Below are 268,272 nucleotides of genomic sequence, written 5' to 3' on the forward strand. Positions count from 1 at the left end.
AACCCATTTTGCATCATGCATTGATTTATATTGATGATATCTTGCTTTTTTCAGGCTCACATGATGAACATCGCCAACTGTTAACTCAATTCTATGATATTCTCCAAAGTCATGGAATCATGTTATCCCCCAAGAAAAGCATCATTGCTACAGATAATGTTGAATTCCTTGGTATGCTCATAAAAGATGGACACTACCAGCCAGGAAAGCACATTGCCCACGAATTGCTTCACTTTCCAGATCAGCAACTTTCCAAAAGGCAAATTCAACAGTGTCTCGGCATCATCAACTACATCCGTGATTTCATCCCCCACGTGGATCATTACACTCACCATCTCTCGGCTTTATTGAAAAAGAAGCCCTATGGGTGGCAAAAAAGCCCGGGCCGGCCCAGGCCCGCGGGCCTAAAGCCCGGCCCGCAGGGGGTGGGCATGGATATGGGCCTAAAAATTATAAAGCCCGCATATGTTGGGCCTGGACAAGGGCCTAACAAAAAAGCCCGGACTTGGCCCGGGCTTTCTAAATTTATGAATAAAAAATAAATTTAATTTAAATAAAAAAGAAAAAAATCAAAATATTAAATTAGTTTAATTTTTTATATTAGTATTTGTTATTTTATTAGGTTGTATTGCTAATATTTAATGTATTTGACTATTATTCTATTTATATATTATATTATTATCTTTAATTTAAATATTTTTCTTAATTTAAAAAATATTTTATAATTAATTTAAAAAACCCGAGCCCGGCCCAGGCCCGCCTAGGCCCGGCCCGAGTTTAATTTGGACGGGCTTTTGAAGGGCCTGGACATCGTTTAACTAATGTGGGCTTGGGCCTGGGCTTTGAAAAGCCCGTCCCAAGCCCGCAATTTGCCATCCCTAAGAAGCCCCCAGAATGAAATGCTGACCACACGTTTGCTGTCACTACCCTAAAGCAGATTGCGCAAAATCCGCCTCCTTTAAAGTTGATTACAGATGGCAAGCGCATCTTACAGACAGACGCAAGTGATGAATCATGGGGTGCCATACTCTTTGAAGAAATCAACGGAAAAGAAAACTTTATCGCTTACGCTAGTGGACATTTTTCTGACACACAGAAGCACTACCATAGCGTGTTCAAAGAAATCTTAGAGGTGAAGAATGGCATCAAAAAGTTTGAGTATCATTTGATTGGACACCATTTTCTCATCCGAATGGATAGCTCAGCCTTCCCCAATATCTTTCATTTCAAAGGTAAAACTGTTCCCGAAAAAAATGTTACTCAGATTAAAAGATTGGTTTTCCAAATACGACTTTTCGGTCAAGCATATAAAGGGATCCCAGAACCTCATCCCTGATATGCTATCCAGACTCTCAAAACCAGAAAACCCTCTCACCCTGTTTTCCACTACATACCACTTTCCGATCATCTCCATGGCAACATCACTGCCCCCAGAAGCTCTCACCAAGAAAACTTTTCCCTTTAATAAAACCTTTTCTTCTGTCTTCGCCATTCAAGAATTTGCTAGAAAAGCTCTCTTTCGCTTTTTCATGAAAGCCTACCTTGTCACAGACCCTTTTCCTTTTTCCACTTTCCACCCAGAAAATCTGTTCCTTACAGGTTTAACCCTTGATCCAACCAGAGAAACCACTGAAGATGTGTTATGGTACATCTGGTGCTTAACAGTCCTCTATGCCACTAAGCTAATCCTTCCCATTTCTCCTACTTTGGAGCATCTCCTTAATCCAGACAATGCCACCTCTCTTACCTGGACATTACTTGAATGGTTCTCCCCCATACCATGGTGGAGAAAGAAGCTGCAACAACTGTCAGAAATTTACAACCTTGATCGTATGCCTGCCCCTGAAGCACCACTGTTCACATCAGTCTTTATTATTCACAGGCCATACTTCCAACACCCAGACACCAAACTCTTTTGGACTCAAGACCATGTATATGAATGGTTCACTGCCCCACATATAGCTGTAATTGAAAATGACATACAAGATGTCCTGCACAACTACCTTTGCCAACTGAACCACCAACCTCCGCCACTTAAAGATATCTCCCACACCTCCTTAGGTCCACAACATGACCTCCTCATGATCCCCACTCCATCCGCCATATCCAAACCAAAGTCTACAGGTATCATCATCAAAGAAGAAAAACCAGATTACACTGATTTCTTGTTCCAGGATTCCCAAGACCCATGGGATGCATTTCTCCCTCTGAGCCAACACTTTCACCAGTTTCCCCAACCAACAATGGATGAGCCTGGCCCCTTTGAACCAGGACCCTCAACCCAATCTTCCAAACGACCAGCTCAACCATCCAAAGTTGATAAAGCCACCCAAACTTCCCCTAAGTATACTCCAAAGTGTACTCCCAGAGACTATAATTGCCCTTATCCACCTTGCCGTGGTCCCCACTGTAAGCATCCAAAGCTCTCCAAGACCTTTTTCCCAAAAAGCAACCCTGACAACCCATATGAGACAGAAAGCTCATCCGAAGACGAGTACATGAACCTCCGCTCTCCATAAAGTAGTTTGTCTTGTTGTCATAATGATGTTTCGCTTTATGATTATTAAAGTTTGCTTTTACTTTAAGCTTTTGCTTTTGCTTTTGCTTTTGTCAAAGTCATGCTTTAATTATTAAAGCACTTTTGTCTTTTGTAATAATTAAAGTTGTGCCATTATGTAAAAGATAGGGGTCTTGTCCTATCTTATCTTTTGCTTTTGCTTTTGTAAAAGATAGGGGTCCTGTCCTATCTTCTCAAGAGTCCTCCTCTATATAAAGAATTCTCCCCTTGCTTGTAAGATATAAGAAGAAGAAAAAAAAAAAATTTTCCAAGAAAAAAAAAACTCGTGTGTTTTCTTTCATGAATCCCTAAACCCCTTCTCTCTCTCTGCAAATGAAGTTCTAAGAAAGAAAAAGAATAAAGAATTAAATTTGTTCATTTTGAAAACCTAAGGAAGTATGCTCTGCACTTGCCTTCTAGTAAGGATCCCGTGCATCAGAAAACTTTTGATCATTTCTTATCTGGTTTGGTACCCTGTTTTAGACTAAAGAGAAGTCTGTTTTGGGTTGTATAACTTGAGAAAAATGTTTTAAAGATTTTTTATTACAGAGGTATATCGGCTGGAAACCCGAGCTTGCGGACTACTGGTCCAAAGTACAGTTTTAACTGTTGTAGTTCTGGTATTTTAACTGGTATCATAATAATTTAAAATTTTAATATTATTTTAAATGTCAAAAATAATTTAATATTATTAGTATAATAGATAGATTATATTTTTTTATATTAAATTTGTGTTAATTAAAGACATTTAAAGTCAATTTTTGAATTACTATAGCTAAAAGGTATTATGGGTAAAAATGAATCTTGATGCCCATTTTTTAAAACTCGAGGATCTTTGTGATCATTTCCATAGAAGTGTAGGTGTCCTTCTCCCTATTAGTAATAAAGTGAGGGGTAATGCGCAATGCAAAAGAAGATGGTGTGGAATCACTTGATTATTTTCAACAAAAAGCTAATTCTTTTTTAAATTTGAGTAATGGAAGACTTTCATTAACAAAGACAATTATAGTACATCAAATAAATTTTACAAACATATCTTTACAATGAAAGTTAAAAAGGATGGAAGCTCGTATAGTCCTTATACTTTTAAAATTAGTTCTTTCTTAGTTTTTATATTTTGAAAAATACCTTAAAATATTCCTATCATTGAATTAGTGACACTCTTACTGTTGGCTTTTCTATTTATTTTTACAATAATGTTTTTGGATATTAATAAAATTAAATTACTAAATTAACTCCAAAAAAAATAAATATATATGCAACAATATTTTATTTTCTATTTCATCTTTTAGGGTTAATTTGGTAATTTTAATTTTCTTAATTTCTAATAATGTCCCAAGAAAAAGAAACATTATTGTATAAGAATATTTGTGTAAAAGCAAACAAAAAGAAACAAAAGTAATAGTAGAGATGACACTAATTTAAAGTCAAGAGGTGTTTTAAAGTATTTTTTTTAAAGATTAATTATCCTTGAATGACACATATTTTAATAAATTTAAAAAAAATGACACATATTTTTAAAATACTAGAGCAGGTGGCATTATATTAATTTTTGCCATTAACTTTAACCGACTAAGGGTAAAAATTTCATTTCATAACTAATTGTAGGGTAGGAACATTATTTTGTAATTAATTATAAGAGTAAAAATATTATTTTATGACTAATTTACCCTTGGCCAGTTAAAAGTAATGGCAAAAATTAACGTGTCATCTACTTAAGTATTTTTAAAAAATATATCATTTTTTTAAATTTATTAAAATATTTACCTTTTAAAATATAAATAGTAAATGAACACTAATCTTAGAGACCAAATGAGATCATATTTCCTTCAAAAAACTAGTGAGAACTAGAAACCGGTAAAACGGGGCGTCGCCGTTTTACCCAAAACGCAGCACTTCAGCTGGTTTGTGTGTTTTGTTGTGTACTGAGGTGGAAAAGGAAAATCGAAGAGGAATGGAGGCGTATTAGAGACATAGAAGAGCAGAGAAGAATGAGTTTGAGTTGGAGTTGGAAGGGCATTCCAATTCCGAGTGTAGGTGTATACATTCTCCTAAGTCTCTTCATAATTGGCCTTTCAGTGTCGGTTTTCATCCTGATTGTGGTCCACAACGCCGCGTTTTTGCTCTTCTTTCTTCTGCTCTCAACTTTTGTAATATGTTTTATCGCTTGGAACATGCTCAACCGCAACCATAAGGCTGCTCTTTCATTGTTTGTCCGTTCTTTCCCCGACTCTGACCTTCGCCTCGCACCTCATGGCCAGCTTGTTAAGATTACTGGGGTGGGCTCTCCTTTCTTTTCTTTACCTTTTAATTCAAATTAGCAAGATATTTCTTTTTTACTTTCCCAGCACTGGTATCATTTCTTTAATTTTTTAAACCAATCAACTCAGCTGCCACTTGTCTGGGTAAAATATTTCTTTAATTTAATTTTAGGACTATGGATTTAGCGATATATGCTTACTATGCCCTTGTGCAACAAGGTTTTGCTGGGGATTCACTCTATTTCTCTTAATTGCTGTTATGTTACTGAAATATATGTATATATCATGTGAGTTTGGATTTCGAAGCCATCTGTTCTGTTGCACCATAATAGTCTATTATCATCTACACCATTCACAAGCCCCAGATACCAAAGTAAATTCTGTCAATATTATTGATAATTTGATTGAGAAATCATACTGCAGCAGCGAAACTCGGAATGAGCTTATACTTGGCTTATTACATTTTGAAGAAATTCATTAGGCCGCTTTGTCTCTGTCTATAACTATGAATGGTGCATCTTGCTGACTTGTCTTTGTTTAACCTTTGCTCTCATTAGTGAATGCATGATATGCTACTCTTATTAAGTCAATGATATAAATGGAATGCCAACCACATTTCTTGCTCTGGTAATTTCAGTTAGCATCATGTGGGAGTGTCTCCCTGGAATCTTCATATGAAAAGGCTACCCGATGTATCTATACGTCAACTCTTTTGTATGAATACGGAAGATTGGGTCTCAAGCCTGTGAATGTTAACAAATCTTGCTGTCAGTGGAGTCTAGCATATTGCGAGGTTTGTAAGTTCTTCGACTACAACTTTGAACTCTACTCCACACATAGTATCAACAATCCCTCATGTTTTCTTCAAATTTTTTTTTTCCATGTCTGTTGCAAACACGAGTCATCCAATTTCTTGGCCTAGGTTAGTGCTTTTGTTACTACTCATGGAAAAAAGGTTATTCATTGCTAGTTGCATATTTCAATTAGTGTGGTACCTTGAGATTCTCTCAGATAAATCATTTTTCATTATGCCTTTCCAAATATTTACTCCAATTATGCCACCAACTGAACTCATTTAATATATAAGTTGCTTTTCACTGCTAAGCATTATTTGTCATGAAGTACTACTAATTTTTGAAGGCACTATAGGATTTGCTCAGTATCAATCTGTGTTAAATTTTTTTATTGTCTCTTAGCATCACCTAGTTTGAATATTAAACATAAAATGAACCTGATAATCAGTGAGGATCAATATTTATGACTAATAGCTCCTTACTCCCTCCGTAATGAAGAGAACTATATGAAGGGATACATAGGTTGATTGGAAGTTTAATTTTATTCTGTTTGGGGTTTCCACCGGACAGAGGTTCTCCACAGACTTTTACATAACCGATCGGAAGTCTGGTATAAGAGTGTTGGTGAAAGCAGGTTCTGGTTGTAAGGTTCTACCCTTGATCTGTGAGAGCAACATTGTAACAACTTCTGGATGTAGCAGAATACTGTCTACTCATCTCAGGAAATGGTTGAGAGACAGAAACCTCCCAGCTGAAGCTCGTCTATTACGTCTGGAAGAAGGGTAATGACTTACACAGAAGCTTTGCTTCTTGATGCTATCATGGTGCATTCAGAAAGCTTCTAAGCTGTAAATTGCATTTTGTTCTTTTTTTGCCCCCAGCTATGTGCAGGAAGGCAGCTCTGTCACAGTTGTTGGCATGTTGTGCAAAGATAATGATTTATTGATGATCGTCCAGCCACCACAGCCCATCTCCACTGGATGTCTATTTCAAAGGCTTCTTTTTCCTGTGGATGTTGATGGACTTGTCCTGGGGATTTCTGATTCCAGTGGTCCTGTGACCAACCCAGGTCCCGTACAACACCCACAACAATGATATCTGACTTGTGTGGAATTAGGAATATGTAGGACTTAGATATCTTTCTTATGTTACAAAACTAATATTCTCTAGAAATTTACAGGTATTGCTCTAAATTTTTGTTTAATATCTAAATTTCTTAAATGCATCCAATTGTATATTTGTATGGTATCCCTGTCTTGAAAAAGCTCCTTTTTAAAAATGTTAGCATCTAAAGTCTCCTGATTTAAATGCTTGATACCATTTGGGCTCTTCCTTACATTGGTACCTATGGCGGCAGAAATTAGTAAAATTTCAAGCATGCACCACCGTTCACAATATGATATAAGACAAGTCCGCACCCATACTAGTTGCTTTTGTCCTGAGTTAAGAAGCACATTACATCAACGTCTACGATAGTTCAAATTCTGGGGTGCCTATAGCCCTCAGGATTTATCGGCTAGGACCAGAAATTCAAACAGAAAAAAGGAATGGAATACCAATATCAGTACTAGTTAAGTAGACGGGATGAATTTCCTCTTACAAAAGATTCAGGGCGTTAGAGCGGGCCACAAGGCACTCAATTCAAACAAAACTTCAAGCTCTTTTCTGTCTTACTGGTCCAGAATTAAAAAAACATACAGCTATTATCATTTCACATCACAACTATAAAATACCTGAAATTAGCATCACAGGGACAGGATGCATTTACATTAAGATGAAACAAAGAGACACTGAGTAGAATAGTTGAATACAATTTATATCCACAGAGCATCGTGATTACAAGAAAAAGTCGGATGTTCAATACAAATCACTAAGAGTTCATAATCAAAAGACGCACTATTGAACTAATTGTTTCAAAATCTATTCCTAACTGACAGTCAGACTGCAAACAATAACCTGCAATACTTACACTACTACAAGAAACTTTTAGGGATCATTTCTACTTGGTCTTCTTCTTTGGCCTCAGCTGCAATTAAACGACCAAAAGGTGAAGATTGTCAGCCATATTTTTGAAGAAAGAAAGGCATAAAAGCCAGACAGATTAATGATTCTAAAAGAAAAATTGGGAATTAAAAACCACCCGGTTGCTGTGTCCACACTTGTTCATCCTGCAGTTGACAGCACTAGGATGAAGCCGAGCGTATCACCTAAATCACATCAAGGAGTAGTTAAATTAACTTTTATGAAAATATAATAGTAGCCTTTCATCTACAGTTATACAGTAGTTAAATAAAGCAAACTGGCTTGAGCTTTCTTGGTTCATCAAATGATAAAGGACACACCATGCCGAAACACATAAATTTTGCCCTACAGAATCCATTTCCAGTCAGAGTAATACATTGTATGGTGCGTGCAATTATTGTTCTGTGTTTCCAAGTCCAATTGAACATAAGCCTTAAAGCTTACTTGCGGCAAATCATTTTGTCTGGTTATACTTCTGGCAAGTGTCACCAGAGACGGTTCAATAACCCACCTCGCAGCCTCAAGGCAAGATGCAGTGTCGACTCTACACAAATAAAAGGGCCGCCCTGTTATTACCAAATATCAACCTAAACTCTTATTGACAGATTCAAATGTAAACCCATGAATAAAACTCAAAACTGTTAATGGCGAGTGCCATTGAGATTCTGGTCTTATACAAGCCCAATAGTCCAAAATTAAGAGTTAAACTACTGCCACTCGTCCAAAATCTTTTTGCAACTCATGTTTTAATTATACTCCATTTAATTAATGCCAAACACTATCTTAGGGATGGCAAAAATCCCCACGGGGATGGGTACCCTCGGGGATTTTCCCCATTCGGGGAGGGTACGGGGATAATTTTATACCCAATTTTTTTTTCGGGGAGGGGACGGGGAAAATTTTTTACCCAACTTTTTATTCGGGGAGGGGACGGGGATGAGGTGGAATCCCCATCCCCTACCCATTTCCCCATTTTAATTTTTAATTTTATTTTTATTTTTAAAATTACTAATAAATAAATAACAAAATTATAAATATTGTTAAAAATAATAAATATCAAAATAGTTGTATGTTGGGAAAGTGGTCACCCTTTGCCGGGAATTAGTTGAAGAGTATTAATTGAAGTTTTCACCAACTGTTTATTGCTTTGATTATACTGGTAGTAGTTCTTCTACTAGATCTACAGGGGATTCTTATAAGAAAGCAACCAAATGGATGACAGGTTTTAATGATTATGTAAACAATGGAGATTGTGCAGTTGTTGCTGATGAATTAGATTCATATTTGGATGAGAAAGTTATATCTCGGATGGAAGATTTTAATATTTTGAGTTGGTGGAAGACAAATGCTAATAGGTATCCTACATTAGCTCGAATTGCTAGAGATATTTTGGCAATTCCAATTACAACAGTTGCTTCTGAATCAGCTTTTAACACTAGTGGTAGAGTTGTGAGCTCATACCATAACAAACTTCATCCAAGTACATTGGAGGCCTTAATGTGCTGTCAAAGTTGGTTACGAGCTTACAATAGCGGTATGAGTTTATTTTAATATGATTAATTTAAAATCGAAAATAAAAAATGTATTAGACTATTAATTATTCGGGGACCGGGGACCCTCGGGGATCCCCTGTTATTATTCGGGGAGGGGATGGGGATTCTCTCAAGCAATTTTGACGGGGACGGGGAGGGGACGGGGACATATGCAAAACATCGGGGATGGGTATGGGGAGATTGGTCCCCTCCCCTCCCCTCCCCATTGCCATCCCTACACTATCTTCGTTGCTTAAAACACTTTCAATGTTCAATAATTTTCTTACCCTTAAAATTCTTTTACAAGCTTGAGATCTCTGTTTTTCTCCTTCAATTTTCTCTCTCTACAAAACTCAAAACACTAACTTCTCAAAAATAACATATACATATGAAAAAAGAAAAAGAAAAAAAAATGTAAGTAGAGTTAATTCTATTTGTATTTGTCTTATAGAATATGGTTTTGTATGAAATTAACAATGGGATGTGAATAGCCCGACTCCAAAATTAATGCTTTAGAATTGGCCCCAACAAAACAGAACGCTGGCCCAAAAAATTGGCACCTTCATTGGGTTCCAATTCAAATTCGAGTTTAACAAATTATAATCGATGGGTTAAAATCTACCAATTTTATTGACTATTTCAACACATACTCGTACTCCCTCAGGAAAAAAAAAATTGAAATTACGGTTTATACACAGGATATTCTCTATTTATGCACCCTTTGAAGCATTAGAAAGGTCAATTTACCTGGAATAGTTTTGAAAACTGTTGATCAAGGGAAGTTGTTATTGGACTACTTATACTTGCAACAATAAGAATTAGGTAAATATTTGACGAGTTGGACATAATGACGTTTAGTCATACCCACTTGCTTGTTTTGAATTTTAGTGAAAGGGAGGGACACCTGTAGGTTATGCTGGACAACATATTTCAAATTATATATAATTATAAATGCACACACACAGTGGCACGCGCACACACAAAAATAAAAATAATGACAGAGGAATAGATGCGACTGCTGCCGATTACCTACCCCTAAGACTCAAAACATCCGAACAAACTTGCATTAAAATTAATCAAATGTTATTTTCCAAGTTGACTCCCCCTTTGTTTTTTAATTGACTCCTCCGTCAACACAACTCTCGGTCCAGCTAATTAATTTCATACTTTTAACAAAAAGTTACATATTCTTTAACTAACTATTTCCATAGCCAGTTTCACTACCAAATTTTGTAACTAATCATCACAAATAGTATCATGATACACTAGTTATATTAAAAATCATTACACACACATACATATGTATGTTGAAAATTATTCTCAAGTATGTGTGCCCGTATTTTTCTTAATGCAAACACATTTTTAAACCGTACGGTTTAAGAGAGTTAGTTATTGAATGAATTATAAAATCATGCGGTTTAAAAGAGTTAGTTATTGAATGAATTATAAAATCATACGGTTTAAAAGAGTTAAAAACTAACTCTCTTAAATCCTGCGGTTTTAAAGTGTGGTCGCATGAAAAAAAAAAAAAAAAACGAGGGCGTCCGCATTAGAAAAGAATTTTGTATATTGATATTTAGTTTGTTTTATTTTTATCTGCATATCTGATAAATGTGATATATGTTGTTAGGCGAAGCATGTGTTCTGGTAGGTCTAGATTAACTTAGTTGCTAAGCAACAACCAATTTTGAAATATTAATAAAAAAAATAAAATAAAATATGATTGTTGAATATTTTATTTTTTCCCAAGTGAATAATTATAAAAGAATAGGAGACTAGGTTTTGTGCGTCAGTGGTGAAATCAGGCAAGTTATTATGTAAATTAATGAAAACAATTCCATCTCGAATAAAATCTTCAGAGGAAAAAGAGAATATAAAGGTCAAAGATTACGCTATTATTCTTTATCCACTTGGTTACCTTATATTTCCTCTATCATAGAGGTGGTTGCTCTTTAAAAAATTAATTATTATTATTATTTTATTTAAATCATCCACTGTTTGAGTATTACTATTCTAATTTTAAATTTTAAATGGGAAAATTATAAATTTCTCCCACTAATATAAGTAAGAAATATTTACACCTAAATTCAAATGTGTCGTAACACTTATCTCCCTCAAATTTGAAAAAATAACACTTAACTATCTTAAACTAACATATATCCATTAGAGAGAAAAGGGTAATCTACTAAACATACAATTACATCAAATGATCAAAATAGTGACAAACCCCTAATATAAATTTAAACGATAGTGTTTTACTATATAAATCCTCTTAAAATCCAAAATAACCCTACACTATTTAAACTACAAGTAAGTCAGTAGCTAGTATTCTTCTTGCCTTTGTTTTCTTTTCTTTTCTTTCCTCTCTCTTATATAATGCTGAACGGTTTAAGTTAGGGAGAGACTGGAATGGTATTGACCGACTTTGATCGTGCCTTTTGCTTGATAAATCAATCAAAGGAAGTGTTTTGAGATTAATTTCTTGAAATAGTGCGATTCGAGTAAAATTATTTTGGGGGGAAAAAAACTACATTCTACAACCAGTAAACTCAAGGACTGGTTTTGGTTTATAATTTAATTGACACTTATCCTCATCATCTGCTAGCCTTTGTGGAAAAATTTTATTAAGCTCGTTAATACAGTTACAACTTTGGTGCAGTAGTATTATTCATATCACTCTCCTTTCACTAAAAGCCCTAAATAATAGAATAAAATTTTTTATTCTAAATTGATTTTGTCCTTGATTGTTTTACATATTTTTAGGAAGATTTAGAAAACTATAATTTACGATCTGCAAAATAATTTATGTTGATTTGGGTTAGTATGGACATTTTATTATAATTTTATGGAGTATGTTAATTTTTGTTAGTGTAACGGGATTAAGTATGATGTTCTTAAATTTGAGAGGGTAAGAGTCACGCACATTTGAATTTAAATATAAGTATTTCTTACCTATATTTTCATTTTAAATTCATTAATCACTCATTTTACTCTGAAGCAATGAGGGAATCCGGAATCCATCAAAGTAAATTGAATGGAATTTAATGCTAAAATAGTTTCATAATTTAACAAGTTGGAGAAATACTATGTAGAGTGTGGAGATATGAGGAGTATTTTAATGGGATATTTCAGAACCAACAAATCTACAAGTAGGACCCAAATTTACTTTACATGCCAAAGCCTCCTCATGTTCATCTCTTTTCAGTCAAAAGCAGAATTGGCATTGGTGTTGTCATCCAATATATGTCTACCACAAATTTGAACATGTCCATAGAACCCAAAAGATGTGAATTAGCGAAAGGACCACGGATTCAAAGCTGAATTATATTCTTGATAATCAATCAAAGATTCAAATTTTGAAAAAGAGAGGAAAAAAAATCTGGAATTTAAAGTCAAGAATCTTTATAGTTTAGACCTTCCCCACCCCATCAAACCGAAGTTATGAGTTAGAAAGGAATTTTTCACTTAGATTATGGCATCGAATCCAATCATCGCCCGAGTCTTTTTTAGGCCTAGTGGGTTAGGCCTTAACTATCCCACTTAAATATTTGATAGATAGATTTGGCTAGGAGACGATCAAATATTTGATTTTTTTTTCTTCTCCAATAGATTGTTGCAAGGTGTAGGGTTTCTTATTATTTTAAAATCTTCAACAGCAAAAGAGGTTGATCTTAGGATAATACCTAAGATTAAGTACACTGCATAAATTTTGGAGTATAGACCCAATAATTGAACTTCTTTCTGACTTAATTACTTGAAGAGAACTCATTAAGTTGAAATAAAAATTATGTCAAAGGCAGTTTAGGGTGCGTTTGAGATTGAGGTGCTGTAAATTTTAAGTTACAACTGCTGTGGAAAAAAACTGTAAGTATTAAATAAAAGTTAGTAATATATAGTAAATATAAATTTTAAATAATAATTTTGATGAAATTATTAAAGACATAATAGATTTTCTATTATACAAGTGAAAAATCATATCAACATATCTTAAAAGCTACAGCAGCTAGTGTTTACCAAATACTTTAGTGCTGTATTTTTTAAGTTACAGCTGTCCAACCTCAATTCCAAACGCACCCTTAATTACATGCACGTGTGTATTTGTCATTTTTCCGGAGGAATTAAGTACATTTATTGTATCATCATATCGTAATAAGCTAGAAACATTTGCTGTAGATCATCATCTAAATCAACTTTCGCCTTCCTCGTTTTACGCCAAAGCCGCCAACGTCTTATTCCACATTACATATAATTTTACGATTTTGATATTTATTCGATTCATTGGTCACTTGGTGCCACACCCGCAATCGAACAGTTCTATATTCTATATAATACGTAAAGAAATTAATTTCCACATAGTAATTAAAGGTTTGAGAGTGATCTCTCTCTCTCTCTTTTATTATTTCTCCGATAACTTTCTTCTGATATATAATAATAATTAAGGAAGATTCTTGCAGCGCTACATTTTGTCTATTTGAGTTTACTAAATAGATATCTATCTTAGGGCCCTCTTTAACTACTACTAATACGAGCAAAATGTATATCATTAATTATAACAATAACGTGTTCAATGCGCTGTTTATTTCTCGTCCAATCCCGTCATAATTAAGTCTCTCGTCACTCATCAGCATCAGAATGAGCTAATGCCCACTAAAACAGCGATCTTTGAAATATTCGAATTGGCCAGATGTCATAGCATTTGGTGTTTTCCTGTGAACTTTTATGGGAGTTTTATATAAAACAAGTGGCGCGATATATAGGGAAGCATCAACAAGAACAGCTATGTTTTGTTTATTGTATTTAATTTTTCAATATTTAAAAGCCCTTGCTGGAGATATGAAATTTACTTTATTGGATTTATGTATCTATGCTCCGACTTAATCTTGCTTAAATCAAAGGTTAGTTTTAATATACAAGATATTCCATACTGTTTAAGGTTCCTTCTTTCAAAATGCTGATGATGAATTAATTTAGTAGAGCTTAACTCCTGAGAAGCTACCTAAACATATGACGTTTAGATTATAATGTAGAATAATTAGTGCAATAACATAGTCGATTACGCAATAGATCTCCCTTTTTTTTTTGGTTAAAGCATAAAATAAGTTGAAACAGGGTGAATTTAGTGGCCTCCGATGCTTTCATTACTTGCCAAAAGGATATAAACTTGTAAACCAAATATCTTTTCAAAAAAAACATAAAATATAACATGTTGAAAATAACAACAACAATAATAATAATAATAATAATAATAATAATAATAATAAAAAAATAAGTAAATCAATAATACACTGCATGCGGACCTTTAAGTTTGTTCTCGGTCTCGTTCTTGGCCTCGTTGATGATAGTTGGATTCCTGGCATTGGCCATTTTGAGTAGGGACTCATTCTAAATTCCGAAAAATTGAAACCCTTTTGACCACTTTCGGAGCAACAGCATCAACGGTCAGGGATTGCTCAAGGTACAACTTCGCAGCACAAGCGGTTGAATCAGTTCCCGGTCCAGCAATGCACTAGGTCGTCAGAAATGGGTCCCAATAAATAGCTTTGTAATCACGCAACAAGAGAAGAGCCACAGCGTACTGCACCACGTGCGTTGTCTGAATATAACATGACCCTTTTGCCCTTGCAACAGATCACAGTGAAAGGCCGAAAATTGAAAAACATTTAACAGTCTGCGACTGTAAGTCAAGGCCACGTTTTCCGAACCACAGACAAAGAACCTTGGTGCGCGGGTATCATGATTGAATTGTCACCATCATGTATATAGCCCCATCGAGTGAAACTGACACGTGTCAGTACATTTTGCAAAGGTTCATAAATCATACAAGATTTGGTTAGCTGTTAGCACCATCACCATGCCCTCTACATTCACGGCTAAGAGCGGTGTATTTTAGAGAGCACGGGTGCATGGGTCTCATGTGCACCCGCCTACTTGTGACCCGACAATAACGCGCCACACTACCACCACGTGTCCTACACCGCAACCTCAAACGTAATTGCACCCCCAAGTTATTTATCTAAAGAAACTACGAATCTCACGCGCGACCCCAACGAAGTGGGTCTAACTCCGGACTCTGAGAGTTTTAACATTTATTGAATGGTGTATTTACCGACTGAAATTAAAATGACCATGAATAGGAATGAATTAAAATAAAAATAAAAATTAGAATAAATTATTTACTCAAACTATATAAATTAGATTTAAAATGAGTTGAATTGTCATTAATATGTTAATGTCTTGGAATCGGAATGAGAATGAGTTAAATATTAACAAATTACTAAAATATACTTAATAAACTATTATCATAATAATAATTTTATATTTTAATTATTGTGATTATTTATTAAAAAATTATTGTTGTTAATAATATATTAATTAATTGTAAAAAAATTTATCATTAACAACAACAACAACTAACATTAATATATTAACTAATTAGAATAATTATATTAATTAATTATAATAATATACTTATCATCATCATCACCATTATTGATGATGATAATTCAAAATATATAAATTAATTAGAATAATTATATTAATTGATTAATTATAATAATTTTTTAATTGTGGACAAAATGAGTATTTTTATTTTATGGAGGGACAAAATGATCAATATGAGAATAGAAGATTGATTCATGTCATTTCCCTTGGAAACCAATCTCCTATTTTCTATTCCCAAATTTAAATGGGCTTCACAATTCCAATTCTTATTCAAGTCGGTATTTTACGAAATAAATGTCATTAATGATTTCGATTTCCTAACTCAAGAGGTAAATGCACTATAAAAATTTTGAATCATAATATGGATCGTTTTTTTTCTCTCTCTCTCTTTTTGATGGGAAAAACTAAACCCATATGACATGCTTTGTTCACTTATTTATTTGAACAACCTTAATTAAGTTGAAATGACGTCTAGAGAGAATGATGTTTTGTATGAGAAGATTATCCATATGCAACGAATCATCCAATAGGCACCAGGATTGAAAGGGACAATATGAAAATTAAAGTTTTTTTTGGAGAAAATAATTACATCGTTTGGAATGACATTGTTTTCAAATATATTAATAGTTAAAAGAATATTTTTAAACTAAAGTTGGTTGGTGTGAATAATTCGATACTTTCACTCCTTAAGAAAGGTCAGTAGTTCAAACCCCACTCAAGATCACTTCGTGATTCAGACAAAAAAAAAAAAAAAATCTTAAGCAGTTTTCTTTTTTATTCTTCATTTAATAGCCACATATAATAAATGGATTTGATATAAAATCTTATGTTCACACAATGTCAACTCATATTTCATGAACATACGATGTGAACATGATTAATCGATTATGATTATACATACATACATATACAGCTCTACCAGCATCCATGATTAGCCCATGGGATTTAAGTTGGTCAGCTAACGAAATTATAAAATGTAAGAGAGAATTAGTAGTAAACTGGGAAATATACGGCGGCGTGCACTTCTGGCAGAACAAAGCGTCAGCACGTAAGCAAACGATCCGAGGCGACTGGAGCGTGACAAGCACGCTCCTCAAAGTCAAATAGTAAATTTAACCTTTCTACGTATCATCAAGCCTTGGTTGCGGCGCTCCTCAAAGATTTTCCTACTAAATTCATACATATTATTATATACAATTATAAATTTTCGGTTATACGGTCCTACAGCTACTGCCTCAGTATGGCGGTTATTTTCCCCGCTATATATACCACCCAGCCTCCATCATTTTAGCCCACAAAAAATAGAAAAGAAGAGCAGGCCATTTTCTCTCCTTCTAAAAGTTGTGTGTGTGTACCATTACTACTAGTAGTACTCTCTTCATATATATAATATATTCCAATTTCTTTCAGCAAACTAAATTCTCTCATCCAACCATGAGAAGTGACATGGAAAGCCTCTGGGTGTTTGCTCTTGCTTCCAAATGCAGAGCCTTCACACAAGAAAACGTTGCATGGTCACTCTTGATCATGATCTTAGCTTGGCTAGCCATGTCTCTTGTCTACTGGGCTCACCCCGGGGGTCCAGCTTGGGGCAAGTATAAGTTCAAAAGAGGCTCATCTTCTTTTGTTAAAGCCAAACCAATTCCTGGTCCTAGAGGGTTGCCAGTAATTGGTAACATGAACCTCATGATGTCACTGTCGCACCGCAAGATTGCAGCCGCTGCTGAATCATGCAAGGCTAAGCGGCTCATGGCCTTTAGCCTGGGTGATACCCGCGTTATAGTGACGTCCAATCCAGATGTCGCTAAAGAAATACTTAACAGCTCGGTCTTTGCCGATCGTCCTGTTAAGGAGTCTGCTTACAGTTTGATGTTTAACAGAGCAATTGGGTTTGCTCCTTATGGCGTCTACTGGCGAACCCTAAGGAGAATCGCGGCCACTCACCTTTTTTGCCCGAAGCAAATCAAAGGAGCAGAGGCACAAAGACTAGCCATCGCATCCCAGATGGTGGCCACGTTTGCCGGCTATAAACAAGGTTTTTGCGTACGTGAAGCACTTAAACGAGCTTCACTGAACAATATGATGTGCTCTGTTTTCGGAAGAGAATATAAATTAGATTCGTTGAATGACGAAGTAAAAGAACTGAGAGCACTAGTTGATGAAGGTTACGAGATATTAGGGATTCTAAATTGGACCGACCACCTTCCGTGGCTGGCTGATTTCGACCCTCAAAAAATCCGGTTTAGGTGCTCTAAACTCGCACCAAAAGTGAACCGGTTTGTTGGTCGAATTGTTGCCCAACACAAAGTTCAAAGTAATAACCAAAAGAATCTAGATTTTGTCGACGTACTGCTCTCTCTTCAAGGTTCAGATAAGCTATCAGACTCCGATATGATCGCCGTTCTTTGGGTAAGCAAGCAAACAAAATGCTATCCAACACGTTTGTCTTGTATATTTATTATAAACTAAAAAAACAAGTAAAATACATATTCTAATCATATTTTATTTTATAGTATATTAGTGTATGTATATTTTTAATTTATTTCCTACTTTAATACCTTATGAGATAAAAGTTCATTGCTTTTTTAAGTAGTATATTGTCCTGAAAAAATAGGCCTTCGCCTTTGGTGCAGGAAATGATATTTAGGGGAACTGATACAGTGGCGGTTTTGATCGAGTGGATACTAGCGAGGCTGGTGCTGCACTGTGATGTCCAGTCAAGGGTGCATGATGAACTTGACAAGGTCGTAGGCAGATCACGTGCGGTTGCTGAGTCTGACCTTGGGGAATTGATCTATCTGGCGGCTGTGATTAAAGAAGTGCTGAGGTTACATCCACCTGGCCCACTCCTTTCGTGGGCCCGTCTAGCCATCACTGATACAACTATCGATGGGTATCACGTGCCTCGAGGGACAACTGCAATGGTGAACATGTGGGCCATATCCCGGGACCCAGACGTGTGGAAGAACCCCCTTGAATTTATACCCGAGAGATTTTTACCCAAAGAGGGTGGGGTGGAATTCTCGGTTCTCGGATCGGATCTCACACTGGCGCCATTCGGGTCAGGCAGACGGGTCTGTCCCGGAAAGAACTTGGGCTTGACCACGGTCAGCTTCTGGGTGGCATCGCTGCTGCACGAGTATGCATGGCTACCGTCGGCTCAGAATACCGTTGACCTATCAGAAGTATTAAGGCTGTCTTGTGAAATGGCCAGTCCATTAACAGTTACGGTTCGCCCCAGGCGTAGGTTAAGATTGAGCACTAATGTAGTTTGACGTGCTACTGTTGGCAAATCTAAAATATGAAATCTATATATATATATTCTAGCTGTGATTGGCATGTCTCGCAGTTGGGGATCAAGTCTTTAATTTGACGGTTAATTAAGAATGAAGGGTATTTCTTTGAATTTTGTAAATACCAATCAAAGAAATACAATTTTCTTTCAAATGTTTTTTTTTTAAAAAAAAAAATTAAATTAAATGTCTGCATTTGTTTTCGATTAATAAACATATTGAATAATGAAACTTTCTAATATAGACATGGAGCCAAACTTTGTTCACTTTAAACAACATCTATACAATTTTGTTTGATTCCAACTTCTCCTCAGTAATATAACTTTTAATACTATTCAATCTAGACTAGACAATAATAACATATTATCTTGTACTTAGTTATATCTTATACGCATTCACGACTGATCTCTAATCTGTATAATCTAAAAATAATAATAATTGCTAATATTTTAGTTATGTGAAAATGGGACGTTCTTCTTCCAATTCTCTCTCTCTCTTTTTCCCTTTTAGATAATAAAAATGGAATACTTATTTAAATTAAAGAAAACGTATGCAATCTGTTTCAACCCAATTTTTCAGTCAGTCCAAACAAGAGAGTACCCAAGACATTAAGGATTTATTTGAGTGGTACAGGTCAAACAAGCCACTGATCAGTCTAGGACAATGGTGATTACACGCTTTGGAGAATCGAAGGGACTTTGCGAGGTTTAAAAAGCCCTATGGAGCTCTGAGAACGCTCAAGACAGTTTTAGCTAATTGCGTACAATGGTCTGTGTGATAATCCGAACGATCCTCAGGGAGCTCGGAAGAGCTCAAGAGAAGCTTATGCCGGGAGTCTCAAATGTGATCGTGGGGGAGCTCATAGGAAGCTTATCTAGAGATCTTGTGAATGCTCTTGGGAAATGGGAATCCAAGAATCCTAATAGAACTCTATCCCCGTTACAGATAAAGATAAATGAACACAAAATCTGACAACGTACACAAGATCGACTTGGTTCAGTCTTTGGCCTACAACCACGGAGCAACTCATCAAACTATCATTATGTAAAATAAGGTGTTACGAGAGGTTGTTTTACGAAATCAATAATAACTAATGTAAAAACAATTTCTTTACTCTTCATTCTTTTATTCCTTAGAGGAAGCTTTGCATTTGTTCCTGGAGACATCTTCAAGGACGGTCCTGATTACTGGAAGATAGTAGGAAGGCTTATGGAGACGATAGCTCACTGTTGAGGTAATAAAACAGCAGTTTTCTCTTACAGAGATGAGGACCTTAGCAGGGAGTAGAGAAGATGGACCCTTGAAAGAAGATATATGGTGGGGACTAAAGAGGAAGACATGGATGGACAAGGTCTTAAGAGCTCTCAAAAATCGAGAAGACGAAGAGTTTGGATAGATTTCAGCTGATGGAAGATAAAATGGAAGGCTTGAAGAAGAAGGCAGATAGAGAAGAAGGGAACGTTTGATCTAGGGTTCATCGTATAATAGAAACTTGATAAATTAATAGTCTTATCACCATGAAAATTTTATTGTCTTAGGGAATACTAGTATAATAAACTAATAATTTATAATCATTAAATTATAAAGATAATATCACACTCATAAATTGAAATTTTTATGAAGTCCAGAGGTGGTATAAATAGAGTAATAATTCTCTCAAGCCATGCGATACATTCTAAATTTGAGTGATGATCAAATTATTAAAAGTGTAGTGGGAAATGATGATAAAGAGGAAGAAGTTGAAAATACATTTCTACTATAGAAGTGATTGTAATATTGAATAATTTCTTGTTTCAAAGCAATAATTGTGCCGGAACTTCTTTCAACATTACAAAAAGTTAAAGATGAGATTCAAGTTAAAATTAACTTTAAGAAGAAGCAACTAACATTGGAAACTTATTTTATAAAAGATTTAGAGACGTATCATATGTATTTAGTTTCAAATTGATAAATTATTAGTTTTTGTATTAATTCGGTCCCATAGAAAAATGAGATTTTTTTCTTATAAATTTAACACATTAGCCTGAGTTGGCACCGATATAAACTATTATTTAATAAAAAATTATAAATTTATCAAGTATTAGTTAAACGAGATTCTACCGTATAAATATTACATAGAGAGACCCTAGAGGGCATACTAGTCAATTTTGCCATATGACTTGCATTGATTGGACACTTCACTGTTAGGTAAAGTGGGTTTTTGATTCACTGTCCTCTATTGCATTTTCATTGACTTACCTAAATTTAAGAATGTGAATATCATTAAGATCCCTTGTAACCGGGTGAGTAATGGATTAAATCACCGCGTTAGGAATCAAATGTCATTGCCCTTCCTAGACAGGTACTTGAACGGGACAGAATTTGTAGGTACACAAGACCTTCATGACGGTAGCACCACTCTTGATACTTATGGTCCGCCGCGTTTACAAGTTAATCATCGACTTCTCATGGCAATTGGTTGACGTCTTTGCTGATCAGACGGACCAGTAGACCGCAGGGAGGTTGCCAACGACTTCATCAAAGATTCTTAGGCTTCCGGTGGGTCCGCTCTTTGTCGGTGTAGTTGTCCGTGTGGTAGGTAAAGATTGCTCCGAAATCTAAGAGGATGTAGGTTTCGCCTCGATTATTCCAATTGATCCTTGCCCATGGGTATCCTTGGCATTTTATTTTTTTTTTAAAAAAAGGGTACATATTCTAAATTTTTATATTAAAAAATTATTTTTAATATTTTTTAACGAAAAATGAGGTCAAAAAATTTAAAATTGTAAATCCTTTCTTTCACATACAATACGTTTCTCAATTTGTTTAATTAAATTTATCAACCAACACAATCCAATGAGTGTTTATACGTGGGCTGGAAAGCTATCGCAATCATACCTTGACTTTGCAATTATTTAACCATTTTATTAATTTATAATTTGGTTTCTTCTATTAACATTTTAGAATATGTCATCACAACCATTTATTTTTTTTATTTTCAGTTTGTCTTTTTTCTCACATCTTTATTTTGGTCGCGACAATGCCACTTCACTGCTCCTGTTTCGCATGCTCGCTGGCACACATGCACGCAGCTAGGGATGGCAAAACTCCGGGTCGGGTCTGGGTATTGCAATGACCGGATCCTACCCGAATGCAACCGGTCCGGGTCTGGGTCCGGACCGGGTTTTAATCTGGGTACCCGAATTTTATATTTTTTGGTAATTTTATAAAATTTAAATTTATTTCAATAAAATTTGACATGAAAATATAAACTTTAAGTGTTTAAAACTTTATATATATATATATATATAATAAATGAGTTAAATAAATATAAATATTTAAAATAATATATATTTTATAATATTTTTTTAATAAAATTCGGGTTCTGGATTTATCAAGTGATACCCAAGACCGACCCGGCTCATACCCAGCCCATAACGCTCGAGTACGGTCCGAACCGGACAAATATTTTTACCACCTCTGCATGCAACCATCACTCGCAAGTGCCCGCACGCACGCACCTAATATTGTTTTAAAGGTTTTTTTAAGGGGCTCTTGACGTATGATAAGACATATTAATTTAAACCCCCCCACCCATTATTTTTCTGAAATTTTCTTTCCTCTACCAAGGCATATGTACGGCAGTTGATTTTTTCCCCCCTTTTTTTGTTTCTTTCTGTATTGTGATTCTTTTGAAAATTTGCCCAAGTCTTGGAATACTTGATTGGTATTCTTGTCAAATGTCGATTGATGAAAAATATTATAAGTATGAGCTTAATTAATCTTTGTGGTCTATCTCTTGATGACGAAATCTGAAATCTCTTTAGCTGACTTATTCGGATTGGTATACTGACACAACAGCATAGACCATAGAAAAAAGGAGGGAAAATGGGGAAAAAAAAGGACAACAGTAATAAAACTATGACAACAGAAGATTGAAATTTCATCAGCTGATTATTATTATTATTTTTGGGTAAAATAACATCAATTAATCTAAATGCATTTATATTTTGATACATCAGACTATGATCCATGCATTTATAGGTTAGTCTTGAATTCGTTGGTACTTGAAAATAATTACTGAAGATTATTATTCGGGCTAAAGCTGCTCGTCATTAAAATTTTGAAGAGTGTTTTGCTGTTAATTGTCTTCTTTAATTCAAATAAATTCTTAATAAATCAGTGAATAACGTAAAGTATTAAAATTGTTGTGAATGGAAATTGACATACTGATATATCGGCATTAGACTTTATTACTTAATGTTTATATCAATCGTCATTATGATCAATTGATGATAAATTTAAGTAGAAGACTTTCGCTTCATCGTATCTTTATCATAATAAATCGTGTCATGATCATAAACTTGACTTTGGTAATATCTTTATCATAACATGTGTATATCATCGTACGCCTTGATGTGTATGTGTTGTGTGTTGTTGATATACTAATTAACCCCTTAAATTGTCAACTGTGAAGATTTACCATGAAACTGAAAACGAGAGATTTGATATGTATCGGTGTATAATGTGTTAGAATATTCTACAACTCGAACTCACCATTTAACTTATCCGTACTCACCATCAGCAAAATTTAAATTGTGATGTGCTCAGCTTTCGCATCGTGGCATGCAAGTAGGCAAATAGCAGATCGCTAGCTATAATTACGATAGGAATCAATTGAAGTTCACTAGGTGCTTTTGGCTTGAATGATCACAGCTCAATAAAGATATACGTCCTATGAACAACTTGAGAGAGCCGTCAAGATTGAAATTTTAGCTTGTTAAACGCTGCACGTTTGTTAAGTAAAGCCGCAAAGGGTCCCAGCCGTAGATTGGCTTTGATTGGAATCCAAAATATTAAATATTATGTTCCAACTTTTATGGAAACAACATCAAGATTGAAGTCGACGTATTTAATTAATCCCGATAGATGACACCCAAAAATTGTTCATGATGTTTCTTTATTTATAGTTTTGGTAATAATGTCTGATTTAATTATTATTTCACATCGTGAGGTGGGTAGCCCACGTATTTATTTAATCTTTACTAAATTGTAATTATGAAGTATACTATGAGTATAATTTTTTACCACTGTAAAATAATTGATTTCCACCTCACCCCTTCGTAAGTCAGCTCAAGACAGAAAAATCGTGTTAAATCAAATTGTAGAATATCTGCAATATTTTGGTTATATATATCAGCAAGATTTATAATGAGGTTTGAATTTGTAAAGCCTGAGGTATGTATGTATAATTCTTGCAATCAATCATATAGAGCTGAAGTTCGGCACTTCAACGCGGACAAGTGTATTAAATGACAAAATTCACATGTCAATCCGATGTAAAGAAACACATAAAAATTGTTGATAATAATAAGGCTATTACATCACTAGGTAAAAGGCATTAGGTTTTGCAATGCGTCACTGCTAAGGGGTTGATTTTACTTCTGTTAATAAAATATAACCGGTCCCTTTTCGTCTTTTTGGTTTCTTCTGAATATAGATTCAATTAATTTCTATTCTCATTAGAAAATATGTATTGCGCTCATTTTAATATGGGCATTACATCATCCTACTCATATACTGACCGAAAACTAAAGATGTCCGTAGAAAACAAAGGTGATGTAATCAAAACTATTTACTTCAGTTATATACGATCAGTTCGATAACAATGAACCATCTCCGTAATGTTCAACAGATCTGATTTTTTAGCACAATTCATCTTTTTCTGATCGTCCACAGTGTAAATTATAGGCATGACTCACATGATCGTTCGTACACGCCAGAAAGATAAGCAATTAATTTTGCATTGTATTATAAATCTAAGCCTTGGATCCCACCAATGATATTGTTTGAAAGTGTTTCAATTTGAGAATCATTTACTCGAACCCTAGAGGACACCGACAACAAAATCTTACGTGTACTACGCCCAATTAGTTGTTGTCGGCTCATGCAATCAAGACGATCGTGAGAAACATATGGAGCCAGTGACAGCGATCTATTAGTCAATGCAAGCGTTTCTCTTAAATGGAATTGATAAAGACTGCCCACCAATTCATTAAGATAAACATGCACCAATGGGGATGTGTGTGTGTGTGTGTGTGTGTGTGTGTTAGCCTTAATCACAGCCGCAAGCCCCTCGATCGATGTCTGGGGCTGGTGATCTTGATTTATAGACACAGACTGTGGCCTTGGAAAGAAATGTAAACACAACAAACAAGCAAGATGACTTTACTCATTCAAAAAATAGAAAAAGGAAAAAGATTACTTGCTATTTTCGGATAAGGAACAAATTAGTTTAGTGTATAAGATTGTATTTCAGTTTTGTCCACAGCTCTACTTTAAGAGAAAAATAAAATGAAATGAAATAAAAAAAAAAAGCTAGCATTTATATGGGTGGACGTTTTCTTACAATACATATTGTGGTATTGTTATTTAGGAAAATGGAAAAAAAAAATTGATGAAGTAAAAGGACTTAGATCAGTGCATGCATGTTTTAGGGCAAACATATACAGCATTACGTGTCAATTAAGATCAACTGAATCAGCACATTGTTGATGTGGTTGTTTGAAAAAACCTAAGCTAGCACCAAATGGTTGAGCCATAATAGAGTGATAAATATTCTAGTAAAGAATGGGAGGCTATGTGTTTGCCCAAATGAGTACACATATGATAATGAAAGTCAAAGAAAAGGGCACGTCCCATTAATTATGCCACTAAACCAAATCGTCGGTCAGGGTAATAATCAGTTAACACACAAGAATTACAATTAATTGTCGGTCAGGTAATAATCATTTAACAGAAAGGTTCGGTTATGTTATAATCGCTTTAAAGTAAAACATTTTTTTATAATCACAATTATTTATTAATTTAGGTGTGTGTGGTTGGAATTCGTATTTTACAGCGGCTCCGGTCAGTTACAATTACTATGGCATCAACATACTATTTCATATCTGCGAACGGACGGTGGTTGGTTGAATCTGTCAGCTTGAACGACATCATGATCAGAGTCATAAATGGCAACGCGCAGCACATCCCAGAAATCTCGCTGATATATGGTACTGGTACAGATACAGACTAGAGAGTACAGATAATAAAGCCAACAATACAATTCAACGGACATTCATTACCTCTAACTCTTCCCGCTGCTTCGAGAGTTTCAATCATCTTTTCAGTCTTTGGAATTGGAAGAGACGTATCAGCTAAGATTCATGAATCTATATGCTAACCGGCGGAAATATAAATCTTAATTTGTTAAAAACGTAGATTTGACCCCCCCACCCACAGAACACTGAAGCTCTACTTCTACCCCGTTCATTATGGGTACATGCACGTGCAAATTCCAACTAATTAAAACTTCTAAATTTTACGGGCGCTGATACACCAAGTTTTATGTAAGAGATTAATGACTTTTGTTTGTTTGCTTTTTTTTTTTTTTTCCAAATAAATTACAATCTACTACTAGTGATATATATTTTTAATCAAAATATTATCGGAACTTCATAAATTAACTTTGTGATTTGGCACTATCCCGACATCTTTAGGTAATAGATCACGACCGCTAAGGACTCTTTAACATCATGATTCATGATGATACTTCACCTTTGATGGCGCAGCTTATTTGGAACAAAGTCTGAAACTGGTAATAATAGTTTGCCTTAAAACTACAAGTTCTTTCGCGTCGGTGACATTCAAATGTTTCTATTTTTGGGCTAAGGGCCAGACCCAGATCACACCGCCCCGCATAAGACTACAACAAGCTGTTCACCTAGTCTTTTTTAAAAAATTAGAAAGTTGACTTTCGGTAATATCTCAAAGTTAACGGACTGCTAAACACTAAAATTTTCTACGCAAACCCATATACTGGGACTTGAAAAATGTGTTTATAATACAATCACAAATTCTCATATAAATTTATTTTTTACAAATTGATTTTACATTAACTCATTAGTTTAATAAAAATACAAAATAATAAAAACAAATTACGTGAACTAAGAGCTATTTAATATAATTAATTTAATCATACTATATCAGTTTGTACAAGTGCGAGCCAGGATTAGTCTGGGTTGTGGTATGAGCTTAAAGGTGCCTCCTACAGTTGGAGCCTATTCAGGACCACCTCGTGGTTCAGATAAAAAAAAAATGTACAAGATTTTGTGGCTATATTATTACTCAAAAGTTTTTACTACAAGCACCATGATCATTTGAAAAAAAAAAAGAAAAGAAGAAGAAGAAGTAGTAGTAGTAATAATGGGTAATTTTTAAAAACCTCCCCTGAGGTTTGGACTTGTTGCAAGTAGATGGCGAGAATTTATTTATTTATAAAAAACCCCCTACCGTCAGTTAACTTTAACATTGACCGTTAGTTGACTGTGCAAAGACAATATTACCCTTAACAACAGTTTGTAGACGGAAATAACTAAAAAAAAATTAAAATTGTTGGCGCGAAAAGCACAAACCCTATTTTTTGACAATTTTATCCTTGTCAATTCCAAAGATTTACACTATCATAGGTAAAGATTATAACTATTTCATTTTCAAGCTTTTAATTTTATCTTTTTTGTAGGAACTTTAAGAAAATATCAATAATTTAAAGAGAATTTTTTAAATTTTTAATTTTATCTTTCTTGTAGGAACTTTAAGAAAATATCAATAATTTAAAGAGGGTAAAATAGCCAACAATTTTAATTTTTTTTTTAGTTATTTCCGTCTACAAACTGTTATTAAGGGTAATATTGTCTTTGCATAGTCAACTAACGGTCAATGTTAAAGTTAACCGACGGTAGGGGATTTTTTACAAATAAATAAATTCTCGCCATCTACTTGCAACAAGCCCAAACCTCAGGGGAGGTTTTTAAAAATTACCCTAGTAATAATAATAATAATAATAATAATAATAAAATAAATCCATAACGAGTAAAGGAAAGCACTGGGTTCATTTTAAAGTATCCTTTTCGGCCCGTATTAAGACTTATCATCATTTTGATGCATATTCTATGAGCCAGAACTGGGACTGCATGAACGAAGCGAAGAGCGGAGCTTTTAACACTTATTTTGAGTAACTTAAAAGTGTAAACTCATAAGTTAAAATTAACCATCCTACCACAAAAACTTCAATTTCTAAAATTCATACAAACTTTAAAATCTTAAATTATGTTCTTTTATTACACAGTTTTTTTTTTTCTCTAAGGAAGAAAAATAAAATTTAAAATAAAAGTATGAATTATAAAATAGGTGGGTGTAAAATAATTAATTTATTTAAGCGTTTAATTAAAATTTCGTTGAAAACAAAAAATGAATTAATTCGTGTTAATTATGTAGGCAATTTCAAAATTCGGAGAGGTTTCGAAAGGATGGTCTCAAACAAACCACAAAGGCCTAATCTTCCACAACACAATCTCAAAACTCAAAAGTCCTTCTGTCCCGAAATAAGCTGAATGCAAAAGCAAGTTTAGGAGAACCAAATGTTATCACGAAAGCCAAAAACCTGAGAAATCCTGAAAGCTAGCAAATTGGCAATAAATCAATGAAGGTATGAAAGTAGGTCATGGTAGCAACCTTAATAATGCAAGTCTACGACACAATAGGCCACTGCATCAGACTTGCGCTTGCAGAACAAAATTCTGGATGATTCCGAGATTAAACATACAAGTGATAATTACTAAATATTTCACAATACAATGATTTTTTTTTTCTTTTTTTGCGTTCAATTTCACTGTATTATTGCTTCAGTATAACTTTTATCACATCCTTCAACGAGGATGCACGAAGCACCAATTATTATTGCTACACATAGTTTAGTATCAAAACAAATCCTGATACCAAGTGCCAATTGAAGTTCTAATACTATAGGATAGGTAGTAAACTAACGAAGAGGTATCTGGTTCGGTTTTGCAATTCATACAATGCTTCACTCTTCTTTCTTGGAAAAGTAACGGAAAGCAAATGCTATGCCCAGGATCAACATCGGTACCAGGAACTGTAGAATCTTTGCTGCAGATCCAGTGTCTTCGGGACTATTAACTGCTTGTTGGGGTGGAGTGTACTTCCTTTTTGCTGGAACACTGGAGCTATCAATCTCACCAATGTGGTATTTTTCCATCATCTCTCTGGCAGAATCGCTGTGACCCACATCTTCAAAGTCGTCTGTTGCATCCTTCTCTGCAAAATTTATGGTGGACATATTAAGTTGCAGTCTTCGCTGTACACCATTTAATTATGAAATGAAGCAGCAAGGTTGGTAGAAGAAGATCTTACCAGTAGCAGCTAGCAAGACTTCATCACCACCAGGATGATCTTCGAGAAACGGAGTCACATTATAGACCTGATACAGGGCTTCTGAAAGTTATACGCTATTTAATGGCTTGTTGAATTGAAAAGCAAAAGTATTACATGAGGTACCGGATAGATGCATGTCCTGAAATTGTCAATGATCTACCTCAAACATACATAACAAATTTAAAAAGAAAAAACACAGAGGGATTAGAACAAGCTTGGCCAAGCGATCTGGCCCCTGATTACAACTTTTTCGTATGTTTAGCTCTTCACAAGTGGCAAACTGCAAACTACAGTATTTTATTCCCTGTAAGCTATTTTTTAGTTCTTATGCAAGACATAGAAGTCTTGAATCATATACTTGAATTTTATAAATCAAACATTATAAAACACTTGATCGTACATTCAGCAGGCATTTGCAGAATTTTCCTTGAAGTTCTTCACTGAAAAGATAATAGATATTTCTTATTCCTCTACGGAATACTATAGACGGTAATGAAAATTTTGTCAACAAATATCATGAATTGTACAGACTTTCAACGGCATGTTACCATTTTCTAATTCTCTCACCAAACAATACATACCACAATAAAATATTAGTAATAATATCCAGAAGAAAAATGGAAAAAGAAAATAAAAAAACCTAAAATGAATCGTAGAGACTTTCAGTCTTTCAACAGCATGTTTCTCTCATGTTCTCACCTCAATTTGGTCCGAAAAAAATTTACTTCTAGATCTTTAATCTGAACAGTCTATCTACTGGATCAAAATGATTCTTAGATACAGCTAAATATTAGATTAAAAAGTACAACTTTTTTTGTTCTCGACATGCAGTAAAGAGAATAAGAACAGAAAAATCCATGAGATGAAGGGAAAATAATAATAATAATAACAAATTAACAAGTAAAACAAACATCCACCGAGTCAGATGAAAAACCTTTCCAGAAATTACAAGCCAACAATCATCTCTATTATTGTGCTTTGCCACCTCTTGAAAATCATGAACTTTGGCCATTCTTTTCTGGCTATTTCAGCTACTGCTCACGCAGAATCAGAATTATCTATTAAAGTCAACATTAACAGTCCGTAAGAAACACAGGATTCAGAACGGAAAAAGAGACCACTTATAAGAAATTTTAAAGTGATATATTTAAATTGAATCTATAAAATTACAGATATAGATAAAGATCAATCAATTCAAAGAGAGTGAGGCTTTTCTTACAGGAGCTTGCAGACGGACAGACAGACAGACAGACAGACAGTCAGAGCTCTTTGTGTGCTATTTCTCCCCTTTGGCAGTTGACAATTCAAACATCGATCCTCCACCATACCACACGTGACACGCCTATGGATGGCGCATTTCGGGCCTGGGCCGACAATTTAGAGGGGCCGGCCTGAGCGTGTCATCACGGGCCTGGGTCAGAGTTGGACTTCCACTGATTTTCTGAAATAAAATTTTAATAAAACTAAAAGTAGGGAAGAAAAAAAAAAAGAATCATATCACAAAGTATAAGCTTCAATTGATGATCGAACATATATGTGAAACAGATATTAAAAATAACGTGAACCGCTTATATTAATGAAGGTGTAATGGTTATCACATAAAAGGTATGGCAGTTAATGAAGTCATTAATTCGTTTTTCATACAGGGTTTAGAATAATGGTCATTAATCCTTGGTAAACCATAGAAGGAGAGCCATACCACTATCACTTATAATGAAAGAAATGCAAAGCGACGGAATTAACGTCAGAAAATGATCCACACATTGCCTGGTGGGCTATTTGATTCACTGCAACTACGTTCCCCTTTACTAAAAATCATGGTCATTATGCCCTGGGCAGCAAAAGGAATGAAAATTATTAAACATGAGGAAGCACTAGTAAATTGTTAATAAAAGTACCACAGAACCTCCATTCAATGTTGTGATCTGTGAAATTTGCATTAATTTTTTGTTTTTTATTTTTATTTTGATTTTTTTTATTTATAAAATATAAAGACTATGCTTTTCCTACAAGTCCATACCTAGGCCCATTTATTGCTGGTTTTAAAATTTTCGACCCGCGACTAGGGAATTGTAATGTGGGCCCGAGCCAGCCGGGCTTTTTTGCATCTCTACACTCGCCTATTTTGTTAGTTTTATTGTAATTCTTTTTTACCAAGTTTTTTTATTGGGGCAACGATGTTTTCCTGCAGCCATACACTCCCGAGAAATAATTATAATAGATGCATATTATTTTTTAAAAAATTAAAATTTAGAAATTTAATTAAATTAAATTAAATATCTAAACTATTGGGTACAAGTAGGATAAACTCAATACAACCAAATACAATCTAATCCAATTCACGCAAATTTTTTTTATTTTAAAAACTTTATCAATTGGCTGATTAGCTTGCTTGCCTCTTCTTTTTTTTTTTTGCTTTTACTTTTTCTTTTGTTTTATAATAATAATATAAAATAAATATACATTTTTAATATAATATAATGTTATTTTTTATTTTTACATTATAATTATTAATATAAATTAATAATATTATTATTCAATAATATTTTATTAATTTTAATTTGTAATATTATATTAAATTTTTGCCTTATAATTTATTAATAAGTTTATAATTTAATATAACATAATATATAATTTAAATTAATCAAAAAAAATTAATACAGTACAATATAACATCAAATATTGTATAACATTATTATAATACAATGCTAATTCAATACTTCATAATACAATACACCAACATCAAAATAATGCAATCAGCATAATACAATACAGTGTGTCAAATGCACCATAAGGGTTTCTTAGTAATTCATGTTAATTCATTCCAATTCTAAGATAAAGTAAACATATAAATGGCACTACAGTTCATTCTCATTTCGATTTCGATTTTTACAGCTAAAATAAACAATTTATTATAATTTTCATTCCTTATTTTGATTTTAGCTTATTACAACTCCAGCTCATTCTGTTTTCAGACTATTTTGATTACTAATTAGTAAACGCACCATTAGTGAGTTGACTTCTTTATCCATTGGACATTTCCTAATTGTTTCTCTTCTTATTTTTTAGAGTAACGGTAAAGACAATCATAGCCTTACATATATAATTCTCTTAAGACCTGAAATCATTTTGAGAAAAAATATATGCAGATGATTAGTACTTAATAATTAAGAAAAATAAAATTAAAATTAAAATTTACCTATATACTATTACTAAAAAATAAATAATATAAAATCTTTAAAAATTAATCAAAAAACAGATTAGAAGATAATCTTTATCCAACCCCCTTTTATTAGACCGACATTTTGGTAATGCGTGCTATATAATTCCAAGTTAACGTCAGCTCCTAGTCCAAAATCCAAATAGGGGAGGTGAAAGGATAGAAATCCCATAATTCAATTCCAAGGATTAAAGATTAGGAAAGATCCGGATCCAACAACAATACAAACTGAACCGAAAGTATGGGCTTTAAGCAAACATATTGATAACACATGGAATAGAAATGGAATATACTTTGCTTGACATGGAAGCGTTGGCACAAGAGCGCAACTGCAAGCTGAGAAAGTGAAACTAATTGCCCAATCCGATCCATCACCGCTTTAACTTTTACACTGGCGTCCGAAAGTGTTGAGAAGACTTATTAAAATCGAAAATCGAAATGATTGATGAGACAAAAGCACATGAAGTATCAGGGCAATTGATGTGGGTGGGTGTATTAAATTATAACATACCTCTTTCTAATAACTGTTAATAACAGGGACAAAAGTGGTTTCGTGGCTGACAATTAGGATTAAAGTAAGTTTGGATCTTCATGTTTGTCTAAATTGCACCATTATCATGCTCACAGTTGTTTCAGAGCCGAATTAAAGAGATGCATTAGAACGTTAATTATTTGAAGCATGAACCATCAACCCAGTCATGTAGCAACAACTAAATTAACGCCAATCCAATATATACTAATACTACGTACAACAACAACCGAAACAACCAAAGGGGAGGAAAAAAAAAAAAAAGGAAGCATAAATTACAAATTAAAGCAGAAAATCACATTGTTCCACCATCCATGTGCATGAACATACTTGAAAACCTGACTGACATAGAAATAATCAAGAAATTATTTAACAACGTAATAGTCCCGGAAGTAAACATTTCTAGCACGCCGGCTAGGTCAAACACTCAAAGCTAATCAAACAGCCGTAGCATCTGCAATCACGATAGAGGAGAAAGAAATATTAGTAAGTAACAACAAGAACAATATGAAAAGTATGCAATGCATGATCAAAAACACATGAAGATATCGAAATGGTGACCATTAATAATATATATGATGAGGAAAAGGATAATGGTTGGTATTGGTGCCTGAGACCATGACCCTACCTATCAATTAGAAGACATGACTAGCTGGGCATGTAGGGAGATTATCATGGCCCGTGAGCCAGAAAAGTCGTTTGATCATCACCATTTGCTTTGGTGGATTAGTAGTATATTTCGATTAAATTGGCAACTTTATAGTTGTATTTATCTTTCGAGTTATTTTCGGAAAAGGGACCCATTAGGACTAGATGAAATGACACTGAGGACAGATTCAGCTTCAGTTCTCTGACCTGTCCATACATTTTGACATTCAGATCCGACCATGCATACTATTTGGGTGAATCTGTTAGCAAAAGGCTCACATAATACAAGAAGATGAAGAAGAGGCAACTTATATCGTCGTAGTATATGTGTGTCTGTTGTGATTAGTGAGTGATGTATGTTCCGAAGAACAATCTCACTGTGAATCAGGTCATTTATCCAAAATAATAGCGGGTGGAAGGGTCAGTTTGTTCAGTCACTAAGACTAACCAGTCATTTGCTTATTTGTGGTTATTTTTCGTTATTTGCTCAAGCAATGGGCGCCAGAGAAACTTGGAAATCATGCAAGTGGAGGGTTACATAAAGTCAACAGTATGTATGTACCCTGCTTTCGCTGATGAATTTTGTTGCATATCCAATGATTAGATGCTCAAGATCGATAGACTTAGCAAGGTAATGCAACCAACTAATGTATATATGACACATGTAACCAACTAATGTATATATGACACATGTAATTGAATCTAACGTAGCCACCACTTACATGATGATTTTTGAAGATAAATACACACAAATTATAATATTATTTACTTGTTATATGATTGAAATAGTATTATTAATTGATGTATTCTAGAATTTCTTGTTGGGATGATACTCGAGAAATGAAATCTTCTCGTTAACTACAGACATGAAAGACGTGGTCACAAAGTGGAATTTAGCACGCAAAAGCTTGGTCTTTATGTATATGGTTAAAAGCTAACCATATAATGCATTATGAGAAGTTAGCTGAAGTGAAAAATAAATTTCGTATAAAATCTAAAAATTAAGAGATACCTGCAGGAATTTGAAGTAAAGAAACTGATTCACCAGCATGGTATTTGTTGCCAAGACGTTCAAGAATGCTGGCCTTGTTTTGACCATCTGGGGCCTTGCCTTCAATCTCGGGATGGATCTTCCTCTTTAACATCCTCCTCATCATCTAATCATCATAAAAAACGATAATGACTCGTATAAATTTATCCGTAAGTGTTTGTCTCTTTATGAGTAGGCCAAGGAGAAGAAAAAGGAAAAGTATACCACATCAACTTCTTTGAATAGTAGATTTAGATGCATGCATGTATGGATGTATATACACAAAGAGAGTAGGATTAATTAATACTCACTTGGTGTAATTTCTTAATGGGACGTGAATCCTCTTTAACATGAGGAATCAGTTTCTTGGCAAAGGAAAGGCCATTCTTTGTACGAACAGACTGCTTTTTACCAACATTTGGTTCAAATTCATCCGGATTTGGCTTCTTCTTAGTATCAGAATCCTCATAGAACAGGTCTGCAAGTGTTGTTCTTCTCTTTTTCCCTTGATCGATATCTGTGGCGTCAATGTCAAATCTAGGGGAAGCTACAAATGGAGTTATTTGGACACCAGCATCAAGGGTTATGATCACATGATGATCAGCTCTCTCATCATTTCCATGAAGATCAGCATTTGATGCAAATGCTGTGAAAATCAGTGGGTTCACTTCTTCATCTTCAGCATTAACGCTGTTAACTTGATCATCATCATTATTGTTGTTGACAAAATCAAGCACTTCACCTTCCTCTTCTCCACTTTCACAGATGAAAAATTCTTTTTGTTGGTCGTCTGCTTGTAGAGGATCAAAACCAAACGTGCCAATTGTTAGAATTCCATCTCGCCAGCCATCCAGCACATCCACAAGGGCTACTTGTTCCAGTAAAGCTTTTGTGTTGGTGTCAATCGCAATGGATTCAGTTTTCTTTACATTTCGAGCAAAACCATCTGAGCAATACAGAATTTAATTATCTCACCAACTTAAGCCATCCTATAAGTAGGTGTAGTCAAATTGATTTAAACATATAGGTCACATTTATGCTTTGCAAAAACCATGCAGCACCATAGAAAAGTAGCATACTAACAAATGATTTCAAAAAAGAAAAAAGAAAAAAGAGTACTTAATTAACCACAATTGTGACATTAAATAAAGAAATAAAAATTAAATCAAACCTTTGAGTATGTTATGATTGAACTTCCGGTGCACCCAGTTGAAGATCTAACAAAAACAGAATCAGCAAGAGAGATGTGTAGATTAATCGAGTACTCTAGCCCAAAAACAAGTACACTAAGAAATATAGAGCAAATTAAGCGAAAGGAAGGTTATGATAATTAGCAATATGTAGTCCAAATTCTAACCTTCATTTTCCCAGCCAGCAAGTAAATTTCTTTTGGTGAGCGGTAGAACGGTGCTTTGTCAAAGCGAGATAGTATGAGGAAAACGATTACGGGGGAAGAACTAAAAGCAAGCAGCAGGGGCCAAATGGGTGGAAGATTTTAGTGGCGACAACTGTCAAAGGAATGTGGGGTCTTAAGTCTTACCATGCTTTGTGGGTACATGGCATGTTTGAGGAGCCAGCATGTTGGGTCTGTGTGGCATGATCGATGTTCCGAAATTCTCGAAATGATGTGCATTTCCATTACACTTCCTCCTCTCACATCTTGTTTACTGGGGTTTTTGCACATCAATATATATGTAGTGTTGGGACTAGTCCTTCTAAATACCTAACTCCATTACCATTAGTTAGCTGTTCATCTCATCACCAACTTTAAGATGTATAGTAACAGAATTATATTCGTATTACTTTTTCCAAGATTTAATAGCCCGTTTAGTTCCGACAGAGCAAGATTTTCTTTTTTGGACTAATTTACAACCAAATGATTAATATGATTAAACACAATCATATAGGTATTATACATTGAACATGACTAATAAAATTGGTTGGCCGGTCACTCCTTTTATGCTTGAGACCTTGGTATATGGCAAGATATGAATGTTGTTCAACGAAAGTAATCATCTCAGCATCTCAGCATTAGCCTAACCTTGCAACTTTCAGTGACGCTAATCGTATATCACTGTGCTTTGTTGTTAATGCTTCAGCCACTGTCATAGAAGTAAGCATATACGCTACACTCTATTACATTCCCTTCAGTTTTTTGGTTGGGTACAGAGCAAATTTCTGTTCTCACTTATTAGCCTACAAAAGAACTAGTACCAAAACTATTTTGTGCTTGCCTGTGGTGACATTTGGAAGAGATATAAACTAATCAGCTCCCATAATCACACAGTCAGAGGAAGAATATTCATTGAAAACGAAAACTTAGCTGGAAAAATGAGAAACAGCCATAGAAGAAAGAAGCGCTGGTGTTTATTGATGGTGCTGTTATTTGACGCTAGCTACTTGTCCGGTTTATAGCATAGAGCCAAAAGCCTTCAAATAATTAATCAGGATGGTTGGGCAAGGACTGTGGCTTCCTGGGTCCTTGTTCTTTTTTTAAATTATGAAATCATGAGTTAGCACAATGACTAACAACGTAAAAGTTGATCACGTATACTATAATTCCTCATAATAAAGGGAAGGAGAGGGGGTGGGGGGGGAGAACTTCAGACACTAATACCTACTAGCATATAAGAAGAATTTTAGAAGTTTGATCTAATCTTCCCACCTGCCTAATCTTTTTAAGTCCTTAAAACCATGTAACACAACCTCCATCTCTGCCATAGAAAATGCTTAGGATTCTAGTTTAAGCTAGAAAATTCCGAGATGTGGGTCAGCTAAATTTTGGTCCCTCTACATTACAATCTATGCACGTAAACCTTTTTGGAGTCGCAACAACTGCAAAATTGAATAAATAAAAGGGTTAGATCTTCAAATGTTAAATTGATGTTGCACAAAAAAAATTTCTTGGCCGGAAAAGTTCAGGAGATTTGCGGTCCGTGTTTCACCTGGATTCTGAAATGTGCTTCGCTTTTAGTCTTTCTAAATTTCTATACAACACCCTTATCATCTTCTTTGCTTTTACTAGCTAGCTTAATGTCCCACCCAAGCTCACTCATAAATTAGTAAAATTTAAAGATGATTCTGTTAAACTAATCCTTTTGTCCACTGTGATATTGTTTTTAGTTAAAAAAATTAAGAGACATGTTTGTACATCTGCCAAACGCATCAAGTCAGGCAAATTTCATTATCTTCTTCTTTCCCGTCAACAACCTTTTTTGGGTAATATCGCATCAATAGAAACCAAACCTTATCCCAATAATTCATGCTAAATACTTGTAATTATATCCCCAGAGAGTTTCATGAGGAGAACCGACTTGTGCCGTCAGAAATAATTCCTGGATTAATTAACGATTCAGTACTAAGTCAAATTAATTTAATCGCGTACGCTAAAATTCTAAGTTTGTACAGCCAAAATCGTTTGCTCTATTATAGGCCTCCATATTGGTTGAGGCATGAGAGTGATTCAGAGCCATAAATTTTTAAGAGCCAGCGGCCATCAGTCCATATCATCCAATGCACATGCCTAACTTTGGACAACAACGAAGACCCACTAAAAAGCTCGGTAGTATTAAACATCATCCCACTGGCTGATTTCTGCTTGACGAATCTTATGGGATCCACTTCTTGTCTTGTACAAAATGTATCCCGAGTAAGGTGACCGTCCTCTTCAAAGAGTCAAACCTTTTCTCTTTCAATAGAATTTGATACAATTGAAGGTCCAAATTATTATTTATTCTATTTTAGACAAATATTTCTTATGATTAATTGGAAAGAAAGATCACTCAAAATACTAATATTTCTATTTTAGACAAATATTTCTTGTAATTAATTAGAAAGAAAGATTACTCAAAATACAAATAATTACATCAAGTTACCACGTAAGAATAGTAATTTACTTATAATGTTATGACACAAAATTTATATCTTAATTGTCGTGATGCTAATTAAATTTAATATTTAGATGAGAATAATAAGACATTTATTATATCACATAGCATTATGAGATAATGTCATTTCATCCATCATATCAATCGATATACAAACTTTCTAAGTTTTTTACTATTAATTTTGTAAGGACACCTCCTACGACGAAATGAAAAGAAGAAAAAGAAAAAGAAATTATGTAAAGAACGTACCAACGGTGGGCGGGCCCAAGTTACCAATTGTTTGCTTCTGTGTGTTGGCCCAAATTAACAACCAATCTCGGGGTAACCGAAGCCGATGCTTTTATCCTAAGTTTATCGTACGTTCTTGGCTCTTGTAAAAACCGTAATCAATAAAATAAAGTGATGATTGCTGCCCTTTGATGTAGTTTCAGCTATGACTAAAATAGTGAATACAAATGAGGGGTTTTATAAGGAGTTTTGAAGGGTGCCAATAGCTCTATTCTTGTGACCCAAAGTGGGCGAGAATTGGGTCGACAAGTTTCTTTTGACCCAAAAGCTGAAAGCAGAAGCAGAAGCAGAACAATGTTTCCGCTAAGAAATTTCATTTGATTTATTTATTTATTTTGCATAGGGACCTCATGCGTAAAATTAAGGCGGCGTTTGTTTTTTTGTCTGAAATCTGAATAGACCTGAATTAGTCTGAATTCTGAATAGGTCTGAATATCTGAATCTGAATAATATGTTTATTTTTTCGTCTGAATCTCGAAAAATAAGTATTAAGTTGTTTGTTTTTTTCAACTTAAAAAGCTGAAAATATGTACTTTTACATTTGTATCCTTATTAAATTTGAATGTCAAATAAATAATATATTAAATACCACAATATTTTAACACTTATAAGTAAAACTATATTCAAGTGAATACATAATTATTTTAGAATTTTAATATATAAAAGACCATAAATTTCAAATTTTATCGTATATAATATAAGAAAGAAAAAATAGAGATATTTTTATGTGGGGTAAATATCTATGGGTGAGTTTTGGGATAGACATGAAAAATAAATTATAAAACAGGGATATTTTTGACATTAGCCAGTAATTGACTTAATTCATATTTATCCATTAAGTAAAAAGCCAAAAAAATTAGCTTATTTTATTAAGTCAAAATTATCTAAAAATTCTCATTAAGTTATAAAAACAAACACCTCTAATCAACTTTGTTGTAATTAAGAGTAAGAAACCTTAATTCTTATACCCAAGAAATCACCACACACTGATCTTGATAAGGCAAGAATGAATGATCAATATAGAAGTCAGATTAAGAATAAGGGTATTTAGCAGAGATAGGATTTAAGATAGAGTAAAGCAAGAAACAAAATGCAAAGGGGATTATAGAGGTTCGGCTTTGCAGCTTACATCCTCTTGAGAAACAGAAGCCATAGCTTTTCTTTATGCTTTAACAGATTACAAGTTTTTGAGTAATTGCTACAAGGAACGATTTATCACTGAGTGTAGCCCTCAAGGCTTTATATACACCTCGGAAGGGATGCAGATATGTGAGCTGTATACCAGCTCTCGTTCTGGGTTTGTTTCAACAAACCCAGCAAACTCCCGCCAATTTTAACTGTCAGTAACAGCTCTTCAAATTGAAACGGCATCAACAGCTGCCGTTTAACTTAAGCTTGATTGTGCAAGTCACGTGCGTTACTTAAGCCTTTCGTATGATAGATGCTGATTGTCATACAGCAGTGTTATCTGTATGTTTGCTTTGTCGTTTCTTATCCAATTCTCGAAACGACAAAGTCGTCTCCTTCAGAAGGTTCTGATTCAGGTTCACATTTAACAATCTCCACCTTGAATCTGAATCACAGCACTCATATGACTTCTTCTTCTCGAGTTTCTGTATCTTCATATTCTACAGATGCCAGCTAAGTCTAAGCAGTGCTCAAACTTAGCCATTGGAACTGGTTTTGTTAACAGATCAGCAACATTGTTACTGGTATGAACCTTCACAAGCTTCACAGTGCCTTTAGAGACTTCAAGCCTTATGAAATGGAGCTTGATGTCGATGTGCTTGGTCTTTTCATGATGGACTTGATTTTTGCTCAGACTGATAGCACTTTGACTGTCACATAGAATTGCTATGGATGATTGCTCATACCCCAATTCATTTATCATGCCCCTTAATCATATTGCTTATTTGAAGGCCTCTGCAGCAGCTGTGTACTCTGCCTCTGTTGTAGATAGGGCCACTACACTTTGAAGTGATGCTTTCCAACTGATTGTGCAGTTATTAAGGGTGAAAAGAAAATCAGTGAGTGATCTTTTGTTATCTAGATCTCCTGCATAGTCAGAGTCAACAGAACCCTCAACCAGATTGTAGTTAGCTCTCTCCCCTCCATACAGCAGACCATAGCTTGTAGTCCCTCTTAGATATCTCAGTATCCATTTCACAGCCCTCCAGTGTTCCTTCCCTGGATTTGACATAAACCTGCTGACCAGGCTTACAGCATATGACAAATCAGGTCTTGTTAAGACCATTGCATACATTAGGCAGCCCACTGAGTTAGCATATGGTGTTTTCAACATTTCAGTTTGTTCTGATTCAGTGCTAGGGCACTGCTGACTTGATAACCTGAAATGAGCTGCCATTGGAGTGGACACTGGTTTACAGTTCAGCATCCCAAACTTCTCTAAAACTTTGTTGGCATATTTTTCTTGTGATAGAAACAATGTCCTGGCTGTTCTGTTCCTTATCATTTCCACACCTAAGATCCTTTTTGCTGGGCCAAGATCTTTCATGTCAAACTTATCTTTGAGTTGTTGCTTCAGCAGATCAATCAACTTCATGCTTTTACTGGCCAGAAGCATGTCATCAACATACAGGACAAGATAGATCACCTCCTCCCCATAGGTCTTTCTGAGATATACACAGCAATCATAACTGGATTTCTGAAAGTTCAGTTCTTGCATGTAGCTGTCAAATTTCAAGTACCACTGTCTGGGAGACTGCTTGAGCCCATAAAGAGATTTTTGAAGTAAGCAAACCCAATCAGGATGTTGAGTATTCACAAAACCCTCAGGTTGTGACATTACAATCTCCTCTTGTAGATCACCATGTAGGAAGGCTGTTTTAACATCTAATTGTTCAAGATGCATATCATAAACAGCTACCAATGACAGAATAATTCTTATTGATGTGTGTCTAACTACAGGTGAGAAGACTTCAGTGTAATCAACCCCTTCCCTTTGGGTAAAGCCCTTTGCTACCAACCTTGCTTTGAATCTCTTGGGTTCAACATCAGGGATTCCATCTTTTATTTTGTAGACCCATTTGCAGCCCACAACTTTCCTCCCTTCTGGTTTTTGAATCAATTTCCAGGTGCCATTTTTATTTAGAGAGTCCATCTCATCTTCCATGGCCTTGATCCATTGATCTGATTCTTTACTTGCTACAGCTTCTACATAAGTTTTTGGCTCCTCTTGATCAACCTCCTGTGCTGCTGTCAAGGCATATGCTATTAAGTCAGCATATCCCAATCTCTCTGGTGCTCTAACTTGTCTCTTCTGTCTGTCTCTGGTAAGCTGATAATCTTGTATTGAGATGTGCTCTTGTGATTGAGCACTAGTCTCATCTAAGCCTTGAGTTTCTCCAGTGTGACTTGTGTTCTTACCATCCTCAGTTTTTGACAGCTCCACCTCAAAGTGAGGTGTCTCTGCACCTAGGATTTTCTGAATTGTGCCTTGAGTAGAAGTCTGATTTTTTTGCATCTCAGACTCATTGAAAATCACATCCCTGCTTATTATGCACTTAGGTGGTTTAAGGTCTACACACCACAGCTTGTAACCCTTAGTTCCACTAGGATACCCTAGGAAAGCACATTTCAATGCCCTTGGTTCAAGCTTGCCCTGCTTAATATGTGCATAAGCAGTGCAGCCAAAGATTCTCAACTTGGTGTAGTCAGCTAATTTCCCTGACCATACTTCATAAGGTGTTTTAAGTTCTATTGCAGTTGAGGGGCATCTATTTATCAGATAACAAGCTGTACACAGAGCTTCAGCCCACAATGTCTTTGGCAGCCTTGAATGAAATAGCATGCATCTAACTCTTTCCATTAATGTTCTATTCATTCTTTCTGCCAAACCATTTTGTTGTGGTGTGTGCCTAACAGTTTTGTGTCTCTGGATTCCACTCTTTTCACACAAATCATCAAACTGTTTATTGCAAAACTCAAGTCCATTATCAGTTCTAACCCTTCTAACTTTCCTATTAGTTTGAGTTTCAATCAAGGTTTTCCAGGCTTTGAATTTATCAAAAGCTTGATCTTTGCTCCTTATTGGATACACCCATACCATCCTAGAGAAGTCATCTATCATAGACAAGAAATAACAAGCTCCACCTAGAGATTCAATCTGTGCTGGTCCCCATAAATCCGAGTGAATATAATCTAAAGTACCCTTAGTATTATGCACTGCAGTTTTAAACCTGGTTCTTGAGGACTTTCCTAGGACACACTCCTCACAGAATCCAACAGTACTTATCTTATCACTCCCTAAAGCTCCCTGTTTTTCTAGTTCTTTCAACCCACTTTCACTTACATGACCCAACCTGAAATGCCACAGTAATGTTTTGTCTTGATCATGTTTTATCACTACCCCAGCATCCCCAGTTATTGCTGTTCCTTGCAGTATGTATAAACCATGCTACATTACACCTTTCATCAGTATCAGAGACCCTTTAATAACCGTTAAGGAGCTTGATTCAAGTCTGATACAACATTCTGCCTTATCTAACATGCTTAAAGAAATTAGGTTTCTTTTAAGCTATGGAATATGCCTTACATTATCAAGTTCTCTAATTATACCATCAGACATTTTCAATCTAACAGAGCCTATACCAATGACTTTACAGGAAGCATTGTTACCCATCAAGACTTTACCTCCTTCAAAGGGTTGATAGCTACTGAATAAGTGTTTATGGGGGCACATGTGATAGGTGCAGCCAGAGTCAAGAACCCATTTACCTTCAGTTTCTATGTTTGAGGCTACCAGAACACCAGCAGAGTCATATCCCTCATCTGAATCTTCAGAAGCAACAGCATTATTTCCATTTCTGTTGTTAGCATCCTTAGGCTTAATTTTTCTCTCAGGGCAGTCCCTTTTGAAGTGACCTTCCTTGTGGCAGTGGAAGCACTTCAAGGTTCTGTTCTTAGATTTTGATCTTTCTTTCTTTTTGCCTTTCCAGCCATCTCTCTTATCTGATCTCCCTCTTACTGTCAACCCCTCACCATCTTTTGTTTCTGATTTCTTAGAGCTTTCTTTGGAACTCAAAGGTTCCTTGACATCCTGCATAGCCAGAGATTGTCTACTATACAAGAGAGTGTCAACAAAATGTTCATAAGAGGGTGGTAATGAAGATAACAAAATAATGGCTTTATCATCATCTTCAATCTTCACATTAATGTCTTCTAGATCTAAAATGATCATATTGAAGGCATCAATGTGAGTAGTTAAAGAGCTGTCTTCTTCCATCTGGAGTGTGTAGAGCCTTTTCTTTGTACTCAATCTTTTTGTCAAAGATTTCTTTGTGTACAAATCCTCTGGCTTCTTCCAAAGGCTTGCAACTGTTGTTTGGTCTCCCACTTCTCTAAGTACTCCATCTCCTAGACTTAGGATTATAGTGCTGTGAGCTTTGTCCATGGCTTCTTACATGTCTTCATCTTTGACTTTGCTGATCTTTTTCGAGGTTCTTGGATCTTCCAGCACTTCTTCAATTCCCTGGTGAACCAGCAATGCTCTCATCTTCAGCCTCCAAAGATGAAAGTCATTTTCTCCCGTGAATTTCTCCACATCAAGCCTCGGTGTTGCCATTCTTGCTCGCAAGATTCAGAGATGTGAGCTCTGATACCAATTTGTTGTAATTAAGAGTAAGAAACCTTAATTCTTATACCCAAGAAATCACCACACACTGATCTTGATAAGGCAAGAATGAAGGATCAATATAGAAGTCAGATTAAGAATAAGGGTATTTAGCAGAGATAGGATTTAAGATAGAGTAAAGCAAGAAACAAAATGCAAAGGGGATTATAGAGGTTCGGCTTTGCAGCCTACATCCTCTTGAGAAACAGAAGCCATAGCTTTTCTTTATGCTTTAACAGATTACAAGTTTTTGAGTAATTGCTACAAGGAACGATTTATCACTGAGTGTAGCCCTCAAGGCTTTATATACACCTCGGAAGGGATGCAGATATGTGAGCTGTATACCAGCTCTCGTTCTGGGTTTGTTTCAACAAACCCAGCAAACTCCCGCCAATTTTAACTGTCAGTAACAGCTCTTCAAATTGAAACGGCATCAACAGCTGCCGTTTAACTTAAGCTTGATTGTGCAAGTCACGTGCGTTACTTAAGCCTTTCGTATGATAGATGCTGATTGTCATACGGCAGTGTTATCTGTATGTTTGCTTTGTCGTTTCTTATCCAATTCCCGAAACGACAAAGTCGTCTCCTTCAGAAGGTTCTGATTCAGGTTCACATTTAACAAACTTAATTAATTAAGTTAAGTCACTTTAAGTTATTAAGTTAAAAAACAAACGTCACCTAAGTCTCCATCTTTCCGCATATTGAAGAATTACTAATATAGATACAACCGCATTCTCAAGTCTGCTGCTCAATCTTCAGCCAAGAAAATTGGATATGAGACTAGTTTGTTAAATTTTTAATCAACGGATTCTATCAGAATCAATTCCTTTTTATCAATCAAATAAAAATGTTTTTCAGGCATCCGTTACATATTTTTATGTAAATAATTACAAGATAACCTACCAGTTTATCTGAATTATGACCCCTTACTTAGAGAATATAGCGTCGAATTGTTATATTCAGTACGTGAACTGCAACATTATTATCTATCATAGTGCTTCATCTTTGATACTGCTACTTTATTTGAGATATAATAAACAAAACAAAACAAAAAATCATAAAGAACAGGGTCTTGTCATTTCATGTCAATGAAATGATTTATTTATTTTAATGCAGGGCAAAAAAAGATTAAAATATATCAATCTTTGTCAGAATAATGACATTATATTATTCGCATATGAAGACTCTTTCTGTAATGGGAAATTTATCATACAATAGGCGAATTACATTATTTAATATTTATCATCAGGACTCTTGGTGAGAAAAACTGGCATCCTAATAAACGACACCTTATTACATCACATCCCCATTCTTGCATATTTCTCACACTGGTCACAGAGCATGGCACAGTCTTCATTGCATCACACAGAAGGTGGAATATAACAATGAGGAATCAGTTCCATGCTCTCTTTCTATCATCACTCAATCACTCCCATAGAATCATTTATTTTGGCCTAAAATAACTGAAACGCAAAAGCAGAACTTTTAAATTTTCTTGCTCGCAACTTGCAATGGTTCTCTCTAGCTGTGATGGCCATTGCCTTTGTCTTTGACGTGGAATCCATTACCAGAAGGCTTTCTTGAAAGAGAAAGATGCACACCAGGATCATGATGAGAGCATGAAGAATGGAATACAATCGAGTTGTTAACACCTTGCACGTTACTATTCATGAATGCACCCATTGGAGGAGGAAGCATTGCCGCCTTTGCTTTGTAATTCTTGTCCTTCTTGGACTTCTCTTCATCACTGCTGCTGCTAAAGCTGTGCCATCCGGTGCCATCGCTCTGAGTTTTAAGGCTTCCCTTGTTGTGGAGAGTATGAGGGGTGCCATCAAAAGTATGTTTCAGGGGAGACCTGATCACTTCCATGAAAGCACCTTTGTTCTCCCCTGCAATTGTTATAACCCTCATGCCAACCTCATCGGAATCTGAAGAGAACTGCTTGCGGTGAACTTTCCCATTTTTCGCAACTTCCTTGTGCACCTCGTGATTCCCACGATGTGCATAGCTGCTAGGCTTGTGAGTCTCATCGAAATGGTTTCCAGTACCATTAAACCAAGACTTGGGCTTTTCACTCCTAGTTTGAACAAGCACGGTCTTTTGCTCTGTCTCAGCAGGGATTGTAGGCTGAGTCTCGGCTTTGGATGTAAACTGAGGAGGTGGTAGGGTCAAAGGAGATGGTGGTGGGGCGGTAGCTTTTTTATAAGGCGACTGAGGTGGGGTCCCGTCAGACAGTAGAGTTCGAGGACCAACTGGTGCTGGACTAGGCACACGAGGAGGAGAAGTAGTAGTACTTATGGCAGCTGTCACCGCAGGCTTTGGTTTGGCTGGAGAAGTTGGAACAGAAAATGTACTTGGCGCCGGTTTGGGCGGAGATGTTGGAACACGAAAGGTAGTTGGCGCCGGTTTGGGTGGAGATGTTGTTATAACAGGAAAGACAGTTGGCGCCGGTTTGGGTGGAGATCTTCTTATACCAGGAAAGGTGGTTGGCGCCGGTTTGGGTGGAGATGTTGTTATAACAGGAAAGGTTGTTGGCGCCGGTTTGGCTGGAGATGTTGGAACAGAGAATGTAGTTGCCAATGGTTTGGGTGGAGAAGTAGTGACCGCTGGTTTTGGCGGAGATGTTGGCATTGAAGAGGTGCTAGGTAGCTTTGTGGGAGAAGGAGATGATACTTGAGGTTTAGGAGGTGATGTAGTGGCTGGAGGAGATGGGGGACTCGGTGATTCTCTGGGGACCGGAGAAGACGGAACGGAAGTTCTTCTGATTGGAGATGTTGGAACTGAGGAGACCCCAACAGCTGCTGGTGCTGGGATAGATTCTAGAGGAGGCTGCCCCATTGGCCTAAAAGGGGCACGAATCATTGGCGGCCGTGGCTGGGGAGCGGGGGGCTCAGGGGTTGGTGTAACCGGTGGGGCTGGGCGACCTATGGATGGTAAACGGAACCATTGACGGGGTGCTGGTGGTTGGGTTGCCATGACCAAAGAGAGAGTTTGTGCTAATACTTGTTATAGGTAACTACAACTTTAAATCGAACAAATGCATACAAATGCGGCCCATGCTAGTTGTTATTTATAATATGGTTTATGAGCAATGAAGCTTCAACTTGGTTGAAATTGAAACTACTGATAGAGAGCCATGAAAATCACACGCTTTTACGATGAAAAGAAAAGCATCGGATTCAGCTAGCACCAACAGCTGACAAAAGTTCACAAAGCAAGATTGGTATCAAACTGTCCTCAATTAAAATAGTTTGCTGCTTTTTTCTTTTCCTTTTTTTGTCAGCCATGATGTGGTCTGCGGTCTCAGTAAGACCTACCTCAATTGAATTTCAACTAGTTGCCCTTAAAAATTGTGAGGCTACTAGATCCTCGTCATTTCGATTCTTTAATCAAGAAGCAAGTTAGCAAGAATATTTAATCTTTTTTTTTTCAGTTTCTATTCACACGTTTAACAATTGGTTAATCAAAAGTACATGGTAGTGCTATCAAGGTGTCATATTCTGCTAAATAGTGGCTGCTCTTGATCTTGTCCCAAAGGAAAAAAGAAAAAAGAAAACGAGTACAATTAACAGCCATGGATCCGCTGCATATTACTGGACGACTGCCTGGCATAATCATGCTGTCATTTCTCTTCTTTCATGCACCACAATTCATGATCATGCTTGAACTTCACATAACTGACTGTTATAAGATTCCTGCAATCGAAGAAAGATGTTGTTAGTGTCGTCCTGTTGACTTTGCTTGTTGAGATTGTGATGCTGTCTGGTGTCCACTTTCCCTTTTTCTGCCATTTTCTCTTTAGAATGACTTGAATGTACGGAAGAGTGATTTTCAGCTTTAATTAATCAGTAGTTAAGGTTTTAATTTCCAGCTATAACATTCAACTGTTGTGCTAGTGAAAAGGAAATCTAGCGAATGAGAGAGGCAGCAGCAATGTTGATTGCGACGAAAGATTCTAAAGCATACCTATTGCTAGGTAAGAGAAGAAAAGAATATAAAATGTGGGGCCTTGAGAGATTCTGTATTTCTTACTCTTGTGTCGGTACTAGAAACCGAACGCTAAATTTGAAGCTGCCAACGACCCAGTGGCAAAAAGCCAATGCGATGTTGCTTACTGCTTAGCCGAGAAATTCTAGAATATAGGGTAAGTCTAGAATCTGTGTTCACGAAGTAGCCTCCCCAAAATTTCTCTGATATCTTGTGGCTCAGCACTTTGCTGCTTCATTGAACACAACATTTTTGCAAGAAGGGAAGGGCAGACAAAAATACAATACAATTTTGTGATTGTGCATGTATCAATCCAGCTAAAACTGTCGTTGATCAACTATTTTTTTAATATTTTGTTTTGTTACACAGCAAAACATGTCCGTACTGGTCTTATGGTGTATGAGAACATTAAGAATGAAGTATCCAGATATCAAATAACATAGCCTAAAATGTGGTGGAGATAAATCAAACACAAGTGTTGGCTTAAAGAGTAATATAATCTTGATTTTGATGATAACAAAAAATATGGTAAGTGGTAATTTAGGAAAAATATTTTTGAATCTCATTAGTTCTCAAAGGTTAATAATCATTAATGTGAGATCAGTTTTAAACGATACAAGGATATGCTATTCACGTCAAAATTCAAATGTGAATAACACTATCTTATGTTACGTTTCATTTTTAGGGATGGTAAAATCCGGGTCTGGGTCCGGGTTTAGCCTTTCCGGATCCGGACCCGGATACTATTTTCTTTTCCCGGACCCGGATTTTAACCCGGATTTTTTCACCCGGGTCCGGGTCCGGGTTCAACCCGGAAAAATCCGGGTTTCCGGATTCCGGGTTTTGAACCCGGATCAATGAATCAATATTAATTTCTAAAATTCTAAAAATAAAAAATTAATACATTTCTAAACAATAACACATTTAGATTAATCAATAAAATTAATTAAAAAAATAATATTAAAATTAAATATCCGGGTCCGGGTTCCGGATGTCCGGGTTAACCTAAACTCGGACCCGGATATATCTGGGTTATTAAAATTTATTCCGGACCCGGATTTTTTTATATTCCGGTGCGGGTTCAACCCGGCCCGGATTATCCGGGTTCGTCCGGGTCTGGGCCGGGTCCAGGTTATTTTGCCATCCCTATTCATTTTCATAATTCTTATAAAGTTAGTGTGTTGGATTTTTTCATGATTAGGCATTTAAAAATCAAATTTTGCAATGATCATGACATTTAAATATATCTTTGTTTTCATAAGTTATGTTTTCTATACTTGAAGAAAGACAGAAGCTAAACCTTTTATCTAAATGAATCTCATCTAAGTGAAAGGGCTGATTTAAATAAGTCTTAAAAAGTTTTAATGAGTCAAAAATATATGAATAGTTTTGTTGGTTTTGGTGCTATTTCCAAAAATCTGGAATATGACCTATTTGATGCAGTTTCAAAACTTGTTAGGCACTTTCATAATTATATAGAAGTTTGAAAACATAGACTAAAATGCCAAACTTTTAAAGCTAAGTTGAGCCAAAGCGGCGAACCGGTTTGTTATTGAATAGGTTGTCCGATGAGCAACCGGCAAACTAGTTAACCCAAAGCAGCAGATTGATTTGTTTGAAATCCTTTAACAATAACTAGCCATATTAGCAAAGCAGTGAACTGGTTTCACAAAGACCTTTTTTAATATTTCTAAATTCTAATAGCTAGTTTTTCTTCTATATTTTCTTCTATCTATATAAACCTAACTCCAAATCATTTTCTAAGGCTGGTCTACACTAAAATTTGATAATTTTAAATACTCTTGAGCTTTCACTTGTTTATCCACATAAATCCATGCATGCTTGAGCTATCACTTACCTCGTTGTAAGGAATTTGATCTTTTAAACTTCATTTCCATCTTTCAACGGAGCAATTTTAAGTGTGAAAAACACTTAATTGAAGAGGTGTGGGATGTAAACCTTTGTTGCAAAGGTTCATTAATACCTTTGAAGTCAATGGTAATTTTTGAACTCTCAAGATATAAGGCTCGTTTTAGTAGAATTCTCAAGCTCAAATAGCTTGAAGGCATGGGCGTAGGCCAGTTGTCGAACTATGTAAAAATTCAGCGTGTTTGTTTACTTGTTGTATTCGTTGTTGTTGGATTATAGTAATTGGTGTTGTAGATTGTGGTTCTTATTATTGGAGAAATTTTTAAAACTCAAATCACCCTTGTGGGTTGTTTAGCTAGAATCTCAACAAGATTCTAGAGAATCCCCATGGGAAATTAAAACTTTATTCAAAAGATAATTAAACGCATTGCATAAATAGTGTATTTATAATAGAGCAAACCAAAGTAAATTCAACTAGAGAAAGGGAATCCCATTCCATCTAAATAACAAAGGAATACTTAAGTTCTATACAAAATTTGAATTTAATAAGAATCTAGTTTATAAAATTAGATAAGGTCTCTAAAATAATAAATCCTTCAATATCCTCCTCCTATGTCAGTCTCCTCAACTTGGAAAAAAAAGGGTCATTGGATTTTCTTTAACAAGATGGCGGATCATTGGCAGATAAAACTTGACAATCAGAATATCCATCTTCAGTTTCTTTGTAAGAATCAACCTTTGCTAGGGTTGATCTTGATCTTGATTCTTATTTCCATCAAGACTCCCATCAACCACATATCAGTTCCCAAAATTGAAGCTGTCATGAATCATATCCTTGAATAGAAGTTATTAGAATAGATCTTGTACGGCAACCGTAGTAACTGCTGCCACTAGACCTCTCACTCCTTAATCTTTGTCAGTTGTTAGGAGAGCATGTAACTTGAAGGTCAAGAATGGAAAACATGGCCAAAAAAAAAAAAAAAATGAAGTACAAGGTTTTTTTATTTATTGAAAAGATAGGTTCCCACCTAAATGACAATAAATACTCTAATCTCATACTAAATATGACTCTAATAAGAAATCTAGTTGACAAAACTAAAAAAAAAAACTCCCTAATAAGGAAAAGAAAAGCGACAAACACAAAATCGAAAAGAAAAGCGACAAATACAAAATCTTTCTCATTGGAATATGAAGTATTCAATAAGTAACAGTATCCTTCACTGATGCAACCTTGTTACTTATATTATGAAAGAAACACCGATGAAAATTCCATCATTTTTGAGGGACTCAAAATACAATGCACAATTTTGCACTTTGATTTAAGTGCACAACAGAAAAAATAGTCTGCTAGGACAGAACATTGACTATATTCTGTGTCCCAGAAAATGATACAATCTACACAATCCAAGGAAAGAATACATGAGATTACAATCTGAACCACATGTATCATATCATTGAAATTTACAACCAAAAATACTACGAAACAGAGTACATCTAGTAGGTCAATCTCTTATACAGTAGATGTAAATCAAGGCCATTTAGTAAACTCAAGCACTTTAAAAACGATATCAATTCCAGTAGGAATTTGCCATATAAATAGCAGAATATTTAATGCATTCAAGGCAATGTGAAGATTCCTCGCAGTCTCACTCCCTTTCTGCATTGCAGGTACCAGAGCTGCCGCCAGTGCCCACAGCACAGTAATGGCTGTTGCACCAAACACAAAACCAGTAAGATCAAGTATTAGTCATAATCGGACCAAATGCATTTATTTCGCCATTTTATATGCTGAGTGTTTAGCTAGGCAGGAAATGCAAACTTGAGGTTTACCTGCTCCTGCAAACAAATGGGGGCCTGGAAATAACTTTCCTGCTCTCAAGTAAGTGTTGACTCCTCCACCAACAGACTCCAACACCCCAAAGCCTAACAATATCGATCCTGCATTGTAGTGTCTATCCCTGTAAGACCCTTTCAGTAACTCCTTCCTCTCCTGAATTATTTAAAGCACCAACGTCTCAGATAGTGATAGTCTATTGAAATGCGTTAGAGCCAAATTTCATTTCATGTCACTACAATTAACTAGTAGATTCAGTTCACTAAACTCAAGGACATCGGTACGCACAGAGAGTCTGCCAATAACATGACAAAACCCTTTTGTTTCAAATAAAATTAATAACCATAAGGTGAATTCTATGTTCTGTAAGTGAAGTTACTGCATGAATTTTAAAAATACATCTAGCCAAATGTCTAAAATGCATCTTTGATGTTAAAGTAGTAGTATGCACACACGGCGCGAGAAGCCTACCTCAGTGAGTTGCTGAATTTTAATTTCAACAGGTGATGGGGCTGTTTCCGCAGGTGCTCCATCAGGAGTAACTGGAGTAGGCTTCACTTGCTTCTTGAGCTCATTAATATCGGTCTGGATAGTCCGAACCCGCCTCCATTGCCAGCCCAGATACCCGGCCCAGAGAGTGTACACGAGCAAACTACCCATAACAATGGGGTGCACAAGTGCAACACTCCTGCCCTCCAAAATTCCAAATTCCCCATTAACAGCAAGCGCATCCTGAGAGACCATCAGTCGTAATAAAAATACTACGAAAATTACCGATATAAAATGCTAAAATTTTGCTAGTAGAATTTTTTTACCTTTGTATCTAAAAGGAATGGCAATGTGATCGTTGTAACGGGAAGAACAGCTGATTTGAAGCGAACAAGGGTCTCATTGACGAGTGTTTGTTGATTATTCGAGTCTTTACGGATACAGTTTAGTTGAGTTGAGGTGGAGAGCTTTGAGCCAGATTGGGAGTGAGAGTGTTGTTGATTCTGGGCAAGAATTGGAAGTCTAAGAAGGCTAAGCGTGGCCGCCATGATACGGGATAACAGGGCTATGAGAGAAGATAAGGAAGTGGGAATCTGAAGATGGGATTGCCCCTTAAAATTGGTTGGCTTTTGCGCGGGCCCCTTTTGCAACGACTTATTAACTTTACTTGGCAACATCTACATGGGATCAAACGTTTCTCCCCCAGGTGGCACCAGAGAAAAATAGTCTCCCTAAAGTCAGGAGACGTGTCTGTAGTCTGTACATGCGAGGGAAACTGGAAATTAATGTTGTGGGCTGGGCCGGACTCTGTAACACTTTTGGTTTTGGGCACTTGGGCACAGGCCCCAGCACAGCAGTCTGCAGCACGTGAAAATGTGTAATAATGATCGAGGGTGTGCGGTTCCGTTTTTTGGTGCGTCACTGTGCGCGTGTTGAATTATAATTAGAAGAGCAATGCTGTGTGGGACTCGGGCAATCCCCCAACACCAGATATTTTGAGCAAAGCGGGCGCGTCGTTGTTGTTACATTGGAAAATACGCTGCCGACCTGCCAGCATTTAACAGAAGCAAAGCAACAATAAAACTTAATTGCAGAAAAATATGCAAACCATCATATATGACGGCGCTCTGGAGCTTTCAGTTTGAATAGAGCAATAAGCGCAAGAGATGAAGTCGATCGATTTACGTTTAATTCGAAAGATAGAGTCAACCTACCATGCAGCGCTGTATCTCATACAGCACATGCATGCAACCGGTACAACCGGTTTTTAACCGGATAATATAATGAAAATTATATTTTTATTTGTTTTTAATGTGAAAAAATTATGAAAAAATTTGGAAAAAAAAGAGTAAAATTTTAATTAAATAAGGAAAAAGATTGTAATAATTTAAAATTTAAAAATAGTACAAAAAATATAAACATATCACAAAATGGTTACATTCCTACTTATTTTGTCACATTCCAATATTTATAATGCATATTTCAAGTTTACTTTTCAAATTCCTATTTCTAGTAATGATTTATCTAAATTTTTGTAAGTTGTTTCAACTCATTTTCCCACTAGCTTTTGGTTCTATATTTCCACTCTTTTCATCAACTTCCATATTTTTTGATAGATATTTCAAGTTTATTTTCATATCTCTACAATTTGTTAAACTTTATCTAGTTTTTGGTAAATTATTTCGATTTATTTTTCCACCACTTTTTTGTTCTATATTCCTACTCGTTTTATTAAATTCCAACATTTTGTTTAGAAATTTCAAGTTCAATTTTTAGATCTCTATTTTCTGTTAAAATTTATCAAATTCTTGTTAAGTTATTTCAACTTTTGGGTTAACTTCTTCTACTCTTGTTTCCACTACTTTTTGGTTCTTTATTCCAATTCTTTTAATTGATTTCTAATATTTTGGTTAAATATTTCAAGTTCATTTTATAGATCTCAACTTATTGTTAAACTTTATCATATTCTTGTTAAGTTCTTCGAACTTTTAGGTTATGCTCCCCAACTCTTGTTTCCACCATTTTTTTTGTTTTATATTTCTACTCTTTTCATTGAATTTAAGTATTTTTCGTGAATGTTTCAAGTTTATTTTTTGATCCCTAATTATTGTTGGATTTATCATATTCTTGGTAACTCTTTCCGAATTTTAGGTTAACCTCTTCAACTCTTTTTTCCACCACTTTTTGGTTTTATATTCCTACTCTTTTTATTGAATTCCAACATTTTATTTGGAAATTTCAAGTTAAATTTCTAAATTCCCACTTTCAATTAAAATTTATCAAATTCTTAGTAAGTTGTTTCAATTTATTTTTCCACCGGTTATTCGTTCTATATTTCCACTCTTCTTATTGAATTCCAAATTTTTAGGTTGATTTTTCAAGTTTATTTTTTATATCTCTATATCCTGTTAGACTTTATCTAGTTATCGTTAAGTTGTTCCAACTTATTTTTCCAGCACTTTGTGGTTCAATATTTCTGCTCTTTTTATTGAATTTCAAATTTTGGGTAAATATGTCAAATTTACTTTTTAGATCCCTACTTTGCGTTAGAATTTATCAAATCTTTGTTAAGTTATTTCAACTTTTGGGTAACTTCTTCCACTCTTGTTCCCACTACTTTTTGTATTTGTATTCCAATTCTTTTAATTAATTTCTAATATTTTGGTTAAATATTTCAAGTTCATTTTATAGATCTCAACTTATTGTTAAACTTTATCATATTTTTCTTAAGTTCTTCGAACTTTTAAGTTATGCTCCTCAACTCTTGTTTTCACCATTTTTTTTGTTCTATATTTCTACTCTTTTCATTTAATTTAAGTATTTTTCGTGAATGTTTCAAGTTTATTTTTTGATCCCTAATTATTGTTGGATTTATCATATTCTTGGTAACTCTTTCCAAATTTTAGGTTAACCTCTTCAACTCTTTTTTCCACCACTTTTTGGTTTTATATTCCTACTCTTTTTATTGAATTCCCACTTTTTGTTTGGAAATTTCAAGTTTAATTTTTAGATCCCCACTTTCCATTAAAATTTATCAAATTCTTGGTAAGTTGTTTCAATTCATTTTTCCACCAGTTATTTGTTCTATATTTCCACTCTTCTTATTAAATTTCAAATTTTTAGGTTAACATTTCAAGTTTATTTTTTATATCTCTATATCCTGTTAGACTTTATCTAGTTATCGCTAAGTTATTCCAACTTATCTTTTCACAACTTTTTTGTTCAATATTTCTACTCTTTTCATTGAATTTCAAATTTTGGGTAAATATGTCAAATTTACTTTTCAGATCCCTATTTCGTGTTTGAATTTATCAAATTCATGATAAGTTATTTCAACTTTTAGGTTAACTTCTTCTACTCTTGTTCCCACAACTTTTTGGTTCTGTATTCCAACTCTTTTTATTGATTTCTAACATTTTACTTAGATATTTCAAGTTTATTTTCTAGTTCTCGACTTATTATTAAACTTTATCATATTTTTGTTAAGTTCTTCAAACTTTTAAGTTATGCTCCTCAACTCTTGTTAAACTCTAATAATGGTTTTATGTTCCTATTATTTTTATTATATTCCAACACTACCAGTACATGTTTCAGGTTCTTTTTTTTTACTAATAATAAATTACTTGTTGAAAATAACAATAATATCAATAAGGCAAATTATGGTTGACCCCTTACTATTTTAACAAATATCAATTTACCACATAATACTAAGAATTTTTTTATTGCAACCCTTCATCATTTTCAACATTTTGAGTCCATAATCTAAGTCCTTTTTTTTTTCATCTTCATTACTTCATGCAATCTTTTGAGTTTGATTGTATGTATACTTGAGCTTTTAACTTTTATACATATCTATTCTCATTGTAATCATTTTAATTAATAGCGTTTAATTATATTAAAAATAAATCTATGCATTTATTTTCATCTTTCTCTTTACTTTTCAAATTAATTGCTTTAGTTTTTCATAACGTCAACGGTAAATAAATAAATAACAAGTAAGAAGGATTGCAATTGCTATGCTTCTAAAGCTATGATGATATAAGTTAAGTTACAAAAATACTTTAATTTACAAGATTAAAGTTTAGTTAATCTATTTTAGTTGAGCATCTCTATTTTTTTTTCTGTGTGCTTGTTGGATATTACTACAGTTATTATTATTAATATCATATCCTGTGGGATTTATAATTAAATATAATAAGAATGTACATATGTCCTACGCTATTTTTGCACTCGATGGATATCATTAACATTTTGATTATGCAATTGATTTTTGCAAGTTACAAAAGAGTGATGATGTATGACAAAACTTCCACGGATAAATTTGTTGTGACCATTCAAAATCTAAAAATTCATTTTTGTAATTTGTAAATAATATTTTCATTGAGGCGGTAGTTTTACTTGCCAAAATTTTTCTATGTATAAATTTTACATAAAAAAGATATATTTTAAACTTTTGTGCTAATATAAAATTAATTTTCTACAAATATATTGATAATTTAATATAGATGAGATATATTACTTTGTAAGTATATTAATAATCACGTTGTGGGTACTAATTAATGCAGTTGTAAATCATTTGAATTAAAAACAAAATAGTTGATGTTTGAATCCATGGGAGTAAATTTAGTTGTTATTAAGCTAAATTAGCCACTTAGGCTTTAGCCCAGTGGTGAACCATTGACCTTATGGTGCGTTTACGTCATAGAATGAGAATGTGGTAGAATAGGAATGGGCTGGGAATGAGAATGAGTTGGAATGAGAATGCGATTTTAATGTTTACTCGGCAAAAATAAATGGGAATGAGAATGTGCTGAAATGTCATTGATGTATTTACTTGACAAAATAAATGGGAATGAGGAATGTGAATGAAAATCAATTTACCAAAATACTTATAGTATTAATAATTAATAAAAATAATTAATTTATCATTATTAACAATATTATCATTATTGTTGTTTTTATTATTACTATTATTATTAACATTTATTATTATTAAATTTTATTGACTTTATTATTTTAGTTATTATTAATTATTGTTATTATTATTTTTATTAATATTATCATTATTAACATTTATTATTATTATTATTAAATTTTATTAACTTTATTATTTTAATTATTATTAATTATTGTTAATATTATTTTTATTAATATTATTATTAACATTTATTATTATTTTTAATTAATATCATTTTTATATCTAGATAATGAAAATTAGATTATTATTACTATTAAATTTTATTAACTTTATTATTTTAGTTATTATTAATTATTTTTATTATTATTTTTATTAATAATAATAAAAATAATGATAAATTAATTATTTTTATTAATTATTATTTTTATCATTATTTTTATTGTTAATAATGATAATATTAATAATAAAAATAAAAATAATTAATAATAACTAAAATAATAAAGTTAATAAAATTTGATAATAATAATAATTATCATTAATGACATTTAAAATAATAATAAATTTTTGATAAATTAAAATAATAAAATTAATTGTGATTTGAATGAGGGTAATTTAGAAAATATGAAAAAATTAGAGGAATACAAAAGTAAACATATATTTCATTCACATTCCCAACCCCCGGGAATGAGATTCCCATTCCTTATTCCCAAATTGTGTGGGACCCACACATTTTATTCTCATTCCCAAATTACATTTTGCCAAGTAAATATATGTTTCATTTTTATTCCTTCATTCTCATTCCTCATTCCATGAAGTAAACACACCATTAAAGTAAAACATGACTATGAGGGCAATAATTCGAGTCCTCATAGACTCAAACTCCCTTAATTAAACATAATTATATGGAGATTATTTGTAAAATTTTTCTCCCTTACGAAATACAAGTGGAGTGGAGACACTCCTCCTCCGTGAGGGTTATTTGTCTGGGCACTTACTTCATAGAATTTAAAATGTAATAATATAAGTCTCAGTTTGTATATCTAATTGTAAATATCAGTGTAATAATCTGCTGTTATAACAGTTGTAAATATCTGTGTAATACAGTAACATGATGCTTAATCAGTTAAAAAAAACTAAATTGAAAAAATTATATTCAAATTCAATTTCTTTTACCACTAGAATAAAAGTATATAAATTAAATTTAGCGAGAATTACAGTGAAAACATATTTCATGTGGCAAAGATTATAACAAGCTTAAGACGTATAAATAAAAATGAATTTAAAAGACTATATTTCTCCCCAATGGCATAAAATGTTTTAAAAGTAAATTTAGTAAAACATACTGCTTACTATGAAAATGAATTTATATTTTTCATATTTTTAAATAATTTAATTTTTTTTGGTTGTGATATAAATTAACTTAATTTCAAAAAAATATAGATATAAATTTAAGATTGAACATATTTTATAATACTTGCACATCATTTAGTAGACAAATCATGTACCCATATAGTGAGTGCAATGTTACTCAAATAATTTAATTTAATTTAGAAATATAACTGTCATGCTTAAATTATATAACTATAAGTATAACATAATACAACATTATTCAATATTAGTTGCATTCAAATTGTAATTATCCATGTTATGTACCATTATGAATTTGATTAATGTTTAACAAAAAAATTATTATAGCAAAAAGGATTAAATAAAATAATTAATCTCACTTAAGATAGTATGAATTAATTTGCACAAGAGATTGATTATGAGTTTTATTTAAAAATATCAAATATTAGATGCTTTATATTTTTGTAATATATGAATATTTGTTTTAGAGGGTATACATAAAACATACTAATATTGGCCACTAATAATAACAACAACAACATTTGAGGGGTAATTACGATGTTTGGAATGATAATTATTTGATAGTTGGATAAATATTGTCCTCATTTTAGTAGGTAGGGATTTAAGTCCTTGAATGTGAATCGTGAGATCCTGGAATTGATTTCTTCTAAATATCTGGAAATAAATCGATTTCGTTATATGTTTAGATACTCGGATTCTAATGTAATTAAAAGTTGATAAAATTATTTTGATAGTTTTGTAAGCAAAATATCATTATATTTATTACATAATATTAAAAATAGTGCAATTAATAAATTAAATTTTTTAATTAATATATAATTATTTCCATTTATTATATTTAAATAGTATTCTCATTAGTACATAAGTTACATTTTTTAAGGCAAAATATCATTAAATTTATAATGTAATATTAAGAAAAATAATATAATTATTTTTATTTAAATATATTAGTCCAATTAATTTTATTTAATTATGTTTCTTTTAGGATATAAGTTAAATATATTAACTATATTTTCCATGAATCAAAAGAAAAAGGAAGTATTTTTTTGGTGTAAAGTTGAGGGGGTCTTTGATAATTTACTAGTTTTGAATTGATTATCTTAATATTTCCTAAAATGAGGGAGTTCTATGATAGTTTCTTTTAACATTTGCCGCTTTAAGCGATTAAAAGGAGCGAATCGGTGGCCGGTTACATCCGCATTATTAAAAAAATAATAAAGGCAGCTGCATGACATGCAGCACTGCATTACAGCCCGACCCCGAAAGATAAGATAAGATAAGATAGGGTAGCCCAACAATAACTACATGACATGGAATGAAAAACATGAATTATTATATTTGATCTGCCTAACCTTGCTGCACAACTGCCAACTGGATTGATATTAATCAGAGTTCCACCTCGACTCAACTACGTCGTCGTCATCGACATGTGTGCCCGAGTGCATGTCGTTTTCTAATTTCTTTCTAGCAGCACCGAAAAAATAACAAAAACGAGATGGACTCTGCAAACAATAGTTTCAAACTAACAATTTTTTTTCATGAAAAAATAATAAATAAAATAACCCTTAACTTTACAATCCCTCTTCTGATTTCACACCTCATGAAGATTTTGAAAAGTTTTCACTCAATAACATGTTTAAAATAAAAATCTAAAATTTACAACCAAAAAAATTATGTTCAATTCTTTTTTTTTTTTTAATTTCTTTCTTTAACAAAAGATCAAATTCCTAGAAGTTTCTGAAAATAGTGGAAAATAACATCAAATCTCATTTTAACGATAGAATCTACCAAAAAAAGAAAAAAGAACGAAGAATAAAGAAGAAGGAGAATCTCGCCAATAATAAACGGACACGGCATCTAACTAGAACAAGTTCTGAAGTTAATCCCATCCAAAAGTCCGCGTGTCCTGATGCATGGATTTGATAGTGGATGAATTGATCCATGGAATGAGATTTCAATTTTGTATTTCTGGGCTATTAAAATCATGTTTCTTTCTTTCTTTGTTCGCCGCTCCACGAATGCTGAAATGCTTTACACGCGCGCACGCACATTCAAACAACATCTTGGTTTAAGATAATGTCATTTTTCGATAAAGAGTTTATTTAGATAGAGGTGAAATAATTTATTTAATTTTTAAATAATTTATTAAAAAATAATTAAATAATAATAAAAAAATTCATGTGATTAAATAAATATTTATGACTAATAAATAAGTCGTACTAAATAAACACTGAATTTTGTTAAGAACACAAACATATATATAATTGTATCTGTGTATATCAGGTGTTCACTAAGACGTGCACATATGTTGTGGCTAACCAAACATCATCAAAAGAAAGAACATAATTTTGAATGATTCTTGATTCAAGTTCTATTACGTAATTGACAGATTGATGATATAAGGTGATTTGCAACCATCGCTATTGCAAATGTAACAAATATTTGGTTCCTCTCACATTTCCCTATCAGCATACAATAAAGTTACTGAATTATGATATAGTTAGGTAGATGTATAGGATAAGTGGGATATCTTCAAGAGTCATAAGTGTTCATTTTGTGCGTATAATATACTGTTTTGAAACTTACAAGAAGATGAATCAAACCCAAAATCACTATTGCCATTCTTTCTCGTGGTCGAGATAGAAAATTCATTTCTTTCCTTGTCATTTTACAGTTTTAAATCATTTTTTTCTATTACTTTTAGGATTTTAATCTTTTTTTCTTAGATATCGAATTTGGGTGTCATTTATTTTGTTTTACTTAAATTATCAGAATTTTATTATAAAAATAATATTATAGATTTATCTATTTTGATAAATTCACGATATTTAGGGTTAATATAAAATAATCCAAAACCCTAGTTTTGATTACTAAGACTATTCAATAATGTTTTCATTATTAAAAAACTTTATTTCTCTTAACTATCAAACTTTTACATTTCCGCATCGTCAAATTATATCCATAAACATACTGTAGTTAATATGGTTGATGTGCAAACTTGCGTGTTGTTGTGAACCACAATGCAAACTAACACGGATGGAACACCAAAATACTCTCAGAATAACATGCGTGTGTGTGTGTGTTACAAATGTTCCATAAGCCTAAAGAAGGTAAAACAATATACATTACCCTAAAAAGATTTATATTTGACGAACAAAAATATATCTATAAAATTCAGGTGATAAAAAGAGATTTTACATATCCAAAATTCTAATATTTCTTTCATTAATTTAAGACATAATATTCTTGTACTCATGAGTGTATGTGCGCGCGCGTGCCCTGTGCGCATAACGGCGCTGTTTGTATTAGCACCAAGCCACTGACGATAACCACAGGCGAGTCCAAAACAGCGAAATGTAGTTGAAAATCTAAGTGGGCAAAGTTGTATTGAAGTTGACATGTTGCGATTAGATGGAGAATATATTTATACGATATTTCCATATGGGAACTAGGGATGTCAATGGGCACCGCCCGCAGCGGGTTTGCCATTACCAAACCCAAACCCGCATAAAATTTAAATTACCAAACACACCCACAACCCGCAATGGGTTTTAATTTTTTTAAAAAAACCCACCCGCAGCGGGTTTTAACAATTACCAAACCCGCAATGGTATCCGGCGGATTTTTTACGGGTTTCCGTATTTAAAATCACAAATTTTTAATATAAAAATTTATAATAATAACCTCAAATTCCATATAACATATTCAATTTTATATTTAAACAATATAAATAAAAAAAGTAAAACTTCCACATCAATTCAACACAAATTCTCAAATTTAAGTATAAATTACACAAATCTATTTAAAAAGCACAAACTAATATCTAAAAATAATAATTACATTTCATATTATCATTTAAAACAAGATCCAAGAGAAGATATTCATTTTATTCACCACTATAAGCACCCATCCAACACAATGTCTATAATAATAATTAAGATTAATATTTTTAAATACTAATTCGAAGGGAAATGTCTTTAGTTTTCTTTAGGTTATGACTTTAGAATAGGAGATGAGCCATATACACACATACATAACTTTGAGCCTTTGGCTATTTAGTAATTTGATTAATTACATTATTTTCTTTATATATTTTTATATTTAAATTAAATTAAAAATATTTGAAAAAAATTATTGCGGGTTTGGTGGATATCCATGCGGGTATCCACCGGGTATAAGATTAATACCAAATTCACCCGCATCCATGTGCGAGTTTTAATTTATAATACTAAACATGCCCACAATGGATAAAATTACCCACAACGAATGGGTCTTAGCGAATGAATTTGGGTGGATTTACGAGTTTACGGTACAATTGCCATCCCTAATGGGAACACGCCGTGGGAATAAAGGGGTTTGAAATTTAAAGAGCCGCAAGAAGGTTAATATTCTGTTTTTATATTTTGTCTTCGTGGTTCAAAAGTGCTTTTTTCTCGTAAATTGACTTTCTCGTGATCTCTTTTCGTAAAAAGTACTTTATAAATTCCTATGTCCGCAAAAGACGAAATGCCAAAAAGTAGTACGAAAAAACGAGAAATCAAATATTATGATCCTTTCAATCGGCATCTGTTTCCAAGTCTTCTCATGCATGGAGCATCAATCTGCCACTTGGGATCAATTTAAGCCGCTAGTTATTTTTAATAGAAAAACAAAATAGTTTTATCTGAAAAAAAAAAGTTAAAACCAAAACGTCCTTAATGACAAATTGAGCTCGTCTGTTCAAGATTCAAAGTGTAAGTGCCTAAAAGTATATGTAAAAGATTTTATTAATTTTATTATTTAAATATTTTTTTATTTTTTTATGTGATAAAAAAGAGAATGAAAAAATATGTTATTTTTTTAAAAAAAATTTAAATAAAAATATGTTAATATTATTTTAATTAAATAATTTTTTTCAAAGGTAAAATAAATAGTAATTAAAGTACTTCTCACTCTCTTTAATAAAAATAATAAAATATAAATTAAAAAGGGAGAAAGTAACTCTATAAAATTAAAGAGAAATAATTATTTTTTTATTTAAAGAATTTTAATTAAAATATTTTTTAAAATTTTAAATATTCATGTGATTTTTTAAATAAATAATAATAATATCATATTTGAAAATTTTTTTAGAGACGCTCAAAATGGTAGCCAGCCTTCGGTTTGATGCCAGTTAGATTGCAGTTGAAATGTTCAAATATCATCATTTCAAAACTCGACATTTGTTAAAAGCTTATTGGGTAATTTACTTGGTCTCTTCAAACGAATGAAAATTACAGGAGAACAAAGCAATGAGTAGTCTTCGGTAGCCGTTGTTTGTCTGTTCCATATTTTGAGAAGTCAAGTAGAGGGAACAAACATACTATTATTCAAATTATAAAAAAACTATGATCAAAGTCATGAATTTCAACTATCATATGTTGCTATTGTGGACTTGGTTGAGTCTTTACTAGCCGTATAATTTTATTCGATAAGTGCGACTAAATGCACTCATTTTAATTAATGCAATTTAGAATTGAAAAAAAAAAAAAACCGAAATAATATGTTAAAAAATTAGAATTCAAAATTGGTATCTCAAGATTTGAACTTAGATTGCTAGTAAAACAAAACTATTTAAAAAGTATTCCGTCTAATAGCCTAAACGACATGGCACTTGATGTGCCTATTCATCAATGCTGAGAAATTATCTCAATAATGATAATTTGAAATTTAATAATATTATGGTTACATAGCTGTAATACATAATTTGCATCCCAATCTGTTTATCACCAATTATTTCTTGTTTTGTGTTAAGCATTAGTTGGCTTTATATTTCTATTAATATGATAATCTTACTCCATCTTTCAAAGAATAATACATTAGATATCATATCAATTAATTAGAATACAAACTATGTATTTTAGCTATTATTAATGTAAATAAATTTTCAAAGTTTGTACTTTGTTATCTTCCACCATGAAAGCTTCAAGCAAACTTAATTATATATGATTATCTTTGATAATGATAAAAATTTAACCATAAACTCTACTTCACATTATATTATTGAAATAAGCTTATGAGGCACATAATTTTTTGGGGAGATTGTTGGTTTTCTTCTACAGAAATTAATATATACCAATTACTCTCCTACTAATTTCATAATATTTAAAAATTCCTTTGGCACAAACACTTTAAAGGAAAAGAAGGATAAATGAGTCATTTATTATATAATTTGTATTGAGAATATGAGATACATATTTATTATAAAAGAGATGTTTAAAAAATAATAAAAAGTATGAGAAAAGTATCTTTTTATTAATTTTTTTATTTATAACAAAACATATATTTCTTATTTTTATTACTTAATCTTTATTTTTATTTTTGTTTATATGATTTATTTTTATTTATAACAAATATAAATAAAAGTGTATTTGAAAATAAGTGTAACACAATAAAATTATGCTGCGGAGTTATTAACTATTATCAAAACAGTAAAAAAATAAGTGGTATATATTAATTTTAATATGCAAAATTTTTTAACTTTATTATAATTGTATTATAATCTAATAAATTATACATACTAGAATTTCATAGAACATAAAGAGTTAGTACAACCAATAAATCTGTCGAATTTTATATTAGGAAAAGATTGTTGAGATCATAGAATTAGGAACTTTTCCCTAGCATTTGCTAAATATCATTTCCATAAAATCACAGTAAGAACTTTTATTTGCTAGAAATTCATTACGAGATGATATATTCAAATAAAAGAGTTTTTTTTTTTTTTTTAAAAAAAATTTCCTTTTTGGGGCAAAATATTATTTGTATGATCTATTCATTTATGTCGAAGAATTAAGCATGAAGGACTGCCCTACGCAATACGCATGACCAAAAACTTTGGGGGGGGGGGGGGGGGGGGGAAACAAAATTCCTTTTCTTTTGACCCAAAAAGAATGGGAGCTGTGAACAGCATTTGTATAACTCAGTTGTGATTTGTGGCTTGTGAGGGACGACTCTTCATTATATAACTATTCACAAGATACTCGACTCCGGCAATAATTATCTCAATTCTTAACTAGCTAATGGTATGACGACATTACTCATGGATAATGCATAAGACACACGAGCTACTTTCTTCATTATTAATGAAAAAATAATTATCTAAATGATTCCCTTAACCTCTGCTGCAAATTTTATTTTTTTTTAATAATGTTCAAACTGACATGTTTAATACCGTAAATACCCCCATTCATCCCATTATGAAAGAAATTCAGAGGCACCACCCTTTAGGGAAAAGATGGGCTGGGGCTGGGATCTACGGTCGAAATCTAGAAGACTTTACGCTAATCAAGATTTTGATCTGTTAAAGTTCCACTTTAACGAATCAAATATTTCGGCTATTTTATGTAAATTAACTAAAATGAGGTGCGAAAATTCCAAATTCCAACGTGGCCAAACCGTGTGTGTAAAGAAGACAAATTCTAAAGAAATTTAAACACATAAAAAATGTATATACGAGGACGACCATTTTAATGACTTCTTATTTAGGCTGGTTGGCTGGCTAGCAGCTAGCTACAATTTTGACGGAGATACAAATAGCAATTTTATCTTATTTTATTTTATTTATTATTAATCGATCATCATCATCATCATCTCCAATTCTCCATCCTCTCCCCTCATATGCCGTCTAATAAATTAACACAATAGGTTGATAAAATTAGTCGTCGTATTAATTAGTAGTTGTTGTAATTCGTCTCTCGTTCCTGCCTCTACCTCTTTTTTGACATTGCCGGCAATCCGCCGCCGCCTGTCTCCTCTTTTAGGGATCATCTCTCATTTGATTGATTTGAACCGGGTTCCGTCGTTCGGTCTTCTTTTGAGAATTAATTCAATCTCAACATGAGTTAGGCTTTTGTGATTGTATAGCCAGCTGCTTGCCTCGTCAGTCGTGAGTCATGATGAGGGCGATAATCGTATTGTTGGTAATTGGTTGTTTATTGTTTATGATTCGCGTGTTATTGTTCAAGACCGGTTTGATATTTGTGGCGAAAAAATGGTGGAGATTCATCGAAGATTGTTTGCACGTGCACCAGTTCTTCAAGGTACCAGAATTCAACGAAGGCATGCAGGAGAATCAACTCTACCGCAAAGTGTATGCTTATTTAAATTCTTTAACTTCAATCGAAGACTCAGATTTCACCAACCTCTTCACCGGCAAGAAATCAAACGACATCGTCCTCGGCCTCGATCCAAACCAGCTCATCCAAGACAATTTCCTCGGAGCTCCACTTTCTTGGGCCAACCAGGACGACTCCGCCACCGCCAGAACCCTCGTTTTGAAGCTCAGGAAAGCCGACAGACGAAGAATCCTCCGCCCTTATCTCCAACACATACACGCGGTTTCCGACGAGCTCGAGCAGAAGAAAAAGAGAGATTTGAGGCTCTTCGTCAATCTCAGAAACGATCGTGATGGCTGCTGCGGGCGGTGGAGATCTGTTCCATTCACGCATCCCTCCACTTTTGACACGATTTCCATGGAGACCGATCTCAAAAATCGGGTCAAATCCGATCTTGAGTCTTTCCTCAAGGCCAAGCACTATTACCATCGGTTGGGCCGTGTCTGGAAACGGAGTTATCTACTGTACGGCCCCTCCGGAACCGGGAAATCAAGCTTCGCGGCTGCCATGGCTAGTTTCATGTCCTACGACGTGTACGATGTCGATCTTTCCAGAGTCGCTGATGACGCGGATCTCAAATCCCTGTTACTGCAAACCACGAGCAAGTCGGTGATATTGATCGAGGATCTTGATCGGTTTCTGGTTGAGAAACCAGCGGCTGTGAGCTTATCGGGTGTATTGAACTTCATGGACGGGGTTTTGAATTCCTGCTGCTTCGAGGAGCGAGTGATGGTCTTCACGATGAACAGCAAAGATCACGTTGACCAGGCCCTTTTAAGACCCGGACGCATTGACGTTCACATTCATTTTCCTCTGTGCGATTTTTCTTCGTTTAAAACACTAGCGAGCAGTTATTTAGGGCTGAAAGATCACAAGTTGTTTCCTCAAGTGGAAGAGATCTTTCAAAACGGTTCGAGTTTGAGCCCGGCGGAGATCGGCGAGCTGATGATTGCGAACCGGAACTCGCCTAGTCGGGCGTTGAAATCGGTGATCACGGCTTTGCAAACCGACGGCGAGGGGAGGGGGGCAGCGAATGCCGGACGGCGCTTGGATAAAAGCGGGTCAAAGAAGTCAACGGATGCCGATTCGGGTGAACACGGTGGGGTATTTAGCAGAGAAAATACTGTCAAGGAGTTTAGAAAGTTGTACGGTTTATTGACGTTGAAGAATAGTAGAAAATCTCAGTCGTTCGATTTGGCTGCAGCCGAAAACCATAGTTGATCGTGTGGTTCATATTTTGTAATCGACGATGTAAAAAATTGGCACCATGGTAAGCTTTAATTTGAGGGTGGTGATTATACATAGGAACAACATAAATTAATAGATACGATATTCTATTTTTCATCTTTAATTTGTTGCCTTGATGTTTTTGTTGAAATCGATTAATTTCTCTCTTCAAAATATGTATCTTAATAATATGTACTCAAAAACCCAGATATATAGTGCGCCCCATTGAGTGAGGGGGCTGAAATTAGAGATCGGTGCTGATCTTTTTTGCAAGTGGTCCGAACCACTGACTACTAGAACTGAGTCACTGAACCTCTATGATTTAGTAGGGAAATTCGTCCATTACTCTATTCTCGTTGCGATGCTGCTCCTTTTCTGCTACGGATTGCCAAGGAGTTTTCATCATTTTCTAACTATTCTTGTGGTAGTCATCTTTTCTTTAGACACATACTGTTGGACCAAAGCATAGCCAAGAATCATGAATGTGGCTGTACGTGGAACATAGTTCATTATTCGTTACCCAAAATTAAAAAAATGAATGTGAGGAGGGTTTGTCTCATTGGCTGTCAACTTCTTCTTCTTTTTTTTTTTTTTAATTTTTATAGTCTTGCGGAATGGATATTACAAATTTACAATCTCATGTCTACTGGAAATATGAAATCGATAAGCTTTATAGTTTATAGTACGATTAAGATGTCTATTAAGTATAATTCGAAAATTCTACATAAATATACGCTTCCTTTAACATTTGACTGTGATTTATTTAATACAGTAAATTCGAGATCAACGTTTAACAAAATTCTGGTTTCTTCTGGTTGTTAACTTGTTTTCAGCCGTCGTCCGGGATAAGCCAAAATGAAAGTCCCGTCTCTCCAATTGGTCCACAATCGAAAAGATTAGTTGGACAAAATTTCAATTCAAACAGTTTTGAAAAACAATATATATATATATATGACAATTGCTAAAGAACAAACGATGCATGATAAAATTGATATCAGAAAATTAAGGAGGGTGGTCAAAGCCAGCTGGTCCAGCTGATATCGGAGAATGTCATATCACGTCTTATCCTCGATTTTAATTGCTGTATCGGAACCGAATTTCACAGCCAGTAGCTACTACTACCAGAAACAAAATGAATATTTAAGCCACCCCCAGAGCTGCCCCGCGACCGCGCGAGTTACGGCTTGCGGGTTTCGAAGTCTGCCGCCTTTAAAATGATTTAACATTGTTTACTGATAAAATCAGACAATATTTTTTATAAATGGATACTTCTAAGAAGCAGTGATGAATTAAACCCCAATTATTTCCGAATTTAAGGAATAATTAACATGAAATCTTGTTTCAATGCTCGTGTGACAGTTCGTGTAAGCTTCTATATAGATCTATGATTGCGTATTTGTAATAATTGTGGAGCATGATTCAATAATTGTAAGTATGGGAGAAAAGTTGCTTTGCAATTTTTATTATATGAATATGACATATACGCCAGGCATGAATGAATGCGATAACATGATTTCATAAGATCGCACGAATGGCCCAAATCCTAGTGTGTGATTGCATTGTTTCGTCCGGAAATATGCCCGCACACGCAAACATGTGAACTCTTTCAAAGGTAATGAATCGTTATTGTTAACTATTAAGCCACGCGCTTGAAAGAATTATGGAATATGATACTCTTCTTATTTGAACTCAACTAAATTTTTAAAGATATTTTATCATGTATTTTTTAGTGATAATGTATGGGTAAAATTTAACTTCTTTTACTTTTTTATTTATTAACTACCAATCAGTAATGAAATTATTTGCTCAATAAATGATCAGATCATGAAAGAATTCTGATCCAAAAATTTTAGCCAAAAAGTCAAGTTCTACTACTGCATTTGTAAGAAACAATTTATTCGATTTATTCCTTAGAATTATATATACCTGTGTTCTTGCGGGAATATTCTGGAAAACGAATAAACCATGCGGTTTAAACACTTTAAGTTTTAAGCCTTTAAAATTCCGCGGTTTTAAAATTTTTCCTGTACTTTAAGATTCTGGACAAAAAAACTATTGATATATATATATATATATATGAGTTAAAAAGTCATCGCCGATAATACCTAACCGAAGTAGTGTTGGTTTGATTTCGAAGGATTAAAAATGGACAAGAGTACAAGTCCAGCTAACACGCAATGCTATCACTTCACGTCCTCACTTGATAGATCGAAATGGGTGAATAATGAAGGAAAATATTATATTTGACAATTCTTGCAGTTGCAGATTTTTTCCTCTACCAAGCTGTACATGTTAGATTGTCCGATGGTATTGCTTCTTTCAGTATTTAATAACAAACTCGCGGGTTTGATTTAATTTTTTTTATGGTGCCCACTGTTCAATAAAGAATATTTCAACTGATCAATAAAGAATTCTTCTTTCCTTTTGAAAAGGCATAAAAGATTCTTCAAGAAGCCAAAAGAGTATAGGTTTTTCATCCACCTAACAAATCATTCAGAGTTACATTATAAGTCACTCAATAAGGTTAAGTTTCGGGTATAATCAGCCGGAGTTCTGTCAAATATTTAAGGTGACAAGGTCAATCAAAAAAGTGACATATAATGTGCGAAGCAACGTGCAAACTTCCCAAAGCGAGTTCATAAATCTTTGGACTCTTCAAACTCCAATTTAATTTTTTGAAATAATGAAATTATTATATTTCATTCACTCTTTATCATGCATGTGTTTCAATTAATAATGCTTAAGGTACCCATGCTCTTAAACCACCAAAATCTCTCTTTAAATAGATATATATTAAATCCAATTTGGTCATTTTTACATTTTTTTTTAAAATGACTTAATCAATTCCGTGTTTCCGTTAAACACATCGGGCCACCTTGAAAAACAGAACTGATAATTCAATCCAATTAAAATTCAAATTTGATTGGATTCGAATTAATTTGAAGCCAAGCTAGACCACATCCTGGATTCAAACTTCTGCAATCGGATAAATTTGCAGTAGATACAATTTCAAATATAAAGCTCGTTGGTTTTTGCACCAGTGAAAGTAGTTTGCTTGGGTCCAACGGCCTGTAAACATAGGCTTTAGCCCGAAGAATAGTTGGACCGACTATATTTGCCTAATTCAAATGCTGGTGTAATAAATAGTGGAATGTTATCGAATTCTACCTAAATATTTTCATTTTATCTTTCAAAATTAAAAAAAAAATAAGGAAACAAAAATTTGGATTATCAAATGTTTTTCAATGTTGAAATTTTTGAAATTAAATGATTATATTAAGAAGGGATATTATCAAATGCCCAGATAATATTTTCTAACATATCACTTTACCACCAAAGTTTTCAAAAAATATTAAGTGGTATTTGATGATCCCTAACAAGAAACTGATGCTAATTTTATATTAATTTTAATAATACAAATAAATTGCAGTAATATATTTAATAAAAATAAATAATTATTTTAAGAAAATTATTTTAACTTTGTTGCTTGCTCTTTTAACATTTGTAATTGGCTATTTAAATCAATTTAATGAGTACACATCAATTATAATATTTAATTTAATAATAGTAAATAATTGTATTGTCTTATTGAGAAATTACCACATTCTTTTTTTCTTTTTGGTATTAAATCATCACTGCTGATTAAATTTATTAAATTGAAGTACTTTACATACCCCTGCAACGTCATCATTTTTTAAAAAATAAAAGTTAGGTTTTTTAAAATAAAGCTAGGTATTTAATAATAAAATGATAAGAATTAAAGTATTAAATGGTAAAATGTAATTATAAAATAGAATAATAACGATAAAGAAATATATCAGAAGATAGTTGAGTCCTATTTAATGATATACCATAAATAATTAAACGAGATAAATACTTGTCATAATTATTTATCTCATCGATTCAAACATAAAAGGACATCACAGAGCACCAAATCGAACGTAATAAACACGCCACGAAATAAAGAAAATAAATATACAAGGAATCTCACTCAATAATAATGTACGACGTTACATTTTTTTTTTTAAATAATAATAATAATAAAAAGAAAAATCAACAAGAGCAAGTAGATAATTTCTTCATCTCACTAATTTCCAAATCAGCCCCAGAGATAACATCAATCTTGGAACCCGCAAGCATCGGCGGCCCATCAACTTTGCCGTTGCCGCATTCCAATTCCTTCTTAGAAACGGCGCCGTAAATTTCCTGGAGCAGCCTGAAAAAGGCAGTATCCACATTGTCACCATTAAGTGCGGATGCCTCAGAGAAAAACAAGCCTTGATCCTCTGCAAACTCAACAGCATCCTCCGCCGAAACTGCCCGCATATCCACAAGATCAGATTTGTTTCCAATCAGTATGATCCTGATGGAGCTGTCAGCATGAGCGCGCAGTTCCTCCACCCACCTAGCCACATGATCAAACGACTGTCGTTTCGTGATGTCGTACACTACTACGGCCCCTAAGGCACCTCTATAGTACGCACTTGTCACCGCCCGGTACCTAAACGCAAACGCAACAAGACTTAATGGTTAAATAACTTTCATTCAGCTTTGGACCCTATTTCGCGATACGGAAAGACAAACCTTTCTTGGCCAGCAGTGTCCCAGATCTGGGCTTTGATGATCTTGCCGTTGATGGTGACAGTTCTGGTTTGGAACTCGACGCCAATGGTTGATTTCGAGTCAAAGAAAAACTCATTCTTGGTGAATCTCGAAAGAATCTGAGACTTGCCCACGGCCGAGTCACCGATCACCACTACCTTGAACACATAGTCTATTTTGTCAGGAATCATATTCTCTTGTTGTTGATGACGATGATCGGTGGCATCGCCACTCATTTCTTCGTTCATTTTTTTCTTTTTTTCACTTTCACCAGAAAAAATTCTCACTCTGGAGGGGGATGTATTCTTTTTAAATATTCCTCTTGTATGTATGAATGAAATATTTGATATATTGATTTTGCTTTGGTCTTGGCTTTTGGTGTTGGTGGGTGTAAGTGGGGGCAAGTGAAGAGGGAAAAAAAAATTAACGTCTAAAAAGATGAGGAGACAAACTAAAGCCGGGTTCAAGGTTTTTCGGTCACAGCCTCGCCAGTGAAAAAAAAGAGTAAAAAATAAAAAATAAAAATGAAAACGATGTCTACGCCCACTGTGCAGTCCTTGTCCTCTTTGTAATGCATTCTCGACGACAAGCCGTGCATTATTGTTTTATCAATTAATTTTGGTACTTCATGTTTTAAAGAAACTTCGCGCCGGTTTGACCCCCTGTCTGTCTGTCAAAAAGCTATATCTAATTGCTGCCAAGTGGGATTTTTAATGGGATTTGCGAACGAATTGCAATTATGCACTCGGCTGTCTTAATTCCCGGCATAATCCATGGCTCCTCGATAAAAAAACATGATTGAAGTGGTTCAAAAAGGTAATAAAGTAACAGTTGTTGGTCTAGGTCTTGGTCCTTAATCGCGGATCGATTAGGAGCTTTCTCTTTATGTCTTGTCGGCTTGTCGCATTGAGGTGTTTATAATCTACGTGAAACAAATAAATTAATTAAGCTTTGCACATAGATTTCACTGGTGTTCCAATGAATTAGGGGTAGGGCCAACGATTTTATTTTGGGTGCAGTTAAATTGGAGCATTTTTAAAGTAGATCATCTGTTATAATCATTAGATACAATGTAACAATTGTAAAAATAAAATAACATGGTGACAAGCGTGGTTGCTCCAATCAGTATCCCTGACTTTAATAAAGTCTGGGATTAATTAAAAGATAAAAAAAACTAAATTTTAACACATTACATGATAAAATATAGTGCATTGGAGTTTGTATTTATTTTGTCTTTTAATTAATTTCTAATTTTATTAAAGTTATGGATCACTGGTTGAAAAATTATTATTATTATTATTATTACTATTATTATTTATATTTTAATATATATATATATATATATATATATATATATATATATATATATATAACGCGTATGCATTTTTTTCATGCAGACACATTTTAAAAATACGGAGTTTAAAATAGTTAATTTTTAACACTTTAAAACCGCATGATTTTATAATTTATTCAATAACTAACTCTTTTAAATAACATGATTTAAAAGTGTATTCTCATTTTAAAAAAATATGCGTGTTCGCATATGAAAATGATTATATATATATATAAACTGATAAAAGAAGAGTTACCGAAGTATCCTAAAATTGCTCTAAATTTATGCTAGTTAGATTGTGACAAAAAGTATAAAATGCAACATAACATGATCTTAGCAAGTGATGCTCAATTTTTTTTTATATTATCATAGCACCAATGAATAAATGACTCACAATAGTTTTAATACAAACTTTGTATTTGATATTTGAAAATCCAGTTTTCCTTTTCTTGCAGTTCTCTTTTACATTAAAAAAATAAATAAATAAAGAAGACTTAATGTTTACTCTAATTGTTAATCATCCGTTTTGTTATAGATGGTACGTCTCAGCTTTTTTCGCAACATGGCGGGGCTGGCTGCGAGTTGTCTATTCTAGGGGTTCAAGGTAAGTGAGTGGGATCAAACTCAAACATACGATATTCTGAATTCATGGACGTTCAATTTTATTTGTTTATTTATTTATTGAAGAAAAAAAAATTAATGGACATTCTAATGCTTGCACCGACAAAATACTAATGCAGTTATGACATGGGGCCTCCTACTCTGGAAGAAAATTGCCGGATTACTTTTCCTTTCCAGCGGTTCCACATCATCGCTGATTTTGTTGTTGAAAAATTACTACTTAATTTTTATAAAAATAGTTTTATAAAACTGCAAATTTTCATTCCTTATGAGAGAGCTGAGCTGCTTTTGTTGTTGAAAAATTACTACTTAATTTTTCCGATAATTTTCGTTGAACGAAAATATTCACCATAATGAAGTAGTGAAAACAGTAAACTCATCATCAATGTCTCGAACATTATCTAACTTTTTATTCACTGATTTACGAAGTAACTTGATGCAGGATTGGCTTATTAAAGTGACGAAGGGAAGGATACACACAACCAACACGGAAAACAAATGCTCCTCAGGATTGGCTTATTAAAGTGATGAAGGATACTCTTTTCAAAAAAAAAAAGTGATGAAGGATACACACAACCAACACAGAAAACAAATAAACATCACATGTCATTTTCAGGCTTTGAAGGCCGCTTTAATCACAGGTCAGGATGTGATTTGCAGGCTCCAACGTCGAAGTCCCAATGCGACCCAATCCAAAACATTCTGAGCCTTGGGCCACATCTCGCAGAAAGTAAAACATTTGTGGCTGAAACTCGTCCACATCTAATTTTGCTTACAAGAAGAAGAAGAACAACAACAACAACAAAATTATATTAGATTTCTTTCCTCTCCACCCAACCCAAGGCCAACGGACAAAAGTTTGGTTTCTTCCATCCGCAATTTTGTATCCATGGATACTCTTTCAAGCTCTGTTTCCACCTTCAAATTTGCAGCTCTTCACTCAACACCTCGAGAATTACATAACTTCAAAGCTCCTCCAAACACATCCCAATCTCATCATCAGTTTCATCCACACCAGTCCCACCTCAGCTCAACCAGACCCAACAAAACTGCCGCTTCTTTCACTCGCAGGAGCTTCTCTAATAGTTATCCATCGTTAACTTCCTCCTCCGGAACCTCAACTCCCAAGTCAGCTTCCCCAAATAGCCATCAGAAACCTGCCAGCGGCTACGCTGCAGCCCTTCTAGACAAAGCTCTATGCCACAGTTCACTTGAAGCTGTCCAAAGGGACGTCCTAAAGTTATCAAGGTTGCTCAAGAATGAGCAAATTCAAGCTGTCTGTGCTGACCCTTTTGTGGGTGATAAAGACAAGGGGCAAATAGTGAAGGAACTGTTGAGTAGTTGGAAAGTTAATAGCTATTTGGCGGCTCTGCTGAGGATGCTGATTGAGAGAAATAAGGTGGCCATGGTGAGTGATGTTTTGGAGGAATTTCAGAGGATCTATGACGACTTGATTGGGACTCGAGTTGTGTTTGTTTCGTCTGCAAAGAAGATGGAGGAAGATCAACTCTTTTATATTGCTAAGAGAGTTCAAAACCTTTGTGGGGCTGCACAAGTCAAGATTAGAAATTTGATTCAGGAGGGAGTGCCATCCTATCCTTAATCATGTTCATTGCAATTTATAGAGCTGACGCAACGGTTATGTTGCTGTATAACTAAAGATTGTTGTATTCTCAACAAGGTTACCTTAACAGTCCTTCACAATTAGTGTTGTAATTTATTTATTTTTTTATTTTTTATTTTTTGGTGATATCAAATTAGTGCAAAAACCCTCGGGTGCACTGATTAATACGAGAAAATACATCTAAATATATATAAAATGGGAGATAAAAATTGATTGTCTAAAAATTTAATTCGATGAAAAAACGATTTTTGGGCATAAAATAATCAATTGGGCTTTTCAAACAGATGATTTGCTCGTTACCAAAAAGTTGGGAAACAAAAAAAGGCAAACGCTTTAATACAACTCTCCAAGTCCAAAAGGACCAAGACCCAGTAACTGCTTCTCTTGAGTTCGAGCTCTGTTCAGTTGGGGTTGCGATGCTGCGTCATCTCCACCAGAAGATCACAGCCCCAAGTTGCCTTCTCCAATCAATCGGAGGCGCACGATGTTCTCTCTCGACCATCACAGTCACACCCCCCATCAAACCCTGGCCCCAACGCCTCTACCCAAAACGCCTTGTCTCCATGATCTTCCGTCAGCAAAATCTCGATCTTGCCCTCCAAATATTCCACTACGCCGGAAAATTCCACCCCAACTTTTCCCACAATTACGACACCTACCACTCCATCATCCACAAACTCGCTCGCGCTCGCGCTTTCGACGCTGTCGAATCTCTCCTCACTGAGCTAAAACAAAACCCGGAAATCAAATGCGGCGAAAATTTATTCATTACCGTCATTCGTAACTACGGTCTCGCCGGTCGCCCTGAATTAGCCGTCAAGACATTTTTGCGCATTGAAAAATTTAACGTGCAACGTTCTGTACGGTCGTTGAATACTCTGTTAAACGCTTTAGTGCAAAACAAGAGGTATGATTTGGTTCATTTGATGTTCAAGAATTCCCGACACAAGTTTAAGGTCGTCCCGAATGTGTTCACTTGTAACATTCTGATTAAAGCACTTTGTAAGAAAGATGACGTTGAGGGTGCGATTAGGGTTTTAGATGAAATGCCATCAATGGGAATGGTGCCTAATTTGGTGACGCATACGACAATTTTAGGTGGGTATGTTTGGAGAGGAGATATTGAGAATGCTAAGAGAGTTTTTGGCGATATTTTGGATCGTGGGTGGGTTCCTGATGCGACAACGTATACGGTTTTAATGGATGGGTATATTAAGCTAGGGAGATTAACTGATGCTGTCAAGGTAATGGATGAGATGGAGGATAATGGCGTTGAGCCTAATGAAGTTACTTATGGGGTTATGATTGAAGCCTTTTGTAAGGGGAAAAAATCAGGTGAAGCACGTAACTTGCTTGATGATATGCTTCAGAGAAAGTACGTACCCAGTTCGGCTCTTTGTTGTAAGGTTATTGATTTGTTGTGTGAGGAAGGCAAGGTTGAGGATGCTTGCGAGTTGTGGAAAAGACTTTTGAGGAAGAATTGTATGCCAGATAACGCCATTTCTAGCACAATTATTCATTGGCTTTGTAAAGAAGGGAAGATTTGGGAAGCCAAGAAGTTGTTTGATGAGTTTGAGAGAGGTTCCATTCCTAGTTTGTTAACTTATAATACGCTGATTGCAGGAATGTGTGAGAGTGCGGAGTTAACCGAGGCGGGGAGGTTGTGGGATGATATGGTGGAGAAAGGGGTTGAACCAAATGTGTTTACTTATAACATGTTGATTCAGGGTTTTTGTAAGATTGGTAATGCAAAGGAGGGGATTAGGATTTTAGAGGAAATGCTGGATAAAGGCTGTTTTCCAAATAAGACAAGTTTTTCTTTGTTGATCGAGGGCCTGTACGAGTCAGGAAATGAAGGAGAGGTTGGTAAGGTTGTTTCAATGGCAACGGCTAGTGGAAGTGTTGAAAGTGATTCCTGGAATTTTCTCTTGACCAGGATTGTTAGTGATCTGGATAGTGGGGCTGGTGCACTTGATGAATTATTAGTAAAAAATTGCTAATTGAAGATCCACGCCTTTTTCATGGCATGTTGCACATTGCTCATGGTACTTAGGAGACATGGATCAACCAGCTGTTTCTACCTTGGTCGAGGTTGGAATTCACTGGCAAGTAGCTGTTACATGGATCACATGGAACTGAAGCTGCCTTTGTCGCGCGAGCATTTGGCAAACAGCAGAGTCAAAAACTGAGTCCAGTTTGATTTAGATCAATGACTTAGCTGTTAAGGTCCAAATTATTTGAGCAGACTAGGAAGTGATTTAATTATTAATGGCCTGTTTGGGGAAGGACTAGGTCAAACAACAAGGACGGGAACATTTTGCTGTTTCTGTTATTTGATTGTGAAATATGTACAAGGTCACGCTCCAAATTGTTTTCAAAGTGTAAAGAGACTCAGTCAGGTATGTCTGTTTTATGCTGATCGTGGAAGTGGATTGGGGGCATAATATGTTGATATATTTCCCCTCTAGCCATATATTGGCAAGTCTCTTTTATTAATATTTTTAGTTAGTTTATTTATTTTTACTGAACAGGGAATTGAATTGGGCATTGGAGAATAAATGAGTTTAAAGGAATGTAATTGGAAGAGAAATAGAAGATTATAGCACGAGCAGGCTTCGGAAATTAAGGACTAAGAATTAAGAGGACAAGGAATTAAAAGAATTAATTTACTAACGTTTTAATCCAAATTGACATGTGATCCATCAAACTCACGTGAGAAGCAATATTACCATTATAGTTACCACGTGCATGGCATTAAAAAGAAATGAAAATCCCAATTTGATTCAAGTAAATGGAGCAACAACCACCAATGGGCTTTTGGTCCAATGGGAGAAGTCGCACTTACAATATTGAGTACAAGGGTTCGAGCTTCCATAAGAGCATTATGGAGGTTAGTTTCAATTCTTCCTCAATTATCAATTAATTGAGTGAAGACAGTTTCTCTCTTATGAAATGTGAGTAGAGCAGGCATCCCTCGAATATTAGAGAGAGTTTAAAAATATCTGGGCATATACTTCAGTGTGTCAATGTATGATGGTGGTCCCAGTTATATAGTATGATTGTAAATATTAATTATAATGTCTGATGTAATGTCAGTAATATCTGTGTATAACAGACTTCAAAAAAAAAAAAAAATGGAGCAACAACCACGGGTTTGAGAAGAGCCAGCCGTTTGAATTTATTTCTCATATTGGTTTTATATTTTTTTTTATTTCTAATTTAATTATATGTAATTAAATTTTTATATTAGGGTTAAGGATGATGCGTTGTTCAATAATATAAATTACTTTTTATTTAATTAAATTTTTATATATGTATTTCAATATTTATTGTTTTTGTTTCACATAATTAGTTGAATGTTTTTAAATCTTTTCATTATTACTGTCGTGTATTATTAATTGTTAAGATAAATATTTCACTAAATCTCTACTTGGATTTATAAAGTTTATATATGATTATTTTTTATTATGTGTTTTTCATTAAGTTATTTACACTGAGTGCTTATGAAAATTTTGACTCTTTGTTATTCAATATGTTTATAATGGATGCTTAAATATCATACTATTAAAAGAAGAAAAAAAAACTATATATAATTAATTTTAATTGAGCTTAATTTTTATATTCATGAGTAGATATTATATTGATTTGGAGTTGTCACTCCAAAATTTAAAATTGATTGATAATTAGGTAATTATAAAAGTTTTAATCTCTTGAATTCTTCCGTTAATTTCCTCGTTCTAATTTTAATTGCATCTTTAGTTTAAATCTCTTCAAACAAAATATTCTATTTTTAACTAGGTTAAGAGTTATAATTAGCTTAAGTTAAATTTGTCTTTCATAAAACTAGCAATCCATGTGAGTTCGTTCTCATTATTCCTGACTTCTATTCTAATAGACTCGTGCACTTGTGAGTTCATTATAATTTGTACAACATGGATTCAATGCATCAGAGGGCAAGATGTGTGTTGGATCATCTTAATATTTCCGCACCTAAAAAAGCAAAATTTTTTGTTCTTGATTTTCCTGTTAACGTTGTTTTGTTGTTGTTAGAGTCAGAATAGGTCCGATGGGTTTATAGCTAGGTGGTAGTTTGATCAATCATCATCAATTTGCAGGTAAACGGTTATTTTTGATCCCATGACAAATCGTGGAAACCTCAAAGTGAACATTTGACAGACAATATGCATTTGTCTAGAATTAGATCATTCGCAGCTAAACACCAATTCTTCGAACGTCTGTGTTATTTTCTTGTTGATAAAATGAGTTTGAAGTTTGAGCTGCCAAACCACTCTCTGTTCATTTCGTAGGGAGAAGCTGAATTTGAATCTAGTGGTCGAAATCAACCCATCATCCATCCCGTTGCCGACCCTAGTGAGTAGTAGAGAGGTGGTCCTGACCTGAGGGCTGTAAATTTCCAAATTGTTCAATATGTATGTGTTAACTGTGTACATGAAAATTCTTCATCCGTTGCCATTGGCATTACTTACTCTTCTTCTTTTCCTTTTCTGCTATCACCGGGAAACTTTCCACCAGCTATCTAAGACTTGCCTGGAGGATTCTTAAAAGTTGAAAGCTATAAAACTAATTGGGTTAGGGACCCTTCGTGGGTCTGGGTCAGCTGTGATCCGAAGATAAAATTTAAAAAAAACTCTCAGGTGGTTGTGGCTTATTTTCCATGTTGAACAAGTCAACCAATCCGCGGAGATTATTAATTTTTGAAAGAAAAGTCGTAGCTTAGGCGTAGTCATCTTGGACAAATGCTAGTCTGCTGGTACTTTTTATATTTGAATGGTGGTTAGATTAGTAGTACTGCCGTCCATTTCACGTGTTAGCCGTGTACGGGTCTTTGATTTTTTTTTTTTAACCATAAAATAATGTCACTGAATTTGATTTTCAACTTACAAAAGTGACACGAGCCTAAAATGCAATTGTTTCCTTCAATTGTTGAATCTTCATTCATTATTTCTCGTCACAATTTGGTCGGACATGAAACGCCTCTTCGGCACTACTGCATCATGAAATGTGAAATTTGAATGATGTCGTAATTAATTCATACAAAGAAGATTACATACATATTATTAAATACCTCATCACTAAAGATAATAATTGCAGATTTACAGTATCACATTAGTAGTTAACAGTGCTTAGCTTTGCATAAATAAATTACCGGCATTAGGCTTTGGGTTGTAATTAAAATTAAACGTAAAAAGAATAAAAAAATAAATCAATCAAAATAAAGAAATTATTAAATTAGTTATCAATGAAGAGCCCAACGATATAAAAAGAGAAAGAGAGAGAAAGTAAATAAGAGACATATTATTTACAGAAAAATTTCATTTAATTTTCAGTATTTGCAAATAAGGAATGAATCATCTTTTTATAATTTTATAATTATATAAATGAACTAAATAATTAATTAATAAATACATCATTAGTCATAAGTTCTTATGAGATAAAAAAAAAATATTTTGATAAATATTTACATAACTATAATTATTTCATGACATAAACTAAACGGACAATTTTGTTCCGTCGTTTCATCTTGCCGCGTAAGTTGGTTTTTAGAAGAGGGTCGTTGGTTACTATTATTATTACATTTTTATCCTTTCTACGTGGGATGGGATGGGATGGGCGTCGGGTGGGGCAGGGGCCGGGGCGACAGCTACTCTCTTTCTTATACAGAAGAAAACCAACAGATAAAATAAAATAGAAAACATAAATAAACACTTCTATTTATTTTTTAAAAAAAAGTCTTTTTTTTTTTTTTTAATTATATTTTCATATTATTAAGTTGAGCTAAGCTTGTTTGTTTGTTTGTTTGTCTGGGTCTCTTCTATTTGGTCCGGCTGCTGGCGAAAGGCGTGTCCTTTCCAGTTTCCAAGGCTGAAATCGGGAATTTTCAGGGGCATTAACTCTTTTCATCTGTTGACTTTGTTGACTCTGCTGCTCGCTCTTACCTCTTAGCTGGAGTTTGGTTCTTCAAGTTGAATGTTGATGAAATAAACTCCTTGTTTCTTGATCTCATTTGTTCAACTTTGACCAAATTGACATCTGTCTACAACATGCATACCAGCTCTATGATGGCAATTGTAAGTGAATTTTAAATTTATTATTATTATTTCGTAAACTGACTCCAAGCAATAATCTGGCTTGGCTGAGTTGATTTGTTTTTCTTTCGGGGATTGGATTCATCAGATGCACAGTCTTTTGCTTATTAGGAACAACTCGATAATGTATTATCAATGTAATGATTTTGTTGTTTTGTCTTCCAAAAAATTCGCAAGCTCACTAGGCACATCTATTGAAGTTATTTATACTTCTCAAGGAATATGACTTACTTTTGATTCGGCAATTTTATTTTTCTTGGTCCTCCATATTCTCAGAAACTAATTTGTGGCTTATAGGACGAATTCATTTTTAGACTCTCGAGTCGTGATTATTCCAATCAAATTGCTGGCTGACTTATTTCAAATTGGAACTGAATGTAGGCATATCAAGTGAAAGTTTAGCAGGGTGATTTAGGCATCAGACAGTCGACAATTGCCATACAATTTGACTCCTGCCATTTGTAGTTGCTATTGGCATGGAAAGAGAAGGTTTTGCTGCCTAGCTTTTGCTGGGTTGTTTTGATATGATGGCACTGGATGTGGTTACTAGTGCTTCAACTGTTCCAGCTTCGGAAGCGCTTTCTCAGATTGTAGAGGCCATTCTAGAGGTGATGATTGCTTCTAATAATGTTCTCATTAAGAAGGAGAGTTTTAAGGAACTTGCAGCTTATTTGGAAAGGATTGTCCCAGTCCTAAAAGAGCTGAATAAAAGAGATCTCAGTCATTCTGAGGGCTTAAATAGTGCTATAGAGATTCTCAATCGAGAAATAAAAGGTGCAAAGGAACTTACGACAGAGTGCAGCAAGAGAAACAAAGTGTATCTCTTAATGAATTGCCGGGCAATAGTTAAGCGCTTAAAGGACACTGCTAGAGAGATCAGCCAGGCACTAGGTATCCTTCCTTTGGCCTCCCTAGATCTTTCAACAGATATAATTGAAGAGATTGAGAAGGTCTGTGACAATATGCAGAGAGCTGAATTTAGGGCAGCTATAGCTGAAGAAGAAATTTTGGAGAAAGTTGAGTCTGGAATACAGGAAAGGAATGTTGATCGTTCTTATGCCAATCATTTACTATCTCTGATAGCAGATGCTGTTGGTATCTCAACTGAGAGGTCAGCGTTGAAAAAGGAATTTGATGAATTCAAGAGTGAGATTGAAAATTCCCGGATGAGAAAGGATCAAGCAGAGGCTGTACAAATGGATCAGATTATTGCTTTACTAGAAAGGGCCGATGCAGCTTCATCTCCAAGGGAGAAGGAGATGAAGTATTTCTCCAAGCGGAAGTCTTTGGGTAGCCAGCCTTTGGAACCTCTCCAATCATTTTATTGCCCAATCACGCGGGATGTCATGGTGGACCCTGTGGAGACTTCTTCGGGACAGACATTTGAGAGAAGTGCTATAGAAAAATGGTTTTCAGATGGGAACAACTTGTGTCCCCTAACCATGACTGTTCTAGACACATCAATTCTAAGGCCAAATAAAACCCTGAGGCAATCGATTGAAGAATGGAAGGATAGAAACACCATGATTACAATTGCTTCCATGAAACCAAAACTCGTGTCCACGGAGGTTGAAGAAGTGCTTCATTGCCTGGAACAGCTACAAGATCTCTGTCAACAAAGAGACCAGCACCGGGAATGGGTAATATTGGAGAACTACATACCAAAACTTATTTATTTACTTGGTTCCAAAAATCGTGATGTAAGGAATCGTGCTCTTATCATTCTTCACATTTTGGTAAAAGATAGCAATGATACTAAGGTACTCTTAACTTAAACCACCATTTATTCAAATTTTGTTTGGCTGTTATGTTTCTTAATAAGATAGGACAAGGAAGCTTTCAACTCATTGTAAAACTTTGTCCAACATGAGTTGTTGCTTTATCATTATGCATGTTTATGAGTTTGATTCTAAACTGATCTATAAGCTCCAGACATATTTGTTCAGAGTTTTTTTTTCCTTGCATGTGGGCGGTTGATTTACCCCTTACGCAGATTTAGATTCTATTTTTCAATTTTACTATGGGAAGTGGGTATGCTAATTGTTAAAAAATTTGCAGGTTGCTTTATGAAATTTTGTTTACCCTGATAACTGAAGACATTTTGCAGGAAAGACTCGCAAATGGTGATGATGCAGTTGAATCTATTGTTCGATCTCTTGGGCGTCGTATTGAGGAAAGGAAGTTGGCAGTTGCATTACTTTTGGAATTATCCACTTGTAATACATTACGAGACCAGATTGGGGACGTTCAGGGCTGCATTCTCCTCTTGGTGACTATGGCAAGCAGTGATGACAATCAAGCTTCCAGAGATGCACAAGAACTATTGGAGAACCTCTCATTCTCTGACGATAATGTGGTTCAGATGGCAAAAGCAAATTATTTTAAACATTTGCTTCAACGGCTTTCTGCAGGTTCTAAAACTTCACGTGTTACAATATAGTTTCTCTGACTTTGAGTCAAGTTAGTTTGTTATTTTAGACTTTGAATTTATTTGCTAGAAGATGCAGAATAGGTTTATATCGTTTCTTTTCTAGCCAATGGATTTTATTCATGTTCTAATAGTGCTGTTTCATTTATTTGTGCAGGACCTGAAAGTGTAAAAATGCGCATGGCAACAACCTTGGCTGAAATGGAGTTGACTGACCACCACAAAGCATCTTTGCTTGAAGGAAATGTACTGGGTCCACTTCTTCACTTGGTTTCTCGTGGTGACATTCAAATGAAAAAAGTGGCCGTTAAAGCTCTTCGGAATCTTTCAAGTGTGCCCCAAAATGGATTGCAGATGATAAAAGAAGGTGCTGTTGGACCGTTAGTAGATCTTCTCCTTCATCACAGCTCATCATCCTCTAGCTTACGTGAAGAGACAGCAACTGCAATTATGCATCTTGCAGTATCAACCATGTACCAAGAGTCCAGCCAGACACCAGTTACGCTGCTGGAATCTGATAAAGAAATTTTTATGCTCTTCTCTTTAATTAATTTGACCGGGCCAAATGTGCAACAAAGAATTTTACAAACCTTCAATGCTTTGTGTCGATCTCCTTCTGCAGGAAATATCAAGACCACATTAACACAGGTACATCCTAATGGAAGAAGAGGTGTTTGTGTGTGCTTGGGTACATGCATGCTCTGTCTTTGTTTATGTTTCCTCATCCTGAAAGAAAGCTAGTGCCTATTCTTTGGAAATATAAGTAGAAATTTTAATTCTGCGTTGCATTAGATATTGACATATAGTGAAAACAGTTTGTATTGCATTGTTTAGGTTAATTTTTGAGTTCTTTCATGTTATTTAAGTCTCTGTTTTTTTCAACCCACACCTAATTCAAATACCTCCATAGTGTGACTTCCTCTATAATCAGTTTCTGTGGGATTTCATTTAAATCCATATTAACTGGTTTAATAATTGGCAGTGTTCGGCTATTCCAGTTCTAGTTCAGCTATGTGAGCATGATAACGAAAATGTCAGAGCAAATGCAGTGAAGTTGTTCTGTTGCTTGGTAGATGATGGAGATGAAGCAATCATCCGGGAGCATGTGGGTCAGAAATGCCTTGAGACCTTAGTCACCATCATCCAATCTTCTCACAATGAGGAAGAGATTGCCTCCGCAATGGGAATTCTCTCTAAACTTCCGGAAGTACCTCAATTCACTCAGTGGCTTCTGGATGCCGGTGCACTTCCGATTGTTTTAAATTTTCTGAAAAATGGAAGGCAGAATGATCCAAATAGATTTCAAGTCGTTGAAAATGCTGTTGGAGCCTTACGGCGTTTCACTGCTCCGACAAACTTGGAATGGCAAAAGAGAGCAGCTGAAGCTGGTGTTATTCCCAAGTTGGTTCAGTTACTAGAGTATGGAACCACCCTGACAAAAGAACATGCAGCCACGTCTCTTGCTCGTTTTTCAAAAAATTCCCTTGGGCTAAGTCGACCAATACCGAAGCGTAAGGGGTTCTGGTGTTTCTCACCTCCACCAGAAATTGGCTGCCAGGTTCATGGAGGATTATGTGGCATTGAATCATCTTTTTGCCTTTTGGAGGCTAATGCAGTTAGACCACTTGTTAGGGTTCTTGAAGATCCAGATCATGGGGCCTGTGAGGCTTCTTTAGATGCATTAGTAACATTAATTGAAGGTGAAAGACTACAGAATGGCAGCAAGGTGCTTGAAGATGCAAATGCCATAGACCGTATGGTAAGATTTCTTAGTTCACCCTCTCCAAAATTGCAGGAGAAGGCTCTGGATTCTGTAGAAAGGATTTTCCGACTGCCAGAGTTTAAACAAAAGTACGGGAAATCTGCTCAGATGCCGTTGGTCGACTTAACACAACGAGGCAACAGTAGTATGAAGTCTCTTTCAGCCAGAGTACTGGCTCATTTGAATGTGCTCCAAGATCAGTCTTCTTATTTCTAAAGAACTTTTAGTAGGTTGAACCAATTTGAATTTTATAGAAATTTTTGCGCTGATGAGATAATGATGGCGTACCTCTCCTTGATGCTTTCACAAAGGCAGCACCCAGAATCATCGAACAATTGGAGGATGACTTGCGCGTGCAAAAGCATGAGAGTTTGCATGTCTAAATCTGAACAGAGCATGCCTTTCATCTTAGGACAGGACATGATGGTGGTTCATTTCAAAGCCAATACCAATGTAGTTTTCTGAAACGACTTCTTATTTAAGAAGAACATTTGCAGTGTGTCCTTCTGGTGGTAATGAAAACCATTATTGGAGGGGTGAGATTCCATTATTTTAGCGCCGTAAGGTTTGATCTTGTCTGTACAGTTGAATTGAAGCCCAATTGGTAATTGATTTCATTGGAGGAGGAGAAAAGTCGGCGTTAATGTCCCCAATATTAGACTATTATTCATAGTGAATTTTATTTTTTCAGAGCTGGATTCTTTTCCTACCTCCTTTTCTTTCTTTGTGTTATAGCCTCTGCAATAATCCGCGTGTATGCTATCACAAGTCTTCTAATGAAATACTTTGTGATTTTGTGAAAGTACCCCAACGTTGGCCTTCAATAATAGCAGGCTATGCGAAATGCTGGGACTTTGAAGACTTCGGGGAGAAGCATTTTTATTCGTTGCCGTAACAGAATATGACGGTAATTCTGAAAATATTCTGAAATTAGACATTAATACATGCCAAGGCTTTGTTACCCGCGGCCGTGGCCCGTGGGGTAACAAGCCTGTCCGGTTGTCATGTAGTTAGCCCATCGTTGGATGACAAACAAAAAAAATCCTATGGACTAAAGTACGGACAGATGTTACAAGAAGTAGACGGCTATTCTGGCAAAGAATAGGTAAAAGATTGGGAAACAGATATGCCTCAAGGTCCAGGGAGGAGCAAGAAACAGCCTACAAGGCTAATGGACTGTTAACTTCAGTGAGCTCCGCGGGAGCAATAACTTGGTTGGTTGAACAAAATATAAAAAGAGCAGAGGAGAGAAAAGGACAAGAAATAAGAGGAAATAAGATGAATTCTATATCTAATTAAAAAATAACAATGAAAATAAGATTGATTCTTTTTCTTCTCTTATTTTCTTTTTTTTTTTTCCATTCATTTCCTCTCTTAGTACTTCTTCCAACCAAACATAGGTGAGAAACAATTTTTGTGCAACATAGTAGACAATGAGAAGGTTAAAAGCGGAGAACAAATAATTGGTAGCACCAAACAACATTACATCTGAAAACCCGGGGGTAAGGCAGCTGGATCCATAAACACAATCTATTATATTGTTCATATTCTTCAGAAATTCTACAAAAATAAAACACAAGTATTTCTCTATAAAAAAAAAAAAAAAAGAATATCGAACAGTAACAGTAATCTGCTAAATTGAGCAGTAAACTAAAACGTCTAACTTATAGTTGTTCCCCATTGGAAAAAAGAAACAAATTTATCAAAGAATTTAAAAATTAACAAACATTTAGAATCTCATTTTTAATCTGTCACCATCAGTGTCGAATCTAAAAATTCTTCCAACCCATTATCTTATGCAGTCTTTTCCTTCTTCCCACTTAATCTTCTATTCCTCCCCACAAATTTAAGAACTTCATCAATAAGAATCACAGGAGCCGAAACCAGAATGACCAAAAACCATTCATTCAGATTCAAAGGAACAACGCCAAACACGTCTGCCAAGAATGGAACATAAAGTATGAGGCAATGGAGTCCTAATGAGACTGACATGGCAACTAAAAGCCAAGGGTTCCTCCAAGGTGGCATTGTAACCAAACTGTTGTCTTCAGAGAGTGCATTCAAGGAATTGAACATCTCAATTGCCACCAATACAGAAAGTGACAGAGTCATTGCCTTAACTTTACCGATGGTAAAATAGTCACAAGGGTTGGAGAAAGTTATCATCTGACCCCCACCAACTGCGTATGGAGCTACGGTGAAATTAGACCATGTTGAGCACTCTCCCCAATTGCGGAGCTGAGGAAGAGTCACAAGTGTATGTCCATCGCCTACAAGGTTGATACCCATAAATGAACCTTTCGTATACCATAAGACGAATATGCCTACAGTTGCAATTCCCACATAAGAACCAATTACCTGTCATTAAAAACAGAAAGATAGTAAGAACCATCCTGCTTGCCTAATAATCACACAAATCTTTTGAAGTTTTATTTAAATATTTTGCAGGAGGATAGCTTCTGCTTTTTCATTTGTTATATTCAGGAACATGTCATTAACTATCTTGCACTTCATTTTGCTTCATGATCTTGAAAAGTTGACAATATCTTTAACATTGTTATACTAACAAGTAATGCAGAAGAACCAAATGCCACTAAAGTTCTGATTAAGAATAAGAATGTTGATCAATGCTAACCAAGTAACGCAGAAGAACCCATGAATTTATCAGAGCATCATCAATTTTCCGGGGTGGTTTCTGCATTATATCAACATCAGCAGGGTTGAAACCAAGGGCAGTGGCTGGAGGACCATCAGTAACCAAATTTACCCACAGAAGCTGCACAGGTATCAGACATTCTGGTATGCCCAGAGCCGCTGTCAAGAATATCGATATCACCTCTCCAACATTGGATGATATCATATACCTGAAGGTTTTGAACACTTGAATAAGACATCTATAAACTAATCGAAGGAAGAAGATGATATAATAGAGATGTACCTGATAAAAGCTTTCATGTTATTATAGATTGAGCGACCCTCGGCTACAGCTGAAACAATGCTGCCAAAATTATCATCTGCCAAAACCATATCCGAAGCTTCTTTTGCAACCTGGAACAGTAAACATAGAGGGTTTCCATAGTTGGAAGAAAATCAGGCCCTTAGTTTTACTTAAAAAGTTATACTATGGTTGCAAGATATTAGTTCTATTGGCAACTCTATATTCACTGCCCACTGCCTTTGGGCTAGCACATAAATGCGACAAAGCTTAAAAATTCATATTACTTCAGTTCCAGTGATGCCCATAGCAACTCCAATGTCAGCCAATTTCAGTGCAGGAGCATCATTTACACCGTCTCCTGTCATTGCAACAACTTCCCCCATCTCCTTTAGCATCCTCACAATTTCTTGCTTATGCCTAGGCTCAGCACGGGAAAACACCTTTCCTCCATGTTTTGATAAAGCTTCGATTTGTTGTGTAGAAGAAAGAGCCATGAACTCCTTACCCGTAAAACTTCTCCCTGTAAGATCCTCATTTCCAGAAAATAATTTAATTTGCCTACAAATTGCCTCAGCTGTGGACTTATTGTCTCCAGTTATCACCATAACTTCAATCCCAGCTCCACGACAATCATCAATTGCTTTATCAACTCCACCACGAGGAGGGTCCTGTTGAATGTGTTTAGTAAGAATCTAATATAGACATTAATTGATGTGAAGCACAAGTACTATGGCATTTACTTACTCTCAGACCAACAACCCCGACAAAGACCAAGTCACTTTCAATGGTGGAGTAGCACGATGGATCGAGCAACTTCTTGTGTGCTGGATGACTCTCAGAATAGTAGTCTGAAAACTCTCCCAACTCATCCTTGTATGCCATTCCTAAGCATCGCAGCCCCTTTGAACTCATCTCCAAATGTCTTGAAAGCATTAGTTGCCAACATGGTTCATCTAATGGAACAACAGATCCATCAGCAAGCTGCACATGTGAACTGCGCTCCAGTAAACTCTCAACAGAACCCTGCAAATCAGACCATTAAATAAAGCATATAAGAGCCATCCGGTTTCCAAGATTTCATGCTAATTGTAAAAGTCAGCCAGCCGTCTCTGCAGAAAATAACAAAAAATTGGAGCCTAAAACTTCCATTTGCTTATTTACTGCCCTAGCAAATGCAAAAATATAATGCATCATGCCTCTTTTGATTCAGTTTTGTACCAACTTTCTGTTTGAATGGATTATACTCACAAGTTTTAAAATCAAAAGAATAAGATATCCACACATATTAGTGTTTTCATTAATTGTCACTTAATCAACAGAAAACAAAATCAAAGTGAAAACAATACTATCATACTAATTTCTACATAGTTACTTCTCTTACAATGAAGTTGGAATTTAATAAAATATGGCAGTCACCTTGACGAGTAATTGATTATGCCCAGTAGGCTCGCGGACAATAACACTCATCGATTTTCTAATGCGATCAAACTCCAATGTGGCAACCCTCTTTGATCTTTTTGTCCACCACTCACAACAGCCTATATTTGAATATATTATTGGATGAGATCAAGAAATTCATGTTGTAATTGAAGAGCTTAAATAAATTTTCCACTCACCTAATCTAACCGTGCTGCTGTCGATCAAATAGTTTGCAGCAAGTTGTGTATCACTGATCTTGTTCCTTCCTTTAACATCCGGAAAACCCATCTTTTCAACCAAAACCTTTAAAGCTGCTTCAGTGGGCAAACCTGTAGCTCGAAAGAGAGGGCCATCACAGTAAACCCCAGCATCATTACAAACAGCACATATCTTTGCCATTGCTTGCAAGTTAGCATCCATATTGTAGCATGGCCAATCAACAATTCCACCATCTTTAGGATCATAAGTTGTGCCTTCAACATGGAAAATTCTGGAAATAGTAGTTTTCCTGCCCAAAGTGAAAAATTCAGTCACAGACATCTGATTTGTAGTCAGTGTCCCAGTTTTATCTGAACAAATCACAGTTGTGCATCCCAAAGTTTCTACACTAGGAAGTTTCCGAACAATAGCATTCTTTTGTGCCATTTTCCTGGTACCAAGAGCTAAGCAAGTTGTAATTACAGCAGGAAGGCCTTCAGGGATTGCAGCTACGGCCAATGCAACAGCTATTTTGAAATAATAGGTACACTTCTCAAAAGAAAATTGGACATTTGCTGGCCATCCATCGACAACATCCCATGAAAGAAAATTTCTGTAATTCATAATCCAGACAACAAGGCAAACCAGCCCAATTGCGGTAGTAAGCCTGTTGCCAAATTCGTCCAGCTTCTTTCTCAATGGGGTGTCGCTCTCTTCCAAAGATGCATCATGTATTTGCTTCTGTATCTTCCCAATCTCAGTGTTCATTCCGGTGTTTATAACAATACAAACACAACTCCCATTCACAACTGTCGTGCCTGCAAAAACCATATTTTCTTTGGCTTGCAACTCGCAGTCATCCAAAAACACAGGACTAGTACCTTTTAAAATAGGCATTGCCTCTCCAGTCAATGAACTCTGTTCAACTCTCAAACTAGAAGTTTTCAATGCTGCAACTCTCATGTCAGCAGGGACTTTGTCCCCAACCCCCAGTTCCACAATATCCCCAGGAACAAGACCTATTGCTGGCAAGTCAGGTACAAGATACCCATCTCTCAAAACCTTTCCAGATTCACATTGGATCTTTTTGAGGGCTTCAAGAGCCTTTTCAGCATTGCTCTCTTGCCACACCCCAACAATTGCATTAAGAACCAAAATCAGCACTATCACCAATGGTTCTACGTAGTCCTCAAAACCAGAATCCCCAGAATCACTACTATGAAAATAAGCTAAAATGAAAGATATAAAAGCTGCAACAAGAAGTATCTTCACAAGTGTATCATCAAATTGTTCTAACACGAGCTGCCATAGAGGTTTCCCTTTCTCCTTGTCAAGCTCGTTCCATCCGTACCTCTCCCGCCGCTTTTCCACCTCACGAGAACTCAGACCCTTATCTAGTTTCACATTGTACTCTTTCAAACACTGCTCTACAGTCCATGACCAAGCAGGAAATGGTTTTTCCTCCATGGTATTCTAAATTTGGGGTTCAATCTATCTCTCCAAACCGAAAAAAAAAATAAATAAATAAAAACATCAACTTCCTGCAAAACTGTTCAAACACATGAAGCAAAATTCAGCAAAACCATATAAATAAAGCTATGATTCCATACCAGAAAAAAGAAAAGAAAGGAACACACAGCACATAAGAAAAATTGAAGTTTTAGAAATGAAAACAGACAACAACCATGAATTACAAACACAATTACAATCCTTTTTCTTTAACACCAAAACTAACCACCACCCACAAAATAAATGAATAAATAACACAGTAAGGGTGGTTCAACAAACCCAAAGGATAAATAAACCGGATACGACTACAAAATAACAGTAAACATAAGTAACAACCACTGATTTCAACTACAAATTTTTCTCAAAACAGAACGAAAGACCCTCAGTTTGCAGTTTGCAGTTAATTATAAAAGACAAACAACAAAGAGAGTAGAAAAGTACCCAGAGGGGGGGGGGGGGTGTGAAGAACCTTTAAAGATGGAAGAGCAACTTACAAGAAAGGCGGTGGCTAATGGCTTGGTAACGAAGCAGAAGACTAAAAAAATTCTCTTCGACGACCACAAAATCTAATCTTGGGCCAAGCAAGTAAGCGGAATATATACACATCTCATAAAATAATAAAAATGAAGAATTGTGGTTACATTATGACCGGTCAGTGGTCACTTTTTTTGAACTTCTACGGTTCCCTCTCTGCTTTCTAGGTGTAGAATATTTGAATCTTCCTTCTCCTAATCTTCCCTTTCAGTCAGCAGTTATTATTATTATTATTATTTTTTTCAAAATAATTGCCCTCGCTCGTTGGTGTGCTTACAGATTCGACCTTTGGAGTTGACTTTTAACCGTAGACAAGAAAATTGGTAAGATTTCGACCAATTTACTCTGATTTTTGGGCCCGCCTAAAACCGAAAAAGATCTTTTAACAAGACTTTTTTTTTATAATTTGTCACATTAGTTGTTGCTGGAGTTCTTAGATGCGTCTTTCAGTTGGATTTTTTTTTTTTCCAGAGGGAGAGATATTAGAGGACATCTTTTATATTATTTCCATTTAATATATATTATATATATAAAATATGTGTACAAAATTAAAACTTTGACTATTAATTATATAATATTTTTTTAAATAAATGTACGCTGCATTAACTATAGTACGTAGAGGTACTTTAAAATCACTCTTTCAAAAGATAAAAAAGTAATTTTGAATTGTCAAAAAGAAAATAGTTGTATGAGAAAGTAACCAGATACCTTACTAATTTTTAAATGCATCTATTAAAAACTCTTGAATTATTTTTAACTAACCTAATACTTAATTCTATAATGGTGTGTTTACTTGTGACGCTAGGAACTTAAAATTTAGAATGTGAATAATTAATGATGCTTATTTAATGGAATTCGGATCTACATAATAAATTTAAATATAATTTTAAATTCAATAATTTATGTAATATTATTAAATAAAAATTATTTATTATTCAACAATTAAAAATTCAACATAAATAATATACAATAACACCATAAATGCATAATTTAAAATTTCACAACATAAATCAATCAAAATTATAGAGTTAGTTATACTAATACATATTAAATAAATAATTTAAATATAAAATAATACGGATTCGATTTAGAATTTTTTCAGATTCAGATTTGTCGGATATTTGTGGGTGTGGACCGGATCCAAATTTTCTTGCCATCTCTTCCTTATAAATCATAATGGGCTAAGTGGGCGGTGAAGGAAAATGATTAAGGAGAAAGAGACCAAAGATTCTAACAAAACGGCAAATCTGACTCCCGTTTTTAGCTCAACAAGTGGAAAACCATTAAAATTTACCCGTGAAAAAACTACAAACGTCAATTTTACCAACACAGAAGAGCTTCTCTTACAACTTTACCAACCAAATCCAAAACAATCAAATTGAAAATAATGGCTGTTGTGCAAATTTTAATGTACTCGCAAGCGCACGAATCTGTTGTAGTATAGATTAATGGTGACGAGTGTCGATCCCACGAGGAGGTGGATTTTAATTGTATAGAATTAATTTTGTGAATGGGTGATTGGATTTGTGGTGGAAATGATTGGAATATGCTAAAACTTAAATTAAAATGGAGAGAATAAATTCTAAAATTGGTATTGAAATGGTGAGAATAAATTGAAGAGAATTCTATTGAAATGACGTACTTGGGTATCTGGATCCGTATCAACATGCATCATGGGCTAAATATTCCTTATTAATGCCAATTAAATCATGAGGGGGGAATCCACACCTCATGAACCACGCTCTAATCAATATGGTGCTAAGGGCTTATCGTGCCAAATAATAATAACCTTATACTAGAGGGCCGGTGAAACCAAGGCGGTACTAGACAAGATTAGTATTATTTGTCGACGAGAAGTCAAAACATCCACAAAAACTAGAGGGGAAGAGAAAATAAATTTACCAAATTAAGCCCATGACACATGTTGAGACTTTACCTTCAACCCAAGCTTGAAAGAAAATTAGCCACTCATAATTGAACTAGGGGCAAAATAGGAATTTATTAAAATACAAAGAAAATACAAGATGGAGAGGGAATTACAGAAAACAGAGTCCAAAAATGGATTCAGAGATATCAAATTAGGGGGGGGATGCCCCCTTTTTATAGATACATGGAGTAAATCATGGCCATCGGATTAAAAACAGTTTGGACGCTCAGGATTGCGCCACGTCATCAGTCAACAGTCCACGGTTTGACCACGCAGATGAACAGTAACACGGTTTGACCCGACTTTGAACAGTAACGCGGTTTGACCCGGATGAACAGTAACGCGGTTTGGTTGAAAATAATCATGTGTGATGCATGCACCGTACGCGAGATTTTTCGTCCACTGATATGCTGCCACGTCACCATCAACAGTACATAAGAATTTTAGTCCAACAGGATCGTGACACCTCATCAATCAATGCCACATCATCGGCCAATGCCACGTCATCATCCGTCTATGTAAACAGTGTCGTGAACAGTAACGTATACAGTACCGTACACGTGAATAGTACCGTACATGTGAATAGTGCCATTTTTCCTTTTATGCTCCTCCTAAGGTTTTCGACCGTCCTGAGTTCAAAAGTGATGTCCGTTTTGCCGTCTGATCTCTCCTTTATTGTGAAATGACTATAATGCCCCTAAAATACATAAAATACTTAATTAAAATAAAACACATGTAATTAAATCACAAGAAGGTTAAATATATAAAAGTAAGGGTTGTTAGCAAGACTTAAAATGTAAAATGACGGTTTTCTCCTTTATAAATATGCATTTTCTAACACTCAACACACCCCCCAACCAGCTTATTGCTAGTCCCTAGCAAATAAAGCGAAAATAAAATTCAAATTCAAAATATTTTTATTTTTATTTTTATTTTTTTTAATAGAAACACTCGTATTTATTCCATCAGATTAATGATAGCAATCAAATAAAAGTATAAGCATTATCTCCAGTCTAAAGCAACATCACACCCACATCAACCATCCACATGAATTAGCCCAGTAGACTTTGTTTTAGCTACTCTCAAGAATGACATGTCAAACCCCAAAATCTCACTGGAAGTAGTGACACTCTCACAAATAAATTAATCCCAATAAAAATAGTCACTCCAATGAATGGTAATTGAGAGAGAAAATAATAAAGAAGTGATATCACATGCTCTCACCAAGATGAAATAAATATGCCCTCAGCTTAGAAATAATACGATCTCAAGTCAAATAAAATGTTAGTCAACCCACTTTATTTATCTTTTTTTTTTTTTTAATTATGCATCACTACATCTTTTTAGCCCATATAACTAGCTTCTACTTCGGACTATAGTTCCCTAAAATCAAGAAGGACTTTTATTAGGACGTAACGTAGGCTAGGGACATGGTTAACAAAGAAGGGAAATAAGGAAAACAAAGTGTATGTTTGAGAAAAATGCAGAGAACTTTTTTTTTTTTTTTGGAAGTTGCAAGGTGGATTTCACCTATTTTTATTCTTTTGAAACAACAACTTTTGTTTTTGTTTTTGTTTTTGTTTTTTTTTTGTTTTTTTTTTTTTGGCATAACTTCACTGAACAACATAATTATTTACATTTTCTCAAACATAAATAGGTGATGGAACTTATAAGACATCGGGTAATACTCCAAATCGGAGTGGGTCAAGATGATAAGTTGACAAAGAAAATGTTTTTTTTTTTAAAGGCTCAAAAGGGTTAACTATGGATATTTAATAAAAGGGATGGCTAGAAAGGCTCAAACGGATCAAAGATGGCCTTTCCATCGTCTTTTAGGGCTCTGAATAACCTTCCATATCTACTAGTTAGATGGGCCTCCAAATGTAGCAACACACTTTTTTTTTTTTTTATTAAGGGTTAACTCAAAAGAAATCTAGAGATCGTGTATACAATAATAAACTGTTAAGCTGTATAAAGAATGGGCAAAAGGGTTACTCTCCAAGAAAAATGATAGGCTCAAAAACTCACTCGGTACTTATTATGACATGTTCATTCCTTCAAGCAACTCATATATGTCTCCAACATCAACATGTAGAGTAGCAAACATAATGTAACATCACTTAAGACCAAAGATAATACAAATACTAAAATTTAAATTAATCATGTCACCCAATGTTAAAACAAATCAAAATTTTTTTTTTTTTAAAAAAACATTCTACCCCCCAACCTATTCTAAACATAAAAATATATATATATATATATATATGCATGCAGAAATGTGAAAATGATGTAGAAAAATTAATTTAGAAAAGTTACATTTAAAATGATAGAAAAGAAAATGATTTTTTTATTATTTTTTTTAAAGAAGATGTGTTTCTAGAGGAACTACACTCCATATTCAGCCATCTTCGACTCAAAAGTTGGAAAATGCATTTTTATAGAGGATAAATTAAAAAGAAGAAAAATAAACATAAACACATAATAAAGAAAAAAGAAAATGTCTTAATTTTTTTTTTAAGTTTTTTTTTTAATTTTTTTTTAAACGATGAAGATGCGTTTCTAGAGTCACTACACTCCATATTCAGCCATCTTTAACACAAAAAGTTAGCAACAGTTAGTTTTTACAACAAAAAATTAGTAAAAACTTAACCAAAATTTCATAATTGTCGACTATTCCCTCCCCCCAACCAGAACGAAACATTGTCCTCAATGTTTGAAATGAAAGAAGTAGAGTTTAGAAGACATCACCTGGGTGGTGCAACACAGAAGAAAATATTTACAGGCGGAGAGTTAAATCTAATTTGTACTTCTTACTGCTGCTACTGTTACCATCATTATTTGGGCGCTCCAACACAAAGGTCCAGGGGTCTGGCTCCGGTTTATACGCTTGTAACAGATCAAGTAGCTCATTAGCAGTGTGAGCACAAATAAAGAGTTTTTTCACATTAGCGGGAATGAAATAGTTTTTTATTGCATGGTTAAGAAATGCGATAAAGCCATCATAAAAGTTATTGACATTTAACAAACCGATGGGTTTTTGGTGGATGTGCAGATGAGCCCAAGATGCTAGCGTGATAAGTGCCTCTAGTGTTGCAAGATCTCCTGGAAGGAAAATAAAAGCATCAGCATGATTAAGCATTTCAGTTATTCTTTCTTGCATACCTGAGATGACTAACTCTTCTCCAGTTGATGAGTCAGACGAACTGCCCAATGATTTTAAGACTCTTGGGATGATGCCTAACACTTGACTTCCTCTGATAAAAGCTGCTTCGGAGACCATTTTTGATAACCCTCGGTTACCTCCTCCATACACCAAATGTAAATTTCTCGCTGCTATGCTTCGACCAAGATCTATGGCTGCCTCAACGAACTCTTTATGTTTGCCATATGTAAATCCAGAAAGCACACAAATGTTCTTGAATTGTCTATTGGGAGTAGCTGACATTGTGATACTTCTCAAAAACAATTTGTGAGTGCTTGACAAAAAAGAAATCACATTTAAGAGTCTTGGTGATAGTGGGTCATGGTTGTGTATGAGGTAATATGTCAGTGTCAAATAACGCGTAAAGCACGTGGCTCGCAAGTCAAAAAGAAAACAGTAAAAAGGAAAAAGCAAACAGTAATAAAATTATTAAAGACAATAATGCAAACAATAAGACAATAGTGAAATAAAATAACAATAAAGTAAAAGGATATTTACAGGTAGTTGCGACTGTGGCTCACATCTTCCTCTGGTTTTACGTCCAGAAACAGCTTGAACGCCCTCTATGGGTCGAGGATAGGCTTCCTATCCAGTTTTCTTATAAACTGGCAAACAGGGTCGTTTATAGTCAGATTCCCGAGACTATATCGTGCATGCTCTTTCTGGAATAATGGCCATAACTGGAGAATCGCTCCTTGCACATATCCACTGGGATGCGTTTCAAGAGACAAAATGATATCATCCAATGACTCCTTATTCAAGCCATCCCTAATGAATTGAATCTTATCTTCCCTGTTATCAGACACCATTCCTAAAGAACATGGGTTTTTATTGCAACTCATTCTGGCACACTTATGACAAGCAACAGAAATTCTTCGAGCTCGTCGTTTTCTTGCATAATTTCCTTTACCACAACCAGGCATGTATGCAATAAATTTTGGAGGTAACTCACCTGCCGATCGTACTTTAGCCTCGATTAACCAACGGATGTCAGCAGGTATGTTATTCCTCATGAGTAATCGCATGCGTTCGGACCGAGCTTTATAGATCGTAAGGAGGGCATTCTGAGGAAGTGAAGGGAATCGCTTGTGAAGCTTCGCTAGAATCTCGTTTCTGTCCATACCTTCGCCTCAGAATATCAGTTATTATGGGAAACTGAAGTAACCGACTTGATTGTCACGGAGTACCGTTATCCGCCACTTCACCGGGGTAACAAACTAAAGCACACAAATATAAAAACAAATTAAAACACACAAAGAAAATTAAAATCGTCCTCTTATTGAATTTACCTCAAGCTCCAACTGGATGTCGTAAACACTTCTCTCAATGTCTCTGAGTTGGTGTTCTAAACCCTCAACATAGGCTACTAACTCTGGTGGTTGTAGAGTCCAAATGCGATGTGTTTTACAAAATTGAATCTGTCTTTTGAGATGAGTTTTGACACGTTGAAGTGGTTTAAGAATGTTCAGGAGGAACGGTCTAAGTATGAGACTCATGATTAACAATGATAAGAGAAAACTTAATGGTAAAATAAACACACTTATGCAAAAACAATTTCAATTAGCAAAAGAATAATAATAAAAAGAAAGAAAGAAAAATCAAATCAACGAGAAGAAAAAAAAAATTCAATTCAAATTTGGTGGGTCACTCAAATTTATTTCGGTGTCTTCTTCATGTGGTTGGTACTCTAGATATGGCTTTAATCTTTGACCATTAACTTTAAACGTGACACCATTCTTTGGGTCTTTAATTTCAATTGCCCCATGTGGAAAAACAGTATGAACAATAAATGGGCCAAACCATCGAGAGCGTAACTTACCTGGGAATAGGTGCAAGCGAGAATTGAATAAAAGCACTTTCTGACCTGGGGTGAAAGATTTTCTCATAATTTGCTTGTCATGGAAGACTTTCATTCGTTGCTTGTAAATCTTGGCATTTTCGTATGCATCATTGCGAATTTCTTCAAGTTCTGCCAGTTGTAATCTTCTTTCTGAGTTGGCTTGCTGCATGTCAAAATTGAATTTCTTGATGGCCCAATACGCACGATGCTCGAGTTCCACAGGTAGGTGGCAAGCTTTTCCATACACTAGCCTGTAGGGTGACATCCCAATCGGGGTCTTGAAAGCCGTTCTATATGCCCATAAGGCATCATCAAGTCTTAATGACCAATCTTTTCTGTCCGGCCTCACCGTTTTTTCTAATATGTGCTTTATTTCTCGATTGGAGATCTCAACTTGGCCACTGGTTTGCGGATGATACGGGGTCGCCACTTTGTGTGTGATTGAATACTTTGTCAAAAGAGCTTTGAATGCTTTGTTACAAAAGTGGGCACCACCATCACTGATTATTGCTCGAGGGAATCCAAAGCGCGAGACAATGTTGCTTTTCAAAAATCCTATCACCACCTTATGATCATTGGTCCTACATGGAATTGCTTCTACCCATTTTGAGACGTAGTCAACACCAACCAATATGTATTGATGGCCAAAAGAATGGGGAAAGGGTCCCATGAAGTCGATACCCCATACGTCAAAAATCTCAACCACTAAAATTGGATTTAGTGGCATCATGTTTCTTCGTGTAATGCTCCCCATTCGTTGACACCTATCACATGAAGAACAAAAAGTGTAAGCGTCTCGAAATAGTGTTGGCCAATAGAAACCACATTGTAAAACTTTAGTCGCTGTTTTCTTAGCACTGAAATGGCCTCCACAAGCTTGTTCATGGCAGAATGAAAGGATATTCTGAATTTCATTTTCTGGGACACATCGTCTAACAATTTGGTCTGCACAATACTTGAACAAATACGGGTCATCCCAAAAGAAATTCTTTATTTCCGCAAAGAATTTGATCTTGTCTTGCTTGGTCCAATGCTCTGGAAGTTTACCTGTAACAAGATAATTAACTATATCAGCATACCAAGGTAATACTTCCACACTCATTAATTGTTCATCTGGAAATGACTCATTTAATATTAATGGCTCTGTAATTGTGTCAAAGTGAAGACGAGAGAGATGGTCCGCCACAACATTTTCTGACCCTTTCTTATCTTTGAATTCCAAGTCAAATTCCTGCAAAAGTAACACCCAACGAATTAGTCTAGCTTTTGCATCTTTCTTTGTGAGAAGATATTTAAGAGCAGCATGATCTGTGAATATAATTATTTTACAACCAATGAGATATGATCGAAATTTTTCCAATGCAAACACTACTGCTAGCATTTCTTTTTCAGTAGTTGAATAGTTCAACTGTGCATCATTCAATGTCATACTAGCATAGTAAATAACGTGGGGAATTCGATCAACTCTTTGTCCTAATACTGCTCCTACTGCATAATCAGATGCATCACACATGAGCTCAAATGGTAATTTCCAGTTCGGGGCCTGAATGATGGGTGATGATGTCAACAACTGTTTTAATTTTTCAAACGCCATAAGACATGAATCATTAAAGATAAAAGGTACATCCTTAGCAAGTAAATTGCATAAGGGTCTAGAAACTTTGCTAAAATCTTTAATGAAACGTCTATAGAAACCAGCATGCCCAAGGAAAGATCTTACTTCTCTGACTGTTTTGGGTGGAGGAAGATTAGAAATGAGATCCACCTTGGCTTTGTCAACCTCAATACCTTTACTCGAAATGATGTGACCGAGAACAATACCTTGTTTTACCATAAAATGACATTTCTCCCAATTTAAGACCAAGTTCTTCTCGATACATCTCTGCAGAACTAGTGTTAGATGATGTAAACATTGATCAAATGAATCACCAAAGACAGAAAAGTCATCCATAAAGACTTCAAGAAATCGTTCAACCATATCAGAAAAAATGCTTAGCATGCATCGTTGAAATGTAGCAGGTGCATTACATAATCCAAATGGCATTCTCCTATATGTAAATGTGCCAAAAGGGCAAGTGAAAGTAGTTTTCTCTTGATCTTTTGGTGCTATGGGAATCTGATTATATCCTGAGTAGCCATCTAGAAAGCAATAAAATTCATGGCCTGCTAATCTATCAAGCATTTGATCAATAAATGGTAAAGGAAAATGGTCTTTACGTGTGACAGAATTCAACTTTCTATAATCAATGCATACACGCCATCCTGTAGTTACTCTAGTGGGTATCAATTCATTATCAGCATTCGTAACTACTGTGACTCCTGACTTTTTGGGGACAACTTGTACAGGACTGACCCATGAACTATCAGAAATTGGATAAATGATACCTGCATCTAATAGCTTAAGGACTTCAGTTCTAACAACTTCTTTCATGTTAGGATTTAACCGACGTTGCATCTCCCTAGTAGTTTTAGCATTTTCATCAAGGTGAATGTAATGCATGCAGTCTACTGGGTTTATACCTTTAATGTCTGCTATGGTCCATCCTAATGCCCCTTTGTGCTCTTTCAAAACATCCAACAACTTACCTTTTTGTTCGTCATTGAGGGATGCTGAGATGATTACCGGTAGAGTACTTTCTTCTCCCAAAAACGCATATTCCAAAGTGTTGGGCAATGGTTTGAGCTCGAGTTTCGGTGGTGATTCTGATGATGGAATGAGTTGCTTCTCTGATGGTGCTAGTTGCTCAACTCTTGACTTCCATTTATTAGTGTCCATAGATGGTGCTGAGTCAAGCAGGGCATTGACCTCATCAACCGATCTGTCAATATCAAAATCAAAACCAAAGTGAGTTAAACATGTTTGTAAAGGATCATCACTAAGGTTTGAAAGAAAAGTGTCATCAACTAATGCTTCGATTAAATCCACATCAACAATTCCATCATCTGCACTGTGAGGTTGTTTGGCAATGTTGAAGATGTTCAGCTCCATAGTCATGTTGCCGAAGGACAACTGCATATTTCCAGTTCTACATTGAATGTGAGCATCCGCAGTTGCCAAGAAAGGTCGGCCTAGAATAATGGGGATGTGCTTCCTTGAATCCTGTATTGGTTGAGTGTCAATTACAATGAAGTCAACAGGAAAATAAAATTTGTCTACCTGGATAAGCACGTCCTCCACAATACCACGAGGTATTTTTGTGGACCGATCTGCAAGTTGTAACACCACTGGAGTTGGGTGTAATTCTCCCAGTCCAAGTTTCACAAACACTGAATAAGGTAACAGATTTACACTAGCTCCTAAATCCAACAAAGCATTCTCAATTGTGTGGTTCCCTATACTACATGAGATAGTGGGGGAGCCTGGGTCTTTGCATTTTAAAGGAATTTTATGTTGGAGTATAGAACTAACGTTTTCTGTTAAAAATGCCTTCTTTTGAACATGCATGTTTCTCTTTTTAGTACAAAGGTCTTTAAGAAACTTGGCATAAGATGGAACTTGTTTAATAGCATCAAGCAAAGGGATGTTAACACTTACCTGTTTGAAGATTTCAAGAATCTCACCTGTGGATTTTCCCTTTTTTCCTTTCGCTAACCTCTGAGGAAATGGAGCTTTGGGAACATATTCTTGTGGGTTGGTTTCTTCTTTCTCCTCCGGTGATGAGTCATCAACATTCACAGGTACAATTTGATTTTCTTTTGTCACTGGCATCTCCACCTTGTTGTCGACTTCTTTTCCTTTTCGCAAGGTCATTACTGCTTTGACCTCTCCATGCTGTTGTGGTGAACTGGTACTTGCTTCATGTACTCCTTTAGGATTAGGCACTGGTTGACTTGGAAACTTACCTTTCTCAACGGTCATTGCCAAGGTCTGAACTGAAGAAGCAAGTTGTCCCACCATCTTCTCGAGGCTTGAAACTGATTGGGCTTGTGAATTGAAGCCTGCTCTCAACTCATTTCGTAGTCCATCAATGGTGCGATTCTGTTGCTCAATCGTGGAGTGAGTAACATTCTTGAAATTTTGGAATGCATCCTCCCATGGTCTGGGTTGAGAGTAGTTCTGGTTCTGATTGTATGGTCTGAATGGGGGCTGAGAGGCTTGAGGAACTTGAGGAATTTGTTGCATTGGTGGAGCTGGAGCTGCTGGTCCATTCTGTTGGAATCCTTGAGACCATGAAAAATTGGGGTGGTCTCTCCATCCAGGGTTATATGTGTTGGAGTATGGGTTGTAATTTGATGGCTTTCTCATTACACCTATGGCATTGGCTTGATCTGAGTATGAGTCCTGGTCATGTGGTTCTGTTGATTTAGCAGTCGATAACGATGCTATTTGTCGAGCAAGACCTTCAACCATCTCCTTAACTTCTTTGATTCCCGAAGTTGACTCGCCAATTTGAACCTCATTTACTCCCTTAATTCGTCTAGTATTCCTGAGTGATCGACTCCGTTGTTGGGAATTATCCGCTTGTCGCTGGAAGAATTCCCAAATCTCTAATGCACTTTTTGACATTAGCTCTCCTCCACTTGTCGCCATTAGCCATTCTTGCACATTTGGCAATAATCCCTCCAAAAAGTATTGGCATTGGTGCCATTTCTCGTACCCATGATGTGGACACTTCAAGAGTAGCCCATTGAATCGCTCCCATGTTTCGAAAAATTGCTCGTCCTCTCTCTGGGTAAACTCCGAGATTTCCCTGCGAATAGCATTGGTTTTATGCATTGGGAAATATTTATTTAAAAATTTTGTAACCATTTGTTCCCATGATGAAATGCTATTGGCAGGTAAAGTATTTAACCATGAACGAGCTCTATCCTTTAAAGAAAATGGGAATAGTCTAAGTTTGACATCATCGTCTGAAAAATTTTCATATTTAAAAGTTTGACAAATGGCATGAAAATCATTCAGATGATTATATGGATCCTCATTTTCTAGGCCATAAAATGTGGGGAGACAATTTAGCACACTAGGTTTTAATTCGAAACTCCTAGCAGCTACATTTGGGTATCTTATGCATGATGTACTCAAATTAGCTAAGGGACTGAAGTAGTCCTTAAATGGCCTCTCCTGTGGTGCTTGTAAATCCATTTTATTTTTAACGTGTTTGTGTGTGCGAAGTGTTTTTTCTAATTCAAGGTCTATAGGTTCAAGATTAGGTAATAATGACCTACGACCATGCATGCAAAATAAATAAAATAAAAATAAAGATGCAAACAAAACAAAAAATAAAGATGGGAACAAAACAAATAAAAATAAAGAAGAGAGAGAAATTACGATACTAACCTTATTGCGCTATTACAACCTTTCTATAAAAATACACAAAAATAAATACGTGAAAGAAATTAACTAAAAATTAAATTAATAAGATAAACAAAAAAATTACAAAGAAAAATAAATGGAAAATTAAATTACAAAATTTTAAAGAAGAGAAAAAGAAAAGAAATACTAACCTTTAAATGTAGATTCACTTTTTTTTTCTTTTTTTTTTTAATAATAAAAAAAAATACAAGAAAACAAATAAAAGAAATTATTCACAAAAATTAATTCTATGAATTAAAATTACTTACCTCCCCGGCAACGGCGCCAAAAACTTGTTGTGCAAATTTTAATGTACTCGCAAGCGCACGAATCTGTTGTAGTATAGATTAATGGTGACGAGTGTCGATCCCACGAGGAGGTGGATTTTAATTGTGTAGAATTAATTTTGTGAATGGGTGATTGGATTTGTGGTGGAAATGATTGGAATATGCTAAAACTTAAATTAAAATGGAGAGAATAAATTCTAAAATTGGTATTGAAATGGTGAGAATAAATTGAAGAGAATTCTATTGAAATGACGTACTTGGGTATCTGGATCCGTATCAACATGCATCATGGGCTAAATATTCCTTATTAATGCCAATTAAATCATGAGGGGGGAATCCACACCTCATGAACCACGCTCTAATCAATATGGTGCTAAGGGCTTATCGTGCCAAATAATAATAACCTTATACTAGAGGGCCGGTGAAACCAAGGCGGTACTAGACAAGATTAGTATTATTTGTCGACGAGAAGTCAAAACATCCACAAAAACTAGAGGGAAAGAGAAAATAAATTTACCAAATTAAGCCCATGACACATGTTGAGACTTCACCTTCAACCCAAGCTTGAAAGAAAATTAGCCACTCATAATTGAACTAGGGGCAAAATAGGAATTTATTAAAATACAAAGAAAATACAAGATGGAGAGGGAATTACAGAAAACAGAGTCCAAAAATGGATTCAGAGATATCAAATTAGGGGGGGGATGCCCCCTTTTTATAGATACATGGAGTAAATCATGGCCATCGGATTAAAAACAGTTTGGACGCTCAGGATTGCGCCACGTCATCAGTCAACAGTCCACGGTTTGACCACGCGGATGAACAGTAACACGGTTTGACCCGACTTTGAACAGTAACGCGGTTTGACCCGGATGAACAGTAACGCGGTTTGGTTGAAAATAATCCTGTGTGATGCATGCACCGTACGCGAGATTTTTCGTCCACTGATATGCTGCCACGTCACCATCAACAGTACATAAGAATTTTAGTCCAACAGGATCGTGACACCTCATCAATCAATGCCACATCATCGGCCAATGCCACGTCATCATCCGTCTATGTAAACAGTGTCGTGAACAGTAACGTATACAGTACCGTACACGTGAATAGTACCGTACATGTGAATAGTGCCATTTTTCCTTTTATGCTCCTCCTAAGGTTTTCGACCGTCCTGAGTTCAAAAGTGATGTCCGTTTTGCCGTCTGATCTCTCCTTTATTGTGAAATGACTATAATGCCCCTAAAATACATAAAATACTTAATTAAAATAAAACACATGTAATTAAATCACAAGAAGGTTAAATATATAAAAGTAAGGGTTGTTAGCAAGACTTAAAATGTAAAATGACGGTTTTCTCCTTTATAAATATGCATTTTCTAACACTCAACAATGGCAAGCTCCTGCAAAATCAAAGCTAGTACCACCGCTCAAAATCAAAGAAGATGAAAAAGAAAAAAACGATAGTGTTTTTATAAGATGAGTGTTGTTCCGGTTCGCTGCTGGTGTAAGCGTTGCATTTGGTAAGGTTGGAGATAACAAAATAATCGTGGTGGTGTGCGGATGCCCAGTGCGTGCACGCGGGTAGCTTTGCTTGCTTCTGTTTTTGGTATGTACCAGTTTGCTTTTGCTTAAGACGAAAATGAATGAACAAATGAGCGAAAGCCCAAAACGAGAGCCAAATTGTCGTTTTGTCAGCGAGTCGGTCTCAATATCAGCACTCGTGTCAAAGACTCAAAATGAGCGAGTATGATTTCATGATCAAGCTTCAAGCCTGCTTCCAGCCTCTGGGAGACTTCTCTGCATCACCACCAGCCCAGGCTGCAACTTAAATATTCCAAATACCCGGATTATGACATTGTTTTATTTAAATTCTTAATGAAACTCAATTCCTTTAATTTTTAAAAGCAAGTGGCGTGAGGCAAGGAAATTAAGATAATATAATGGCTGCCCACCTTGACTGGTTGGTGGGACTCGGTGGTACCTTTCACTTTCACATAACTAATAACAAGGTTATCTTTTCACTCACTTAAATTATTGGGAAATAACAAATAAGTCCAATGAATATATTCTCATAATATTTTGTTATTAAAGAATTATAAAATCTTATATTTTACAATTTTGTATTAAAACTATTAATTTATCGGTAGTTGATCATTGAAATATTAATTTTGCCCTTTACTTTGAAAAAATATAAAAAATTATTAATAAATTTATATAATATTAAATACAAAGTATTTTAATTTTTTTTTTGTCAATACCAATTGCATTACGTTTTCAATGATAATTTTGCCCTTTATATTTAATGAAATTATAACTTTGGTTTTATTTTATGTATAAAAATATTTTTACCCATGTTACATTAATATGATGTCAGTGATCAATTAATAGTCATGACAGAAAAGTAGTAAATATAAGATTTTTGTAATTCTTTAATAATAAAGACTTAAAAGTATAATCATTCTGCCAAGCCACTCCCTCACAAGTGTGAGAGAAGCAATTTGAATTCCCACAGATGTATTGTGAATATTTAATTTAAATTTCTTTCCTTAAATTTTAAGTGAAGATAGTCTTCTCTTATGGGCGGAGTTGACATCCCTCGAATATTAAAGAATGTTAAAATTTGGGCAAAATTTGAACAGTGTTATATAAGATTTGATATAAACTTGTTTCAATAATTATATGATTGTAAATATCATAAGAAATAGTCTTATAAAAAAATGTCTTAAAAATATAATATTTATCATACCTTAATGTTATTTCTCAATAGTTTAAAGGGTCCGCCTAAGTTACGTTAAACGTAACTTACGGCTTGGCTGTGAAATTTCATCCAGCCCCCCATATTCGCTGTTATTTATATTATATTCATAAATATTATAAAATTTTTTGATTTAAAAAATTTCATTTAACCCCTTACACTCAATTTTATTTTATTAAAATCTTAGAGTATGAATTCGCCCCCTATAATTTTAAATTCTCAAAATAACCTCATTTAATTAAAAATTTTAATTATTATTAATTGAATTATAATTATAATTATTATTTTATTATAATCATAAATATATTTATATTTTTTAAATAGATTATTATTATTATTAATCACAAGAATAAAAAGTATTACAATTAATTAATCTATTAACAATAATTAATAATAATTTTTATTAAATTAATAATAATTAACGATAATTATTATTAATAATTAATTTTTGAAAATTAATGATAATTGTTCAGAGTCCTAGGAATGCCAATGCCCACCTAGGCTTAGCTAGCAAAGTAGCAACATACCCTCATCACTGATATTAATTGCAGTACTACTTAGTGCCATAATTGTCCAAGTCCTTGTTAGTTTTGAGAAACGTGTGTTTCTGATTTTGTTAAATCTCTTGTTTGGTTAACAAGAAAGCTATTGCTTTAATTTCTTTTGCAGCCAGAAGTGAATGCATACAGTATGATATAAATATCGGGCAACTTGTTCAGAGTCAGTCACAATCTATTAACGATAATTGTTAATTATTATTATTATTCAAAAATTAATTATTAATAATAATTATCGTTAATTATTATTATTATTATTAACAATTTAATAAAAAATATTATTAATTATTGTTAATAGATTAATTAATTGTAATACTTTTTATTCTTGTTATTAATAATAACAATAATCTATTTAAAAAATATAAATATATTTATAATTATAATAAAATAATAGTTATAATTATAATTCAATTAATAATAATTAAATAAGGTTATTTTGAGAATTTAAAATTATAGGGGGCGAATTCGTACTCTAGGACTTCAATAAAATAAAATTGAGTGTAAGGGGTTAAATGAAATTTTCTAAATAAAAAATTATTATAATATTCATGAATATAATATAAATAACAGTGAATATGGGGGGCTGGATGAAATTTCACAGCCAGGCCGTAAGTTACGTTTAACGTAACTTAGGCGGACCCTAGTTTAAATAGTTAAACCACTCGGATTAACAAATCAAATGTTTGGCCGCTTCAAAAAGTAATTATCAAGTTGTTGAAGTCTTTTCTTTATTTCATCTCTGTTAACTCATGATGCGCATGGTAACGTGATAACGCGTTTTAAAAGTCACAATGTCAAATAATAATAATAATAATAAGTTATAGTTATAAAATAAAAGTTGATTGTATTTAGTGAACATTCGGTTTAAATTATATTTTTAACAAAATTAATTAATACATTATAAATTTATCATCAAACAACAGTGGGATAAACTTTCATTTACTTAAAGCTACAATTATAATTGTTTACCAAACACTTAATAATTGTGGCTTTAAGGTTTTTAAACCACAACTCCCAACAATAGCATCAAACATACCCTTCCTGGATGAAACTTATTTTAGAACTATATTTTCACTCTTTTAATTATTATTATTATATATAATAATTTTTTATTTATTTATGATAGTTAAAGGAAATCATTTGAGCGAAAGAGTAGGTAGATGTGCACATAAGATATTAGTTAGTCCTTATATCCATAATTTACTAAGCTATGAGTTCAAGTTTCCATACAAAAATCAAATCTTTTATTTTAGTTGAGATGTGTCTAATATTGGCACACATGTAGTTAAAAACAGTTGTGATATTTAAACCTCCTACAATTTATTTCACCAATCTTAACAAAAATTGAGGTAGTTTACAATTAGAGGAGTCAACTGTAATTTTTTTGGTGGTCAAACTAAACTAATTTGAAGGACTTTCAAACATAAGAATGAACAATCCTTAACATGTAATTTATCAAAAAGAGTTCGGATATACCAAATTAACTTATGAAAAATTTGAATTTGGAACGTAGATAATAATTTTTTAAAAAAAGTAATGAGAAAGGGAAATTTTGAAAATAATACTAAATATAGTTAATTGAGAAGTGGGGACTGATGAACTGTATTAAGGTGTTAGGGTACTTCAAAATAAGCTCTAACGTTGGAGTTAAGTGCAAATTTTTAGCCAACCCATTAAAAAATTCTCACAAAAATATATTGAGTGGAGCTTTAACACTCCCGTAAAATCCTTATAAGTTATAGCAACTGTTTGAATTTTCTTTCCTAAAATACCCATAGTTTAATTTACAAAATATAAACTTATATATTAAAATTAATCATCTTGCCACATAAGACTTTAATTTTTTATTTATAAAATATTTATAAATCTAGATTCTTATACTTTTTATCAAAATGTTTATAATTATAAATATAAATTATGAAATTGAAATGGGGTGTGTAATATATATATATATATATATATATATAAGAATAATTTATTTATGTATTTAATTGAATTTTCATTCAAATTAACAAACGAATTAATTTAACTTTAATTACTTGAATAATTTCAATTAAAAATAAATTTTATGATAAATTTTTAGGAGCGTCAAAGGACTACTCAAATAGATTAGTAGGTGTCTTTAACAAAAACAAAAAAGTTGTAAAATGATAAGTCTGTAGTTCAAGCCCATTAAAAAGGCCCAAATAAAACAACGGACATATTCTTTTTGGTCGAAGAATGCAGCGGATAATGTCGCGCCACGAGGGATGCGAAACCGACTCTATCGATCGTACGGCGACGGAAAACATGCCAGCGTAATTAGGTTTTTATTTAGGTATATAAAATATTAAGGCCAGCTGCTCATATCAAGTTTCGTCTTACCCTAATTTCACGCTCTCTCTCTCTCTCTCTCTCTCTAGGGTTTTGTATCATATCGAATCAAAGATTATAAGGTAATTTGTTTTCTTTCCTTATATTTCTAACGAAACTTTATAATATTTTAATCGTATACGTTCTGGTATATACATATATGTAATGTTGCTTGGTATTCATATATATATTGAATTTTAGATTCTCACATAATCGTTGGTGAAGGCACGATGTCGAGGCCCATTTTCGTCGGGAACTTCGAGTACGAGACTCGGCAGTCGGAGCTGGAACGTTTGTTCTCCAAATACGGAAGAATCGAGCGCGTCGACATGAAATCTGGTAACCGTATGCTCTTTTTTAGATGATTGACCGAACTGTTGGCTTTCGTTGCATTCTTTTATCTTTGATTCTTTGAAATTATTTTTATAAATTTGTTTCACTAACACCGTATTTATAGTTATGGCTTCAAGCAGTGCTTTATGCCTTTTAGAGCTAATTTATTTTTCCGCTTTAGATACTGTTCTAACTTAATTTGGGAGTGAAATCTCCAAGACGGCTCTTGAGGAGAAGCTGATGGATATCTTTTGGTTATTGATTGGATTAATGCCTGCTAACTGGCAGTATTACCTATTTAAGATTCTGGGCCATTGTGTTTGCCTTGACTGATTTTATTTTTTTGTTATTACCGTTGGAATTGTTCATTATAATAGGTGACTAGTTAAGTAATGAAGTGGTGTCCTCCCTTCTGTTAGAAGAGTGTCTTATGAATTACCTTTTCTTTCCATGTTGTTGGGACTCGGGAGATTGTAGTTAGTTTGCATATTAGTATTTTTTTTTGGCCTTTCTAATTCTTTGTCTTTTTCCGTCGAGTACGTGGATTCATTGGTTGATAGTTTTCCCCCCCCCCCCCCCCCCTTTTCTTTCTTCTCTTTCTTCTCTTTCTCTTTAGGTACACGCTCTTCTAATGTTTTCTGTAGTTGGTCTTATGGGTATACTTGCTTTCCTGATAATTGCCCTATTGACATAGTGGCCCACTGCATAAACCTCATAATGTTGATTGTATGGACATAAGACAGGTGTCATGAGTTCCCGGCGCAGGTTCCTGATATGTTAATTTAAAAAACATAAGAGCGTTTACATGACTTGGATATCTTTCTACAATTGCAGTAGTTATATCCAGCTATGGCATCCAGGCAGAAATTAAAATGGAAACCTCAAATTTTCAATTTCTTTGGAGAAAGCCTCCGTATTAAGTGTTTGTTTTGACGCAGGAACTTCAACTAATGGAAAGTGAGCTTTTTCTGGGCTCGCCAACTACTCTGCAAATAACTCTTATTGCAATGGAAACTTTCCTGCCTGCCTCTCTCCTTCACTTCCATTCACAGATGGCATCATCCTGCATTCTCTTCACACAATCATCTGTCACTCACCCACCTCACCGCCAAAGTCTTACATTCCACAAGAATTGTCGTGGTGGGGAGCAATCAAATTATTATTCATGCTTCTACCATTCACTATAGGAGGATCAATGAATTCTTTCATGCCATGCCTTCCATTACTGAATACGTGCTGTCTGAATTCTGAAGCATGCTTAGCAATGACGTCTCAGACCTGAATCTTTGGATTTTAGTTCTTTAATTTTGTTCATCATGCAACGCTTCTACATCTTATGTGCATCAGCCTTCATTATGCAGGTGTCGTAATTTTTTTTTTTCAAAGTTTACCTCAGGGAAAGAAACCCTGGTTTGGCTGATGTACCGAAGGTTGTGTGGATATAACAAATGTCTCGCATCATTATTTCCATATCTGATTTGCTCATGCTATTACAGGGTTTGCTTTTGTTTATTTTGAGGATGATCGCGATGCTGCTGATGCCATCCGAGGACTTGACAATATACCATTTGGTTATGACAGGCGCAGGCTCTCCGTGGAATGGGCAAGGGTATGTTTTGATTATTTCTGTTTATAGGGTGACTCTGTTTTCTTTGTTTCTGTCCTCTCTTCTTCATAGTAACTGGAACTTTGCTGTAGCCATTTTTTTTTTTTTTTGAAATGGTTGAAATTTCAACACTCTTAACTCATATTTTATTATTACATGGCAAATCCTTTTTTTTAAAAATAAAATTAGGGGGAACGTGGTAGGCATCGCGATGGGTCCAAGTCAATGGCAAATCAGAGGCCGACGAAAACTTTGTTTGTTATCAACTTTGATCCAATTCGAACGAGGGAACGGGATATTAAAAGGCATTTTGAACCTTATGGAAATGTCCTTCATGTCCGGATTCGGCGCAATTTTGCATTCGTGCAGTTTGAAACACAAGAAGAAGCAACCAAGGCCCTTGAGTCTACAGATAGAAGGTTGTAACATGGCTATTACTTAATGTTGCATATTGTGATTATTGTTTTGGCTCCTAACAAACCACTTTGCTCCCTGCAGCAAGTTGGTGGACAGAGTTATTTCTGTGGAGTATGCTCTAAAGGATGATAGTGAGAGGGATGACAGGTATGACAGTCCTAGAAGAGGTGGTTATGGTAGGCATAGTCCATATGGGAGGTCGCCAAGTCCTGCTTATCGCAGGCGTCCGAGTCCTGATTATGGTCGAGGTCGCAGTCCAGCTTATGATCGGTACAATGGTCCAGTGTATGACCAGCGAAGGAGCCCTGATCATGGGAGGCACAGAAGTCCTGTTCCCGTCTATGACAGGCGCAGGAGTCCTGATTATGGAAGGAACAGGAGTCCCAACTTTGGTAGATACCGCAGGTAGTTTGTTAGCAGCCAAGTATGTGAGCTTTGTTACTCTATGTTGATATATATGCTTTCACACATATAGTAATCACCTTTTCCCTTCAATCTCTCTTAACAGTCGATCACCGGTTAGAAGGTCAAGAACTTGAAGCATCATATACTTGCAGGGAAGAAGCTGGCTCAACCCAGACTATATGTCATTTTGTGGCTTTTTAGCAGTTTTAGATGTACTCTGTATAAATAGAAATTTAAAACTGGAGATTCAGTTCTCGGTTGTGCGGGTATGGTTGGTTATGGATTCCCAGCATTTGCAATGAAACGGTATTTAAACCTCATCATCTTTTGTTTGAACTGAATGCTTGGGGCTACATAGGGTGGGTAATTTTTAGTTATGTACAATTAGAAAATTTAAATCTGAAGGACGGTTTAGCAGTTAACTTACCGTCGTCGTAATCTGTCGGTTGATTTGAAAGTTTAATTTTGAAAATGTAATGCTAAGCAATCCTGTCTTACCTGTTGGAGCATATTGAATGAATGAATAAATTCATAATCCGAGAGGTCCATTAATTTGTATATCATAGAAACGAATGACTTCTCTTCCCCCTGCCCACCCTCATCTCTTATTTGAGGAGGCCGAAGATGCATCTTATTTGAGGCGGTGGAAGATTCCAGTTAACTGGTTAGCAGCTTGTATGTCTTTTGGTTCAGAAGAAATGACTGAACGAAGGATATGAGAAAGAAACAAGAGAAAAAAGGGTGCGAATTTCGTATGAAATTAAAAGATATAATCGAGATTTTTGTTTTCTCCTTGCTTTTTCTTCCCTTATTTATTTTCTATTCTTGTCCTTTCTTATCATATTTTCCAAGTAAACATGGATTAAAGATTATAAAATCTGATAAGTCGATGTTTGCTGCACACAACAAAAGAAAAATTGTGAATGGGTCCTATATAATAAATATCCTTTTGAAAAGAAGAAAAAGATGATCATTTTTCTGAGTCTTGCAAAAAATATCCAAGCAGCGTGGAAGATGGAAGGGGGAGTATGCTGTTAATTGAGTTCGCCAGAGCAGAGTTAAGTTTACATCGGATGGATAGATTAGTGTGGATGACAGTCAGAAGACTTGCCTTTAATTTGGGGTACCACACTTGAACAGTTTTTGATAATTCATTTCCATATTACTAATAATCTGACTTTGTCCTTACAAAGCATAGTTTTAACTAGAAGGAAAATAGATGGCAACAGTGATGACAGTAACCAAATAGTACCGATGATTAATCAGAACAAAGAAGCAGAGGCTTTATTGTTGTTGATGATCAAGAGCCTTCTGGAGCCAGGCCTCAGCATCCTGCATCATGCCAGGGCTGAGTCTGACCATTAGAATGCAGAATTCAGTCTCATTGAGGGCACCATCACCGTCAAGATCACCTTCTCTAACCATAGCCTCAGCGTCTTCTTTAGTCATCCCATCCATCCCCATCCCCAGAAGTGCCGAGTTTTGCCTTAAACTCCCCGGCGTTATCAGCCCACTGTCCCTGTCCGCTAGAAGCCGAAACCCTCCACACAATTCCGACACAAAGCTCTCCACATCAAGCTTCTCAGCCATCACTGGCAACAAATCCTCGTACTCACTTCCCGTGCTCGTTGTTCCTTTTGCGGTCCTACTACTGTTATTACTTTTTTCCATATTTCTGGTTTTTAATGTCAACTGAGTTTCCGCTTTCCAACTAATGGGATATGTATGCACGTAAAACACAAACGCACACACCCACATATATAGGAGTTACAGAAGCCTTTTACAATTAGTTAATTAATTAATTAATTATAACCTTAATTAGAGAAAAGTATCCACGCTTTTCAAGCAATATAATTAGTTCTCCCGTTGTGCCAGTTTTCAGTCCCCTGGTTTACGTTTTGTCTTGATCTCAGCCATCCAATAATTACACTGATGGGTCGTTCCAACTCCAAGACAGTTTGGACGGCTTGATCCATTAAAGCAAACACGAATGTGTGATCCATGATTCTTGAAATGATATGTGTCCGTGGATATGCCAGCTCTGCATAAAGTATTCTCGTTCGAGTAATCGAGTAGGAACGTGATTAAATTATTTTCCAATTAAAGGACTTGGAGTTTCGAGGAAGGTGCAAATGGAAGAGAGAGTCTGAAGAGTGGGACGTACACGTAATCTTCTTGATAAGAGTTGCAAGGAGTTGCTGAAATTGTCCAGAGCCGAACTTCGGTGAAGCTTCCTTTCCTTGATATCACATTTTGGATTCTTTCTTATTTTTTCGGTTGAATCATATTCATTATCCGCCGTCCATTTATTATATATTATGAATACTCATTATTAACTGTAACTTAGGCCGACCCAAACTATAATCTGACAGAGAATAGGGCCAGCAACAGCAAGCCAGCCCCTTCTTAGCTTTAGGTCCTACCCTCGGCCCCTGACCCTGAGGGTAGCTTCCTTCCTTCCTTCCTTCACTTGGATGATGATGCACGGACCCTTAATTACCAAAAACATGTGTTGTGCGTGCATGTCATTTAAAGTGACCCAATATACTGATTGATGATGTTTCATATCCAACGATATGTATTCATCTCTATCTGCATCTCAACTTGATTTTTTTGGATTTACTATAGATGTATGTATGGTGAGAAATTATAGAAACGTGAACACAACTCAACTCAGTATTAAATTTAAGTCGTTAATTTTTAAGATTAATGATGACCTCTTAATAGAAACTTTTTAACTTCTTAATTGATTGCCGCGCAAAGAAGACTTATCGTCGGTGCTACTTGCTATTAATTAGCGCATTCGGGACATGCCACTGTTACATTGATGATGGGCCTGGCGTTGGTCAATTTCCAGAGAAAATGAAAAAGACGAGCAAATAAATTACAAAATTGGATGTGGCGCATAAGGCTAAGAATAAAAAGATAAAACTGCGCCCCAGCAATCAACGTGCCCCGTAAGTATGGGCCCAATGGGTGGTGGTAGTTGTACCAATGTGGGCCTCGCATCATAGTTTGATGTAGCAAAGGTTTGTTTCCTTTTTCACATCAATCGATTGGGTGTCAGTGTGACCACTCTATCATAAAGGGATGACAAAAATTTCCCGGGTGATTACCCTACCACGGGTAGAAAAAAAATCGCTCGGGTACAGGCCGGTGGAGGTCCGTTATAATGAGATCGAGAATTGCGTCAGATTTTATTTTTATTTTATTAAAACAAGAAAACAGGTATGGGTATAATTTTTTACAGGGTCACATTAATTTGATGGATCGAATACAAGTCTAAAACATTAATTTTTTTTTTTTATATCCATTCATTTGACAGATTAAATAAATATTAAAGTGAAAATTTAAAACCTTAAAACGTAAACGTCACTATTTAGTATTTTAGTAGTAGGAACAATCAATTAATGTGATACCGTCCCACACATTTATTTATAAATGTGTGCCTGCACATTTATTTATACATGTGTGTCATTTAAAATCTTATCCTAATTGAAAACAAATGCAATGGAATGATGTTCAAATTATGATTAGTTAAAAAGGAGTAAAGGATGGATAAAGAAATACTAGAATGGTGATTTTTTGTTTTAAATCCCAATATTTAGTAATACATTAATTCAAATTGAACTTAACAATTATTAAATCATGACTAATATTAACCTAAAATTAAAAAAATGATTTTTTTAAAATATTTTTAAATAAGGTGTTGCATGTTCATCTAGAGCTAAATAGTTAAGTATTGTTTTTTTTCTTTTTTAAATGTATGCAGTTATTAAAAAAATAAAAAGGAATATAGAGGATATGCAAACGCGACGGATATCCCTAATTTTAATTTGAAAATCCCCAACCCATACTCGTTCAAGCCCACGATGGATATGAGACGATGACAGAGATATCCTCTATCAAATAGGTACGGGTACGCATATTAGTATCCCCGCACAATACCCGTCTCGTTCCATCCCAACCTTCCCCCACGTTTACATGCCCTTTGCTAACTTATTTGTTGGAAAGATTTTTCTTTTTTCTTTATGATTTGTTTAAAAAACAGAGAGGGGTCATCACTTTACTTAAAGGATATGTTTGGTACTCCTTATTATATGTTATTAGAGCCTCTTAGAGTATTAGATTATTACAATACAATATTTGGTAGTTATAATGTATTGAACTAATTAAAATTATAATGCAGTTAAACCCATATCAACTGAACCCGTTTTAGGGATAGGGGATGTGTTGCAGCACTCTACCACCACACCATCTGCCTTTACCGCACTATGCCTAGCTTTGCCAATTGCCACCATCCCACCGCACAAACACCATTGCCATGTGTGCCCTTCGCATTCTTTCTTCTCTCTTACAAACGCACGACACTCCACCACCACGCCATCTTACTTCGCTGCACGATAGCCAGCTCCATCTAGGGGTGGCAACATGGATCAAGATTCGTTTTTTTGATTTGATTCGATGCGAATTAAATGAGTTTGGGTTTGAAAAAATCGATTCATTTAATAACCGGGTGAATTTGATTCGATTCGCTAATTAAACAAATCAAATGTGGGTTTGAAGATTTTGATTCGTTTAGTATTCGTTAAATAAACGGGTCATAAATGAATCGAATACAGGTCGATTCGTTTAAAATTCGTTTATTATTTGTTTAATTAAATTACTTTTTTATCCTTAAATTTATTTAAAAGCTTTTTAAAATATGAAGGTTAATATTGTAATTTTAAGCATAACACATAAAACCAAAAGACCAACCCTAATTTTACACTTCACATGCACTTTTTTCTCATCTCCTAGCAACTCAGCCGCCACTGCTACATTTTGTCATCTCTTTCCCTTCATTTCCTTCTCCAAATCCTTTTCTTTTTCTTTTTAATTTTACATCCAGCAAGTGTTACGTTTTGCCACTGCTCCAAATCCTTGGATTTGTGTGAGTGTGATAGGTAAAGTTTTGTCTTGTTTAATTATTATTTCCTTAAAAATACTACAAATTTGCTATATATTTGATATTTTGAAATTTTACAATGATTATTATCAATATTGCAGTATGTTAAATTGTTAATAACATTTTTATTTACTTTTTGGTGTAGGATTTTTGTTTTCAAGGTGAAAAAAACAAATGAAGAGAATTAAAGAAATTACCTTACTTTATACTTTGAATTTTAATTATTGTTATTTGTATTATTAGGGATTTGGTATTTGGTATTTAGATGACTGCATAATATGGTTTGAGTTACTTGTATTTTGTTGTGGGATGTTAAAATTGTGATTTTTTATATTTAATTTTACTTAATTTTGTTTATTAATTATATTTTTCTAAACGAATTGTAAACGAATCCTGATTCGATTCGATTCGGTTCGACTCGTTAAGGATAAACGAATAATAAACGAATTCAGATTCGATTCGATTCGTTTATCAATTATATTAAATGAATTAAACGAATTGAACCGAATATTCGTTTAATAAATGAATCGAATCCGAATCCGCAGAATTTTAACCCAATTCGTTTACAATTCGATTCAAATTCGATTCGTTTATTCGTTTTGCCACCCCTAGCTCCATCACCACCCCATCGTGCAACACCACTATTGTGCATGCTCATACCATCTTGAATCATCAAACCACAAGTTTGATTTTCGAAATTCGAATTTGGGTTTGATTTTTGAATTTGTATTTGACTTCTGAATTAGGGTTGATTTTTTTTTTTGTTTTTGTAAAATCAATGTTAATAATGATTGAATCCATTGCTGAGTGATTTTTTTTTTTTTGGTTAAAATTTTTTGTAGAATCAGTACTTATAGTTTTAATTGGAAATGCAACTGCCAAGTTAATTCGTCTCATGTTTAATTTCTTTAGAATTTCCACACATCAGGATCTCAATTTTATATATCTAGTTGTTTATAATCTTGCCAATTTTTCTTTGCTCTTTCTATGTTACTTTTCATTTTAATTAAAGCTTGAAATCCCTGCAAAAGACTACTTAGTTCTATTTTCCTTATAGACTTGAGATAAATAGAGTTTAGACAAACTAGCTCATTCTGTTGATTGAGGGAAATTTTATTAACTTTTTCTTTGACGTACACGCCAACACTCACCACAATAATCATGAAAATTTTCTATTTCTTCCTAATCTTACAAATGATTGCTCCATTTTCTAGACTGGCGATGAGGAAGTATCTATTTGTTGTCGATAGCACACGAAGCCCAACTAACGTTTTTGGACATTCAACTGTTGCCTGAAATCGACTCAGATTTCTCACAATCGAATTCTCAATCAACGAAACCAGTGACCAAGATCAACTTTGGGCATTTCCCAGTGTCTTTTTCGAAGTCCTCCCATTTTGAAAGGAGCTTACAAGATACCTATTTCTCAAGCACTCATTTTCAACCTATTCATGCGGACAACTCCATACAATATTTGGGAGCGGACATCATTGTTTGGATCATAATTTTCTTTTAAAGAAGTTTTTCAACCTTATGCAACTATTAGAACTCTAATTTATCTTGTTTCCTTGATTTTGTTAGTTGTGACTAAAGTCTATTTTGTGGTTATATTGTAGTATATTTAAACTTTTATACTATCATCCTAAGATAACTTTTGAATGAATCTTGTATATTTTATCTATTTATTTGTGTTGTAATATTTTTTTAGAAGTTATTTGATTGAATTATGTGCTTCGATCTTTATTTCACTGGGTACATATTTAAGATGGTGAAAAAATGAATGTTATGTTGCCAGAAATTTTAGAATTGTTAATTTTATATACGGACCAAATATTAATTGAAACAAAAAGATTAGTTCTAGTGGAACACATGTATATGCCGCATCAACTAAATAAATTGATTACAAATACAGGAAATGTCAAAAAAAGAAAAAAGAGAGCAAAAGCAAATAAATGTACTAATATTTTACAGTGTGGATAAATTACAAAATACGATATCAAATACATTTGGAGTTTTATCCACAGTAAGAAAAGTCCAAAAATTGAAAAATAATTTCATTTGAAAAGATTTTTGATGAATAAATTAATTAATGCACAACGTGCATCAACACGAAGATCATAGAAATTGGCTACCAATTATCCTTGGCAATCTTGAACTTTTCGAGAACGATTTTGCCCTCTTTATACTTCTGGGATTCCTCGAAAGCTCGTTTGTATGTCCAGCCCAACAATTCCCCACAATCAGCGCAATAGACATCGGCAACTGTGTGCAGACCGGTGAGGAGATGCTGATCCTCTTTGGGCCCTTCGACTATGTTCGCCGCGTGACTAAACAGAAAGGCTCGCCCACTGCTTGCCTGCAGGACATTTTATTAAATTTAATTCGACAACAAAAATAAAAATAATTATCAATTTTAGAGAAAATATAATATAAAGCTTCATATTATACAATCGAATCGACCCCGTCGAAACCGGAATTTGGTGACTCACCTGAAATCCTTTTGAAACAATATCCTCATGACACGAAACAAGATTCCGGCACCTGTAGCAGCTGTACCTCCGTGGCCCGATCAAATTATCCGCCATTCAAGATCAGTTTCAATATTATAAGCTCATCAATGCTGATCAGAATTAATTCTAATTAATCCCATCTAACCGCCCTGAGTCATCTAAACATTAATGGTTGGTTTAACGATTGGTGGTTAAACATAATTAATGCTTGTATGGATGATAGAAATGGCGTAAACAAATGGGGTTGATAAAGATAGGATTGGCCATCAAGACTGCCTACTACAAAAATAATACATATTGTTTTAAAACCAAGATTATAAAATTCTATGCAAACAAACTTCTAATAAATTATATGAATATGGCTCTTGTTTGTCTTATTTATCCATCAAGAAACTATTTTTCGCAGAAGGAAAAAAACAAAAACCAACTTGGCTAGATAGTAATTTTGTCGCACGTCATGGTCTTTTGTGTTTTCTATTTCACTCAAATGAATGGAAAACCTCCGAGCATTATTTCGTTTGTTCATCCAACGCCGACCAATCTTCTATAAGTTTTTGATGAATTAAATTACCATCAAATCTCTTTGCAAAAGAACAAAAATTGAAAGTTTTCAAGTAAGAATTTTCGTGCAGGAATCTGATTCGAGAATTAATTAGTAACATCATTATTAGGCATGATGATGCACCAACGATATATTAAGAGATGGTCTAATCACAAGATTAATATTATGGTTGATGATCTAAGAGAAGTTTTATTTATTTATTTTTTTAATAATCCAATGTAACTCCACAAGGTATTAAAAATATTAAGTAAAACCACACCTTTTTATGTTTGATTTTTTTAAGAATACGTTTGCCTAGATCTTGAATGATTGAATTTGCTCTCAAGTCAGCGCAAACACAAAGAAAGGATTCACACGTAAACATGATTAAACATGCGGGCACAAGTTGGAAAACATAATTATTGGGGCCAAAACAATGAAAATGAATAAAGATGAGGGGCTTTAAGAACCAGTACCAAATAAATCTTGTACTCTTCCTGAACAGGTCTTGAAACTGAAAGGAAGGAACTCAAATTAGGGTTTTGTTAGATATACCCGGAATCCCATCTCGCTGCATTGCTAAAGCCGGGGTATGTATGAAATCTAATTCTCAATAATCATTCGGTGTTGATAACGATGGCGATTCTTATGTTAAATTGCAACAGGTATAAATCGTTGATCCATAATATCATTGCGGTTGCAGAGCTTCATAAAAGGAAATGGAATTTTGTCCGACGTGTGGTACGATGTTGCAATACGAGCTGCCACACATGGACAGTCCCTCTAGATTCTCCTGTCCTGCATGTCCCTACGTCTGTAACATGGAGAGCAGAGTGAGTAATATGGATTTACGGCTCTCTCTCTCAGTTTTTTTTTTTTTTTTTTTTTGGGCGATCCCTATTCCCAAATGCGTTCGAGATTTTTTACATTTTGGAGGTTTTTTTTTTTTTAAAAAAAAAAAATATATCCAGGTTAAAATAAAAAGAAAGCAGCCTCTTTCCAAGAAAGAAATACAACCAATTTTCACTCAAGATGCAATGATGGAAGGCCCCCAAACTGAAGGTTGTCGTTGTCCTTTTCTTTTCTTTTTCGTTTATTTATTATTGTTATTGTTATTATTTCTTTCACTCAATGCTTCCCTGTTTTCGTTGGCAGTAACATGCCCTGCTTGCAAACATGGAAAGGCCGTTTACCACGAGCTTCAGACTCGATCAGCTGATGAGCCCATGTCAATATTCTACATGTGCGCTAACAAGAATTGTAAACACCGATGGAACGAGTGAGAAAAGAAGAAGATTGATGATCTGAAGGCTGTTTCTCAATCAAATCTTTCTTCTACTTCTTTTTTTCCCATTTTCTTTCCGGTACTACAAAACATAGGTTTATTTTGATCGTGTAATTGCATTTTGTAATACATGCCTGCTGAAGAAAGATGCACAAACAAAGCTTGAATTTGTTGAGATATCAGCAAATCTAGCTATGTACTCGCACTTCCAAACAAGCTTAGTAGGAAATTAGCTCCTACCAAATTCTAAAGTATCACGAATTCCTTTGAAAAAAGAAAAAAAAAAAAAGAAAAAGAAAAAGAGTCGAATCCTATACAATGGGTCATCCTTGTTATAATAATCCATATGAATTTTCTTTTAAAAAAAAATAATAATAAACAATGGATAATGTTATGAACAATAGTGAGATCGAACTTGAAAAAGAGAATGGCCGTGTAAGATAGCTTTTGATCAATTAACGGGCAGCCTCTTCTTTGCCATCCATCTCTTTCTGGAGGCCTCCAATGCCTCTTCTTTCATCTTAGATAATTCTTGGAACCAGTGCTCATATTGAGCCTCAATTGCATCGATTTCCATCTTTAGCTCATCTACATCTTTGCCAGTCAAGGACAGAGATGAATAGCTGCTTGTCAAGCTCAATACTGTGCTCAGGTTGGGGAACGTCAGCTTTGAATTTTTCACAAATTGGTAAAGTAAGATGTCTTCTCCATCCTCGCTATAGTTTCCTTGCAATTTACACTCATCATAACACAAATCCCCTAGTTCTAACTCAGATACATAACCATTCAAGTCCTTATAGCTTCTATCAGTACTGTAGTCAGAAAATTCAGATGCTTTATCATTTTTTGTGGAAGTATCGTCAACAAAAATATCTGAAGCAACTGACGATTGTGACTCTTGATCTTCCAATTTGGCCAAACTTGGAGAAGAAATACCTCCTCCACCGGCGTTATCATGAAGGTTTTCACCTTGTGCTGGTGCAAGATCTTGGGAAGGATTTCTAGTAGGCCCAGAGACAACATCTTGCTTAACCACAAACTCAGAAGGAACACCAGCGCCCATTGCATCCCATGGGGATGGTGTTGAGGTTTTGCCGTTTCCCAGGATGGGAGACACACTATAGAAACTTAATGCTCCACTGGAGGAATAATCATATGAGGGTTTCCAACCAGGCAATAGTTTCATTATCAAGTAATCAATAAATTCAGCTATGAAGGCCACATCATGATCCGCCAAGTCTAGTTGTTCAACCATCTCTCCTGCCACTGACAGTGCAGTATCACTGTCAAGGTAAAAGAGGAAATGTATATTCCTCACCCGACCTATAAGCAAAGGGGGAAATCAGGAAAATATATATATATATATATATATATATATAAGTTATCATTAAAAACAAAAAAAGTACATGTCGAACAATTTGAAACAAGAATGAACATCAACATTTAAACATTAAGAATCACTTACCTGATGAGTCAGCAATACGCAAGGTCAATGATACAGAGGTGTCATCATTTTTTGTCCCTCTCAGCCTAAACTCATTGTTCTTATGCATCCTCTGAAATTCCAAAACTGGACAATGTGGGCTTCCATTGTTGCTTTCTGTACATGTGCTTAAAGAGAGCTGCTTATAGTCTGAGTCTATATCCATGGAAGAGGGTCCAGACATGGGTAAACGTAACATTTTCAGACTTTGAATAGGTAACTTCAGGGGATCGCAAATAGGTTCCTTTTGATTCTCCACTTGCAGGAATGGATCTTTCAAAAGATCTTTTGCAGACAATCTCTCAGAGGCCGGAACCAGACATTTCTCAATAAATCCCTTAATTTGGGGATCATTCACCTTAGCAAGAGAGGCAGGTTTGATGCCCTGCAACAAAAGACCAACTCGGCATAATAAGCTTTCACTGAAAGGAAGTTCAACAACCCTATATATGCTAGATAAGAGGTTGATGATTGGTCAACTTACAGAGGTAACCTTCTTAAAAATTTGAGCTGGATTTTTGCATTCGCTATATGGATACTCAAAAGTAACCATCTCTAATATGCACATCCCAAAAGAATAAATGTCAACAAGTTCATTATATTCCTCCTCATACAGCTCTGGAGCCATAAATTCAGGAGTTCCTAAGATAAAAGAAAGGAGAAGTTCAGCACTCCTCATTGAGTCAATTTAAACTAAAGCATAGACATTTAAAGAAATCAATTTTTTACCAATGACACTTCTGGCGGTAGGCTGTTGCATGGCAATTGCCAATCCGAGGTCTCCAATTTTAACCTCTCCGTGATTGCCATTAACAAAGATATTGTCACATTTTAAGTCCCTATGAATAATCGGTGGATTGTGACTGTGGAGATAGACTAAACCATGAAGAATCTGCCTTGCCCAGTTCTTTATGACCTTTATATCAACATTTTTGTGCTTCTTACGATATCTGGTAACAGAAAGGTACAAAATTACTTCAAATGCTCATAAGAGTAATGACAAGAACACAACTGAAACACAACTAGAAAACATACTGCCGCAGATTTCCAGAAGTGAAGAGCTCAGTAATCATGTTAACAGTTTTCTTCTTGTCATCCACCCATGACTTATAAAACTTAACAACATTATCATCTTTCAGAGATTTCAGCAAATGAACCTCTGAATACAATTTTTGCAAATCTCCTGGCAACTGCAAGACATCATCAATCTTCACTCGGCTCCAAGCAACTTCTATCCCAGCGAATTCATCAAATGCCTTGTAACTGGAAAAGGGTGTCATGTAAAGCCCAGTAAGAACCATCCTGAACTAAAAGACTGGAGAGAGTAATAGGAAAAAGGGAAAGAGAAGTTTAGAAATCATACACAGTCTTAAAAGCACCCTTGCCCAAGACCTCATCATACTGTTAAATATATATAAAAAAGGGAAAAATAAATAAATAAATAAATAAATGACCATGGGGCAGAAAAGAGAGAATTCTCAATTCCAACAAAGAAAATAATACCGACATAAGATACAAGGTTCCCCCTTACTGAAGTTAAAGCCAAATAATGAAAATAAAGACAAAAGAGAAAATCACTTTACAATGAACTACATATACCAATCATGGCAGCTTGAACCATTTCCTCGATTTGTTGATAATTAGTTAAAAGAAAACTGACCCTTGAATACAACAATATCCATCAACTGATAAGAGTTCAAGGAATGGCTTGAAAATGAAAGTATAAATCAAATAACTATCGTATTTTTTCATACTAGCTAGAAGGGAAGCAAGGGCAATTAAATCAAGGCAATAACATTGCCCATCAAGGTCAAGCAAAAGTTTAAATCTGCAAATGCCAATAAATTATAACATATAGACTACATAAACAAACTGAGGCCGCATGGAATTAGTTAAAAGCAATGATACAGTCACGCAGAGGCGCAGATAAGAGTGATATAACGAAAGACTTAGCAAAAATTGCATACCCTTACGTATCGACCGCTGGGATCCTTCTCGACGAAATCAGAATCCGCATCGGGTGGCTCTGCTGTTCCCAACATTCCTGACAAGAACCAAACAGCTACCAAAAAGAAAACGGCAATTATGGGTTTAATATTTTTCGTTTTTAGGAATTGGGGGTGAAACGGCGACGTTTGTAGTCGGAGAATGATTCGGAGGCAATCCAAAAGGAATCGAATGCCGCCGATTTCAAACGGAAGCGGCATTCGATTACGATGTCGTTTTCCAGAGGCGATGAATAATCTTGACTATTCATAACCCCACTGTCCCCTCCGCAATTCAAATCCGTCATTCTCATACCAAACCCAACTTTATCCAATTCTCCAATAACATTTTGCTCCAAAATAATTAAATCTAATTTTTATTTTTATTTTTATTTAATAAAAAATAAAAATTTATAAGGCAAATTTGGAGACGTGAGAAAAGAAGCTAAGTAGTTAGCAAAAGCGTTTGATTAAAGTTTGAAATGGAGAGGGAAGAGAGACAAAGGCCGTGATTTCGTTATGAGTGTGTCGGGTGCGGGAACGAAGGTAAGAACGAACATTTGTGCGGATTGAAGAACCCGCGGGATCTAAATTGAGTAAATGTTGATCGTAACTGATAAACGACGCCGCTTTTCTTGGATTTTTTTTTTTAATTTTATTTTTTATTGACTTGTCAAATAACGACTATGACTATGCACAGTAATTAACTTTCAAGGAGTGCATTCTGAATGAATTTATACCTCTTTTTACGTATATAATTTTAGTTGTCCATAATATTTTCATTAATAGATATGTAAAATGAAAATAAGATACTGTTGTTACTTATGAAGTTATGATACCTATTAAAAAACTTCCCTTTTTTTACTTTCAATTTAATTTTTTTCTAAACTTTAGAGACGCGTAAGATTTTTAAAATTAAATAAGGGTAGATTTTTTAATTATTATAATCAAAGTACTCCCATTTATATGTTGAAATTGTTGCATTGATAATGATTACATCAAATTAATCATAAAGTTAATATGACAGTTCTTGATACAAGTATTTCTTGCCTTACTCAACAACATCATTCCCAATCGGCCAATTTCATACATTTTATTTTTCAATTGTAAATCTGCCCATTACCTTTAAAATGCCTTGTGTCAAGTTTATGGTAAACAAGTTAACAACACACTATGGAAAACTAAGTAGCTATTGCATTCATCCTACTAACAGTTCGTAATTATCAAAACGGCTTATTCCAATTTTTTCTCGATTTACTTTTGTATTAAAAAACATCTGCAGTTAACTGCCAACTAGGTGTCGTGGTGTAGTTGGTTATCACGTCAGTCTAACACACTGAAGGTCTCCGGTTCGAGTCCGGGCGACGCCATTGTTGAAAACTTTTTTCCCTTTTAAAATTTTTTGGATTTGAGTATTTGACCTCCCTGTATATTTCATTCTTCGCTCAGTGTAGAAGTAGCATAATAATCCAAAAATTTAGCGGGATATCCCGTGCGAAATGGATCCGCAAAGAGTGGGGAAATTCTCGAGAACCAAACACAAAAGAGCTAAAGCTGACTTAGCGGCAATCCTTCGTAAATCATGGTACCATTTAAGGCTGTCGGTGAGACACCCGTCGCGGGTTCCCACGTGGGACGCTATTGTACTCACGGCGGCTAGCCCCGAGCAAGCCGAGCTTTACGAGTGGCAGCTCAAGCGCGCCAAGCGCATGGGCCGAATCGCCAGTTCCACTGTCACTCTTGCCGCGCCGGACCCCGATGGCCAACGGATCGGCTCCGGTGCAGCCACTCTCAATGCCATCTTTTCCCTCGCTATGCACTATCAAAAGCTCTGCCTGGATATTGGCCCTGAGGTAATTTCACTTAACTACAAGCTGTCAGTATAATTAGCGTCGTCATTTTCGCCAGGCTTGATTAAAACGAAAATCGAACACTTGGCAGATTTTAAGAATCTTGTATTTCAAAAAAAAAAAAAAAAGATGATCTTGATTGCTTTATGTTATGAGAATACTGGCTTTACAGCTATCTGTTGTGGTATTGGTGAAATGGAAATCCTTTCAGTTTCTGGCTTTAATGGTGTATTTTTATTATCAACAGGCAATTGCAAATGGTGGGAATTCTGGATCTTTTATGAAGAATGAAGAATCTCTTAGTGCAATGGTTAAATTCATGGCCAAAAAGCATATACTATTGGTTCATGCTGGAGGTGACTCCAAGAGAGTCCCATGGGCCAATCCTATGGGGAAAGTTTTCCTTCCGCTTCCTTATTTGGCTGCAGATGACCCGGATGGACCTGTTCCGCTGCTTTTTGACCATATACTTGCAATTTCTTCTTGTGCAAGACAAGCTTTGAAAAATGAAGGTTATATGTGTGCTTTGTGACGTTTCACTTAGAGTTGATTGGCAATAGAATACATGCATCCTTATTTAGACATTCATCACATTTGGGGATCAAGAATCTCATTATCATTCAAGTTGAGTGGAGGATGGTATGCTCTATTGGCTTTCACAGATGAGGATATGTGTGAACCATACGAAGTTATATAACATTACAAATATCAGAATGGCTGTTCAATTTCACTGCATTTTACAGCTTGATGTATTAATCTTCTATCTTTACTTGAGCTCCTCCAATGCCAATTTATCTTGCTGCTTAATTGTATATAATGTACTTGAGCATGGTTTAGGTTCTGTGCTGTCAGACCAGTGCATTAGTTTCCTGTAGCCAGAATAATCTCAGTTTTAAACCATTGACCATAACAATAATTTATTTTTATTTCTATCATCCAAATATAATAATAATAGTAATAACATCATCATTGCTACATAATATCCATGCATTGACAGTGTCACACTGGTTTACTTTCTTGTTACAACTTTTGATATTCACCTTGGGAGTTTTTTTTTTTTCCCTTTTTTTATTGCAGGCGGAATATTCACAATGACTGGGGATGTTCTTCCATGTTTTGATGCCTCCACCATGATTCTGCCAGAAGATGCATCCTGTATCATAACTGTTCCCATCACCCTTGATATTGCATCTAACCATGGTGTTATTGTGGCAGCAAAAGACGGGATTCTCAATGAAAATTATGCACTTAGTCTAGTTGATGATCTCCTTCAGAAACCAAATGTAGATGAGCTTGCTAAGAATCATGCAATTCTAGATGATGGTAGAGCGTTGCTTGACACAGGAATAATAGCTGTTAGAGGGAAAGCATGGGAAGAGCTGGTCATGCTTTCTTGTTCCTGCCCACCAATGGTTTCAGAGCTTCTAAAGAGTGGAAAAGAGGCAAGTTATCGGTTGGCAATTTTATTCTTTGGATTGAAAATGTAATATCAAAAAGAAAATGGATGTATTTCATATATTTTTGTCATCTCTTGGCCTCTGATTGTCCTTGTTTCCTTATTATGATGTCTTGCTCTATGAAAATTACTTTCATATTTTGTCTCTATCAGAAAACTGTTGATTGCCTCTGAGATGGAACTTGTACCTTTTGGCAAAGAAACTAGAAAATTTTTTCCCCTTTTTTATTAGTCGTTATATGGATTTCTTACAACAAGATTATAGAACTTTTATCCTGTGCTCACAGTTCAATTGTTGGCATTTGTTCTTTGTAGATGAGTTTGTATGAAGATCTGGTTGCGGCTTGGGTACCAGCAAAACATGACTGGCTGATGTTACGCCCGTTGGGCAAAGAACTTGTTAGCAAATTGGGAAAACAGAGGATGTTCAGCTATTGTGCCTGTATGTTAATTACTTTTTTAAATATCAAATCTCGTTTTTCTTTCTTGTTACTATCTTCATACTTCCTTTATTGATGTTATCCTTGCTTAATTATTCCACTGCAGATGAATTGCTGTTTCTACATTTTGGAACCTCAAGTGAAGTTCTGGATCACCTAAGTGGGGATGTTTCAGGACTTGTAGGTCGAAGACATTTATGTTCCATCCCAGCAACCACTGTATCTGACATTGCAGCTTCTGCTGTTGTTCTTTCTAGCAAAATCGCGCATGGCGTCTCCATTGGGGAAGATTCTCTTATATATGATTCAAACATTTCCAGTGGAATACAAATCGGCTCCTTATCCATAGTTGTTGGCACTAATTTTCCCGAAGAAGCTGGTTCAACAGCAGAAGATTCATTTAGATTCATGCTTCCAGATCGCCATTGTCTTTGGGAGGTTCCCTTAGTAGGATGCACTGAAAGAGTATTAGTCTATTGTGGCCTCCATGATAATCCAAAAAATTCACTTACCAAGGATGGGACTTTTTGTGGTAAACCTTGGCAGAAAGTTTGGCATGATCTAGGCATTCAGGAAAGCGACCTGTGGAGCTCCACAGGCAGTCAGGAAAAGTGCTTATGGAATGCAAAAATATTCCCCATTCTTTCATACTCTGAGATGCTTACCTTAGCAACATGGTTGATGGGCTTGAGTGACCATAAAACTGGATTCTTGCTTCCCTTGTGGAAAAACTCACGCCGTGTCAGTTTGGAGGAGTTGCACAGGTCGATTGACTTTTCAGAAATGTGTACTGGCTCCAGTAATCACCAAGCAGATCTTGCAGCTGGAATTGCCAAAGCATGCATTAATTATGGCATGCTTGGGCGCAACTTATCGCAATTATGCGAAGAAATTCTTCAAAAAGAACTCTCTGGGGTTGATATATGCAAAGACATTCTAGACTTGTGTCCCAGACTTCAGGATCAGAATTCCAAAATTCTTCCGAAAAGCCGGGCATATCAAGCGCAAGTTGATCTTCTCCGTGCATGCAAAGAAGAGACAACAGCTTCTGAGTTGGAGCATAAAGTTTGGGCTGCAGTTGCTGATGAAACTGCTTCAGCCATAAAATATGGCTTTAGAGGTTCTCATTGCTTTACTATTATCATACTCTTGTAAAATACTAAAAAGCTGTATAGGCACTAATAAAAGAGTGATCAATCTTAATGTTAATTTATAATCTTCATAACTTATTCAACGGCCCATAGTTTACGAGCAACTTTTTTTTTCCCCAATTAATTGTAGAATACCTTCTGGAGCCCCTCAGCAGAGGTTCTTCAGCATATCAGAATAAAAATGATGATGGCTTTGTGGATCATCCTTTCCAACCAAGAACTGTAAAGGTTGAATTACCAGTTCGGATAGATTTTGCTGGGGGTTGGAGTGATACTCCTCCTTGGAGTTTGGAGCGTGCTGGTTGTGTTCTCAATGTGGCAATAAGTTTGGAAAGTTCTCTTCCGATTGGCACCATCATAGAGACAACAAAAATGAGTGGCGTATTGATTAGTGATGATGCTGGAAACCAGTTACATATTGAAGACCTCACCCCCATTGCTACTCCCTTCGACCATAATGATCCATTTCGGCTCGTCAAATCTGCATTGCTAGTAACTGGCGTTATTCATGAAAAACTTATTGAATCCATGGGCTTGCAGATCAGGACGTGGGCAAATGTCCCCCGTGGTAGTGGCTTAGGAACTTCTAGCATCTTAGCAGCTGCTGTTGTAAAAGCTCTTCTGCAGATAACCGATGGAGATCAAAGTAATGAAAATGTTGCGCGGCTTGTTTTGTTGTTAGAGCAGCTCATGGGCACAGGTGGTGGCTGGCAAGATCAAATTGGAGGTTTGTACCCAGGCATTAAGTTCACTTCAAGTTTCCCTGGAATACCATTGCGGCTCCAGGTGATCCCCCTACTGGCTTCTCCTCAGCTGATTCTGGAGTTGCAGCAAAGATTGCTTGTGGTATTTACTGGTCAAGTAAGTATTCTAGACCCCCCCCCCCCCTTTCTTTAATTTTATGGTTCACCCCTTGTTTTCCTATTGGATATTTATTTTTGATTTTTTCCCTGATACAACATTAATTTTTAAGGGTTTTAAGATTGTATTGATGTTTAAAGCTTTTCGTGTTAGATAGGCTAATTGTGTCAGTCTCAGTTTTTTTTTTCCATCGAATATCCTAAAACTCTGTTACTTGGCCCTCAACTTAAAAAATGAATAAACCAACATTTTCAATGGTAGAAAAAAGGATGATATTGAAACAAAGACTTGATTCTCTTTTATTGTTGGGTTTTGTATACAGATATTTTTTTTGTCCTTGACGAATTTTGCAATTACTTAACAGGTTCGACTTGCACATCAAGTGCTACAAAAGGTGGTGACTCGGTATCTTCAAAGGGATAACCTTCTTATATCAAGTATCAAGCGTCTGACTGAATTGGCAAAGAATGGGAGGGACGCCTTAATGAACTGTGATGTAGATGAACTGGGAAAGATAATGCTGGAGGCTTGGAGATTGCATCAGGAACTTGACCCCCATTGCAGCAACGAATTTGTTGACAGGCTGTTTGCATTTGCTGATCCATACTGTTGCGGCTACAAGCTAGTCGGTGCTGGTGGAGGGGGCTTTGCATTATTACTCGCCAAGGATGCTGAATCTGCCACAGAATTAAGACGCATGCTGGAAAAAGATTCAAATTTTAACTCTGAAGTATACAATTGGAACATCTACTTAGAATCTTAGCCCGTATGCTGGGAAACTTCAAGAAAATAGCTTATTCTTTGTTGTGTCTTTAGATGCTCATATTGATTCTATATTGAAGTCATTGTTGTATAAGTGAACGAGTCTGTAAGCATGTATACGAGAAAACAAATTAAAATACTTATTCTCGGTAATAAAACACGACAACGAAATTCAGAAGAAGAAGGCCGATGCATGTGTATTTTGTTTTTTTCAATGAACTTGCTTAGATATTGCTTCCTCTTATTGAGTTGGGGCATGGCCTAGAAAGGGAGCATCAACTTTCTTGTTCAAATGATGATGACCTGTGACGTAGGCCCAAGCCAAGCATATCTTGCTAAAATGGCAAAGAATCCAAAGCGCTTTGGATTCCTTTTTCTTAACCGGAAAACGTCACCGCTTTTGCTTACATAGTTGAATTTTATTTTGGTCATGAATGATTTAGGCGTCTCAAATTTCACAATCTTCTTCTTTGATCACCTGTTGGTCCCCTTCCTGGCTCGGCAACACAATATGATTCCCACTATTATTATATGACCCTTCAATTTTCCGACTAGAAGCCAAAACGGAAAGAAAACATTTAGAATGTGGCCATCATTATTATCGTATTTATAGTTCTTTTCATATTCAATGATAGCGAGCCTTTTCTGAAGAAAATAAATCCGGAAAAACAATATCAAACGATATTCGGTAACGGTGGTTGAGCTGACGCTTTGGCCAGCTAGCCAATCAAGTGCTGCCACCGCGTTTTATCAAGTTTTTAACTCGAGTGGGGTCACATCTTCTTCTTCTTCTTTTTACCATTTTTTGGCTTTTGCTTTACCAAAACGAGAACTTATTTTTCACTATCTGCAGTCGCTGCAGACCGGGAAGCAGAGAGAAAGAGAGCAGATGGGTCTGCTCACAAACAGAGTAGAGCGAAATGAGATCAAGGCGGGGGATCATATTTACACTTACAGAGCTGTTTTTGCTTACTCTCACCATGGTATTTTCTATCTCTTTCTTTCTCGTCTTTTGTTTGTTTGTTTGTTTTGGCTTACAGATTACGATTTTCTTTAATCTTTCTTGAATTTTGCAATGTGGGTTCGTCGTTTAATACTCATTCTTTTGTTTTTGCGTTTAAGATTTTTTTTCCTTGTATTTGATTCAATTCCACCGCTGTTTTTGGTTCAATTTTTTCCTAAATTGCCTTTATTTCATTTTAATTCTTATTTGCACCAATTCTTCTTCTTCTTTTTACCCTTTTGGGTTGCTTTTTTTCTTTGTTTTTCCATATCTGTATATTATGAGGGCTCTTTCTTTCAGCTTCTGCAAAGCAAACTATCCAATGGAAGCTGTGAATTGGCTCCCACTGCTTCAGGGTAACCAAAAAGCAAAACAGAATTGTGAAATGAAAGCATGTTTCATTAAAATGCCTGTGCAGATTTATGACTACTATTGTCCATTGCAGTTTTTTTTTTCGCTGATTACTAAGATTTTTTAAGTTGACTGTGCAAGAAAACATCTATGCTATTGGATCATTTACTATTTACAGTTATGTTTCTTTTGGTGGCTGAGATGGTGGGAGACCTAAGAATATTTTGTGGATTTAGATTTTTCTCTTATTATTGTGCCTTACATAAGATTTGGATAATCTTTTCCCTTCTCAATCAGATATATATCCCATTCTGATGCAGAATTATTGGTTAATCATCCGTAAAATAATTTGTAACAGTATCTTATGGGGTGGAGTTTAAATGTTCTTGGTCGATTGATAATAAGATCCTTGTGTTTTCAACAGATTATTTTGTGATTGAATCTACTCTAATCATGAGTTCTGTTGAATATCAAACCATACAGGTATTTATGTCGGGGGAAGCAAGGTAGTGCATTTTAGACCTGAACGGAACTTAATTGTGGGAGCGGAGACATCTTCTGAGACACAGAATTCAATCCTCCCATCATCCTGTCTGATCTTTCCTGATTGCGGATTCAGGCAACCCAACAGTGGAGTCATCCTCTCGTGCTTGGACTGTTTCCTTGGAAATGGATCACTGTATTGCTTTGAATATGGAGTTGCCCCATCAGTTTTTCTAGCCAAAGTACGTGGTGGTACGTGCACAACTGCAACATCTGACCCACCAGAAACAGTCATCCACCGAGCTATGTATCTTCTGCAAAATGGATTTGGTAACTACAATGTGTTTCAAAACAACTGTGAGGACTTTGCCCTATACTGCAGAACAGGTCTTCTGATTGTGGATAGGCAAGGGGTTGGATCAAGTGGTCAAGCTTCTTCTGTAATTGGTGCCCCATTAGCTGCCATTCTTTCTTCTCCATTGAAGTTACTGATGCCTAGTCCTGTTGGTATGGCAACAGTTACTGCTGGGATGTACTGTATGAGCAGATATGCTACAGATATTGGTGTTCGATCTGACGTGATCAAGGTGGCAGTGGAGGACTTGGCTGTGAACCTGGGCTGGCTCAGTCGTCATGAGGAAACAAGTGAAGAAAACAAGTCTTCTAACCAACTGATAGCCATGTGACAGTTATCCCTGGTGCATGCAAAGCTGGGTAGATATACTATTGGCAATTAGCATAACAAGCATTTAGTGCCATTGATGATATGTAACTTATGGTGTTTGTGTTTCTCCTCCCATTCTCTTTTCTCAAGGTTATCCTGCAACTGTATTTTGGGTGTTAAAACTTAAAAATATGTATCAAATATTGGAAAACTTGGAATAATTGTGGTTTAAATCAAGTATTGGGTGCTCTACCATTTAATGTTATTTAAACTTCACTTTTGGACTTTATCAGCTGGTGATATTAGAACATTAGTTGGCAATATGTAAACTGGAGAAATTCTGAAGCCTGATACTTGCTTAAATTGAAGAAATGTCAGAAGAGCGTAAAAGCTGAAACTTGACATTGGTATAGGCCTTAGAAAGGCACGCAAGTAATTTGTATGAACTTGTATCAGCCTGTGACAAATGACATTGAAGAAAATTCTGTTGTGTTTTGTTTTGTTGTGTCTCGCATTTGGAAAGTTGTTCTTTACTCTTACAATTGATTAATTTATTCTCTCAAAAATCCCAAATCATCATCGTAGGTTTTGCTTAATTTCCTAATGGCGTATATCGTTGTATATTAATGACTGGATTCATTGATATATGAAGCCGCCCAACAAGAAATTTAAGCCACTTGTATAGAGTAGAAACATGAAAGTGTAGAGCCTATCAAATGAAAGTTAGGCTATGAAATATTGAAATGTACGACATAAACATAACGAATAATTAATGGCACAACGCTGATCGCACAATCTACATCGGTGTATTGCATGGTGTAATGCAATAGCCCAAAGTAATGAATTGACCTCTCTGTCTCTCTCGAAAAAAAAGCAGTAACTTTTTCTTTTTTTTGTTTACTTACTTTAACGTACATAATAAACAATATCTATCTACTGGTAGAGCAAACTTAAAATTTATTATACATAATAATGAGATGATAGAATTTCGGGGAAACAAAACAAAGCTTTATTGGACATTCAAATGCTTCTTTACTGCACAGTATGTCAAGTGTAAATTAAGTACTTTTTGCTAATTGACTCTCTGGGATCTTCGAAACATTGATAGAATTGATTTCTTCTGTCAAATCAAGATAAACTCAGACCTTTTGGGGGATCTTAACTGTTTCGGGATCTTGGTTTTCTGAAGTGAGTTTTTTAGGGGATTGATTGCTTTTAGATTTCTTGTTATCAGTTGTGGGCTTGAATTCTGCAAGGACGGCCAACTCATTGACTCCATTGACAATTACTTCGATTTTTGCTGCATTTTCTATCAACAAAGACGCTAAAGTGGCCAGGGGAAGAATCTCCATGAAAGAAGATGAGGCTCTGATACTCGTGATGGGCTCTGTATTGCAATTTCCAGAAGCTTCCACTGTTGACGGGGATGGGTTTTTAATACTGATGTTGTGATTAGGAAGTGAAATCAAGGCGTGTTTAAGTTCTTGCACTGCAAAGTTCATTTCTCCAACTGATAAATTTATTTTAGATGATTGTTTCATTGTTTTCAAGGCAAATGCCAATTCTTGCAAGACGTTAGAGGAACTGCTACTCAATCTCATGCAAATATTGTTCAAATGCCTCTTTAGATGAGGAGGTGCCTGTGGTCAAAATTATATGATAAGTTGCTTATTGGAGAACAAAAAATATCAAAGATTTATTTTTAGTGTTTGGTGAAAGAATTTGAAACTGTGTCCAGCACAAGACTTATTTGATTATAAATATGGGATTCTTTATTGAAATTAATTAAGTGGGTTACCTGAGTTTCTGAATCTACGCAACCATGGAGAGTCTCAATACAATAAGCACAGTTACGTATTGAAGCCCCAATCTTGAGATACTGTTTCCATGGGTGTCTGAAGCTGAAGCGACCATGTGCTGGTTCCCATCTCGCAAAGTTGGCCTGCAAAGAAACATAAATTAAGTTTTAATTTGGATAAATAAATTAAATTCAGTGCCATTTATGTATTATCACTTACAATAATTGAACAAATAAAAAGTAGCAAACTACCTTCAATTCTTCTGTCGCCTTTGAATTGAGCGCGCATCTATACCCTTTCATTTTCTTACTACAAGCTTCATCTTTAGCAGTCGAAGTTTTGTTGTGTCTAAAGTATTCAACCACGCACTCTGAAAAGAAATGAAATTCGACAACGGATTAAAAAACGCCACATCAACATATATATCATGGTATTGCATGTTTCATTGCGTATAGGTTTAATATGGTTTTTGACTTTTTGTGAACATACCATCCAATGAATGAGCTAATTTCTCCAAGTTTTGACAAATAAGAAGGTGAAGCTCATCACCTGCCCACATGGGACAGAAAAGCATGCTTATAATTATGCAGATGGAGGCTCCAATGGCGATTGTCGATAATCTTTGTTGGGCCAGCTCCAACAATTTGTCCACACGATAGCCTGAAACCGACACTAAGCTGAAAGTGAGGATGAAGATCATGATACCATAGTCGAATCTGGCTTTGATTGTTGGCATAAATCGAGAGAATGTTGCTGCTGAAGCTGCAGCGAAGAGAATTAATTTGTTAGTGTATGCGTGTGTGTGTATTATATATATAAGAATTAATTAAAATATAAATGGCCAAGCTAGGAATATTTTTCACTTACCTAAAAGGAAAAGTGAGATTCCAAGAACTATGGGCTCTAAATTTTTTCCAGAGTGAAAAGCAATCCAGTGAACACCAACTCCAAGTGACCCAGCAAGAAACGTTCCTATTGCTCTATTAATGCATTTTCCGAGTGTTGCACCTGAAATTAACGCGTACCATCAGTTACGTACAGTAATTACATGCATGCATATGCATATATATATATATATATCATTTCTAATTAGTAATTTCTGACCATATTAAAATTAGGGATAAATTAAAACATAAGAAAACATAAATTTTAATATATTATACTACAAAATACGTACACTGCATTGGAATTTATAGTTTTATTGTTTTTCAATTTATCCCTGATTTTAATATAGTTAGGGATTTTTAATTGAAGAACGCACAATTTATAATTAATTTTAGAATAATAATATAACAACATGCACAAAAATGAAATGATTTCGAATACTGACCTACGGAAGATTCAAAAACTACGACGACAGTCATAACTGCCCACATAGCGTTACCTCCAACGCCATCATACAAAGGCCTCATGTAATAAAAAAGAGATACAAGGGAAATTGCTAGCCCTACTTTGAGACCATGGATGACTTTCTTAGGCTCGTCAACTGCTAAATTCCAAGCCTTCTCCAAGAACTTGCAGATTTTCAGAATGAACCCTCCTAACATCAGTCTCTTGAACCACGTCCACGCTCTCAGGATTGCCCCGGTTTCAGGCTCTAATCTCTCCGACACCCCATCAGATACATTTATCCTCCATTCCAATTTTCTCGACGCTTCCTTTCCCATTATTATGTACAAGCTTTGTGTGTGTGTGTGTGTGTGTGTGTGTGTGTGTGTACAGCTTTCAAATGAGTGTATGTGTTTGTGTACGGAAGTATATTTCTGGTTGCTTGAGTTGCTTAACATATATATTGTGAACCAGAACTGTATATGTGGACGGAAGTGCGAGGAACTTTTTAGGATTTTAGGTAGGTAAGCCCACTGTCGCATCAGTGACCCATGGGGGCAGAACAGATAACATAACATGGCCTAAAAAATTGAATCAACTTTTGTGAAGCGTCATCCAACGAGTGGAACTTAATTATATATACCTATATATATAAGCATGCACACAGAGATCATATCTCAGTTCATACGTAATTTCCTTGGTCGGAGTAAGTTGGAAGCAGCACAAATCTCTGGAAAGTAAATGCGCTTAAAAGTACTTTCATTTGCTATCAAGCTCGACAGTAAAATAATTATATCACAAAGGACTCTTGTGAATAGAAATATCACCAATTCGGTTATAGCAGCGTCCTGATTGCTTAGAGTATTAAGGGAGGCCAGATTAGGTCGATACATATATCAATTAATTCATGCATAATATCAAACCTTACCAGTCCCTTTCACCACCTATATCTCACTCTCGATACTTATGATTAGTTCCATTTGATGAGTATCGCATGAAGGTACTTCTTAATTATTAAATGTCATTTTCTATTATTATTATATCATACACAAATATATGACAAGAATATATCATAATATACATGTATGTTAATTCGAAAAATAAAACTTAAATTCTATTAGTAGATATTGTTGGTACGTACACCACATTGTTAGTAGAAGAAGCTAGTGGGGGATTTATAAATGTGAAAGAAAGTAAAAAAAAAAAAAAAAAAAAAAAAAACTTAACAGATATTTACTTTTAAGGATAGTATTTTCTCTTATATAAATAGTGTGTTTTGTAACCACTTAAAATGAATCAGATCAAGAAATTTACTCTCTTCTTTTTATATTTTTCTAAAATATTATTACTAGTTTTGCTCAGGTGGTTTCGAAAACAAAAATATTGTACTTTCAGCAAGCAAGTAATTTCAAACTCATATGTTTATGCTACGTACGGCTCGTTAATCATTATCAAGATGCATGTTTAAATATTAATGACGAAGCCTCCGTGCTCATCATCTCTAAATCATCCTTAACTATATATCCTGGTATTTGTTAAATTAGTTTCTACACATGCAAGGGACCTAATTTTTAGGTCTTTCTCTGGAATGAAAGATAAGCAACCTTTTTAATTTCATTGGGTCAGCGAGTGTTTAATTTACTTAAGTGGAACGATTATCAGCTCTTAATTAATAATTCTGATTCAAAGATTCTCTTACGTGGCCTACTAGCTATCTACTTTGTGCGTTAGAATGTTGCTCGTGCCTTTAGCTAATCACTATGTTTGAGATTGTATATTTTAATCTATCTATATATTCATGTCAAAATTAGGTCATGATTTTAAACCCCTTGTTGCTTTTAGGGTTTCCGATTTTTTTTTTTTTTAATAATGGGTTTAACTAATTTAATCATCGTGTTTTGTTATTAAAGATTATGAGAAGCGTGCATACGTGCCTCACTGGTTGGGTGGGCAGGCTAAAAAAAAATCCCAAAAATTTTTGGTTGGCCAAGCTGAAAAAAATAATAATAATCCCTGAATACTAAATTAAAATGAGATTTTAACCAACAAGCGTGTAGATCAGTTGATATGTGATTGTTCTAACTGAATCAAAGTCCTCGATTCGAGACTTATTATTGAGTTGTGTTAAATACTTGTTGGAAGAGTTTTACCGCCTTAGTAGTCTTACCGGTTCAAATTAATAAAATCATATAAATTTTATGTTTTGGCCCCTTGGTTTTTATTTTATTTTTTGTAGCCTATGAAATTTTATAATTTATCCATTATAGCCCCATTATCATTGGGCTCTTCAGTTCTGTAAAATTTATGCCGAATTTATAACTTTTTGGTTTTGCCCGCCCTCGAACCAAAATCCTAATTTTGCCACTGCAGTGATTGACTCAGTTCTCTTAGAAACATGATTAGGAAAAATTAAGCTACCTCAACTATTAGTTAAATTATTTTAATATAAAATTTATGATATATCAACAATAAAAACTTTGGAATGTAACAAAAAGTTATAAGTTCTCTAAAGATAATGATTAGTGTTTTAAAAAAAAAAATTGTATCGTACTTGTACTCAATCAAATATCTTATATATAATATGATTGTGTATGATCGTTTAAATGAGAGTGTTACACCTATGATATTAATCAGAAATCAAGTGTAAGTAATAAGCAGCGCAATAGTGCTCAGTCTTCATAATACAAATCAAGCAAACCGATCATGAAAGTAATAAGAATCCATCACAAAGAAAAGAATTTATGTGATTTTAAGCAATTTTGAGACAAGAAAATAACAACGAGATTCTTTCCGATTATTGACTGATACCTTCAGATTTTTCCCAACCGTCTCTCATCGAGCGAAGTAAAGAATTTCAAGAATGGAAACCTAACAATGTTTGCAATCGATCCAATTAAATTTTTTTGGGGCGGTTATTTTTCAAACAATTAATCTCATGAAATCTTGATCGTTGATTGAGGGGTCGGCGCACTGCCCGGGCCGAATCAATAATGGGCTGGATTTTAAAGCCCAAATTAGGAGAATGGAATACTCGAGGCCCGGTTTAGTACGACGTCGTACGGCAGTGGGACGTTATCACACTTTTCCTAAAATCACACGGACTTTTTGGTTGTTAGCTAGTTGTGTGTAATTATTATGGTCCTAGTAGAAAGTAATCAATATTAGCTATAAGCTTTCATTACAAATCGCCACGCCATCACCGTCATTGAGGCCATTTGGTTTTTTGGATTGGTCTCCGGAAAAAGCAAAAAATCATCAAATCATTCAATTTCTCTTTATTAGAACCTGAATCCAAAAACCTGTCATTCAATTTCTCTTTTTCAGAACGTGAACCCAAAAACCTCCATAACAGAACCGTCTAATCGAAGAGAGCTGGTAAGCAGATTGCTTAGGGTTTACAAAAAATTATTATAATAATAATTTGAGAAAGAAAAAAGAGAAATCATATGATGGCGAATCTATACGTGAAGGCGACGCCACCGGCGGATCTGAACAGAAACACGGAGTGGTTCACGTATCCAGGAGTATGGACTACGTATATACTGATACTATTCTTCGCTTGGCTTATCGTTCTCTCTGTTTTCGGTTGCTCTCCTGGCATGGCTTGGACCATTGTCAATCTCGCCCATTTTCTCGTATGTTTCATTTTCTTTTCTCTATTACTCTGTTTTTGTTATTGATTAATTTGCTGTATTTTGCTCATTAGGGTTTATTTTGGATTTGATTAGGTGTTTCACGTGTGAATTGCTAATTCTGGCTGGGTAGGTGTTAACTAGTTGCAAGTTGAATTTGAATTAGGTTATTCTCTGTTTCATGTCGTTTTACTGTCGAATGAAAAGTTTTTAGCTTTCAAGCTCTTAGCTTGTTTCCTAGTCACGTTCTCTGGAATAAGTTGGGCACCTAGTAAGATTGAGTAGATGGGCATCTATTGGAAGTGGCAGCTGGTGGGACTGAGTAAACTGAAACTCTGTGGAGTCCATAATCCAAGTCCTATGGATGGATCTTAATCTTATCACTTGGTGCTAGCAGAGAAAATTGATCCTTTTGACCATTTTCATTTAGAACAAAGCTCGAGTTGTGTGGATTAAATAAATTTGACAGTTGGATGAATATGTGGCATCCAGATTACATTCCCCTGTGTTAGTATTCTCTATTGCTTTTTGGATATTTTACTTTCAACTGCATGCCTATGAAGTTCTCTATCATATATTTAATTTGTACACAAGGAATTAGGTTAGTGTTTGTGAAATTAAAATTAGATGTTTAGATGCTGGTCACATGTTTATTCAGCAGAAAGAAAAGATGAGTGTTGAACCAATTAAGTGATGCCCCAATGCTTGTTGGTAAAATTGCTGTGATAAATTGAATGCAATTTGGACATTTTCTTTTCTGTTATACAGATAATACAACTGCCTTATGTCATTTTCTATGTTATTGATGTACGTACTTCTTCTCGTTTTTACTACGTTTTCTGTGTGCACGGATTTTGCTTAAAATGAAAATGTTCTGGCAAGCATGAAGTAGAGCTGACTTGCCAAGTTTAGTTTTTGATATGCATTAGTTATGTGATCATTATTCTACCTCATTCTGAATTTATCTTGAAGTTGCTTCCAACATCTGTGAAATACTATTGACCAGAATGTTTCGCCTTGCAGATCACGTATCACTTCTTTCACTGGAAAAAAGGAACACCCTTTGCTGAAGACCAGGGCATTTATAACGGGTTGACTTGGTGGGAGCAGATAGACAATGGACAGCAGCTTACACGCAATAGAAAGTTCCTAACTGTTGTACCTGTGGTGCTGTAAGTTTACATATTCAATATCTTAAAACTTTTGAATTTTTTTATTTTATTTTTAGTTCATTTCAGTGATCTGAAATGTCTCGCTTTTCCCTCTGTTTTTATGCATAGACAGTGTCTTTCTGATTTTCAAATTTTGCATACTTGTAAGTTGGAAAATCATGATAGACTGTATTCTTGAAGGCTTACTTGTAGTTCCTTGAACTTTGGTCATCATTTTATGCAGTTGTTTGGCAAAAGTTATTTGTTGAGACTTAAGAGTAACCCTGTTGTTCGACTTTTTGGGGGCTTTGTTGTGTTGTTGTTTTGTGTTGGGGGGGGGGACAGTGAGAAGTACTTTTGGAGCTTGGAGACACGGTCGTACCTACTTGTTTTGTCTTTGTCTGTTTAGGCTGGATTTTGTAACCTATACATGCCAGGATTAAGGCCTTCGGTTAATATCTGTTCACACATCCGTGTACCTTATTTGATAATAATTAGTCTGAACTAATATTATTAATTTGACGAATCTTGCTGCTGTTGTTGTGGAGTCCATTAGAACTCAACACAGCGCATTGGCCGAATTGTGATGTTGGAATTATTTAAGTATCTTTGCTAGGTGTACATTATAAAATTGCCAAGTTCTGGAATATCAGTCCAATCTTTTATCTGTATTACATGGGTGTATAAATCTCTTATACGGACTTCCTCATAATTTTAAAATGCGGATGCCATTGGAAGAATAAAAAAATAAAATACAAAGTCCAATACACTAAGACAAAAAACACAATTTTAACGCATTGGAGTTCATATATTCCTAGATTAGACAAAAATTCTCTATATATATAGAATAATTCTTCAATCAGGGATTCCTAATCATATGAAAGTTATAGACAAGCTAAAAGAGAAAAAAAACACCAACGCCAATGTAGCGTATTGAAGTATTTTTTATTTTTTTAAGTCGTTTAGCTTGTCCCTGACTTTAATATGGTTGTGGGTCCCTGATTAGAAGCCCACTCTTCACTATATAGTGAAAATTCTCCCTCGTGGATGTCCGCATGAAATAAAGTACAGATTCGGCGTTTTACGGTCTAGCATGATTAACAATGGTGTAAAACACTAAATCCTCATTTATTTTGCGTGGACATTCGCGGGAGAGAACAACTTTATACATGTATTTGTGTATTAGGGCTTTTTTTTTTATTTTTTTTTGTTTCTATCAGTGTTCACTCTATTTATTATCAGGCAGAGGAAGAGTAGAAGACGTTTGTTCTTGTGAATTTAAAGCCTAATTCCTATCTTTTCTTTTTTTTCCCCCCTCTTTTCTCCCCACCTTTCTGTGTGAGTAGGGATAGAGTTTCTGAATTCGGCCTTGCTGATTCTACGTAACGTATAAAAATTCATTTCTCAACCAAAAAGTACAATCACAGGAATTATGTTATTAAGCGGTTACTTCATTTTTAAGACACTCTCTCAGATTGCACTAAGTTCTGGTGAGAATGTCTATTTAAGCATGTGCAATATTGAGATTCCTCATTGTGTGTTGATACTATCACAGTACCTAAAATATAGGTTGTGATTCGGTAGATTTGGAAACCACCATGACCATTATCTTTTTTGTTAACAGGTACTTGATAGCCTCGCACACAACTGACTACCAACATCCAATGCTCTTTTTCAACACTTTAGCAGTGTTTGTTCTTGTTGTTGCCAAGTTCCCGAATATGCACAAGGTCCGGATTTTTGGAATCAATGCAGATAAGTGAGTTGGTATTGTGATAAAGATAGATGGGATAACCATTACCTACTCAAAAGGAACTGCTCCTATTCTGTATAGAAGACTGAACTGTAATGAACAATATCGTATGTAATGTTCTTTTGCTGGCTGCTTTCACAAGTTGTCTCTTAGATAACGAAGGAATAAGTGTATCTGTGTCATATTTGTACAGTGGATAATTTATGAATGTGGATTATCTGTCAGTTTATCACATATTTCGCCCGCTTGATGCCAATTATGTTGTGTCCAATAATGAAATGAAATGCAACAGTTTCTTATAACGATGGTGCAGACAACATTTCTTGGAGTTATGAGCCTCATCCATGATGATGCATGAAGTTTATGCAAATGTGGATTTGAGCAAAGAGCATGGGTAATTGTTGGGATTTATTTTCCGTTTTCCTTCCAATTTAATTGGTAGGGGTATAAATATCTCTCCACCTAATGTAGTGGACTAGATATTCCTTCGATGACAGTAAAAATATGTATCTAAAGTTGTGATATAATAAATTCTCTCAAGTTTCTTTGTTATGGTATGCATATTAGTGTATTTTACAACATAATAAACAAGGATTCTAAAATTAGTGAAGTTTGTGAGATGTACTCACCTTCTAATAAGAGAATTCTCATTTTATTAAAAATGTAACATACATATGCAAATTTACATTTAAAGTCGTAATTGTAACTTTACCCAGAATAAATAAACAAGCAAAAGAACAATTGCGACTTTATAATCACAGTCATTAATATATACATATATAAAAATAAAGAAATTGGAGATTCTATGTATGGAGGATTGTCTCGGTGGAAGATATAATTTGTCTGCACGCTTTGCCCGACCAAAGAAAGGTGGATTTGTCATAATTTTCTCTTCTTCGAATATTAAACAAGTTAAAGCAACATGAAGTAATGATGATAAAACAACATTAGCGTTGTTCCTTGCTCGAAAGCTAGTGTATCAAACAAAATATTATGTCAGCTAGCTTTTTATAGTTGGGGCAGGTAAACTGGTTTATTTTTAAACTCAAGTACAATTTGTTCGATTATCATCAGGCTTTGTTGCTTTCAAACTAGATTTTAAGAGATTTTAGCAACTAGTTGTTGCAATGTATTTTTTTTTAATTATATGAGATTATTGATAAGATTACAACTTATATTTCATGAGATTAGTACACTGATATTTACAATCAAACAATTATTTAAATTATTCACATTAACATTTCGAAAGAAAAAAGACGACTACTGCATTCACTCAAATTGAGAAAGAAAATTAAACACTCACACTACATTACGAGAGTTCCTACATTGTGAGAGTTCAAATCCATGACCTCACAATTGGAGGTTTGAGTTCTAACCACTGATCAAAAGCCTAGTGGCTATTGCAATGCATCTAAACTTTCTGATTAAGGATATAATTAATTTATTACAATGTGTGATGCAGTTGAGATAGAAATTTGGGATACTGAAGCTAGACTGTTGCCTCCGTAATTTTCTTTTATCTCTGAATAACCCCTTTTTATATTTGACTAAGTGCTTTCATGGTTGGAAGAAGAATCTCATTAGATGCTACACATGAGTTGTCAGTGTCAGAACTGACACAAGAGACCTGCTTTTGCTGAGTGTAAATGGAAAAGCAAATTAAAGCAAGCTAATAGATAAGAAATATTGTTGATTACAAACTCTCATTCCCATATCCAATTCTCACTGCTTACATTTCAACAAAGAAAGAAAAACATAATACAGCAATGTCATCAGCTGGTGCCCTAACTAATAATCATCAACTTCGTCCGATAGAAGAACAAATGAATACTGGCTATGCAGCTGTATTCACCTCCTCTTCTATGTACATGCAGTCTACACCACACACAAAGTATCTAATTAACTAAAACCCCCTATGAAGCTAACCGAAAATGTAGAAGCTCCAAATTTCATACACTGTTCAAATTTTAACAGAAAAGAAAAGAAAAAAAAAAAATATATATATATATAAATATGGATCTTTTTGTTAGTTACTTCTAAATATCGAAACAACTTAAAACAATTAACAGTAGTGACCAGCAGAGCGCAGGCAAGTGAAAAAGAAGATAAATAAATAAACTTAATTCACCAGGATCCCCCACCAAACATTCCATTCCAGTATCCCGTTGAAGTGGATGTTCCCTTGTTGCTGTGATGATCAACTTCAGTCGTTGAGGCGCTTGAAAGTTGTTTCAGTTCTCCGAAAGGAAAGAAGAGCCGGCTCCCGTTACCAATATTGTCTTGAATTCCAAACCTATTTGCTTGATCAATTGAAAAACTTAGGGTTGCTGCTGGTTTGATATCTTGCAAAGGAAACCCAGATGAAAATAAAGTATTTGAATCCGGCATCGGTGTTGGAATAAAATGATCCAAACCCGCCCTCGAAGCAATTCCTGTCCTCAGGAGATCTAGAGCTGAAACAGGAGACATGTTGTTATTGATATTATCATTGCTGGTAGTATTAGTTTCGGCTTTGGACGCTACTGCTGGATGATCAGCATATTGAGACATGTCATTTGCGTTATTATGCATGACTTGGAATCCAAGATTAAGATCCTGGCCTCCTTTGAGGATCTTAGGGTTTTCATGAGAAGAAAAGTGTGAGAGGCTTGGTGGGTTTAGATCTGGAATAATAAGCTTGTTATAATTATTATTATTATTATTATTATTATTACTACTTGAAGCTGCTGCTGCTGATGATGATATAGATCTCTTGTTCTTTCTTGATCCTCCTCCCACAGGAACATTTCTAAGAGAGCCACCTTCAGTCCAGTACCTTCTGCAAGTCTTGCAGAAATATCTTGGCTGTGTGAGACTGTAATTGTTGTAATAACAGAACTTGGTGTTTGTTGAGTTACATCTCGGACAATTCAATTGCTCTTGTGGCCTTGCCTTTCTTTCTAACATCGGCGGCCTGCTGCTGCTGCTGCTGTTGCATGTATTTGAAACTACCTCTTCCATTGCCTTCACCCCTCCAACCTCCGGAAAGTTCTGATTGAAAAAAAGAGAGTTAACCGGCCATTATTTTCAAAAAACCAGAAAACAAAATTAGCACACAGAAATTCATAAATCCACAAATTAAAGTAGAACAGATTATATAAAAAGAGAAAATTAATAAAAGCATTGAATGCTTTTCTTTTCGACTGAATCGATCAAAATTATACAAAATGAAAAAGAACCCAAAAAAAAAAAAAGGGTTAACTTTTTCCCATTCCTTTCCTTTTATCAGTTATTGCATAACCCAGCCAAGAGGTGAAAAAAGATAAAGTGTATGTACTGCTTTCATGTTTTAATAACATATTTCAAACTTTATATGCATATGATCATCAAAAAGATTATCATTAGATAAAATCAAACTTGCAGCAGCATGAAGAAATAGATACGTATATTTAATCCATCAGTTTTATATGGAAAGAAAATTAATCGAGGAAATAAGATCAACCAACCTGTGGCCATTTAGCGGCATCCATAAATTGAGAAGAACAAAAGTTAATTGATGAAAAGCAAGTGATGACTTCAGAGAGAGAAAGAAAGAGAGAATTCACCTCTTTTGAGTTTTGTCTGCAGCAGCTGCTATTTGTTCAAAGAAAGAATGTTTTAGATAGTTTCTGTGCTGGCTTTATGTGTTTGAAAAACCTTTTCTTTCTTTCTTTTTCTTTTTCTTTTTCTTTTTTAAATGTGCATATATATATATATATATATATATATATATATATATATATATAAAAGAAACAAAGAGGGTGTTTGTTTTGACTACTCACATTTTGTTTTAAATAAAGTAAATGAAATTAAAGGATTAAGGTTTTGGTATTTTATATATATTATTAATTATTTGAAGTGGGGAATTTTTGTCGGATTGTATTATAAGAGAAATAGTGGTACTAAATTATTAGTTTAATGATCGTGGGTGGAATATGAGTGTGTATTACTGTGGTGGGTTTCGACTTTTTGACTTGATAATGGAGAGAAAGTCTTTTTATTCTTTGTATTCTCTTGTCACTATCCTTTTCAATGTTTCTTTCTCCCCTCGACGACCCTTCATGAGCGTGGGAGTTGGGATTTGTTTGGACTTTGGACTTTGGACAATCCGCTGCCTAGGAGCCTAGGATAAGATTTTATTCCTCCATAATTTTGACAACAGATCTCGATCCTTACATTATTAATTCTGCTCTAACTTTTCGTGGTTTCTTATTAAGTAAAGATCGATAAAGATAGACATACATGGCTTCTAGCTATGTAGCTGCTTTCGCGGGACAACTTTTAACGATTTTCAAAAATGGTATTAATTCATGAAAAATACATACATTCTTATTAAGTCTGATTTCTCTGTTACCTTAAAAAGGATGGGAGGAAAAAAAATCATGAACCTAGATTATCGATCTCTCAAAACATATATATATATATATATTCACTAGCTTGATGAAACTCTCATTAAACTATACAATTACCCATAAAAAAAAATTAACAAATTAATAATTATAGTGTTAAGTAGCTTATCAAAAACATTTGCAAACTGGAGTGCCCAATATGTATGTATAATAATTAATTACATAAGTGTACATCAAGGACGAGAATTAAGTAGTAATCAAGTGAACAAATCTAATGAATATATATATATATATATATATATATATATTAGTTCGCATCTAACGAACGAATAATAATTCGTTTACAAATTACTACTTGCGGAGGCGTAATCTTGAGTCATTTGTGAAACGAACAACAAAAAGAAAATTTGAGGACGTAAGAAGGAGTGGAATGATGAATGTAATGTAATGAATGAATTAATTAATTAATAAACGAATGGATTCAATTAATGAAAGTGAAAATGGAAAGTTCACGGCGGGAGAAGTGGGGGACTCTCCGACAAGAGGCGACAAAAAGCGACCGCTGTGGGGCCCATTTAATGCGGTAGGATTGATGAGAAATTTCTGCTTTTGCTTTGTAATTTCATCGTGTTGGTGGCGTTTTGCTGGCCTTTTTCTTTATCTTGATGCTGACTGTGCCTTCAATTTCAATTTCTACTTCTTCGAAGCACCCCTCGCCTTGAATCTCAAATTCGAAATGCTGAACCTTCAAAACCCTAGAGCACAATAATTCGTATATCGTATCATTTCGTTTTTTTACCCAACCAAAAAAAAATTAAAAAAATTTAAAAATTAAAAAATTCAATTTGAATATTGTCTACGTGACATGAGGTTATTACGATTGTACAATTAAATGGCCAACTTTTGTTTTGTTTTTTCTCTTTTGGGGTGTCGTCTCGAAACAAAATGATTATTTATTTCGTTCAATTACTTTTTTTCCTCAAAAAGTGATCTTTATACATTGCATGATTGCAAATGAACCCTTTTTTTTGTTGTCTCCTTGAAAAGTTAAAATTCTTCTGCACTATCTATGTACATGCACACACACACACACACACACACACACATATATTGATATATATATATATATTTACACACATCAATCAACAGAAATCTGACTTTTGTTTATTGAAAAAAAATAGAAGAGAATAATAGGGGATTGCTATTGGCTGTTGCAAAGCGGGCACACGGCAGACAGACAGATGCTTTGGTGGGCAAAATAATTATTCTCCTTATATTTCAACGTGAATAACATGGATGGATATGTACACATACACATAGTTGCGGTTCTAATGCTCTACACGTCAGTCGCCCGCCCCTTCTTCTACCGTTCAAAAATTCCTGCCGTATTGGATGCACCCACCCAGCCCATGCATGCATCAAAATATATTACACACAATATGCGATCGACGCCGCGCATATTAATTCATTCGTAAATTAATTATATATTCGTTGATCGATCGACAAATATGCATATATATATATATATATATATATATACATACATATTGCACACAATTTTAATGCGTCTTTTTTGTTGTTAATTCTGCACGAGGGCTTCCTGCAACTTCATGCGCTTCGGCTTTGTGTTATGGATATAATTCGGCGACGCCATTGATAATTGCTATTATTTTGATTCCTGAAACTATGCTTTTTCCTGATTTGGGGCCCAAATACTGCGCCTGTTTTGTTTGGTGAGAATTCCTATGTGCTCGTATCTGATTCTGTTTGAATTTCAACCATTAATTTTGTCTCGCAAACAATTGGAGTCTATTTCCATTTCATGTTCCCCCCATATATAGATCTCTACTTTTTCCTGCTAGCTTATAGTTATAGATTGTGTGTATGTGTTCGGGTTAATTTAATTAATTATATGATAAAATATCATTAATGAATGCAGAATTATCTTAAAATTCATCATTAAATAATAAATAAGTTTTTTCTGTGATTCTATATGAATAATGGGGGAGTTGTGAACTTAGATTTTTTTTTAATCTCTACTATTAGTTTAATTTAGTGAATAGATATTTAGTTAATTAATAAATAATGGCTAGCATTAATTAAAATTAAATTAATGAATTTGATCGACAGAGAGGCTGTTGTGATCCATTATAATTCTCTTTTTTTTTAATTTTAAATAATTTTTTAATTGATAACAGTATTTTTTAAGGATTTATATCTTTTTATGGTACAAATATTTTGGCACTATTAATTAAATCCAACATGTACAAAAATCATTAGTTCACTATTTTTGTTCAGAGAGATTAATAATGTACAATGGATCATTTTGGTGATCCAATTAGAACTGGTCCAAGAACACATTATGCTGACGATCCAATCCGAAGATCTCCGTACAGGGAAAAAGTAGCCCACTTTTAACATTTTTAACCTTAGTTAAAATTACTTTACAAGCCAGAGAAAAATGTCATTACAGAGATTCCCTCCCATATTAAAAAAACTAATTCACGCGTCACGCCCCTGCAGATATTTCACTGCCTTCTTCTTCTTCTTCTTCTTCTTCTTTTAATTAATAAAATGAAAAAGTCTGCAAAATAACTTGCATGCGAAACATAATTAACACAAAAATCTTATGTATCCTTGATTAAGTGGGTCTATATTTTTGGCACTTGGGATTTGATTTATTCAATGATTTTTTTTATTTTTTTTGTTGGTTGAGAATTTTCCATATCCTTCTTAAGCCATGTCTATTTCAATTTTTTTTTCTTAATTTAAGAACTAACAAATTCTATACATATTCACTGTGTTTTCAAAAGAAAGCGATACCCTACTTGATTAGTCATTTGAAATTGGAAAAGAGCAGAGGAAGAAGTTTTTTTTGTATGAACAATACACTACTACTTTATTGTATCTTCACCGATGGCCAATTTAACTTTATACGATGTATTTTGGATTGGCACTGAGTGATGAGAGACGAGCGATGCCATCTGGCCCGGATCAACACATGCATTATTTTATTAATATCGGATGTTTGTTACGGAAGAAGCCTCTATTATTGATTGGTCAAACTAAACAGGCGTTAACAGATGTATTATTTTTTAAACTGTGATCGAAAATTTTGATTATTATTATTATTATTATTATTTTAAAACACAGAAAATTTGGAAATGTTGGAAATAGAGAACAACGGTGCATGCTTTTTGCTGGTAAATTACGTGAAAATGGGCTGGATTTGAAATTCTAAAGAAGCCCAAGGTTTAATTGGGCCTAAGTCTGACATTGGTCTCCTTTGACCTTTCCCCGGCGAAAGCCATATATTAGCATCAACGTCACGACATCCACACAATTCTTTCATACTAAACCAGGGGCGTGGCCTGGGCTAATTGCTTTGCCCCAGAAAGTTAAAATCGAAAAACAAAAGGGGATCATTTCCAAATGAGTGGGGCTATTTGGAAATGATCCCACTGCCACGTAAATTTAACTTAATTGACATAGTAGGCCCGAAAATTAAACTTAATTATTGCAGAGACTTTGATAAATATGGAATTTCATCCTTGTTTTTATTTATAATGGCAGCCAGGAGAGCCACCTTTTATTAGCATGCGTGGCCCAGAGATGCCAATTCTTCGCTGTTATTATAATTATTATTATTCTTATCAAAATCATCATTATCATTTTTTATATCTGCAAAAACTAGATGCACGCGTACAAAACCTTATTATTACTTCCCCGGAACCGCAGTTCGAGCTATCTATTTTTATTCTTCTTTAAGGCAGCTAAGCTTTACAGACAATATGGAAACGAAGTAGAAACATTAATTCAAGACGGAAAGGAAAAAAAGAACAGGAAAGAAAAAAGTTAGACCATAAACTTCCATTTTCATCGTCATATTATTCAGGGTTACATGGCTTGGAGCCCTATATTATACAATTCATCCTCCTTCCTCCTTAAATGTGATTTGTTGATCATTTAAGAAATAATTTAATGCTTATTGCTAGCCTAGCAAAGCTAGCAGCTTGATGGACAAAATAAGATCATCTATCAATTTTCAGTATCGCTGAGTTTTCTTTTTCAATTACATACCCCTTTTGGGAGCAGAGGGAGTGGTGCACTTTAATTATACTTTTACATATTTACCTGATAATTCATTAGAGAACCAAAAGTTATAATTTTTTAAAGTAATAGGTCCACCTGCCACCGTCTTAAATTTCTACATCTACATTAATATTGGTCCGAAATTGTGTCAACGGAAACTGTCGTTAACGTTTTTTTGGTTGGTTAAAATTAAATTAAAATCTAAAGATGGTTCTTCGTCCACCAACTCTCTCTTGATGATGAATTGAGAGATGGGCGAATGCCCAAATAAAAAAAAAAAATCAATGTATTTAGGTCCCGTTTGGGATTGTTTTTGGGAGGGTTAAAAGTGATTTTAAAAATCTAAAAACTAATTTTGGTGTTTGGTAAAAAAAAATCAAAATCACTTTTGTCAGAATCAGCTCCTCCTACAACTAATTTTGAAAAACATGGAAGGAGTAACTTTTAGATTCTGATTTTGAGAATCAATTTTATCATTTAATATAATCCCATAAATATCCTCCTACAACTAATTTTGAAAAACATGGAAGGAGTAACTTTTAGATTCTGATTTTGAGAATCAATTTTATCATTTAATATAATCCCATAAATATCCTTACAATTATTACTTAAATCCGAAATTATCCTTATTTAAATTGGAAACAAAATCAATATTGATATGTATAAGTAAATTTCATCTTACATTATGTACATTTTAGTCATTTATTTTTTTTACAGCAGTTTAACAATAAGATTTACCAAACACCCATAATTGCTTTCAAAATTCACAGTACTTTTGAAAATAAAATTTACCAAATACTTAATTGATTCTCTTCACAACTGATTATTTGTACAGCACAGCTAACAACAATTATTTTAAAAGCTGCAGCATTACCAAACTAGCCCTTAGTAAGGCCCATTTAAGATTGTTTTTGAGAAGTTTAAAAGTAATTTTGAAAAGTTAAAAATAATTTTAGTATTTAGTAAATTTTTTTAAAATTACTTTTTTGTAAAACCACCCATTCTACAGTAGATTTTGAAAAGCCACTTATTTTAAAAAGAAGGGAATGATTAGCTTTTCAAAATATGATTTTGAGAATCATTTTTAAACTTAATACAATTCCATATATATTCTCATATATATTACAAAAATCCAAAATTCTCCTTATTAATTAGGAAATAAAATAAATAACTTTAAAGAAATTATTAATATTACCAATTATATTGAGATAACAAAATAGAAAAATAAAATTAATATTATGAAATATTTATTTTAGTTATCAATTATTATATATGTACACAGAAAATAATATTGCATATACATGTTTATAAACGTGTAAATAAATTTTATTTAGTATTATATCCAATTCAATCATTTATATTCTTACAACAATTTAATAGTAAGATTTACTAAACATACATTACTGTTTTTAAAACTCACAGTATTTTTAAAATAAATTTTACTAAATATTTAATTGATTTTATTCATAATTGATTATTTCTATAACACAACTAACACCAATTATTTTAAATGTTATAGCATTACCAAACAAGCACTAATTGTTTTGGTAGATTGTTATATGCTTTCATTTACTTAAGCACTTAGTTATGTAATCACACCATGTATATATACGTGAGGCTAGGAATCATGAAGCAGATGATATCTTCGTAAAAACTCGCCAACCAAATATAAAAATTTCTTATGATACGAGCTTTACTTTAGTAAGGATTTAAAGTGTGATATTTAGTTATTAATAGTGAGAGTAAATTTCAAAGATATGTATTAATATTTTTTTCCCAAAGATTAGATAAGCTCACATCAGGATTTAATTACTAAATATAAAAATATAGTTTATTCTAATGTATATGTACATTGAAGGTAAATGAATTTTATGAAAAGTTGGTGATATTTAACTCCCTCATTTTATCTTATTACTGTTTGTATTTTCAATTAATTCTATTTATCTTCGAAATTATCCTTACTTATCAATAAACAATTTTCGATTTTTAACAAAGCATTGGAGAAGCAAACACAGATCGTGATTCAATTTGATACAAGTAATACAGTGATTTTATTTACATTACGGTAGAACATTTTACCATCACATATCATACTCATCAGTTAGGAAGCAAGAGATTAGTTTGCTAAACTCGGAGAACAAACTTTGAGGAAATCTTTGTAGCAATAGGATAAGGAAACTGGTTGAGAAATTACTTGGCGCCAGCTTATTGTGGGGCAACATTGAGTGATGAAAAAGATCGACTGACGAAATCTTACACGTTGCTGGGTGTGACCATACTATCATTTTGGTGTCAACTGACAAATCACTGAAATCAGTTTTCGCTTTAAAGCTGCTTCTTAAAGTGATGATTGCTAATAAATATCACACTTGAATGATTAGTGGAGTTTTTTTCATTTTTATTTTCTTTTTCACTCAGGAGAAAAGGGGAGGGACGGGGTGTCATGGCAGGCACACTCAATTCTGGTCTCTCGAAACCCCACGTTCAATCTTAGAAACCGAATTACACAGTTCTGCCAATTGCCAAAGGAGAATAGTTCTTTTCATCTCTAATTCAAACACAACTCTTATTTATTTTTCTTCCTTAAATAATCTTCTTTTCCTTCTTCCCCTTTTTTTTTATCACTTTACAATTGATCTGCACCTCCTGATTCTGGGACCAAGTTTCTCCAAATTTTGGGTTGGGAAAAAATTATTAATAAGGGTAATTCTGAAAACAATTGAGAAGTGGAGTTGAAAAGAGAATTTAAGTAGGTCAAATGCCACTACTCTTTTATGAATAAAATTGAATTGATTACTCATACCAGTTAATAGATATTAATCTTCTCAAAAAAATTAATAGATATTAAAGCCTGCCAAAAAAAAAAAAAGATATTAGCGATTAATTAGGAATAGTTAACCTCTAATGTTACTTAACCCTACAGTGATTCATTTTCATTGCTTTGGCGAGTGATATAGAAGCAGCAAGACAGATAACCTAACCCAATTATGCAAAGTAATTAAAACGAGCCTCAACTCTCAAATCTAAAGAAATTAATTTGACCTCTTCCATTTATCGTCTTTTTTTCTTTTTAGGTGATCATTGTTGAATTGTTCCCGTGTCAACTTTATTTCACTGAGTACATAAGTATGATTTAAAAGATTAAAACAAAAATTGTTGAATTTCAGTGCATTGATTAGTCAATTATTTGTAAAGAGTTGAACAAATTAAATTTTGAGCAATACTAGATATCCTAACATATAAATTTTAATTTGAATCTCAACTGATGTCACATTCATCTATTGAATGGTGTTTACGTAATTTTATTAGATATAAAATACATCATCTAATTGATGAATGACATATATTATTAAAATTTAAGTCAGGACTCAAATATTAGAATCTCAAATATTATTGTTAAATTTTTTACTCTTTTAGTAAATTCACAAAATAAATAAATAAATAAGGGGAAAAGCATGTTGAGCTGGCAAGCAAGCAAGCCCCTTTTGTTTCTCGTGTCCCTGCCCCTTATGAATGAGATGACATTGACTTTTGACGTTTCCAAATGATGAGCGGTCCTGATTTGAATGCCATTTGTGGAGCTGATGATGCCGTCAGATTGGTATACGTGGGCATGCATGAGAAGGGCAGATGGCAGAAAGGTTGTTGAGATATATGTGCAATGTACGAAAGTCTACAATAGGATCATATGACGTAAGAGATTATAAATATCACCATTCTTTTTCTCTCTCAGACTGTACATGCCCACTTGCCTATATGGCATTCATTTCACAAATATAATTGGTAGCAGCCGTTCTAAGGGAAATGGGAAGGGCTCCCTGTTGTTCTAAGGTTGGGTTGCAGCGAGGTCCATGGACTCCTAGAGAAGACACATTGCTTACTGAGTACATTCAAGTTCACGGTGAAGGTCATTGGAGATCTTTGCCTAAAAAGGCTGGTAAATTAAATTAATAATCTTGTAAAATGTAGTATCAATTTTTGTGTATCATGTTCGATCTTATTTATTTATTTTGATAAGATATACATATTATTGATTACATTACAATTTAGCGATTTATATTTACAGGGCTTCTTAGATGTGGAAAGAGTTGCAGGCTAAGATGGATGAACTATCTAAGACCAGATATCAAGAGAGGCAACATAACGCCTGATGAGGATGATCTGATTATCAGATTGCATTCGCTTCTCGGGAATCGATGGTCTCTCATCGCAGGGAGGCTGCCGGGTCGAACCGATAACGAGATAAAGAATTACTGGAATACCCATCTTAGCAAAAGGCTTCGAGTTCAAGGAACCGACCCGAATACCCACAAGAAACTGTCGGAGCCATCTCTTGTTCAAGACGGAATTATCAAGAAAAGGAGAAGAATCAGTAAGACAGAGGCTGAGGCTGCGGCTGCGGCTGCATCACCTGTGGAGCCCACAGGAAAGCACAAGCTCCATCTCCCAAAGCCCATTAGGGTTACGACTACTTACCTGTTGCCAAGAAATGAAAGTTTTGCGCGTACTACTTTTTCCCAAGGAGGGGAAGGGGTCCTTGCTGCGCATGTGTTAGAAGAAGTTCCTTCTTACAGTCTCAAAGATGGTGATGATGGGGCAGCTGGGTTTCTTGTTGCGGATCATCATCTTGTTAACGGCTCTGATTTTGAGTGTCAATCTCAGATTTTTCCTGGTGAAAACTCGCTAGAGAAGCTCTATGAAGAGTATTTACAAATCCTGAAGAATGATGATGAGCAACTTCAGTTGGACTGCTTTGCTGAATCTCTTCTAAAATGATCAGAATTAAGTAAATTCGAAATCCATTTCACTTTTGTTAATTCAAAAAAAAAATTCAATTCCCAATAATTGTACTTAGAATCTTATATATTGTCTTCACATGCTTACCTTAGCTTCTAGCCCAGATTATGATGGATCCTAAAATTCTCTGTTCGTGTAATGTTATTATAATAATTAATACGTACATATTATCTTAATATACGTATCATTATTTTTTCTAGTACGTTATTCGTCTCAATTATCGAACTCATCATGTGCGTCATAAACTAATATTATAAACTATTTGAAGATTTAAAAAATATTCACCAGTTCATTTCACAAGCATCCCATATCATTTAAGGTAAATATTTTTTTTTAGCAATGACTTCATTAATATCTATGCATGTAAGTATATTAAGTCAAACTAATTTTTTGTAATTTTTAACCGTAATAAACAATATTTCGAGAATTCAATGATCATGCAAGCAAAAAAAATTAGATTCTTCCGTCATAATTTACCATCCAAGCAATAAACAATACTACATATATAAGACTAATGCTAAGTTTTATAAAGCTGGATAAATAATTTTTACTTTAAATTACGTGTCATTTACATGTTACTTATTGAACAGTACCGCTAAATTTTTCTATCACATAATAATGTTATAGAAAGTCAGCATCCACCTAATACATAGCAGGAATAATAAAATTATTTATTTATTGGGGAAGACTGAAGAGTTGTTTAAGACTAATTGAGACTGTCCTACCCAAGTATCAATTTCTCTTAGTTTTACTAACAAAGAAAAAAATCATGTAGGATATTTATAACTTTTTTTTTTCATTTCTATGATAGTATTTGTTAACTATACAGATTATTAAATAAAATTATTTTTCTTGATAAATCAAGCCAAAACAAAATAAAAATATATTATTATATTACTAGACATGCATGATAAGTCAATAAAATTGGATCTAATTTTGAGTCTTATACATACTTCTAGTAATTTTAAACTTTGCTCCTTATTTATACTTAGAGATCGTTTCGAGTTGCTGTCAAAGAGGTTTAAGTCATGTTCGATATTAAGTGCTATAGCTTTTAAACTATAATTATTGTGAAAAAAATTTAACTATTTTTTAAATATGAAATAAAAGTTAATAACATGCAATAAATGTGATTTTTAAATAATAATTTTGGAAAAAAAATATTATAGTTTTTTCATCGTACGAGTAGTGGATCAAATTCACTTAACTTCTAAGTCACAACAGATAATGTTTAGCAAATACTTTAGTGTTGTACCTTTTAAATTGCAACCATAAAAACTATTGTTGTCCAACCTTAATACCAAATAGGGGCTTCGAAAAATGTAAAGTGGACTTGTCATACAATAACTTTGAAAAACATGAAAAATAATTTTCAAAATAAGTAAATATATAAGATAATCAATATGGTAATGAGTTTCAATTTTACATTAGTGAGTTTTTATTTTTTAATAATTCTTATAATATTTTACTTATTTTACTTTCTATTCACATGTTTCAGGTGTAATCAACAAATCTTTTGTTTTATTTTACAATTAATGTTATTTACAAGTTTTATTTTACATTTGCAAGCTTTTTTTAACTTTTTAATCAATATTTAATAACACACTAATTTTGCTACTCCAAGGTTAATTTACTTGTTTCGCCTTTTATTTACATAATTTATATTTTATTTTACACTTAATATTATTTTACAAGTTTCATATTACATTTGTAAATTTTTGTTTTGTTTACTAATAATACACTAATCACTGTTACATTAATTTACTTGTTTTATCTTCCATTTACAAGTCAGATGTTCTATTTACTTAATTTATATTTTATTTTGTACTTAATTTATAGGTTTTATGTTTTATTGATAAGTTTTTGTTTTGTTTATCAACAATGCACCAACTTACTACTCTTATGTTTATTTACTTATCTTATCATTCATTTACAAGTTAGATGTTCTATTTACCTAATTTATGTTTTATTTTATACTTAATGTCGATTTACTTATTTAATGTTTCATTTGTAAGTTTTTGTTTTTTTTGCTAATAATACACCAACGTACTACACCCATGTTAATTTATTTATTTTACCTTATATTTGCAAGTTTTATACCCCATTTACATAATTTATATATTTTATTTTACATTTAATGTTATTTTACAAATTTTATATTAAGTTTACAAGTCTTATATTTTATTTACATAAATTATGATTAATTATGGTATTAATGTCGCGATTAAACCCTTCAATAATTATTTAAATTATTAGATTAATTTGGTTTAAACCATAAGGTAAATGTGCTCTTTTTAATTTTTTTCTATACAATTTGAGTATATTACTTGTGTAGTTCTTGTATTTTCAAAAATCACACAAAACACCTCTGTGATTATTTTTGTAGTTGTTGGATCTAACTTTTTAAGGGAAAAATTAATAATTTTATATGACACAACTTAAAGATAAATTCTTACATGCAAAAAGTAAAAAATGTGAATGATAACAAAATACATTTGAATGGAAACATATCTACAACTGGGATATCTTGAGCAATATTAAAAAATACAAAATCTTATTGAATAATTAACTCATATTGTATGGATTAAAATTACTTCACCACTTGTTACCTAAGTGAATGTAAAGAGATCTAGAGAAAATTCCTTTTGTTTTTTCCTGTGTTTATATATTGGTAAGATAATTTATCTATGATTTATCATTTCCTATGAAATTTTTTTACGGGTAAATTTTAAATTATTCCCCTCGTAATATGATAATCTTCATAATATCTCATAAATTATTATAAACTTTAACTTGCCAATTGCATTCAAAAGATAAGGAAAAACTGGGAGGCGGTTGATGAAAGTTTTTTTTTTTTTAATCTTCTTAATAAAAAAATGAAAGCGAATTAAGATTTGCAATAATTTATAGGTATCGTAAAAATTATCATTTCACAATATGGTAATCCAAAAATTAACCATTTTCTTAGTTACCTTCGTTCATTTGCCATGGATGTAATGTAGATGCATATACAAGTAGCTTATTACTGATTTTTTTTTAATCAGTAAATTAATAAATACAAATGTGGGTTTCATAATCAACTGGTCGATACTCCATGGTCTCTTCAACTGTTGTAAGTTTCGGTAACATTACCGCAAATGGTACCTCTAATTTCTCGAACCATGCACGAGGTATATGATCATTTGCCAAGGTCTGCATATCAAAGTCCTATATATATATATATAAACTATGTTATTGTCACACTCCTGTTCGGATTATTGACCAATCTCGATTCAACGAATACAATAAGGAATAGATACAACCATACAAAATTGTTTCGGTCAATTAATTAAGGACTTCTTTAGTTAACCATAATCGTGTTTGAATTGAACAAAACCCCATCAAACACAATGAATGCTGTGAGATTACTTACTATTCAATTTCCTTTTATATCACTTCCAAGAGTCACACCCAACATCTTAAACCATAAATTTCTCTTTTACCGGGTTGCCTATCATTTTTTTTTTTAACTTTAAAGTTATGTCATACGTGAAGATATCAATCTCATCGGTTTTAATGACATTCTCCCTTTTTTTAATTTTTAATTTTTATTTTTATTTTTTTTCAAGAAACTTGTACCATCAAAGGACCCAAATTAATTGCTACACGATTAATTCGCCGTTTAGGAATCTAATCAAATGAGTTGTATCATGATTTTGTGAACAAAAGAAAAGGGGTAAAGTGCCGAAGCATTGTCTCTCGTATTTTTAATGTCATGGGTTGAGAGTTACCAAAACAATTAATATGGTTACGTTGAATTTGACATCTGATTCCTGGTTGAGTTTGGACTTTGGAGTCAGATAAGCTCGTGACTACTTTATGTTCCATAAATGGTAGTTGGTGATGGAGATTGCATTTGACTCATTCTACTAAGGAGATTAAAAATACAGAATTTATAAATAAATGGTGAACACCTTATTTTACGTTATTTTCCATTAATAAACGCCACTTGGACTTGTTACATTTTTAGCTAAACAAAACAACAATGAAAACATGTCTTTGTCATGTATCTAGAAGTTTTATCTTCCCACTTATCAAACTTTGCCCCAACCAAAACTATGTCTTCACATGCTCCAACTGTTCTTTTTTGCCTTTTACGGATCCTAATGCAACTTCAACGTCATATGAGGCCAAGCTATAATGATATGTGCACACACAAAATTTGGCACAAACGAGATTCATGCAAATTATCATGTGACATTAAAATAATAGATAAAATAATTACCTTGTATCTTAATTTCGTAATACAAAACTTCGTAAGTGTGATAGAATTAATGATATATACATTGATAAATTTTGAATGAATTATATATGTATTCTTATAGTTAAAAGAGAACCCTCAGATATAAATGTCTAACATAAATTAACTTATTTTTAGTGGGTCAATTTATATTACCTAAACAGGATAAAAAGAAGGAAAAAATGAGAAAAAAAAATAAAAAAGAAACGAAGATGTGTAAAATTCAAAACTCAACATCAATTAACAAAGCTTTAATTAAAATTGTCTCTCACATAAACTAAATGTAGAATTGTGTCATTCTCACAAACCAAATAATTATTGAACAAGGGAAATGGATGCTCTTATTTTGAAATAAGTAACAAGTAATTACTCGGTAAAATGATCGTTATGTAAACAAATCCAATCAATCTAATAAAAATCAAAACGTACCCTAAGAATATGTGATAGACAATATAATAGCTATCTCGCCAATGATCACATAAAATTAGTAATGTAAGTGTTAAAAATGTAACCTCTTACACCGTGTCCAAAAAATATTGTTAGTTCGAATAATCGATATAACTTGTATTGATATCTAATTAAAGATCAATATGAATATGGATTATGGTGTGAATATGGATTATGGTGATTCAGATATGGTTTATATTGATTTTGGATTAGAAATCAATACAGATATGGCTTACATTGGTCTCATCATATTGGAACTCAATAACGCTGATTTATTCGAAAAGTCTGGAGTAAACTAACAATGATCCGGCCTAAAAATATTAATGACAAGCAACACTTAATTACTAACATAATTACATATTAGAAATTCAAAAATAGACAAAAACAATTATCATATTTAACGATATAAATTAAACAAAGGAGATAGATGGCAGTGATTTAGATCCAAAATGAAATCTCCAACCAACTCCACGTCTCCCAATCTATAAATTGAGGCTAAAATGATCGAGAGAAAAGATCTTTTGGCTAATTTAGAAAAAATCAACAAATATCTGCATAACTAAAAATTCTACAAAACAGAAACTAATTTGAAGTTTCGGACTACCTTTCATAGGTACACACTCGAATTCAACTCGTGGAATTCATCAAAGACGACAAATTATTTTCAGAATTCTTGAGGTAAACAAATATAATTTTGGGAAAATATTCACCGTCCACTTGTTTTTTCCAACTTTATCAAAAATACACAATTTTTTTTTTTTTGCTGGAATCCACCTAAACTTACGTTTTGTTTTGCTTCTCCACTTCCGTTTGCTGCCCGTTACGAAAACTAACGGAATCTTAGTCAAATGACTATTTTGCCCCCAAAACAAAAGGAGGATCTATCGGTTCACGGCTCTGTTTCAGCTTAAACTTATCGACATGGTTCCGGTTCGAATATGTTGAAACTGAACCACGATCGAATTGTAAATGATTCTTCATGGAACCAGAAAATTCTTCAACAAGTGTTTTCATTCATTTAGGATTTTAAACCGACAACAAGGGTCAATTTTTGGTTGCGAAGGAGAGATCTTGAGAGGGGAAAAAACAAAAAAAAGACCAATGTTGGCTCTACTGCTTTGCTTTACCCCAAAAAAAAAAAAATTAAAATTAAAATAGAATAAAATAAAGCAAAGAAGAAAGACCAGATAGATAAATAAATAAACAACTGAGAAATTTCTGGAGCAATTACATGAACAGGACCACAATACAAAGAAAATAAACAGGTTTAATTAATTAATAGACTGAAGCAAGTATGAAACAAAACAACAGAACAAAACAAGATAAAGAGAAGAAACCAATGTGAAGAAGACCGAAGAGGGTACCTCAATGAACTGAAAGTTGAACCTCCGCTTTGGCTTCAAGAGAGGGGAGAATTATTTCCAAGGAACAGTAAAGTAGACACAGGACTTACGTTAACAAAGGAATAGCATGTTGAATGGGACAAAAGCAGGAGCAGCCGCTAGGTCGTGCTTGTGGTGTGTTGAAATGAAAACATTATATTACATTTGACTTTTGAAGGTCACCACCAAGACAGGTTGTCTTAATGAACGAGGATTTGGCCACATCTGACCAAAGGGTGTGAGGTATGAACACAGCCTAGATTATAAACGACGTCGTTTTTGGCTGCTATGCTGAAATGACCGATTTATCCCTACGACATCAGTAATGTTATAACGGGCAACAAGCGGAAGTGGAGAAGTGAAATAAAACGTAAGTTTAGGTGGATTCCAGTAAAAAAAAAAAAATTGTGTATTTTTTATAAAGTTAAAAAAAACAGGTGGACGGTGGATATTTTCCCTATAATTTTCTATTTGTTTCTTCTTTAAACATTTGATTCGGACAAGTGAAAGTTTTAAAACCTTCAAGTAGATTTCCCCAAAATGGTTTGAGTGACGTATAAGACCAAGGGATGTAGATTAATCAAATTTCTTTTTTTCATACTATTAATGCAGGACCATGGAATCATCTTATTTTCACAAGCATGTAAATATGTTTATATGAACGTTGTCCCATCGTGATCACCCCATTTCCTAATCGGCAGTATTGATGTTGATAACACAATCGATTTGACACTCTCAATTTTAGGTACCAAGATCCAAGCAATATTAATGCCGCTAATTGTTACGAAACGAAACAAGGAAACTCTAATAAGAGTTACATGCAGCCCTCTGGCCTCTACATTTATGCTGCGTTTACTTTTTAGATTGGAGTGGGAATTCTGAGGAGTGGGAATCTTTGGATTAGGAGTGTGGAGTGGGAGTGGTAGTAGGGTGTTTACTTAGACTAAATGAAAGTATGGATTGTCAATCAGAATCCTAATTATTTGTTTACTTTGTCTTGGATTGGGAGTAAATTGTTTTAAATTATAATTTTATCCTTATGTACAGAATTATAATTTGTAATTAAAAAATTAATAAAAAATATTTGGAAAATAAAATAAATATTTTATTATATTTCTAAATTAATAATAATTACTAATATTCTTAATTATGTAAATTATAATTTTTTATTAATTTTAATTTAAATTATGTGAATAAAAATTATTAATAATAGCAACACAAATGAAATATTATTATTGATAATATAGTACAAAATTAATATTTTTTTAGAATAAAATATTTATTATTATTAATTAAATAATTAATTAATATTTATTAAAATTAATGTTTAATATTATTAATTTAAATATCATATTTATTTATTTTTATTTTATTAAATTTAATAAAATAAATATGATATAATTATTATTTTTAATAAATATGATATTATTTATTTTATTAAATATTATTTATTTATTTAATTATAGAGATAAAATGGGAAGAGGGGGGAGTGGATTCCCACTCCCACCTCCCCTCATGGGAGTGAGAATCTCACTCCCCACTCCAAAATTGAGTAGGACCCACGGATTCCCACTCCCACTCTCCCATTTTTTAAGGTACGTAAACACTGGAGTAGGAGGAATCTACACTCCATACTCTCACTCCAAAAAGTAAACACTACCTTAGCTAAGTTGCATTGCCGACAAATGAAACAAAATTTTAACATATTTCAAACACACCGGGAGCACTTCAGCTCTTTCCAGGAGAGGAAACACACCAAAAAAATAATTTTGATTATACTTTTCTTCACTTCTTCAGGAACTAAACTTTGCCTTAAGACTTAAGGGTCAGAATCACAGAACGGCTTCGGGAGCTTGGAGACAATGATGGGCAAATCAATGATTTCAGGTGACGAATGTTTGTTTAATTACATTTGTAAGTTAAATTGTATGGCAATGACTAAAAAAATTGAAAAGAAAGGAAATTCAGATTGTAGCCGTGGATTGCCAATTCGTAATTTATAAACACAAACTAATAATGACGTAAGAGGGAAATATTATAATAAGATAGAGTGATGCTATTAGGACCCCTTGAAAACTCTTTCGAAACCCCTCTTGTGTGTTTACAATTTTAACCTCTCATAAAATGACAAAAAAACCAATCTTTTTTCTCAACTCAAACTGCAGATTTCTCTCTCTTTTTCTCTCACTCTGCATTTATCGTTACCATTGCTTGTTGTTTGCATTTTTGCTGCAAACCTACAATGAATTCTTTATTCGAAATGCTAAATTAAGGATCGTGTATACAAATAACTTCTGATGAAATAAATTATTTAAGTTTTAGTTTTATTGAGAAGTTCAAAATAAATTTTTTCTATTTTATATACGCACTTGACTAGTGAGTTTCACAAGTGTTAACTTGCACTTTTAGGTTTAAAATATGTACAAAATCATTCAATAATCAGTTTAATGGCTATCAACGAAAGGAAAAAAAATCTTAATTATTTCTTAAGAAATATAATAATTTAAAGGGTTTAAAGCTTAATTGCAGCTGTAGTTCTGACTTCGCCATTAGTTATCTTGTTGTCTAAATCATAATAGCTTCTTTTAGAAAACTTATTTATTCGCCATGGAAGAGTCACTAGTTTCTTTATTTTGATAAAAAATCTATAATAATACACTAAATTGAGTAATTTTGCGGTCTTATGTTATCTTTCCATAAAAGTCTTTTAGGTCTTAGGAAGAAATAGGTAAGGTCATTTATGAAATTAATCCGTGGGTGATATTAGTGATTATGTTATTTTAATTTTCATTGCAGGTGCTTTAAACAAAAAGGGTTTTATTAGAGTTATTGAGGGGTGCCAATAGTCCCACTCAATAAGATAATACTACTTCCAAGCCCAGCAAAGCAACTTAGTTTCTGGATATTTGGGCCTTATGGGCTGGGTAGCTACGGACTAATGGCCTGAGTGGCTTGATTCTTATGAAGGTCCAAAAACAAGTGACCCCGAGAACCTACGAGTTTCGACAAACGAAAACAGTAAGCCAGAAGCCGAAAGTGCAAAGCTGAAACTGAAAGAAACGACCACCAAAAAAGGACAGAAATGGGAACGCCAGTAACAGCGCCATGGAAGCAGCTTCTTCTACAGGCATTGGAGTCCCAGTCTCACCTCAAGCACTCTATTTACTTTCAGCTTGTACGTTCGTAATTACTAATTATAACTATACTTTTCACTCGACTTGCATAATTTAAGAATTGCCACCTTGTTTTTAGGCAACAGTTGGAACCAACGGCAGGCCTTCGAATCGCACTGTCGTTTTCCGGTACTCTCTCCCTCTTCAAGTGAAAATTTTTATTTAAGAACTTAATTTTTTTTTCCCGAAGATGTTAATGAGATGCGAGTAATTTGTTGGGTTTTTAGAGGATTTCAAGACAACACTGACAAGATACAGATCAATTCTGATACACGAAGTCGAAAGGTTCTTTATTTTTCAAAATCAATTTTTATCAATTTTATTCAGTTTGTATAGTTGTTTAATACACACACACACATGTAAGTGCTTGATTTACCTGAATAAAATTAATAATATGCAGATTGAGGAGCTTAAATCTTGTCCATTTTCTGAGGTAATCACTTTTTGAGCTTTACATGTATATTTTTTCTGGTTTCGTTATCTCGTTCTCTTAAGCTTATTTTTAACTGTATATATGATGCATCAGATATGCTGGTACTTTACTGAATCTTGGGATCAGTTTCGGATCAATGGAAGAGTTGATGTTATTGATGGGTCCAACTCTGATCCTGAAAAACTGCAGGTGATGTTGGATCTTTTCTTCTAATGTGCACACAATAACACACCCCAATTTTTAGAACCTGACTTTCAGAGGACTTGGCTATTAAATTGCGTTCTATGGTGCTAATTCTGGTAGATATACTGTATGTTCTCCTCATTTCCTTTACATTTATTATGCAGATAAGAGAGAAATCATGGTTTGGCTGTTCCATGAAAGCGCGATTGCAGTACTTGGATCCTGAGCAAGGTTGCCCCAGTGTTAATGAACAACCCAAGGAGTTTTCTCTAGATCCTTGTGCAGGCCCAGTTGATGCATTTTGCGTGCTGATTCTTGATCCAGATCAGGTTTAAGAACCAACTACTTCAGTTTTCATTTTCCCAGGAAAGGAGGAAAAAAAATTGATTGTATTTTTTTCTTGACATTTTTGTGTTCGTCTTATAACTTTTTTATGATTTCCATCTTGATTCACAGGTTGATTACTTGAATTTGAAGAGTAACCAGAAGCTAAAATTTATGTCTAGACTAAGTGACAATGGAGAGAAATACTGGGCTTCATTGAAGACCAGCCCAGAATGTTGATTTTACATGTTTAATAATATACATACTGCAGAAAGAATTTCCACCTGGGAAGTCAAATTTTGACGAGCACTATTATTAGGTTTGAAGTAATACTTATTCATGCCACATGATGATTGGTTTGTGTGAATTCGATTCCTCTACCTTCGTAAGTAGAAGGGAGACATAGGTGTGGATGAATCTGATAAAAAGTAAACAAGATAGTAAGATTCGTGAGAAATGTTTTTCATACCTCTTTGATGTAAAGCACCCGAAACCAGGGAATGCAGTGGTTGTATCTAAGTCTCGCTTGCCCATTGGGCTAAATGAGTGTCCTCCCATGCAAAGCGTCTTGCCTAAATGAGTATCCCATTACAATGTGTGAAGGAACACTGGAGAATGGTAGAACCAATAATGGGAAACGTCAGTGAGAATTGTTCTTTCCAAGCAGAGGTTGTGGAATACTCATTTGAGCAAGAGGCTTTTCAATGAAAGGAGTAGGAAATATTATCCATTGCCTTTAGAGAAGAGGTCTACATCTTCTCTTATATTCTTTCATATGCCTTAACTTTTAATGTCTCGAGAGGTGGTTGTACCAGTCTTGCCAATTGAAATTAGTGGGTTTGTTGAAATATTCCTCTCCTAGAAAAAGAAAATTGGGGCTGTTAGCTGAGCATGTACAGTATATAAACAAAATTTCCAAGTCCTCCCTTCAGTTTTTGCTCAATTTTAATTTTATTTTTATTTTTATTCTTTTGAAAGTTATTGGTTTTTTTTTTTTTTTTATAAAAGAAATTATTGGTTGATTACTTACTCATATGCTCATTCATTTTATGTATGGCTGTTGTACTGTCTATACTGAAGTAGTACATTTGATATATTATAATTTGGGTTTTATGTGTTCCATTATGTGGCTTCTTTTTCAATCATTTCATACTTGTTTCGAAGTCTATTTGTGTCAGTGGTTGGATTGGGTGGGTGATTAGGTTAGAATCTTGGAACAATGATAATTTTTCAAAATAGCCATTAGAGGATTATGCAACCAACAGGTAATTAATTGTGTTAAAAGTTCTACTCCGCTTTTAGGCAAGTGTTTGACAATCTTCTCACCCAATATTTATTTTGTGCCACGTGAAACTCATAGGAGGGTGCTAGTGTGCCATCCACCTTTCAAAGGAGGGGCTTTGATTTTCAGTTATTTCAATTGACTTTCTGATATGGGCTCCTTGCAGATAGGGTAGTCTTGTCTGTGTACTTTTGATCATGTTATTTATACGTGAATCGTCACTTATGCTCTCTTATTATTGCATAAATTATCATTATCGTCGTTATTTTGTAACATCAACGACAGTAGGATTAGCTAGTTGATTGTCCTAGGGCTTGGTGCGCTTCTTGCAAGTATTGGTCACCACTATTAGTGCTATACTTGTAAATGCCGCTATAGGCACCAATGATTGTAGTTACCGTTGACAGCATTGGGGCCTATTTGCCTTGGTGGTTGAGTTTTGCATAAATGCGTCGGTACTGGCTATTGTAATATGTAAGAGAAAGATAAGGGTAATCCAAAGGAGCGAAAGGAAAAGACGCTTACAGTTTTATTCCTCCAATCATTTTTAATTTACACCCACAATTTCACGGTCTCAATGAAATGAAGAACCACAATTACACACTTGCGATTAAAAGAATCCTTTGATTGGATCAACGTTTGTTTATTATTCAACAACGGGGAAAGTCTGCTGGTGGATGTGGAAGTGTCTCTAGCTCTCCTTTTCCATTTTTCACTATCAGCACCGTACCTAATCCCCATGACTGGTGTATATCAAAGTGACAATGCATAAACCAAACCCCTGCATTAAAAAAATTTCAAAAAGAACAAGTCAGTACGTAGTTATTTCTTCTAATTATTTTGCTGAGCTGAGGTATAGAAAAAGAAAAACTTACCTGGATTGTCAGCAGTGAATCGAATTGCAGCCCATCCGCCCACCGGGACACCGATTGTGTTCATATAAGGAGGATCAATCAAATTGAAATTCGCCGTTTGAGGGTCATAGTTTCCGGTACCGTACCCGACAACATAGAAGTTATAGCCGTGGAGATGAATTGGGTGATTTTCAGTGGTGACGGTTGCAGTGTCTTGCAAAATAATTTGCACCCTGGTTCCAAATTCAAGGACCTTGGTCCTAGTCCCATTCATGGAATTTGTGTCATTAGGGATATTATTGGGTGCCCCATTGACAAAGTCATAGAATTTCAAGGGTGCTTCAGGAAAGTCTTCAGTGAAAATACCATCAATCTTCTTATAATAAGCTTCTAAGACTGAAACATTAGGCTTAATAAAACTAATATTGTTCATAGAAGCAGCCATAACCCCGTTATTTAGCCCTCGGCAATTTTGTTGAGGGTTCCCAGACCGGCACTTTTGGACATTTAATCCAATAGTGACGAAAAGATTAGCGTCGATTTCTTTCGGAACTGGTACGGGATTTAGGCTTCTTAATCCATCCATGACAGTTTTAACAGCAAGATTATCATTAAATCTAGGTAATGTAGCGGGTAAGGCGAGGCTGTTAGGCTGGGCACCCAAGTATTGGAAGTAAGCAATTGCTGATATGTTTTGAAATGAAACCCCTTGTGCTGACATGTAAGGTCCCATGGCCATTGAATATTTTCCAATTGGCTGATCCGCCGTGACAAGGACGTTCACGGTCTGCCCTGGTCCAAGCATCACACGGTCTGTACTGAATGGCTTTGTGTACTCGGCATCAGCTTCAACGATTGTTAATTTGTGATTTGCAATGGCAAAGAAGTTCTCCATGTTTAAGCCTGCGTTTATTAGCCTTAATAGATACGTCTTCCCCGGAACCACTTCAATCTTATACACATCTGAAATCATATTATTATTAATTATTAGAAAAATTAAATTAATAAACTAAATAGATGAACAACGCACGTACGCCCTAATAGTGTCAATATATATATATATATTTATACAAATACCGTTGGCGGAGCAGTTGTAGTTGGGCCCTGGGTGACCGTTGATCGTATAAGCGTTAGATGGAGGAGGAGCACCTCCGCTAGCTAGAACTTGTCGTTCAAGTTGCACCACGTCTTGCAGCCAATATTCCCCTAATAGTAATATTCATACATACATGTACTGTATATATTAATTAATTTCAAAGTAATTAAAACAAAAATGTGCAGAAGGTGCCAAAAAATCTACTAGGTAATTCTACAAAAAATCAGACAGAAACATTGTTGGGTATGTGACTTGACTTAATTCAAGGTGATTAAGTCTCAATTGAACAGTACACACACATGATAGTTGATGTTCTAATGAGGGATCTCATATTTTATTAATGTAACGTATCATATAAAAGATAATAAAAATATACACTTTAATATTACAACATATAAAATACACTATATTAGAATGTGTGTTTATGTTTTTTAATTTTTTTTTTGTCTAATTTACTAGTTCTTATTACATAATAACTATATACACACACATATGTTTTAGTATTTAAATTAGGCAGTTACCTAGTATAATGATATGCTCTTGATAGGGAAATTGAAAAGGGTAAGGGACTCCGGTCTTGGGATACACAACAATGGCACCGTAAACGGTGCCTCTAAGCCAAGAAACGTGAGCATGCCAGAAAAAGGTGCCCTTTTGCTGAAACATTGTGAACTCGTACGTGAAAGTTTGTCCAGATTGAATTGGACACTGGGTGATATAAGCTGGACCATCAAACCAGCACGATAGTCTCTGCCTCACGCCATGCCTGAAAATTAATTATTAATGGACTCAATAATCAAGTATATATAACGTATATAGATACATAAAAGTATATGCTTGAAACTTGGACTAATCATTACTATATATATATATAATTACCAGTGAATTGTCGCATTGTAGGGGGATTGATTGGTGACTTTGACAATGATTCTATCGTCTTCTTGGGCGTAAACGACGGGGCCTGGAAACATGTTGTTGACTGTGACGATGTCTTTGGCGTTACACAGTTTGTTAACTCTCGTGGCTTGTATCTATAATCGTTGATCAGTATTCAGCACACAAAATCAAAAGGCAAAATCTTCAGTTCATTAACATAAAGAACGTCATTTGGATTTTATATATTTTATAGAGCGAGCATGTATGTATGCATATAACTAGAAGAAACCTTGAATTCGTAAAACCTCGTTGATCTCCCTCGAGGCCACGTTGCCATAACATGAACAGTGTGAACACAGAATAACAAGCATAGCCATAGCATCAATGAAGTGGTGAAGCTAGCCATTTTCGATTCTTGTACTTCTTGAGAGAAATATATAGCTGATTAATAAGTTGAAGTGGAGAAGGGAATTGAGAGAAGGGCTCTTTTAATAGGGACTGACCGGTGACGGCTAGTAGTATTTTTTTTGTTGGGAACAAAAATAATGCTTTTAGGTTTGAGAGGGAAATTGAGAAGAAAGGCCTGGGTTTGTCTAGTTGTGTAAATGTTTGTCAGCTTTCATGATGCCTCTAACATGGTTTCGTGATAATAAGATGTTGGGGGCGTGATTATTTTTATGTGACCCAATGTGGGGAAGGTTTAATTTGGCCTTCTCTTTTCTTGTCCTCAAACAAAAAAGAAACATTTGATCTTTTTTTTTTTTTTTAATTTTTGCTTGATTTGTCAGCAATATATTTTGCTGTAAAATTAATCATATATTTTGACCGAGAAAGTTAAAGCACACCTGCTCCTAAGCACTGCATGAGAGTGTTAAAACCCCACCAGCACAGCAAGCCTACTATACAATATACATATTGTAATATAAAACAAAGCCATTCTCTTTACATTTAACTGACAGAAATTCTCTCGGCCAATGAAACGTTAGAAAAAGCACTTAAAAGACTAGCTGAAATGGAAAGAACCCAGAGAGCTAGATGATTTTAATTAAATTTGTTTGCAGTTCGCAGTACTCAAATCGAGTAAAGGGTGGGCTTGTTTGTTGTGCTTTTGTTAGACACTCTCTTTTACTCAATCATACGCAAAGTTGGTGCACGCCTTTCGAATCGTGCCTCTGCGGGGAACTATACAGCATGAACTTCCTACTTAATTAATTATATCATGAAACCACTCTCTCCATGCATTCAGCTTTTTGAAAAAAATCTTCATTAATTAGATTGCTAATCTAGCTAGCCGTTTTCGCGTGTGTTGCGTCAAAGTTTTAACCCTTTTCACTATTGAATCTTTTTTGGTCCGGATTCTACAATATGATCATTCAGAGTCGCCATGCATGTGATAATTAAGTCAATTTGTCCACTGACATAATCGCGTATGCATAGATGCACTTATTATATATGATGCAATATTCACTGTCCTGAAGGTACTTAACAGAATGACTATGATCATGTATTATGATTCACATTAATTGTGGTCCCTAAAATATATTCCATTTGATTCACAATAATATCACCTTGAGTCTATGGTGGGCTTGATTGAGATTGTATTAGGTGACTCGATCCCTAGGCAATTAAAATTAACCTCAGCAAAATGTAATCATGAGCATTAAGCACAGACAACAACTGTGCAACAACTTTAAAAATAGATTTTTAGAAACGGAATGTGTCGAGCTGTATAGCCAAAATAACAAAAAGGGCAAGCTAAAAGTCGGATTTTACTGTCGACCAAACTTGAGCCAATAGATGATTGTGTCTAATTGATATGATAATGTAACTTCAGTATCACGCTTCGGGCCTGCGGGTGAATGGTGTCAGGAATTAATTCCTGCTGGTTTTAAGAACATTATTATAATATATCTTCCTATACGCACGCATATACATAAGAACCATGAAGATTGTATATACAAATCTCTAAACCCGCTCCATGCTGAGTTGCTGACACTTTAGGGAGCAGTTGGCCGAGAAAAAGTCCACGTAAATGAATCAAAGACCAAGCTTAAGCCACCCTTTTAACTAATTTCTAATATCAAATGATTAGAAAACTTGATGATTCCACCTGTAACTTGGACCTTTTCTTTTTCCCTCAAGTATTTTTCGTAATTTTAAAAGTAATCTTAAGTTTATCTATCGACATCAATCTCTTAGATGGCATCATGTTGCATTGTTTTTGTTTGGAGCAAATGGATCCTTGCATGAACATGTGTTAGTTTAATATATAACGATCGACTTAGTATAGATGCCGACACAAAAAAGCTAATCTCCAAAGAGTTGACCTCTTTATTTCTTTATAATACGAGCATAACTAACATGAAAATGAAATAGATAGAAATCAAAGTGAAACTTGAATTAATTTAATTAACTACTCCGGATATTGCTAAATAATTCTCCTTTCAACCAATGTGATGGAGGGCGAGATTAATTCCATGCATGTGTTAATGCATTGGCTATTAGCCTCTCAACTTAAGATCAATCTAGCTTCAATTTGTTCAATAGGGGACCTCAATTATAATCTAGGTAGATTTCCAATGTTATTTGGTTCAGAGCATTATATATGTATATATATTTGCGTGTGTGTAAATGTAAAAGAAGATTCTTCTCATGATTTGAGTATCCACTTTTTAAGCGAATTTCAATTGGTATTAGTCATTGGTTGAGCAATGGTTGGATAAAAATACAAAATAGTAAAAACAAATTATGTGAGCAAAAAGATATTGTATAAAATAGGTTTATACAAAAAATTATAACTTTATCATTACTCTTATTTTAAACATATCCAAAGCGCAAAATGTTAACAAATTTGATTATTTTGAACCACCGATTAGATAAATATATCTTAGCATTTGATTATTTTAAAGGATCGTTTAGATAAATATATCTCAGCGTAACAAAGAACTAATGGATACGGTTTCATAATTATTTGAAACATTGGAGAGGTGGGATGGTGACTGGTTTAAGAGATTCTGGAGTACATTTATTGAACTACACTCACTTAATATAGTTATGGTATGTGTGCATTTATTTTAAAAAATCATCGTGTAATTAATATTTATATTTAATTCATACACACATTTCATAAAATATGTTATGCAGGTGTAGTATAATAGAGGTATTTTAGAATCTCTCTATTGGTTTACTTACAATTGTCTGATTAAAAGGAAATGGTTTACTTATAAATGTCCGATAAAAAGATTGAAGAAAAGTTTGGGCCCAAAACCCGAATGCTAAATTGTGTGTTTTTCCAGGAGTAATTAAGAATAAGTTATAATTTAATTGGTAGGTTATTATGTAAAATCAAACCTTTATCACGTGATTCATCCAACGTCCAGCTTATCTGGCGAGAACTTGGAGGTTGGAAGTGAGGCCAAGACGTTATGCCATGCAGCAAGTAATAATCTTCCATTTGTAGCCTCCGGATCCATGAGTTACAAAAGTGAGCTTCATATGAAGAGAAGAAGATTTACAGTAAAAAGTAAAAACAAACAAGCATTGATATTAGAATAAGAATGCAAAAAACATTTTATGTAAGAAAGCTAATAGAGATTCTCTCCTCCATAAAAATGCCAGTAAAACTTTGAGCAAAACGCATCATTTGAATGCAGAAATTTGGTTTCCAGGAGCTTTTGCGGAGCTCCCAATGAAGCCAAAATGGCTCCAAATTTCCAATTACAATATAAACACCCGAGAAAACTCACTGCTCACACCACACCAAGACAAAATTATGTAACAAAACCATTGTAACCTCCTCACACTATCGTCTGAAACCCATCATATAAGAAAAGGTGCCCGTTTGTAACTATCAACTAACAGAGACTACTCCGGGTCGGTAGCAGAATTTTCTTGCTTTCCATCTTTCTTCAAAACCAAGACTCATAAGCTCATGGCCACTAGATGTCTGGGTTTTCCACGGCGCAGGTCAGGCAAAGTCCAGGTTTCAAGAACTAGGATTCTAGAGGAGAAGCGAGCAAGGCTGTACATTATAAGGCGCTGTGTGTTGATGCTGCTTTGCTGGAGAGACCATGAAGATGCGTGATTAGATCTTGATGGATATACAGTTGTTGTATGTTATTTATCTGTTTACTAGAAATCCAGGGAAGATAGCGTCACTAGCAATCTAAGTTTTCCCCATCTGTGTGATGTCAATAATGGTTCATTAACCTAATGTGAATCCACCATGTATGCTCCATTTTTCATCATCATTCTTTCTCCGAGGGATGTTGCCTGTCAATAGTACTTCATTTGGCTGCACTCTCCTCAAACAAACTAATAAGCTAAGGTGATAATCTGGCACAAGTGAAAGTTTCAAGCTAATAAGGTGATAACAAGTTAAAGTTTCAAGCTAATAAATGACATGCCATGATCTATGCAAAATCAACTAATAATTTAATAAGCAAATATAGAATTTTCTTTTATAAGCTACAGCAAACAAAATGAACTTTCCAGCAGATAAAACATCGGTATCTGAAATTCCATCCAAACTTTTTTTTTGCATCAAGATGTGTCTACCAACCAAAGAAGTAGGAAACATCCTTGAACTGCCCAAGTAACTACTAGGATTATCAGTCTCATTCTATAAATTGGGATCTGTCAATATCGTAGACCTTACTCCACTGGTACTTGCATGGACATCACATCTCATTATACCAGAAAAGGAAACCACATTGCGGACTAAAATTCAATCCATGCTCTTTAGCACCAAGATTTCCCAACAACTTCCTGAATCAAGTCACTCCCCAATGGTTAAAAGGCACGATATTTAGATACCCCGTGGGAAACATTCCTTGAATCAAGTCACTCCCCAACGGTTAAAAGGCACAATGATAGACTTCGTCGTATGCAGCAGAAAATTCTCATTTTGGCGGCATTTGAACTTGTCGTATCTAATTATGTACAGAGATATAATAATGACATTTAAAGATCAATCCACACTCTCTATCACCAAGATCCCTCTACTATGGATACTTCATGAATAACTCGTTAACGACCAAAATAAATGCGAAAAGCAGTAATAAGAAAAATAATAGATGTAGTGAAAATCATGCTTTGGCAGCATTCAAATACCATGCCACACACTATCAACCCGGACAAAGATAAAAATTCAACATGTAAACCATAGACCGGAGAACCAAGATTTCCCTACAAATTCTGAAGTAAGAAACAGTCCTGAATTCATATTTGCACAATCTTCCATTATAATTAGACAGCAGAAATGAAAGAGGGAAAAAGAAAAAGAATCAAGGATACACAGATTATAAGTTATTCACTTCATCGTATACTAGCAGTATGACAATGGTTTTTTTTTTTTTTGGGTTCTTTTGTTGGGGGGGGGGGGGGGAGGCGTAAGGGGTACTATCTAACATGTAAAGCCACTGATATAAAATCCTGAATCCTACTCTCAGATCTGATTGCTATTGCAGGTGAACTAGATTTAGCCTCTTGACTCTCCTTTAACTTAAATGTCACCAAGCTGCACAATACTAAGTCAAAAGCCAGCGAACAAATTAGAAATTAAGGCCTTGAGAAGAATAGTAAACAAAATGTAATGTTCTGACCAAAGGCAAAATCTCACTTCCAATGGTGCAACATGTTTTCAATTCTAACCACAAACAGATATCTAATTACTTCTTGCTCTTAAGATCTCAGCAATTAAAATATAAAAGCAATGACTCTACCAGATAGTGGTCTTAGCTCGCCTGATATAGGAACTATGAAAAAGCTATCCAGAGAAAATCAGCAACCAATAGTCTAATAATTATGGAGAAAGGAGAAAGGAGAAAGGGTGAAGGGGATATAAAGAGTGGAGGAAATCATATAAAAAACATGAAGCATACTATATGGATTTGCTGGATTGGCCGAACTAAACAATTAAAAGACTGAAAGAAAATTTTAAAAACCTTCTAGCTCTTACTGACGCACTGATCCTGGCATCTCAACGGTTCGGAAAATTATTAACGCCGCGACATGTACAGTAAAACAACCAACAAAACCAATATGTTTAGTTAAAATCTCCAAAACTTGAGACAAAAGCAAGTCTAAATATCAGAACTAAAGAATGTAACAAATACATTTTGATTACAAAAACCGGTACAGGCACGAACCTTATGAAGCCATAAACGATTGGATCAAGAATCAGTAAGGCCCCACCGAAGTCCACAACTTGAGATGAAAACAGATCATCATTACAAAATAAGAACAAGAATATAACACATAAATTTGCAAAGTGAGAAATTAATAGGTTTCTAACACAAATAAAAAGAAAAAAGAGTAATTAAAATCGATCAACACCAAATTTCTACAAAGTCATACACGCATTAAAATACACATTCTTACAAAAGAAAGTTTGTAAACGAAGGCAAATTGTTCTAAAGAGAGAACAATTTACAAACCCTAGAAGATGGAAGGTGATGATTATACGGGAAGCTTGATTTATTGAAGCTTATTAACATTTGAAACGGTTGTGTTGGCGTGTTGGGCGTCGAGGTCGTAGCGGCCGTGAACAGTGGAGCGGAAGACCATGAGAGGTCGGTCCTTGGCCTCATCCTCGTCTTCGAATTCAGCGGTGCTGAGGTTGATGCAGGAGCAACGCTCCAGCGAGGCGAAGAATGCGGTGGCGACGTTGGCGCCCACCCAGTTGGCCACCCGATCCAACTTATCGCACGACATGAAGCTGCAGGGCTTGTCCATCGCTTCGATTGATTGATTGATACTTACGGGGCAAGAGAGATTGGTTAAATGGTTCCTTTCTTTTTGTTTGTTGCTATTTTCGTAATGGATCGTTCTTTTTGTCAATTGATGTGTTTGCCGGAACTCCAAAGAATAGCGACAACAGACCATATCATATGGAATGGAATGGATCGGTCGTAGGTTTTATTTATTTACTATCCGTTTGTTTTTAACTTTATTTCAAAAGGAAATAAGGAATAGTATGCGTCCTCCCAAAAAAAAAAAAAGTATGCAAAAGGAAACATTAGTGTTGGTGATGGCATACGATTAAATTTTTATTCAATTTTACTTTATTCTTCTATAGAGGTTAGGTTTAGGAAAATATAAATTTGATTAATGAGTACCCATGCATTAAGGTCTATATTTCTTTTCATTTCCCCCTAATTATGAGTATATTCCATGTGGAGTTAATTTTGGGAACACGATCCTGTTTAAAATTTATGACCACAGCCCAAAAGCAAATAATTTTGAGAAGTAAAGCCCAAAAAACAAAAGGGAAAATCCCATCTAAAGTGCGGAGAACAATCAGTTTCTACAAACATTTCAATGAATCATAGCAATCAATCAATCAACTCGGAGTCCCAGCATAGTTGATGGCTTTTAACAAAAAAATTTTGTGATGACTACTACTGCAGTAGCATCAGCCAATGATTGATTTGTTTGCAATCCTATTCCTGCTACTACAAATGCCTTTGTAATCTCTGCCGTTCACGTACTCTCAAAATGAGGCTGAGCGGCTGAGCCTTGGCTTAGCTATCTTCTTGTCTTCCTCAAGAGAAATCATCAGAAGATTGGAAGGATTCTCAACCATCATTTTTGCAACCAAGTAGCCAGCTATGCTCCATGTTTGATATTTTCTTGCCTGCTTCCCAACATAACGCCCAGTCTTACCATCATAGTACTCAGGCCACCCATCTTTAGAGAGGCGCTGCTCCGCCAGCTCTATAGCTCGTTTTGCAATTTGAGGCCTTCCGGTTTTGATGGATGCTGCTGTAAGCAGCCATAACAGAACTACCATAGAGAAACCAAACAGCCACATGTCAGGAAGAAAAAAAAAAGAGGAACAGCAATGCAAAAATGATCGTCCACAGAGTCTGAGATTCAATTAGGAAATTTCGAAGAGCACAACATACGATCTGAATCTCACTCACGTAAAATTCATTTCATCAATATAATCAGCAAACAACGCTGTGCTACATTGTCAGAAAAAAAGGTGTATCAAGGAGTAGCTAACTTCAGTTCTTCATTGGTAAGTAATAGTCAAAACTCAAAAAATTAAATATGAGATGTGTGCTTGTACCTGGCCAAGATCCACCGTTATGGTAACTCCATCGTGTGTTCTTAGGATCGTAACCAGTGACAATCCTCCATTCATGTCCATCCAAGGCTGGGTAAGATATCTTCAATGGCATCTCTCCAATCAAGTCCTCCCAACGCTCCTCAATCAAATCCATGATTGCCGTTGCCTGTGCAGGGGTGGCTAGAGAACTCAAAATGGCAATGCAGTTCCCAACTAAGAACCACCGGAAGTCCATTCTAGCTGGACTGACATTCCCAATCAAATATCCTCCTCTCAATGGCATGAAATCAAATACCCAATCAGGAATAGAATCTGGAATGACATTAAACTTGTTAACAGCTGTGTGGGAGTATTCCTCGGTCTTATAACGGTATATGTTATTTAGCTGCGTAAAATCAAGCCAGTAATATTTCTGGATGTGATAGCTGAGAGCTGTGATCCTCTTATCAATTCGCTCAATCAATTCCTTGCCATCGCGCTCTGGTTTTAACATCTGACGAGCACACCGCAGTGCGAAATAGAAGAGAGACTGGATCTCAATTGGATACCCATAAATTCCCTGTAAGTCAAAAGAAACTCGTCAAAGATAATTTTATGAATTACGAAGTAGATAAATAAATTCCCAAAACTTGGCTAGCTAGCCAACAAGCTAGAATCAAACATAAGACTTCATGAGGATCATATTCGCTATCCAGCATATCCGATCAACACGGTAAATGGATGCGCTTTAATTAACTAAAAATTTTGAACCTTACAGGCTAAAAAGAATTTATTATCAGCTATATAACTAGTAGGAATTTCACATCATAACTAGCAATGAAAAAACTAAGTTGACACTAGCTAGACTGCCTTCTTGTCTAGCTACCAAAAACAGGGACAAATAATTCCAAAGAAGAACAGAAAGCCCAAGTAGAACTTGGCTCACGTTTAGGACAAAAGAATATTCTCGATGAGTAATAATATTTCAACAACTAACAAAAAGACTTACCATCCTCCTGTCAATCATGCTACATCCATCTGCACACAAAAGAGTGGGAAAAGTATCAAAGCCATCTGAGAGACAAAGGTTAAGTATCAATTTCATTCCTCTCTGCACCTCAGGCAACTCTGCCAGAGCATAGTCACGAGTGCACTTGGTATATGATCTTAGCAGTATAATCCACCAAAACCCAGAATCTACAGGTGCAACTCTTCCTATAGCACTGCCACCAAAATCCGCAACCAAGGTCTCCTTTTGCTGATGCGAGTTAAAGAGTACCTTAAAACTAGCAGGCATCACACCTTCTCCCAGGGTAAAGTTATCGATCCTCTTCTCCCAACCTTGTAGGTGAAGGGTCTTCAACAGGAAGTTCTTCACAATCTCTGGTTCTGCAGGTTCAATCATCAGGCAAGCTAAGGCCGTGGGAACAAAGTCCCTCACAAAAACCTTCAGTTATACAATGAAAAATATCATCAACTCTTGGAGAAGCAAAACTAAATTAGATAAAATTGCAGAAATGACTAATAAATTATAATGCACGGCTAAAAGTTTCTCAAAACCTCCAGTGGCTTACACTTAGCAATCAGTGTTGACTGGAGGAAAAAAGCAGATAAGAAATACAATCAAAATGAGATATGCATTATTACCGAGAAGAAACGCAAAGAAAAATTACGAAAAGTCAATTTTTCTATTTAATCAAATTTATGCACAAATTAGAACGAATGCCACAGCTCAAATCCTGTACACAGATATAATAAAGAAAACACAAGAATACAATATACAAATTAAGATTAATCGATGGTGCATCTGAGAGTGTTTTCAAAAGCATTTTCAAAAGTCCTTAATAGATTATTTATGTTTACCTATGGAGAACTTACGAATGAAAAACACTTAATTGATCATAAAGGGCATTTTAAGTGCTTTTACAAGAAATCACTTCTACACAAGCGAAAGTTCAATGGACAAGTTACGTTTACCTGATTGTAGTTCAATGCCTCGGCGTTGGGATCCATCGCAGCGAATGTCCCCACAGGCTTTCCTTTAAAGTACACGTAAGACTTCTTAAGTCTTTCCAACGCCTCTTCCATCATCGCAGCACCAGTACTCTCTCCGTTCTCCTGATGATTACCAACGATAGATCTCAGCGCAAGATCAAAGGCCTCAAGATTCGTACCGACACTCGGACACGGCTTTAACGGCAATGCCTTTGGCAAAATCACGTTCTCGGTGACGTTGTTCTCGTGGCCCTGCAGTCTCACAGTCTTCTTCGCCTTCTCCGGCTTCAGTATCTCTCCGTTTTGCGAAGCTTCTGAGCTCTCTTTTGTCCAAGCAACTGAAGATTTTACATCCTCTAAAGATAGCGAATCGTCTTTCTCTTTAGATTCTTCGGTAGTACGTAAAGTTTCAATCACTATAAACTCGGTCGAAGAAGTAACATTCGGTTGAATCTCGACCAAAGGATCCGCCGCTGTGGCTTCATCGACCGATGAGCTGTTCTTTCCAGCAAGTGAAGAAGCCGCTGACATAAATTCCTTGTGCGACATATTTTCTTGCTCTACCATATCCTCGTCGACAGCCGAGTAGCCACTCGTATGTGCCGGCGCCGGTGGTGGAAAAATGTCTACTTCCTTTGCATCATGTAAGAGATCTCGCAGCTTTTTTGTCATTCTAGTGAGAGATTATTATTTATGTGAGATGATATAAAATACTTTTTTTATTTTCATGTTATAATTATTGCAGTTAGAGAGAGATTACCTTCACAGTTATTGGTTGCTTTCTTGGAGAGACGGGAAAGAGAGAGAGAGAGAGATTCAGTTACCACAGAGAGAGCAATGGAGAGGTCGCTAGGGAGAATTGAACATGCACGGAGTGTGTGCTATTTTTGTTTTGGCGGTTAGAGAGAATTCAAGAATGGAAATTGTAAAATAGGTCTTCCTTCGAGATTATTTACAAAGTTGCCATCTCAGCTGTATAGCTATTAGCTATATGAAATGTAAGGTCGTTAACAGGATCGTAATTCGAAAATTCGAAATCGATTTGCAATTTTGCATGCTTAAGATACTTTCATTAGGGGCGTTTTGGGAATGTAAAGCAGCTGGCGATCCTTTCGGTTACCGAAGCGGGAAAATAATTCGTGGGTTTATGCTATTGTGCCCCCCGTGGCACATTGATAACTGGAATGAACGATATTTGAATTCTTCCGATCCAGTAGATTCTCTACACGTGTCTCATCGCGGAGAAAATAACCGTTCTTAATTGTGAGAAGCCCAGTAGTTAGTTTATTGAAGAGAAAGCTTAGCTAGCTAATTAGTTTATTCAAGAGAAAGATAGCTAGCTAGCAAATTCGGTTATTTCAGTCTTCATCTTTGCTTCCTATTTTCTTTTAGGCCACGGGATTTGCCTGTTCAATTTGTATTGGGGGCAAGCAACTGCCATTGGACCTTGGAAGTGTTTTCGTCTGAAAAGCATCACAAGTGTTCATAACAAAATCATGCCAAGAATCCTCCCTTTGAGATGCTGAATAATAAGATGAGATCAAAATGATATGAGTCAACCGGACAAGGTAAGAAAAGGTGCAATTCCAGTGATGAAAATAAATAACCCATTTTGTAAAAATCGCCGCAACTTTGTGATCCTCGAAAAGAGAATTCTCCTCAACTGAACGTGAAATTCCACTATTGAAACTGCAAACAGCTTTTGCAAACTCATTCATGGAAAGCAATATTATCCTGGCCCAATATTACTAGGAGCAAAACTAACATAGCCCTCACCGATAGGCATTTGGTTCAATAGGTAAAGTCTTACACTTACAATATTGAGTTCAAGAATTTGAGTCTCCATAAGAGTTTTATAGAGATTAATTTCAGTACTTCATCAATTATCAATATAATTGAGTGGAGACAGTCTCTCCTTTATAAAATGTGATTGGAATAGACACCCCTCCATATATGAGTAAGTGTTTCAGTGTGTCAATGTATGACATAATTAAGTGAAGACAGTCTCTCTCTTATGAAATGTAAATGAAGTAAACACCCCTCTATATATATATATATATATATGAGTAAGTGCTTCATTGTGTCAATGTATGACATAATTGAGTAAATACAGTCTCTCCCTTACGAAATGTGAGTGGAGCGGACATTTCTCTAATATTATAAATGGTTTAAAATATATGAGTAAGTGTTTCAGTGTGCCAATGTATGACGATAATTATAGAGGATTTAAAATATATGGGTAAATATTTCAATGTGTCAATGTATGACGATGGTTCCAGTTATATAGTATGATTATAAATATTAATTATAATATTTGATGTAATATCAATAACATCTCTGTATAATAGACTTCAAAAAAAATAAAAACTAACATAGCCCTCAACACATTACTCAAGTATCAAAACAATAGCCAGAAATAAAAATATATTTTTTTATGAAGACAAGCTTAATTTCGAAGGCATGAGGTCAAGGAAGAAGCTCGCCATCCTGCAGCTACACAATTGTATAAACAAATATTACAATCTTGGCTACCCCTAAGTGCAGCAAATAAAAGGAAGATAAATAGCAAACAAATATTCATCTATCCAACATCCCATATCCTTATTTTTAATGTAAAATTCTAACAAAAATTACACACAGCTAGGAACATGAATGTCAGTTCCAAACACAGAGCATTCTACTATTTTAGGTTTCCTCCTACAGCCTCTGTATATAACTTTCCAAAAGAATGAAAATAAAAAAAGATAAGCAACTGTCTAGAAGGCGGGCAACTCTTCCTATGATCCAGAGCTCTATTTGTCAAACTCCCATATGACTCCTCCATCCTCTGAAAGACAATGACAAATACGTTAGCCATAACAAAGTACTTAAATGCAAGCGAGTCAAGCCAAAAGGCTTCCAAAATCTACAAATACGATTATTTTCAACCATGATGACAGGGAAATTCCATGATTCTTAATGGCAAAAGAGAGAGAAAACACTTCGAAGCTGGTCACCTCTGTAAGTACGTGATGGCTACATCAGCTCACAAATATCATTTGCATTAATGCATTATGATCAACAATAATGGCAAATGATCCATGTTTTTTGTAATAATCATGAATACTCACAAGAACTACTCTCCCATCAAAACAGGATGCTTAAAAGGAAAAAAAAAATCTTCTTTCTCATTTCTGTTTCTTTTTTTCTAATTAATTATTTGCTCTTTTTATTTTCTAACAAAAAAATTAAGGGACGAGCCCACAGAAAAGGGCTGATTATTGTAGATACTCTTACAATCACAATTTACATAAAAAGCTTTCTTAAAGTCATCGTAAGACCCAAAAATGACCATTAGGCACCAAATGTCCTTTTCATGTGTTTTTGAATGAATTTTAGCCTGGCACTATATTTTAGGGGTGGCATAACCGAACCTCAAATTTATTTCGGTTTTTGGTTCAGTTCAGTTTGACCCTAAAAACAAGTTGGTTGAGAATTGAAAACCGATTGGGTTTGAATTCACCTCACGTTAACACCGAACTGAACAACAAATTAAAACAGAGACTCTAAGCTAAGCCTAACTCATCTCCCTGTCACTAACTGCCATCAGTCATGCTACACCACCACCAGTCATCACACTCAACCACTGGCCACCCTTGTTATCTGTCACTCTCTTGCGGTAGCCAGTCTTTACTTTGTCGGCGTCGCAGCTCCCAACAGTACCACTGCCTGGTTGTTGCAACTTCCATCTCATCGGCTGTCAGGGTTGTAGCTCCCATCTAACTCATAAGCGCTGCAGTTCTTCACTTGATGGTAAGTTGGTTGGAACTGAATCTTAGCTTCTATACATTTACATCAAAATTTGACTTCCAATAATTTCTGTTTTCACTCTATCTCCTTCTAATTAATTTCCTTTATCTACATATTTTTTCCTCTGTGGATATATTTGCTGCAAGCTCAGATTTCGAAACTTATCAATGGTTTTTCTTATTCTTTCTTGGAATTAAATCTTTCTCTTACTCTCAGATTGATGAGAATATTGTTTAATTATTTTAATTTTTCATGTTTGCTTTACTGAACTGTGTTAAATCTTATTGTCGTTGTGTTATTAAAGAATTGATGATTAATAAAGATAATTAGGTAGTTAATTAAGAAGATAAAGTTGAAATTAAAAGCTGAAGCCAGAAGTAGCAATACGTGCAGTCTTCTAGGTTCTAATAATTGAGTTTATTACTTTACTGATGCTTGGTTCCCGTCATTGGTTTTGTAGACTCCTATCTAGACACAGCAAATTTGTCAATCTATATGACAACATTCTGATAAACACAATTGTTTATCTTTTAGCAAAATGGACTGATTACCGATGCTTCTTTGGTGGAGGTTAATTGTTGCTAATGTAACTGTTGCTTGTCGAGTTGAGCATTCATAGAGATTGAATTTTGGTGTAGAATTTGTAATTCAGTAATTTTATTATGTTGTTTCTTTTTTTTTTTAAGATTAATTATTTATTTGCTTGGATTTTGGCTTTTGGCTTTTAGAATTTTGAATTTTTTTATTTAAGCTATTTTTTTTGGCTGAATTTGTAATTAAATTTGAATTTTTAGCTGTAACCCAAAATTGCAACCCAAACCGAATTTTTAACAAAAAATTACAACCTCAATCCGAACCGATATTTGAAACCAAACCAAAATAACTTTTCAACTTGTTTGGGTTAAATTCTCCAACCCAAATGGGTTGCAACCCAAACCGAATCCCGAAACATCCACACCTAGTATGTTTGTATTAATTTATATCTTATCACTAAAATTATACAGTGACTTAACCTGTCAATAACAGCAATCAAAAAGATTATAGTCATCAAGGTCATACCTTTAACCTTCTTGTTTATCCAGATCTCCAGCAGCATCCCAGCACCAATTCCACCAGCAATGCAAGACCCATAGAAGGCTATGGCCGAGGGTAAAGATCTTCGAGGAAGGAAATAGTAGTCTGGAATTTGCCTAATCTTTTTCGGAAGCCGCTTCTTTACAACTGGTTTCACACCTGCACCAGGGTCCTTCTGCAATTCACTACCAATGGCTTTCCAATCAACCTCCTTCAGAGGATCTTTCGACTCTTCAGCTCTCATGACCCAACAGATTAGAGCTCAATTCTACAAGTACAAAGCTAGAAGTTGTTAGATGGTTATGTTCAAAATCTACTACAAGAAAAGCCACAAACAATAATGGGGACCACGGCAACTCAGATTTAAGAGACTCATATGGAAATGGGCAACTTGTGTACTCAATGCCATTATCAGATCCAGTGTTTGGAAAAAATAAAAATCTTTGAGGAAAGATAATTTCTGAATCCTTGAAGAAATTTCATCTCAACTAATATAACAAGTCTTGCATCACTATCAAGGTGCGCACAAGTCATTCCAAGAAACCTTTCTATATATATATATATAAGAGTTTAAATTTGTGCTATCTCCACCATTGAATGATTTACCATTACACTACTAGTTAGACCTATATGAATCAACCCACTTTGAGTAAAAACTGAAACATTTAATTGCCTTTTTCTTTTGAACAAATAACTCTATTTTATTCACGATAGCACTTTGCATAGTGTTTGTTTGATTTACAGGGAATTCAGAAAAAGTAAAAACTGAAAATAGGAATTAACATTTAATTGGTCCAAAATTCCCAACCAAGTCGGGTAACCAAGCAACGAAAATCTTCATTTCTGCAAATGGTTTAAGTTCACACATGAAAGTTTGTTTTCAATTATACACTTTAGAATTGAAAACCTAAACATATGAAGTGCTCTTAGTGTCATTCCATCAAACAATTATGTGCATACACACATATTCCAATTCTGAACACAATCTAACTGTAAATCCATAAGATATAAATAATCAGATTTGTGGTAATAAACCCACAACACATAAATCTCATATCAATCACACAGTTAACAGCAGCAAAGCAATTCTCACAAACATTGAAAAAATAATACAATGTTAATTGTCCGCAGAAAAGAGAAGGAAGTCAAAAGTAAATGAAAAACTTGTGCACAGGAGTTCTCAGCCTAAATTAAGTTAGTTTCCCCATAAAACTTACTGGACTGTCGGATGCAGCTTGTACAAAGTTCCAACAAGCTAAGTCCTTATGCGCATGGATTTGTTTTTAAACGGCTGCCTTGGCAGTGTGTAGAAAATATAGAAGAAGCTTTAGGCTAGGCGTGTGTCTAGAAGGAAACTAAGAAACCGACTGATTTGGGCTTGCAGGTTGTATCTAGGGGTGGGTAATTTCAGATTCAGATTGGATTCGGATGAATCAGATTGCGAAAAAATCATCCAATTCTAACCCAAACCTCAAATCTAAATAAATTGGACCAGATGAATATTCCGGATCGATTCAGATGAGTTCTGATTTGAATGATATTTCGGATTTGGGGCTTTTTGGCAATTTTCACAAATTCATGAAATCTATAATTAGTGAAAACACAAGTAAATGTAAATCATCAGAAAAGAAAAGAAAATTAATCTCATCGTAAGCTTTCCTGATCATATATTCAACAATCTCGTAATATTTACTCAAAGCATTTTACATGTTCAAATCAATTGGTCATGTTCAAAGAATCAAAATAATCACATTAAGTCAGCAACTCAGCCAGAGCAAGGAAAGTAGTAGTATACCACTGAATCAAAAGAGAGCCAAAAGAGAATTTTCTAAAGAATTTATATTAGCCAAAAGAGAACCAACCAGGCAACCACAAGCTAATATAAGATAAGAAGCAACCAGGCAATCATGTTCAAAATGCGTCGGCATTACCATGAACAAGTCGCGAGGTTGCTGTCGGTGTCAGATGCTCGTCTGGAACGTCGATGGCGAGCGGCGTGCAACTGGCCGACTGGACTTCGATGTCGACCAAGATGCGGCTGGTATCGTTTGGGTTGCGTCGTCGGCAGCGTGGTTCGCGGCGTCGGTCTGGTCGTCCGGAGAAGCTTGTCGTTGCTGATATTTTGGTTTTGGAATTAGCCTTTCACCTAGGAATTTTACTTCTGTGCTTTTATATTTAGTTATTATTATTTTTTTAAATCAGCAGTGCAATCCCAATTTACCATCAGATTATTCGGATAGATCCGAATCCGATTCAATCCAAATCAAATCTGATTGGATGATATAAATCACATTCAATCTGATATTAGTTAAATTTGAATCCGATCTAAATTTTTAGACTCTAAAGTCTAAGGTGGCTTTTATTTTTTAACTTAATGACTTAAAATGACTTAACTTAATTAATTAAATTAATTAGAGATGTTTGTTTTTATAACTTAATGAGACTTTTTAGATAATTTTTACTTAATAAAATAAGCTAATTTTTTTGATTTTTTACTTAATGGAGAAATCTGAATTAAGTCAATTACTTACTAATGTCAAAAATATCCTTGTTTTATAATTTATTTTTCATGTCTATCCCAAAACTCACCCATAAATATTTACCTCACATAAAAATATCTATGTTTTTTCTTTCTTATATTATATACGATAAAATTTAAAATTTATGGTATTTTATATATTAAAATTCCAAAATAATTATGTTTCACTTTAATATAGTTTTACTTATAAATGTTAAAATATTATAGTATTTAATATATTATTTATTTGACATTCAAATTTAACAAGGATACAAATGTAAAAGTATATATTTTCAGCTTTTTAAGTTGAAAAAACAAACAACTTAATATTTATTTTCTAAGATTCAAACGAAAAAACAAACATATTATTTAGATTCAAACATTCATACCTATTCAGAATTCAGACTAATTCATATCTATTCAGATTTCAGACAAAAAAACAAACGCTACCTAAGTTAGCGTTTACATTTTAAATTAGAGTGGTAATTCTGAGGAGTGGAAATTCTGATATTAGGAGTGTGGAATGAGAGTAGTGTGGGTAGGTTGTTTACTTACATTAGAGTGAGAGTATATAATTATCTTGAATTAAAAGTAAATGGTTTTAAATTACAGTTTTATCCTTATTTAAAGAATTATAATGTTTAATTATAAAATTAATAAAAAATATATTTAAAAAATAAAATATTTATTTTATTATATTTATAAATTAATAATTATTAATATTCTTAATTATGTAAATCATAATTTTTTTATTAATTTTAATTTTAATTATGTAAATAAAAAAATTATTAATAATAGCAATACAAATGAAACATTATCATTGATAATATAGTACAAAATTAATATTTTTTAAAATAAAATATTTATTATTATTATTAATTAATTAAATAAATATATATAATAATATTATATTTTCAAATAAAGATATAATATAGTAATATTATTAATTCTCTATGAGTATAATAATATTATTTTTAAGAAATTTTAATTTAGAATCAATGTAAATTATTATTTTTAACTAAATATAATAATATTATATTTAAATATGTTTAATAGTATTATTTTAATAAATTTAATTTATAAAATAACATACTAATGTTATTTAAATAACTATAATATTATTTATTTTATTTTAAATATGAGGGTAAAAAAAAAAGAAGGGGGAGTAGATTTACACTCTCACCTCCCCCCGTAGGAGTGAGAATCCCACTCCCCACTTTAAATTTAGGTGGAGTCCACAGAGTGAGATTCCTACTCTCTTCTTAAAAATTATAAATAAAAGAATCTACACTCCTCATTTTCATTTCAGAGAGTAAACACTGCCTAAATTACAAAGGCTGAATTGAATTGTAACTCGGTTTGTTTCCTTTTAAGTTGTAGTATGTTTATTAATTAGTAATTGAAATGAATTGAAATAAATTCAAATGAGAATAGGCTGAATTCAAAAAAAGAAATAAGATTCTTAATAAATTACTTTCTTTATTTTAGAATTAGAATGAATTATTTTAAGTTATTAAAATATCCTTAATTTATTATTATTATTAAAATATTTGTTATATTATCATTATTCAAAAAACTTATTGTTAATAACAATAAGAAATAATAATAACTTTGTTTCAATAATGATAATAATAAAATTAATAATAATAAACATGACAACAACAATAATAATAACATTATATATTATGCCAAAAAAAAATAATAATAATCATCATCATTTTTGGAGACAAAAATAATCATCGTCATCGTTTAAAAAAAAAAATAATAATCATCATCATCATCATTTTTGCAACAACTGCCGTCGAGCCAGATTGATTGCTGGTTTCATGCGAGATTGGAAGGAGATGCGTCACCGGCTACTATTTCCAGCAACGGCATGTGTTGCTGCAACAATTTGGGGAGGAGCTACTCCGGTGCTCTGACAATAGCAAGTGCTGTTGCGCAACGCGAGATCCATAGCTGGTCGTCAGTGGCTTCATAATCAGCAATGGTAGGTGCTGTTGGTTCAATTTTGGTTTGGGTGTTGTTTATTCGATTTTGGGTGGTGTCCAATTCCATTATCGTGGTTTTAATTTGATTTTTTTTCTTTTATACTCGTGAATTAATTAGGACAAAGTAAGAATTAAGAATTTAAAATAGGGGGTATTTTTGTCAATCATGGGAATAGAGCTTTGATTCCCAACCCCTTTTTAGGAATCAGGATCTTAGTGATAGATTTAAGGTTGGGAATTAGAATTTCAGTAATGAATCCTTAAATCATAGTCTCGCAAGAATTCAATTCCGATTCCAAGCTTCAAATTTGTAAGTAAACATGTCAATAATTCCTATTCTAAAATTTTCATTCTAATTACGGGTAAATAAACACACCATTAATATTTTCAAAAAATAATATGACTCTTGAATATAAATAAAACAATGATTTTGTCAGCACTTATCATTAACAACAAGTACATAAGTTAAAATTTGCTTACTAGTGATATAATTTGGATATATGATCTAAATCATCTCCCATCAATAAGTAAACTTTAATATTCGAAATGCAATAGTTATAATGCAATACTATTCAAATCCATTTTTTTACAAATTAATTTATTGCCTTTTCATTGGATTTCATGGTTAATAAATTTTTAAAATTAATTGATATTAAGTTTTTAATGATAAATTTTATTCCTTTGGAGTTGATATAGTGTAGAAAGGAACCAATTTTAATGGGCTGTGTTGATGCTGATTTTAAGTCAACTAGAAAATTAAATAAACGAAAAAAAAATCAAATACAGAGAATTTACATAGTTCAATGCTTGGCGTACGACCATGAGAGTAAAAGAGCAATTTTTACTATTTAATAAGAATTATAATGAAGTTTTTTCTTTTAGCTATTTGCTTATGTCCTCTATGCATGAAGGACTCTCTATTTATAATATAATTTTTATGTATCCAAAGTCGTTGATAATTCTTTATTTTGATGGGCTTTTACTACTTAGAGTTTTTTTTTTTTCAAAATCTATATTTATCTCTTTCTCAAATTGGATTTCTGAAACTTCTAAATTTTTCCTAATAGATTTTTTCTTCTGAATTTGCAATCATTTGTGGCTTCATGCTTCGTGCTTTAAATCACTTTACACCAGTATTCTTCCAACATGCATGCTTCCTACTCCTCTTTACGTTGCTCCAACGTGTTTCCTGCATGTATATTTCCTACTTCACGTTACTTGGTTCTATGCTCCAGCATATTTTCCACACACATGCTTCCTACTCTACTATACTTTGCTATTGCATACTTTCACATGCATGCCTCCTGCTCTACCTTACTTGGCTCCAACATATTTTCCACGTCCATACATGGATAGCAATGGTACCAACAAACTCACAAATCCACCTAATTCCGTCCACGCAAAACACGCCGATCGCAAGTAATTTTGTAGGCTGCAGAAGAGTTTGATATTATAAATTTAAACTCGCACTAGCTTGCGAGTGTGTTTAGTTTTAGTCAAATTGCGGGTATCCAACAACTATCAGCTTTTTAAAATTTTAAATTTAATTTTAATTGAAAATATTTTTATCTAAAAATATACTTATTATAATTTTGATTGAACCTTTTTAAATTTAATGCATGAATTATTATATACTTATTATAATTTTATATGAACTATTATTTTTTAGCTTAATGCACGGACTATTTCATTATTATAATTTTGTTATTCGTATTAATATTTTTAAAAAAATTATTTTTTAGAAAATGTTAATCTTAATCATTATTGTAGGAATTGTGTTGGATGGGTGCTAATGGTGGTGAATGATATGAAGATCTTCTATTGAATGATAATATGAAATGATAATTGTTACTCTTAGATACTAGTTTGTGATTTTTTTTATTTTATAGATTTGTGTATTTTATATTTAAATTTGAGAATTTGTGTTGGATTGATGTTGAAATTTTAATTTTCCATTTACATTGGTTAATTTTAAAATTGAGTATATTATGTGAAATTTTAGATTATTATTATAAATTTACATTTTGAATATTTATGATTTTAAATTTAGAAACTCGTAAAAAAATCCACTAAATATCATTGCAAGATTAATAATTGTCAAAATCTGCAACAAGTGAGTTTTCTTTAAAAAAAAAAAATCCGTAACAAGTTGCGGATAGTTTTAATAATTTAAATTTTGTCGGATGCGGGTTTAATAATGGTGGACCTATTGCGAATAGTGCTCATTACTATCCCTACGTATATAGTAAACAAGTTGAAAAACAAAACATCATCATTTAGTTCGATTCATTTAAAAGTATATCTAAAAAACCTGGTGAGAATTGAAGAATTGAGGGGGAAAAAAAGAGAATATGAATTAATTAAATAATTTTATCAAAATTTATTTTAATAATAAAATACTTAACAAAAAGAGAAGACTATTTGAATCCGTGAAATTTCTCATGAAATTTCTCAATATTAATTCTCTCTCGTCGCTCGCAATTGGAAATTCCTTCGTAAAGCGAAGGAAGAAGGGGACGTGGGTCCACCGATATCAGCAAGCAGAGAGAGACTGACAGAGGCACTAAAGAAACATTACGGAAGAAGCAAAAGAGCGTCGAGTCGAGTTGGTGAAGAATAATAAAGTTTTGAGAAAGAAGCAGACTCTTCATCGCATTTCTTCCGTCTTCAATTTTATGATAATATATAATACACACAACACAATTACGATTTACAAATAACAGCTCACTCATTAACTGTTTACCTTACATATCAATCATCAATGGATTTCGTATCCTTGTTCGTTCCTTTTTTCTTTTTAAATATTGTTATCAAATTAAAGTACTCTAATTCCATGATCATGAGACGTTTCTTCCAAGCAACTTTCCCCCACCACCATCAAATTTAACCCACCCACCCACTCACTCAGGCTTCTTTATATGCATGCCTTAGGTTTGGTTTCTATTTCCTAACGGTCACGCTCACAACAAAAATGCCGAGTCTAATTTCCGTCAAAACCCCGCCAAATACGACGCCGCTAAACATTCTCATACCTGCAATCCAAAATGGATCCACTAATAACCTTCGATCCCCATCTCCACTTAGAAAGCGATTCCCGTCTCCGTCACCTTCAAATTCACGCGCAAAAAGAACCTCCGAAAAGGTGACCATCGATGAATCGTCTTTGGACAACCCGGATCTGGGTCCGTTTCTACTCAAGTTGGCGCGAGAAACTATCAGTTCGGGTGATAACCCGAACAAGGCCTTGGATTACGCAATTCGGGCTTCCAAATCGTTTGAGAGGTTTTCGGGTTCAGGCCAGGAGCTGGAGCTGGTCATGAGCTTGCACATGCTGGCAGCCATCTATTGTAGTTTGGGCCGGTTCGAGGAGGCGGTTCCGGTTTTGGAACGGTCCATTGAGGTCGTGGATATTGGAAAGGGTTCTGATCGTGCGCTTGCCAAGTTTTCCGGGTACATGCAGCTTGGTGACACATGTTCGTCGATGGGTTTATTAGACAGGTCCGTTTGGTGTTACGAATCGGGTTTGGAGATCCAAATCGAGGCTCTCGGAGATTCGGATCCGAGAGTCGCTGAGACTTGCAGGTAAAGCTTCTGGGTATGTCATTCTTTTCTGTCGGAACCTTTAACTACTCGTGGCGCATGTTAGTCTAAGACTTGGCAGAAGGCTAATATGTGATTTTGTATTTTTGAAACACGTTTTGCTTATTCCACTTTGGTGTCGGGTTTGGGCTTGTATCTTATCAGCCCAAAACCGGATCACCCATTTGTCTGTTACTCTGACTCTGTTTTGCTCAAGGTAATTAAATAATTCCTAGTAGGAAGCACGATTGCGGCTGAATACAAAATGGATCGAACTGTATTAAAAGTCTAAGAAATGGGAACTTGCATTACTAATTAATTTCTTTTGAAGGAACAATTAATTGAGTGCCACAAATGTATTTATATGAGTAATGATATACTTACATAGTTGGTATACATATTTATATTCTAACTAAGACGATATTTTGTTATCTATTGATCGATTAATATAATACTATTGAATAATGAATAATAAGTCAACTAATTCTTTATCTCGCTTTTGTAAGTATAGTATTATTTTATTTTTTAAGCGAGAGAGAGAGAGAGAAAGAGAGTTTGAGAGACGTTAATTCAAACCTCTAGCAGAATTCTGTTTCCTTTCAATTAACTATGAAAAGACAGGTACTTAGCTGAGGCACATATTCAAGCAATGCAATTTGATGAGGCAGAAAACCTATGCAAGAAGATCCTTGAAATTCATAGGGAACACGGTCACTCGGCCTCCCTTGAAGAAGCAGCTGATCGTAGGCTTATGGCTCTTGTTTATGAGGCAAAGGGGGACTACGAATCTGCCCTTGAGCACCTTGTTCTGGCTAGCATGGTAATGATCGCTAATGGTCAAGAGAATGAGGTTGCTTCCATTGATGTTAGCATTGGCAACATATATATGTCCCTTTGTCGCTTTGACGAGGCCATTTTTTCTTATCAGAAAGGGCTTACGGTCTTCAAAGCCACTAGGGGTGAAGATCACCTTTCTGTAGCATCAATCTTTATTCGTCTTGCAGATCTATACTACAGGATAGGCAAACTAAGGGAGTCAAAATCCTACTGTGAGAATGCCTTAAGAGTGTGTGCGAAACCAGCTCCTGCAACTGCACCTGAGGAGATTGCCAATGGCTTGACAGAAATCTCAGCAATATACGAAGCCCTGAATGAACATGAAGAGGCATTGAAGCTCCTGCAAAAGGCCATGAAGTTATTGGAAGACACCCCTGGGTACCATAGCACCATCGCAGGAATAGAAGCGCAGATGGGTGTGATGTTGTATGTGGTTGGGAGGTATGGAGAGGCTCGATCCTCTTTTGAGAGTGCTGTAGTGAAGCTACGGGCCAGTGGGGAGAGTAAATCGGCATTCTTTGGCATCGTGTTGAACCAGATGGGGTTGGCTTGTCTGCAGCTCTACAGGATAAATGAGGCCACTGAACTGTTTGAAGAAGCAAGGGGAGTACTGGAGCAGGAGTGTGGTTCATGTCACTTGGACACTCTCGGGGTATATAGCAATCTTGCAGCAACTTATGATGCCTTGGGGAGGTAAGCACACTTTTGATATCCTTTCCCAGTTTTTGTTTAGCTCCCTACCCATTTGTTTGCAATCCATGTTCTCTGCTGTTGCCACTTACTGGTTTTCTCTCACAGAATATTATTATACAATTGAAGGCTTTATCTTACCCAACATAGACTTGCATGTATCATCTTGCCTAGGCCGATTGTCACGCACAGATAGCATTTGCCGTCTTCAGTCCCACTTCTGATTGTAGCAGATAAGGTTTTTATTCGATGATATATACATGATGGGAGACAATGATTGGATGAACACAATCTTGAGGCTTTAAGTATTGTTCATGAATCTTTATATTTCTTCTAGGGAAAATAATGATCAAGTTATCTGTTTGGGGCTTTATGGTTTACTTGTAGATTCTAATGTAAGAATTTTTTTTTTTTTTAAAGTTAAATTAATTTAAGGCAAAACTTCAGTTTGCTTGATTGTTGAGTCTTCTTCGTTGAACGTTGAATCGTTTTTGTTTTTGTTTTTAATTACAGGGTCGAAGATGCTATTGAGATATTGGAGTACATCCTTAAGGTGAGAGAAGAAAAACTTGGGACAGCAAATCCGGACATTGATGACGAGAAAGAAAGGCTTGCTGAACTCTTGAAAGAAACAGGACGGGCTCGGAACAGAAAAGGGAAATCTCTTGAAAATCTTCTTGATTCCAACGCATACAGAGTGAAGAAAGAAGTTACCAAGAGAAGGTCTGGATTTGGTTTTAGAACTTAAAAACTCAGTTGTCATTTATCAATATGTCCTGATGCTGTTATTTGAAGCTGTTGCCAAAACGGCTAATTAGAAAATTCACAAATGTAATAGCAACTGGATCTGAATGATTGAATACTGCTGTGATGCCAAGTCCACGAAAGCAAATTTTATGAGCTGCTATATAAAAATGCCATGTGACAGAGCTTTTAACAGATTTGAGATTGTTAACTCAAATTGTTTGCAAAATAATTTCGACTTACATAGAAGTGCAAACAAAACCACGTGAGAGTTGAACACGGTGCCCATCCATGTCGACGATTTTTCTACGTCAAGATCAATGACAAATCGAAAAATAGAACCTTCACGGAAAACATGGAAATACAGAAATCAAGCTTCAAATTATTCAGTGGATTGTTTGCAGCACAATATATAACTTTGACTTCTCAGTTTCTAATCATTTAAAAAAAGAAAAAATAATGACTAAATTATTTGATTTCTCTGTCCAGTGAGAATAGCTTCATCGTCATTAGTCATTTTGTTTGGGAAAAATCCGCATGGGTTACTGTGTTAGGTTCCCTGTCTCAAAACTCCCAACAATGAACTCACTCAATTTTCAACACATGATCATCATAAAACCGCCCCCCAAGTCAATTGCTCTTAGCATTTCAAATTCAGCTTCCCAACAAAAAAAATAAAAATAAAAATCAATGCCCACTATGTTCCTGGCAACCCTGTTTAGGGCAGCAATGGGTAACATTCCACTTTGTTGGGTTATGATGATCGGGTGAAATTTTTTACGCATGGTAAGAATAAAAATAGAAATGTTTATCTCGATCAGAACCGCAGAGATTGAGATTATTTTACGCATGGTAATTAAGAAAGCATAATGATCGGGTGAAATTTTTTAATCTAATCATCTAATGGTTGCCAAAAGGAACAAATTTCCCGTAGAACCAAATTCGTGGAGCTCCTTCTTCGAAATGGGAGACCCGTTAACCTTTAGTAATAATTTCCTTCTCCTCAAGCAGCATCTGAAAGTTCCCGCGGAGGACTCCTTTGGTACAAATAATTTGAATACAGTTTTTTGAAAAATAAAAAAGAAAAAAATTGATCTCATTAAACCTACCGACTAAAGAGAGAATCGGAAAAGTAACCATTTTTAGATATTATAAAAATAACAAGAAAGACTATATTATTATTAATACTTGCAAAAGGGCTAAATTTCTTGATCGAAGATATTTTTTTAATACATTGAATCGAATGTTCTTGTATTATAACCTTAAAGAAAATTTGTTGTTGTGTCTATTAATAGAGTCGTCTCTTCTTAGAAGAAATCAGACTTTAAAATAATCATGTATAAAAAAAATCATATTCAAGAATCTCGATTTGAAGTGGTAATTCATGAGAAAAATGTACATTTGACCTATAAATTAATATTAGATCAAGAATTCAAGAACTTTGATTGCAATTTGTGCATTTTTTTAATTTGAAGGTTATTAGTATTTTAGAGATTTTTGAATAATACATACTCTAATTCTTTTTTTTCCCATTATCTTTTCTTTCATTCAATTCATAGACAATTATGATTTTTATCGAATTCTTTATCACTTTTAACCCATTCGATTTTAATTAAGATTTTTCTTTTTCGAATTCTTTACTACTTGTCACCCGTTCGATTTTTGAACAAGAAAAGAGCCGTTGAAGAAGAACGAATAGTTTTTTTTTAATAATATTTCACCCTATCTATGGGGTAAATCTTAAAAGTTTCAAATATTGGATCATATTTGTAGAAAAAAATTATTTTCGGGTCATTTAAATAAATTCTACAAATTTGAAAAAAAAAAAATTCAGAACTTTCAGTGCACCAGCAACGAGTTTTTTATTTAAATATACACAATTTGTTCTTAAATATTAAATTTATATCCTATTACATACATATACCTCACGAAAATAGAAAAAGTAAAAAAAATCTAAGAATCCACTCCTTTATTCCTCTCAGTGCAGGGAAAAGTCTAGTGCGAAGTCGGGTGAGTCGAGTAAGAATTGAAGATAAGTAAGTCGAGTATATGATTTAGTAAGAAGTCGAGTAAGCATATTAAATGAGTCGGGTATTAAGTAAAAGTCAAGTAAATTTTTTGAATAAGTCAAGTAAAATTTATGTAATTTTTAAAGAAGTTGAGTATTAAATCGGGTAAGTATATTAAGTTTAGTATTAATATTTTTAAAGAAGTGAAGTATTGTAAGTTGAGCATTCAGTTGAGTAAGAAGTGAAGGTAATTGAATAAGTCGAGTATGAAGTCGGGTATGAAGTTTGGTAAGTTGAGCATTCAGTTGAGTAAGAAATTAAGAGAATTGAATAAGTCGAGTAAGTAGATTGAATGAGTCGAGTATTAATTTTTTGTTGATATTTTATTGAGACTATTTTTATATTTTCTCTAATTTTTTAGTATGTACGTGTAAAATTATAAATTTTAATAGATGGAGGTGAATTTTGGGTATTACGAGGGAAACGGGTATATCCCACGCAATTCCCTCCACCAGCAACAACGAGAGCTGCTGCTCCACTTCAAATTTCGCTCCCTCACACTCTGATGAGAGTTCGTAAATAAAGTAAACAAAATGCCAGAAGCAGAATCAGGCTGTAGTTTACAAAACGCAAACCCTTGCGTGGATCCAACAGAACACCTTCCACTTGCTTTCCTCAGATCCGAATTCATCCCGACCGCCCCGACCCGATCCACATCCACCATCGACTGGCTACCGGATTTCGCCGGTTACTCATGGGTGGCGTACGGAGCATCATCTCTCCTGGTGATTTCTCATTTCCCTTCTCCTCTCTCTCAAGAAGAAGCCCTAATTGGTCCCATTTTCCGCCAAGTTTTCGCGCTCTCTGACAATTCGTTGCCGGTAACCTCCATTTCTTGGTCTCCCGAGACTCCTTCAATCGGCCAGCTGGCTGCTGCCTCGGAGAATTGTATCTTCGTCTTTGCTCATGACTCAGCGAGCTCCAAAGGTGTCTGAAGTATTTTGAATCTGATCTTTTTGTTTTATGCATTTCATCATTCTTTTTCTTTAGTGGCATTGATTTTTGCTCTTTATGTTGGCATTTAGAGGTTATAGTTCTTCTATAAGCTTTTGTACACTATGTACCCTAGAATTGGATGCATGAATGCTGAGAGAATGACTGAAATTTCTTTTAAATCAAATTCACTATGTATTTATGATTTTTTCTTTTCTTTCTTTAATGTTAAATTTAATTATTTTTTTCACTTGTAATTTCAGGTTCTTTTTGTTGGAGCCAGAATGCAATTCTTGTACAAGGTACGAAGGTGGAGGCAATTGAGTGGACAGGATCTGGTGATGGGATCGTTGCTGGTGGAATGGAGACTGTTCTGTGGAAAAAGAAGAACACATTGTGGGAAATAGCTTGGAAGTTTAAAGAGAATTATCCTCAGAATCTTGTTTCTGCAACCTGGTCAATTGAGGGACCTTCAGCAACTGCAGCTTCCATGAGTCAACTGGACCTTTTAGGACCTAAGGAGGCGGGAAAATGTGTGTTTATTTGTTGTAGTGATGGAAAGTCTGAATACATAAAACTCGAGCTGTGTCATCCTCAGCCTGTTTCAATGGTACAATGGAGACCATCAACCAGAAGGCATTCACCGGGAGACACAAAACGATCACAGAGGCATGTGCTGCTTACTTGCTGCTTAGACGGAACTGTTAGATTATGGTGTGAGATGGACAGTGGGAAGACAAGAAAAGTTGCCAAGGACACTAATGATCATAAAACCATAAGACGATCTTTTTGTGTTGGTGCTATAATTGAGATAAATCAGGCGTTGAATGGAGCACTGGGCATGGACATAGTTATAACATGGGCAAAAGAAATAAGATGTATGTTTGAAACAGGTGAAGGAGCTAACCATTTCATTTCTACAGGGGTGTATGAACATGGGGGAACTGGAAAATGTGAGTGGTTAGTTGGGTATGGTCCTGGAAGTTTGGTTACCTTGTGGGCCATCCATTGTCTTGACGACATTTCCCCTTTGAGGTTTCCCCGTGTCACATTATGGAAGAAACAAAATTTGGAACTTGAACACCCTCATAATTCTGGTTTTTCAGGTTTTCAGGGGCAATCACTTCTTAATAAAGTTGTTATTTCAAGAGATTGTGTGTCTGGCCTTCCAACTATTTGCTCTTTGGTTCATTTGTCACATTGTAATTCCTTGGTCTGGTCTTTACTACATGCTCAAAGATCAGGAGATGTAGAGGAAGTATCTTCTGATAAATCCAGCACAGGACAAATCTTGTCATGTTCTGCCAGTAGGATTTTAAGCATAGAAGGTCATACTGGAAAAATCTTACAAGTTGCAGTACATCCTTGTGTCTCTGAATTTGAATTGGCTGTTTCACTGGATTCTAATGGTTTGCTGTTATTCTGGTCACTTTCCACCATTTCAAACTGCATCTCTGACCTTCCAACATTAATGCCCTCATGGAAGCTTTGTGGAAAGCTCAGAACTCGAAAGTCATGTTCCAATTATACAAGCCTGAGGTGGGCACCTTCACTTCTGGATGAAGACATGGTTCTTCTCATGGGTCATGTCGGAGGAATTGATTGTTTTATAGTAAAAATTTCTCAAACTGAAGTGGATGATATAGTGTGTCACTATGTTTGCACTATACCTTTTACTGGTCATGGTCATTATGAGGATGGTCCCGCTAATATCTTCTCTGTACCTTTGCCATCTTGTAATGATAAAACTGTTATGTATAATAAATTTATGCTTTTGGGGGTATGGTTGAAAGGGCTTGAGTCTTTATCATGGGAAATCACCTTTCACTCTTTTGATTTATCTGAAAGCTGCTGCGGATGTATTGATGATAACAATACTGTTAAATGCAGCATGTGCAAGTTTGAAACTACTTTTTGTGGAAAAAAATATTTCATTGGTGTCAATCCTTGTTCATCACAATTTCCTGAGCCTCACACCCGCAATTGGGTTACAAGTTTTGCAGTGGTTTGTCCAAATAATTTGGTGCCTATGCAACAAAAGTTGGTTTATGACAATGATCCGTGCAGTAAAATTCCTCCATATACTATGGCTACAGGCTACTCTGATGGCAGTTTGAGATTGTGGAGAAGTGAACTTGGTGGGTCATCAACCTCTTGTATGCCTTGGGAGCTCGTGGGAATGTTAGTTGCTCATCAAGGTCCTGTTTCTGCTATCTCTTTGACTGATGGTGGGAGGAAGATTGCTACTGTTTCTGCTGCAAGTCATTCAAATGCTGTCAGCAATGTTCGCATATGGGAGTCTGTCTGTGTTACAGAATTAGGGAGCTTTGTGTTGGAAGATACATTATCTTTTGATACAAATATTGTAGCTGTAAATTGGTTAACTTTAGAAAATGGTCAGTCTTTACTTGGTGTTTGCTTGCAGAATGAGCTGAAAGTATATGCTCAGAGGCATTATGGGGGTCAAATTTTGTTGGACACTAAAAATTCTTTGAAGATGCAAAATTGGTTTTGCCTTGCGTTTTCTCCTACTTTTGCTGCTCATGACTTCACCTGGGGTCGCAGGGCCATTGCCATTGTTGTTCATCAGAGCTACCTTAGTATCTATAGTCAGTTTTTGTTTCTTATAGATAAAAAACATCGGGCCAAATGCAATTCGAATGTTTTCATAGACAATTTTTGTTGCCACAAGAGTGGAATCAATGAAAACATTGTTTCTACGATATTCACAGTTTGCGACAGTGAATCCTCAGCTGAAGATCAAAGGGGAGATTATGAGTCTGCTCCTTCTGTAAATATTGATATGAAAAATGATCACCTTGTAGCAAGTGATCAACTGAAATGTGGTGGAGCCATTCTTGGTTCCTGGAGCATGCTGGAAATAGCTGAGAAGTTAAGAGGATCTTTGCCTGTTTATCATCCAAAGGCGCTGTTTTTGAATATATATTCAGGTATATTAGCTAGCAGCATGCTCCTTTCAGCAAAATGTTCATTCTCATAATCAAATTTTAGTACTTTCGCAGAGTTACCGCAATGCTAGTTATCTTTTTTCATCTTAAGTGTTCAGAGGACATTAACCAATGTACATGATTGCAGTTTTATTCATCATTGCAAGGGTGTTGTTAGTTATGCATATATATATAAGAAAAGATATCTCCTTTTAGCTGGAACGTTTTCTCTTTTTCTTCTTTTGGAAGGACAAGGAGCAGAAAATGTTTTACAAGGAAGAGAAATGTTTTACTTTCACTATAGGAAGCTGCACGTTACCATATTTTTACTTAGTTGCTTGATTTAAGCCGATGATATATCACTTAAAAAAAGTTCATTTTTATTATGTTCAGGCAACTGGAAGCGTGCATATGTGTCTGTGAGGCATCTTGTTGAAAATCTTCCCTCTAATTATCCATCTGAGAAGAGATATTGCTATACAAAGTCTAGCCATATTGTTCCACAAATCCTTCTGTCAACGTACTTTGAAGGGCTTCTCTCAAAAGGTTCAACTGATAATGGATTTCAATGGAGTGGGCTTAATACATTTTCAACGTCTTTGCAGTTTCGCCAATTTGCTTACAATATGGACTTAGATGCTTCCAATTCCAGTTCATCAACAAAATCGGAGTTAAGTGGCTTTGTTGAGTTACTTCAGAATGTCTATGAGCTAGCAGGTGTAACTGACGCAGAAAAGATGGAAATTCTTGCAGTTGTAGATCTATTGAACGAATTTGATAATAAGCACTCTGCTTCAGTCTATGAAAATCTTGATGAACCTGGGCAAAGGTGTTTCCGAAATTTGATTTATTGGTTTTTTTTTTTTTTTGTTGCCTTAGTTTCTATAACAGTATTACAAGGTGTTCTTACCTAATGATTTTAGATTTTATTGAAGGGCATTTCTACAAGCTGTTTATATAGTTGTGGGTCTGTGTTGCCATTTTTTTAATGTTTTTTCCCTTGTGGAAAAATAGTTGATAAAAATGTGCCACAGGTGGGTGGACCAAGTATTAGAATTTTTGCAGAAGAGTCAATTATTCAAGGCACCCCTGCACCTGCTAGATAACAACAATGTGTTAAAAAAAAATCAATATTTAACTGTGATTCTCAGTCCTCAAACACCACTGTTTATTTATTGAAGATCGGATCTTCTCTTCTTTTTGGGATTAGCTTTTAAGCATAATAGCTGGCATCCATGGATCTGAACTTTTCTAAAAGTGGGGGTTTTTCTTGTCTCATTTAGCTGATGTTTTTAATATGCATCATGCAACTATGTTATCAAATTATAGCATTAAGAGATAAAATAGCAAATTCAAAATTGTAGTCCTGCAAACAGTTATCATAAGAGATATAAATGAGAATAGTTAATTAACACATCTTTCTGTGGTGTAAATTGATTTCATCTTATGATTTCATCCAATAATATTCTTCATTCTTATCTGTGTGCCTGTACGGTATATGTCATTTGCTGTTTGTTTCTTTCTTGCTTATTTCTTTTATAAAGCTGTATATTATTTGCTGTACAATAAATGTGGTTTTGTTAATTGTTTCTTTGAAGGTTTTGGGTGGAATTAAGATTTCAGCTACTACGTTTCTTTCGAAGGTTTGGTAAATTGGTATCTGCAGAAGAGTTGGCTGTTGACTCCAGGCTTATAGCATGGGCTTTCCATTCTGAGTGTCAAGAAACTTTGTTTGGTTCTATTTTACCTAATGAACCAACTTGGCCAGAAATGCGGGCTTTGGGTGTTGGATTTTGGTATACCGATGTAACACAATTGCGCACAAGGGTAACATATGGAGCTATTACTATCTTTATGAACTGCATTTAAATTTTAATTATAACATCCATTTCTTGTTTGATCTCCTTCCTGGATAACTTGGTGCACTAATTGGTGTCAATTGTATTTGATTTTCTTGACCGTCCAAATGCCATGCCACCTTAACAGTAAAATTCATTTGTTATCTGAAAACTCTGAATTGTTTTCATATTCCATCTCTGGTATATAATGTGGATTTTGTGCAAAATTTTACTTAAAATTTAAAAGTTTTATTTTATACATATGTAACTTGAGGGATAGGGTAAGCCTTGAACATGAGTAGTTCAGGGGCTGGCCTTTAGCTCCATATATTATCCAAACAGTTTGGCTGGAGATCCCCAATAAGTTATCAAGGTTGTCAGTGAGAGTGACTCAATTTGAATTTTCCACGCTCAAGCAGGTTTACAATTAGAATGCTTTCTTTTCAGTAAGCTTTCTGTTTCTAGTATTTGCATTAGGATTTTGTACATCAGCATGAAAGTTGAGGTCGGATGAGAATTCTTTATGATCTTGTAGTCCATTCATCTGCAGTTTATGTATGGGGCCTTTTTGATTGCCTGTCTTCTGTGTGCATTTTAGAATGATCCTTGTGAAGAGCCAGTGCTGCGAGTGAGACAAATTGCGTTTACGTGACCAATGGGCTCCATAGTTTTTCGTTGCACATGTCATAACACAATTTTTTTTTTTTTTTGGTTTGATTATGGTGCATGCTATCTGTATCTAGGGTGCTTTACTTGGCAACATATGATAGTTGTACTTCTTTGTTTGTCCTGTCCCAAATCCCTACTCAAAACAAATCGAAGAAAGAAGTTTATTTTGCAATTTCAGTACTTCCTGATGTTGTTTTTTGAAAAATAGATGGAGAAACTGGCAAGATTGCAATACCTGAAGAAGAAAGATCCCAAGGATTGTGCACTTTTATATATAGCACTGAATAGAATTCAAGTTTTGGCTGGCCTTTTCAAAATCAGCAAGGATGAAAAGGACAAACCGCTTGTGGGATTTCTTTCTCGCAATTTTCAGGTGTTGTGTGAAGTTAAATGCGATTAAGTTTTTGATTTTGCTGTTAGCAACTGTTAGAAACAGTACAGTAGCAGAAAATTCAACAAAGATCTATTCAGGACAATTGTTCTTTTACCGGTTCTTTTTTCCTGGTTTTATTTTCTTGTACTGTTTTCAAGTTACTAGCCTTCATACATATTAATATATTATCTACCTTGCATTTGATGATTTTAACATGCCGAGCAAAAGTCAGTGTTGGATTTATTTTTTCAGGGTCAAGTTCATCCATTATTTGCATTAATTACTGTTTACAGGAGGAGAAAAATAAGGCAGCGGCACTGAAAAATGCATATGTCTTACTGGGGAGACATCAATTAGAGCTAGCTATTGCTTTCTTTCTGCTTGGAGGTGATGCTGCTTCTGCAGTCACTGTGTGCGCAAGAAACCTTGGGGATGTACAGCTCGCACTAGTAATCTGTCGGCTTGTGGAGAAGCATGGTGGACCATTGGAGCGTAATCTTGTGACAAAGTTTATACTTCCATCTTCAATTGAGAGGGGAGACTACTGGCTCACTAGCCTTCTGGAGGTTCCTGAAATTATATCTTCTTCTGTTTCTGAGTTTCCTCTCTTTTTTTCAAGTTTTTCTGGATTGTAGCTGCATGCAGCTTCTGGAGTCTCAGAATTTATAATTAGCTCTCTTGTTTTTGCAGTGGGAATTAGGAAACTATTCTCAGTCTTTTCTCACCATGCTGGGTTTCCAATCAACTGCTGTAATCAACAATTTTGCTCTTTCTTCCAATAGTGTTGCTTTTATGGATCCCAGTATTGGCTTGTATTGCCTCATGCTAGCAAACAAAAATAGCATGAGGAATGCAATAGGGGAGAAAAATGCTGCAATCCTTGGTCGGTGGGCAGCTTTGATGAGAGCTACTGCCTTGAACAGATGTGGCCTTCCTGTAAGTGGAGTTTATCAGTTAATGTTTTTGTTGCTTTGGTAATGTGCTACTTGGTGGTCTCATAATATTTTATTCGGGTCTGTCTTTTCTTTTTTTCTTTTTTTTTTCAACTATTTTTTAAACAACTATCGTATGTCAAATCTGTCCTCAACTTCCATTTTTTTGGTTGACTATGTTATTTAGCAGAAACTTCATGATACTTCCTACTCTTTGCTTGACTTGTCTTCTTTCATTAAAAAAGTTGTCCTTCCTTGCACTTACTATATTTAGCATGTGCTGATCTCCTACATTTATCATATGGTATTTGAATGATTTATATCTGAGACTTGCCACTGCTGTTAAGTTTATTGCCTGGGGTTGTGAGCGTCGACTTTTTCATAAGGATAAATACACACACAAGTAATAGAAGCTGTACCTCATAAATAGTTTCCAGCCTTACTCAAATTTGGACCCCTATATTTATTCTCATTTAATTTCCTTGTAGCCATACATGGTTGAATTTTCTTATTAATGGTTGCTTAGGTTAGGCACTGTGCGCACGTCTGACATTAAGCTTTTGACAAGTAGCTGTGACTGATAAACTTCCATTGTTTATTGTAAAGCTTGAAGCTTTGGATTGCCTTTCATCTTCTCCCAGCACTATTGGGGGTACAGATCAGGAAAGTGTATTGAATATTGGACATTCTCATATTCTACCTGAGATTCTGAAGCCTTCTGCTGCTACTGGTTCTTCTAACTGGCTATTACGTGATGTTGCTTTGCATCTGGAGTCCTGCGCTAAGTTGGATTTATCTCTCCAGTATTTCTCAAAATTAATTAGGGACCATCCTAGTTGGCCTGATTTAGGATTTGGTAGAGCGAGTAAATGCTTTATGGATTTTGAGATTCATCAATATGAGAAATTAGTGCAAAATTTTCAACAGAAGTTATATACTGCACTTGCATTTTTTGAGCAGAGATTTTCAATGGATTCTTCCTCTCTAATTGCAAAGGTAAGTTTTTAAACCACGATGCTACTGCTTTACCTTATCCAATTGATGACACATCGGTTTCTAAGAGGAATTGATATGTTTTCTTTTTTCTTGCATTCTACAGATTTTAAGCTTGTTATGCAACAATGGATTATTGTTCATTGGATATGATTTATTACATGGATATATTTGTCAAGGAAAGTCACAAGAAAAGAGTAGTGATACAGTTGATGGCCTCTCCTTGTATTTTTGTCAGCATAAGCCCCTTTTGAAGGCTGGTGAAGATATCTCCATTTTTCTTTCACGGTTTATTGCTGCCGCTAGCATTACTTGCTCCCATTTGAAATCCACTAATAGTGAAAATGTTAGGCATCATGAAGTTAGATCTAGGTGGTCAAATGCTCAGGGGTATTATTTTCAATCTATCATATTCTCGCTGTGGAGTTTAAGAGCTGCTATGAGGACTTTTTCTGGCTCCTTCCCTGAAGAGCTCATAACTCCTCTTTTTCTTCTTGATTTATATGAATATTATGTGCATTTTGCCTCTGCTTGGCTTCAGAGAGATTCAAAAGGTCTTCTTCAGGTGCTTCAACCTGTCTTGATCACATATACCAATGGACATACTCCGTATGAAGTTGATATGAATAATCTGAAGACATTTTTTCACCAAAGTGCGGAGTTGTTAACCCGCAATACATCAATTGACAATATGGTTGGGGACCTTCAGGTTTCTAAATTTGTTGATGATGAAAGAAGTACAGATCTTATGAATTCAATTCCAGAAGATGAAAGATGGCAAATCATGGGGGCTTGCTTGTGGCAACACATGTCCAGGTTTATGAAACATAAGCTCAATTCGATGTCCGTTAAACTTGATGAGAATCATTCTTCTAGACTTTTGGGGGGCCACATCTCTTCCTGGACTTCTAGTTTGACAAATCCTGAATCTGCTAGTATCGGCTTAAAGGAACAAATGAGGTTGCTCACTTTGTTTTTGGCTCAATTACTGAAGTCCGCATTGTTGCATATATCTTCTCATCATGTGAAACAACTTGCATTTTTCCTACGGTATAAGGTAGAAAATGGATTTGATATCCCTACTAGGAGATGGTTACAAGAAGCTACTCCATCTCAATCTGGAACCCTCTATCAACATTTAAATCAGATTGTTGTGAGTATGAACATTATAAATAACAAAGATGAAGCAGCCATATCTGAATTATTATGGGATGTTTGTTCTGATCCCAGTATAATACACGAAGGTTTCACGCAAGAAAAATTAAATTGGCGATCTTATATCAATTGTAAACTGTCTAAAGGATGGAGTCACATAAATGAAGGTGTCAAGTTGAAGCATGAAATCAAAAAGACCTGTAAAAATGAAGATAAGTTAGGCAGTACTTTGGCCAGTGGTGAAGTTGGATCAGCTAGTAAAGATCTTTTCCGGAATAGTCGTACTTCTCCTAGGTCCTGGCACAAAGATGCAAACATGGCAAATGAGGTTATACCATTTCAAGCGCCCAAGGAAATATGCAAGAGAAATGGGGAACTCTTTGAGGTAAGTATTTTGACTTCTTCTCATTGCATTTTTGGTCCATAGGAGGTATGATCACATTAATGGGAGGCTCTGGCCTCAAATTGAATGACGAGAGTATTTCATTCCTGAAAATAACATCTCCAAAGCCTTCCATCATATTTGATATGGTAATTAGACATTCTTATTCTGAGCAGGCACTGTGTGTCAACTCCATTGACCAAAGGCAAGGTGCAATCGCTAGCAACCGAAAGGTTAGTCTCTGCATACAGTTTTTTTTTTTTCCTTTCCTACTGGAGAATTGGGATGCTCTTATTCCTCTTTCCATTTTACTTGCATTCTGTATAGACTCAGCTGACAGCCAAGATCGTCTCTGTTATAGTCACATTTTCTAGTTATTGACTGTCTTTTAATTCTAATGCATGCGTGTGTTTACACGTACAGAAAAAATGAGAATGATGTAAATAAATTATAACTGCATCCATACTGCTATTTTGCTGCCTTTTTTCTGGCATGCTCGCCAAGAAATGTGCATTTGTTTGCATTTCTGTCACTTGCTTTTCAGAGCAACTTTTTAATGCAACACGATAGGTGCCTTTTTGGTTAGCCTCTCTTGCTAATTAGTTGCATTTCATGGTATTTTTCTCCCTTCTCTTATTGCTTAACATCCCTTCTGTAGATGCTGTCAAACATACAACCATACTCAATTCAGTAGAATTTTTTTGTTCTTTCTATTTGCTTTTATTTTATTTTAGTCTATATATATTCACATTGCTCTCTGGTTTATGTCAATGTCAAATTCGCTGTCGTTCAGGGAATTGTTTTCTTTAACCTGGAAGATGAGATACCTCTCCATGATCAATTAAAGTATATCTGGGCAGATGCTGATTGGCCACAGAATGGTTGGGCTGGTTCAGAATCAACTCCAGTTCCAACTTTTGTTTCTCCTGGTGTTGGTCTTGGGAGCAATAAAGGGGCACACCTTGGATTGGGTGGTGCAACCATTGGTGTCGGATCTTTAGCAAGACCAGGGAGAGACTTGACTGGTGGGTTAGCATTTGGGATTCCTGGTTATGCTGGTATTGGAGCATCTGCCTTAGGTTGGGAAACTCAAGATGATTTTGAGGATTATGTGGATCCACCAGCTACAGTAGAAAATATAAGTACAAGGGCTTTCTCAAGTCACCCTTTAAGGCCTTTTTTCTTGGTTGGTTCTAGCAATACACACATTTACTTGTGGGAGGTAGGAAATTTGACTGAAAATAATTTTATTTTGTGAATTACCTCTTATATTTGTTCTTTTTTAATTTTAATTTTTTTTCCGTTTTAGTTTGTCTTCACATCACTCGGATAGTTTCACTTCTGGATTGCAAATTATGCTGCGTTTACTTTTTGGATTGGAGTGTGAATCCTGAGGAGTGGGAATCATTGGATTAGGAGTGTGGAGTGGGAGTGGGAGTGGGAGTAGGGTGTTTACTTAGACTAAATGAAAGTATGGATTGTCAATCAGAATTCTAATTATTTGTTTACTTTGTCTTGGATTGAGAGTAAATTATTTTAAATTACAATTTTATCCTTATGTACAGAATTATAATTTGTAATTAAAAAATATATTTGGAAAATAAAATAAATATTTTATTATATTTATAAATTAATAATAATTACTAATATTCTTAATTATGTAAATCATAATTTTTTATTAATTTTAATTTAAATTATATGAATAAAAATTATTAATAATAGCTACACAAATGAAATGTTATTATTTATAATATAGTACAAAATTAATATTTTTTTAGAATAAAATATTTATTATTATTAATTAAATAAATAATTAATATTTATTAAAATTAATGTTTAATATTATTAATTTAAATATAATATTTATTTATTTATTTTTATTTTATTAAATTTAATAAAATAAATATGATATAATTATTATTTTTAATAAATATGATATTATTTATTTTGTTAAATATTATTTATTTATTTTATTAAATATTATTTATTTATTTATTTTTATAAGGATAAAATGGGAAGAGGGGGGAGTGGATTCCCACTCCCACCTCCCCCCATGGGAGTGGGAATCCCACTCCCCACTCCAAAATTGGGTGGGACCCACGGATTCCCACTCCCACTCCCTCCTTTTTTAAGCTAAGTAAACACTGGAGTGGGAGGAATCCACACTCCACACTCCCACTCCAGAAAGTAAACACTGCCTTAAAGTTTAGAAGATATATATTTTAATAGATTTTACCACTTTTAGTGTCGGTACCTATTGTTTCTTTCTAACTACTGAACGGTTCTCTATCCCTTTACTTCGCTATTCTTTCCTTCTTTGTGGCATATATAAACATGCTTCTGAGAAAGCTCCAGAAGTGTCTTTAACTACAGAATGAAGTTTGTAGTATTTGTTCAGATGTGTGGGCTATCAGTTGTATTGCTGTTGTACACTAATTTTTTTAAGGACATATGACTTACCTGAAATTTATCAAGTGCAGTTTGGTAAGGATAAAGCTACTGCAACTTATGGTGTGCTGCCTGCTGCAAATGTTCCTCCCCCATATGCTCTTGCATCTATATCTGCATTGCAATTTGACCACTATGGACACCGATTTGCTAGTGCGGCACTAGATGGAACTGTATGCACATGGCAGCTGGAGGTGGGAGGAAGGAGCAATGTCCGTCCAATGGAATCTTGTCTCTGCTTTAGTAGCCACGCAATGTATGTTTTCTTGTTATCCCATACCTTTGGAGGAAATTCCAGCTGTTGCCTTATTTTTCATTAGCAAGATTTTGGAATAATTGATATGGCTTTAGTTTGTGAATGGGTATAATTTCTTGCCATTTTCGGTGATAGACATGGTATGTGTGATCTATACTTTCTTTGAGTGCACTGGTATGGTTATCTTCCCCATTTTCCCTAAGATGCCACATATTCCTAAGAATCACTTACAATTAGATTAGGAATTTTTAATTGTTAACAAGTTGAAATGGTGTTTCTTTGTGCTGCTAAATACTTTTTATTAATCAGCTGCAATTTTGGTTGCAGGGATGTCAGTTATATTACTTCAAGTGGGTCAGTCATTGCTGCAGCCGGGCACAGCTCTAATGGGATCAATGTAGTTGTATGGGACACATTGGCTCCACCAACAAGTTCCCGAGCTTCCATCACCTGTCATGAAGGTTTATATGATCTCTTTCTACCCTTAAAACTTTTAAACTTCGCTTTGAGTAAATGCAGATGCTTGTTTTGATTAATGTCGAGTTTTTGTGCATAATTTGCAAAATAAGACAAAAGCTACAATTCATCTCTTGATTGGAGACACAGGTAGCTGTCCTGAGTTTGGTTTGTGTAATCTTTGTGTAATTTTACAATCTGCTTTCTTGACATAAGAGGAATTTTGTTGGTTCTGACATAATAGTGACTGTCTAGAAATAGTACTTTGCTGTACACTACATTATCTGTAGCATCAGTGGTGAGGTGTCTTGCATTAAGCGTTATGCAGATTGGTACATTTATTGTAATCTGTTGAGAACCTAGATTGATTGATTTAAAAATTGGTTCTTTACATTTGCAATCTCTCCGTCGGTTATTATAATAAGCTTTACCTATTCATGTAAGGTGGTGCACGCTCCATTTCTGTGTTTGATAATGACCTCGGAAGTGGATCTGTTTCTCCCCTTATTGTCACTGGTGGTAAAGGTGGCGATGTTGGAATACATGATTTCCGGTACATAGCAACTGGGAAAACTAAGAAGCACAAGCACTCAGATAGGGGTGGATCAAGTATCAATACGTGTGCGCACGCTGATGCGCAAACAGGGTCTGGGAGTAAACCAGGAGATCAGAATGGGATGCTTTGGTATATACCAAAGGCACACTTAGGTACAGGCAATTTCTTTCAGTGACAATTATAACTTCATATCAGTGACTAATTTAATCTAATATCTCTATCAAATGATCTGGCTGAAGGGAGTGTCACCAGAATATCCACCGTCCCGAATACCAGTTTGTTCCTAACAGGGAGCAAAGATGGAGATGTAAAACTTTGGGATGCAAAAGCAGCGCAGTTAGTTTATCACTGGTCAAAATTGCATGAAAGGCACACCTTTTTGCAACCGAGCTCTCGGGGTTTTGGCGGAGTTGTACGGGTAACGATTGTTCTTACTTTATTGCTAGCCTTCTATTTTGGAAGATATATCTTGGTTTTGTTGGAAGAAAGTACCTTTAATTGTGTTTGCACTGAAGCAAATATTATATTTAAATGTGACAGGCTGGTGTAACAGATATACAAGTTGTTTCACGCGGTTTCTTATCATGTGGTGGAGACGGCTCTGTGAAGCTGATTCAACTCGAGGATTATCAGCATAGGTTGTGAAGAGGTTAAGTTTTATTTGAAGAGCATCGGAGGTCTTGCAGAACCTGTGAAATGCGAACAAATTATATTATGTGGAATTGGTAGATGCTGCAGATCAAGCCCTGTGTCTATATTTCACAAATTACAGTGCATTATCTGTCATGATCAACTGTAGATACAGATTGCTTTCCAGGCCATCGTTTTCATGAGCACAAAATGATTTGATAGCAGCCTTGGGAAGATCCAGATTTTTGGTGTTTATTCTCGAGGGATGGAGAATGAACTGTGAGTTGAGTTCTTCAATATGCTAAATTCGGCATTCCTCAGCTTTATGCCCCCCGCTGGGAACAAAACCATAATAAAAGAAAACTTCAGCAGCGCAATACATGATGTGAAATTCTATAAAATGGAGAAACAGTTGGGTAGCCGTGGTAGGTACATTGCGGCCCGTTCTCTTTGGCAAGCAGGCATCAAGTTTTGTATAATATTTTGATTGAAATTTTGTGCCTCAGTTAGGGATGGCAATGGGTTCTACAACTGAAATAAAGGGTCCGAGCTTTAAAGAAGTCCGAACCTCTGAATTTCGGATCAGAGAACGCCATCTTTCAGTGTATGAACAGCGACAGTTTGTTCTGCAAGTTTTTCATTTATAACAATCTAGTAAATGTAAATGTGTATACAGACGTATATGTAATCACTTGGAAAGAAGTACCATACAAATTCTTCCCGTGTTAGCGAATCAAGTGACCTGACTTAGGTTTGAACTGCTGTATTTTTTAAGATACAGTTGTAAAAAAAAATTATAATTATGAAATATAAATTTTAAATAATAATTTTAATAAAATTATTAAAGATATAATAAATTTTTTATTATATAAATAAAAAATTATATCAGTATCGTTTTTAAATTATAATAATTAGTATTTATTAAATATTTTAATATTGTAATTTTTAAATTATAATTGTCCAGTTTTAATTTTAAACGCACACCCTTATTATGAATTAGACGGAGTTGAAATAACAAAATGATTTTGACTTCGGCGAATTAGCGGGTTTGGTTCTCAGTGGTGTTCTGAAAAAAATGTTTGTTAGAGATTTAAGAGGATGAATCTGGTTTGCCTCGGCGAATTAGCAATAACTATCGTTTCAAACCAAACAACCTTTTATGAATTATGCCGTCCTAGGCCCAGGGCAGAGGTTAACCAATCTTTGCACCAATCATTTATATCCTGGGAGTGGGCGGTGCCCAACCGCCAACTGCAATTTTTAAAAAATATCATTACAACAAACAAATATTTGTATGATGTGTTAATATTTGTTTTGAAAAATTACAATGACGCAGTGGTTATATTAAACAAAATGAAGCTATCTGGGAGTCGGCACTTGGCGGAAGTGTAAGATCTTACGATAACCACGTGTCACGTCGCATGACCTCCTTGTGTCATTCATTCACTTCGCTTCACCGCAAATCTCAAACTAACAAGTCAAAAAGCAAAGCGTAATATTATTATCGGCATCAAATTCTACAAAACTTTAATCTGTTTCTCAAGCTACTGACACGCGGACTCCATTCCGTTGTAAGCCTGATTTTCTCAAAGTTTCAACCCAAAAGGGCACACAAGATCTTGCGAGAAACCATGTGCACACACTGAATTATAGAAATGCCACTAGAAATTAATGATAACTTGAGGATTACTCGAAACTTCAATTTCCTGTTTAATTAAATTTCAAAAAAGAAAAAAAATCAAGTGTAATTGAAAATAAATCAATTGACTTCAAAACACATTTACTCTATGAGCAAGCAGCTCAAATGGTCTGAAGCTCTGAGAAAGATGCCGAGCTGGCTTCGTTTGTTTTATTTATATTTCTGTTCAACTTTGGAGTCTCTTCGTGGGTTCAATCATCAGCCGTCTTAAAAAAAAAAAACCTACGGATTTTCATTCATATTTTAAATTTGCGATTATCTAATTTTCATAGGAAAAAACGAAATAAAATATGATGATATTGGAATTTGGTGGACTCGAGATTTTCTTATTACTTGACCCTCTCGTATTAAAAACTTAGGAGATACGGAGCCTTATCTTGTAAATAATAATCCGGACCCGCAATTACAATTACAGGTCTACGGTCGAGATCTTTTCTCACAACCACTGCTTGAAATCTGGCGTCCGTGGACCCCACTAACAAACTCTTAAAAAGGACAGGTAGGTGATAAACGACGCCGTTATATGTTAACTCTTTCTGTAATTTGATAATTTCATGACATTTTCATTCAGCCAAAAAAAAAAGGGAAAAGACAGGAGAATGATGATAACAGAACAACAAAAGGATATGCATAGCAAAGGGGTATGCTGACAGCACCACCCTTACTTGTCTCGTGTTCTTAGATTCGTTTGTTAAGTCATTCGTATCTGGACTTAAATGGTTTCATTCCATTTTCGGTTTCAAATCCACTCAACCACGCCACTTGCGTCTTAATTCAATCTCTTTTTTTTTCCCCCTTCCCTCAACTCTTGTTCGATGGTTCGTTCTCTTGCTCTCGTTCAATTTTCTTATTGTGTTTGATGCATGTATCATCATCTGGTGGTTGGTTTTTACGCTGGCTTGTTGTGGTCGCGGTAGCTTTATTTATTTAATTATTTTTGGTTAACTGAATTAGTTATTGAGTCAGATACTGTGGGTGTGATTGCTATAAGATTTTCTAAATTACAAAAATTAAATTGGACAGATTTTACATAATACGCTTGCTATCTTCGGAAAAGAATTTTATTGTTAGTTGCAAGGCCTCTGTACTTGATTCCTGTGGTTTGGATTTGGATGTTTGGAATGATGATATTGGTTGTGCTTTGCTGCTACTGTGATGAAATTAGATCCTGAATTATCTGTGTTATGCCTGTTTTGGTCATTTCTTCTGGGGAGGTGGTGTTCTGTTTCTTCAGGGGTGAAACAGAGGGCTGCTTGGTGTTTGGTTATGATAAATGATTTGATTTAACATATATCATAAGCCTCCAAAATACATTTGCATTACTGACGATTTTTATTTGGGCTTGGCAATAGCATAAGTTCCTCAAAGAATTTGATGGTATTTTCAACGCAAAAGTCTTCGTTTTGGGATTTCGGGATGAATATTTTGTTTTAATTGCTTTGCTTTGCTCTTGATTTTCTTTTGTTGCTGTGGGGAAGCAGTGTTGTGGTAGTGTGAAATTATCACTGTCTTGTGTAACCCATAATATCTATTTTAGCTTACGTTTTAGTTTGGTCGTGTTTTATTGACTAGAAGGAGAAGCTTAACAGTTTGTGCTTCTTAATTGGGATGAATATCTTGAGGTCATCTAAAGAGTAAGAAATGCTTCTTGACAGATAAATGTCTCCAGAATGTAATGGCAGGAGCTGAAGCAAGGGCTGTGTGGCAGAGGGCAGCTAATCGTTGCTTTGTCCAAGAAGATGCCAAAAGAGCTCCCAAGTTAGCTTGCTGCCAATCATCGTCTTCATCGTCCAAACAGGTTGATGCAGGACCTGCTGGTGTAGCAGATGCACCAGATCACCCTGCTGCAGGATTCATGCCTCTAAACATGAATCATTTGTATTCTGAACTGCCTTCTGATACAAGATGGTGGCTTCAGCTGCAACCTAACTACGGCTGCCAAAAAGGTTTAACAAGTGAGCAAATAAGTGCTGTGGAGGCTGAGATGGAAGCCTTGAGAGCTTGCTTTGTCAATTCACCCTCTAAGTTCAGTGGGGACCCCTCATTAGATAGCACCGGTGGTACTCTTGTTGATGGCAGTATAAACAATGATGTTTCTCACGATGAGCTTTATAATAGAGTCTCCGCTGTTTGTAGGAATAAAGATCCTGAAGTTAGGAAACAAAATGTAGAGGCTGTAGATTGTAAGACAACCCAGGAATTTATTGAACTTATGGATATTAGGGAGAACTATGAATTTATTGAAATGGATTCTGTAGGATGCCCGAGTTCCAAAACATCCAAGGAACCCTGTTTTGATCCAGAATCTCCCTGGATTGGGGGCGGAAAGACTGAGCCGTGGTGGCGCACAACTGATAAAGATGATTTGGCCTCCTTGGTTGCCCAGAAGTCAGTCAGCTACATGGAAAACTGTGACCTTCCTCCACCTCAGAAGAAGCATACTAGGGCCCACCCTTATGCTCGTTCTCGGGCCTCTGATCTTGATGAAACGTCATCTTTGCATTTGAAATACCAAACTGATTACATTTCCAATCCAGTTGTTCATGCTCAGGGCTCTCCTGATTCTAGAAGAGCTTCAGTTGAAGAAGGGCAAATGCCATTTGGTTCTAGCGAATCATTCGGGTATATTTTAATGTCATATTTTCTGGTTGTTTATTGCATGAAATTGAATTGAAGATTAGTTTTTATTTCTCTATGAACATTCATAGGGGTGTCTCATGTGAATTTTTATATCCCTAGCAAATCAAAGTTTCCGGCGTAGTAATATTCAACGCTGTGATTCTGCTAGTATGAGTAGGTAAATAACTTGCATATGTACTTCCGCGCATGCTTGTGCGCTTGCATCAATGTCCAACACAGCTATATACATTGGCTTAATCTTTGCTGAATTTTTTATCTTATTAACAGGTGTAGCACAGCACACAAGGGCATCTCAGAAACACAAGAAGTTTCTGAGGGTGACCCTTGCAAGGCTCAACTATTAGAAGCTCTCCGACATTCTCAAACACGAGCAAGGGAAGCAGAGACGGCAGCAAAGGAAGCCTATGCTGAGAAGGAGCATATCCTCAAGCTCTTCTTCAGACAAGCCTCGCAACTTTTTGCATATAGACAGTGGTTCCAAATGCTGCAGCTAGAAGCCCTTTACTTCCAGATCAAGAATAGTGACCAGCCAATCTCCACTCTCTTCCCAGTGGCCCTTCCATGGGTGCCTCCCAAAGGTAGGAAAACGGGAAAGAATTGGCAGAAAGCTGCAAAGGGCAAAAGAGGGAAGCAAGGCCGACCAAAACATGACATGTCAAAGTATGCTTTTGCTTTTGCGTGGGGCTTCGGTCTTGTTGGCGCTGGTTTGCTATTGGGATGGACTGTGGGATGGATGTTACCTTTCTAGCGACGTATGAGAGCATTAACTGAATCCGTGCTTCTTGTGATGATTGATTTTACTAAGGAAAGTGTTTGAATCAAAATTATGTAGATATATGTATGTGGTTAATTAGATTTCTTGGTCTCTGTAAGTAGGTGAATCTTCTCTCTTTTTCGTTTTTGCTTTCTATGTAGTTAAATGATGAGGTTCGTGTGTGTGTATGTATATTAGTCGAACATGTCATACGACTGCAATCTCGTTTTGTTACTCTAAAATCCCTATCTCAGTGATGATTGATGAAGTGATCTGCGTTTGAAAGCTGAAACCTCTTCCACCTCCTATTCGTATTTTTGATGGTTGATGTGTATTATCAACTTTGGTAGATTTATCAAAGCAAAATTTAAAACATGTTCCAACACTAAAATGTGAAATGTATTCGTTAAAAACGTGTTTCATCACTAAAAGGAGATTCGGTTGGATTTTATTTGTTTATTGGAAGTGATTTACACGATCTTAACGAATTAGATTATGTTAAATAATAATAAGAATAAGAAGAAGAAGAAGAAGAAGATCCCCCTGAAATTAAGAAATTGTTTTTAAGGGAAAAATTTAAAAAAAAAAAATTGAGAGAGAGAGAGAGAGAGAGCAATTATATTCGGCAAACTGACAATTGCTTGACCCGACCCGAACCATTATTATACCGGCCCGGGTAATTTACGCACTGCTAATTTTTTTTTTTTTTTTTTAAAAAAAAAGACAAAAGAAAAGAAGAAGAAGAGCCAAAAGCAAAGCAAGATAAACACAGATCCGCATCCGCTGACCCACATTGCAAAGACCCAAAACAACTCTCTGGAAATATTAGAAAAGATGGCGGTGATGGAGAAGCTGAGAATGTTTGTCGCACAAGAGCCGGTCGTTGCAGCTTCTTGCCTTATGGGTGCTTTTGGTATCCAATCCCTGAATGCACTTCTCAATTTTTGTTCCATTAATTGTTATCTATCTGTTAATCGATTGATACGTTGGGCAAATATCAGTTAAATTGGGGCGAGGCGAATATGCTAGTTTTTCTTCTGGTTACGTTACGGTTATTATTTGTGGCCTTCTCAAGTAAAATTCCCATGTTATTATTCATAGGTTTTTGATTCCTGTTGTTTATTCAATCCTGTAAGATAGTCTTTTTAGGTTTCTACTTAATTTTTTTTTTTTTCACCGAGTATGCACTTCAATTTTTGATATCTTTTCATTTACCAGAAATGCTATCTTTAACTAGTATGATATAGTTAAGACGAATTATGTGGAAATGTTCTACGAAACTGTATTGTTCTTCTCGTTTGAGCCCTATATTCAAAAGTCTAGATGGAGATTACATTATTATTATGTATCTTTCACGGCTTTTTATGTTGATTATTAAGTAATTTCACTTATGTTTACACCTATCGATTGAAATTTTTATGAGCAGAAGATACGTTACGTGGTGAATGCGTTATTCTTTGTCTTTACAGAAAATAAACCATGAGTGCTTTCTGCAGCGCAATGAGTTGGTTTTTTTTTTTTTTTTCCTTTTGAGGAAACAATTATTCATCTTCCTGGTGAGTGATTTTGAGGAAACAATTATTCATCTTCCTGGTGAGTGACAATTAACTTTTTTTGTGAAAATCCCAGGCCTCTTCCTTCCAGCTGTTGTAAGGCCCATGCTAGACTCCTTTGAATCATCCAAACAAGTGCCTCAACCTGCGTTAAGCGATGTGAGTATTGAATTTTGATTTATGATTCACTTTCTGATTCACTGACAAAATTATGGTTGCTTGAGTAGTTTGCAATATAAATTTAAGCAAGTGCCTTTTCTGGCTTTAGTTTTTTCTTTTCAATTTTAATGCCATTTACTTTATGCTTTGTAATGTAACACCCTGATAACATAATTCCTAGACTTGCTTCTGTTGTTGAAATAGGTCTTCTTGAATTAGGTTTAATTTTCTCCTCTGGCTGTTATCACGTGAAATCCTAATATGAATTTCATTCTTATTTGACTTTTTAACTCATTTTTTTGGAAGGAAAAGAAAATTTCCTGAAATGTATATGGCTAAAATTGTCATGTCTGAATGACTAAATGAATTGGCTGCCTACCTAATTCCTTTTAGCAATCTGATGCAGTTAGATCAGAGAGTAACAGTAATATGAAATTTCGCTTATAACACTGAAGATGCAAATTCTGTTACTGTAAATGTGTTTCACAGGAATTTCTTCACCTTCATGTCATGTATCAGCTTACATTCTAGTAATTTTATTACTTTGTCTTGCATCATTGCAGGTGGTTGCAGGTGTGACTGGGAAAAAACAGCAGTGATTTGATTTACGAATTAACTTGAAGATCTTAGCACACTGTTCGGGTCTGCGATTTTTTGTTTCTATCGTATCAACAATGAAATAAGCCTGAGTTTTAACTGTGAAACAGGACAAATGAATTTGTTGCATATTGGACATCATCATATTTTGTGTAGAATTATGAATATTTCATGTTGTGTTGAATTTTAAATCAGCAAAGGTTCATTGGGACCCATGCATTTCAGGGAAAACCTGGGAAATTCACTGCTACTCTTTCTCTTACAATCTCATTTCCATCCCATTGGCTGATCTTGTCATTTTAGTTGAGTGAATTTATTAGATTTCTGAAAGTATTACACTAAAAAATAATTGTGTACGTAGTGTTTTATGAGACACTTGGTTTTTGCAATTTCGTCCTCTGTTCTGATTTATCTGTTACCCATGTAGACATCCATATGAGATTAATAGGTTATTACTGGTAGGACATTTGCTTGTGTCCAGAAAAAGAAAGCTGAGCCAATCTGGTCATTCAGCAAATTGGCTTCGTTGATTGTACAAATAAGCAGGTAATATGTTTGGTCAGTCGTCGTTTTGGTTCCACTTTGATACAGAAATACAATTCCCCCACTCCCTGAGCTGTGTCCAAGTTCTTAGGTTCATTTGTTTTGGCAGTCCATATTTCATTTATGTCGTGTTAATGATTGTTGCTTATCCAGAACGAAAAATAACCAAACTCGAAAAAGTGGAACTAAAGATCATGCATCCTTTTATTTGCATTTCTAGCAAACAATTGAGAATTAAGAGATTGCTACCGTGGGGTTGTAATATGTAATATTTTCTAGGCTTTGGGGAGAATCGAGCCATATGCTTCATATTCATTTCTTACAAATATGAGATATTCCCACCCAATGCTGCGGCTGTTGCTATTGAGATTTATTTACACGCCAGAGAGAGTTGCAATCCTAGGCCCATCACCAGAAAAAAAGCATCGCGGAATCCAGCTAGCTTAAGAAGTAGGCATTGATGGGCTATGCTAGATTACATTTGATACGTCATTTTCATCACCAGAGATTAATTATCACCCAAGCAAAACAAAATAAAGGAAATAAAGTAGTACGCTACAGGTAATTCATTAATAAACTAGCAAATGTAAGTTCCCGGTACGCAAAGGAAGAAGTCAATCAACTGAGAAGGCCATCTTTCTTGGCTTTTCTACTTCTCCATGGAAGCACAACCACTTGCTTCAAGCCCCCATATATAGTCGCCTGCATTGTCAAAACAACAGAAACTTTTACTCCCAACACACAAAGTTTATAAGATTTGCCGCAAATTGGGGGATGACCATTACCGCATACATGCAAAAAATATCCAAAAGCAGGAGAGGAAAAGAATATTAAGATGGAATGATAAAGCAAATCAAAATGTTGAAAGACGATGAACGTACGGCAGGCAGGCCTAATTATGTTATGACTTAATTTAAAATTAAGTAGATTTGATCCATCTTGTATGATAACAAATTTTATAATCATTTTTGTTTCAAATTATAGACTTTATTTCTTACTTTCAACAAGGCTAAAAAGAACAGCACCACCTTAACTTGTCGCTAGTGACTAGTACTTAAAGCATCGGCTGGCTAACTGTGTCACCTAACCTAACCTGTCATGTGCCAGTGAAATCCATATCCACTGCCCATTTTGGTATAACTGGGGACCTCTGCAATAAAACTTGAATCCAAACTTCCGGCCAACAAATAAAACTATTTTTTGCAGTAGCAGTTGACGTCCATTTAAAATTTCTTTCTATTGCTATTACAAGAAGTCACTAGTTAAACAGTTGCACTGCATAAAAGAAGTCATGGGCCAGTGCAAATTACAATAGCAAGATTACTAATCAAAGTAATCCCATATTAAAAACAAAAGATTTTAGAAATCAGTGAGGAAAGAAAATGATTAATTTTGGATGCTCAAAAACTTCAGAATAGGAAAATTTTACCACCAAATGAGTTTAAAAGAAAAAAAGTTAATAATAATAACAAAGATAATAAGCGAAAAAAACCTTACCCAGAAGCGAGGCCTAGCAGTGGCAACAGAGACATTAGTAAAGCTGCCAGATCTTCTGATCCTTGTGATCTTATCACTAGTGCAATTGCTTGAGCTTCCTTCCTCTGCTCTGCTGCATTCAGTTTCACAAAACCTATCCACAGAAGATGGAAAGACATAACTACCCCCACCAACCTCTCTTTTATTGCTCTTTAACCCATTCTCACGCCAAGAACCAAAAACCCCTTTCTCTTTCTTCACGATCTTACTATTACTAAGCACCACAACACCAAACTCATCACTATCTTTTTTATTTTTATGTTCAGGACTTAAAGTACTCCCACGAAAAGACCCATAACACTCACTACTCATTCTAAACGAAGGAGTCTGAAACCTAGACGACCGAGCCACATAAGGACCTTCAAGAACAGTGGTGGGTGAGGACAGTTTGGTAATATTATTAGCATTAGCATTAGCAGCATCCATGATCAAAAGCCTTGGAGGCAACTCTAAACACTTGTGAGAAAAATCAGTTTTCGACGTGTCTGGCAGAGTGATGACAGTGGTGCAAGGCTTGGGCTTGCCAGGCTCTTCTTCCCATCGAAATGGGACCGAAGCTGAAGTCCGAAGTGGTGGGGTTAGCATTCCAGGCCTCTCTGGTGACTGCATACTTGCTCTTGCTGTTATTGAAAAAAGTGGTAGCTTTAGCGTTGAGCTTTGCCCTTCATCCATCGCTTCAGAATCAGGCCACATGGTCTTCTTCTTCTCTCTCTCTCTCTCTCTCTCTCTCACTCACTGCGAGTGTTTACGTGTTGTCTTGTGCTTTATTTAGACAATGGAGACAGTGAGGGAGACGAAGGAAAGTCCCTGGCCCTTTCGGTTTTGGTCGCTCATTGCTTGTCACTGTTTTAAGTAGAGGTGAACCGTTATTAAATGGTCGATCCTATCTGATTTTGGTGGGCTCTAAAATAGCACCGATAGAAACTCGCCACGTAAGCATAATGACTTTGGTTGTGTATTTTCTAATGATTAGGGAGATTAATTGCATCTTAACCGTCCAAAATACTAAAGGCCACAGTGCGTGTTGCGTGCAGTGCACGGCTTTGATTTTGAATGGGTACTAAGTTTCCAATCAGAAAGATGTGGGTACACTTGCATCACATTCTCATGATAATTTGATCTTTTTTATAAAAAAAATTAACAGTAATGAAAAATACTAATAAAAAGAAATTAAAAGTGGGGTAAATTGACTTGTCGGTATCATGAACTAAACTGCCCTCCAATTTTAAATTGAAATAAAGAACAAAAATACAATATTGTGAAAGCAATAAAGCAGCAACATCGTGTCATCCCTTTTAATAGGTAAACGATGACAGGCTGATCTGGTGATGGCCTTCGCTTTGCTGAAGTGTTATTGGGTCAATCTTTGATTCAAATTAAATTAAAAAAAAAAAAGGTGGAAAAAGATTAGATCTTTCAAATGTTTCAACCGATGTAAAAGGCTTGGGTGTTGGCAATACGGCGGTCATGTGCGCACCTGATTTCAATTGGTCAGCATTGGATGCCAAGATGTGATATTCTGTTTCAGGAATGAACTTCTTGGATTTTACTTGATACAACAATTTGCCGTTCCGATCAAATGTTTCCTTGTTACCATCGAATCTCTTGTTGAAAATTTTGAGCGAAACATGTTGTGTTAAATGTAAATGATTTGCCAACCTAACTATTTTGTCTGAAAACTGAAATATCTAATCCTGGAAACTGAATTGGATGCTTTTGAAAATACAAGTAACAAGCAACAACACTTAAAAGGTGCAATCCATTAAGCATATGGGGGCAATGGGGATAATGCAAATTAAATTATGATGATTGATGACGATTTTGAGCATTGGAGCCAGCTAGCTGCCAGGGACCGGCGCCCCTCAAAAATGCTAAAAGTCAAAAGGGGGATAAAGAGAAAAGAGAGTGTCATTTTCAACTTAGGAGAAAGCACGCACAAAGAGCTAGCTGGTTGCAGTAAAGACTGAAGAAGAAGATCCATCTTCTTCTATCTCTCCATTGACTTGAGGCTTTTTTGAAAAGTGAAAACCATATTGATCTCTAGCTCCCACTTAATCACTAGACTATTTTGCGTATACTGTGTGTGTATCATTAGTTTAGCGGACATGGAACAAAGACAACTTTGAAAAAAGTATAACGACAATAAGAACATAGACGTGTAAAACAAAGCAGTTTTTTTAAGACGACCCTCTTTAGTCTTTTCATATTAGTGAGCTTTTAATAACTTAATAAATTCGTAATGTAAGAAAACAAAGGCTATTTATTAATTAATTTGAGCCACTCTGTTTCTCTTATAGAGCAAACACCAGGATCATCTCCAGTTACCTCAAATAATGTTGCAGACAAATGTGATCTCAAGTGATAACTTTGATCCTTTTACTGATGTAATGGGTTTGGTTTATCTTATCACATGTAAATCTCATTCTGCATTCACATCATTTTTGTAATCTCTATATATGTATATATTGTGCAATGTTTACACCAATGAAATCAATTCACTTCTCCATATTCCTTGTATGGTATCAGAGCTCCTTGTGCTCTACCCTGTCATTTATTCCTTTATTTATTTAATTTTTTCTTCAATGTCAGATGCAAGTTCTATGTCGTTTCAAACCACCACAACATCTCCTGATGTCACCAATCTTGGTGGCTGTATTTCCATCGATGCTTCTGCAAAATTGCCACTCAAACTCACCCCTGACAGCTATCTTACATGGCGGGCTCAATTTATTTCTTTTGCTTTTGGTTATGATTTGCTTGAATACATTGATGGTACATTATCATGTCCCTCTCCAACCAGAGCCACCAAATTTGGCACCTCTTCCTCTACCCCATCCACTCCAAAGTCCAAACCCTGCATGCCTTCACCGGATGCGACAAGATCGCCTCCTCTTTCATTCCATTATAGCCTCGACTTCTGAAAAAGTCGCATCTCTTCTGGGACAAGTTCACTACTTTCTATGCAAATTGTGTGCTAAGTTGTTCGATTACCATCTTCACAACACTTTCTTTGCTTCCCGTAACCAAATATCATGGACATACACAAGTGTAAAAACAACATCAGTACCATGTTAGGAGATAAATAATGAAGTATCTGACCTTGATTCTTGAAGAAGAGTTGCTGCATGAATGACTGAGAAGCCGTTGTGATCACCTGCACTCACATGATTAGGAAAATTTGAAACAAATTAAAACTGCAGAGGAGTAACATGAGAGGATTCTTGATTTGACTTTGAAGCTGGAAAAGCAGAGTCAGATTTAAAAAAATGTAACTCTTCGTTCACCTGTAAACCTCACCTTACATTCATATCATTATTGTAATCCTGTATCCGTATCTATATTACCATGTTTACGTAAAATGAAATCAATTGACTAATGAATATTTCCTATATCTCCCACATGCTCAATAATATTTTGTTTAATGCACAATTAATAGATTACAGGGAAAAAAGAAAATATCATGCTTGGATGGAAATTCAACTTTTAAATGGGAAAATAACAGTTCACTGTTACCATGGTATAGGCAAAAATCTAAATCCACAAACAAGCATATTAATCATTTGTCAGTTAGCAAAGTCGAAAAGGACAATAATTAAAGCAAATAAACAATGCCAGCAGCACCCAAGATGGTGATCATGAAATATCAAAAAGAAGCACACGTGAATGTAATTGCAAGGCGTGCAGTTGCGCTTTCGTGTCATTTCATTTCGGACGAATGTCGAGAGATCCAAAAAGGCAGGCAAACTATTGTACCAATCCCATTAATTGTCCGTTTCGGACAGGGTCAACATCTTCGTTCGCTTGTTCTGAATTTTTATCGAACAAAAATTTACATATTAATTACTAGTTGATAAATTTAAAATATAATATACTTACACTCTATTCATATATTATTATTATTATTATTATTATTATTACATGACATATAGCATAAAATTATTAAAATCTCTAGAATATTTAGATCATAAAAGAGTCATAAAATTTTTTGGGACATTCGTGCAAAATATCAAATTTGTGTTCTATTTACCAACGATTCTTTTATTTTTTTCATTGGCTAGGATATAATGATTTAGAAATATTCACATTTAAAATTCTATATTTTCAAATGATTTTTCACAAAATTATCTTTGTCCCCTCATATCTTATGAAATTTTATCTGCTATTATACTTATATATTTACATGTAGAGGTATTGAAAAATTATTGGGCTTCAATTTAAGACACAGCAAAATAACACTTTTCCTTTTTTTTTTTATAATTTGGTCATTTTATATTATATAGATAAAATAATCAAATAAAAATTATATTAAAATAATTTTAGTGGTCGAACATAGTCAAAAGACCGAAGTTCAATAATAGAAAAAAAAAGAAGAAGAAAACAGAGATTTAATTGACTTATTGTTTGAGTTTTATCTATGTTTGTATTCTTAAAAGGAAAATTATCATTGCACCACATTCGTTTTGCCTTATATTCATCCAACCACTAAAAAATTATAACATGTTTTTTGCACCAACCTTCTTTTTATATTTGTATCAACTAGCCATTTTTGCACTAACACCATTAAATAATTGAAATAAAATGACAATTTTACCCCATATAAATTAAAAGACCATTTTATTTTATAAAAAATTTAAAAAATTATAAATTATAATGATAAAAATATCCCTAAATTTAATAAAAATAAATCCCAAAATTATATTTTTTATTTTTAATAAAAATTATTTTAATATAAAATAATTGTAAAATTTTGGGATTTAATAAAAATTCCCTAAATTATTAAAATTTTAGGATTTATTCTTTTAATAAATAAATTCAGTTATTTTATTAAAATTTTGCAAAATTATAATTTTTAACAAAAATAATTATTAAAAATTTTGTAAAATCAATTGAGCACCTCTATTTGTGATTTATTTTTTATTAATTTAGGGATATTTTTATGACTATAATTTTTTATTTTTCAAAGCTTTTATAAGATAAAATAGTCTTTTAATTTATTTGGGGGTAAAATTATCATTTTATTAAAATTATTTAACGGTGTTAGTACAAAAATGACTAGTTGATATAAATGTGAAAAGAAAAGTGGTGCAGAGAACATATAAGAATTTTATGGTGGTTGGATGAATATAAATTAAAATAAAAGTAGTGTAATGATAATTTTCCTTCTTAAAATAATATGATTTTTTGGTAATAATTTTTCAAATGGAGTGGGTTTATACTTTATAGAAATTATGGGTGGAAAACTGAAAATAACCTCGCCTGGGAGAAAATACAACTTCAAAGGAAAACTATATCTCCTTGCCTAAAGGGTATCGGCCAAGCCCATTAATATTTTTGGGCCTTAATAGTCTGTTACCCAATGAAAACTCTGAGGGAGTAAAGACAAAGCTCAGTTTTGTTTGGGCAGCTGCTTTGACAGCCCAGGATCAAGTTAATCACCAAAAATATTAAAATTCGGGGATTGAACCCGACGTGAATCGAACACGCAACCTTCTGATCTGGAGTCAGACGCGCTACCATTGCGCCACGGATCCGGTAGTTATAAACTGGGGTGCAAATAATAATTATTTCCAAGAGGAGAAATGATTGCAATTTTTTTGCCGTGGCTTTTTGTCCGGACTCATAATCGAGCACAACAAATTGTGTCACCTTTTTTTTAAGTACTTATGTTTTATGTCAAATTCCAAACAGTAATTGAGTATTGTATCTCAAGAGATTTGACTGCTCTTCTAATTTCGACTCTCATTCAATAGCAATAGCTCATATAGAAACAGGGCAATGGTCCTTGAAACAATCGCTTGGCTCATTCAACAAACTAATGCCGGAGATCTCAGATCATGCGTGGTACCAAAGCTAAACTGAGAAGATTAAGCTTGTACATGCTTATGATTGTGCGTAAAGATAGACGTTGTAAGTTGTCTTTAAATTTTATCTAAATTAATGTACTATTTATCAAGGGACCGATAAATTTTCACAAATTATGAATAAAATAATTGTATTATCGCATCATCCGCATGTTAAATGTCCCATCTTTTACTTTTAGGATGAATTTTCAATATACAAATTATCGGCAACAATTGTTTCTTGCCAATACAGTATGATGCATATCATACAAAATCGAAACCCTTTTTAAGTGATTTTGAAATTCGCATGGAGGGGACAGCAATTATGGCATTCTTGTTCTAACAAACAGAAATTTAAAGCCGCGAATCATGCAATAAAAGTGGGCAGCACATATACATACGTACAAATTTAGCTGTAGACTAAAGAATTTAATGACTCTAATAGTATACGACGTTATTTTGTTGGTGCATCATTTTTATATTGCTTAGCTCTAGACTAAAGAATTTAATGAGCAAGATCTTGAATAGTTGAATTGAACCTTTAATCTTCCTTTAAAAGCGAGACGGAGAGAGTTTAAGGGCTGAAACTTTTGACTTAAAATGCAAACGAAACTCTCAGCTGCGAGACAATAATGGTCTCCCGAATCTTGGATGTCATTGTCAAAGAGATTATACACCTTTATTAAGCCTCCCCATTCCATTCTTCAGTTGACAGCTACTCCCCTTAGGAACAAATAAATCACTTTGAAAACAGCTCTTGCTTCCTTTTTGTAGACAAACTTAGAAAGCAAGATGAAGCATCAACCCACCTGCATTTCTCTTCATGTCACCATCCCCACTAGCTTTCTTTCTTTCATTTCTTTCCTTTCCTTTTCCTTTCTTTTTTCTTTTTTTTTTTTGGCCAACGCAAACCCACGTTTACTTTTTTTAAAAATAAAAATAATTCAAAATAATATGATAAATATTGAGAAAACACACCTAAAAACTTGCACTAGTTAAAAAAGGGCATGCAGTTAGAAGAAATTATTGCAGGTAAGCATATAAAATTGACCTAGAGAAAGCTACATGAAACAGGTTTCCACTAAAAGAAAAGCTGGAAGTAGCAACCGCATACATACATTTTTACAAGCTGCTCTATGTTAAGATTTAAAACCACGTAACTCCACAAGCACTGAAGCACATTACATCACTAAAACCCAACGGAGTTTCTCCAATGTTCGACAAGAGCCTACCACCTCTTACAGTAGAACACAGTCCATTTCATTCACTCTATCACTACTACTCTTAAGCAAGGCTCCAAAAGACCTGCGCAAAATTAGACTACCACCAACCAACTGAAGAGGAAAACAAGATAATAAAAAAAAAAAGGAAAAGTATTTAATAAGAAGGGATTTGAACTTTCATGTTTCGGACTTGAGCTCCGAGTCCAGGCTTATAGCAGTGCCTTCGCCCTCTACTGAGGAAGCAATCGGCTTGCTGCTTGTGGCCATATTCTTCACCTCTTCAGTTGAATATATGAAGATCTTCTTTACCATCTTACAGAACTCCCTGCAATGTATTTAAGAAGTAAGATCATAATTGCAACGGCACTGATCAATGGGGAAATATATAATGTAGTTATACTTGGAACGTTACTTACGGCCATTGATCATCTCCTGCAAGCATCATATCACCCTCGTCATCGGTGAAAACCACAGCCCATTTGTCACGTGGACGAAGCTGCCCTTGGATCTCAAACATCTTCTCCAATTCATCAAAAAGGTCATCATACCCTTTCAAGGCAGTCAAGTCAACAGCACGGCCAACAGCAATTCCTTGCATTTGGACCTTCTCAAAATCCAATAAATAACATTACGATCAAATGCTAACAATTAAAATAGACGAGCAATAAGGGGCCAGAAAAAACGTCAAACTTTACCTTTGTACGAGTTCTTGTGGAAGCAGCAGAGCCCTGCTTATTCTGTGTCTCTTTTCGTGATACATCTGCCATCCCTCGCTTCACTTCCTTCAAGTCCTGATTTTGGGACGCATCAAAATCAGATGCAGCTCGAGCAGATCCTTTCACACCACTAGTACCAGTAGTTGGATCTACTACTTTCCTCCCTAAGGGAGCAGCAGTGTTGGAGTTGTGTTTCAGGTCAATTCCAAATAACCAGCAACCTAGGGAAGCCTCGGATTTTTTCCCTCTTTCCACTTCTTCATGAATCACGGTATTTCCTGGCCTTCCAGAAGAGGCATAACCAGAGAGTACAGACTGTGCTGCAACAATTCTGTGATCATCGGTTGAATCTGGAAAAAGGTTTAAAGAGACATTTAAATGAGGAGAGGAAGGCCATATTCCTTCTGGAGCAAGCCTTGAGCTACAATCATTACTGTTGTTGATAATGGTGCTATCAATTTCTTTTTGCCTCATAGGCCGGACAACTTGGCTTTCGCTGCTTTGACCTTCCGTAGCACCAACCACTTGAGTTATATCATGGGACTGGGTTGATCCCTGATACCAGAAAGCTGAAGCTGCCGAATTTGTAGTAATTTCTATATTCAATAACGTACACAAGTTAAAAATTTCATTCGCCGATCATTTGAAAAATAAAAGAGAAAAATTCTCATACCCGACGCAGGAATGTCAATGGACCGAGGTCTCTTACTCTTTACTGCTGGTTGAGCAAGGTTTAAGGGAGCAGAAGCTACGAAAGGCTCTATTTCCCATGGAGAAACCCTCTCAGGCCTTTGAACAGTAGCCGGCTCATCCCATTGAATCTAAAAGTAGAAGTGGTTGGAAAAACCAGAATCAAAAACAAGAAAATAAATAGGTCAGCATTAAAAAGTGTAAAAAACAAAACTATAATCAAACCTTCAACGACCGCCATTTAGAACCTGGCCACTGCTCAGAGAAGTCTCCAACCCCAACAATGGTACCCGTGAACCTGTATAAAAGTACCCATAAGAATCAGCCAATTAAACAAAATTCAAATATCTAACTACTGGAAAATAAAAACAGGAGAAATGCCTTCTCTCAGGAGAGTCTTCTCCCTCAAATCTCATCTTGAAGCGCATGCCCACAGAGAAACAATGGTGAACAGCTTCGAGATACTTGTTTAAACCAATTATGAACTGGCTCGTTCTGATGGAAGCATGAAGCAAAAGACAGCCTAAGATGCAAGAAACAGGATGATCAAGATAAAAAGATTCTCACACATGTATGCACTAAGAACCTTGGCTTGTAGTACACAATAAAGAGGGTTGAGGTTTTAACAGCGTGAGCTGCTGTAGCAAGCACTCCTAAATGCATGCTCTGGCTGGATATTACAGATGAAGGCATGCTGCTCTGCTGATGAGCAAGTCGCCGAACCCCAACTCGCAATTCCCCGTTCTCCCCTCTACATAACATATAATGGTAATATAGTGTCTGAGAAACCACAACATTCATGCACCTCAATCAAAACATCATAAGAAGTAACAAAACCCAAAATCAACTACCTTAGAAACACGAAAGCATCTCCTGCAACCAGCCTTTTGGAAGTGACGAAAGTACTCCAACCTGTTGTAAGCAAATGCCTACGTGGTTGACCTGATTATGCAAATACAGAGGAGCAAATAAGGTCATAGAAGGAATCAAAAAACAGACTGTATCATTGTTCAACAAAACTACAATTACTGCACAAACATTCATCAAAGTTTTACCTCTAAATATATGTTTGAATCGCCACTCATACCCATGAAGATCTTTGGCAGCCAGTTCCTGAGTTGGGGTTGCTAGGGTCATATCCTAATGAAAAAACAAAATAAAATAAAAATCAGAGCTTAATAAATCTTTTATGGTAACTGATCGTATGATATCCCACAAGAAAGAAACCTTAATATAAGCTAGAAGTCGTTACCAATGGAGGCAGACATTCTGTTGCATGCTTGCGAAGAACAGAGAACCCCCCATGGGTGCTAGTATCCGAAGCAGTCAAAATCTTGCAAAAAGAATGGACCGTCTGCTTCGGAGGCTCAGGCAGGCATTGATCAGGACTCCTAGGTTCAGTTTGCTGTATTAGATGCAAATACATTAACCTAGCTCATCTTTTGGTAAAGATTTAATCGTTTTCTAAGGCCATTTGGTTGCAAATAAAATCAACAACAACAAGAAATAATAATAATAATAATATGAAACTCATTTTCTTCTCTGAAAGTAAAAGTGTGCTTAACTTTTGGGATCCGATTTTCAACTTGAAACAATAAGAAGGACGAAAAGTGAACGATATGCACTTACATCTGTTTCTGGATGCAAAGTTATTTGGGCATAAACTTCATCTGTTTCTTGTTCGGCCTGTAAATTGGTTTATTGATTTTTTTTATAAAAAAAAAATTAAAAATGAAAATAAAGGCATTTTACAGAGTCAGCAGTCAGCAGGGATAAGGAAATAGAAATTGATAATAAGAGTGAAATGAGAGACATTATTATACCAGTAATTCAATGTGAACAACGCGACAAAGGATCTTGGATGGAAGATCGAACAGAGGTTCCTGATGAGTCAATTCCTGATTTGTTGACGCCTCTAACTGCAAAACTCAGGTTCAAATACAAACCAAAAATAAATTTTATTTGGAGAGAAAAAAAAAAAGGCAGTAGCAGAAAGAAATCGATCTACTCGGCAACTAAAAAAAAAAAAAGAAAGGCAAATTAAAGTGGGGAAAAAACGCAAACTTGTTCTATGTGACCCTGAGGAAAATAATAAACTCTCTCTCCATTGCGAGGAACTTCCACTAATGGCCCTGCGCATGCCTTCCACAACTCTCTATAAAGATCACCACTTCCTGAACCAAATCAAACTCCAAAACTTAACTCAATAATAAAAAAACGAGAGAACAAGGAAAAAGAAAATACTTCTTTTCCCAAAAAAGAGAAAGAAAAAAGAAATCATCTGCAGGTCTTTCAGTTGCTTAGAGAACAAAAAACGATGCCAAAACATTATAGAATTTATAATTTAATGCCCAAAAAATCACAGTTTTGCAGGCCACCAACTGATCCACTCAGCTGGGGCTGAGGAACAAATCACGTAACAAGGTTTAGAATTATCAAGTTCTCTGATTTTCATTATCTCAACTTTCTCGGGAAGCAAACAGATACATTACAGAAATATATATATATATATATCGTCAAACCAATACTCTCACCTGGCCCGCCTTGAGAGCTCAATGAACATCCGAAATTAGGCTCAACATAAGCCATGAAAAAAGAGAAGCACACCACTGGTTTACAAGACAAAAAAGCTGAGGCAGAAAACGATAAAGAAAAAGCCTTGAAGAAGAAAGGAACTTTAACTAAGCCACCCCATTTATGAATAAGGAAAAAGGAAAGAGAGGAGAGAAAACCAAAAGACTCAAAACAAAGACAAGAAGTTTATGTATTGTAAGAATCCATAATTAGAAGACTCAGTGTGTAGCTGACTGTGTTTATATCTTGGTCTTAAGCTATCTAATCCTTCTATCTGGGCCTGGTTTCAGTTACAAAACCACTCAGTGCTTTTGTCTTCTCACTCGCTCCTCCGTTGAATGGAAACACTTGGGTGGTTTTTTTCCCTTTTTTCTTTTTTTTTTTTTTCTTTTGGCTTCTGTTGTTGTTGTTGGTGTTGTCGTTATGTTATGCGTTTCTTTGCTCGCTCGCTCTCAAGACCCCTGAATCAGACGTTACCAAATCCCCAAAATCGCTTTCTCCGAGCCATTTTGTATTCCCTTTGCGTTCTCTTCCCACTCCACTCCACTGCACTCCGCGCTAGAGTCTAGTAGTCTACTCTCGCTCTCTCTCTCTCTTTATGATTTTTCATTTTTTTCTCCCATAAATAATATTATTGCTGCATAATAACAAAAGATGCAACATAAAAATTATTCTTTTCACTATTTTCATACTCAAACCTTTCACATATAATGTACCATATTAGTATAAAAATAACCTTTTATATTGATTACAATCTACAAAGATATTTTAATTTAAGATTTATTATAACTTCATATACATATATTCATAATAAATCTATTAAGATTATCTTAGAAATTTACTCTCATCATCAACATTAACTATATATATTTAAATTTAATGAACAAAGATAAAATTGACTCAAACTAATGCCTCAATCTTATTGAGAGCACCAATCCTTTGACCAGTAGTACATGTACATATTTTGCACAATATTGTTAAATTACACATTTTAATAGGGTTGAGGAAATTATCACTTTGTACAGTAAAATATAAAAAAATATAAAAATGTACTATGCATGGTGGGTTTCATTTTTTAACAAAGTATTAAAATAAGTGATATGCTAGCAATAATTGGTCATGTGAAAAAATACGAATGCTTATCGGTAGAAGTTTTTTTTTTTTTTTTTGGGTCATTCATTGTATATATTAATTGCTTTTTGTTCTTATGAACGCTAATTAATATCATTAATATCAATATGAATTACAATTTACATATATTGTAACTGCATTGACGAATGCGTTTCATCAGCTCATCACGCTATGCGGCTACGGAACTTATTCATAGAATAACATTCACATGATTGTTGCCAAAATATTATAATTCTGTCACAAATTACAAATTCGGTTTTTAAGAAATTCAATAAATCTCTGAAATTACTTTTAATTTCTCAGCTACCTAACCCCGGTTAATTTTACACTGGAACTAGGGATCACGGGATTGCCGTACATCACTCTGGGGAGAGCGAGCCACTGCCGTCTGATAAAGGCGGCGAAGCCAGCGGTTGACTAGCATCATAACACGTCACATCACTGACACGTCCCGACCCAAGGCTGCCGTTAGAAAACGTGAGGTCTTGATGGTAAAATAATTTTTATATTGGAGTGGAGCGCCGTTCCGTTCCGTTCCGTTATAATTTAACGATGTCGTCAATTTTTTTCTCCTTTTTACCCTTTGTGGGCCGTAGCGCTGTTTGTCCTCATCGTGGCAGGCAATCTTGTTGGCTCGTGTAAACCCGGCAGAGCATTTTTGGTCTTTTAATTTCGTTTTTATTTATTTATTTATTTTTCCATTGGGGGTAATTTTCGTGGTTGGTTGGCTTTTGACATTATACCCTTAGTAATTGACACGTGTTGCTACAGGTCGTGGGGCCACTAGCTCTTGTTGGACTTAAAGCCTGCGGCGCTCTTCTGATGGCGTGAAAAGAACGCGCTTAAATTTGGAAATTGGATCATGACGCTTTATGCGAGCAACTTGCGAAAATGGAGATCAAGGATAATGTCAGTTACATTTTCCTTTTTATTTTACCACTGTGACAAATTGGGCATATAATTAACTAACATCTATATAATAACCAATTAGTAAACCTATGTAATATTATTTGCAGCCTGTAAAAATGTAAAATTATTTGGCGGGGGGTGGAGAGTGCAAGTCACGCTAATAACGAGAGCGTGGGCTTTGCTTTGAAAACAGTGTAACTGATGTACTGATATCCGACCATGCCGATCAGTTAGGTGGTCCACATCCACGTCTGAATGCGAAGATCGTAAAGTTAAGCCACGTGGTTTGGTCGATTTCGTACCTACGCGTCGTCTGGCGAGTAGCTTGCCCTTTTCTGATGCAGGACATTCTGTTTCCAATTTCTTAAACAATGCGATTTTATTTTTTGGGGAGCACTTAAACAATGCAATATTTTCAAATATGCCATCAATGTAATACAATTAACCCCGTAAATAAATTGATTTTCTTATTTAACTTAACGATTTACATTTTCAGGAATTTTACTATGCACACGGCGAGTTTTTATTTAAGAGAGTTTTGTTGTGAAGCTCATTGTACCAAATCACACCTTTGCATATGAAAATTTTTAAAATATATTAAATGTACCATATTAGTCATATAATAAGTAAATCATAATATAATATGAGTGCATTTATTTTCAAAAATCATCATGTAAGTGATGATTATATTAAATAAAAAATACATGTTATACATGTATTAGTTGGTTGTATTAATTATTATATAGTCTAGAACTTCTCCTCTACAAATACACATATCATAAGAAACTTAATGAGAGTTTTGAGATTCTATAAACTTTAGTGGAGTGGTCTATTAATTATTAGGATTTAAATTTAGTGTTTATCTAAATTTTTTACTAACCTTTAAGATACAATTGACAGTTATTAAATAAGAATATAAAATTAATTAAATATTAATAATATATTAATATATATATTTGTTGCAAAAAATTTATAAAGAATTAAGTACAACTTATTATTTAGGATTTAGATTTAATATTGAACTAACTCTAAAATTCTATTTTCACAAGTCCACGAGGTGATATTTGCATTATGAATTTAACCAGAGAGAGAGAGAGAGAGAGAGAGAATAGTCTCTATATGCTTTAACCCACGGAAGTGGGCAGTAGCAAAGCTGGTATGGGATCAGTTGGGGACTGTGCAGCTGGCTTTAGAAAAATTTTTAAGAATGATTTAAATTAGACCTCATTTTCTTTGAATTTGTGGAAGGTTTTTTCTTTCTGAGTTTTAAAATTATGAAAATATCCTAGCTGATTATGAAAAGTTTAGTATTTAATCTTGGTTCAAAAAATTGAATTTACTTACCTATAATTCAGAAACTAATTTTTTTTTGTAGAAATAAATAAATGAATACTATAGTTATATTGTCATATATTATTATTTGAATTTTTTGAAATTGCATTGTACTCGCTCTCTCTCTCTCTCTTTTTTTTTTTTTTTAAGTTTAGGATGCTCATGAAAAATCACACTCATTAAACATTAATCCTTACCATCTATTCTTATTTGAACTTAAATGACCACTGGTACAAGATATATTCACGTTTCTAAACTACATTTACGAGATGAAGTTGTATTATACATTGATCACTTCCCAAATGAAAAAAATTTTCCTGCAACGTGCCTGGAGGTAACTGGTAACTGGACAATAATTATTTTAAAAAATAAGTCATAATTTATAAATAAGAAGGGCTGCAACTAATTTCATTGTTTATTTGCTTTTTAAAAATATTATTCAAGATAACTGAATTCCTTTTTTTTTTTTTCATTCAAGATAATTAGAACTAAATATTATTACTGTCTGGCAAGTTTGTGGTTTAACCAAACTAATGAAGGCCAAAATGATATTATTGTATTTTTTTAAGAAGGAAATTAAAAAATTATGCTGTACAGGTATATGTTAGTGCGCGTGAATAATATTCCTTGCTTTTGATTATTTTAAAATAATAATAATTAAATAATAGTAAAGGGGAAGAGATCAATTACTATTAAGATTTGATTAAGTTTCATATGTATTAATTTAATTAAAGTATAACATGGACCGTTCCTTTCAAGCAATACAAACAAATTAATTTAAAATAATATAACGGGCGCACGGATGAGAATATTTTGATTTTTCATATATTAAGAAAAGCTTAGTGGTGGAGTGGACTGTGGAATCCAAATCACGGCCTAAACAATGGTAATTATTTAGTCATCAACAAACGGCCAGCCTTCTATTAAGCTATGATGTTTTTTCTATTCTTAGGCAAAGGAAACAACTTCGTGATCAATTATATACACGATCAGCATCAGTCCACGCATTATTTATTGTGCACACAATCACCATCCGTTTTTATTTGCTTATTTTTCTACTTTTTTTTAAAAAATGACACTAATTAATCAACTTTGTTTTTACGCCGTCTGATTGATGAGCAATTGTTGTTCGCGTCATTTTTGGACTAAATGTTGAAGTGTGAAATGAATCTAATGCATCTTGCAGGGTTAAGGCTTCTTTTCTACTTTATTTTAATTTTATATTTTTTTCGGAGAACAAAAGATAAAAGAGACAATGTCATTAAGAACCAATCAACTTTAACCATCCCTCAAATGAAGATTTTATTCTTGTTTGCTTTGCATCTTTCTAATGCTAAGCAACTCTTTTGACTAATTAATTCTAGAGTGAGAAAAAGAACAATTTCTTCATTTGACCATATATATAGTCTTTTTTTAGTGAAGGTGCCTTTTTTTTTTTCATGTGGATACGCTACTAAACTATGCGATTTAACAAAATCAGTGTAGAAATACTATTAAACCGCACGGTTTAAATCTTCATTTTGTTAAAGTGGGGATGTTCTCACTAAAGAATAACTCTATATATAATAAGATGTTTTTTAATTTCATTTTTTTTTAAATTTTGACATAAATTTTGAGTTATTAATTTCATTTAATTAAATAGTAGATGTGGAAAGTTAAAGTAGCATTTAATCGTGTTAAAAAATTTTGATGATTAAATTTTAAGAGAGTATGTCATTAAGAACCAATCAACTTCAACCAACCTTCAAATGAATATTTTATTCTTAATTACTTTGCATCTTTTCAATACTAAGCAACTCTTCTCGACTAATTAACCTTAGTGTGAGGAAAAGATCAATTTCTTTATTTAGCCTTGTGTGTATGTGCCACTAGGCCTTTGGCCAAAGTGGTTGGGCGTGAGGGCAGCGGTTCAAGCCCCCACAAAAAGTATTGTGGGGGTTAAAATATTTATAAGTCATTATCTCTTGCGAAATGCGAGTGGAGCAGACACATCCCTCGTCTGTGAGGGTTATATTGTCTGGGCATGTACTCCATTTAATTTAATGTAATAATGTAAGTTTCAATTATATATGTCTGATTTTAAATATCGGCATGTACTCTATTTAATTTAATGTAATAATATAAGTCCCAATTATGTATGTCTAATTGTAAATATCAGTGTAATGTCTGCTATAATAACAGTTGTAAATATTTGTGCAACACAGTAATCTGATGTATAACCAGTATTAAAAAAAAAAAAACTTTGTCTGTATGTACGTAGTGACATCCTTACTTTATTAAAGTGAAAAATATCATCACCAAAGAATACTCTATGTATAGGAAGAGATTATTTCAACTTAATTCGTTATTTTTAGTTATTTCAAGTTAATATTTTCCTTAAAATTTTGACGTGGGTTTTGAGTTAATGATTTCATACAATCAAATAATAGATGTAGAAAATCAAAGTAGCATTTAATAATAGTAAAAAAATCTCCTAATGATTAAATTTTAATGAAATTTCAAACATTTTGAATTTTATTCAAATAGTAAATTAAAAATTAGTGTAGTTCTAAAATTCTTGCTTTTTTTTTTTTTTTGGTATTGGGATAATAGAAAAAATTTCTATTAGAACCATTTTGACAATGCCAGATTAATTCTTGGTCCAGACTTAAGTAAGTCAATATTAAGACTGATTATATACTAATTGCTAGCAATTTCAATAAGTATATTTAATCTTAAACAACAAGGGATATGAACAAGATGACGGATCGACCAATGACATTGAGGATGGTGTATTTTTATTCTCTCATATATAATTTTTTTTTTTTTTGGGGCCAATGAGGTTATATAAATCTAAAATAACTTAATGATGTTGGACTGCATCTTTAGATCAATATTATAAAGGAGATTATTGCTTTAATTTCACGTTACAGTTGACTCTTGCCACCTCTCAAGGGTTAATAAATCTAACTCCCACATTCACTTTAAAAAAAATTAATTTAATTTATCTTATCTTATTAAGTTCATATCTTATCCATCCGATCTGAAGATGCCATTAAGATCAGAGATTTGATCCCTGAATTGTTGTCAAACAAAAAAATACTTATCGGATCATTTGATGACAAAAGCAAAGCAAAATAAATATTTTTTAATTTTTTTTGGTTTAACTTCATTTAAGCGCTTCTATGATTCTGTGCTTGTCAAATAATTTTGTTGTCAAAGCTTTGGTATCTTAGCAGAATCTTCTGAATTGCTCCCATTATTTTGAACTGTTAAAAGATAATAATAATAATAACTATTATTATAATAATAAAGCATTAAAGCTACTTTCTTAAAGGGGAAATGTTAAGGTTAAAAAATAAATAACAGGTAACTAAAAAGTTGACCTCCCAGTCCCAGAGGCTGGAAGACAATGTGCCCTACTTTCTGTAACATAATAAAATGGAAAATGCATGATTGGTGGGACTGGTGACTTTGGGTGCATGCCCCATGTGGAGACCAATTCAGTTTGTGTTTCTTCCTCAGCTGCCCTAAAATGTTTACACATAATGAGGCCTCAGCCAATCTGGATCCTCCCTTTATTCCCACCATTCATTAAATTACTGTATTTCATCTGTAGGGTAGGTAGGTACCCTGCGAAATTATTAGGGAATAAACATTATTATTACTTTTGTTTGCATCTTGGTTCCCGAGGAACCTTAAAGAAAGAAAAAAAAAAAAAAGTAACACCTGACCCTCATATGAGGCTGCAAAAACTTGCGATTCATGTTAAAACATGTGAAAACCATCATCATCATCATGGGCATCAAATTCACCATTAAGAAAAAAGTATATGTATCTTTTTTATTATTATTATTATTATTATTATTATTTTGTTGATAAGGTGTTTTTTTTATTATTATTTTTTTAATCCTCCGTATAGAAGAAATTTGGATTCTTTTTTCGCAAATAATATTTTATTTGTTTTGCTTTTAAAACATCCAATAAGCCTGAATGAGGAGGTCCAATGAGGGAGTGGTAAGTGGGAGAATTTCTGTCCAGTATCCGTACTTTTACTTTTGACCAAAGTTTCACTCGGCCTTGAGATCCATTGGCTCTCCGTTTCATCCTTAATCTTTTTCGCTGCCTTTTCGCTTCAAATTCATGTCACCTTCACTTAACACATCTGAAAGAAGAAAAAGTTGTTAAGACCTTATGCGGAAGTTGTTGGGAGAAAAAAGAAAAAGAAAAGAAAAGAAAAAGAAATTTCATGTGGGTATCCCTTCACTTTGATTTTCTTAATTATTTAATTCACAAAAGCACAATTGTCCTATTTTAAGAATAAACAGAGAGAAAAAAAAAAGAAAAAAAGAAAGGCGAATAACAAAGGGAATAATAGTGGAGAGAAATTCCAAACATTATTAGGCACGTACAGGGTCACATGGATGACAGATAATTGGTCAAATAGGATAAAGTTACCGCTTAGAAAAATTATGATAATCAGTAAGTTGTAATTGGACAATAAAAGGCATAATGGGATATAAATTTAAGTGTTAAAAAAAATTAGGCCATCATATCGAGTGGGGGGAAGTGGGTGTGGGCCCAATTATGTGGCTTAACCCGGACCATCCGACCGTGGGTCAGATGAGACATAATACTACGATCATGATTACCTCCGTACCATTATTCGCGATGAGGACACTCCCTGTGTTTTATTTATCTGTTTATTTATTTATTATTATTATTTGAAAATAATTTTTTTTAAAATACTGACATATTACAATCAAAATTTTACTAATACTTATAATCAGATAGTAATTGAAAATTTTTTTTATGATTTTAATATGGTACAACCTAAACAATACCCTCACTTAATACTAGAGAAAAATATATTCTGCTCCAAAGTAGGGAGTCAAATAAACCCTTATCAAAAGAGGAGTCAGAGTCCCAACAATGGCTGAGACTCGAATTCATAAGCTCATAAGCCCAAGGTTATAAGGAAACTTGAAATTAAGCCAAACCAATTTTCAGAATTACATATTAACAAGCAACAAAGCCAACAAATTGTTGATAGGAAGAACTGGCAGTGGAAGTCAGTTGGGCAGTCTTTCCAAACCCACCACAAACATTTGCTCCAATGCTTTTAAACAAATATGATTATCATAATTTGTGTCGCAGAACAGTGGGATAGTGTTTCCACAATGAATTTAATGATTAGCATATTGAAATTTTGTCATCAGTTGCGACCTTTAATTAATTGGAAATAATATGAAACGGCTTACTAAGAGTTAATGCAGGTCATCCGAGCTCAGTAGCACCGCATAATTCCAAGAAGGATGTAATGACTTGTGGGGTATGTATACTAAACAAATTAGAAAACTCTTTGGATTTAATCAAATATAGTTAGATTAAATAAACTCGGTTCATTATTCGTCCATTATTTAAATAGTGGTGCAAATAAATAAATTATTTATGACCTTACGGGCCACTATCATTTTAAGCGTTGGGCCGTACGGGTACCATACGGCCAGACGAGAGCGTAGATCCCTTAGGCATTATGCAAAGAGAAGGCTGAAATGCCACACAACTCTCACATATTACGTTTTCAGGCAGGGCATATAATACCAAACAACACTGGATATATATATATAATTGGGTTTCTCCCATGGGCAAGAAGCCCAATTACCTAAGGGCCCATGGCAAAAAAATCAAGTCGTCTTCGCAATCTCTCGTTCTCGTGTAGACACGCAAATGTCTTACACTTTGAATTAATAACTCAAAAGATGCAAATTTTTTGTTTGTTACGGAAGTGAAAAATGAAAATCACGCAGCATCGTTTGAAAGGGTGGGAATAGGACGACAGAGCCGTCCCCATCACTTCAGCATCCTTGTTATAGATAAAAACTCCCTAAAAACACAGAAACCTCTTGCTCCGGTAAGACAGATGCCATTTTATGACAAAGCATGTTCTCTCCTGATTGAACCTTCCATATTTCTAATTCAACTAATTTATTTATTTATTTATTTTTGGGGTTAATGTTAGAAGACACATAAACTCACCATAAATCTGTCTTGGTCTAGAGATGGCAAAAGTCCGGGTCGGGTCCGGGTTTGGAGCTGCCCGGGACCGACCCGGATATCAAATGTAGCTACCCGGACCCGCACCGTGCCCGGAATTTTTCTATGCGGGCCGGGCACATGCCCGGCACTATCCAGGCACGGGTTTTTTCCGGGTTTTCTCTACCCGGATTTGAGTGGTGATAACTGATGAATTTGAGTGGTCATAATATATGGGACAAAATCAGAAACGCACATATTACATATAGCTTCGAAATTCACTGATTAAAGATATTGAAATGAGGATTCATTAAAAGCCTTTTTCCCACTTGCAAACCCAACTTGCAAGTAGATGTAGAATGCATTGATAATTATGGTGGTGATGATGCTGAAAACAATGATGGCTTTGTGTCTGAGGATCTTGGAGAGAGCATGAATAAAAACCACAATGACTACTCTCATGGCTGGTTACTATCGGGAGATGAACAAGACAACGTTGAAGAAGAGTTCTGGAAGGCTGCGGAGGACCAACAACCTGAGTCTACTAAAGATGTCTGTGTGATGGAAAAAGATTCCCAATCTCAAGACCAGCATGCCCCAGATGTCAAAATATCTGCCAGGACGGGAGTTGGCTTGCAAGAGCTGCTGGAAATTATTGATGAAAGGCTGAAGACACTGGACGATTAGCAAAAGTCTCCAAATGTAGTTGAAAGGGATTTCTTTAATAAAAAATGGAGGCCTCCTCGCACAGAGGACAGTAGTGTGGCTGTTCAATAATAGTAGGATGTGTTATTGATTGCGACGCACCATGTGTTGGGATGGAACAAGGGCTCAAAAGGTATTCTCTCTTCCAAGTTCCACTGCTAATATTTTTGTTGTGGAAGGAAAGCATGTGGCATGGAGAGGGATAAGAATTTGTGCTGGAATCATTTGATACGAACAGGAAAATTGTTGAAATAAGCCTGATGAATTCATCTTCACTTGGAGGAGCATTCTGGTGCATGCTGAACCATGCTTGGGCTGGGAGAGTTCAGATGTCTGTGGGAAGCGGTTTTGTAGTTTTGTTTCGGCTTTGGTCTTTTTTCATACATCTTTGTAGTGCCTGTGAAACATCAGAAAATATTTTGTGCAAATAAAATTTGTGTGAACCGTGAAGATTTATTACTTCTAAAAATGAGAAGAAAAGAATAATTTTATACACCAAAGATCCAGAGATGAACTAAATGCTGCAAGCATCACTCGCTCGCTCCAGTCATCTCCGTTAAGTTATGACGATCAATTTAGCTCACCGCCAGACTGCTGTTTGCCGACACTTGGGAGTCGACGCGTGCTAGTCATTTTCTTTATCCGCCCCGTCTCATTCCCATTCGGCTATTCCAGTATTGGTGGAGAGACGGAGGGAGGAGGTGCCGATTCTGATTTCTGAGACTTGTCCCGAATTGGCGATTTAGGGTTGGTTGGCCGGTTGGGTTTGGGGGAAATTGGGTAAAGAAAAAATGCAATTTTCATTTTATATTTTTCTTTTTTTTTTTTACTTAATAAAAAAGCGGGCACGGGTCCGGGTTCCGGGTTCTTGGTGCTGTGACCGGACCCGTGCCCGGAAACAGCCGGGCATTGAAAATCAATGCCCGGATCCGCCTTTTTCATGCATGCGGGCCGGATTTTACCCGGACCGCATGTGCCGGGTCCGGTCCGGATCCGGTCCGGGCGGGCTTTTCTGCCATCTCTATCTTGGTCCATCCAAATTCCAAAGAGATTGGAAGTGACATTGGACCAAGCTTAATGTTCTAATACTGGCCATAACATTCAAGATTTTAGCAACCAACTCCAGCATGATGCTGAACCAATATAAACATGAACTCTAGCTGACACTTAAATACAACCATACTAGGCCACCACAGAACTGGATCAAAGAAAAGAACTACCAAAACTTGCAGCAGCAGGGGAAAAAAAAATTTAAATTCGGTCACAACAGCATAACTGCTTCCATGAGTGACACAATAATGCACACATGTAACTGAAAAATGCAGGGTGAGTTTAACCTATAACTCCTTTGTCTACAACAAAGATCTACAAGTTGCTGAAACATGCACACTGAAAAAGACAACCTGTGACAAAAAATTAAGATGGAGGTGCCTTACCCCACCACATAGGGTTCACCGTCTGATATCTATGCATGGTATAACTAAATGAGCAACTGCAACCACAAACTCCAACTGTTACAATCCCGAGAAATTGCAACAAGGAAAATGAGTTGTCGAAACCATTTATTCACATTGCATTAAGTACCTTTTGCTCACAATTCCAAGCTGACCAAAACTTCATGAAACTGACACCAGAAGAAAAATAGAAGTCTTCATGTAGATAAGATCCTGAATAATTGTATAACAAATGATTAGATGAAGCGTCTGAGACTGCAAGCCAAATCACATGAGAAAATACAAACGAGAAACAGTAACAGGGCAGTGTCAAAGCTATGATGGAGCATCCCAAGACAACAAAAAGGTATCGGTGCCATCAGTGGCATAAGGGAGGACTTGCATAAATTTCTATAAAGGACCGTAAATTTATTCTCAGCGATGTGTACAAGTAAATAGTAAATGTGACTTCTTCCAATATTGAATAAATGGTAAGATAAGAAAATGAACTTTAAGAGAAATGTTATTAGCCAGCAAACTAACCATCTTTCTAAGGAAAAGAACAGAAAAAATGAGCTTGAATCACATCATATAGTAATACAAATCAATCAACCTAAATATTTTTCATAACAACTGTCAGTAGATGATCTGGATCCAGGTCCATATTCTAATAACTGAAAGACCAACCAGCATAATTCTTTAAGTCCATTGGCAACAATGTTAGGGAAATAAATCGTAACTTTGAACTGTTGGGCACTTTCACAAAAAGGTACCAAACTTGCAAATTTCAAGGACATTGACATTCTTCAGTCCAGTTTGTAAAGTGTCTGCTGATTTCTAATCCTATATTATTAAGAAACATTAGATACTGAATCAGCTAAAGAAATCAGATAAATCTATTAAACAGTTCTGATTAATGAGAAATAAAACTACAACTTCCCCTTTCCTTTTGCAAGATTTGTAATTCTTGATGGGAGAAAGTATGATTATCAACCGAACAAGAACATTAGGGCTGTACTAATTACATCAAAGTTTGATTAGATAGACTCAATCTGCAGTAATAATTATGATTAGAAAACTACTCACTCAAACTATTGGGCAATTGAAAGCGCTGCATAGCTGAAGCAATGCTGATTGATTAGCTGGCTCAAGATTTTCACTAATGATCTGGGGGTACCTCCCTGGGGAAACAGCAGAAATCCTGGCCAAAGATGCTACCAAGAATTCCTTTGGATCCTTTATATCCTTTAGAGGATCCTCTTCTTTCTTCCCAGCATTGTAAAGGTTAACAAACGCGGTTGTATAACCCATATTTTCAGTAATATCTGGCATTTCAGGTTCCTCTTCAACTCTCTCCTCCTCAGGCCGTGAAAGAAGAGTAACAATGCTGTCCAGCATCTTCCCCCAGTGTCTAACAGCAGCAGCATCCAAAAGTACTGGAGATTCACAGATAAGTCTGGTTGAAGCAACAGCAGTCAACTTCCACTCAATGGCTCCAGTGATAAGCTTGAGATTTGGTATCCAAATCTGCTCCAAGATTACTAAAATAATACCAGATTGAACAGCATTCATTGTATTAACAAGGTTTTCAGGACCATGCTTGACCAGAAAGAGTGACATAAAAATCAAAAGAGACTTCACAAACTTTACTGTGCGCTTGTTTTGGAGGCGAGTAAAAAGGACTCCCCAGATGTGAGGCACAAATTGAGCAATGACCCCATATTCAAGACTTTCAACAATGGTGTTGAGGACATAGAAGCCTTGTTCATCAGTGCTAGGCGATAAGACAAGCATGTTGAATATCCCAAGCACCTCTCTCAGCTTGCCTTCTTGGGCGATCTCACGGGGCACCTTCTGAAGGAAGGCTTGAAGCAAACGAACAAGTGCTGGGACATTTGAAGATCTCTTCCATGAATCAGGGGACAGAAGAAGATTAAAAATCTGCATGTAATTTGAGCTAAGAGGTGGCCTATTCAACTCAATAAGCTGAGCCAACAGCTGGAATGCATATGGCAAGAACTCAGTCACATCATTCTGCAAGATTATCTGGAGGCTGGGGAGAATGCTTGCTTCAAAAGCTGATATGAGAGAGGGATCCCTCTGGCATGCCCTCCTGACAAGAACAGCTACCGACTCAAAGAGATAGTGGTTAAATATTGGACTTTTAGGATTTTTGCAAACTTCATTCAAAATAGAGGTCAAGCCCGATATGCAAGGCGCGGCGACCTCATTGGAAATCTCTGTAACCCCAAGAACCCGCATTATACACTTCATTATGTACTGATTTTCCTCTGACTCTGGAAACTTAAAAGCATTAAAAAGGCTGGTCATCAGCACCGACAAATATGGAGTTATATCTGCTGAATTATATCTCGACTTTCCTCCCTCATCCTTCACCTGCAAGAGTTTTTCTATACAACTTGCAGCGTAAGAATGTACCACATTTGACTCTGCACCAAGGAACCTAACCAAGTCTGGAAAGAATTGAAATGCATGGATCTTAGGAATCTGAATCCTAAACATCGTAAAAAATTTAAGAGCACCTGCTTTGAGCATAGGAAATGCATTCACATCCGGACTTTGCAATTCTGGGACAATAACTGATGTAAAGAAGCTCTGGACATCAACAAGATCAGTTGAAATAGAAGTACTCCCAGCCTTCTTAGTTGCAAGAGAGACAACTAAATAAATGGCACAATCCTTATCCTTCCAATTTGCCACAGGGTTAGCAGCAAATGAAGTTAACAAATTCTGTATCTGAACAGAAACTGTTTCCATTACATGCTGCCTATAATGCGTTGCAATCCCTTTAAGTAGTTCACACGCAATCCTCCTCCTAGTATCAACATCACTACCCTCCATATCTCTCCTAATAAACTCAACATAATTCATTTCAAAAAGTTCTTCATCCTCATCTCTCAACCTCACATTTGGAATCACAATATTCTGACAAATCTGCGGTATCACTCCTTCACCCGCAAACAAAGTGTGGTGCACACTCGTACTCACGTTAGTCAAAAACTTAATTGCAGTAACAGCCAGACTATCACGACTTGAAGACTGTGACACATTCCCTAGTAAAGTCCACACAGCAAGAGCAAAATCATTCAAATACCCCTGAAACTCTTCTTCGTTCATTTTCATGTAAAGACTGATATTCTCACACACTGCAGCCCTAAGTCCGTCAACAAGACCTAATCCATCACTAGTACTCTCAAGTGCCGGGTAATTTGTTGTTAAATATTTCTTGAACTCAGTCATCCACTCTCTCATATGATCCTCAAAAAACTCAGGCAATTCTTGAAAATTTAATGAGTAAAATATCCTACAACACAATCTCTGAGACTCAAACAATAGCTTAAGAGTTGCAACGGGCCCACCAGAGCTCACAGTAGAATCAATTAATGCAGCAGTTTTCAGAAAAATTTCCAGCAGTGGAGCAGCAAAATTATCGAGACAGTACTTTAAATCCAGCAAAAGATCATTTGTTTTGAACTGGTAACGAAATTTCTTGAAAATAGAGTTGGCAGTTCCCAAAATACCGTTAATGGAGACGTAGTTGTTGGACTGGGCAGCGTCTTTGAGATTGGCGATGAGTTCAGGGAGCAAAGTGGGCCAGTGTTTAGGAAAATCGTGATTCCCGACGACCACTAAGGCTTCGCTGAGCTGGCTCTGGATGCGCGGAGTGGAAGTGAGCATGAGACCCACGATTAGGGATTTGATTTGGTCCTTCTCGGCGTCGAGGATAGGGGCAAGCGTGGGGCCAGAGTTACGATCCGATGCAGGGGCCCAGCGAAAGCGGAGATGGTTCTTGAAGTTGACCGCGGCGGCGTGGCGAATCTGTTCGTCGATGGTCTGCTCGGCTACGAGTCTAAGCACAGCGAGTCCATAGTTGGGCCTGTCCGCCATTTCGGCTAAAGATCTCTCGGCGGCGCGACGCGGCTCCGGGGATGGTGATAAAGTGTGGAGGAAGCATTGGGAGAGGTGCTGGAGGGTTTCCTGATTCCACTCCATACCTATTCCAATGTTTGTGTGTGTGTTTTTGTTGATTTTTGGGTTTTTGAATGTGCGTGGGCTTTAGGGTTTTACGTAATAATTTGAAAGATTTCAAATCAGGAAATGCCGAATTGATGAGGAGAGACTGGGGCTTGCCGGAGAGCACAGAAAGGGGGAGAGCGAGAGATTGAATGCTTAGGTTTAGAGGGAAATTTGGGGGTTTTAATACACTAGATTTTGAGCGTTGTTTCAACGGTAGACAAAGGTCAGTTTAATCCCTTAGGATTAAAGTTTGAACTATAATTTAAAAGTAACAATATTAAAATATTTGATAAGTATTATTTATTATATTTTTAAAATTATATTGATACGATTTTTTATTTGTATGATGAAAATTTTATATATTTTTAATAATTTTATCAAAATTATTATTTAAATTTTATATTTATTACATATAATATAATAATAATAATATTTTAGAGCAACTATAGTTTTGTAGTTTAAAAGTTACAGTATCTCAATGCTAAACAGAACCAAAATAATAATAATAATAATAAAAGTAATAAATATTATTTTTGTTTTTAATATCTATTATTGAATTTTTTTATAAGTATTATTATTAAATTATTTGAAATCAATATTTTAAAATTTGTGTTAGTACATATATTCATTGTTCAATAAGCATTAGATTATTTTTACAAAATCAAAATCAACTAGTTAAACAAAATGTCACCTTAATAAAAAGTAATTATAATTACTTATTTTTCAAAAAAGAGAACAAGATTACACCCACTCTACACCTAGGTTCCTCTCATTTTTGTTAATCAGTTGTATGGAACAAATAAAAATAGTAGGCTAGATTGTTGTGCATAGTATTCAATATTTTTCCCACTTGTTACAATTTGATTATCAGTAATCTATATGAAAGACGGTCATATGCAGTAATAAATCCTGTAAAACCACGAAGCATAAAGGTGAAATTAATTCAAGATTTCTTGGGGTACTAAACATACATGTGTGTGCAAGGAGCTCGTGTTTTGGACCTCCTTGGTCTAAACATACATTTTCTTTTAAATAATTTAGTAATTTTGTTTCTTTATTTCACCAAATACATATTTTTAGTTTATATTTGAACCAAGAAAAAGATTAAGAACAATGAAAAAAATAAGAAAGAACTATGAAGGCCGCGAAAATGAGAATATAGATTTATTTGTTGGTAAGGAAATAATTTTGTGGAAAACGATAAACTCGTTAAAAGGCATCTTTTAAGTAGGGTTTTGTTGGAATTTTTAATAGGTGCATAGAGTAAAAAATGAATTTGTAAGTTTTTATAATTGATGTGTCGAGAAAATGGGGGTTAAAACTAATTTAATGAATTTAAATAACACATAGCGTTTTCTAATTTGAAATAGGAAATTGCGGGTTTAGGCCGAATTTTTTCAAACTTAGGCCCAAGTCGATGTTATTGATAACAGATTGAGAGACGGGCTTGGTTCGAATTTGGGCCGGGCCTGGATGCCTAGCTTAGGCTTCCATTAAGTTTTTTAAATAAATTTTAGAATAAAACTAAAAGTTCAAAAAAAACCCCTTGAATTAAAGATGATTATTTAATACATAATATATTAATAGTCAAATAAATGAAATGGTAGAAACACAACATAGTAAATCACACACTTATAGATCATATATTATATAAATTATAAATTATTTTTTAATTTATAAGCACGTGTTTTTTTTTTATAAACTCTTAACTATACATATTCATAACAAACTTTAAAATTTTTGACCCATACCCATACCTCGCAATGCATGCTGGGCCTAAAGCACTTGGGCAGGCATTAAGCTAAACCCGACTCACAGTCGTGTTTAGCTACCCCCTTTATCCCAATATAATTTCTTTCCAATCATGGTCTTGATGTTAAATTAATGTGAACATTGTTATAATACACCATAATCACATGCACCAAACACACCCTTTACAACATGTATTAGAAGTCCATTGTAGTATTAATCTTATCGGTGATGAATAATAGCATGGCTATTAGACACGCCGTCTTTAATAATAATTAACGGCATATAATTAAAATTTGCCATAATAAATCAATTTTGTTGTAGTGTACAATATTAATTTCGGTTGCAATGTTACAATTGATACGACACGTTCTGTGCAGGCCTTCACATAAATGCATTTGAGCCACTTTCATATATGTATACAGAATGTCCTGCCCTCAAGCAACGGGTATTATATGTCTAGAATATGGTATTTAATTGCTTGTTTTGTTTGGCCACTTTTATGAATTGTTGTTTGTTAGTATGAGTGAAAGCATCTGTTGTCACTGTTTCCTAAAGTTCCGCTGTGTTATTCTTATTGGACAGCCGCAGACAGCCAGTGCCAATTCAATTGAGAGGGAGAGTACTTAGAAAAAAGTTATATGATATTTAATTAATTGGTGGCAATGAAAATGCTGGTGCAATTTGAAGAAACTAAGTTTCACATATCTCAGTCGCAGCATCAATGGTGCCAATAATGTGGTCCGACCAATTATTCGGTTCGGTTCGACTCTTGCCCCATTAGAGACCGGGGTTCAAATCACTGACAACTTCAGGATTGTAATCAAGAACCTCATTGCTATATTCATCGGCCAATAAACATCCATAATCCTTTGATTTCTAGAAAATTTGAAGAACAAAAAATAAATTCGGGAGTTAATTAAGAATTGGATGCGTTGGTGATTGATCAGCGGTATCCAGTAAAAGAGTGGGCAGTGGGTTTCTTATTAGTCATAAGTATTATATCCCCTGCCACTTCGGCCTTGGCCGAAGTGGTGGGCTGCTGCCCTCACAAGGCTTGTGAGGGTAGCGGTTCTAGCCCCCACAAAAGCATTGTGGGGGCTAAATGTTCTTAATATATAAAAATCATTCTCCCTTGCGAAATGCGAGTGGAGGATGGATATCCCTCCTTTGTGAAGGGTTATTTGTCTGGGCATGTACTTCACAGAATTCAATGTAATAATGTAAGTCCCACTCATGTATATCTGATTGTAATTATCAGTGTAATATATCTGCTATAATAGCAGTTATTGTAAATATCTGTGTAATACAGTAATCTGATGTTTAATCAGTATTAAAAAAAAATATTATATCCCCTTTATTAAATACTTATTGTACATGACAAGTGATTGTCTTGAAAATTAATAAGAAGATTAATGGGTCAACCAATTCAAAACAAAGATTTTGACTAAACGATCAGTTGTTTGTCATCCCTCCTTCACCACGTCATTCTCCAAATAAAGTCATTGATTCGTCTTCTTCTAAGTAAACTAATGCTATATTATTTCTTAATAAAAAGAAATTTACATGGTAAGTTAGGATTAGAATATATATATTCATTCTCTAGTGAAGATATTCTTTTTTTTTTTTATGTGGACATACTTTTAAATAATAAATTTAAAATTAATTTTTTTAAACCATACAGTTTTATAGTTCATTAAAAAATAACTCTCTGAAACTAAAAGACTAAGATCATGTTTAAATTAAAAAAAAAAAAAAAGGCACATACAACTAAGAATGATTATATATATAGACATACAAAAAAAATTGTAAATTCACATGCAGAAAAAAATGAAATTAAAAATTATGATAATTAAATTCGTTGAGGTAGCTAAAGATCAATTACTAGAAACAAAACAATAAATGGTTTATTGATAAATTATCTTCCATTTCACCCAAGTGAGTAGGAAAAAAAAGTTGAGTCAAAGCTTCTATTGTTTGAAGAATGTAACGGAACTCCCTTGTGCATGCTTTAAAACTCATCCAAACCTGCTGACGTTATATCAGACATCGAGTCAAGGGTCTTTTTTTTTTTTTTACCATTAACCTATTTTGCCCCCAATATTTTAGGAATATCAATCAAGTAAAGGATTTATATGATGAGCAGCAACGTGCTCTTCTTCCGCATTCTTCTCAAATACATGACACTCAATTTAATGAATTTTATGGCAATATAAACGAGTTTCGTTGTAAGAACCATACAGAAATTTTGTAATATACATGGGGTTCGAATTAAGTTGAGTTTTGTGGTGACATGAACAAACTTCGCTATAAGAGCCATATAGAAAATATGTTATATGCATAAGCGACCCAAATTAAGTCGATATATACTTGATAATTGAATTAATAAAAGCCCGTGACAATTAGGTGGGTTAGGTTCTTTTATAACTATGTAGTGATGTCTATGTACGATCGAATGCAATATATTTATCTATGTCAATTTTTTAGATATTTATCTTATGAATACAAAGTTCACAAACATCATAGTATTAAATTAATTCAATCACTAAGGGTATATAGGTCATTTTACTTGATTCATATTCTCAAAACATTAAACTTTATAATCACTTAGGACAAAATAGTAAAATGATCAATAAAATAGTTAACAAAATTGTTATAACATAAGGGGTTCAAATGGATTTAAACACATGATAGGGTTCTAATTACTTTCCTTAGACAGGAGAGGGTGTTTGGCATTTTTTTCATGCGAGAATGAGTTCAAGTTATAGTGGTTATATGTGGAATTCATTTTCTTTTTAGTATTTAAAAATAAATTTGGCTCATTCTTAAACACACACAAATTTTCGGTATCATAAATCAATTTACAATGCTGTAAAAATTAATTTACGATGTCATAAATCCATCCCAGGCTTTAATTCTAAATTAAAATTTTTGAATGAAATTTTAATATAATTTTCAATGTTTCTAAATTGCACCATCATAATATAATTTTTGAATGAAATAGTGATTTATTTATTTTGTTTTACGTGCAGAGGACTGAGATTACCTGTTTCGAACAATGCATATAAATAAGGTAATAACACTAAAATTTCAAAATCTTAACTACGTTGGGCAGCGAATCCCAAAATTCGGAAAGAGACAAGCTTCTGGCAATTTCTCTTTCTTATGGGCTCAGCCTCAGCCATCAACCGATCAAAGAATCCAAAACAAATAATAATAATAAGGACCTTTGCATGTTACAGAATCTTTAACATACAACCACCCAAAAACAAACCTCTAAGTGTTGCTATTCAAACAATTGAGGGGTTGTGTAAAATTTGTTTTGGGTGAGCTGTAAGTTACAGAATCTGTAACTTAGCAGCACCCTAATAATAATAATAATAATAATAATAAAGAAAAAAAAAGTGGGGCAGGCTCTCATAGAGGAATGGGCAAAATATCCGATAAGGAACAAGATTTCAGCAACAGAAATAGGCTTAACTTTCATTACGCAAAAACAGTTAAAATCGATTGAATTTATTTATGCATAACATCGTGGGTTTAATGTACATATCCAATGATGCCCAATTGCTATGAACCAGTGGCCCATGGCACATGTAAACGAGACAGCGACCGTGACGTACAGCCACGCTCAACATAACAAACTTGAGAAAAATATAGACATTGATATCATAAGCGAAGAGCCGCAAATGGCGAATTTATTGTAAAACCAGTGAGCTTTGATATGATGACACGGCTAAACGCGGCCCACTAACAAATAACTAACACATACCAAGTAATTACAACGTACAAGATGGACCGGCCGGTTAAAAATATGTATACAAACGTACACGCGTAACAAACCACAGCGTTCAATCTACAAACATGCCATGGACGGCGGCTGCTGTTCCTGTGGCTGTGCATCTTCATCAATCCACGTGGACGTGGTATCACAGCTGAACGTCCATCCGCAAGAATTACTGTACCACCCACCATTCATCAACTCAGGCAACTCAATCTCCCCCCAAAAGTCATCACCGTCCGATTCCGAGACATCACTCTTTTCTGATGAAATGAGTCCGGCATGTGCTGCCTTAGCCGCTGCCTCCTGAATATCTCTAGCCGCACGCGTGGAAGGTCGTGGCAAGGCCTCAACCTTGTCAGGAAAATTTAGCTGAGCTTTTCGTCCCTTTAAGCAATACGCAGCAACGTCATAAGCCCTAGCTGCCATTTCCGGCACGGGGAACGAACCCAGCCAAATGCGTGTCTTTTTGCGTGGCTCTCTAATTTCAGACACCCATTTGCCCCACCGTCTCTTCCGGACACCGCGATAGACAGGGTGTCGCGTGCCGCCTGTTTGTGAGCTGGATTTACGGTGAATTGCGGTGGCTGTAGCGGTGGCACTGTCAGTCAATTCATGTTCAGTGTATGTGTATGGTTGTTGCTCCATTTACATTTTACATTTAAGAGCTGCTGGCTTTGAGTGCATGTCAAAGACTCAAAGACAATTTATATTGTACAATGACGTTGTAACGGTGACTGCAATTACTATACTACCCATGTCTAATCTATCATTGTCAAAATTAAAAAAAAAAAAAAAAACAAAAGAAGCATACAGGAGCCTAGCCTTAGCACATCTCACGCGCACTTCTCTTCCACGTGGAGAATGTCTGGAAATAGTGCGGTGTTAAACAATAATAAAAAGAGCACCACTTGTGGAAAAAAAGTTGAAAGCGCGTGGAGGTGTAGAGGGGCTGAGGGGTTGTGTTTCCTACCAGGATTGGTGGAGCATTGACACATTGGCACAATAATGACCGAGCAACCTTTTCAAGAAAGCTCGCTATCCAACTTCTTAAGACGACTATAGCTTTTGGTCGAGTAGAGAGTTCACATGACTGAGGGTAACACGAGAATTTAGTGATTAACTTTTGTGTTTTTTTTTTTTTTTTTTTTTTTGTGTGTGATTTTTTTTCATGATATTTTATACATTTTGTAGCGAGGAAGCTGCCTTGATTATGATACAAATAAATGTGTAGAGACATCCATTATTATTATTACATGTATAATATACGTCAACTAATTAATATTTTTGTCTTATTTCTTGGCCATACGAGACACCCTGTTTTCAAGGTCATGAACTTGCATAGATAGTGACTTGATAGGGACCGTGTATGATTACAAAAGCTCTCCGGGATTTCTAATCAACTTCATTATGCACTAAGCATGCGTAATGGCACAAATCAGTATTGAACATTTTGGTCGGTATCCATGTTTTGTAATTTTGAAGCGACACGAGAGAAGTTGAACTAAATTAACCGGGAAAGTGAAGTAAGAGATAACTAAGCGTAGAGCAAGATATAGTTATAATGCTTTTGAGTGCCTGATGATGAGTTAGGGCTAATGACCGATGAAATAGACTAACCCTTGATCCTTATATATATTCAAAATACAGCTGGCTTCCTGTGATTTTATAAGGCAGCAGCTTAACTGGTTAAGCAATAAAAGTGGTACTTTTGATTGGCTAACCAAAGAGCAGAAGATCAGAGAAGTAGCTGTGCGGGCTCGACCAAATAATGATTTAGTTTCTTCGTAAAGAAGAAAGGAAAATACGTACTAATAAAACCAAAGACCTTCAACCACACTATTTACCCTAAAGAAAAGAACAGTAGATCTCGAATACGGAGTGAGAAATTCTCTTTTTCTGTTTCGGGAATGACCGCAATTTATATAATTTAATTTATCTTTTCCTCGTCAAAAATGGGCACCTACCATTCACCAATTGGAAGCTACCCACCAATAAAATCTTATCTTCTCTTCTCTTCTCTTCTCTGTAGAGATAATATGGCAATATCCTCACCTCACACTGAAGTCACATTTGCGTACATCCTTTATCCCTTTTCTTTAGTGTAATTGGGTAATTGCGTCCACTTCTTTTTGTCCTTAATCAGAGGCACCTACTGACTTTGTTCGTAAAAATTTCTCTTTAAACACATGCCATTATATTATACAGACTGTGACAGCTTTTAAGCTTCGACCACCTGTAACATTAATGAGATTAAAAATTTGAACTTTACTATAAATATACTTGACTTATAATACTCTCAATAAGTTTGTGATTGTAAATATAATATACATATCAATTTTTTAAAAAACAAACCTTGGCAGTTGGCATGGCGGGGATGATTGCACTTTGCTGTCCCGCTAGTACAATAACTTTACTCCGAAGGTTGCCACGTAGTTGTTAAATGTCTGCTTGGGATTGGCAGGGCGGGAATAATCCAACAACAAATGGGGTACAGGACACTGTTAACGCGTTGTATAATTATTACAAAGAAAAAGACAGTATTTCTCAGCTCTAAAGTGCTTGCCCTGATTTTCCATTTAACATAATGCACGCATTCTGGAAATGCCTCTCTATCTTAAAACACAAATTGCTTGGCGGTTGGTAGAGACTAAAGTATATGTATATTAGTTATTTTGACGTAGAAATTTCATCACCAGAACCCTATAGCTCCTGGTCCTGGCTTGCCTTACCTGCATGATACAATTTCTTTCCTGATAAAGGATTTGTTTATTAGTCTTTGATAAGATTTATTAAGATTGATGATCGTTTGGGGTAGGGATTTCACCAAGCCACGCGTTATAAGGATTAACTCCCTCTCAATTGAAATAACAAATGAGGTTAGACTTGATTGAAAATTTGAATTTAGTAACCTACGATCTGCCTGATTCCATTATGTGATCTAAATAGTAAAATTCAAAAACATATTTAGGAGCTGATAAGGCCTATATACCCTCCTATTGTAATTTTGACTATGACTATAGTTTAGTTGACTAGTGAATTTGGGTCTAAACAATAATGACACATGCTATGAACAATGGTGTGGGAGCATATTACACTACTAAATAATGAAGAGTCAATATTAATGTAGGATTATTATAGCCAAAAATATGTGATTAGGAAAAAAGTGACAAACCAATATTATTGAAATTGTGTTTGGAAACTGTTAAAGAAAATGCTTCTCAAAATGAATTTGAAAATATTTTTTAGAAGAAATTTAAAAATATTTTCTTTGAAATTATTTTGGACAAAGTAATTAAAAAAAAATGGTTTGAAAATGCTCTTAACTCTCTTCAATTCTCTCTTGGTTTTACTTGGCTCAGGGGAAAACAAAAAAATGAAGCCTTTGCTCTTCAATGCGAGCCTCTATTATATCCGAAATGCTGACTTCAATTTCAACAATTTCGGCTTATTGGAGAGCCAGACGGAGAAATAAATTCATTACTGCTGCGTTTACTTTTTGGATTGGAGTGGGAATCCTTGGATTAGGAGTGTGGAGTTGGAGTGGGAGTAGGGTGTTTACTTACACTAAATGAAAGTATGGATTGTCAATCAGAATCCTAATTATTTGTTTACTTTGTCTTGGATTGAGAGTAAATTATTTTAAATTACTATTTTATCCTTATGTACAGAATTATAATTTGTAATTAAAAAATTAATAAAAAATATATTTGGAAAATAAAATAAATATTTTATTATATTTATAAATTAATAATAATTACTAATATTCTTAATTATGTAAATCATAATTTTTTTATTAATTTTAATTTAAATTATGTGAATAAAAATTATTAATAATAGCAACACAAATGAAATATTATTATTGATAATATAGTACAAAATTAATATTTTTTTAGAATAAAATATTTATTATTATTAATTAAATAAATAATTAATATTTTATTAAAATTAATGTTTAATATTATTAATTTAAATATAATATTTATTTATTTTTATTTTATTAAATTTAATAAAATAAATATGATATAATTATTATTTTTAATAAATATGATATTATTTATTTTATTAAATATGATATTATTTATTTATTCATTTTTATAAGGATAAAATGGGAAGAGGAGGGAGTGGATTCCCACTCCCACCTCCCCCCATGGGAGTGGGAATCCCACTCCCCACTCCAAAATTAGGTGGGACCCACGGATTCCCACTCCCACTCCCTCATTTTTTAAGCTAAGTAAACACTGGAGTGGGAGGAATCCACACTCCACACTCCCACTCCAGAAAGTAAACACTGCCTACATGCATTTATTTCCATTCGTGCTTGCATTAAATCTTACGCATACTTTTCCATACATTAAGTTCTTTAGTGAGCATGCATTTAATAATGATACATGCTTATCAAAATGAGCCTCTTTAGCTTCTAATCCTTTATTTGTAGTTACTATATCCTTAAATTTTAATTAAAAATAAATAAAATAAATATTCAATGTATGTGAATCAGTAATGTATGTATGCATATTAGGATTTAGTGTTTTAGACTTGACTCATCTTTTAGAATGATTGGTACTCTACTAACTTGTTTCACAAAACATTGAATTGCTGGCTAAAGTCTCCTAAGTAGGCCTAGCTAGCTAAGAATTCAATGCAAATTGAGTCGTACTTTAGTGTATTTATATTTTCTAAACCGTAGTCCACAATGATTTTCCTAACACAATGGCTTGGGTCTACCATGAAATATGTTCCTTATTGGTTGATTGGACTTTTTGATTAATAAATGTAATTTATAAAATAATATAATAATATTATTTAAATAAATATAATTTTATTTATTTTATTTAATTAAATATAATATAATATTATTTATTTTATGTTATTAAATATAAGGGTAAAAAGTGAAGAGAGATGAGTGGATTCCCACTATGGATGGCAATGGGGTGGGGTGGGGGTAGGAAGACCTATCTCATTCCCCACCCCATTTAAAATTTCGCCTCCATTCCTCACTTCATTCCTCATTTATTTATTTTATAATAGATATAGATTTATGATTTTAATAAACTAAAAATTAAAGACTCAAATAAAATCATTTCTATATTATAAAGTATTTAAATTATTTTAAAAGAATCTCTAAATGTTTGAAATAATATTAAAATTGAAAAATGTTTATAGGAGAGCAGTATTTTAAGAGAGAAAAGAAAACACAACAATGTTTTAGGTTGAATAAAAATTATATTATAATGTTTTCTTTTAGTTATAGCTCATTTATGTCAAGTAAAAATAAAATAAAATCTATTAACTAACATTGTAATTCATAAAATAAAAATTAAAAAAATATTTATATATAATGGAGATTGAGGTTGGGGTGGGGTGGAGAGTACAAAATCAATCCTCACCCCATTAAGAATTTGAAAATTATTTTTTCCATATCCCCCTCCTCATTCTCCAAAAATTATTTAAAATTCACCCCATTTGGGGTGGAGCCCCATAAGACCCCAAACCCATGGAGAATTTTGCCATCCCTAATTCTCACTCCCACCTCTCTCATGGGAGTGAGAATCCAACTCTCCACTCCAAAATTATGTGGGGTCCACGGAGTGAGATTCCCACTCTCTCCTTAAAATTTATAAGTAAATACCGGAATGTGAGGAATCCACACTTCATAAAGTAAACACAACATTAATTAAATATAGGAGGTTGGAAAATTGCGCTTGCGTCCATGCATGATTTGTGAAACTACAAAAGTGCATGATTGATAAATGTTAATGTTTATTGCTCTTTTCAATTTATTATTCCAACTTCTTAATAATATATAATTAATTTACAAAAGAAATAATAATATGTATTAAGGCCTAAGATATATATAAACTATAAAAAGTTTAAGATGAAATAAATTTATTTTTCTAAATTTGTTTAGAACAATAGTTTATTCTTTAAACTTTCAATAATAAAATAAATTTGTCAATAATAATATGTACTTTTTGGTAATTTTAATGTACACCATATAATTAAGCATAATTTACCAAAACATGTATATCAAATTATTTGATAATGATTTCTTAAGAATTTAAATTTAGTAAACACATAATCAAATTATTAATCTATGTTAAAAGTGACTTTTTGGGAATATGAAGCAAACCCCAAAAATAGTCTAAACCAAGCTGCTAGTGTCGATACTGAAATTGCCAATTATTAATTAGAAGTATGAGCTGCATAAAGAGTTATCCTAGCATTTGAAGAAACATCAAAATTTTAAAATCAGAGTGTGGAGTAAAAACTTTTTTGCATCAATGACACAGTATTTCACACAGTTGTATTCACATCTCAAATGTAACTAATTCAGAAGTTATAATAGGTGTGATTATTTGCAGTAATTTGCTTTTATTGAATATGAAATCAATAATTTGACTGCATAAACATTAGTGCAAATCGTATTAAGTTGGGTTTTCAAATTGATCGTATTAATTTGGGTTTTTAAATTGATCCAATGATAATAATCTTCTGTGATTAAAGTAGTTGAAGCAGTACCACAGATGATAAATGGCAATAAGCCTAAAAAATTAATCCTTAAACTACTAGCCATAAACGAATGGTGTCGATATATTATGAAGTACACCGCACACGTGTATGGAACGGTCAAGTTTCTTTAAGCTAAATGCTGTGAGAACAAAACTACGAGAGTTTTGTTACCTTACATAATAACTTACATAATAAAGTAACAAACATCAATAAATAACAAGCGTTAGATTTCAATCTAACGGCTATAAAAATATTAGGTAACAGTAATAAAAATGACGAGGAAGTAGGAATGCTTGCCAAGTCTACGATGTTTGTTATCTTATAATATAAGGTAATAACGGCCAAACTATAAATGCATCATCCATTTATGCTTCCTTCAAATATCACGAACAAAAAGGTGTGTAGTATTAATTTTTATTTATTTAATATTAAAAAAATTTGTATTGAACCTTCTCTTTAGGCGAATTAATCCATTCATCCTTCAAACAAGATCGCAACAGAGAATCGCAGACTTGCACTGTTAAAACTCAAGGCCCAAATCCAATCCACAAAAACCTAATGGGCCTCTGGCACGAGTGGTTCGGCTTCTGGCATAAATTAGTAGTACGTGTGGATCTGTTCACACCCCATTCAAGGTCTTAAAAAACTCCTTTATCTGCAAGATTTCTATTTTAACGTTGGTTTGGCTCTGACTGGATTAAAACTTTAAAAACGAAAGGAAAAAGAAGACGAAGAAGATGAATAAGAAGAGGAGAGGGTTGAGATTTATTGGAACTAATACACGACTTTCTCTTTACGGGAAACCTATCATTAATGGGGTTCATTTAGAAGTTTGTTTATGGAACCTTAATAGTTATATTTAAAAAAAAGGGGTTTCTTAAGATAAATTAAGGGGCAGCAACGCAACACCACTCTCAAAGAAAAGATAAATTATTGTAGTTAATGATTGAGCATTTCTATTAATACTAAATTCTTATTTATACACACTAGTAGCCTCGTGAAGTTTAAAAGTCACTTTCATGCCACAGATAAAATCGTCAGCAGACGAATTCAAATGAGTATATTTATAATTAGAGAGCTATTGGGACCAATTATATCATTTTTTTTTTGTTATAGTGCAGCTCATAATTCTATTCTATGATTGACGTGTATCATGTTTTAATACCACAAGAGAAATACCAAGAGATTAGTTAAACGGGTATAGACAATAAGATCGAGTTGACTTAAAAATGTAACATGTGTCGTATGTCTCTTGAATTTGCTGGCTTTTGAATGGCTCAAAAGATAGAGCCGGGCGTAATACTTTAATCACAACTCCCTTATTACAGCTAAAGCTTATAATTATTAATTTTTTTTTTTTACACTTTAATTTTCTACAATCTCACTGAAAATAAGATAAAATCCCGAGAGACGAAAGTTATGTCTTTGGAACAATCGACAAATGTTTTGAAAACGAAACGACATCTCTTGACTCTTGCACACATGTGAACTAAAGGAAAAAGAAAAAAAAACACATGCTAAACATAGCATAGTAGATAGAGATGGATCAACCAGATGCAAAGGTTGTTGTTTGTGGATGGAAGAAAAAACTTAGAAAAATAAATAAATAAATAAGAGAAAATCCCTAACAATTGTTATTTTTTTGACTAATAATCTACGATTATTAAGTTATTTTACGGATAGCGAACGCCTTCCCAACCAACCCATTTCTTTAAGAATGCCACAGCCCGTTTCTTTAAGAATGCTACAACACAAACAATAGGAATCTGAAATAATTCAAATAATGTTTTTTTAGTGCTCTTAAAAAGTGTACAAAGTTTAAATAATGTGTGTACATAATTTTTTTTTATTAAAAAAAACTAATATAAATTGTAACACCGGGGTGTCCGTACACCACCCTCTTCTTTTTAATGTATTGAAGTTTAGAGACCAAACGGCGGGTTGAGAGTAGAGACAAGTAAACCGAACAGAATTAGTATTTAAAATCATTTTATTTAATTATTGGAGCACAATTTGTTTAATGATTCCTTGATTACGTCACAGATTTTATCACTTGACATTGTGGGAACCGACTTGACTGTGTCTGGTTGCTTTGAATTAAAATCGCTTCGAATCTTGTTGACGGTGGCAAACCGTGTTGGACTATCGGACACCACACGGAACATGTTTTCAATTCTCAAATCGCAACCAGAATCACGCCGCCCGCGTGTAAAGCCTCAGAGACCAGACAATAGCACGTGAATTTGTGGACTTCTCTCTATAATCTATTCTTTGCTCACACTGATCAAATCTTGCCCTTAAGTTTTGTCAATATTTTCGTTTTCAAAAGAAAAATAAATTTTGATGCCGTCATGAATACAAAGGCTTGAAACTCATAACGAAAAGTGTTGTAATGTGTACTCCCCCCGACTAATTAAAGGAGTGTTTTTTTTTTTTCTACGGTCTGGTAAAAATCAGATTCTTGAATTTTCCACATTTTATTTAAATAAAAACCGGTCTTATTTAATTTATAATCTGCTCTCAGTGCTTCCTCAGTGAACCGTCCAGATTATTTTCATATATTGAACTTTGATGTCACAAATAGCACGCAGAAAGCCTCTCTGGTACGTTCTACGGACGGTTTCTAGCATGTGAGTGACAGCATGTTACGCTAATTTATGTACACCATTTCACTTGTGCTGTCAAAAATTTCAGTTTGCAGGTGCAGCACAGAACTCGTGTATGCTGAGATATAATGGTGCTTTTAATTTCACATTAGGAAATCGAAAATCCGACGTCATAATAATGAATAGCGTTTATTTGTCAAAACGTAGGTGCCAAAATGTGAGTGAAATATATACAATCTACAAGTTTTTAGGATTAAGAAAGATTAACGTAATTTTCATACGAATAGGGAATTAAACTTTCATTCCTTAAATTTTTTATTTTATACTATCTAAATTTAATAATTTATTGTTAATAATAACAACAACAACAACAACACCACCGCCGCCAACAACAATAACAATAATAATAATCTTATTATTATAATAAATAATGATAATATTTAGTAGCTTGAATCCCAAAATAACATAATTACATCACTAGTAATACTGCTTATTCTAATTTTGATTTATACTCCAAAATAAACAATTTATTTCAATTACTCGCATCATAAATGTTATGCATTTCAAGAGGAAAAGGACAAAATGAGGGAGAACAAATCATCAGCTTCCACGTAATACATTGAGGCAAAATTAACGTGGAAATATCAAATACAGGGCACACACCAAACACGTTACTCCCAAATTTTACGAAGCTCACTATTGAATGCTCATCACGTCCTTCTCAATTCTCATAACTCACCCTCGGTTCACGTTACTATCACGTGCTCTTCACGAGATGTAACAGTTGTCTTATTGTGGTGTTTACTTTTTTTTATGACTGTATTTTATTTTAGTAAGTTTATCGGTCGTTCGATTTGATCGAGGATGGATTGGATTTGGATGGCGAAAACGTGTTAAAAGTTTACTGTGGTGGACACGTGGCCTCGATTACTGTAATAAACGTGTATCATTTGCAGAGGTGTGAAACAGCCGCCCAAAACGCGTGTCCAAGAGCTGGATCGCGTAATGATTCTCATTGGACGGTCGTATTCACGCCAGCATTACCACATGTAAGGCGTTTTTGATGTTAAATAAAAGTTCTACTTCAGGGACCATTGGAGGGTGCCTTACACGCGCCATTTACTGTTTGGGACTTTCAAAGATTTAATTTATGGATGTTTCACGTTGCATCACGTTGATAATTTGTTTTACAATCTAAACCGTTAATCTCATGGTTAGTTTTGTCAATGCTCGGACCCACATCATTAATCAGAGGGAGGAAGATGTTAAATTATTTTATTTTACTTTTTTTTTTTTTAAATTATCATTTTATATTTTATAAATATATAATTTTTGTTATCACTTTCGATTTTTGTTTGCCTTAGATTCTACTCAATCTGGGGACCACGTTGTTCTATTATATTGCATTATGGCTCCTCAAAAATAAGTAATAATAATAATAACTATTCGGATTATAATATTTGATTAGCTTTCTAACCTCAAGCTTATCAAAAGTAATTGTAATGTCGTAGGAATTCTTTTTGTTTTTTTTTTAACTTTCAACATCTCATGATAAAAAATTTCAAAAAAAAAAAAATGATGATGATCAACGGATGGAACAAAATCGAATGGTTAATAATGCGTAATCGTGTTTCCTTTAATTAATCCAACGTGCTTGGCTTATGGGTAGGACCCATTCTTGCTCTACTGAACCCTCGTTTTACCCTTTTTCCTTTTTTTTTTCGCATACCTCACAAATTTACCAACTAAATTTACAATCTAAAACACACGATACATGGTACGATGGAATATGTAATAGGCTATTGGGTGGCTTGTATGTTAAGAAATAATTTGAAATTAAAAACGGATCCAATGCCCTATCAAACATTTCCATCAAACATGTATTTCATCTCTCATAAATTTTTTTTAATGTAATTCTTTCCAAGAAAAAAGGATTCTAAGAGTGGGTTTAGAATTGAGGTTGGTCAGTTGTATTTTAAAAGTTACAGCACTAGAATTATATTGATATGAATTTTTATAGTGAAAAATCTATTATATCTTTAATAATTTTATTAAAATTATTATTTAAAATTTATATTTACTACATATTATTAATTTATATTTTATAATTATATTTTTTTTTATAATAATTGTACCTTAAAAATTACAGCACTTTAATTTTTAAAAAAAATCTAAATAAAAAATCAAACATGTCAGGAGGAGCATATTAGATTTAAGCAAAAATTGGAGTTGTGTTTAGTTTCGGGACATAACATTTATTACTATTTCAAATAGCCATCTGCACAACACCTTACCATATACCCCAACACAGTGTGCAGTGTGCAGCCTATTTAACACTCTTG

The 268,272-nt window shown here is 34.7% G+C and overlaps 34 protein-coding genes, 2 long non-coding RNA genes and 3 other non-coding genes across 58 annotated transcripts; 20 read left to right on the forward strand and 19 right to left on the reverse strand.

Moving 5' to 3' along the window:
• The first annotated feature begins 4,360 nt into the window (after positions 1 to 4,360).
• On the forward strand, positions 4,361 to 6,860 carry LOC102614214 (uncharacterized membrane protein At1g16860-like). Its single transcript, XM_006491277.4, has 4 exons — positions 4,361 to 4,836; positions 5,456 to 5,611; positions 6,183 to 6,394; positions 6,494 to 6,860. Exons 1-4 carry the CDS (start codon positions 4,549 to 4,551, stop codon positions 6,705 to 6,707), a joined length of 870 nt encoding a protein of 289 aa, XP_006491340.1. The 5' UTR covers positions 4,361 to 4,548; the 3' UTR covers positions 6,708 to 6,860.
• Positions 6,861 to 16,891: 10,031 nt separating this feature from the next.
• Positions 16,892 to 18,940, forward strand: LOC102613914 (cytochrome P450 78A9-like). Its single transcript, XM_006491276.3, has 2 exons — positions 16,892 to 18,016; positions 18,241 to 18,940. The coding sequence occupies exons 1-2, from the start codon at positions 17,042 to 17,044 to the stop codon at positions 18,880 to 18,882; spliced, it is 1,617 nt and encodes a 538-aa protein (XP_006491339.1). The 5' UTR covers positions 16,892 to 17,041; the 3' UTR covers positions 18,883 to 18,940.
• Positions 18,941 to 28,512: 9,572 nt separating this feature from the next.
• On the reverse strand, positions 28,513 to 30,534 carry LOC102613423 (cytochrome b5). The gene is made up of 4 exons (XM_006491274.4): positions 30,374 to 30,534; positions 30,089 to 30,212; positions 29,134 to 29,200; positions 28,513 to 29,037 (listed from the first exon to the last, which is right to left on the reverse strand). Exons 2-4 carry the CDS (start codon positions 30,164 to 30,166, stop codon positions 28,787 to 28,789), a joined length of 396 nt encoding a protein of 131 aa, XP_006491337.1. The 5' UTR covers positions 30,167 to 30,212; positions 30,374 to 30,534; the 3' UTR covers positions 28,513 to 28,786.
• A 2,483-nt stretch (positions 30,535 to 33,017) lies between these two features.
• LOC102613131 (protein TILLER ANGLE CONTROL 1) lies at positions 33,018 to 36,253 on the reverse strand. The gene is made up of 5 exons (XM_006491273.4): positions 35,939 to 36,253; positions 35,753 to 35,798; positions 34,893 to 35,527; positions 34,564 to 34,708; positions 33,018 to 33,357 (listed from the first exon to the last, which is right to left on the reverse strand). The coding sequence occupies exons 1-5, from the start codon at positions 35,942 to 35,944 to the stop codon at positions 33,341 to 33,343; spliced, it is 849 nt and encodes a 282-aa protein (XP_006491336.1). The 5' UTR covers positions 35,945 to 36,253; the 3' UTR covers positions 33,018 to 33,340.
• Positions 36,254 to 45,909: 9,656 nt separating this feature from the next.
• Positions 45,910 to 47,364, reverse strand: LOC102612834 (vegetative cell wall protein gp1). Its single transcript, XM_006491272.3, has one exon. The coding sequence runs from the start codon at positions 47,362 to 47,364 to the stop codon at positions 45,910 to 45,912; it is 1,455 nt and encodes a 484-aa protein (XP_006491335.1).
• Positions 47,365 to 51,440: 4,076 nt separating this feature from the next.
• LOC102612533 (hypothetical protein) lies at positions 51,441 to 53,585 on the reverse strand. Its single transcript, XM_006491271.4, has 4 exons — positions 52,894 to 53,585; positions 52,550 to 52,810; positions 52,075 to 52,234; positions 51,441 to 51,951 (listed from the first exon to the last, which is right to left on the reverse strand). Exons 1-4 carry the CDS (start codon positions 53,242 to 53,244, stop codon positions 51,773 to 51,775), a joined length of 951 nt encoding a protein of 316 aa, XP_006491334.1. The 5' UTR covers positions 53,245 to 53,585; the 3' UTR covers positions 51,441 to 51,772.
• Positions 53,586 to 66,344: 12,759 nt separating this feature from the next.
• On the forward strand, positions 66,345 to 68,339 carry LOC102612235 (AAA-ATPase At2g46620). The gene has a single exon (XM_006491270.4). The coding sequence runs from the start codon at positions 66,767 to 66,769 to the stop codon at positions 68,207 to 68,209; it is 1,443 nt and encodes a 480-aa protein (XP_006491333.1). The 5' UTR covers positions 66,345 to 66,766; the 3' UTR covers positions 68,210 to 68,339.
• A 3,733-nt stretch (positions 68,340 to 72,072) lies between these two features.
• LOC102611936 (ras-related protein RABA3) lies at positions 72,073 to 73,236 on the reverse strand. The gene is made up of 2 exons (XM_006491269.4): positions 72,800 to 73,236; positions 72,073 to 72,716 (listed from the first exon to the last, which is right to left on the reverse strand). The coding sequence occupies exons 1-2, from the start codon at positions 73,063 to 73,065 to the stop codon at positions 72,269 to 72,271; spliced, it is 714 nt and encodes a 237-aa protein (XP_006491332.1). The 5' UTR covers positions 73,066 to 73,236; the 3' UTR covers positions 72,073 to 72,268.
• Positions 73,237 to 75,357: 2,121 nt separating this feature from the next.
• Positions 75,358 to 76,475, forward strand: LOC102611636 (ATP synthase delta chain, chloroplastic-like). The gene has a single exon (XM_006491268.4). The coding sequence runs from the start codon at positions 75,661 to 75,663 to the stop codon at positions 76,372 to 76,374; it is 714 nt and encodes a 237-aa protein (XP_006491331.1). The 5' UTR covers positions 75,358 to 75,660; the 3' UTR covers positions 76,375 to 76,475.
• Positions 76,476 to 76,626: 151 nt separating this feature from the next.
• LOC102611347 (pentatricopeptide repeat-containing protein At5g16420, mitochondrial) lies at positions 76,627 to 78,891 on the forward strand. Its single transcript, XM_006491267.4, has one exon. The coding sequence runs from the start codon at positions 76,680 to 76,682 to the stop codon at positions 78,393 to 78,395; it is 1,716 nt and encodes a 571-aa protein (XP_006491330.1). The 5' UTR covers positions 76,627 to 76,679; the 3' UTR covers positions 78,396 to 78,891.
• A 3,277-nt stretch (positions 78,892 to 82,168) lies between these two features.
• Positions 82,169 to 87,382, forward strand: LOC102610848 (U-box domain-containing protein 44). 2 transcript variants are annotated; one of them, XM_006491266.4, is made up of 5 exons: positions 82,169 to 82,484; positions 82,884 to 84,142; positions 84,610 to 84,913; positions 85,088 to 85,578; positions 85,913 to 87,382. In XM_006491266.4, exons 2-5 carry the CDS (start codon positions 83,027 to 83,029, stop codon positions 86,906 to 86,908), a joined length of 2,907 nt encoding a protein of 968 aa, XP_006491329.1. In that variant the 5' UTR covers positions 82,169 to 82,484; positions 82,884 to 83,026; the 3' UTR covers positions 86,909 to 87,382. The 2 variants fall into 2 exon arrangements, with proteins under 2 accessions (XP_006491329.1, XP_006491328.1); XM_006491265.4 differs by having other exon boundaries at positions 82,170 to 82,484; positions 82,884 to 84,262.
• Positions 87,383 to 88,208: 826 nt separating this feature from the next.
• Positions 88,209 to 93,720, reverse strand: LOC127900968 (calcium-transporting ATPase, endoplasmic reticulum-type-like). The gene is made up of 8 exons (XM_052436501.1): positions 93,251 to 93,720; positions 91,247 to 92,796; positions 91,047 to 91,168; positions 90,375 to 90,653; positions 89,915 to 90,298; positions 89,631 to 89,740; positions 89,328 to 89,556; positions 88,209 to 89,050 (listed from the first exon to the last, which is right to left on the reverse strand). The coding sequence occupies exons 2-8, from the start codon at positions 92,712 to 92,714 to the stop codon at positions 88,487 to 88,489; spliced, it is 3,156 nt and encodes a 1,051-aa protein (XP_052292461.1). The 5' UTR covers positions 92,715 to 92,796; positions 93,251 to 93,720; the 3' UTR covers positions 88,209 to 88,486.
• Positions 93,721 to 104,854: 11,134 nt separating this feature from the next.
• On the forward strand, positions 104,855 to 104,958 carry LOC127901678 (small nucleolar RNA R71). The gene has a single exon (XR_008053922.1). It is a non-coding gene; the product is annotated as a small nucleolar RNA R71 (small nucleolar RNA).
• A 6,401-nt stretch (positions 104,959 to 111,359) lies between these two features.
• Positions 111,360 to 114,584, forward strand: LOC127898598 (serine/arginine-rich splicing factor RS31-like). Of its 5 annotated transcripts, none has more exons than XM_052437379.1 (7): positions 111,360 to 111,468; positions 111,554 to 111,586; positions 111,729 to 111,842; positions 113,333 to 113,445; positions 113,632 to 113,861; positions 113,941 to 114,283; positions 114,368 to 114,584. In XM_052437379.1, exons 3-6 carry the CDS (start codon positions 111,734 to 111,736, stop codon positions 114,266 to 114,268), a joined length of 780 nt encoding a protein of 259 aa, XP_052293339.1. In that variant the 5' UTR covers positions 111,360 to 111,468; positions 111,554 to 111,586; positions 111,729 to 111,733; the 3' UTR covers positions 114,269 to 114,283; positions 114,368 to 114,584. The 5 variants fall into 5 exon arrangements, with proteins under 5 accessions (XP_052293339.1, XP_052293337.1, XP_052293338.1 ...); XM_052437377.1 differs by having other exon boundaries at positions 111,364 to 111,468; positions 113,941 to 114,264; XM_052437381.1 differs by lacking the exon at positions 111,360 to 111,468 and adding an exon at positions 112,775 to 113,197 and having other exon boundaries at positions 113,941 to 114,264.
• Positions 114,585 to 115,322: 738 nt separating this feature from the next.
• LOC102609358 (calcium-binding protein KIC) lies at positions 115,323 to 116,099 on the reverse strand. The gene has a single exon (XM_006491259.4). The coding sequence runs from the start codon at positions 116,020 to 116,022 to the stop codon at positions 115,549 to 115,551; it is 474 nt and encodes a 157-aa protein (XP_006491322.3). The 5' UTR covers positions 116,023 to 116,099; the 3' UTR covers positions 115,323 to 115,548.
• Positions 116,100 to 119,004: 2,905 nt separating this feature from the next.
• LOC112495773 (uncharacterized) lies at positions 119,005 to 119,576 on the forward strand. Its single transcript, XR_003062103.2, has 2 exons — positions 119,005 to 119,210; positions 119,358 to 119,576. It is a non-coding gene; the product is annotated as an uncharacterized LOC112495773 (long non-coding RNA).
• Positions 119,577 to 121,152: 1,576 nt separating this feature from the next.
• LOC127901302 (protein yippee-like At4g27745) lies at positions 121,153 to 122,043 on the reverse strand. Its single transcript, XM_052438321.1, has 2 exons — positions 121,702 to 122,043; positions 121,153 to 121,568 (listed from the first exon to the last, which is right to left on the reverse strand). The coding sequence occupies exons 1-2, from the start codon at positions 121,795 to 121,797 to the stop codon at positions 121,341 to 121,343; spliced, it is 324 nt and encodes a 107-aa protein (XP_052294281.1). The 5' UTR covers positions 121,798 to 122,043; the 3' UTR covers positions 121,153 to 121,340.
• Positions 122,044 to 122,689: 646 nt separating this feature from the next.
• LOC102608200 (uncharacterized) lies at positions 122,690 to 123,476 on the forward strand. Its single transcript, XR_001509388.3, has 4 exons — positions 122,690 to 122,853; positions 122,929 to 123,096; positions 123,235 to 123,325; positions 123,419 to 123,476. It is a non-coding gene; the product is annotated as an uncharacterized LOC102608200 (long non-coding RNA).
• Positions 123,477 to 123,644: 168 nt separating this feature from the next.
• On the reverse strand, positions 123,645 to 127,624 carry LOC127901385 (probable serine/threonine-protein kinase WNK10). 2 transcript variants are annotated; one of them, XM_052438548.1, is made up of 7 exons: positions 126,999 to 127,624; positions 126,395 to 126,432; positions 126,067 to 126,294; positions 125,761 to 125,981; positions 125,516 to 125,673; positions 125,014 to 125,416; positions 123,645 to 124,871 (listed from the first exon to the last, which is right to left on the reverse strand). In XM_052438548.1, the coding sequence occupies exons 1-7, from the start codon at positions 127,236 to 127,238 to the stop codon at positions 124,000 to 124,002; spliced, it is 2,160 nt and encodes a 719-aa protein (XP_052294508.1). In that variant the 5' UTR covers positions 127,239 to 127,624; the 3' UTR covers positions 123,645 to 123,999. The 2 variants fall into 2 exon arrangements, with proteins under 2 accessions (XP_052294508.1, XP_052294509.1); XM_052438549.1 differs by lacking the exon at positions 126,395 to 126,432 and having other exon boundaries at positions 126,067 to 126,346; positions 126,999 to 127,148.
• A 688-nt stretch (positions 127,625 to 128,312) lies between these two features.
• TRNAV-AAC (transfer RNA valine (anticodon AAC)) lies at positions 128,313 to 128,386 on the forward strand. Its single transcript has one exon. It is a non-coding gene; the product is annotated as a tRNA-Val (tRNA).
• A 39-nt stretch (positions 128,387 to 128,425) lies between these two features.
• On the forward strand, positions 128,426 to 133,720 carry LOC127901096 (bifunctional fucokinase/fucose pyrophosphorylase-like). The gene is made up of 7 exons (XM_052437204.1): positions 128,426 to 128,869; positions 129,114 to 129,378; positions 129,944 to 130,308; positions 130,638 to 130,764; positions 130,869 to 131,882; positions 132,044 to 132,774; positions 133,139 to 133,720. Exons 1-7 carry the CDS (start codon positions 128,516 to 128,518, stop codon positions 133,535 to 133,537), a joined length of 3,255 nt encoding a protein of 1,084 aa, XP_052293164.1. The 5' UTR covers positions 128,426 to 128,515; the 3' UTR covers positions 133,538 to 133,720.
• A 165-nt stretch (positions 133,721 to 133,885) lies between these two features.
• Positions 133,886 to 136,302, forward strand: LOC102607118 (hypothetical protein). Its single transcript, XM_006491251.4, has 3 exons — positions 133,886 to 134,303; positions 134,390 to 134,519; positions 135,374 to 136,302. The coding sequence occupies exons 2-3, from the start codon at positions 134,426 to 134,428 to the stop codon at positions 136,057 to 136,059; spliced, it is 780 nt and encodes a 259-aa protein (XP_006491314.1). The 5' UTR covers positions 133,886 to 134,303; positions 134,390 to 134,425; the 3' UTR covers positions 136,060 to 136,302.
• A 479-nt stretch (positions 136,303 to 136,781) lies between these two features.
• LOC102629352 (aluminum-activated malate transporter 10) lies at positions 136,782 to 139,574 on the reverse strand. Its single transcript, XM_006491419.3, has 6 exons — positions 139,167 to 139,574; positions 138,704 to 138,844; positions 138,326 to 138,598; positions 138,088 to 138,206; positions 137,836 to 137,979; positions 136,782 to 137,677 (listed from the first exon to the last, which is right to left on the reverse strand). The coding sequence occupies exons 1-6, from the start codon at positions 139,501 to 139,503 to the stop codon at positions 137,177 to 137,179; spliced, it is 1,515 nt and encodes a 504-aa protein (XP_006491482.1). The 5' UTR covers positions 139,504 to 139,574; the 3' UTR covers positions 136,782 to 137,176.
• A 2,761-nt stretch (positions 139,575 to 142,335) lies between these two features.
• LOC127901336 (uncharacterized) lies at positions 142,336 to 145,935 on the forward strand. Its single transcript, XM_052438442.1, has 3 exons — positions 142,336 to 142,800; positions 143,821 to 143,969; positions 145,573 to 145,935. The coding sequence occupies exons 1-3, from the start codon at positions 142,612 to 142,614 to the stop codon at positions 145,709 to 145,711; spliced, it is 477 nt and encodes a 158-aa protein (XP_052294402.1). The 5' UTR covers positions 142,336 to 142,611; the 3' UTR covers positions 145,712 to 145,935.
• A 1,425-nt stretch (positions 145,936 to 147,360) lies between these two features.
• LOC102631213 (dof zinc finger protein DOF2.5) lies at positions 147,361 to 149,429 on the reverse strand. 2 transcript variants are annotated; one of them, XM_006491249.4, is made up of 2 exons: positions 149,286 to 149,429; positions 147,361 to 148,731 (listed from the first exon to the last, which is right to left on the reverse strand). In XM_006491249.4, the coding sequence occupies exon 2, from the start codon at positions 148,699 to 148,701 to the stop codon at positions 147,826 to 147,828; it is 876 nt and encodes a 291-aa protein (XP_006491312.1). In that variant the 5' UTR covers positions 148,702 to 148,731; positions 149,286 to 149,429; the 3' UTR covers positions 147,361 to 147,825. The 2 variants fall into 2 exon arrangements, with proteins under 2 accessions (XP_006491312.1, XP_006491311.1); XM_006491248.4 differs by having other exon boundaries at positions 149,187 to 149,350.
• An 8,468-nt stretch (positions 149,430 to 157,897) lies between these two features.
• Positions 157,898 to 159,137, forward strand: LOC127900928 (transcription repressor MYB6-like). Its single transcript, XM_052436391.1, has 2 exons — positions 157,898 to 158,097; positions 158,227 to 159,137. Exons 1-2 carry the CDS (start codon positions 157,965 to 157,967, stop codon positions 158,934 to 158,936), a joined length of 843 nt encoding a protein of 280 aa, XP_052292351.1. The 5' UTR covers positions 157,898 to 157,964; the 3' UTR covers positions 158,937 to 159,137.
• Positions 159,138 to 168,058: 8,921 nt separating this feature from the next.
• On the forward strand, positions 168,059 to 169,545 carry LOC102630612 (pyridoxine/pyridoxamine 5'-phosphate oxidase 2). Its single transcript, XM_006491246.4, has 7 exons — positions 168,059 to 168,240; positions 168,318 to 168,367; positions 168,466 to 168,523; positions 168,639 to 168,671; positions 168,765 to 168,860; positions 169,019 to 169,183; positions 169,311 to 169,545. The coding sequence occupies exons 1-7, from the start codon at positions 168,148 to 168,150 to the stop codon at positions 169,416 to 169,418; spliced, it is 603 nt and encodes a 200-aa protein (XP_006491309.1). The 5' UTR covers positions 168,059 to 168,147; the 3' UTR covers positions 169,419 to 169,545.
• Positions 169,546 to 170,966: 1,421 nt separating this feature from the next.
• Positions 170,967 to 173,870, reverse strand: LOC127900533 (laccase-6-like). The gene is made up of 6 exons (XM_052435649.1): positions 173,576 to 173,870; positions 173,290 to 173,441; positions 172,932 to 173,176; positions 172,392 to 172,520; positions 171,336 to 172,277; positions 170,967 to 171,241 (listed from the first exon to the last, which is right to left on the reverse strand). Exons 1-6 carry the CDS (start codon positions 173,690 to 173,692, stop codon positions 171,111 to 171,113), a joined length of 1,716 nt encoding a protein of 571 aa, XP_052291609.1. The 5' UTR covers positions 173,693 to 173,870; the 3' UTR covers positions 170,967 to 171,110.
• Positions 173,871 to 180,548: 6,678 nt separating this feature from the next.
• On the reverse strand, positions 180,549 to 184,294 carry LOC102628794 (probable alkaline/neutral invertase F). 2 transcript variants are annotated; one of them, XM_052436500.1, is made up of 5 exons: positions 184,095 to 184,294; positions 183,317 to 184,007; positions 182,349 to 182,786; positions 181,361 to 181,919; positions 180,549 to 181,071 (listed from the first exon to the last, which is right to left on the reverse strand). In XM_052436500.1, exons 2-5 carry the CDS (start codon positions 184,004 to 184,006, stop codon positions 180,779 to 180,781), a joined length of 1,980 nt encoding a protein of 659 aa, XP_052292460.1. In that variant the 5' UTR covers position 184,007; positions 184,095 to 184,294; the 3' UTR covers positions 180,549 to 180,778. The 2 variants fall into 2 exon arrangements, with proteins under 2 accessions (XP_052292460.1, XP_006491480.1); XM_006491417.3 differs by lacking the exon at positions 184,095 to 184,294 and having other exon boundaries at positions 183,317 to 184,059.
• Positions 184,295 to 185,741: 1,447 nt separating this feature from the next.
• LOC127901475 (uncharacterized) lies at positions 185,742 to 190,354 on the reverse strand. 2 transcript variants are annotated; one of them, XM_052438878.1, is made up of 3 exons: positions 190,060 to 190,354; positions 188,183 to 188,465; positions 185,742 to 186,161 (listed from the first exon to the last, which is right to left on the reverse strand). In XM_052438878.1, the coding sequence occupies exons 2-3, from the start codon at positions 188,439 to 188,441 to the stop codon at positions 186,127 to 186,129; spliced, it is 294 nt and encodes a 97-aa protein (XP_052294838.1). In that variant the 5' UTR covers positions 188,442 to 188,465; positions 190,060 to 190,354; the 3' UTR covers positions 185,742 to 186,126. The 2 variants fall into 2 exon arrangements, with proteins under 2 accessions (XP_052294838.1, XP_052294837.1); XM_052438877.1 differs by having other exon boundaries at positions 190,129 to 190,353.
• Positions 190,355 to 195,277: 4,923 nt separating this feature from the next.
• LOC102629534 (protein KINESIN LIGHT CHAIN-RELATED 1-like) lies at positions 195,278 to 198,747 on the forward strand. The gene is made up of 3 exons (XM_006491242.4): positions 195,278 to 196,288; positions 196,907 to 197,815; positions 198,326 to 198,747. The coding sequence occupies exons 1-3, from the start codon at positions 195,678 to 195,680 to the stop codon at positions 198,558 to 198,560; spliced, it is 1,755 nt and encodes a 584-aa protein (XP_006491305.1). The 5' UTR covers positions 195,278 to 195,677; the 3' UTR covers positions 198,561 to 198,747.
• A 2,282-nt stretch (positions 198,748 to 201,029) lies between these two features.
• On the forward strand, positions 201,030 to 215,927 carry LOC102628884 (uncharacterized). 3 transcript variants are annotated; one of them, XM_006491239.4, is made up of 16 exons: positions 201,032 to 201,552; positions 201,822 to 204,509; positions 204,900 to 205,335; positions 206,105 to 206,333; positions 207,222 to 207,386; positions 207,680 to 207,952; positions 208,077 to 208,322; positions 208,925 to 209,314; positions 209,418 to 210,851; positions 211,025 to 211,081; positions 211,642 to 212,070; positions 213,329 to 213,552; positions 213,880 to 214,013; positions 214,453 to 214,716; positions 214,804 to 214,982; positions 215,105 to 215,927. In XM_006491239.4, the coding sequence occupies exons 1-16, from the start codon at positions 201,159 to 201,161 to the stop codon at positions 215,207 to 215,209; spliced, it is 7,647 nt and encodes a 2,548-aa protein (XP_006491302.1). In that variant the 5' UTR covers positions 201,032 to 201,158; the 3' UTR covers positions 215,210 to 215,927. The 3 variants fall into 3 exon arrangements, with proteins under 3 accessions (XP_024948359.1, XP_006491302.1, XP_006491303.1); XM_006491240.4 differs by lacking the exon at positions 207,222 to 207,386; XM_025092591.2 differs by lacking the exons at positions 213,329 to 213,552; positions 213,880 to 214,013; positions 214,453 to 214,716; positions 214,804 to 214,982; positions 215,105 to 215,927 and adding an exon at positions 212,158 to 212,312 and having other exon boundaries at positions 201,030 to 201,552.
• Positions 215,928 to 217,374: 1,447 nt separating this feature from the next.
• On the forward strand, positions 217,375 to 220,555 carry LOC127901011 (uncharacterized). 4 transcript variants are annotated; one of them, XM_052436784.1, is made up of 3 exons: positions 217,375 to 217,534; positions 218,549 to 219,515; positions 219,801 to 220,555. In XM_052436784.1, exons 2-3 carry the CDS (start codon positions 218,569 to 218,571, stop codon positions 220,279 to 220,281), a joined length of 1,428 nt encoding a protein of 475 aa, XP_052292744.1. In that variant the 5' UTR covers positions 217,375 to 217,534; positions 218,549 to 218,568; the 3' UTR covers positions 220,282 to 220,555. The 4 variants fall into 4 exon arrangements, with proteins under 4 accessions (XP_052292744.1, XP_052292742.1, XP_052292743.1 ...); XM_052436782.1 differs by having other exon boundaries at positions 217,421 to 217,711; positions 218,466 to 219,515; XM_052436783.1 differs by having other exon boundaries at positions 217,421 to 217,711.
• A 404-nt stretch (positions 220,556 to 220,959) lies between these two features.
• On the forward strand, positions 220,960 to 222,861 carry LOC102628104 (hypothetical protein). Its single transcript, XM_006491236.4, has 3 exons — positions 220,960 to 221,200; positions 221,917 to 221,999; positions 222,563 to 222,861. Exons 1-3 carry the CDS (start codon positions 221,122 to 221,124, stop codon positions 222,596 to 222,598), a joined length of 198 nt encoding a protein of 65 aa, XP_006491299.1. The 5' UTR covers positions 220,960 to 221,121; the 3' UTR covers positions 222,599 to 222,861.
• A 458-nt stretch (positions 222,862 to 223,319) lies between these two features.
• Positions 223,320 to 225,503, reverse strand: LOC127901012 (uncharacterized protein At4g00950-like). The gene is made up of 2 exons (XM_052436786.1): positions 224,637 to 225,503; positions 223,320 to 223,841 (listed from the first exon to the last, which is right to left on the reverse strand). The coding sequence occupies exons 1-2, from the start codon at positions 225,366 to 225,368 to the stop codon at positions 223,758 to 223,760; spliced, it is 816 nt and encodes a 271-aa protein (XP_052292746.1). The 5' UTR covers positions 225,369 to 225,503; the 3' UTR covers positions 223,320 to 223,757.
• Positions 225,504 to 230,134: 4,631 nt separating this feature from the next.
• On the reverse strand, positions 230,135 to 230,206 carry TRNAW-CCA (transfer RNA tryptophan (anticodon CCA)). The gene has a single exon. It is a non-coding gene; the product is annotated as a tRNA-Trp (tRNA).
• Positions 230,207 to 231,577: 1,371 nt separating this feature from the next.
• LOC102627122 (auxin response factor 18) lies at positions 231,578 to 236,290 on the reverse strand. Of its 4 annotated transcripts, none has more exons than XM_006491234.4 (14): positions 235,679 to 236,290; positions 235,209 to 235,318; positions 234,968 to 235,063; positions 234,774 to 234,830; positions 234,397 to 234,549; positions 234,200 to 234,284; positions 233,996 to 234,086; positions 233,731 to 233,895; positions 233,526 to 233,639; positions 233,370 to 233,442; positions 233,164 to 233,275; positions 232,434 to 233,050; positions 232,155 to 232,342; positions 231,578 to 232,063 (listed from the first exon to the last, which is right to left on the reverse strand). In XM_006491234.4, the coding sequence occupies exons 1-14, from the start codon at positions 235,731 to 235,733 to the stop codon at positions 231,916 to 231,918; spliced, it is 2,064 nt and encodes a 687-aa protein (XP_006491297.1). In that variant the 5' UTR covers positions 235,734 to 236,290; the 3' UTR covers positions 231,578 to 231,915. The 4 variants fall into 4 exon arrangements, with proteins under 4 accessions (XP_006491297.1, XP_024948344.1, XP_006491295.1 ...); XM_025092576.2 differs by having other exon boundaries at positions 232,434 to 233,029; positions 233,128 to 233,275; XM_006491232.4 differs by having other exon boundaries at positions 233,128 to 233,275; positions 235,679 to 236,288.
• A 6,522-nt stretch (positions 236,291 to 242,812) lies between these two features.
• On the reverse strand, positions 242,813 to 251,465 carry LOC102626753 (exportin-2). 3 transcript variants are annotated; one of them, XR_008053192.1, is made up of 3 exons: positions 248,330 to 251,465; positions 247,395 to 247,477; positions 242,813 to 243,234 (listed from the first exon to the last, which is right to left on the reverse strand). XR_008053192.1 is itself a non-coding variant. In XM_006491231.4 (2 exons), the coding sequence occupies exon 1, from the start codon at positions 251,255 to 251,257 to the stop codon at positions 248,330 to 248,332; it is 2,928 nt and encodes a 975-aa protein (XP_006491294.1). In that variant the 5' UTR covers positions 251,258 to 251,465; the 3' UTR covers positions 247,014 to 247,477. The 3 variants fall into 3 exon arrangements, 1 of the variants encoding a protein (XP_006491294.1); XR_372055.4 differs by lacking the exon at positions 242,813 to 243,234 and adding an exon at positions 247,014 to 247,302; XM_006491231.4 differs by lacking the exon at positions 242,813 to 243,234 and having other exon boundaries at positions 247,014 to 247,477.
• Positions 251,466 to 256,536: 5,071 nt separating this feature from the next.
• LOC102622754 (ethylene-responsive transcription factor ERF023) lies at positions 256,537 to 257,513 on the reverse strand. Its single transcript, XM_006495350.4, has one exon. The coding sequence runs from the start codon at positions 257,457 to 257,459 to the stop codon at positions 256,887 to 256,889; it is 573 nt and encodes a 190-aa protein (XP_006495413.1). The 5' UTR covers positions 257,460 to 257,513; the 3' UTR covers positions 256,537 to 256,886.
• Positions 257,514 to 268,272: the final 10,759 nt, after the last annotated feature.

Source organism: Citrus sinensis, chromosome 3, assembly GCF_022201045.2.
Source record: "Citrus sinensis cultivar Valencia sweet orange chromosome 3, DVS_A1.0, whole genome shotgun sequence".
Classification (NCBI taxonomy): domain Eukaryota; kingdom Viridiplantae; phylum Streptophyta; class Magnoliopsida; order Sapindales; family Rutaceae; genus Citrus; species Citrus sinensis.

Excerpts from the sequence above, each read along its gene's own strand:
- LOC102614214 (XM_006491277.4), top strand. The coding sequence starts at position 4,549 with ATGAGTTTGAGTTGGAGTTGGAAGGGCATTCCAATTCCGAGTGTAGGT. Across the intron at positions 4,837-5,455 it reads AGCTTGTTAAGATTACTGGG|TTAGCATCATGTGGGAGTGT; the intron begins GTGGGCTCTCCT and ends TGGTAATTTCAG. Across the intron at positions 5,612-6,182 it reads GGAGTCTAGCATATTGCGAG|AGGTTCTCCACAGACTTTTA; the intron begins GTTTGTAAGTTC and ends TCCACCGGACAG.
- LOC102613914 (XM_006491276.3), top strand. The coding sequence starts at position 17,042 with ATGAGAAGTGACATGGAAAGCCTCTGGGTGTTTGCTCTTGCTTCCAAA. Across the intron at positions 18,017-18,240 it reads ATATGATCGCCGTTCTTTGG|GAAATGATATTTAGGGGAAC; the intron begins GTAAGCAAGCAA and ends CCTTTGGTGCAG.
- LOC102613423 (XM_006491274.4), bottom strand. The coding sequence starts at position 30,166 with ATGGCCAAAGTTCATGATTTTCAAGAGGTGGCAAAGCACAATAATAGA. Across the intron at positions 29,201-30,088 it reads GGCTTGTAATTTCTGGAAAG|GTCTATAATGTGACTCCGTT; the intron begins GTTTTTCATCTG and ends GCCCTGTATCAG. Across the intron at positions 29,038-29,133 it reads AGTCTTGCTAGCTGCTACTG|AGAAGGATGCAACAGACGAC; the intron begins GTAAGATCTTCT and ends TAAATTTTGCAG.
- LOC102613131 (XM_006491273.4), bottom strand. Across the intron at positions 35,528-35,752 it reads CAATCATAACATACTCAAAG|ATGGTTTTGCTCGAAATGTA; the intron begins GTTTGATTTAAT and ends TGTATTGCTCAG. Across the intron at positions 34,709-34,892 it reads CCATTAAGAAATTACACCAA|ATGATGAGGAGGATGTTAAA; the intron begins GTGAGTATTAAT and ends TATGATGATTAG.
- LOC102612834 (XM_006491272.3), bottom strand. The coding sequence starts at position 47,364 with ATGGCAACCCAACCACCAGCACCCCGTCAATGGTTCCGTTTACCATCC.
- LOC102612533 (XM_006491271.4), bottom strand. The coding sequence starts at position 53,244 with ATGTTGCCAAGTAAAGTTAATAAGTCGTTGCAAAAGGGGCCCGCGCAA. Across the intron at positions 52,235-52,549 it reads AAATTCAGCAACTCACTGAG|GAGAGGAAGGAGTTACTGAA; the intron begins GTAGGCTTCTCG and ends TAAATAATTCAG. Across the intron at positions 51,952-52,074 it reads CCATTTGTTTGCAGGAGCAG|CCATTACTGTGCTGTGGGCA; the intron begins GTAAACCTCAAG and ends TTGGTGCAACAG.
- LOC102612235 (XM_006491270.4), top strand. The coding sequence starts at position 66,767 with ATGATGAGGGCGATAATCGTATTGTTGGTAATTGGTTGTTTATTGTTT.
- LOC102611936 (XM_006491269.4), bottom strand. The coding sequence starts at position 73,065 with ATGAACGAAGAAATGAGTGGCGATGCCACCGATCATCGTCATCAACAA. Across the intron at positions 72,717-72,799 it reads GACACTGCTGGCCAAGAAAG|GTACCGGGCGGTGACAAGTG; the intron begins GTTTGTCTTTCC and ends GTTTGCGTTTAG.
- LOC102611636 (XM_006491268.4), top strand. The coding sequence starts at position 75,661 with ATGGATACTCTTTCAAGCTCTGTTTCCACCTTCAAATTTGCAGCTCTT.
- LOC102611347 (XM_006491267.4), top strand. The coding sequence starts at position 76,680 with ATGATTTGCTCGTTACCAAAAAGTTGGGAAACAAAAAAAGGCAAACGC.
- LOC102610848 (XM_006491265.4), top strand. The coding sequence starts at position 83,027 with ATGATGGCACTGGATGTGGTTACTAGTGCTTCAACTGTTCCAGCTTCG. Across the intron at positions 84,914-85,087 it reads GCTTCAACGGCTTTCTGCAG|GACCTGAAAGTGTAAAAATG; the intron begins GTTCTAAAACTT and ends TTATTTGTGCAG. Across the intron at positions 85,579-85,912 it reads TCAAGACCACATTAACACAG|TGTTCGGCTATTCCAGTTCT; the intron begins GTACATCCTAAT and ends AATAATTGGCAG.
- LOC127900968 (XM_052436501.1), bottom strand. The coding sequence starts at position 92,714 with ATGGAGGAAAAACCATTTCCTGCTTGGTCATGGACTGTAGAGCAGTGT. Across the intron at positions 89,741-89,914 it reads TGGGCATCACTGGAACTGAA|GTTGCAAAAGAAGCTTCGGA; the intron begins GTAATATGAATT and ends TTACTGTTCCAG. Across the intron at positions 89,557-89,630 it reads AACATGAAAGCTTTTATCAG|GTATATGATATCATCCAATG; the intron begins GTACATCTCTAT and ends CAAAACCTTCAG.
- LOC127898598 (XM_052437377.1), top strand. The coding sequence starts at position 111,734 with ATGTCGAGGCCCATTTTCGTCGGGAACTTCGAGTACGAGACTCGGCAG. Across the intron at positions 111,843-113,332 it reads GCGCGTCGACATGAAATCTG|GGTTTGCTTTTGTTTATTTT; the intron begins GTAACCGTATGC and ends ATGCTATTACAG. Across the intron at positions 113,862-113,940 it reads CTTGAGTCTACAGATAGAAG|CAAGTTGGTGGACAGAGTTA; the intron begins GTTGTAACATGG and ends TGCTCCCTGCAG.
- LOC102609358 (XM_006491259.4), bottom strand. The coding sequence starts at position 116,022 with ATGTGGGTGTGTGCGTTTGTGTTTTACGTGCATACATATCCCATTAGT.
- LOC127901302 (XM_052438321.1), bottom strand. The coding sequence starts at position 121,797 with ATGGCGGATAATTTGATCGGGCCACGGAGGTACAGCTGCTACAGGTGC. Across the intron at positions 121,569-121,701 it reads TTGTTTCAAAAGGATTTCAG|GCAAGCAGTGGGCGAGCCTT; the intron begins GTGAGTCACCAA and ends AATGTCCTGCAG.
- LOC127901385 (XM_052438548.1), bottom strand. The coding sequence starts at position 127,238 with ATGCCGCTTCCGTTTGAAATCGGCGGCATTCGATTCCTTTTGGATTGC. Across the intron at positions 126,295-126,394 it reads AAGGGTGCTTTTAAGACTGT|TTACAAGGCATTTGATGAAT; the intron begins GTATGATTTCTA and ends ACCCTTTTCCAG. Across the intron at positions 125,417-125,515 it reads TTTTTAAGAAGGTTACCTCT|GGCATCAAACCTGCCTCTCT; the intron begins GTAAGTTGACCA and ends CTTTTGTTGCAG.
- LOC127901096 (XM_052437204.1), top strand. The coding sequence starts at position 128,516 with ATGGATCCGCAAAGAGTGGGGAAATTCTCGAGAACCAAACACAAAAGA. Across the intron at positions 129,379-129,943 it reads ACAAGCTTTGAAAAATGAAG|GCGGAATATTCACAATGACT; the intron begins GTTATATGTGTG and ends TTTTTATTGCAG. Across the intron at positions 132,775-133,138 it reads TTGTGGTATTTACTGGTCAA|GTTCGACTTGCACATCAAGT; the intron begins GTAAGTATTCTA and ends ATTACTTAACAG.
- LOC102607118 (XM_006491251.4), top strand. The coding sequence starts at position 134,426 with ATGGGTCTGCTCACAAACAGAGTAGAGCGAAATGAGATCAAGGCGGGG. Across the intron at positions 134,520-135,373 it reads TTTTGCTTACTCTCACCATG|GTATTTATGTCGGGGGAAGC; the intron begins GTATTTTCTATC and ends CAAACCATACAG.
- LOC102629352 (XM_006491419.3), bottom strand. The coding sequence starts at position 139,503 with ATGGGAAAGGAAGCGTCGAGAAAATTGGAATGGAGGATAAATGTATCT. Across the intron at positions 138,845-139,166 it reads AGTTTTTGAATCTTCCGTAG|GTGCAACACTCGGAAAATGC; the intron begins GTCAGTATTCGA and ends CGTTAATTTCAG. Across the intron at positions 138,207-138,325 it reads ATTAGCTCATTCATTGGATG|AGTGCGTGGTTGAATACTTT; the intron begins GTATGTTCACAA and ends ATTTCTTTTCAG.
- LOC127901336 (XM_052438442.1), top strand. The coding sequence starts at position 142,612 with ATGATGGCGAATCTATACGTGAAGGCGACGCCACCGGCGGATCTGAAC. Across the intron at positions 142,801-143,820 it reads TCAATCTCGCCCATTTTCTC|ATCACGTATCACTTCTTTCA; the intron begins GTATGTTTCATT and ends TTCGCCTTGCAG. Across the intron at positions 143,970-145,572 it reads ACTGTTGTACCTGTGGTGCT|GTACTTGATAGCCTCGCACA; the intron begins GTAAGTTTACAT and ends TTTTGTTAACAG.
- LOC102631213 (XM_006491248.4), bottom strand. The coding sequence starts at position 149,210 with ATGGATGCCGCTAAATGGCCACAG. Across the intron at positions 148,732-149,186 it reads ATGCCGCTAAATGGCCACAG|AACTTTCCGGAGGTTGGAGG; the intron begins GTTGGTTGATCT and ends TTTTTCAATCAG.
- LOC127900928 (XM_052436391.1), top strand. The coding sequence starts at position 157,965 with ATGGGAAGGGCTCCCTGTTGTTCTAAGGTTGGGTTGCAGCGAGGTCCA. Across the intron at positions 158,098-158,226 it reads ATCTTTGCCTAAAAAGGCTG|GGCTTCTTAGATGTGGAAAG; the intron begins GTAAATTAAATT and ends TTATATTTACAG.
- LOC102630612 (XM_006491246.4), top strand. The coding sequence starts at position 168,148 with ATGGGAACGCCAGTAACAGCGCCATGGAAGCAGCTTCTTCTACAGGCA. Across the intron at positions 168,241-168,317 it reads ACTCTATTTACTTTCAGCTT|GCAACAGTTGGAACCAACGG; the intron begins GTACGTTCGTAA and ends CCTTGTTTTTAG. Across the intron at positions 168,524-168,638 it reads CTGATACACGAAGTCGAAAG|ATTGAGGAGCTTAAATCTTG; the intron begins GTTCTTTATTTT and ends AATAATATGCAG.
- LOC127900533 (XM_052435649.1), bottom strand. The coding sequence starts at position 173,692 with ATGGCTAGCTTCACCACTTCATTGATGCTATGGCTATGCTTGTTATTC. Across the intron at positions 172,278-172,391 it reads CTACAACTGCTCCGCCAACG|ATGTGTATAAGATTGAAGTG; the intron begins GTATTTGTATAA and ends ATATGATTTCAG. Across the intron at positions 171,242-171,335 it reads ATTCACTGCTGACAATCCAG|GGGTTTGGTTTATGCATTGT; the intron begins GTAAGTTTTTCT and ends TTTTTAATGCAG.
- LOC102628794 (XM_052436500.1), bottom strand. The coding sequence starts at position 184,006 with ATGACAAAAAAGCTGCGAGATCTCTTACATGATGCAAAGGAAGTAGAC. Across the intron at positions 182,787-183,316 it reads AGGCATTGAACTACAATCAG|GTTTTTGTGAGGGACTTTGT; the intron begins GTAAACGTAACT and ends GTATAACTGAAG. Across the intron at positions 181,920-182,348 it reads GCATGATTGACAGGAGGATG|GGAATTTATGGGTATCCAAT; the intron begins GTAAGTCTTTTT and ends TTTGACTTACAG.
- LOC127901475 (XM_052438878.1), bottom strand. The coding sequence starts at position 188,441 with ATGAGAGCTGAAGAGTCGAAAGATCCTCTGAAGGAGGTTGATTGGAAA. Across the intron at positions 186,162-188,182 it reads GATAAACAAGAAGGTTAAAG|AGGATGGAGGAGTCATATGG; the intron begins GTATGACCTTGA and ends ATTGTCTTTCAG.
- LOC102629534 (XM_006491242.4), top strand. The coding sequence starts at position 195,678 with ATGCCGAGTCTAATTTCCGTCAAAACCCCGCCAAATACGACGCCGCTA. Across the intron at positions 196,289-196,906 it reads AGAGTCGCTGAGACTTGCAG|GTACTTAGCTGAGGCACATA; the intron begins GTAAAGCTTCTG and ends ATGAAAAGACAG. Across the intron at positions 197,816-198,325 it reads ACTTATGATGCCTTGGGGAG|GGTCGAAGATGCTATTGAGA; the intron begins GTAAGCACACTT and ends TTTTAATTACAG.
- LOC102628884 (XM_006491239.4), top strand. The coding sequence starts at position 201,159 with ATGCCAGAAGCAGAATCAGGCTGTAGTTTACAAAACGCAAACCCTTGC. Across the intron at positions 208,323-208,924 it reads TGAACAGATGTGGCCTTCCT|CTTGAAGCTTTGGATTGCCT; the intron begins GTAAGTGGAGTT and ends TTTATTGTAAAG. Across the intron at positions 214,983-215,104 it reads GTTTTGGCGGAGTTGTACGG|GCTGGTGTAACAGATATACA; the intron begins GTAACGATTGTT and ends TAAATGTGACAG.
- LOC127901011 (XM_052436784.1), top strand. The coding sequence starts at position 218,569 with ATGGCAGGAGCTGAAGCAAGGGCTGTGTGGCAGAGGGCAGCTAATCGT. Across the intron at positions 219,516-219,800 it reads GGTTCTAGCGAATCATTCGG|GTGTAGCACAGCACACAAGG; the intron begins GTATATTTTAAT and ends TCTTATTAACAG.
- LOC102628104 (XM_006491236.4), top strand. The coding sequence starts at position 221,122 with ATGGCGGTGATGGAGAAGCTGAGAATGTTTGTCGCACAAGAGCCGGTC. Across the intron at positions 221,201-221,916 it reads TTGCCTTATGGGTGCTTTTG|GCCTCTTCCTTCCAGCTGTT; the intron begins GTATCCAATCCC and ends TGAAAATCCCAG. Across the intron at positions 222,000-222,562 it reads CTCAACCTGCGTTAAGCGAT|GTGGTTGCAGGTGTGACTGG; the intron begins GTGAGTATTGAA and ends GCATCATTGCAG.
- LOC127901012 (XM_052436786.1), bottom strand. The coding sequence starts at position 225,368 with ATGTGGCCTGATTCTGAAGCGATGGATGAAGGGCAAAGCTCAACGCTA. Across the intron at positions 223,842-224,636 it reads CTGCTAGGCCTCGCTTCTGG|GCGACTATATATGGGGGCTT; the intron begins GTAAGGTTTTTT and ends TTGACAATGCAG.
- LOC102627122 (XM_006491232.4), bottom strand. The coding sequence starts at position 235,733 with ATGGCTTATGTTGAGCCTAATTTCGGATGTTCATTGAGCTCTCAAGGC. Across the intron at positions 235,319-235,678 it reads GAGCTCTCAAGGCGGGCCAG|GAAGTGGTGATCTTTATAGA; the intron begins GTGAGAGTATTG and ends GATTTGGTTCAG. Across the intron at positions 233,640-233,730 it reads ATTGTGTACTACAAGCCAAG|AACGAGCCAGTTCATAATTG; the intron begins GTTCTTAGTGCA and ends TGCTTCCATCAG.
- LOC102626753 (XM_006491231.4), bottom strand. The coding sequence starts at position 251,257 with ATGGAGTGGAATCAGGAAACCCTCCAGCACCTCTCCCAATGCTTCCTC.
- LOC102622754 (XM_006495350.4), bottom strand. The coding sequence starts at position 257,459 with ATGGAGCAACAACCATACACATACACTGAACATGAATTGACTGACAGT.